Source organism: Petaurus breviceps, unplaced genomic scaffold, assembly GCF_028583685.1.
Source record: "Petaurus breviceps papuanus isolate PSGF00001 unplaced genomic scaffold, PetGlider_PUasm1.0 126, whole genome shotgun sequence".
In the NCBI taxonomy this organism is placed as follows: domain Eukaryota; kingdom Metazoa; phylum Chordata; class Mammalia; order Diprotodontia; family Petauridae; genus Petaurus; species Petaurus breviceps.
Genome location: NW_027185655.1, coordinates 65324582 through 65612939, shown reverse-complemented (window position 1 = coordinate 65612939; position 288358 = coordinate 65324582). Strand labels below are relative to the sequence as shown.

General features: G+C 37.9%; 5 protein-coding genes, 1 long non-coding RNA gene and 1 pseudogene across 9 annotated transcripts in view; 5 read left to right on the top strand and 2 right to left on the bottom strand.

Annotated features, from left to right (window-relative positions):
• The window catches only part of WDR17 (WD repeat domain 17), a 111967-nt gene extending 40920 nt beyond the window's left edge, over positions 1–71047 (top strand). Inside the window, exons 8-29 of the mRNA XM_069096691.1 lie at positions 3271–3439; positions 7291–7382; positions 12249–12331; positions 14966–15052; positions 19668–19832; positions 22660–22862; positions 24105–24254; positions 24337–24467; positions 25549–25674; positions 27293–27448; positions 29360–29424; positions 37343–37475; positions 38156–38247; positions 44829–44928; positions 45432–45571; positions 50707–50818; positions 57365–57506; positions 59325–59427; positions 60576–60677; positions 66920–67018; positions 67312–67495; positions 70034–71047. Coding sequence (XP_068952792.1) covers positions 3271–3439; positions 7291–7382; positions 12249–12331; positions 14966–15052; positions 19668–19832; positions 22660–22862; positions 24105–24254; positions 24337–24467; positions 25549–25674; positions 27293–27448; positions 29360–29424; positions 37343–37475; positions 38156–38247; positions 44829–44928; positions 45432–45571; positions 50707–50818; positions 57365–57506; positions 59325–59427; positions 60576–60677; positions 66920–67018; positions 67312–67495; positions 70034–70153 — 2754 coding nt within the window. The 3' untranslated portion in view covers positions 70154–71047. The remainder of the gene's footprint in view (positions 1–3270; positions 3440–7290; positions 7383–12248; positions 12332–14965; positions 15053–19667; positions 19833–22659; positions 22863–24104; positions 24255–24336; positions 24468–25548; positions 25675–27292; positions 27449–29359; positions 29425–37342; positions 37476–38155; positions 38248–44828; positions 44929–45431; positions 45572–50706; positions 50819–57364; positions 57507–59324; positions 59428–60575; positions 60678–66919; positions 67019–67311; positions 67496–70033) is intronic.
• LOC138170411 (small ribosomal subunit protein uS2-like) lies at positions 10943–11759 on the top strand. Its single transcript, XM_069099717.1, has 2 exons — positions 10943–11488; positions 11627–11759. Exons 1-2 carry the CDS (start codon positions 10943–10945, stop codon positions 11729–11731), a joined length of 651 nt encoding a protein of 216 aa, XP_068955818.1. The 3' UTR covers positions 11732–11759.
• Positions 71048–84987: 13940 nt separating the features above from the next.
• On the bottom strand, positions 84988–104082 carry SPATA4 (spermatogenesis associated 4). The gene is given in 7 exon segments (XM_069096678.1): positions 84988–85150; positions 85152–85255; positions 91264–91377; positions 98657–98877; positions 98987–99105; positions 100899–101028; positions 103889–104082. Coding segments are annotated over 7 exon segments (948 nt in total). The 3' UTR covers positions 84988–85084.
• LOC138167707 (uncharacterized) lies at positions 103965–148184 on the top strand. Of its 3 annotated transcripts, none has more exons than XR_011169945.1 (4): positions 103965–104103; positions 109679–109736; positions 114376–114402; positions 148042–148184. It is a non-coding gene; the product is annotated as an uncharacterized lncRNA (long non-coding RNA). The 3 variants fall into 3 exon arrangements; XR_011169950.1 differs by lacking the exon at positions 148042–148184 and adding an exon at positions 126529–127153; XR_011169952.1 differs by lacking the exons at positions 114376–114402; positions 148042–148184 and adding an exon at positions 126529–127153.
• Positions 129309–207043, bottom strand: ASB5 (ankyrin repeat and SOCS box containing 5). 2 transcript variants are annotated; one of them, XM_069096658.1, is made up of 7 exons: positions 206673–207043; positions 152827–152906; positions 147553–147660; positions 145326–145476; positions 145032–145166; positions 135614–135805; positions 129309–130744 (listed from the first exon to the last, which is right to left on the bottom strand). In XM_069096658.1, the coding sequence occupies exons 1-7, from the start codon at positions 206866–206868 to the stop codon at positions 130617–130619; spliced, it is 990 nt and encodes a 329-aa protein (XP_068952759.1). In that variant the 5' UTR covers positions 206869–207043; the 3' UTR covers positions 129309–130616. The 2 variants fall into 2 exon arrangements, with proteins under 2 accessions (XP_068952759.1, XP_068952768.1); XM_069096667.1 differs by lacking the exon at positions 206673–207043 and adding an exon at positions 170081–170421.
• Positions 207044–208955: 1912 nt separating this feature from the next.
• LOC138170984 (uncharacterized) lies at positions 208956–220139 on the top strand (annotated as a pseudogene).
• A 37592-nt stretch (positions 220140–257731) lies between these two features.
• Positions 257732–267948, top strand: SPCS3 (signal peptidase complex subunit 3). The gene is made up of 5 exons (XM_069096642.1): positions 257732–258013; positions 259577–259652; positions 262808–262882; positions 266389–266504; positions 267521–267948. The coding sequence occupies exons 1-5, from the start codon at positions 257871–257873 to the stop codon at positions 267651–267653; spliced, it is 543 nt and encodes a 180-aa protein (XP_068952743.1). The 5' UTR covers positions 257732–257870; the 3' UTR covers positions 267654–267948.
• The last annotated feature ends 20410 nt before the right edge of the window (positions 267949–288358 follow it).

Below are 288358 nucleotides of genomic sequence, written 5' to 3'. Positions count from 1 at the left end.
TTGGCAGAAAAGTAATGAAATTATAGTTTATGTTGAAGAATTGTAAATAAATTCATATTCAAATGTAACTAAATCTATCATTAGATGGATTTGGGGAGTGTAGGGCTTCCCAGTAGGGAAACTCCATCTACCAAAGTAGATTAGCAACTCTTCTGTAACATAAAGTCTTAGATACATGGGGTACTTAGTCAGTCGCACGAGGCACTGAGGCACAGGGTCAGCTACCCAGTATTATATCAGAGGTAAGACTTAAGCCTAGGTTTGCCTGGATTCCTAATCCTAACTCCCTGTGGCCTACTTCATATGATTTCTTTTTGTTGGCTGGATAAAATATTAAATTTTTGTCATACACCTGTTCCTATCCCAGGAAAAGATACCTTCTTGGTATTAGTTTACAACTCAGTCCTCCTCTAACTAGAGTTCTCAAGATGGCCAAGTTCACTTGCCTATTCTTTTTTTCTTTTTTAACAGTTTTCTTTCTTCCTTTCTTTCTTCCTTCGTTCTTTCCTTTCATCCTTCCTTCCTTCTTTTTCTTTTGCAGGGGGGAAGGCAAGGCAATTGGGGTTAAGTGACTTGCCCAAGGTTACACAGCTAGTAGTTGTCAAGTGTCTGAGGCCGAATTTGAACTCAGGTCCTCCTGACTCCAGGGCCAGTGCTCTATTCACTTCACCACCTAGCTACCACCTATTCTTTAAGGAAATTCTATGACTTTACGCCTTCCCTTTCACATTACCCCCCCCTTTTCTTTCATATTTCTGAGATATACTTTTCATCTTCCAGGTAAATATTTGCATTTCCACTACATAGCAGCTCCTGTCTCCCATCCAATAGTCAGGCAAACCATAAACTGAAACTCAGACCAGGGTATCTTGTGTTCAAAATGCAGTGTCCTATAAACTGCCTTTCCTGATTCCTTCAGGTGCTAGTGCCCCTTTTCCCCAAGTTAGTTTGTATTCTTTTTTAAAAATATTTATTTTCTACTTATCTGTATGTGTTCATGTGGTTTCCTCAGTCACTACGTGCCTTGAGGAGTGCTTTATTTTGTCCATCTAGCTCCAGGTCTAGCACAGTACCAGGAATGTACTGTTTGTTGATTGATTGATTGAAACCATAAATATTTATAATTTTAAAAATTCATATGAAAAATACAATTGCTTTGATGAAATAGAATATTGAAGATAGATGTAAAATAAAGAAATACCACAGAATTATAAACCATTAGAACTACAAGGGACCTCAGAAATAATCCAGGTTAGACTAGACTCCATTTTATAGATGAGGAAACTAAGGTCTAGACAAGTTTTGGTGATTCAACAGAGGTCAAAAAGCTCAGGAACAGAATTCAGTACAGCGTTCTTGCTACAATTCTATGCTTTCAGAGAAAGAAAAAAAACTCATGGGATTTTGAAATCTGCTTTATGGGATCTACTCCAATATTCAAATGGATTTTAGTTTTGCTGACTTTCATTATTTTAAATTTAAATCTTAGTTTACCTTAAGGGTTTGAATTCTACCAAGTTATACTGGTACAAATCATTAGTAGTGGTTTTCTCGATAGACTTCTTGGAGCAAATCTTTATTTGCCCTTTTCTCACTCTCTCTTGCTGTCCTACCACCTTTTCCCATTTGAGGTCCTTCTCATTAAAAACAGCAATATAGCCATTTTCATAGAATGTAACTACAGAGACATGTTCTTCTGTAGAAGGCAAATATTTGTTAGTAGGCTTGCAAATGAATACAAACCAGGAATATGAGAAATCTTAGCTCAACAGAAGGGCAGAGCACTGGATAGGTCTATTCCTATCTTCCCCCTTCCCTCTATAGAGAATTTCCCAGTAATAGAGACTCACATCACCTTCACACCTTTAAGAAAAGCCCTATAAGTTTGAAGTGAGAAAATGTCCATCCAGAAAAGGTAGTCTCAGTGCCTCTTCCTAGTTATCATCTAGATACCAGCCTGGAAAGAGTCATGTTATCTTCCTTGAATCCTTCTTACATGAAACATCTTGTTAAGTCAAGGTACACCCCTAAACACTTGTGTGGTGTATCTCTCTTGAAGGATGGCATCAGGGACAAAGCACAAAGTAACACAAAAATCAGATCATATTTAAGTATTTCCTAGAAGAAACATTGGAACTTTTATTGATAAGAACCTCATATTCTTCTTCCATCAAATAATTGAAGCACTATTACTACTACTACATATAAATAAGTCAAACAATGATCCTCTATTTGTGCAATGTCCATATACACTTTCATAGTATTACTTGTTTTATTAAAATTAAGAATACATAAGAATCCAGTAAAAATGAGTTGTTATAATACAGGTACTCTTTAGCAGATTGCAATCTTGAAATGTATCCTTTTGGTAGGAATAGTAAAATAAAATTTAAAAAGAGTAAAGAAAAAGCTAGCGTTTATTTAGTGCTTTAAGTTTTAAGGCTCTAAATCATTTCATCTAATCTGATCTTCACCACTACTCTGTGAGGGAGGTGCTGTTGTTATTCCCATTTTACAGATAAAGAAAGCTGAGAGAGGTCAAGAGACTTGCCCAGGATCACACAGCTAGTAAGTGCCTTAAGCAGGATTCTAACCCAGGGCTTCCTGATTCCAGGAAAAAACATTCTATCTATTGCACCACTTACCTTCTTAGGAATAAGAGGAAATAACTGAATGCAGTTCTGGATGTTTCTATTTGACCTAAAACATAAAAAGGGAATTACAGTAGCAAAAATAACATGAAAAATATATGTGTTTTTATCTCTAGTAGTAAGATGGTAGATAAATAATCATATCTTTATTAATAAACCATCTCAAGCTCTTTTAGCATCCATATTTTGTATAGAAAATACATTTCTCCTTTAAGGCATTTTATTTCATTTATGTTTTTGCTTTTTGGTATATTGAAAGGTTGATTTTTATAGGAACTCAATAATAAATAAATACCCATTGAAAAATGGTATTATTGCAAATACTTGTAGTTGGAAATTTATCCATTTTTTATGGTTTTGAGGATCTTCTGTTCAATGAAATGTAGAACTGTGTAGTATGTAGATTATGTATTAGTTCAGTGGCAAGCCAATAATTCTTCCAATATAATGTCTTATATATATACTTATTTTATCATAATCTTTCTAAAAGATTCCAGTAAGGATGTTAGCTTGCTCAAATACTCAAAGTTGTCTTGTAGATTATGTAAAACGATAATATTTTTTATGAAGGTGCTTGCATATTACATATTATATATTATATTTTTTGTTTGCCTTGTAGGGGCATGTGGAAACTATCTTTGACTGCAAATTTAAACCTGATAATCCTAATCTTTTAGCAACAGCTTCATTTGATGGAACTATAAAAGTCTGGGATGTAAATACACTGACAGCGGTCTACACTTCTCCTGGGAATGAAGGGATTATTTATTCAGTTTCTTGGGCTCCTGGTGAGGATTATTTTATTTCAATTTTAATAAATACATATAGATTTTGCTATTTGAATTATTTTCTTTCTGTTAAAACCATTTGGACTTATTGGGAGCTATTCTCAAAAACATTCTGTTAGCCCAATACTCATTTAGTTATTTTAATAGCATGCAAGCAGATCCGGAGTCTCTGACAAATAGCACGTCCACAAAGAAGAGTCACCAATGATCAGGAGGAGCTTGTATATGGCTCTCACAAGTGATTTTATGTGGTTCCTCAGTTTTACAAATGTGTTCTCAAAAAGGCATGTGAAAATCAGTTATGTATATAAACGAATTCAAAATATAGTATGGAGTCTTTTAGAGAATACTATTATCAATGTTTCAGTAAAGTGCTTTTTTGTTTAAAAAATGTAATTAAAAAATCTGTATTTTCATGTATTAAGTTTTGTTACAAATTTATGTTATGTAGAGAGACAATGTGTATTAATGGAGAGAGCACTGGACTTGGAGTCAGGAAGATCTGAGTTCAAATCCTACCTCACACACTTGCTATCTGTGTGACTGAGCAAGTTACTTAACATGTCTGTGCCTCAGTTTCCTTATCTTTAAATTGAGGCTTCATCTCCTTGAAGTCCTGTTTAGCTCTAAATCTATGTTCCTTTGATCTTTTATTCTATACTTAAGAAAAGGAGAATTGTTAGAGTATCTAAATAATTATATTTGTTATGTTTCTCTGGATTCACTTTCTTTGGTAGAAGACAGTGAGACTCACAAAGTAATCATTAAATATTTATTAAATGTCAGCTCTGTACCAGGCTCTGTGCTCAACCCGGAGATGCAAAGAATGACAAACAGACTGTGCTTTCCAGGTTGGACATGGATCAGGAGTCAGATGCCCATATAATTTCTCTTTCCTATTTTAAAGTGGGAATGTCATTGAGGGAAAGAGGGGAAAAGGAAGATTGATACTTTATGATTTCAGAGCACTCTGCTGACAATAACCCTGTGAAGTAGCTAGTGGAAGAATTTTTTCCCTCTTTTTCCAGATGAGGAAATTCAGACTCACAGAGAAGTGAAGTACCCCTAACAAGGATGCTAACTTCTTTTGACCTCTAAAATTCCTTTGTTTCATACGGAACAATTCAAAGAAACCTTTCCTCATTTTTGATCCCCTTAGTTCAGGGACAGAATTCCCCTTCTATACCCAAACAGGTTGAATCACCTACCAAACAAAAATGGGAACATCACAGTCATAGTACAAAATGAATTTCTATTGATTCTTAAATTCAAAGTAGATACTCCTTAGATTCTTAGAAAGCTCATGCTTGTGACCACTCTGTGACTCCAGATTAAACTTAGAGTACTAAAAGAATTAGCATAGCCTATATCAGGATGCTACACAAATTCTTGAGGTGTTCCATATTTTTGGCATGAATTTATGTTTAAAATGCTGAAATAAAGCATTGGAATGAAAAGTTTTCCTTTAAAAGATCAAAAGCATTTCTGTATAACCAAGAAATAAAAATTTTAATAGATAAACACTAGGAGCTTTTCCAATAAGACCAGGGATAAAGCAAATAATAGTAGTAGTGTTTGTGCTTTTATTTGATAACATGCTAGAAATACTGGTTATAGCAATAATATAAGAAAAAATAAGAGAATAAGCAAGAACTGCACAGAAGCAACAAAAACAACAAAAATCAATAGAATAGCTTCAGTAAAATAGAATGCAAAATAAAACCACCCAAATCATCAACATTTCTGTATATAAACAAGAGAAACTTGGAGGAAGAGAAATTCAATTTTAAATAACAATTATATATATATATATATATATATATATAAACACAAACTTTTTCCTACAGAAAATAAGGAAGACTTAAACTATTTGCAAAGGGGTTCAAGGTTCATAGCTAGGCTACATCTATTTAGTAAAATAAAAATACTACCCAAAGTATTCTAGAGATTTAATATTAAACAAGTCAAATTGCTAAGGGGATACTTTATAGAATTTTTTAAAGTAACAAAATTGATGTGGAATAAAAATGTAGAGGGATAGAGGAGTAGAATATGTTAGATAACTAAATCTTAGGAGAAAATACAACTGCTTAAGTTTCAATTAGGTAAAAATCACAAAGCCCTGGGGGAAACTCTCATTTTGAAAAAGACTGGGAAAACTAGAATTCAGTTTGGCAGAAAGAAATCAGCCCCTGACACATATACATAATAATAAGTTCCAATGGATAAGTGATATAAATATTTTAAATCATACCATAAAAATGAAAGAATGAAGGAAAGATATCTTTCACAGAGACAGGTCAAAAAATCATTACCAGAATGAGACAGAAAAAATATTTAAAAGACAAAAAGAGGCCATATCAATTATAAAAAAATTAAAAAAAAATTTTTGTGCATATAAAATCAGTGCAACAAAAACTAGAAGAGAAGACAGACTGGGAAAACATGGTTTCATAAACATAGATAATATCTAATTAGGCACTGTGCTAAGTCTTTGGGATATAAAAAAAAAACAAAAAGGCATAGGCCCTGCCCACAAGGACCATACAGTCTAATGTTGGACCCAACATGTAAACAACTAGGTACATACAAGATATGGATAGATGAGGTCATCTGAAGAGTGATGTCATTAGGTACTGGAGGGACCAGAAAAGGTTGGCAAAAAGTAGGCTTTGAGTTGAATCTTGAAGGAAGCCAGGGAAACTAAGAGGGAGAGGTAAGAAGAAGAGTAATCTAGAGGGAAATAGAATCAATCTATAAAATAAAAAACAAATGAATTAACAAACATTTATTAAGTGCTTACTATGTGTCGGGCACCACAGGGAAGACAAAGACAGAAGTAAAATGATCCTCACCCTCAAAGGGTATTCAATATTTTCCCAATAGACAAATGGTTAAAGGAGATAATGTTTTCAAAAGAAGAAATTAAAACTATCAACAAACATTTGAAAAACTGTTTAAAATCCCTAAGTCTGGTGATTGCAAATTAAAATAGCTCTGAATTATCACCTCATACCACCATCAAATTAGCAAAAGAGAGGAAAATGCAACGTTGAGGGAGCTGTCAAAAGAGAGAAAACTAATACTCTGCTGGTGGAGCTATGAATTAATTCAACCATTCTGAAAAACAATTTGACATTTGTAAGAAAAGTTACTAAATTGTTCATACCCTTTGACTCAGAGATCCCTTTACTGGATATATCCCAAGCAGGTTAATGATAACAAAAAAAGACCCAAATATTAAAAGTGACATTATTTCTGGTGAAAATAGGAGATCCAAAAATCTGCCCAATTATTGGAGAATGACTGAACAAATTGTGATATTTGCACATAATATAATATTACTGCACCATAAGGAATAAATAATTCAAAGAAATACAGGAAGTTTTAAATTAAATGATGCAGAGAGCAGGAAGCTGAAGCAACAACATACATAATGATACAACATTCTAAATAATCTAAATAAATACAACAATCTAAATAATAATACTAAAAGGAGATTTGATTCAGGTCAGTTACAATGAACAGTGTTGGTACCATATATGCAAAATTAAAGGACATATTGACCCTTTATGTTAACAATCAGCAAACTATAAAAGTAGAAAGTGATTACACCATCACAATTCTACTTCCAGGCAGTTTTAGTTAACTCGGTTGGGGAAATATACTTTGTTAAAACAAAATATGCTTTTATTTTGTTTTAACACAAAATGCTTCAAGAGAAAGGAGAAAGCCAAGGTCTTAGTTATGCTTCAGTGACTAAAGAAAATGTCTGCTGTCTTGCTAATGTTAGAAGCAGAAACAAGTACCATGTTTATAAGGCTCTGAAATATGTGATTTTATTTTCTAAGGTGATTTAAATTGTATTGCTGGAGCAACTTCCCAGAATGGTGGTTTTATTTGGGATGTTGAAAGAGGCAAAATGATTACCCGATTCAATGAGGTAAGATTTATTTGTTGTTAGTTAAATGTTTTTAGATTGGTGATGATTATAAAAAAAATTAAAAGAAAATATACCTTTACTCATCTTCCATATTCTGTATATTTGGGTAGATAATGACCAGAGAAGATATATTTCCTCTAAACTATTCAAGCATTATAGAAAATTAGATAGTATTAATTTATAAAAATAAATTCTGAAAATTTCAGCTTTCCCTTAAGATTTAGATTATTCTTAGTCTCCTAAAACCTTGTGTGGTATTTAGCACCCCTTCACAAAATTAGCCATATAGAACAAGGTATAGAGGAAGGAATCTTTACCTGGGAATCAGGAGATAGTTCTGAATCTAGCATTAACTCACTAGGTGACCATAAACAAGTCATTCAATGTTCTTACCCCCTTAATTTCCTTATTTGCAAAATGGGACCTTTGCATGCAATTAGTTGTGTGATCTTAGGCAAGTCATTTATTCTGTTTGGATCTCACTTTCCTTTTTTAAAAAAATATAATAAAGAAGTTGGAATAGATGATTTCTTCTAATGACCCTTCTAAGTCTGATAGCCTATGATTCTGTGATTGGGTAATCAGTAATGTGTGAGATGAAAGAGTTCAGAATCTGAGATCAGAAAAATTCTTTATTCTTTCTCTTGAGAAAGGGCCCTCTGCCTTTGTTGCTCAAATGGCATCTGCCAGGGAGAGAGCAACAGGCAGAAGCAAGCCCATGGTTATATAAACTTCTAACACAGAAACCCAATCCCGCAACTGGCCTTCACTCTCATTGGTGGGGAGGCTGGCCCACAACCTAAGCACAGGAATCTATCTTGGAGACAAAGGACACAGAAACATGTGGGTGCCCAATGCAAGTCCAGGAAGGCAGTTTTGTCCTTATTTGGCATATCTTGTGCTGAGGTGGCACTGTCTCCATTGCTCTAAATTCCAGACTCCTGTAAGGTCAGGTATCTTCTAAACTTGGGCCTAGTGGACGCCGAGGCCACTCTAGATTTGATTTTTCAGAATGGGAAAACTTCACTGCAAATTATCCCTCATAGTAATGTGTCTTACAGTTCTAAGACTTGATTATTCTATGACAGAGAACAGGGAAGGGAAAACGTATTTATTAAGCACCAGACACTTTAATTAATTATGTGCCAGTATTGTACCCAAAACATGAGCAAGACCCAAGTAACAATTTAGGAGTGAACCATTTATTGGCCCCATGTCAGCTGCTGGGGCCCCACTCCAAATCCAACAGCCCCCAGGCTTTGGCAAAGCCTCAGCTTTTAAAGGCAAGCCATGAGGTTAGGTATTACATAAGCAGGAATTTGCAGAGGCTAAAATCAGTGATTGGTCAGTACACATTTTGAAACTCCCCCACCCACCATGTTCCCTAGGTGGAGCTAAACCTGGCAGTTTGCTTACTTCGGTGAAGGAGAGCTGGTTGGGGGATGGGAGGAGGAACAAGGGAACCAGAATGAGTTCATGCACAACACCAGGCATTGTGTTAAATACTTTACAAATATTAACTCATTTGATCTTCACAGCAAGCATATAAGGAAGATACTAAATCATGAATATTTTCTTTTTACTATTGGTAAAGTCACAGATTCTGTTAACTTTTACTTATAGTTAAATGACCACCCCACTGTCCATTTCAACATATATTTTAATATTATGCATGCAAAACAGCCTTTTAAAAACAGCCTATAGCATAACTGAAGAGGAAGTTTAAACACATTGTTTTGCTAACCTGATAAGCAGCTTTTTGCCTTGGGTAAAGGCAAAGGTAAAGAGGGGCGGCCAGGTAACACAGCAAGTAAGAGCACTGGCCCCAGTGTCGGGATGACCTGGGGACTGAATCCAGGCTCAGACACTTAGCACCCACTCAGAAACGCCTGGCTGTGTAACCTTGAGCTTACTTAACCCCAATTGCTTTAAAAAATATATATTATAAAGAGATATGTATATATTCCATGAAAAAATGGGCAGAGGAATGAAAATGATAAAAGAAGCTCATATTGTCCTACTTTTGTAAGATGACTTACTATTTGTGGTTTATTCAGTAATTTGCATTGGGGGAGGGAGAGCCTTACGCCAGTTTTGCATAGCACAAAGCAGACAATTAGGAAGAGCTAGTGAATTGGAACTATATTTATAGATCATTTAGATAACTCAAGCTGAAATGTCCACTATCATTGAACTGTGCAAATTGATAGTATATTATCATTGAAGTGCCTTCATTCTAAAGTTTTTAAATAAAACCAAATGTAGAAATGATGGTTAAGTACTATTTTTGAAATAAATAACTGCTAGATCCCAAATCTCAAATAATGAGGAGGCTGGGGCTGAGGCTGCCAGATCTCCTGAGCTCAGGACTTTTGAGCTGCACTGGGTATCTGCACTGTTTTGCATCAGTATGATAAGATGGGGGCCAATGAGACTGCCTTAAGGAAAGGCAAACAAGCCCAGGTTGGAAATAGAGCCCAAAAGCTCTCATGCTTTTTAGAGAAGGATCAGGTTTGTAAGTAAACCATGAACTTCTAACTTCCATGAAATCAGAAAACCCAGTCATAAAAAAGGAAGGAGGGAGGAAGAGAGGGAGAGAGGGAGGTAGGGAGGGAGGAAGGAAGGAAGAAAGGAAGGAAAGGAGGAAGGAAGGAAAGAAGGAAGGAAGGAAGGAAGGAAGGAAGGAAGGAAGGAAGGAAGGAAGGAAGGGAGGGAGGAAGGAAGAAAGGAATAGTTATAGTAGATTGTGCTTAATAAATGCTTGCTGAATTGGACTGTTTTTTAAATAAAAATCTCTCTCCAACTTTTCCACATCTGCTTTAATACTCATTAGGGATAGGGACTGGAACTTTGACTTCCTCAGTGTTGGAAAACTCCAGATGAGGAAATTCCCACTGTCACTGCAGGTCATCACTTTCTCTGTAGTTTATATTCTTAGAGTCTCTTGTAGCTAGTCTGTGTCAGAAGCAGATCTTGAACCCTAGCCTCCCTAGCTTCAAGGCCAGCTCTTTACCTACTCTGGCACTGCTGCCTGTGACGCTCTTCACCATTTCCTTCTGCAGGTTTGGCATGTGGTTTATATTATTTTCTGAATTGAACTATGTGATTCCATTGGTGTTTAGAACTCCTTGCAAGGAAACTCCCTCTGTCAAAGAATATCAGCTTTTTATTTTGCAACTGATACCTTAGAGAGTTGTCTGGAAGACTAAGAGGCAAAGTATCTTGCCTACAGTCACACATCTTATATAGAAGAGGTGAGACTTAAGCACAGGTCTTGACTCTGAGGCTGATTCTCCATACCATGCTGCTTCTCCAAACAAACCAACTAATCTAAACAAAATAGTTATATTGTTCACTGTACCTTAGAAGGGTATCTTCAGCTTTTTCCGCGCTGCCCCAAACAGGGTTCCATATGGCGTTGTTCTCGGTTTCCGTCGTAACTTTAAAGGGAAACTTTCACGATGTCCGGAGCCCTAGATGTCCTGCAGATGTAGGAGGAGGATGTCCTCAAGTTCCTGGCTGCAGGAACCCATTTGGGCGGCACCAATCTGGACTTCCAGATGGAACAGTATATCTACAAAAGAAAGAGTGATGGCATCTACATCATTAATTTGAAGAGAACTTGGGAAAAACTTCTGCTGGCGGCTCGTGCCATTGTTGCTATTGAAAACCCAGCCGATGTTAGTGTCATCTCATCCAGGAACACTAGCCAGCGAGCTGTTCTGAAATTTGCTGCTGCCACTGGCGCCACACCTATTGCGGGACGTTTCACACCGGGCACCTTCACTAACCAGATCCACGCAGCTTTCAGGGAGCCTCGCCTTTTGGTGGTCACTGATCCTCGGGCAGATCACCAGCCTCTGACTGAAGCATCGTATGTTAACCTCCCAACCATTGCCCTGTGCAACACAGACTCCCCAATTCACTTTGTGGACATTGCCATTCCATGTAACAACAAGGGAGCTCACTCGGTGGGTCTGATGTGGTGGATGCTGGCCCATGAAGTCCTGTGGATGCATGGTACCATGTCCCGGGAACATCCCTGGGAGGTTATGCCTGATCTTTACCTCTACAGGGATCCAGAGGAGATTGAAAAGGAAGAGCAGGCTGCAGCTGAGAAGGCAGTGACAAAGGAGGAGTTTCAGGGTGAATGGACCGCACCCGCCCCAGAATTCACTGCTACTTAGCCAGAGGTGGCTGATTGGTCTGAGGGGGTACAGGTGCGATCTGTGCCCATTCAACAGTTCCCCACTGAAGATTGGAGTGCTCAGCCAGCTACTGAGGACTGGTCTGCGGCTCCTACTGCTCAGGCCACTGAGTGGGTAGGAACTACCACAGAGTGGTCTTAAAACCCAGATGCTCTAATAGTGTTGGAAAAATGCTGACTGAAAAATAAACATTGGTTTCCTAACATTCAAAAAAAAAAAGAGAAGGGTATCTTGAGTTTTCTATTATTGCTAAGAATGCCTTAAATCTATAGTTCAGCCACATTTGAATACTAACTAGCTGCTTCTCAATTCCAACTTTCTGACTCTTTGTATTTGTCCAGACTGCCCCCTCATTCCTCTTACAAGCATCCTTGCCATCTCTACCTGTTGAAATCTGTCTTTTCCTTCAAGGACCAATTCAGGGATTACCTCTTCTATGATGCCTCTCCCAGTCCCTTCAGCTGAAAGTGACTTCTTCCTCTTCAAATATTTTTTTTTCAGTACTTTTCAATTCTAGAAATAGTTAGAAGGAATGGAATAAGTGATTAAAATGTAGAGTTCTTAGTAGGAAAAAAAAGTACCCCCAGAAGAGTAAATAAATAAGAGAAAAAAAGGGGTGAATTATTTTTTATTGATAGGTATTTTGCATTTTTTGAAGCATGGAAAGAATGGAATATTCTGCATTGCCTGGAGTCATAAAGATTCCAAAAGAATAGCAACATGCAGTGCTGATGGATTCTGGTGAGTACTGTGTTTACAAATGCCTCTTTTTGTGATGTAGAGATTTGATAATAATAATTGTATAATGTTAGAATATGTAGTAAGAACAACAGACTGAGTGTATTCTAGTCACTTAATCTCCTTGGGCTTTGGTTTCTTCATATATAAAATGAGGGGTTTGAATTAAATCATATCAAAGATAAAATATTTTATAAAAGAGGAACCATCACTAAAAATATATCAGTATCTAGCAATATATGAATGCATATGTGTACATACTCATATCCATATATATGCATATGTGTGTATATTTGGTGATGAGGTAAAACTATGAATTTCTTTTTAAAAATGCAAAATGAATCGATATGTAAATACTGGTAGATACTAGATTGGTAATTGATATTAATGGATCTCTACTGAAAAACAAAAATAAAAACCAAATGTAGAATTTGTTTCAAATGAATTTTAGGATTCTTTAAAATGTTTTCATGACTCTTCTGAGAGATATATTATCTTCATTTCACACAAGAAGAAATAATAACACTAGAATTATTAGAGTACTTGACAGTTTATAAAACTGTCCTCTTTTCCTTAGTCATCACGACTCTGTGGCTGTGTTTTGCATAAGGTCAACAATCCTTTCTATAAAGGAGCAGACTAATTCAAGTAAGCATGGATTCTGCTGCTTTTAATGGTAGTACCTGATTGTTTTGCCACTATCACTGTTTGGGCCAGTACATTCTTTATGAACCCCGTCTCCATCAAAAGAAGCTTCCAGCTAAAATTGCTTTAGGTCCTTGTTTGCAAGAAAACCCTACCTTTTGGCATCCTCAGCATCAGCACTAGTAACTTTAAGTGAGATGCTTTAAAACAGTCCAACTTCTGTATATATTTGTAGTCTTAGTTACATTTCTCCAACCAAATCTGAAACTTGTTGATGTACTTACCTCACAGGGTTGTTATGAACAAATATGAGATAATATTTGTAAGATGTTTTATAATCCTTAAAATACCCTAAATGCTACCTACTACTATTCTCCTTCTAATTTTAGTAGGAGGATGAGGAGGAGAAAGAGAAGGCATAAAGTGTAACATAGCCATTGAACATTGGTTATAGAACAGTATCCAGAGACCAGAAGTTCACAGACTTTAAAAAAAAAAAAAATTTGAGATTTGTTCTCCCTAGCTCACAGGGGCTCTTCATTACCGTGTGTACCACAATCAGTTTGTCCTTCCCTAGGCAAATGGGTAGCCCTGTCCTGGCAAGGGGTGGTGGAGAGGTGGGGGGACGGGGGAGGGTGGGGGAGACTGGACTTAGCTAAAAATTCCTCAACCCAAGAACAATCTATAAATTGCTCCTCCTCCTTGGCTCTTTAGCAAGTAATTTATTTAGTAAGTATATGTGTAGTTTACAAAACAGCCTCTACAAGGCTTGACAGCCCAGAGCAGGGGTGGGGAACCTTTGGCCTCAAGACCACATGTGACCCTTTAGGTCCTCAAGTACAGCCCTTTGATTGAATCCAAACTTCACCAAACAAAAATTTGGCCCAGAGGCCAAAGAGACTCCAAAAGACCAATCCAGAAGTCTGCATTTATGGTGATCTGGTCTACAAAACACTTCATTGCCAAATCTAAATCCTCTGAGTTTATAGGATTTATACTAGTTGCACTGAAGTTAAAATTTTTTAAGGGTTAATTTTTCCTAAGAGTCTGAACTGAACAAAGAAAAGTACAAAAAGTAATGTAGATCAAGCAAACAACAAACCAAGAGAAATGGTCCCTGAGACTTGCCTTCTTTTTCTATGGAGTAGAATAACTTTCTTGTGTCTGTGTGTGTGTCGGGGGGAGAAGGGGGAAGAAGCAGGAAAGAAGGTCTGTTTTGTTGTTTATAAAGCTTGAGAGGTCTTTGGTCAATCAGGGTTGGGGGGCCAAAAATTTATAGTTATGCCAACAGGTATGTTTTAATTGTAGCTAATTGTTTTGCTTTATTAAAACATTAAGCTATTTTGTAGATATAGTTGTTACTCTTGGCAAAACTTACTCTGCTAAGTTTTAAAACAGCAAATGTCATACTTATATAAATGCTTATATTTAATACATATATAAAAGCCTATGAAAAGCAGTCATAGCATAATGGATACAGAATTGGCCTCAGTGTCAGAAAGATCTGGGTTGAAGTCTTGCTTCCAAAATATACTGATTAGATGACTCTGGGTCCAGGTAACCCTTTAGAGAAGGTATGAGTGTAGATCCACATTGGTAGATATAGTTTTTCACTGGAAGTTCCTTATTCCAGTGAATTCATATGCCTGGCCCTAAATAAATAAATGCCAATATAATACTATATTTTCAAACTTATTTAATTCAAATGATATCCATCCCCAAGGAGAAATGTTACAGATAAGAAGTGAATTTGCTAAAGTGAAATGTATTAACTTTAACTTGTCACAATGATTGTTATACAATATAAATAAGCACATATTATTATTATTGTTTATTATTTTAAAGCACCATTAAATGTTCTTGGTGCTTTGAAGACAAAATAACTGCCCCAAGGAGCTTACACTTTAATTATGTAAATCTGACTTTGACCCCTGGATTGATATATTCCAAATGTTGCTTTTTTTCCTATTACAATATTGTAATTAATTTCAGTATCATTCGAACAATTGATGGTAAAGTTCTCCACAAATACAAACATCCTGCTGCAGTTTTTGGTTGTGATTGGAGCCAAAACAACAAGTAAGTGCAAACCTCTTTTTTGAAACGAATAGTGACTTTTGAGATATTTTATGTGTCCCAGTCATCAAACTCAATGGCTGTAACAGTTAAAAAAAAAACTCAAAAGGCAATAGTCATCATTCTTTACATCAGATATTGCCCTTAGAAGCAAGTGAGTGAGATTCTTGAAAAGAGGCAGTATATAATGACTTGCAGTGTTCTATAAGAGAGTTCCCTGAAAAGTAGACTCCTCTTCATGACCCTCCCCAAACCCTTCCTCTAGACCACCCCTAGATTCCTCCCACAACCTTCCGTATATAAAACCCTGTCTTGTCTTCATGTTTGTGAGAGCACCATAGAAGAGTGAGGGCACTAGCTATGTGACCCTGGGCAAGTAATTTAAATCTGTCTGCCTCAGTTTCCTCATCTGTAAAATGGGGATAATAATTGTACCCACTTCCCAGGGTTGCAAATATAAAATGAGTTAATCTGTAAATGCCAACTCCCTCTCTCTCTCTCACACACACATACTCAAATATACACATGTGTATATGAATGTGTATATTTTAAATTTCCATTTGTTAAAAACCATGACAAGTCCCTCAAGACCTAGTCCAAATTCCCCATTCTTCATAAAGCCTTTTCTTACCCTATTCATCAAACATGAACCTTTCTTCCACTTCACATAATACTTTACTCTCATCAGCATGCTGTAGTAAGTGGCATTTTGTTGTAATGAGAGGCAGAATTTTAAAGTGGAAAATAATGCTACTCTGTAGAGTCATGAGTGATCTTAGTTTGAATCCTGCCTCCCAAACTTATAGTTGTGTAACTATGGAAACATCACTGAACTCTCCAAGCCTTACTATTCTCTACCATCTGAAAAGTTTTCCTAAAAAGGTATAACGCCAATGCGATATTCACAGTGCCCATGGAAGCTATGAATATGCTGGTGTAGTTGTTATTCACAAAATGTCTCTCCACATGGAAGACATGATCAAAGCATTTATTCAAATGCCAGAAAACCGAATCCGCAAACCAGAAAGCCACATTCATCATAGTAAACACAATGCAGCAACACCAACATTCCCAAGTCTTCTGTCAGGGCTTCAAAACAAAACAGGCTCCCTTAGGTAAAAATGCCCTCTCACTCACACTAGCTGCTCAGCCTCCACACTGCTTGTTCCCAGCAGTTCTGGGTCTCTCCCGGTTTGGCCTTCTCCTTATGGTCATAAGCTCCTCCCTGTTCTGCCTCTTTCTGTTGCATCAGCAAGTTTCTCCCACTGTGGGTTTCACACAAGTGGGTTTCTTAACAAAGACTTGATATAATCATGGGCAAGGCTCAACTGAAACAAGGCACTAAGTACTTGTTTGCTTGCCATTACAAGAAGACCTCCAAATACCCATTACCATTACAAAAGGTAGCGAGTCAAATGAGGTAATATACAAAATATTCTTTGCAAACGTTAAAGAACCATATAAAGTGTGAACTTTATTAACATGTTTGATTTTAGAATATAATTATTTGTGTATATCATATCACTCTACCACAGTGTGAGTTCCATGTGAAAGAAGGATCTATTTTATTTAATCTTTGTATGTCCTTCAGTATCCACACTCTAGCTATAAATGTTTGTTTGGATAGGGTTGAGTTAAATTAAATTTAAAAGACAAAACAACGAAACTGCCCAAAGGGTTGCTATTTCACAAAGTAAGATAGCAGCTACCTGTATGAGGCTTAATAAAGTAAAATTTTAAGAACAAAGAAGGAGCAGTGAGTCTGTTCTAATCAAACTAGGCCAAGAAAGAAACTGCCAGAAATTGATATCTCAGAGTAACTGAGTCCATATCTATCATAAGACTACTGATGTGAAAAAAGAATTAGGCTCATCTTTTAAGGCTTTTGTAAATTGTGAATTTAGGGAAGGAACTAGAATTACAAGTGACTTGTTGACTTAGTTCTAAGTTGCTGTATGATAATACCCATTTAGTTTGTAAGTTCTTGATAAATTGTCATATATTGGATACATAGTTTTGTTTGATTCTACTTACCATTCTCTGTCATTTTGTTCTCCTTAAATCTTCAAATTATCCTCTCCAAATAACGCAGGAAAACCATAGCAAGAAATCAGTTATTTATAGAGTACCACCTATGTGCTAGGTAGTATGCCAAGTGCTTTTTACAAATATTATCTCATTTGAGCCTCACAAGATATCTAAGAGCTAGATTTTATTATCATCATTTTATAGTCTAGAAATCTGAGGGAAACAGTTTAAGTGACTTACCCAGGGTCACAAAGGTAACAAGTATCCAAGATTGGATTTGAACTCAGGTCTTTTGGACTCCAGGACCACTGCTCAATCCACTGTGCTACCAGCTGCTTCTCTGTAGCATATCCTACAAAGTGGTCCCTAATAAAATAGAACTATTAAATCATGCATTTAATTCTAAAAGCCTTTCTCAATGACAAATGATACATAGAATCAATTGTACAATGCCATTAATATTCATTATATATCTGCATTCAACAACCAACATTTATTAAGAATATAAAAAAAAACAACCATTCAGTCCTCATGACCCTTGGACCTAGTAGGGGATAGAAGACATTTACGGAAATGAATATAATACCAAATAAACATAATGTACAAGAGAAATGCCCATAAGTTACTTTGAGAATACAGTAAACAAGAGACAGTTCCTGACTGTGGAAATGGGGAAGACATAATGGATCAGAATCTCTTTAACTATGTCTAGAAGGATTACTCAGACTCCAAAACACTTGAGTTTAGGGTGAGGAAGGGAAAGGAGAGAGCATGTCTACTTTAGAGAAGGTGTGTTCAAAGACAAAGAGGCACAGAAAAGCTATTTGCGCTCATGGAATGGTGAATGATCTAGTTTTCTTGGAGCATAGACTTTGTAAAGGAGAATGCTATGAAGTAAAGATATAAGGGGTTAGATCAAATGCAGCGGGGATTACAGGCTAATGAACTGTAATGGGAATGTAAATTTTAAAGATCTTCCCTGCCCCTAGGCTAAAGTGCACCTGGAGCCTGGGGTGGGAGGCTTGTTTTTCAGTAGATACTTCTTGATTGGCCAGTGAGTCAATAAGGTTGTTACTCTGAGCCAGGAAAAGGCTATATAAGCCCTGATGTGTAGCTTTGTTTTGGGGCTCACTTTGAGAAGTGTTCTGTGATTTGATCTGGATTCTGGGAAGCCGTTGTCCTGAGCCCCCTGGCTTTGAAAAACCCAGATGTTGATTTGGTATGGATGTAATGGTTGGACAGTTTGGAAAGCTGTCTCCTTGATCTGTTTCTGTCTTGATAATTCTGCCTGTATACTTTGAAGTTCAGGGTGCTGACCTTTTTCCCCTGAACGAGGTAAACGGTAAACGATATATGTTTGACTAATTAAAGTAAGCTTGTTAACCCATTTTGAGTTGCTTTCCTTTAACAAAGCAGATCTAAGAACCTGTGGTGGCAGCAAACCCTGAGGACGCTTGGGGTGCTTGCTGCTACATGAACCTAGACTTTATTTTATAAATAGTGGGAGCCATTGAAAAAATGTGAAGAATGAAATGGCATGATCATAAGATCTTAAAAACTAATTGTTATTGGGGTGAGTGAATGAAGTCTTAAAGATAGTGTTACAAACATTATTAAGAAATTATAAAAGGTTTGACTCGAAGGTTTGATTATCTCTAAATAGTCATTGTAGCACTTTTTTTTGGTCTTTATTAATTTGTTTGTTTACTTTTAGTTTACAAGATTAAGTTCCACAATTCCTTAAGTTTCAAATTTTCTCCCCTTCCCCTCCCCCCAATGGCAGCATACAATCAAGTTTAAGATCTGCAAATACTTTCACATTAGACATTAGTCAGGTTATAAAGGATTGCATGGGTAATGTAGCAGTTTTACAGACATTCTCTGCCTTTCTATGATTTCTTATATTCTTTTTTTTGTCATGTGCATATAAATATAGAAAACAAATATCCAGACATGCAAATTTACATATATACATTCAATTAGTCAATATATTCTAGGAACCATGCTAGTGCAAGCACATTTCTTTGCACAAAGAAGGTACTGGTTTGCTAAGTGAACACAAAAGGAATGTATTTGTTTATGTTAAAAACTGACCAATTTGTAAATAGACAAAGGTCAGATTCAAGTCAATAAATGTATTGATGAATTGGAGTTATAAAACACATAAATATTATGATCTATAGGCAGAAGAAGCCTGCCCACTTTGCATGTAGGATGTCCTACCTGCAAATGACCAGAAGGATTAAGTTTAGAAATAAAATGGAGCTGTCATACTTTGAAAGCGGATTTGTAGTGAGACAAATGCAAATATTTCTTGCTTGCATAAAAGAGAATTACAACTGAACAGTCCTAGAGAAAGTATGTCTGGAAGCCCTGGTCTCTAAAGGAACAGGTAAAGTTTTGCATATGGGCTATCATGTAAAGTTATATAGAAATATGATGTGTTTTCATTTGTTAAGTTGGGTTTTAGTCTAAGTTTTTCAGAGGAACCAAAATAAAACCCCCTCCATATTTAGGAATTAGAGCTGCTCTCTATTTTTGAATTTGTGAGAAACTCTCAATTCTGATGGTCATGTTGATAATATTGCAGAGATATGATAGCTACTGGCTGTGAAGACAAAAATGTCCGTGTTTATTACTTAGCCACCAGCTCTGATCAACCACTGAAGGTGTTTACTGGACATACTGCAAAGGTATTTCATGTAAAATGGTCTCCCCTAAGAGAAGGAATACTTTGCAGTGGTTCTGATGATGGGTATGTATTCTTGGATTCTAAATGCTTGCTTCTTGTTCTAAGTATTCTTGCCTAAATTTTAGTGCCTAGGATCTAAATTTGAGGAAGTACTAAAATCAGATACATTGATTTCACCACAATATAGGTTTAGAAAAGCCAAGTCCCTAATTAGTTAAGAAATCCCTTAATAATATCTAATTGTATTCAACCACAGTACGGTATGTAATGGGCAGCATGGCATTGTGGGGGAAAAAATACTGCATTTGAAATCATGCAATTTGTGTTCAAATTGCCTGACCACTTACCAGTTGTATCAACAAGTCCTTTTATCCTTCTATGTCTTAGTTTCTTCATATTTATAATGAAAGGACTATGAGAAAGAGAAGCTAGGAGTGAGCCCCAAATCACATACCCCATGCCAAGACTCCACTGCTATGGTCAAGCAAAAGGCTAAGTTCTAAGGTTGATAAAATCCAAAGTTAAAGGTGAATTGTAGAGGAGCCTGGCGTGGTCTTTTCTAACCCTCTTCCAATGCCATAACTGAAAACAAAAAAGACCCTGATAAAGAAAGGGTAGGGGGGGCGGCTAGGTGGAGCAGTGAGTAGGAGTGCCTGCCCTAGAGCCAGGAGGACCTGAGTTCAGATCCAGCCTCAGCCACTTAACACAAACACATAAAAACTAGCCGTGTGACCTTGGGCAAGTTACTTAACCCCAATTGCCCTGCAAAAAAAAAAAAAAAAAAAGGTACCCAAAAGAAGAAAAAAAAAGGTTAATGCCAGCAAAGAAGCAAACAGTCCTAAAGAAAATGGAGTTCAAAAACCAAACCAGACCCAGAAAACTAAAGGTGCTGATGATATCAGATATATTGTGTGAATTATTAATAACTATGTGCTTCTAGTGTCTGCATAGTTTGAAATAATGTTTTTTTAATTGCACATTTAAAAAATTAAGCTATGCATATTAGTACACTGAATGACCTGTTGGAAGAAAGAGACATATGTCACTGAAAGGCTTAGATTGCAGCATAAAGAATTTATTAGATTTAAGGGAAAATATCTTACTAATGAAGGTAGCCTAATATTAAAAGAGATTAGTGGGAGAAAATAAAATGTTCTCTGAACATCCTTAAAAATAAGATAGATACTGGACTGTCTATGATGGCTTTGGTTTTTTACAGATGGATACAGGTGATTTCCTAATGGCTAAAGCTGTCAAAAAATCCCTACCTTACAATTTACTAGGGTTCTGTTACAAACATCCTGTCCTATACTTGACTTGTTGTTTAGCAGTTCAGTCATGTCCAACTCTTTGTGAACCTGTATAGGGTTTTGTTGGAAAAGATACTGGAGTGGTTTGCCACTTCCTTCTCCAGTGGATTAAGGCAAACAGAGGTTAAGTGACTTGCCCAAGGTCACACAGCTAGTAAGTGCCTGAGGTTAAATTTGAATTCAAGTCTTCCTGACTCCAGGCCCAACGCTGTATTCACTAAGCCATCTAGCTACCTCTATACTTTGACTAGTTTGATTAAAAAAAAATTAGGACCTACTCTATCCAGCTATAAAATTCTTCAAAGCAATCTAGTTAATTTACTTAAAGCAGAACAAATTTTTAATAATCAAGTATATTCCTGTTTAGAGGTTTAGAAATATGTCTGGCATGTTGCCCGCTTTAATAATAGTTATAATTATTATGAAATTTTATAGGGCAGTAATTTCTTACATCACCCCTGATGGGAGATTTGTGTGGGTAAGAGTAGGTTATTCGGTGGGGTTTCTAGCTTCCTAGGTTTAACTATCACACATCGTGGCCCTCAAATACATTCAGTGGGCCATGTAGGGCCAACCCCATACCTTAAGGACAAAGACATCTGTTCCTATTGTTCCTTCAAAAACACTGAGTAACTGTATGACATATTCAAATCTAGAAGAGACCTGAGAAGTCTTCTAGTTCTTCACCCCTTGCCCATCCCCATCTATTTACAGTAAAGGTAAATATTTGGGAGTAATAACTAAATGAGTGGATGTATTTTTAATTATTTATTATGTGCTAAGCAGTGAGGATAGAAACAAATGCTTGATACATAGGCATATTTTGATAAATTCTACAAATGTAGATTTATAGTATATTTAAAATTAATATATTTTTAATCAGAGGGTTAATTTTCATAGTGATAGTTAAAATTTTATTTAAATTAATATGCATTCTACACTGACCAATGTAACTGTGTTATTGGTGCACACACAGAAAGATTTAGAAATAAATAGGGAATATAATATTTTTGTCCATAAACATAATAATTTACTGTTTCCCAAATATAAACCCCCCACATTTTTGCAGGTATTAATTCCTATTATAGAAATTGTCAGGAATTTTATTTTATTTGTATTTTATTATTGTTATTTTTAAACTATTCAAATAGCATTTTAGAAGAAATCCAGCAAACTTGCTACATTTCCTCTTTGGCTATAGTTAACATGAACATTTACTTAAAAAAATGCTTCATCATATAAATACTATGCCACCAAACTTTTGGTATGTTTATAGCAATTATAAAACAAAACTATAAAAACTACATTGCCTAAATACTTTGCTGTAAGAAGCAAATTACCCATAATTTTAGGGCCACTTAATATTTCAGTTATCTCGAAATAGGCTATTAACTCAAAAGTCACATATGTCTAATTGTATTATTCTAGCCTAGTTAAATTTCATTTGATGTACTGTAGAATAGGAAGTTATTTTAATGCATTCTAGAAACATAAAAAATGAATACTAAATGATAATATATTTTTAGGACAATTTAATCTTTTAGCTAAATGATAACTTATATTACATATCCTATTTTCAGTACTGTTCGAATATGGGATTATACACAAGATGCTTGTATAAATACACTTACTGGACATACTGCACCTGTGCGGGGATTAATGTGGAACACTGAAATCCCTTATCTACTAATATCAGGCAGCTGGGATAGTACTATCCGAGTGTGGGACACTCGAGAAGGAATCTGCTTGGACACAGTGCATGACCATGGTGCAGATGTATATGGTAACTACTGGTCTTTACCTTTAAATTTCCCTTTTTTATTAACAGCTTCTGCATTTTATGAATATCAGTTTATTTGTTTAATTAAATAATTAATAATATTTGACTAAAATATTGAACTATCTCATATTAGGAACGGGAAACCAGATCACTAACCACACCCAAACTGATGGCCCTAAATTCTTGCTGGCAGAATTCAGTTGGTATATTGGGGTTGCAAAAATAGCTGCTTTGGGATGCCTAACCCATGATGCTTTGGTCCCTAGGCATTTGATTGAAGTAATGGGGAGAAGAAGGGTAAGCATCCTTCAATTTCTCCAAATTTAGAAATGGTTCCTCTTCAATTACATGTTCATCTCACAACTAGTAACTTGCTTTCAACCATTGTCTAATACAATCATGTGTATTTTGTTGACATTTAATAAATCATGTTAACTATCTGATTGACACATTTTTATCTATAGTGTTAAGATTCACTTCCCTTGAAAATAGCTTTATGGTTTTCAAAATCATGTCCTACATTTCCTTGTTTACATAAAATCCTTTAGTTTCAGTAATATTGCAGTGCTTTTTTCCCCCCAGAAGTATTTGATTTTTAAAAGCAGAGAATGTTAATATTCTTTCAATGAATTCATTTGTACTTGGGCCTTATAGAACAATAATCCTTGAAGAATTATTGGTACTGCTGTATGTGTTTGTGGCTCTGAGGTAATCAAGAGCTTAGCTAGAGAAAAGTGGGAGGAGGGAATCATTATTCTGATTGCTGCCACCAATGAAGGCCTTGAGCAACTATCTTCCTAGTTGAATTAATTCTCTTTACTGACTTCCCAGACAACCAGAAAATGTACATTGCTATCACAGTGCTAACATGGATATAAACCTGAACCTTAACTTTTCACTCTGCAAATCTCCCTAATCTGCAATACCCACCCCCACAATCAAGAATGCTTTTGCAAAAACCGGACAAAAAACAGCTATTATGCCAAGAGAAAAGTACTGACTTTAGTCCACAAATACAAGCACCCCTATATTCTTGCTTATGAGAATATAGACATTAGACAATTCTGTGTAATATGTAGTAAAAATGTAATTAGGACATAGTTCTGAGGTCAGTCCTTAGTTCCTCATAGTATCTTTATATCAAGTTTAATTTTGTAGATCTTTTGTTAGCTTTATACATAAAATGTAAATTACCTTGAAATATTTTTTGCTTTCATTTAAATAACTTTAACTCTTTCCATTTAGGGTTAACATGCCATCCAAGTCGCCCCTTTACTATGGCATCTTGCTCTCGGGATTCCACAGTGAGACTCTGGTCATTAATATCTTTAATCACTCCTCTACAAATAAACATCCTAGCAGACAGATCTTGGGAAGAAATCATTGGGAACACTGGTACTGAGCATATGCAAATTTAAATTATCTTAGTTTATATTTTACGAGGAACTGTTTTTCTCACTCACAATCTCTACTCCAGATCGTGCTATGGAATCAGGTGCACCTCCTCTCTTGTGTGGTAAAGTATCAAGAGAGATTAAACAAGAAGTAGAAAAACTGACAAGTAACCTGCGAGGGAGAAAACTAAGATGGTTTTCAGAATGTTTATCAGTGAGTATTGTACAACTTCAGTATGGACTTTTAGCTACAGTTAGCCACAATGGGATTTTTTCCCTTTATATATATATATATATTTTTTTTTTAAAGAGTTAAGTAACTTGCTCAAGGTTACACGGCCAGTTATTTCTAGGTGGGTGCTAATTGTCTGAGCCTAGATTCGATCCCAGGTTATCCTGACTCTGGGGCTGGTGCTCTTACTCGCTATGCTACCTAGCTGCCCCTATATTTTATTTTTTTAATAGTAATATGGAATAATGGATTGGGCTCTGGACTGAAAATCAGGAGACCTTATTTTGAATTTGTAGATATTTCTTATGAAAAACATCATCCAAAATTTATGAATATGGAGATCTCCTAGGATAAGAACAGGAATTTCTCTTCCCCAGGAGAAGAGGGCGGTCTTCCCCATGACTGATCATGAGGAAGAGGCACCTTACAAAAAGCAGAACAAGAATTTATACCCTAACCTCTTCCCCTCACCCTGACTATCCCTTCTCCCATTGGCTGAGAGGTGGGTTCAAGTCTGGTGCTCAAAAATCTTCCCCAATGGTGAACAACAGAGAAGCCTGCCACTCTCTCTCAGTGGCTGAGAGACAGGCTTACAAAGAACAAGGATGCTGATTGACAGCAAGGGAAAGTGGGAAGGGTTCCAAAGGCAATGGAGGAAGAGTGAGCTTGGGATGTCCCTGACTCCCACTGCCCAGGAGGAGGGGCCCACAGAGGTGGGAAATCAGAAAGCCTCCTGAAAGGGTTTGACAGTAGAAGTGAAGGCGTGGGGGAGGAGAGAGGTGAAGTAGACAGTCAGAACTGACACCAATTTATAAGATTATAAATTTATAAGTTTTCACTCTCCAGACATAGACAAATCATATTAAGTTCTTTGAGCATCAGTTTCTTTATGAGTCACAGAAATCATGGTACTTGCATTATGTACTTCATAGGAGTCCTCTGGGCAAAATGCTTTGTAAACTTTATAGGATCCTATAAGTGAGAATTATGATTATGATGGTAGCATTTTTAAAAGCCCTTAAATTCACTATTGTATCTCAGATGTTTCCATTTTAATCTTTAGCCTCCAGGAGGCAGCAAAAATTTATGGGACCTAGTTGCAGTAATACAAGGACAAGATGACAGCTTACTTCCCCAGGACTACTCCAAAGGAATTATGCATATGAAACATCTGGTTAGATTTAAAACTGTAAGTAAAACAAATAAACTAGCATGCCACTCTTTATGACATTAGCTGCAGTTGGGGGAAACTCTTCACAGGTGGTCAGAAAAAGAAAAAAAGGTCCAAAGTTTGTTCATATTGTCTTGAGCCATTCTCCAAACTCAGGATCATGCTATACGCACCACAGTGCTTCTAATTAATAGTCACTCATTTTTGTTCAGTACTTCATATTTTTGTATCTTACATCAGTGATGTGGGCCAGTGAGCAATTCTCTGGGGCTGGAAGAAGTCCTAATTCATCTAGCTTGTACCCAGTAGCAATTCCCTCTATAATGTTCCCAACAATTGGTCACTTAGCTTTCTCTTAAAGACTTTCAGTGATGGGAAACTCACTGCTTTTCTAAGTAGCACATTGTTATTTTTGGACAACTATGTTAGGAAATCTTCCCTATTATATCTCTTGTTTGGGATATTATGCTTCCCCTAATGCAGTCTATGATTGCTTTAGCTATTTTGACTATCATGTCACATTGCTCATTATCTGGAAAAAAAAATGTGAAAGCAAGAAACTAAGTAAGTAAAGCACAGACTAATCCATCCTTGCAAATAAAATTTCATGGAATACTATGTTTCTAAAGCCTTTGAATGATATAAGAAGCCTCCCAGAATGCCTTTAGTCCCTAAACTTCATTAAACAATTACAAAGTTGCTGCACTGACCCCATGATGTTGTGATAAAATCTTTATCGGAGGGGGCGGCTAGGTGGCGCAGTGAATAGAGCACCCTGGAGTCAGGAGGACCTGGGTTCGGATCCAGCCTCAGACACATAACACATAACACACACACACATACACAAAAACCTAGCCATGTGACCTTGGGCAAGTCACTTAACCCCAATTGCACTCCAAAATGCAAAAAAAAAAAATCTATATTGGAGGTTTGGGTCCTTTGGGGTATATTGGAATTCTAAGTAGAAACTTACTTATTGCAGATGTGGTAAGAACTTGACCACACATCTCTGGATACATCTAGTCCCAAAGGCCAAAAGACAGGGATACAGTGTACATTTACAGTGGATAATTGTCATTGGTTGAAAAAGCTATTTAGAGCATGAAGTCAATAAGCAAGATTTATTAGATGACTTAAAACTGCTTAGTATCTCAGAGAGAAAAAAGGGTCTATTAACACAGAATCCTTAAACTGGAGATTCATCTAGAATAAATACATTCACAACAAAGACAAGGTAAGAGAATGTTGACTCACTACAAATCACTTTGGGATGAATAATTCAAAATATATTGGCTATTTAGAGTGGGTCAATCATTTTTGCCTTTGAAGGACAAAATATTTTTCATCTTTTGATCCCAGATATATAATTTAGTCACTAGCACCCCCTACTGGCTTTTGTAACTACAATTATATTCTATACTTGGGTATAATTAAAAATGTAATCTCTCTGCCCCCAGAAAGTCTTAATTCTACTTTCTATTTACTGTTGAGATGGTGTCAGTAAGTTTTAGCTCATGGATATTTTTAAATAGATTTCATGATTCCAATATTAAAACTTAATTTTTTTGTCCATGTTGTATTTGTATTATTTTCTATTTGCAATCCCAGAATTCATTGAATAATTTCCCTTTTCCAGTCCAAAGCACAAGAACTGACAACAATCAAGATGTCCAAGTTCGGAGGTGGTATTGGTGCACCCAGTAAAGAGGAACGACTGAAGGAAGCTGCTCAGATACACTTGACACTAGGGCACATCCAAAGATACTGTGAGCTCATGGTTGAACTTGGGGAGGTAAGATGCCTCAACACAAATAATAATCAGAGTGGAAAATTTCATAAATTATGCTTACTAAATCTATATGATAATTTTTGGATTAAAGATTATGTGAAATCTCTCTCTCACACACACATACATAGAGTAATACCAGTTTGGAAATAGAATTTCAAGTCTTCTTAAATACTCTTACTGGATGTCTTTGATCCCCAAAAAATGACCATTTCATTTCTAATACTGGAATACTATTATTAATATTGATTATTGAAAGTATGGAGTATCACTAACAGTTAACCTTCACAACCAAATGAGGCATTTCCACAGAAAAGCATCAGTTAATTGGGCCTAGGAAATTAACATTTTATAGCCCTGATGTCATTGAGCAAGTTTAAAAACCTTTTGTGATGATGATGACATTTTTCATAGTTTATCATTGTAATGTGTGTTTTTTATTGAAGGCTCCAAAGTATTCTATATACATTTATATCACACACATATATACATATGAATATGTATATCAAATTTTTTTATTCATTTTATTGCTGTCTTATCTCAAAGCTGAACAATGATTTTTTTGTTTATTTTAAATCAATACAGTGAAAATCTTTGAAGAACACTCAAGTTAGAAAACCATACAGTTTAGGAGTAATTGTAAGAAATTATTCCAATAAAGAATCAACTTTGGTGTTGAAAGTATCTCAGCAATTAAGTCCTATGCACTTAGGTCATTACTAGGACCACTTCTCAATGCAAAATTAATTCAAAGTCAAGGAGGAAATGGAAAAATCATGCTTGATGGGAAAATAGAATTTTCACCAGATGGAATTTATCTAATTTAGAGTCAAAATTATTTTAAATGGTTCTCTTGTCCAGTCATCTACCTAAGGATCCAATTTTCCTTCTTAACAATTGGGTTAAGTGTACTATGAGATCCAAGGGCTTCAAGATTCTAGGTATTTTTGTCCTTAGTCCTTTGAAAATAAGGTAATGATGATTGTGTATAGTCCCATGTTTAGCATTCTTTTCTTTGCTGTGAATTTCAGAGATAAAGGGAAATCCTTCTTACTTAATAGCTAGCAAACATATCTTAGGGAAAACTTTGTAATGCAAAAGGAAAATATAGACTAGTGCATAATTTTCTTCATCTTTCTTCGACATTAACCTTAACATTGGGGAGATTACTGTCTTTCAAAAATAATTTCTGTAGATAATATAATTTTCACCACATTTTACTTTATGAAATCATTTATTTTAGTTAACAACCAACTTTAATTACAAAGCTGAATGCTAGAAACAAAACCTTGTATTATTTAATAAAAACAAGTCCTGATAGAATAAGTAAGTAAACATTGTAGGAGTGATTTACTGTTTGCTCTACGGGGAAAAATATTATGGCACAATGCCAAAGGAGATGGAGGAATGTATGAATAAATAAGTGGCATTTCAACCCAAATATGTAAGTTAAAGTTAAAACCAATTTAAAAGTTTTTTTCTTCTAAAAGATACAGTCTGACTTTGTAGCTCTTTAAGGCTTGCAGGGCGCTTTACAAACATGATCTTATTCTCACAACTCTTGGGAGGTAGGTGCTAGTATTATCTTCATTTTAAAGGTGAAGAAAAGGAGGCAGACAGAAATTAGGTGACTTGCCCACATCACACAGCTAGTAAGAAGTCTGAGGCTGGATTGGTACTCAGGTCTTCCTTATATCTATAGTATTATTTGTTTGCTTCAATGTCAATAGGTTAACCTCTTTTTTAAAGAAAGAAAATAATACTTTTCTATAGATAACATGAAACAGGAATAAAAATTATGTTTGTTGAAATCTCTAATGCTTTGGAAATCTCTATTGCTTTGGAAAGTGGAAAAAATAATTTAAGGGTGAAATGTGACTGCAACCAACATAGCTATGGTGTATTTTTCTGTTCTAGTGGGACAAAGCACTATCAGTTGCACCAGGGGTCTCAATGAAATATTGGAAGAAGTTAATGCAGAGGTAAGACAAAATATGGAGAAACCATGATGTTAATGTAACAGTTGACCATAGAACAAAGGACTGGTAAGCTTGTGATTTCTACTTTTCTGGGTAGTTAGACGATGGCCATGACTGACTGATCACTTTTCTCCTGTCTTCAAGAGAATTATATCTATTACAATAACATAGAATATTTGACATCTAGAGGTATCATTCTTTGGTGGGGTTCAGGATAAAAACTACTTTTCTTATTTGTCCTGGACGAACATCCCAAACTTATAGGGCAACTTTTTTTTAAGATGTTAATCTTACCAAAAGTAAGAGAAACAGTTAATGTTAGTCATGTTATCTTCCCCTCTCCACCACATGTTTATTATATGAAAGACAATCACAGATAGTAAGAAAACACATTTATCAAAGGAAACAAGTAAGATAGTAATTGGGGAGGCCATGTAAATTAGTTTATGTGATGGAATGTATAATAAGAGTTAGGGCACTTAGGCAACCCAGAAACAAGATGAAATTTTAGCCCAACCAGGGAGAAAACTGTCTCATCTAACAAGTCCACTCTTAGCAATCTCAATGGATGTAGGCACTGGGAAACAAGGCATCTGTTAGAGTTCCAGCTTTCTCTCACATGCCTGTGGCTCCAGCAATTTTCTTCCTTGGCTTTTCTATTCCCGAAGTTTCTCAACCAATCAGCAGTCATGCTACACATGCATAGAATCAAAAGACCATGCCTCAGGGGACCACTAAGTCTGCCTAGAGATAGGGCTACATTCATATACTAAGAAAGAAGTAAATTGAATAACTAAAATGGTATTTTTAAAAATTTTCTGCCAGTTTGGATCACTATGATTATTTCTCATTCTACCACTTTCTATTTTGTATAACAAATGACTTACCCTCAACAGGCTTTAGGTTCTTCATTTGTAAAAGGAAGGAATCACAGGATCACAGATTGAGAGCTAGATGGAATCTTAAAGACCAGTTAGTCCAATTCCTTCATTTTATATATGAAGAAACTCAGATTCATAGAGATTAAGTGACTTTTCCAGGGTCATACAGCTATTGTCAGTAATGGAATTTGAACCCAGTTCCCTTGTCTCCAAATCTAGCCCTTAATTCACTGCCATATCTTCTAGGAAGCCTCCTATGACCCTCCCAATTGCAATATATTTTTTTCTACGTTAGGTGCCTATATGATATGGTGAATGTGTTAGCTACTTGTGTTTATATCTTATTCTCCACTCTAATGAGCTTGCATTTCTAAGCTAAACTTTATACTTTTCCCCAAGCCCAACGTAATACATTATACGGGGACTTAATAAATGGAGATTTGGCTGGACTCCTGAGGGAAGGGGCTTCCAGGCCCAGCATTCTCCTTTTTCCTGTTGTCTGGCTCTTGGCCTTTTCACCAAACCTTAACAGATTAGGTTCTCCAGTAGTCGTGAAAAAGAAAAAGAGGAGGTAAAACTTACTTTGGTTGCAGTGTTAAAAAGTCTGTCAAGGTTATGGTTTAATGGTGTGTTTTTTGTGTAATCTAGGAACTTAAATTGGCCATCTTCTCTTTCCCCATTATTGTGAATAAATAAATTTTCCTCACACTTGTTAAAGGGTTCAATCAAAAGCTAGATTTCTCCATAGATAGGTACAGTTTAAAAAAATGTTTTTTTCAATGAACCTGCATTTATCCCCTCCTCCCATTCCCCCACCTCCTCTTCTGGGAATGGCTGGCCCAATTCACAGCTCTGCCAACAGTGCATTAATGACTCTCCAACTTTGTTTCAACTTTGCCTATCTGATTTGTGTAAGGTAGAACCTCAAAATTGCTTTTATTTGTATTTCTCCACTAGTGATGTGGAGCATTTTTGTAATATCATGATAGATGGGTTGGATTTCTTCCCTTAAGAACTGTCTGTTTGACCATTTACCAGTTGGGGAACGTCTCTTTTGGTCATAAATCTGAGTCAATACCTTACATGATTTGGAAATAAGATCTTTATCAGAGAAAAATGCTGCATAACTTTTTTTCCTTATGAATTATTTCCCTTTAAATCCTATCTACATTGTTTTGGTTGGTGCAAAGCTTTTTAAAAATTTTATGTAACCAAATTATGAGTTTAATCTTCTGTGATCCTTTTTTTTATGTTTTTAAGCAATCGGGGATAAGTAACTTGCTCAAGGTTCCACGGCCAGTTATTTCTGGGTGTGGTGCTGAGTGTCTGAGCCCGGGATTCGATCTCCAGGTCATCCACAACACTGGAGCCGGTGCTGTTACTCGCTGAGCCACCTGGCCACCCTTAAGCAATTGGGGTTAAGTAACTTGCTCAAGGTTACACGGCCAGGTGTTTCTGGGTGGGTGCTAAGTGTCTGAGCCCGGGATTCAATCTCCAGGTCTTCTCAACACTGGAGCCAGTGCTCTTACTTGCTGTGCTACCTGGCCGCCCCTTCTGTGATCCTTTCTATTCCTTGTTTGGTCATGAATTTTTCCCCATCCATAGATCCAAAAGGTACTTTCTTCCTTGTTCTTCTAAGTAGTTTATTATGTGACGTTTTATAGCTAGATCAAGAACTCAGAAAAGCCAAGGTAGCAATCATACTCTCAGATAAGGCAATACCAAAAACAGACTAGATTAAGAGAGATAAAAAAGAAAACTACATTTTGCTCAAAAGTTACCAGAGGTGATGAATTAATATCCAGTGAATGGTATAGCATATAAATATTTAAAAGAAAAATGAAATGAGTTATAGAGTGGAATAGGCAGTAAAAACTATAATAGTGAGGGACCTCAATGTGCCTTTTTTTAGCTAGACAAATTTTTACTTAAAACAAGTAAGAAATTGAGGGTCTGAACAGAATTTTAGAAAATTTAGATATGATAGCTCTCTGGCAATTATTGGAGAGGAACAGAAAGGAGTATAAATATTTTTTTTATCTGCACATGACATCTTTATAAAAATTGACCATGTATGAGAACATAAAAACTCTACAAATACATAAAAGCAGAAATATTAAATAAATCTTACAGGCCACAATGCAATAAAATTTTATTCAACATAGGACCATTGAAGAAAGGATTAAAAATTAACTGGAGAATAAATAACTAAAGAATTGGTGAGTCAGAGAACAAATCATAGAGATGATGCATAATTTCATTAAAGTAGCTGCAGAAATGAGACCACATATCAAAATTTGGGGGATATAGCCAAAATATAACATGTACCAGTTTCATCATCTAAAGAAAGAACAGATTAACAAATTGCTCATGCAACTAAAAAACTAGAAAATCACCATATTTTAAAAATCAATTTAAAAAAATCCTGAAAACCAAAGAAAAGATGAATAATATCTGAAGTTTAAAAATGGAATTAATAAAAGTAGGAACTTTTAAAAAAAATGATAAAATAGATAAACCATTGGCTAAGTTGATTTTTTAAAAGTAGAGTTTTAAGGAGATATCAAGGCATATATGAGTTGAACTTTTTCATTAGCAAATGTGGTTATATAATTATATATAATTAACATTCTCAAAACTAGAGAGGATCTACGGCTGATTCTGCTCAAGCCATTCCCAGGGCTCAGTTTCTTTCCTGGAGCCAGTCCAGGAAGTTGAATCTCTTCTTCAGGTTTCAGTTCTATGAAATACCATGTCCAAATAATCCAAGTAATCAAATACTGAGCCTATTAATATAGTTTAACTAACTGGATTATAAAGTTTGGTGGACATATGGCTGCTAATTAAAAGTTGGTACAAAGAACTCTTTTGCAGTTAGTAGGACCTCATTGATCAACCACTTATCCCTGTGGAATTGAGAAAGTGAGAGGAAAAAAAGGGACCACACTTAGTAACAATGAAATTTCCCATTTCATGAAGTTAAGTCCTGAGAATTACCCCAGGAATCATCACTCCCTCTTGGTTTCATTTTGAAAATACCTATTCTATAAACCTAAAACAATTATCCTGGTATTCCTTCCTTCTGTCTCTTTTTTCATTCCTAGAGTGTAATAGAATATATTGATGCAATAAAGGATTTCCATTTAACCAAAAGATACTTCCTTCCCCTTTAAAATGACCTTACAATGTCCTAACAAGATTTTTAAGGATAGTAATATATCTACTTAGTGAGACCCGTTAACTGTCTCACCCTCATGTAGTGAACTGCAGTTAAGCCTGTAGGGCACAAGTAAGAAATAAATTTTTCCACCATAGGTCACTGATTTGCAGAAAAATTTCAAGCCTCCTCCAAATAAAAAACAAATTAAACAAATAAAGACTAGACACAAAATCTTTCGTTGCCAGTTGTCATGGCAATGAAAACATTACCATTTACTCCACTATTACCATACTTGACAGTAACTGTGATGAAGGCTGTGAGGAACAAAGGCTCTTATTTATAGTTGAATGCTGCTGCCACAGGCTTGTGTTCTTAGCAACTTAAAGACCTTAGCCTGAAAAGACCAGGGTCCCCCACTGCATCCTGGGCTGTCTCCAGTTTTCCTGATGTATATCTAACCCAGATGGTTCCAGAGATAAAAGAGGGGCTGGTGACTTTGCACAGACCTCCCTCACTTAAATCCAATTCACTTGTATGTCATGGCATCAACACAACCGGAGAACTCACTTGTCTCCAGTGAACTGCAGGACAGCTTAGTGGAGGACAATTTCACTGAAGCACAGCTTTTTCTTTCATCAACAAGAAGCATTTAAAGTATTTATTATTCCTCTTTTGGGCCTTAGGCATAAATACAGGAAAATGAGCTATCATTTTGAGTTTTGCATTCCATCTGCCAAATGGTATATATCCTAGGCTTCAACAATATTACTATGCTATTGACCAACTAACAGGTACTTATTAAGGACTCATTGTGTGCTGCTATAAAGACTGAGGACACAAAGTGATTCTGCCATCAATGAGCATAAAGGAGAAGGCGACCCAGATACAGAAGACTAGGTGGATGAGTGAACAGAGAGCTAGGCCCAGAGTCAGGAAGATTCATCTTCCTGAGTTCAAATCTGAACCATGTGACCCTGGGCAAGTCACTTAAACCTATTTGTCTCAGTTTCCTCATATATAAAATGAGCTTAAGAAGGAAAGGACAAACTACTCCATTATCTCTGCCGAGAAAACCCCAAATAGGGTCACAACAGGCAAACATGACTGAAACAACTGAACAATAACAATAAGGAAGAAGACTCTACTGGTCAAGAGGATTAGGGCATCTTCAAAACCGTCCAAATGAGGGGCGGCCAGGTGGTGTAGTGAGTAAGAACACCGGCCCCTGAGTTGGGATGACTTGGGATCGAATCTGGGCTCTGATACTTAGCACCACACCCAGAAATAACTGGCCGTGTAACCTTGAGCAAGTTACTTAACCCCGATTGCTTAAAAAAAAAAAAAAACTGTCCAAATGTTTTGCATCACCAAAAGAAATAATTTTGGATAATCACAAAACCAAGTCATCATTCATTTGTACAGCAGACATATAGGGACTTTATCCTTTATGTGAAGCACCATGCTGATTCATACTGGATGTAGGATGCTGGAGAATCATTTCATTTGACCTCACACTTCCTCAGGGAACTTTCTGACTTTCTGTCTAAGTTGTTGCAGAGCGTGTACTAGTCTATATTGTTAGAAGGAGTTTCCATTCCGAGAATTACCTACAGAACAAATGAAATCACAGATGTAGTCCCCTTCTTCTGTCCCCACCCCCAAATCTGTCTTAGAATTCTGCAGTACTTCAGAATAATTATAAAATAAAAATTATTATCATAAAGTAATACAGGTAGAGATGGTATAAGGGATAGAGCCAATTCTATGCTGAGCCTGTAACCAATTCTGACTCTATCTCTCTGTCATCAATATTCTATCACTATCATTTCTCTATCATCTATCTGTCATCTCTCTCTCTATTCCTCTATCATCTGTCTCTCTGACAAACTGTTTATCTGCCATTTGCTTCTTCATCATAAAAGGAGAATTTCAGAGGTCTGTCACATCTCTCAGAGTTACAACTACCCTTGCAACTTTTCTCTCCCTTTTGTCATTTCTTTCTACCACTCATATCTTTTTCTGCATTGCCTCACTACTTGCTGCCTTTTTCCTTTTCTCCTCTTTTCTTAAACTATTTGTTGTAGTGGCAACCTCACTGGCATACCCAGGATGACTGCTACCACAGGTTCCTAGATCTGCTTTACTAGGAAAGGTAGCTGTTTAAAGGGTCGATAATCTCTTTTAATTACATTCACTAGTTCAGGGGAAAAGTCAGGACCCTGAACTTCAGAGAAAATACAAGCAGAAAAATAAAAACCAACAGACAGGGCTCTAACTGCCAAAATCAAAGCAATATTGCTATACACTTTACTTACATCCCTGTATCGAGAGCCTTTACATCTGAGCAGTTGGGAGCTCTGAACATATGGCTATTCAGAATCTTGATCAGGGGATCACAAGATCATTCTAATAAGCAAGTCTCTAAAGCAAAATACCAACTCAGGTATTTTTAGAGGCAGAGGGCATCCCAAACCTCATGACTCAGTGCCTAATTAGAAATTAGCAAAAGGTGTGAAAGCCTTCTTACAAGCAAGTTTCCCCTAAGCAAGCTTCCCTTAACTCCACATGAGGCCTATTAATGGGTTGGAAAGATCTTAAATTCAATTAACATTACACTTGCCCCTCACCATTCCTTTGAAATCAGTTCTCATTTTCTCCACTTTCTGGGTTTCAAGGTTTGGTTTCTTTAAGTTTTTAGTTCACCAACCAATCCCAATACTCCCTTGAACTTCAGGTTTTCTAAGTCATCAAACTGAACAAACTTAGTGCTTTTGTAATGCTTCACTAAATTTGTTTAAGATATTTTTTTTCCCTTTTGTCTTTTCTGCACTATTAGCTTTCCCTGATTTCTTATTGCTAAACACTTGCCAGTTACTTGGAGAACTTACTAATAGTGAAAACAAGACAATCAAAAAATAAATGACATAAAAATACAAACAACAGAAAAAGGAACAAATGACTAACTGAAACACTAAAGAAATTTGCAGCTATGGAATATCATAAGTCATTTTTAATTACTCAAAGTACTTTGATTACTGAGATCATGTTTCTTACTTTGATGATGTAGGACTTCATGATGGGGATAAAAGGGAAGGAAGTTCCAGAATGAAGTTTTCCTTTAAATTACTATTTTCCTTACAGATTTCTTGCAGACCAATGAATTATCCAGTTTCATAGTCAAAATAGAATATTTTAGAACTGTGCCTTCCCCTTCAAGATTCTCTTTTATCTATTCTGATTGTGTTTTGTATGTACCTAGCTATTTACATGTTTTTTCCCCCATTAGAACGTATAATCCCTGTCTTTTGCTTTCCTCTGTATCCCCAGTGCCTAACCCAGTGTCTGGAACACAATAAGTACTTAGTAAATGCTTGTTGGCTGGCTGGCTGACTATCTAACAGAAAAGATGAGGGCGTTAGATTTCCAGAAACTTCAAGACAAGAGTCAGTGCTTAAAGATAGCAAAAAAGTGGCCATTGCATCTCTCAATTCAGTTATGAAGTTTTCATTTCATGGCCTTGAGAAAGATAGGAAATCCTTCTCCCTGATGTTTCACTGCCAGTGGAGTAATAGGTTAAACAAAGCTCAGAAACCACCTGTAGACTTTCAGGAATATTTTATTTCATCCAGTGACTCTTTCCTCTGAAGAGGGAGTGTTTTCTAATATAAGAAAAATCTCAATTCTGACAGTCACCTGAATGAGCATGGGCACATGTCTTCTCTAAACCTCAGTTTTTTCCTTCGTAAAATAGGGATGATAATACCAACAAGATTTGTATCACATGAGATATGTATGTAAAATATTTTGGAAACCTTAAAGATTTTTATGAATCTTTTGTTAAAGTTTTGTAATTGGAATGTTTGTTTGATTGTTTTGTTAGGAGAGCAGAACAATTAATCCTGGAAGTAAATGATGATGTCATCCCATATTGTATAGCTACTGGGGATGTGGAAAAGCTTGTTAATTTTTTTACTTCAAGAGGCCAACTTAGAGAAGCCCTCCTTGTTGCACAGGTATGACAAAGGACTAACATAACTCTCACACACCAAGACAGAGTCAGTGATTATTCGAGGAAGTAGGAAGCTGGATTAAAAAAAACAAACCAATTGTGTATGTATATGACACACACATATACATGTATGTTATATATGTGTACGTGTATACAAACATACATATCATACACACATATAGTGTTTTTAAAACAAAATTTTTTTAATCATTTGCTTAAAACTGCTTCTGCTGGTAATATGTAGGCTTAGTATGATTTTGTTACCATTAACTTTTCAAAGACAACTTCTCTCATCATTTATGAGAAGCATCATGGCTTGTGGAGAGAGAGACAGCCATAGAATCAGGATGACCCAGGTTCAAGTCCAGCCTCTTAAACCTACAAGTTATAGGATTCTGATTGAGACTTAGACTGTCAGAACCCCCGAAGTACTTCTAACACTATATAGAGATATTACTGATGAATTGTAGATCTGTGCAGAGGATGGTATTTCCTATCCCAATGACATCACAGATCTGAACCCAAAAAAACCACATTCCTCCTAACAGAATTCCACTTATAGGATACATTTCAAATAAGTAGTTATATGCTCAAGTATATGTTTTACATTATTTAATTCTAAAGTGAAGTCTTCTGAAATTGTCAAATTGAAAATGGTTTTACCAATGTTAATTTAATTTCTAGGCTGCTTGTGAGGGAAATATACAGACTCCACAAGTGTCTATACATAATGGATCTTCATATTCTGATGGAAACAACATGGATGATTACAATGAGTGAGTGATATATATATATATATATATGTTTATGTGTGTGTATATATATGTATATTTGTTGTTATTGTTGTTGCCATTTATTGTTTTTTGGCTCTGATCTTCACTCTCTTGATCCCACAAGAAAGGAGATGACTTATACAGCTCATTATAATTTTCTCCTTCATGTAGGCCTTTTGCAAAAAATATAAGGGAGAATTGCTGGCAAGAGTGAAGCAGTCTGTATGCTTCTCTATGCTGCTGCTAGGAAAGCTAAAGATATTGAGGAAAATGAGAAGTAGGGAACTTGGAGAATATACAAAGAACTTGAGATTAATTAGGAGGTAATTGTATTTTTAAAAATTGCGATGCTGCTGTTTCACTGTAAAAATGGAAGACATCTTAGTTATAAAATAGGAATGCAAATAGGGTTTTTCAACTTACTAATGTCCTCTGTCCCATTCTAGTCCCTTTACTCTCCATTACCCTTATCACTGCCACCTCCACTGATACTAATCAGGGGAAGATCTAGAGTGCAAAGGCATCTCCAGTCTAACTCCTTCATTAACTCCTCAGTAGAGGGAAACTGAGATGCCTGAGTGATTGTCACTTGCCAAAGAAATAATTTAGATGTAGGGTTGTGCCAGATCTATCTTCTTAGCAATGTATATTGAAATTTTCAGTGGAAGCATTTATATCTTGGAAATCTATAATACTATGACAAGGTAGGATTTATTTATTGTTTTGTCTAGGCTTAAGAAGGTGATGGAAAAATGTTAAAAATACAGATTTAACTTAAATATGTGTTTTTTGAGAGCCATTGAATAGCCCACTACTGAGACATGAACATTCATCTCTTCCTCTGTTTACATGGTCTCTCTTCTCTAAGCACTATGGATCTTGAATTGGAGAGGAACTTAGAAGCCATCTAATCCAATTTCATTTTATAGATGAGGAAACCATGTACTAGAAAATGCCTTGCCCAAGGTCACCCAGGGAATACTTTCTGCCTTTCCTCTCTAACCAGTTCAGTGCTTTATGGCTATAATTACATGAATTTACTAACAGAATCCTGATTTCAAATATTCTGACCCAATCACAAAATCAATATGTGTTAGGGCTTCATAAAATTTAAATAAACATCATATTTGAGAACATGGTACAATTCCCTAAACAAACTGCTCCTATGGAGCCTTGCCATTTTCAAGGAAACATGATTGCTTATAACTTTCTTAGATGCTGGCCTGGTGGTTCCCAAATGTTTTATAGTTGCAAAACAAAACGTTTTTAAACAAAATTTCAGCAAAGCCTTTGTTGTACAGTCTTTTAAGAATAAATGTAAATGCCTGTTATGAATATATATTATAAATATGAATCAAATGGCATATACTTGATTAAAAAAGACAAGACTCTTGGTATGAGCACTTCTTTGGCTCACTTAAACAAAATGACAAACTCCAAGAGAGGGAGCTCCCTCTCATCTCTTTCATGCTGCCTGCTGACTCAAGATGTACTGCATCTAACATGAAAAGGAACATTTATCTCCAGGACTTGTGCAGGATGATTCTTGGACAAAATCCTTCCCCAGAACCAAGGATGGGGAACGTTAGGGGAGCTTGTAGCTGATTCAGAAAGGGTTCTGAGGCTCAGAACCCATGGCTCCGGGCTTACAGAACTGGGTTCAATCTTTGGCATGGCCCCCCAAATCTTATATTGTTTTGTTTGTTTTTTCCAACTCTTAATGGCCTCTAAGAAATCTCAAAACATGTCTCAGAAAATAACTCATGCCCAAATCTCTATATTATGTGGGGAAATGGTCCCACATAAACACTCAGGGTAACAATTTATAACTAATACCAGACAGTCTTTATTCTGTCCCACAGAAAATGGAAAAACAAAATTAAGCATTCAGGGAGGCTCATAAGTAGTCAATAGGGTGCCTCTTCCCTTTTTATCGTCGCATCTGCCTTCCCCTGAGGGGGTGGAGATGGGCTCTATAGAATCATTGCTTGGCCCAGTAATTTGGACTCAACTTGGAAGGGAAATGAATTTGGGGTTGTTATGTAGGGAACTCTCTCATACTGTACTACCACATAGACACATTCAGTTGTTGAATTTTCTAGCATTACCCTTCAGGCTTGGAATTCCCCTGAAGAGAAATGAGCTGGAAATTGCTTGCAAGGCAACTAGGAGACTAGCACTGCCCAGGAAATGGCTTCTTTCTTCTTAGAAGGTTAGGTTTTAAGATCACACTGATCAAGAATTTGGCATTGCCCAAGAAATCCACCCCTCCTTACCTCTATCTGTCTAGGATGTTAGGAGTCAGGAACATGGGGTTCAGGAACTCTCATATTGGAGCCAAATGTATACAAACACATGCCACAACCATGTGCCTCTACCCCAAGGCAGTCTTTTGCTGCTCCTTGGCAGAATGCTTTGTGCTGAGGTTAGTTCTTAGCTCTCTGTTCTAAAAGAAGGCTCTTTTAAAAAATAGCCTAATACAAAGGGGTAGCTCAAACCCAGGATAATGGAGACAATCAATTATCCTTAACATCTTCTCCTGTAGGATGTCATTTGGCAAGGTCCACCCTCTCCAGAGATCAGTCTGATCAAAGTCCCTAAAACAAAACCTTCCCTAAACTCACCAAGTTAACTGAGGAAGTTCTTGTGCTTCACCCCCTAATTCAGTATGGAGTTGATCCCAGACACCAATTAACCAAAGGGTAAGCAACTTTTCATCCCAGCTAGGTCCTTTGTATTTTTTTAATGAGTTTGTCAGATATAAGAGTAACATGGATTTAAATAGTTATCACTACATTTAAGTTCATAGCATAGATAGTTCTATAGTAGGTGTAGGTCATGGTAGGCATCAAGGGAACTTGATTTTCTCAGTATTGGCTTTTCCTCCACTGGTGCATATCAAAGGTCCCAACCCCTTGGCCTTTTTTTGTGGGGGAGACTGGGTCTGTCTCCCCCAGGCTGGAAGTGAAACAACCATTCACATTTGTCCCAATACTGATTGGCACAGAAATTTTTTTCCCCCTTCCTTCAGCAGCCTGGTTGAGGGAGTGGAGGGGTATCACTATACTGGTGCTAGATTTAATGTGGACACCTGATCAATACTGGCTTTAACTGTAACTTGGAACTCTCTGCCTCCCCAGCACCCAAACTCCCAGGCCTATCTATTGCTCCTAGTGTATTAAAGTAGGATGGTAGAGCAGAGGTATCAAAGAGAAAGAATGCTGGTGGGCCATACATCGACTTAGAAAACCACCAATTAATATTATCTATGTTGAATTATATGTTTTTGTTAGATATTTCCTATTTATATTGTCAACTGGTTAGAGAGTCATGCTGGTAGCATGGTGTAGACAGTACTGTCGGTATGGAATCAAAGGATCTGGGTTTGAATCCTAACTCTCCCATTTTACTGCCAGTGGGACCTTGAAAAAATTACCTAAACTCTGGAGGCCTAAATTCCTTTATCTGTAAAATGAGGCATCTCACTAGATGGTCTATAATGCCCCTTTTTTCCCACTTATGATCTTGTGACCCAATCCTGTTCTCACTAGGATTTATGGCAAAAGGACATTGGCAGAAACTGAAAATACTGATGAGTCTAAGAAGACTCCTTCCAAATCCATTCCTTAGTTATCTTAAAGGACTCCTTAAGAACTGTTATATTTTATAAATCAAAAAATCAAGAAGCTTCAGTGGTTCCCTGTTGCCTTTAAGATAAAATACAAAATTCTTTCTTTGGCATTAAAACCCCTTCATGATCTGGCTTCAACCTGTCCTTCTGGACTACTTGCCATTCATGGAACTCAGCGATGTTTTAGTAAATATTTAATAACTGGTTCTCTGGGGGAAGAGTATGCACACACTTTTAAGTTTAATCTGAATTATTAACATCTTCTTTATCACTTTCTTAAGTGTAGTCAATCAACAAAACAATAAAAGAAGCCTTGATGAATAGTTTGCTAATTTCCCTAGTGCTGTATAAGTTAGCTCAACACACCCCCTGCCTGTATACAGTGTTCCATCTCCCTTCCCCTGTCTTTACAGAGCCATTCTCCAGGCTCAGAAGGCTTTCCTTGCTCACCCAAATCTCTTAGAATCCCCAGCCTCCTTCCAAGCACAGCTCAGATCCTGCCTCCTACAGGAGCCTTTCCCTCATCTCCCTACTTGGTAAAGTTTTCTCCCACCCAGAATCATTTTGCATATGCTTTCCTCTCTATTTACATCCGTATGTGTGTGTGTGTGTGTGTGTGTGTTGTTTTCTCCTGAGACTACATAAAGTCCTTGAAGTCTGAAATTGTTGTTTTTGCCTTTATGTTCCTAGCACTTTATATTCCAATATATCTGGCATGGTGTTGTTCAGTCTTTTTCATTCTTGTCTGACTCTTTGGGGCTGCATTTGAGGTTTTCTTGGCAAAGATACTAGAGTGGTTTGCCATTTCCTTCTCTAGCTCATTTTACAGATGAAGAAATGGGGGCAAACAGGGTGAAGTGATTTGCCCAGGGCCACATGGCTAGTGAGTGTCTTAGGCCAGATTTGAACTCAGGAAGATGAGCTTTTCTGACTCCAGACCTAGCCTATCCATTGTGCCACGTAGCTGCCCATGCCTGGCACCACAGCAGAGACTAAATGCTTGTTAAGTGCAATTAAATTGACACTAGGGCCATTCCAGAAATTCTAGGACCATTATCAGTTAGGGATGGAAAAGGCTTAAAAAAAAGTGTAGCATATGGGAAGAAATAAGGCTCAGCGCCAGCGATCATGTTTTATGGCTTCTATTTGTATCCCAAGCACTTCACTTAGTAAGGGTTTACTATATGCTTGTTGACTTGCTGACTTATTTAGTCATTGTCTATTCTTCAGTGTTTAGCATAGGGGTCTACACACAGAAAACATGTAATACCTATTGATGAATGAAGAGCAAGATTTAAGCTTAGATGGTTTGCAAAGCAATTTATATCCCTGCCAATCATGGGGTATTGTAGATGCCATGCAGCAGGAAGCCCTGCGTCTCTGGCTTTCCACCAACCCAAGACTTTTCCTCAGCATAGGCTCCCCGACTGGGGGGAAGGAGGGCTTTTTTGCACCTTGGGCAAACATCACAAACCTGAGCAATAAGTTTAGTTGGGAAGGGGTGGAGACAGTGACTCCAAGACAAGCATGTGCTTAGCATGTGGGCCATCTCTATAAAAAGACCAATAAGCAGCTCACTAAAGTACCTTAACATCTAGTTATGAGCCATAATTGGTTGTTTCTTCACAGCTATATGTATATATGTGTGTGTATTCATATTGCATGTATATGTGTGTATGTATGTATTTAAAGCCTGATTACTGGACCCTGAGTGACAATTTTTAGAGACAACATATAGATGTTTTGGGGAGGGGCCTGAAAGAAAGCTTGAAGAAGACTTTCCCAAACCCTCTGAACATGTTAGAGTTAGGATCTAGTACAACTTCTTGATTTTTACAAAGGAGGAAACTGAGGCCCCAGAAAAGGGAAGTCAATTATTCAAGGTTACAGAAAGTTCACAAACCCTTATTGAAAATGAAGTTTAATTGAAATAATCATATGATGGACAGATTTCATAGACTGAGATTGTTAGAACTAGAAGTGACCTTGTCCAGCTCCTTCATTTTAAAGAGAAGAAAACAATGACCTAGAGTTTGTTTCCAGGAAGCAAGTAGAACCCAGCTCTCCCGAGTCCCAGGCCAGCACTCTTTCTGCCAAGTTGCTGAATCTGACTTTCTTGACTAAAGACAAGTGTTGAAGCAGAGAGGGGGCCCCTTAGTCCTTTCAGGAACAGCTTGGCTTCTAGCTCTCTACAACCTCCATCCCTCTTTTTCCTTCAGAAAGATTAGGGAGCTTAGAAGGTAAAGATTTAAAGATAAGGAAAGTCTCAGGGAGGGATAGGAAAGTCAGAGGCAGAAAATCATGGCTCCATATCTACCCTGTCTATGGAAATAGTTCTTAGATCCTTGAAATTCTCTACCCTGCCCTTCACAAGGAGGCCCTGGTCAATAAAATGAAAGAATCTCCAAAACAATTAAGATGCTCCCTCAGCAGAAGATTACTTTAGCTATCCCTCTGGTTCCCAGCTCTGCCTCTGCCCTACCACCAGCCTCCCTCCCTCCTTCTTTCAGAATTCCTTAGAGGAAGGAATAAAAACACCTATTAGTGGCCCTTAATATTTCTGCCCCTTAGGACAAATTCCCTGACCCATGCCCCATTCTGTTTACTGCTCTACCTTCAGAACCCAATTTAGTAATCTGACTACCTATATTACATACATTTTGGTACAGAGGGAAGATCACTCAACTTTGGAGTCAGGAAGCTAAATTTGAATCTGTCCTCTGACACTCACTCATGTGGATGGACCTCAAGCAAGTCCCTTTACCTGCTTAAGCTTCAGTTACTTTATCTATGTTATGGGGAAAGTGTTCTGTCCACCTTAAAGTTCTATGTAAATATTGCCTATTTTTAGCTATCCAAAGGTTAATTTTAATAACCTGTGATAATGGGAGATGATTTATTTCTGTGCCTATGTTAAAGTATTTTTAGAGGTAAATCTTTCTTTTCTCCACAGACTCTTACAGAGGGTCAGTAAAGAGCTGGCAGAATGGTATTTCCAAGATGGCCGAGCAGTGCTGGCAGCATGTTGCTATCTTGCTGTAGATAATATTGAGGTACACCATTTGCGCATTTCTATAAATGAATTAAAAGTCAATAGCTTTTTTTATACCATAAAGTATAATAGTACTCAGGAAAAAATGTTGTTTTAAATCCCTTTTATATGAAAGGGAACTATTTAGTACATTATACTTAAGTTCACTTTTGATAAGTACTCACTGCTTGATTCATTGTTGGGAATATGGAGTTTATAAAATAAATCTTTTATTTCTATTAAAACTTTTCTTAATATTTAAGCTGTTGATATCAGGTTACTTTTTGAGCTATTTGAGCTGTTGGTATCAAACATTTTTATAAACTATTCCTAAAAAGTTAACAATAAGGTTATTTTGAGAAGGACTAAAGAATGTAGCTAATCTTGCTTAGTTTGTAGGGATCATATGATCCCATGGTTTATAAAATTGACATTCTTGTAATTTGTACATTGGGGGTGTGGGGAAGAATGATTAACCTGGTGAGCATCTATGGTACTGAAGATAATATTTTCTTACTGAGCCAGCTTGCCATGGCACACCTGATTCGTGGAAATGAACTTGAGTTGGCTGTCAGTATGGGCACCGTCTTAGGAGAGAAGGCAGCACCAGCAACGCATTATGCCTTAGAATTACTAGCAAGAAAGTGTATGACAATTGCAACATGGTAAGGATTTCTAAACCTCACGGATTTTCATTAGATCATGTCAAGTATTTCTTTTAAAAAAAACAACAGCAATTGTTAGGTACTTTGGATGATAAAGTATACCGGAATGATTTGTGCTTTCTTCAAAAAAAAGAAAAAGATTATGGGAAAGAAGTGACCAGAAATAAGAATGAAGTAATAATGAGATGTTCAGGATGGGGTATGATATTAAAGTAATGAGAACTTCTTTGTTTATATAACAAAATCGCTGCTTCATTCTCCAGTAGCAGTGATTCCAAACCGTTATTTGGTGTATTAAATATTAGGTGCCATCGAAGGAATGATTTTTCTCCCCTGTCACATGCTGGGAACTGAGGGCAATGGGGATTCTTTAGTTTGGCTCCTCAAATCCCAGAAGAAACTCCAGGAGACCCAGGGTTACATTTTGACCCTTCAAATACAGGTCAGTAAAATGCTGTGAAAAGCATCTGCCCTTGACCTGAGTCATTTTTCAGCCTAGGAAGAGGGAAAAGGAGATCATTTTGAGACTCTGTCCCTCCTCAGTTATTTGCCCCCTGGAGCTTGTAAATATATTTATGTGACCAGAACCCTTCCCCAGACATATAGCTGATGAAAAAAGCAATACAAATATTGCACCCTTTTAGGCATACCCTAGATCAAGTAGTTACCTATCTTGAATCAGATCTCCTAGAGTCATTCTACTTCAAGCTGACACCTTTCAGAGAACCAGTAGGATGGGGGGTTGTCCCATAACCAGTCTTTATTAATACCCATCTGAGAACACAGTCATTTAATGATAGTTGAACCTGAAGACTACCCAGTCATTTTAGTATGATTGCATATTATAAGTCAGTGGCCATAGCTTACCCCAAGCACAGAAACAAACCAATTTATAGTATAGTTACCTGTAAGTGATTCTTCCTTTAGGTGGCAGTTACCCCAAATTAAAAGTAAACATAACTCCTGAAAAAAAGAAAAAATAAGGTTAGTTTCAAAAATTAGTATGAAATATATTTAAAAATCAAAGATTTGTGAAGCTAAGCCAAATGTAATAAAAATTATTCACCTGGCTGTATGCTTCCTTTTCATAGCTACAGTTTTAACCTATAGTTATCCTGCAAATTCTGCCTCTACATTTCTCATATTTGTATCCTTCCCTTTTCATATGGGTACTACCCAACTTGAGGCCCTCATCTCTTCTTCTTTGGCTACTTACTGTTACAGTAGCCTACTTGCCTCTTGTGTTTCCCCTTTCCAATATATACAACATGTAGCTATGAAAGCACAGGGCTGCTTGTGCTGTTCTCCTAATCAGGAAACTCCAGTATTACCTCTATGATCTAAAACAAATTTATTTGGTTTTTAGAGCCATTTAGAACTGTTCCAACCTACCTTTTGGTTGTTGTTGTTGAGTCAGTCAGGGTTAAGCGACATGGCCAGGGTCACACAGCTAGTAAAAGTGCCTGAGGCCAAATTTGAATCAGGTCCTTCTAACTCTAAGTCTGGAGCTCTATCCAAGGCACCACATTGCTGTTCCTTACCTTTGTAGCTTTATTATATATTACTCCACTCCTAACCTCTGCCTCTTAGAATTCCTTCTTTCCTTCAAAGCTTATGTCAAACTCTACTTTTTACGTGAATCTTTTATTGACCCACCCAAGTCCTTCTCCATAATTCCTTCTCCATAAAATTATCTTGTTAATATTTTGTGCAATATGTAAACTTTGTTTCGCCTGATACAATGAACACTCCTTGAGGGCAACTGTTTCATTTTTGTCTTTGTATTCTTAGTTACGGTAGGTACTTAATAAATGCTCATGGATTAATTTGAGTCTCAAAAATCTCTCCTGATTTTCCAGTTGTATTTTATGTCACACTAACATATACATATATTCTGAGGGAAGTTGAAAATAGAAACATTTATTTAGAGTCAGAGTAATTTCCAGTGAGCCTTTGTAGCTAATGAAAGCCTAAATGATGAAAATACACTTTTACATTACTTTTCACATAACAGAGAATATAAGTTTAATCACTGTTAATAAACCAAGAGTATTTGGGTTTTTTCCATTTATGGTTTAAAATGAAAATTTTGATTCTTCTGGGTATTCATTGTCATTTCAACATCTCCTTTTTAGCTTTCCATTTCTTGGATACAGGTATTTTATAGTTTTATAAGGCTGGGATTTAAATAATAAATTGAAAAGCACATAGTTTAACATTATTCAAAAAATGTTCTTGAATTATTTTTTTCTTAATATACCAAACCAATTACATTATTGATAATAACACAAAGTATAACTGGAAAGTAGTACAGAAAGATTCCAATGTTATACATGAAAATAAATCTTACTATTTTATAGCCACACTTCACATCTAACAAATTACCTCTATTTACCTATAATAGAAAAAAAATATATACAGTGTGTTGTGAGAATAAAAACTAAGAGTTTTAATTTTTTGTGTAGTCTTTAACATGTTGGTAATAACTCATCACTGACATCTCTAATTATCTCACAGTAAATCAGATTAAAAGTTAAAGTACAGCTATGTCTTATAAATCCCACCATAAGAAATAAGTAAAAGTAAATTTCATTGTACCAGTGGAAGCTTGGGGAAGAAGAGGAAATGCTGAGGAAGAGGAGGAGGAAGAGTGCTAAATGAATTTTTAAAAAGTGAAATCCAGGGGTGGCCAGGTAGCACAGCGAGTAAGAGCACCAGTCCCAGAGTCAGGATGACCTGGGATCAAATCCGGGCTCAGACACTTAGCACCCACCCAGAAACACCTGGTCATGTAACCTTGAGCAAGTTACTTAACCCCAATTGCTTAGGGGCAGCCAGGTGGCTCAGTGAGTAAGAGCACCGGCCCCAGAGTCGGGATGACCTGGGATCAAATCTGAGCTCTGATACTTAGCACCACACCCAGAAATAACTGACCATGTAACCTTGAGCAAGTTACTTAATCCTGATTGCTTAAAAAAACAAAAGTGAAATCCATCAATTGCATCCCTTTATTTTTTTGTTGGCTTGTTGATTACCTGAAGGTTTACTAAGAATTGTCAAGACTGAAAACAGTAAAATTTAAATAGTCTACAGGCCTAAGATATTTAAGATAAACTCCAAGAAGATTTTTTCCCCTTTAACTCTAGAAAGTACAGACGACAAAAAGGGTAAGAACAGGTTTCAAATAAAATTCTTAACAATACTCTTACATGAGTTTAGCCAAACTTATTTCCCAAAGTTCTTAGTTTCAGTGGGGAATTCACAAATAAGTGGAATTTCTCTTTTATTAGATTCATATCTTGTGCATAAACTACTGTTTCCTTAAATTATTATTTATGATTATATTAGCAATAGAGATGAATCCCAACAAGCTGTGTGGGGAAAACTAAGCCTTGGCAGGTCATACCCCACTGGTAAGGCTTCAAATACGGGCTGGACAACAGGCAGTTTGCCTGGCATCTGAGGAACAGCATCCCCTACCAGTAATAGGCTCATCACTAGACCAGCTACAAGGTAGCGACTTTGTCAATAAGGGTAGTTCTGAGTGTATTAGAGGAGCCAAGGTTCTGACAGATCCTACTGAGCTTCAGCTGAAAGGCTTTAAGTAAGGAAGGGTCAGAACCATCCAAGGACCAGCTTAGTTCCTGACTATAAATGTAGAATGGCTCATCGCCAAAAGTTTGACCCCAAGGGGAATATTTGTTTTTCCACATTAACTCAAGATCTCTAAGGTTTGCATAGAGTTATAATCTGCATCTATAGAGAGAGTACCCATACTGGTAATCAAAAATCTAATCGTGTATTTGAAATTTCAAAGTAAGTAATGATAACATTTTATTATTTTATTAGAATGGGGATTCTTAGCCTGGAGTCTGTGGATAGATTTGAGGGGTTCTGTGAATTTTTTTTTTAATTGATAACTACATTTCAATTTAATTGGTTTCCTTAGCAATCCTACAAATATTTTATTTAATTCATTTAAAAACATTATTTTTGAGAAGGGTTAGTTCATAGGCTTTACCCGTTGCCAAAGGAGTATGACACAAAAAAAGTTTAAGAATCCCTGGTTTCAAATACGTAAGATTTTGTTGTTATAGATACAAAGTTTTACTAACATATATTATTTATAATTTAGCATTATTTTGTTATTAATAATAATTTTACACACTGTAACATTGAACAGTCTTCAAACCACTTCCCTCATAGGACATTTACTAGGACTAAATGAAATGTTATTCAAATAGGTTTGGGTTCCCTTTTCTTTTCTTCATTTTCTATTAACTTTGCTTATAAAATAATAATAAACCAAAGGCAAGAAGCAGGAAGAGGAGGAAAATCAAAGAACCCCCAAAACAAAAATAATAATGATGAATTTTGTATTGCTTTGTATAACCAAAAGTTGATCATGCATATTTCTCAAACTGCTATATACTTTCTGTAGTAGATAGCCAAAACTTCCACATTGTGATGTAAAAGGAGCTTGCATTTAAAAAGTCTGTTTAAAACTGTAAAGCTTTCAGTCTAGTTTTATATTTTAATCCACTAATAAATTTATGCATTTAATTTTGTGGGCCCCTAAATGAATTTTTAAAAAATGAAATCCATCAGTTGCATTCCTTTATTTTTTTTGTTGGCTTGTTGATTCCCTGAAGGTTTACTAAGAAGTACCAAAAGATGGAAAACAGCAAAATTTAAATACTCATGCATTTTAATTAGTTTAGCATGCTAGCTGTTCTCACTTTTCCAATTTTGTATGCAAAATAAAAGTGCCCATGATTTGACTCTAAGGAAGGTTGATTAATCAATTGAATGCAAGAAGAGGGCCTGGGACTACTTGATTTGGTTAGACTTCAACTCCCTAAATAAAGTTTATACTAAGTACACATAATCATATCCATAGTAACTCAAATGTTATATTGCATTTGAAAATCATAAAATGTATATGAGTAGCAAGATTAATTTCCCCTCATACCACTTTAATGTTGGTGATTTACATTCTAAGATTCAATATAAAATTATTATTTTAAATAGTAAATAGACAATGCAAGGGAAAATAGTAAAAGTGTTATGATTTTGAAAATTTTATAAACATTAGATTTTCCTAAAAACTTTTCCCCTTTTTGTCATTTGAATAGGGATTTGGCAACAGATCTTCTCTTGAGGATTCCTAATAATAAGCTGCACTTAGTAAAACTTTGTGCTTTCTACCCAGGATGTATTGAAGAGATAAATGATCTACATGAGAAGGTATATTATGTTGTTGTTGAGTTGTTTCAATAGTGTCTCACTCTCTGTGACCCCATTTAGGCCTTTCTTGGCAAAGATACTGGAAGTGTGATTTGCCAGTTCCTTCTCCAGCTCATTTTACATATTAGGAATTAAGTCAAACAGGGTTAAGTGATCTGCACAGGTTCACACAGCTAGTAAGTGTCTAAGGCCATATTTGAAACTCAGGTACTCCTCACTCCTGGCTTGGAACTCTATCTACTGCTCCACCTAGCTGCCCATGAGAAGGTACACTAATGAGAATAAAAAAATTTTTTTATAAATTTAATTTTTTGTTTTTTTGGAGGGAGGAAGGCAGGGCAATTGGGGTTAAGTGACTTGCCTAAGGTTACAGGGCTAGTAAGTGTTAAGTGACCAAGGTCAAATTTGAACTCAGGTCCTCCTGACTCCAGGGCTGGTATTCTATTCACTGTGCTACCTAGTGTCTACAAGAATATATATTCTTGATAAACAGAGAGGCTGTTGTGTTTTAATTTCCTTTTGAAGTTAAGAAACTGTAACATATAAGGAAATAAATCAATTATCCTAACCTGATTAGAATATTTTTCTCCTAATTATATTGACAGTTAGAAGTAGAACAAAGAGGTTATGTGACATAGTGGGTAGACAGCAGATTTCAGGACAGGAAGAGGTTTTAAGTTCTGCCAATGGCTCTCTCGGGCTAAGTCCCTTAACCTCTCAGTGTCCCCAGGCTGATCTACACCAATTAATTACAGAATAGTTGCCATTTTTGTTGGTAAAAGGAATCTCCTCACTCTACACCAGTGAAATTATACATCCATATAGATACATCTAAAGCCCTTTAAATGAATAAGCCTTGATGCAGACTTCGCAGCTGTGCTCACACTTATTCTATTTAGGAAGATTTGATATACAGCTGCCTCCCTGCTGGTCCTAGGGCTCTTCTCAACTTCCCAGAAGAAGTCTAATAAGAGCCCTTTTTTACATTACCTCAATACTTTCAGTGGATGCATATTCTTCTCCATGTAGGTGCTCACTCCAGCTTTGCAGACTGGAATCCACCCAAAATTTTCCTATGGAGTTCTTATTCATGTCCTCCCTGAAATCCTCAAACATGCCAAGCTTTTCTCTAGGTCTTTGAACATTACCTGTATACCATCCTTATAGGTGAGATGTCCCAAAGGCTGTCATTACCCCTCACTCTCAACACATAACTGAAGCCCTTTCTTGTAGTGCATCTCTTGTAGGTTACTTCATGGGTGTAGGTTGTCACAGATAATATACTGGCAAAATAGTTATGCCTACCAGGTGTGTTTTCACTACCCTTTGGGCAAACTGATCTTTAAGAATTCATGGTGTTTCATGTTTTACCACAATGTATTAGGGTTTTTAAAATGGGTTTTTGTTTCAGGGAGAAACTTGGGGTCATTGAGAGCACTATGAAATTTCCCAAATATAATCTAACTTTACCTATTCAATTCTGGATCCAGATCATTGACCATCTGCATTGTCTGTCTGGTTCATACATATTGAGGGCTCAGCTATATGAGCTACTCATCCATCTACATGTCATATGGTATGAACCAGTGGTATCAAATTCAAATATGAATGGATCCCTATGGACATATTGGCTTAGACAACTATAATTAGCATTATCTATGTTATGATGTATTTGATTCAGGCCATACTTGGAGCAATGAATTTACTGCATCTGGTCCAGACAATGGACATTTTTCCTCCTTGTTTTTCTAGGTGGATCACTTCTGTGCCATCATAAACTGTTGGAATAGGACTTTTGTGAATGCTTCTATAGAACAACCTTTAAAATATTTGAGGTCATCCATGTAGCAGAAGGAATACTGCATTTGGAAGCAGAGAAATGTGTTCAATTTGTAGCTCTGTTACTCATCTATGACCTTGGGAAAATCACTTAACTTATCTGGGTCTTGTTTTCCTCAGTTGTGAAATGAAAGGGTTAGACTCCATGACATTTAAGATTCATCTTTCAATCAATGTTCCTTTGCTTCTTCCAGCTCTATTCCTATAAGCCTATCAGTCTACTCCAAGTTTTCTCTTTCTTGGAGCCACATTCCCCATTTCTTCAATCTCTAAAACAACTTCAAGTCCTTTTTCCATCTTGATCACCTCTCAGATACCTCTTATCATCTTGGTTCCTTTTTGGCTTCCCACTGTCTTTCCTAACATGTTCATCCAGACCTAAATACAGTGCTCCAGTTGTGATCTAACTACTGCATAGTACCGTGGAATAAGCTGTACCTTTCTGGATACCAGACTTATGCTAATGCTGCCAAAGATCGTGTTAGGCTTTTTAGCTGAGGCATATTGAGTTTACAATCCGTTATAAAATAATCATCTTGTTCACATGAACCATATGGTCTGGGCAAATCTCCCCCATCTTGTGATTGTACTGGTGCATGAAACTTCTGGTAAGGAACCCCTACCTACCTATATAAGTCTGGAATTATTCTTCAACTTTTAGACCGAGTTGCTTCTTATACTAATGTGATTGCTTTTTAAAAACAGTAAAGGATACTCAGACATATTCACACTTCATTCTGTGGGATGTCTTTAGAGGTCTTATCAAGTGTACATTGATAGCTGGAATAGTAGCGCAAAAATAGCCAACTGAAATTTTATAGAGATTACTATGAAGTTCTATATTTGGGTTCAGAAAATCAAATCTACAACAAGGGTAGATGACAGTTGATATGAAACAAATACAGGGGAGTTAATGTGAAATGGCAATCATATATAGAAGTATAATCCTTTGTCTTGGTAAGACAAAGTGGAGTGTTGTGCCAGTGCTAACTATTCATACCAGACAGGACATTGATAAGTTGTAGTATGACTAGAGAAGAGTGACTAGGATAGTGAGAGAATTGATATTCATGTTATAAAAGAAAGAACTGAAGGAACTGGGGATATTTAACTTGGAGAAGATAAACCTATCTGTAATATTATCACTATACCAAAATATTTAAGGGATTGAAGAAGGTTTCAAATTATTATTATTGCTTAGCCTCAATACATAATTAAGACCAATGATCAGAAGTCACAGAGATATATTTTGACTAAATATAAGGAAACAAATTCTAACAAATTAGAGCAAGAGTGGAGATAGTGACCTCAGAAAGTGTCAAGATCCTATTTATTGACTGTTCAAGTAGCAATGTATGATTATTTTAGGGGAGTGTTATAGAAAGGGTGACTCAGGGATAGTTTGGATTGTTTGATCACTGAGTACCCTTCTGATTTGAGATTCCATGCTTCCAGTTCCCTCTTCCAGCTTTGTGTTAATCCTGAATTTGATAAACATATTACTTAGAGACAGAAGAATCCAACTTAATCCCAGTTATAGAGAAAAATGTTGAACAGAAAAGGACTAAGAGCTGGTTTGCATAACTGACATGGAATCACAGAATTTCATAGTCTGAAGGCTCATTGAGATCATCTTGTCTAATCTATTCTGAATAATAATGTCCTTTACAGTATCTCTAACAGAGGAAAATTCAGATTCTGCTTGATTGCATCCAGTGATGAGGAACCCATTACCTCTGAAAGAAGCTGAAGCACTTTTACGCAGTTCTTTTTATTAGGCAGTTTGCCCTTGCATTAAGTCACAATTTACCTCTCTGCAACAAACTCCCACTTACTCCTGTTTCTTTCCTCTGGGCCCAAGCAAAACAAATCTAACTCCTCTCTCATGTACCTCTGAAAACAGTTATTTCATTCCTCCAAGTCTCCTTTTCTTCAGGATAGACACTTCCAATTCCTTCTATGAATCCTCATATGACATAGCCTCCACTTGCCTTGCCAGCCTGACCTAGACTCACTCCAGTTGATGAATATTCATTCCAAAATGTCACATTCAGAACTAATTTCAGTTCTCCAGATGTGTTCTGAACCAGGAAGACTATAACAGGATGATCTCTATCTTCCCCTCATCCTTGACACTATTTTTCCAGTTTTCAGGCCTAAATCTGCAGGATCTGCTTAAATTCTTGTAAACTTCTGTAATATAATGCCAAGGAAAGGCAACTTCCCAAGGTTCAGAATACCAGCATAGGTGCTCTCCATTTTATTCAGTGACAAACCAAGAACAGAGAAGATCAAAACATGACATCATTCCAAATACAGCATTTACTAAGTGTGATTAAATAATCTCCAAGTACTACCCCACCCCAGGACCTTCCAATCATTCAATCATTTACAAAGTCCCTGTTCTAAATACTTCTCCACCCCTAGGCTATACCTTCATTTGGTCCACCACAAAACCCCTCTTCTCAAATGGAGATTAGTCTCCAAACATAAGTAAAGTACCTTCATTTGTCAATCACAGAGCACAATAAGGTCAAAAGTTCCCCACCCCTGGATCACAATTGAATCTACCCCAGAGTTACATCAAGTTTAAACACAGCACTTAATACCCAAATGGAGGTCTTTTCTTCATCTTGACATGAGGCAAGTTCTCAGCAATCTTAGTTCCTGGGGAGACAAGGCTTAGCAAGGCCATAAGATACATTGCCAGTCCCTTCATGAATTTATCCTCTGTCTGTAGAACAGTCCTAGAACCCCTGAACACATTAGCAAAGCCCTCTCCCAGGATTTCTGTAAACATACAACAAGAAAATCCTTCTTCAGGGCTTCTGAACCAACAGAAAGGCTCCCAGACCCCTGCAACAACAGCACTGTCCTTCACCAGTGGACAGTATTCATTCTGTCTGCAGGACAGTCTCCAGACCCCTGCAACAACAGCACTGTCCCTCACCAGTGGACAGTATTCACTCTCTGTCTGCAGGACAGTCTCAGGCCTTCTTAGCGAACAGCCAGGTTCCAGGACTTCTTCAACAAAAGGACTGTCTTTCACCAGTGGACAAATCTGGCAAAACGACATCAAAACAGACAGACAAAGTACCAGCAAAACAGCCATGTCTCCTCAGTCCTTGGCAGCTCAGGGGGCGGGTCTCAAAAGTCCAGGGCAATTCAAAGCGGCCACCAGCAATTCTCTTAGTCTCTCTCTCTCCACGAGGTGCTGCTTCCAAAAAGATCTTCCGCCTCTCTCTAGTGTCTCTCCAAATCTACATCACCAGCTCCTCCCAGTTCAGGACTTTCTTTTCACATCAACAAGCCCATCCCACAGGTGAGATTAACAAACTCTGGGTTTTAACACAATCAATTTGAAAACCAAGCCAATACAGGGGAATCTTTAATTGCCATTACTATCACACCTTCTTGTTATTGCTACAGTATATTAAAACACCCAGATCTTTTTATAGAAGCCATATCTTCTCAAAACAGTACTAGTGAGCTTTTTACCCTAAGTTTAGAATTTTATATTTTTCTCAATTTTATTAATTCCATTTTATTAGATTCTGGTCATCAGCTTGTTGATCCCAATTCTATCATCCAATTATGCTTCCCATTTTCAAATGTAATCATTTTTACCTTTGTTCAAGTGATTAATAAAAATATTGAACTGTATAGGGCTAAGGACAAATCTGTGGGTTATCATACTAGAGATCACTCACTCCCCAAGTTGGCATTATTGACAGTTCCAGATCTGCCTGACTTGACTAACACATCTAGACTCTATTTCTCTAATCTTTTGATTCATTTCAACAAGCATTTATATAGGCATTCATAAGGCAGATATGAGATAGAGGACTAAAGCCCAGGAAAGAATTGAAGACTGAATTTGTAGATGTGGGAATTACATGTAAAGACATGGTTGCTAATGAAGTTGGGAAAAAGTAAAGAAGGGAACAGGGCAGATGCTTGTTGATTAATTGATTCACAAAATGGGTGAAGATATAGATAACATTTCTAGAAAAAGGCTGAGAAAGATTGATCAGAGAGGAAGAACACCAAAACAGAACAGTGTCTGGTAAATTCAGAAAGAATAGTATATATTCTTTATATATATAGTATATATAGGATAGTCAACAGTCAAACATTGTGAAGAGGTGAAGAAGTATGAGAAATGAGAAAAGTTCATTTGGTTTAAAGATTTAGTGATAAAGAAGTGACCTTAAAGAGACCATTTTCAGTTTAACAGTTGCAGTGAAAGCCAGATCTCAGAGGTTGAGAAATGAACTAGAGGAAAGGAATTTGAACAGATGACCTCCTGTTTTGAGGCCTAAAGTTGCATGATGTTTAAATTCTTGTGACCTTCTTGATATTGCAAAACACCCAAATGTTTTTATAGGAGCCATATCTTTTTCTAGGGCTATCACTCTGAGGAAGAAAAGATGTCAGATGATAGCTTGAGGGAATGGCAATGTGATAGGGACAGCAGGATGATAGGACCAAGTGAAGGCAACTGTCAAAGAAAATAGCATGAAACCTTACTTTTCTTTCACCAAAGGTAACTCTAGGGATTAACAATAACAAATCCATGTAAATCTCTCTACAATTGTAATTTCAGATAGAAAAATATTTAAGAAATAAACAGCATTTATTCAGTTTCTCCTGTTATCTTTATGAACATGTTTAGAATTATTATTCTTTTTAACAATTGTTTTCTAGTGTAATCTGCCTACAATGGAAGAATGTACAGGATTAGCAGAGAATGCCCTTGCAGATGGAAATGTGTTTGAAACTATCAAGTATTACTTGTTAAGTAAAGAACCTGAAAAAGCCCTTCCTATTGGTATTCGCTTTGTCAAACGTGAGTTTTAACATAACATATTCGATCTACCTATTTATTTGACCTGTTTGCTTATTTTTGCAGTCAGTCTTAAAATTAAACAATGGCTCATGTATTGAAGGACTAAAAGAAATCAATGGTTCTAAAATTTAAAGAGGAAATACAACAGAAGACTGGCTTAATTTATTTTTTTCCCAAATGCTTTATTAACTTCTAGTTTACATCATTCATTTCTGCCAGATTTTGAGTTACAAATTTTTTCTCCATTTTTCCCCTACCCACCACCCCAAAATAGTGGTCCCACAGGACATCCCCTCCTCCAATCTTCTCTCTCCCATATCTTCTCCCATACCCCCTTCGACTTTTCCAGTAGGGCATGGTGGATCTCTGTGCCCCAGTGCCTCTACATCTTATTTCCCAATTACATGTAAAATAGTATTAATAATTGTATTTATATATTTTTAAACAATTGAATTTAAAACTTTTAATTCCAGATTCATTCCCTTTCTCCCTTGTCACCCACCCTTACTGGAAAGATAAGCAATTCAGTATAGGTTGTACATGTGTAGCTATGCAAGTATATATATATATATATATATATATATATATATATATATATATTGTAAAAGAATTATAATATATATTATAAAGACTTGTATATATTGTAAAATATTTTCCTTCCTCCTATCCCACCTCCCACTTGTTCTGTTCTCTACTTTGATCCTGTCCCTTTTCAAAAGCAGGTGCTTCCAACTTCCCTTCCCCCAGCCTGCCCTCCCTTCCATCATCCCCCCTCTCATGCCCTTCCCCCCTACTCTCTTATAGGGTGAGATACTCTATTTAGTGAGTATGTCATTCCCTCCCTGAGCCAAATTCAATGAGAATAAGGTTTTGCCTTCCTGTTCTTCCCCTCCATTGTACCCATTTTCCCTTGCCTCTTCTATATGAGATAGTTTACCCCATTCTGTCTCTCCCCATCTCCTCTCCTCTAGTTATATTCCTCTCTCACCTCTTAATTTCACCTTAATTTCACTATATATATTCCCTTCAACTATTTTCATACTAAGAAAAGTTTCGTCAGTTACAATTATCATTTTGCCATGTAGGAATGTAAATAGATCAACTTTGATACGTTCCTCATAATTTCTTTTCCCTGTTTACCTTCTCAAGCTTCTCTTGCTTCTTATATCTGAATGTCAAATGTTCTATTCAACTCTGGTTTTTTCATCAAGAATGCTTGAAAGTCCTCTACTCCACTGAATGACCATATTTTTCCCTGAAACATGATACTCAGTTTTGCTGGGAAGGTGATTCTTGGTTTTAATTCCAGCTCCTTTGCCCTCTGGACTATCATATTCCAAGCCCTTTGATCCCTCAGTGTAGAAGCTGCCAGATCCTGTGTTATCCTGATTGTGTTTCCACAATATTCAAACTGTTTCTTCTTGGCTGCTTGTAGTATTCTCTCCTTGATCTGGGAATTTTGGAACCTGGCTATAATATTCCTAGGAGTTTTCTTTTTGGAATCTTTTTTAGGAGGTGATGGTGGATTCTTTCAACTCCTATTTTGAGACTGGCTCAATTTAATGAGCTGTGTTTTCTTTCTCTTTAGTTTGGTCTGCTTGGAACTTGGTGTCTCAGAGGGTACTCTGAGTGAAAATTGCCACAAGAAGATTTTCATGATCTCTTACTTTAGTGACCTGGGAAACAGTAGATGAAATTGTTTTATAGAGAGAAAGGCAATGTTTTTATATGAAGTTTATGCAAATTTTGAGGATCAAATATTAACAGGTACTTTTAATTGCAAGGTTGCTTATATTTTCTTTTTTTAAAAAAATACAGAACAAATGGCTCATTCAGACTGGAATTTGGATACAGTCTACCCAGTTCTTGATCTTCTGAGTTATGTCCGCACTGAAAGACTCATCCTGCATAAATGTAGTGAGTGAGTACATCTTTCTTCCAGAAGCTGAAATTGAATTTCCAGCATTATTTAAAGATAATTCTTGTTATCTTTTGTCTTAATCCACTGTCAGTTTGATATTTAGTTTCTTGGAACAAATGAATGAACATTTGGATCATTAAACTTGTCCTGTGGGGATGGAGATGGATGGGTTAGAAGGGTAAGAGTAGTAGAGAACTCATTAAAATTACAATGGAATCAATTTGGAGCAAAATAATATAGTTTACAGCTGAAGTGTCTAACTCAAGGCCCACAGGCTACAAGTGACTGCACCAGAGTAAAGTATAATTGGGAAATGTTGATCAAATGAAATAAAAATACAATACAACAAAGATAATGCTAATTTATGGTTTTCTAGGTTAATATGCAACAGCAGGAATGAATTTCTATTTCAGTTTGATACCACTGGTGTAGAGGACCCCACATAATAACAGGGAAGGAGAAACCTACACATGGCTCAAGCAGAGTTGGCCCCAAACCTTTAGCCAGCATTGGGAATTGGTGCCATGGACTTCCAGGCCTCAGTGAGCAGCTCCTTGAAGGCAGAGACTGTTTTCTACATTTCTTCTTAACCCAGTACTTAGCACAGTGCCTGGAACCTAGAAGTGTTGGATGAATGCTTGTTGACTTAATGTGACTGTGTAGACAGCCATTGAAGATAATTCTATTTTATCTTCCTTGTAGAAAGGGTCACTGTGGCTTTAGAAAGCCTAAATTGAACCAGGAAATATGGGCAGGGAAACCTCCCTTCAGATCTACCCAGCACCATAAGAGCAGTGGAGTTCAATGCCATTTCTGTGGATGCCCACAAAGTACCAAAGAATCCCTAACTTGTCCCTGTTGTGAGTAGGAAAGTGGGAGGTAAGAAGAAGGGGGTAGGAAGGATTTGCATTTAAGATGTTAACTGTTTTAAATTTGAAAACATTTATGGAATAATTGTCATTCTGCTACTTAATCTGTATATGTATGGGTAGATAATTTTATAAGCTGCAAATCTTCAGCAATTCAAATTGTATCTTTCACTGAAATTTTAATAATTATACATAGTAATTATTTCTTTGGATGTATGTAGATGCTATTGTATGAAATAAACATTAGAATAATATTCTATTCTATGTGTTCTCTTTTAGAGTCCGAAATGAGCTGCTGATATTATGTGGTTACATTGGCGCTTTGTTAGCAATCAGAAGACAATATCGGAGCATTGTGCCAGCTCTTTATGAGTACACAAGGTACTTGCTGTCACGAAAGAGCAATTTGTTTTTGAAAATAGGGACTTGGAATCATTCTTTTCTCCCTGTTTCTTTAAAATCAATATATAAAATAAAACTTACTTAGTGGGGAGAGCAGGAGAAGTTTTCTCCCTACCCCAGGCCTACCATGCTAAATGCTGTGTCCTTGAAAACTATAATTAAGTATGGTAGACCAATAAGTGTCCAGGAATACCAGTGTTTCTGTTAGTTCTATAGGCTGGGGACGACATACAGAAAGAACTGCTTCCTGGTACAGACCAAAGGGAGGCAGGCTGTAGCATGTGCAGAGCCACAACCTGGTGAAAAATCAAACTGTCTTGACAGGTAGGCTAAACAAAGTTGAGGGTAACGAACAGGTCTCAAACCCATTGGTTAGGGGGGTATCCACCCAAAGCCTGAGAAGACATCTGCCAGTGGAATGGGCAGATGAGAACAGTTTGTTTCAATGGCCATTAAGACAACTAAAGCAGACACTGTAGAGGGCCCAGAGCTTGGTCAGACATTGAAGACTCTGGAGTCATCTACTGCATACCAGGTTGTCACCAGTTATCTTGACTTTTGTCCTCTCACTGGACTTTGATGACTCTGGAAGAGAGAGTGAGGCTGATGACTTTGTGCAGCTCTGTCTCACTTAAATCCAATCCATCCACAAGCCAAGATATCATCCTATGATGTCATTGGTGCTCTTTGAAAACGAAGGACAAACAACAGCAATATATAATCATGAGGTAGAAGGGATGGGGTTGGCCCCCTCCTTCTCCCCAAATCTTATTCGTGTAAAAATCATTCTCTTTGAGAATACATTAGGAAGTGACTCTTGGCCATGTGGGGACACCTTAGCTTGAACAAAGAGAATGAAACATGATCAGTGAGCAATGTTAACATTCAAAGGACAGACAAAAATTAAAAGATAGACTGGGAAATTACATCTATTAAAATGAATTCAAAGGTTAGCTGTACTTGTTAAAGGCAAAATTGTACTAAAATTTCTTGTCTGTGTTACTCAGAGTTAAAACTAGTAATTTAGAAAGCAATTTAGTATGTTATGCAACTGATTTGTTACAGTGATATAAACACACATGAGCTTGAGGTTTTTATTTTTTCTTCTCTGCCAAGCTATTGCTACATATCCGGAACATTCCCAGACTAAGAGGATTAATCACCCATATTTACCTTTTTCAAACTTCATCTGAAAGCCTTAAGTTCCTTTTTCCTTTTATTCCCAAAAAAGTTTACCTGTTGAGTTTCTGATGACTGGTTCCATGGAAAACATGCTGCAAATAGTTCTTTTTTAGAAATTATATTTGAATAAAATTTTATTCATAGGCTTATAGAAATAAAATTGAAAGACATCTTAGAGTTCATCTTGTCCACACTCCCTCTTTTTAATAAAGGCACTTAGGGCTCAGGGAGGATAAGGTGGCTTGCTCAAAGTCATACAGGTAGGAAGTGAGAGAGCAGGAAGATAACCTTTGGTTCTGGAAGATTATGCCAGTGGAGAACAAAATGTGGCAAGTTCTATGAAGATGGAAAGGATCCCAGTGGGGGCCCAGTGACAGACTGTGTTTGTCTTCCCAGGACCAGTCTAGCTGACTTTCGAGAGGAGCATCACCAGAAGGATGGCTACAAGGTGATACATTTTTGACCACAGCAGCAAAATTGCTTACAGAGCCAGAGAGGTTGCAATCTGCATCAGTAGAGGGACTCTTTACACTGATGAAATCACAGATCCTTGATGCACTAAATCAAGAAACTTGTGAGCTCTTATAAGCAATCAATCAATCCCTGGCCAAGGCCCCTATTTCTACTGTCTTACTCACTTCCAAAGTAGGCCATGTTGTTTTTGCTTGTGTAACTTTTTACATTCATACTTTCACAAAAGTGGGGATCAAGGCTGATTCATAACAGCATTTCCATTGCTTCCTATCAATTGACATTATTTTTTATTACTCTTTTAACCTTTAGATTTCTACACTTTTTGAAACAATACTGTCATAATTATTATCACTGAATTCTCTCACATAATATTTGCAATTTTATACTCATTTTAGTTCCCTCCCTATATTTGTGTAAATTAAGGATGTATCCACATGGTGAGAATTTTCTGGAAAGCAATAGAAAAAGTATCATCAGTCTGCCAAAGTACTGGAGATATCATAGAAAAAAGAAATACATTGTCCAAATGGCAGGGGTACTCATTGGAGGTGGCAGACAAAAGAGAAGGTGGGAGAAGCAGTGGAAGGTAGAGCAGTGTGGTCACCAAAAAAGCTGATGTGACTTTAGGCTAGCTATGGATAGAAGCTACAGAGATGTAGATCTGCATCCAGTGTAAGGAAAGATGCCTTAACAATTAGATTTAGATTAGCAAATTAGATTTGCCCTGGGAAATGACTAGACTGTCTCAAAGGCTTTTAAGTGAAGCTTGGAGAACTTTTTGTCATGAATGTTGTAGAGGGAATTCTTTTTTTTATTTATTTTTAGTTTTAACATTCATTTCCACAAGATTTTGAGTTACAGATTTTCTCCCCGTCTCTCCACTACCCTCCCACCCCAAGATAGCGAGCCTACTAAATACACCTTCCCCAATCTGTTCTGTCTTATATCCTCCCCCATTCCTCCCCACTTTCTTGTAGGGCAAGATGGATTTCTATACCCCAGTGCTTGTCTATCTTATTTCCCAGTTACATGTAAAAAACAATTTTTTTAACATTTGTTTTTAAAACCTTGATTTCCAAATTCTTTCCTTTCTTCCCTTCTCATCCACCCCTACTGGGAAGACAAGCAATTCAATATAGGTTGTACTTGTGTAGTTACACAAAACGTTTCCATAGTAGTTATATTGTGAAATACTATTTCCCTCCATCCTATCCTGCCCCCCACTTATTCTATTTTCTACTTTGACACTGTCCCTTTTCAAAAGTGTTTGCTTCTAACTACCCTCTCCCCCAATCTGCCCTCCCTTCTATCATCCCCTCTCTTATCCCCTTCCCCCCTGCTTCCCTGTAGGGTAAGATTTTGAATGTGTATGTTATTTTCCCTCCTTAAGCCAAATTCAATGAGAGTAAAGTTGATCCATTCCCTTTCACTTTCCTGCTCTTCCCCTCCATTGTAATAGTTTTCTCTTGCCTCTTTTATATGAGATAATTTACCCTATTCTATCTCTCCCTTTCTCCTTTTCCCAATATATTCCTCTTGTACCTCTTAATTTTTTCGATATCATCCCTTCATATTCAACTCATCCTGTGCTCTCTATGTATACATGTATATACATATATACACACATACACCCTCCTATACCTACATACATATGTATGTATACATATATACACACACATATTCCCTTCAGCTATCTGTAGAGTGAATTCTTCTGCAGTTATAGGTTGGACTAGATGGCCTTTGGAATTCCTTCCAACTATGAACCTACATGTTTATAATATTTAATCTAGGCCTTCTCCTCTTACCCTGCATTTCACTTAAATGTATTTGTTTTACTTTTTACTCTTCATCCTTTTATTTATATTAATATTTCATTAAATGTTTGTTGTTATAGTATATGTTTTATTTTTTCTCACATAAAATAATATTTTTGTTTTCTTTTTTTTTTTGCCTTTTTCTTGGAGGGGCAATTGGGTTTAAGTGACTTGCCCAAGGTCACATGCCTAGTAAGTGTTAAGTGTTTGAGGTGATATTTGAACTCAGGTCCTCCTGACTCCAGGGCCAGTGCTCTATTCACTGCGCCACCTAGCCACCCAATTTTTCTGTTTTCTTAGATCTCAGTCTTTTCCCTGTGATACCTCATTTTGATTATCAATTTTATTTATATCTAACATTTGCCAGATTTCACATAAATGGAGTAGATTAAGCAATATGACTGAAAAAGATCAACCTATTTTCAGATTTTTAGAACTAGAAAAGAACCCAGACACCATCCAGTTCAGCTCTCTAAATTTTCAGTAAAATAAGGCCCAGAGAAATGATTTTCCCAAGGTCAAGCATTAGTTGCATTTTTATTTTCAGATTTATCTCATCGAACTTTTAAGCTGCAAAAGTATTAGGTTACAAGCAGCTATGCTTCAAAGGAAATTGTTAACATAAGCAGAAAAGACTACAATAAACCGTACTTAATATAAAGTTTCTTCTACTTAGAAAAGGACTTTCCTAAAATGGGAGCTGCACTTGCCATTTCCATGAAAAATAAGTAACAGTAATAGTTAACAACCATGAAGACTCTGAAAAATAACATTTGACATAAAGTCAAAAGATCTGGATCATGATCCTATCTCTTCTATTACCTTCTTTGTAACCACAGACAAATCACTTAACCTCTCAGGGCTTCATTTTCTCTATCACTGAAATTATGGGGTTGGACTTGATAGCTAAGGTTCCTTCTTGCTCTGAAATGTAATTTTTCATCTATGTGATTCTAATATTTTCATACTTTTACCGATGCCTTTGTTTTTTTACATCCCAGTCATTTCCCAATATACCTCCCTGGCCTCCCCCTTCTTTCCCCTCTAGAAAAGGGCAAGCACAACCTTTCCTTGTAACAAAGCAAAGCCAGCAGTATGACTTCCTCTGGAAGCCTATGGAATATTCTATGCCTGTAGTTCCCTCCCTGAGAGAAGGGAAATATTTTTCATCTTTTAGTCTCCAGAACTAAAATTAGTCATTACTATTGATCTGAATCCAGCTGCCTTTCATTGTTTTTGTACATGTTTCAGTGTGCATCGTGTTTTTCTAGTTCTTACTATTCTCATCCGTGAGTCTAAACTGATACTTAAGTTTCATTTTTCAATTGACCATATATTCTTATTTTACACATTTTAGAACTTGTTATATGAGCAATAAAAACAGGAGAAAACGTAGTCTCTCTTCTGCTTGCTTTTTTATCCCATTTGGAAACACATGACACCATCTTTATTTACCTTCTTTTTATCTGCTATTTAAGGTTAAATAAGGTTAAACATCATCTAACTATTTTTTATTAGCAGTGATTGGTGTGTTTATTTAGCACTTGCTCTATTTTTGTTCTGAATCTACTATAAAGAAAAGACTTTAGATCTGAATAATGTTATTTTAAATTTCATTTGCTATTTTGATACATTAATCTTTTACTTTCAAATATTAATTCTGGGAGACAGTATGCATAATATGTAGTATGCTGATAAATGCTTAACAAGAGACTCTCCAAAAACATGGTGTACACATGACATACTTTTAATTTTAATCTGCCTCATTAACACTTTTTCCCCATCCTTCCTTAAGTCTAAACAATCAACAAAATAACAAATCAAGGTTTGATTTGTAGCATTTGCCAATTTTTGAGTTGTTAGCACCTCATGAAATGTTGGTCCAGGTTAGGAACTCAACAATCAGGGTAGAGGACCACAGGATAGAGGCATTTCCAGGGCCAATGTTCTCAGTAAAGTAAAAATAAACTCTTTTGGGTAGGGAGATGTAGAAGGTTTGAGAAAGGAAGTGCAGGTGTGGAATAGCTTCTGTGAAGAGTGTGATAATCAGCAAGAAATAAAATGTCTCCCTTGCTGCAAGTTGGGATATTTGAGGTTGGATTACCTAATTTATAATGTATCCAGATAGCTGAGCTGTGAGGGTGAGATTTCAGTTGCATCCATCAGTGTGTAAGCAGAAGTAGAGAGACAGATGGTGGGAGTAATCCAGGGTAGTCTTGGCAAGAGATGGGCACTTAGAGGATGAGGGGCAAGAGCTTCAAGAGAAGAGGACCCTGTGGAGCTAAAATGGCTAACTCTTGGGTTGAGATTAGAGATGAAGGAAAATAAAGTCTGAACAAGGGCAATGACCTCAGAAATTATTGAGGAGATGGAGGAATTCAAAGTTTCAGTGACTGTGAAGAATAGGGTTAGGAGGGGTGAGGCATAAGGAGAGATGGAAGAATAAGAGGTCATGGTCAGGGAGGAGATATCAGAGTTTCTAATTAGGGAAGTCGAACACTTGTGATTAAGGGTGAGATCTAGTATGTGACCATTCAAATGGCTGGTGTGGAGTGAGTTAACATGCTATTGAGACCTATCACCTTTATAACCATGGACAAAATACTCAACCTCTGGGACCCTCAATTTCCTTTTATAAAATGACAATCCTAATAATTCCTAGGGGATGAGTCTGAAAATCACATAAGTATGTAAAGCATTTTGCAAATCTTCAAGAGATATGGAAACATCAGTTATTTTCCTCTATTTCAGCCAGCTTTTAAAAAGGAGGGATGTGTCAGTGCCTTTGAAAATTGAACAACTTTCTGAAGAACTGGATGCCTGGAGAGCTTGCCTACATTTAGCCAACAAGTGAGTGTGATGTAGAAAATGAAATGCAGAATGGAAAATTGGATTTTATTTTATAAAATCCTGAGTCATTATTTGTTGGCAGAATGAATGAATCTTGATTTGCATAAAATATTCTGAATTATGTTAACCAAAACTAACCTTTCATTGTCTTTTTATAGGCCTTAGTTTTTCTATTAGTCAGTATAAAATAGATAATTTCTCTCATTTATGTGTGTTAGAATAGCTTATTTCTCAGGTCATTAACATTTTATGATTCCATAGTCCTTAAAAACTAACACATATTGAATACACAGATCAACAGAAGAACCTCCCTATACTCCTCCTTCTGACTGTCAAAGAATGATTTATGAAAGTCTGCTAAAGAAAATGAAGGAAGAAACATTCAGAGGAATCACTGGACCAGACTCTGTCACTGGATCAAATCTTCCAAGTCACTCAGATGTTCATACCTCTTGTCTGACAGGATTAAAGATCCAGGTACATCCTTTTATTATGCAAGTATGGTGTTAAAATAAGTTTACCTAATTAAAAAAATAATTTCTTAAGTATATGATTATGTCAAAATTAATCTATATGAGTAAAATGTTATGGGACCCAGCAGAGATCTGTTTTTTAGCAGTCTTCAGTGGCTGGTTTAAATGTCTTTTTTCTCCCTAACATGCAATACCAGTGATTCAATGTATTGTAGAAACATTCTAAGTAATATGTGCAGTTAGTAGTATGTACATGTAAGTATTTTAAAAAATGTTCTCAAAGAATTTATCATTATAATATAGGAGAGCAAACCAAATGATAAGACTAGGTGGTGCATACAAAAATTATATGTGGAAAATGCAATTGAATTGATAGTCTTCCCTTACAAGCCCACAAATAGCAATATACCAAAAATATTTGACACTTTTGATATATATGTTCTTGTCAGAAAAATAAATTCCCCTTAGAATATCAATCACTAATATTTTCATTAATCTAAAATAGAAGGAATCATTATGGCAGGGTTGGTGAGTACCCAAGGAAATGATACCAGTGTCTAAAAGAGTATTCATCACTGGTTAAGATCAGAACACTGAAATAAACCTCCCATATCTCAAGTACCTCTGGTGGAATTCAGAGCATATGTAAGTCATAACAGTAGAGCTATTTTACTTAAAATTTGTCTTCATTACACTTTTACCTGACCATGCCCAGTCCCTAGGCACCTATCCTGTGGTATTCAATTTCTTGTCCCACAAGTGTTAAGGAATTTGCATTGAAGACCAAAAACTTTCAAGACCCAAGAAATGAATCCCTAAAGATAACCTGTATGGCCAGTGGAGAAAGTATTTTAGATAGGAAGAAGGGTCTTCACACCTCTTGAATTGAACCACATAGGTCACAATCAACTGCACTTTATTAATAAATGGGGTCTGACTACAGGGAAAACTGGATTTGCTAGCGTACTAATTAAGTTATCTAAAGGCATTGATATTTGTCAACACTACTAGTATAGGATTTGGTGGTAAATAAATGTGTTGCCATCTGCCTAGTCAAAACTGCTGAAAATTCAAAGTGATTATAGATTCACAGTCAAGGTTAGAACTAGATAAATTTGTGAAATTGAGCCTCTCCAATACTACTTAACTCTGCTTCTATAACCCTTTCTCCCCCAGTCCATTAGCTTAGGATTTCAATTCTTCCTTCCCATTTTAGCCTAATGACATAGCTTCTATCCTCTATTGAACCTACTCTCAGAAAAAGATCTAATAAACTGATGTGCTCTGAAATATAAATAGCTGATAAGGCTTAATGTATTGTCTCTCCCATGACAATTTGCATTTTAACATAAAATTAAAACCAAGTCAAAAGAATTAATCTATAATTATGAAAATTCAGGCATTAGTAAGGGAATAGGAGAGATATTTTGGTAGGCAGTAGAGCCTTCAGAGCACCTGTGAAATAAGACTACAAAGAAGGCTCTGCTTGTCAGTAATTACACTCATTCTTTATGTGGCAGGGAATATTTGATCGCAGTGGACATATAACATTTTGAAATGTGATATGAGAGGAAACTGCATAGACTGGGCTCTAAAATGACATGTCTTGCCCAGAGGATAATTTCTAAAGTCTTAAAGGAACATCTTATACTTCTGTATCTGAACTTAATGTAAATTGATAGCACTTGGTTTCTCTCCAATATCTGAAATATTGAAATTATATAAAATGAATTCAGTTGCCCCCTTTGGTGCCAGACATGGAATCAGCAAGACTCAACTTAATGTCATATGAGTTAAAATCTGGCCACAGACACTTACTAGCCGTGTGACCCTAGACAAGTCACTTAACCCTTTAAGTGTTTGCCTCTTTTTTTAACTGTTTGCCTCAGTTCCTCATCTGTAAAAGAGCTGGAGAAGAGATGGCAAACCACTGCAGTATCTTCATCAACAAAACTCTAAATGGGATCATGAAGAGTTGAACAGGACTGAAACAACTGAACAAAATGAATCTAATCTAATCTATCTATCCTGTTTTAATCAGAGTAACATATATATATATATATATCTATTCTATCACTCTCTTCATATGAGGACTATGAGTGTAATATGGATAATCCTAGCATGGGTGTCAAACATTAGTGTGCTTTCATTTTTCCCAGTGAACAGGTGAAATTTTGAATTTGAATACATGTCTGTCATCCATATACACAGAACATCACTAGGCATATGTGTTTTCTTTTTAAACTAGGTAACTATACTACATCTTCAAAATAAAGTTGATTATTTTCTCAGTGATATCATGAATATTTATGTAAGGGATTTGGATTGTAAAAATGAAAATTTACATTTTATCTATTATAGACTAAGACAAAATTTAAGATATATATTTGTAGTTACTACTAATAATCCGTCTTTCTCCATGTATTTTCATTTCCTTTGATATTTATATGAACTTTGAGAATGATTATTTTCTAGAAGTTTAAAACAAATTTCTTATTTATAAACTTCCTTTCTTATTTCTCCCATTACTTTTGCATTATAGGGTCCTGTCTTTTTCCTTGAAGATGGAAAATCAGCAATTTCACTGAATGATGCCTTGATGTGGGCAAAAGTGAATCCATTCTCTCCCTTAGGGACAGGAATACGACTTAATCCATTCTGAAAGAATTATTTTTCTCCATACTAAATTGCAGTTGATTTATTCTGACTGACAAATATATTGGAATTTTTACACATAAGGGAAGGAAGATGAAAAATTGTGAAAATGAAACATTTACGTGATTTTAAAGGAAAATCATCACCTCATTTAATGACAGTTATGTTTGAAAGAAAAGTTAATATTCTTTTTATCAGGCAACTAAAAGACTATATTATCTGCAAAGCACGAAAATTCTTTGCACATTAAGAAAAATACCAAAATGCTAAGTAGTTGAAACACTGACATTTATAATGTTTCAAATACAAAAAAGGCAAGATAAGCATTATGACCTGACATCCTACAGATTTTAAACTAAATGACTACCTATAGTTTTGGATTTGTAAAATGTGTAATTATCCCTTTTTATCTTTATCTCATGTTTAATAAAATATTTCTCTTAGAAATTTGATAAGTGTAAATAAATGTGTCCATAGTTCAATCAACTCCTTTTTTCAAGGTCACATGAAAAGTTCATCTCCCTAATCACATACATTCAAATTATGTTTCCATATTGACAAAATAAACTAAGCAAAATTATAAAATTCAGTCAGGTATCTGGGAATTTATAGAATCAATGACTCAGCTCCTCACTTTTCATCTAGATGTTTGTAATTAGATAGACATGGCCTAATTGTTTAATTTTATTTTGATTAACATTTAAAATGTATATAATGAACCTGTTCTTAGTTGATCTTAACTAAAAATTTTGAGATAGTACAGAGTGTGTTCATGAAAGCAATTTGGAAGACCTTATAAGGAAACCACACATTTATTAAAAACAATTAGAACACACTATGTAATTTTAACTCTTCCTCCTTTTAAACTATTTGCTTGAAAAAAACAAGGCAGAACTCTACAGAGACTGATGTTTGAGTACAAGGGCAATATTTTAATTAGATTTTTTTTCCTGGAATTTCGCTATAGATAATTTTTTTCTTTAATTAAGGCAGCTAGGATAGATACTCGGGCTTTGATACTCAGGCAATTACTTGGGAATAATAACAGAGTGTACTTAACATGTGTACTTATAGGTTGGGAACATAGACTCTGGCCAAAATATTTTTACTACTGCTTCCAGAGTCCCTTTATATCTTTTTTGAGCAGTCTGGTAATATAGAGAACAAACACCTATTCTTTATCTATTCTTATTGCCACTTAATTTCTATACTAACACCTTAGTATAGAAGACAATATAAACTTAATTCCTCTATAAAATCAATTCATTAATTTTTTATTAGTCAATTTTGAATATTAAAAACCCAAATAATTAAAAGGGCACTTTAAATATTAGCATTATTATGTAACAGACAATATGAACAAGATGATGTTGGCTTTAATAGGTTTCTACATTAATAATCCTACTGTACCATGAATAAAAGTATGAAAATATATGGCTGTAAAAGGTGCTGTGTTAACTTTGGCATTTGCAGTTATAGTCATTGTTTGAATGTAACTTTGTTGTGATTTACAAAATTAATGGAATACATAATGTCTCCATCTTGAATTAAAAATAAATACTTTCCAAATGTAAATGAAGTCTTGCAGGATAGTAGTGACTACTTATTTTTTCTTCATAACAAAAGGTTTTCCCTTTCTTGACCCTAAGATACTATAGTATTCTAAATTCAGCATAAAGGCAAAAATACTTTGAAAACCAATTTAGCACTTTTGTTTAGAAAGCCATCATGACAAATCCTATCTTCCTAGAGTCTTTAAATTAAAAAAAATACTTTTTTTGGATCAAACACAATTCTCTGAAATGAATATATTTAAGATGTAGAAATAATTGATATTTAGTCAAATAGTCCTCCCCTAAACTGGAGATCAAACAGAAGGTGTCCCAAAAGTCAAAGTCTAAGTCTAAGACTTTGGATACATCCTGTATAATAGCTACATTAAAAAAAAAAAACCTGAAGACTTCTGAATGCTGGGCCCACCTCAGTTGTTTGCTAAGTATCCCTTCCTAGATATCTCCTAAAGAATCTTATATCCACAATGCACCTCAGGGTGGATTATATATTATATAATAAAATATAGTAAGACTATATCCAAGTAAGGTACTTTAAGTGTGCTTGAGTGGAAATCAGATACTAAGAATGCCACCCCTTAACCTCTCATCATTATCATCCCTATTGTAAGAGAAGATAAACCTGAGGCTCATTGAATCATAGACTTAAGAACCAGGAGAGACCTTATAGGTTATCCAGTCCACACACAAAATAATTGTTAGAGCCAAGAATCAAACCTAAGTTCCCTGAATATGAGTCTAGTTCTCTTTGCACTACATTCCCTCTTAAAGTGTGTGTGTGTGTTTTGTGTGTGTGAGAAAGAGAGAGAGATCTTATTGTTTTGTTCAATCATGATACATTATATTACAATGCAGCTTAAAAATCATATTTGATTCATTTGGTACCAGTGGCAGGATGTTACATTTTAAAGAGATATAGCCTTTAGGGGAAACCAAGATGGCAGAGTAAAAATAGGGACTCAGTTAAGTTCTCCCAAGTTCCCTTCCAAACAACTTTAAAATAATGCCTCAAATAAAGTTGTGTAGGGGCAAAACCAACAAAAGGTAGGGATGAAATAATTTTCCAGTCCAGGATGATCTAGTAGTTTGGCAGGAAAGGTCTGTCTCAGTGAGGTGGTGATAGAACTTGGAGCCCAGAGCAGAACACATGCCAGGACACCAGCATCAGGTTGTTGAGACAGTTCATCACCAACAGTGGTAGCATCAGGTTTGGGAGCTCTAAACCCACAGATGGTAAAGGGGTAAGACAACTGGTGAGGAGATATAAATGACCTTTCCATGGCACTGGGTACAGGGCACTATCACAATGACCATACTCAGGTTTAGGTCACAGTCCCAGAGCTAAAAGGAGCCCTTGCTGCAGCAGGGGTACAGGGACCCTGGTCACAGTTCCAAAACAGAGAAGAGTGCTTCTGGATGCTCACAGACCAGAGTGTAGGTCAGGAAAACAATGATTACACCTCTCCTTAGATCATATGACCTTGGAAGAATAAAAAACCTACAGAGCCCTAGAGCTAGTTCTGAAAACAACAGCAAGAAAGTCCTGAAACTTGGGACAGTGACCCCTGTTCCCAAGAGTAGAAGCAAACTTTAACACAAAGTTATAAGTCAAGAAATAGGCTTAAAAAATGAGCAAAAGAAAAAAAAGATGAATTTGACCACAGAAAATTACTATAGAGAGGGAAAATCAAGACACAAATCCAGAAGAAGACAAGTCAAAACAGCTGTTTGCAAAGCTTCAAAGAAAACTATAAATTGGCCACAGACCCCTCCAAAAAAATTCTTGAAAGAGATAAAAAGGTCTTTAAAAATAAAATGAGAGGTAGAGGAAAAGAGTGGAAAAAGAAATGGGAGTGATGAAGAATATCATGAAAAGAAAGACAACATTTGTGGTAATGGAGGCACAAAAAATGCTGAAGAAAATAACACCTTAAAAGACAAAATTGGTATGGCACGCAGACCAAGGCCTGGACGAGGCCTGATCAGCATGGCAGCAAGTGGACCCACCAACCACAAGGGCCATTGCCAGGCCTATCACCACAAAGCTGGGACTGGATGGAGCAGGGTAAGAATCAAATGCAGGGCCCTTGACAGGGGCAGCTCCTGGGACTACCAATCCACAGCCTAGAAATTTAAAAAGCCCCTATCTGGACCTCCAGGGACCAGGATGGCAGAGTGAACCCTGGCTGCTCCAACCACGGCCCCCCCCCCTCCCTGAAAACACAGTAATTATTGCCCCAGGGCAAAACCTTAAACAGTAAAGGCCTGGAACCCTAGAGAAAGGGTGTGGCTAGGGCCCTGCCTCAAAATGGGTAGAAAGCAGACTGCAAAGACAAAGACTCTGGAGTCCTACTATCATGAGAGGGATGAACCAAATTCAGAGGGAGACAGTGTTGACCCCATACCCACAGCCGAAGCCTCAACACGGAACTGGTGTCAAGCACAGAAGGCATTCTTGAATGAACTCAAAAGGAACTTGAAAACCAAAAGAGAGAGATAGAAGACAAAATGAATAATTCTTTTAAAATCAAAATTGCAAAATTAGAAAAACATTACAATGAAGAAAACAGCTCCTTAAAAAGAAAAATGTGTGGTATGGAAAAGGAGCTCCAAAAACTAACCAAGGAAAATAATTCACTAAAAACTAGAATCAACCAAATTGAAGCAAATAACTCTATGAGCAACCAAGAATTAGTCAAAGAAAATATTACAAATGAAAAATTAGAAAAAGAAGTAAAATATCTCAATGGAAAAACAAATGACCTGGAAAACAGATCTAGGAGAAATAATCTGAGAATTATAGGTCTACTGGAAAATCATAAAGAAAAAATGAGCCTGGACAACATCTTCCACGAGCTCATCAAGGAAAACTGTCCTGAGATACTAGAACCAAAGGGTAAAAGAGAAATCAAGAGAACCCACTGGACACCTCTTGAAAGAGATCCCAAATTGAAAAGTCCTCGAAATGTTGTGGCCAAACTCCAGAAGTATCAGGTAAAGGAGAAAATATTTCAAGCAGCCAGAAAAAAACAATTCAAATATCAGGAACCACAGTGAGGATCTCACAGAATTTGGCAGCCTCTTCACTGAAAGATCAGAGGAAGTGGAATACAAATTTTCGCAAGGCAAAAGAGCTTGGGTTACAACCAAGGATCACCTACCCAGAGAAACTGAACATATTCTTCAAGGCAAGGAGATGGTCATTCAATGATATAACAGATTTCCAGACCTTCCTAATGAAAAAGCCAGAGCTCAATGGAAAATTCAACCTCCAATTACGAGACGTAAGAGAGACATAGACAGGTAAACAAGGAAAACACACACACACACACACTGTTATTAGCAAACTGTTTATAGACAAGTAGAGGGTATGAGTATAAATTACACAAAATGATGATTTAAAAAAAACCTTATTACGGGCTACAAAGAGACTGCAATGGAAGAAGAGGAAAGAATGAAGTGGAAAAGGGCAAATTATGCCACACAAAGAGGCATAAAAACAATATAGCAGAGGGAAGGAAGGGAGGGAGATGAGTATTATATGAGCTTTCCCCTTGTTGGTTCTGGCACAAGGAGGGAATAACACAACCAATTAAGCATAGGACTCTATTGAGAAGAGAAATAAAACATACCATAATAGAGGGAAAGAAGGGAGGGAGAGGAGCTTTGCATGAGATTTGTTCCTGTCACTCTTGGTGCGAAGAAGAAATAACATACTACATTAAGTGTAAAACTATCCTACTGGCAGTAGGAGGGGGGAAGGGCTAAGAAAGGAGGGGTGGTTAGAAGGAAGGGAAGAAGTAAGGAGGAAGGGGAGGAAAAGGGAAGGGCCTGATAAGAAGGGAATATCGCCATGGGAGGGGAAGAAAGTTTGAAGCTCAGGGAACTGGGGAACTGAATCTTGTAAACTCAAAGTAAATGAACAAATTAATAAAGACAAAAAAAGAAACATAGGTTATATATATATATGTGTGTGTGTGTGTGTGTGTGTGTGTATATATGTGTGTGTGTGTATACATACATATATATATATATATCATTAAAATCTCAGATAGCAATTGCATTGTAACTTAGAACCACAATCTCTTTTTTGTTAATAACTGCATGAATCAGAAACAAATTAGTATGTGTCAAAAAAAAACAAACAAAATTGGACAAATTGAAAAGGAAATACACAAACTTTCTGAAGAAAACAATTCCTTAAAAATTAGAATTGGACAAGTGGAAACTAATGAATTTATGGGACATCAAGAAACAAAAAAAGTCAAAAGAAAGAAAAAATAGAAGAAAATGTGAAATATCTCTTTGGAAAAGCAAATGCTCTGGAAATAGAGGGAAGAAAGAGAAGAATTATTGGACTACCTAAAAAAGATTTTAAGAAGAGACTAGGCATATATTTCCAGAAATTATCAAGGAAAGCTACTATGATATCCTAGAACCAGAGGACAAAATAGAAATTGAAAGAATCTACCAATTACTTTCTCAAAGAGATCCCAAAATGAAAACTCCCAGGAATATTGTAGTTATATTCCAGAGCTCCCAGGTCAAAGAGATAATATTGCAAGTAGCCAGAAAGAAATAATCCAAATATCATGGAGCCACAGTCAGGATAAAATAAGATTTAGCAACTTCTACATCAAAGAATAGGAAAGCTTGGAATGTGCTATACTAAGGGGCAAAGGAGCAAGGATTACAACTAAGAATCACCTACTCAGCCAAACTTAAAATAATCCAGGGGGCGAAGAGGGGGGAGTGGGAAACTGACATTTGATAAAATAGAAAACATCAGGCATTCCTGATGAAAAGACCAGAGCTGAAGAGAATATCTGACTTTCAAATGCAAGACTTGAGAGAAGCATAAAAAGGTAAATATGAAGGAGAAATCATAAGAAATTCAATAAGATTAAAATGTTTGCACTCCTATATGAGAAGATGATGCTTATATATAACTCCAAAGAGCTTCCTCATCATTAGGATAATTGCAAGGAGCAGGCACAGACAGAGGGCAGAGCCGTGAATCAACTGTGACGGGATGACTTTTTTTAATTAAGAGAAGAAAAAGAATGATGCACTAGGAACAGGAAGGGAGAGCGAGAATGGGGTAAATTATCTCACATAAAAGAGGTGCAAAAGGAAGAGCTTTTACAGTAGAACGGAAGATCCGGGAGGGAGGGTAACACCTGAATCTTACTTTTATTGGAATTGGCTCAAAGAGTCAAAAACAAATGCACTCAGTTGGATATAGAAATCTATCTCACCCAACAAGGAAGTAGAAGGGGAGAAGGGTAAGAGAAGAAGGGGAGGATAACAGGGGTGGCAGAGTGAGATAGGTGGGAATAAGAAACAGAACAAACTTCTGAGGAGGGATAGGGTAGAAGGGAAGAGAGAGAAGGATAAACAGTAGAAAATAGGACGGAGGGAAATAAACAGTAATCATAACTGTGATTGTGAATGGGATAAACTCACCCATAAAATAGAAGTGGATAGCAGAGTGGAATAGAAACCAGAATCCTACAATATATTGTTCACAAGAAACAAACTTGAAACAGAGAGACATACACAGAGTAAAAATAAGGGACTGGAGAAGAATCTACTTTGTTTCACCTGAAGCAAAAAAAAAAAAAGCAGGAATAGCAATCATGATCTCAGATAAAGCAAAAACAGACTAATTAAAAGAGATAAGCAAGGAAACTACAATTTGCTAAAAGGTACAATAGTCAATGAAGTAATATCAATACTAAACATATATGCACCAAATGGTATAGCATCCAAATTCTTAAATGTAAAGTTATATGAATTACAGGAGGAAATCATAAAACTATACTAGTGGGGGACCTCAATTTTGTCCCCTCAGAACTTGACAAATCTAACTATAAGATAAACAAGAAAGAATATAAGGAGATTAATAGAATATCAGAAAAGGAAGATATGATCGAGCTCAGGAGAAAACTGAATGCTAGCTTCTGAGGCAGAAAAGAATGCCTGTGGTCAGACCAGAGAACAGACAGTGGGAAGAATAAATACTTCTCCTTTGATCATATCACATAGAAGAACTGAAAATTCCCAGATACTTAGAAGTAGCTCTGACAGTAATGATGCAAATCCCCAGAAATTTAGGACAGAGCATTCTCTACTCCAGAAGCAGAGTTCTACTTTGGCAAAGAGCTCAAAAGTCAAGTAATTCACTAGGAAAGTGACCAAACAGAGAAAAGAGACTATACAATTTTTTTTGGTGACAAGATCAAAACATAGAACCAGAAGCAGACAACAAAGTCAAAACTCCTGCATCAAAAAACTCTAAGAAAAATATAAATTGGTCGCAGGCCACAGAGGAGCTCAAAAAGGATTGTGAAAATCAAGTAAGAAAAGTAGAGGAAAAACTGGGAAAAGAAATGAGAGTGATGCAAGAAAATCATGAAAAACAAGTGAACAGCTTGCTAAAGGAGACCCCAAAATACTGAAGAAAATAATACCTTAATAAATAGACTAACTCAAATGGAAAAAGAGGCCCAAAAAGTCAATGAGGAGAAGAATACCTTAAAAAGCAGAACTGATGGGACGGCTAGATGGTGCAGTGAATAGAGCACAGGCCCTGGAGTCAGGAGGACTTGAGTTCAAATCCAGCCACAGACACTTAACACAAAAACTAGCCATGTGACCTTGGGCAAGTTACTTAACCCCTATTGCCCTCCAAGAAAGGAAAAAAAAAAAAAGCAGAACTGGCCAAATTGAAAAGGAGATCCAAAAGCTCACTGAAGAAAATAATTGCTTCAAAATTAGAATGGAGCAAATGGAACTTAATGACTTTATGAGAAATCAAAATATTATAAAACAAATCCAAAAGGATGAAAAAATAGAAAAAATGTGAAGTATCTCATTGGATAAACAACTGACTTGGAAAATAGATCTAGGAGAGATAATTAAAAAATTATTGGACTACTAGAAAGCCATGATCAAAAAAAGAGCCTAGACATCAACTTTCAAGGAATTACAAAGTAAAACTGAGCTGACATTCTAGAACCAGAAGGTAAAATAGAAATTCAAAGAATCCATCAATAGCTTCTTCAAAAAGATCCCCAAAAGAAAACTCCTAGGAATATTATAGCCAAATTCCAGAGTTCCCAGGTCAAGGAGAAAATACTGCAAGCCATCAGGAAGAAAAAATTTGAGTATTGTGGAAACACAATCAGGATTACACAAGATCTAGCAGCTTCTACATTAAGGAATCAAAGGGCTTGGAATATGATATTCTGGAGGTCAAAGGAGCTAGGATTAAAACCAAGAATCACCTAGCCAGAAAAACTGAGTATGATACTTTAGGGGAAAATATGGACATTACCATGAAATAGAGGACTTTCAAGCATTCTTGATGAAAAGACCAGAGCTGAACAGAAAATCTGACTTTCAAATATGAGACTCAAGAGAAGAATGATTAGATAAATAGGAAAAAGAAATCATAAGGAGCTATTAAAGTTGAACTGTTTACATTCCTACAGGGGAAGAAAATATTTGTAACTCATCAGACTTTTCTCAGTATTAGCATATTTGGAATAGGTGTGTATACATATATGTATGTGTATATGTACATATATACATGGGTATGTGCATATGTATATGTATATGTTTGACTGTGTATGCGTATATGCATATATATGTGTGTGTATGTGTGTGTTGTGTGTGTGTGTGAACTTATGGACAGGGGGCACAAGGTGAGTTGAATATGAAGGGATGATGTCTAAAACTAAAATTAAGGGGTGAGGGAGGAATATATTGGGAGAAGGAGAAAAGGACAGATAGAATAGGATAAATTATCTCATATGAAAGAGGCAAGAGAAAACTGTTACAATGGAGGGGAAGAACAGGAAGGTGAAAGGGAATGAGTCAACCTAACCCTCGTTGGATTTGACTTAAGGAGGGAATAACATACACACTCAATTGGATATCTTACCCTACAGGAAAATAGGGGGAAGGAGATAAGAGGAGAGGACGATAGAAGGGAAGGCAGATTGGGGGAGTGGATAGTCAAAAGCAAGCACTTTCTAAAAGGGACAGGGTCAGGGAGGCCAGGTGGCATAGTGAGTAAGAGCACTGGCCCCAGAGTCAGTAGACCTGGGATCAAATCCGGACTCAGATACTTAGCACTACACCCCAATTGCTTAAAAAAAAGAAAGAAAGGAAAGGGACAGTTTCCAAGGAGAAAATAGAATAAACAGAGGGCAGAATAGGATGGAGGGAAATATAGTTAGTCACAATATGACTACTATTGAAATGTTTTACATAACTACACATATATAACATATTGAATTGCTTGTCTTCTCAATGGGGGGAAGAGGGAAGAAGGGAGAGAATCTGGAACTCAAAGTTTTAAAAACAAATGTTTAAAAAAGTTGTTTTTACATGCAACTGGGAAATAAGATATACAGGCAATGGGGTATAAAAATTAATTTTGCCCTACAAGAAAATAAGGGGTTAGGGTGTGGGGAGGATAGGGCAGATAGAAGAGAGGGCAGACTGGGAAAAAGGATAATCAGTGTGTTTGCCATTTGGGGGTGGGAGTAGAGGAGAGATGGGGAGAAAATTTGGCATTCAAAATCTCATGGAAATCAATGATGAAAACCAAAAATAAATAATTAAAAGAATACTCCAAATCAGAAATTAATAAGAGAAATGCAAATCCAAACAAACCTGAGGTTCTCTCTCATACCCTGTAAATTTCAAAAGTTGACAAAATAGTTAATACTTAATATTAGAGGAACTGATGGGGGCTGATTTAGGCACAGTTAACACATTGTTGCAGGAGCTGTGAAATGATGCAACCATTTGGGAAAGCAATTTAGAATTATGCAAATAGAATGTCTAAAATGTCCATACCCTTTTAAAAAAAAAGAAAGGGAACAAGCCATCAATGCATTCCCTAAGAAAAATTCCTCAGAACCATATGGATTTACAAGTGAATTCTACTAAACATTTAAAGAACAATTAATTCCAGTGCGATATAAATTGTTTGCAAAAATAGGAAAAGAAGAATTACCAATTCCTTTTATGACAAAAATATGCTGATACTTAAACCAGGAACAGGAAAAGCAGAGAAAGAAAACTATAGACAAATTTCCCTAATTAATATTTGTGAAAAGGATTTTAAATAAAATGCTAACAAAGAGATTACAGCAACATAAAACAAAAATCATACACTATGACCAAGTAAGATTTATATTAGCAATGCAGGACTGATTCAATATTGGAAAATTATCAGCATAGTTGACCATATCAGTAACAAAAACAACAAAAATCATGTAATTATCTCAATAGATGCAGAAAAAGCTTTTGACAAAATAAAATATTCAATTCTATTAAAAACACTGGAAAGCATAGGAATAAATGAAGCTTTCCTTAAAATGTTAAGTTAGCATTATCTGTAACAGGGATAAGCTATAAGCCTTCCAAATATCAGGGGTGAAGCAAAGATGCCAATTATCACCACCATTATTCAATATTGTACTAATAATCCTAGCTATAGCAATAAAAAAAGAAAAAGAAATTGAAGGAATTAGAGTAGGCAATGAGGAAACAAAATTATCACTCTTTGCATATAATATGATGGTATGTATACTAAGAGAATCCTAGAGAATCATCTAAAAAACTACTTGAAATAATTAACTATTTTAGCAAAGTTGCAGGATATCAGAGACACCTACATAAAATCATCAGCATTTCTGTATGTTTCTAACAAAACTCATCAGGAAATTCCATATAAAATAATTATAGACAATTTAAAATACTTGGGAGTCTTCCTGCCAAGACAATCCCAGGAACTATATGAATACAGTTACAAAACACTTTTCACACAAATAAATTCAGATCTAAACAGTTGGAGAAATACTAATTCCTCATAGGTAGGCTGAGCCAATATAAGAAAATGACAATTTTATCTAAATTAATTTACTTTTCAGTGCTATACCAAACTACTAAAAATTATTTTATAGAGCTAGAAAAAATAATAAAATTCTTCTGGAATAACTAAATGTCAAGCATAGCAAGGGAATCAATGAAAAAAAAATGTGAAGGAAGGTAGTCTGCTAGAACCAGCTCTCAAACTGTATTACAAAATGATAACCCATAAAACAATCTTGTACTGGCTAAGAAATAGAATGGTGGACCAGTGGAACAGATTAGGTACACAGCCATAAATGACCGTAGTAATCTAATGTTTGATAAATACTAAGATTCAGACTTTGGGGTCAAGAACTCACTATTTCACAAAAATTGCTGGGAACACTGGAAAAGCAGTTTGTGAGAAACTAGGCATAGACCAACATCTCACAACATTTATTCAGATAAGGTCAAAATAGGTGTGTGATTTAGACCCAAAAAAGGTGATATATAAGCAAATTAGGGGAAAAAGGAATATCTTATTTGTTAGGTTTAAGGAAAAGGGAAGAATTTATGACAAAAGAGAAAATAGGATTATGGGAAGTAAAATGGATCATTTTGATTACATTAAATTAAAAATGTTTTGCACAAACAAATCCATATGTAGCCAACATTAGAAGGAAATTAGAAAACTGGGGGGGGGGAAATTTACAGCAAGTTTCTCTGATAAAGGTCTCATTTCTCAAACATATAGGAAACTGAGTCATTTAATTTAATTTTAAATTTATAAAAATATGAGCCATTCCCCAATTGATAAATGATCAGTAATTTGAACAGGCAGTTCATATTAAGAAATTAAAACTATTGGGGTGGCTAGGTGGTGCAGTGAGTAGAGTGCTGGTCCTGGAGTCAGGAAGACCTGAGTTCAGATCCGGCCTCAGACAACACACACACACACACACACACACACACACACACACACACACACACACACACACACACACACCTAGCCATGTGACCTTGGGCAAGTTACTTAACCTCAATTGCCCTCCAAAAAGTTAAAAAAAAAAGGAAGAAATTAAAAGTATGGGAAAATTCACATAAAAAATCCTCTAAATTATTGATTAGAGAAAAACAATTTAAAACAACCCTAAGATACTACTTTATACCTATCAGATTGCTTAATATGACAGAAATGAAAAATGACAGATGTTGGCAGGGATGTGGGAAGGACAGTAATATACTGTTAGTGGAGGTGTGAAGTGATCCAACCATTCTGGAGAACCATTTGGAACTATGCCCAAAGGTCTATAAAATTGTACGTACCCTTTGACCCAATAATATTACTACTAGGTCTATATCCCAAAGAGATTTTTTTTAAGGGGAGGGGAAGACCTATATGCACAAAAATATTAATAGCAGCTCTTTTCGTGGTGGCAAAAAATTAGAAATTGAGGGGATGTCCATCAATTGAGGAATAGTTAACCAAGTTGTGCTATACAATTGGGATGGAATACTATTGTGCTATAAGAAATGATGAGTAAGGGGAGTCCAGGTGGCTCAGCGAGTAAGAGCACCGGCTCCAGTGTCGGGATGACCTGGGGATCAAATCCAGGCTCAGATACTTAGCACCACACCCAGAAATAACTAGCTGTGTAACCTTGAGCAAGTTATTTAACCCCAATTGCTTAAAAAAAAAAGAAAGAAAGAAATGATGAGCAGGAGCTTTTCAGAAAAACCTGGGAAGACTTATATGAATTAATGCAAAGAGAAGTGAGCAGAATGAGAACATTGTACACATTAACAACAGTATTGTATGATGATCAATTTTAAATGACTTGGCTATTCCCAGAAATACAATTAGCAAAAAAAAAAAAAATCCAAAGGATTTATGATGAAGTATGCTCTACCTCCGGAGAAAGAACTGGAGTCTGAATGTAGGTCAAAGGAAACTTTTTAACTTTTTTGGGAGGATGGGGGGAAGGGACGGTGCAAGATTTTGGTCTGTGTTTTCAGTAACATGGCTAATATGGAAATGTTTTGCACGACTGCACATTGTTTGCCTTCTCAGGGAGGAGTTGGGGAGGGAGGAAAGAAAAGTGTTTGCAACTCAATGTTTTTTTAAAATTGATTTAAAAATTGTTTTTATGTGTAATTAAGAAAAAAAAGATAATTTAAAAAAAAGAAAGAAAATTTTGTCCAGGACTCAGTTGGATCATGGAATCATGGAAGAGTTCTAGGACACTTGCTTACTCATCTGAAGGTAAAGGGATGAATACCAGTTAACCTCAGATGCTGAATCCCTTAAGTAGAACTACATATGATCTAAAAAGCTCTGTAGGGACTGGAATTCCTTCCAAGATAGGGACTTTGTTTTTTTCTTTTTTGCTTTTGAGTTGAGGAAGGGCATTATGAATATTGAGACAGGCAGTTGAGTACTAAGCAAAGCAATAAGCTGTTAAACTTTGTGACATGTAACTTGTTGAATCTGTGTAACTTTGTATTTTGGGGTACTATTGTGATTTTCACCTATAAGGATGGAATTGTGAAAAAATTCACTATTGCTTAGAGTAAGAGATCAAAGAAAAAGGAAAAAGACCTATATGTACAAAAATATATCAGTTCTGGAAATTGAGGGGATGTTCATCAACCAGGAAATGACTGAACAAGTTGTGGCATATATGTGGCATATAGTACTACTGCATGATAAGAAATGATGAGGGGGCAAGCCCTATGAACTGACGCAAAGTAGGTGAGAAAAACTAGATCATTGTTCACAGTAACAACTGTTGTAATGATGATCAACTGTGAAAGACTTGGCTCTTCTCATTAAAACAATGATCCAAGATCATTTTAAAAACTTCATGATGAAAAAATGCTATCCAACTCCAGAGGAAAAACTGATGAACTGAAGGTAAATTGAAGTATAACTTTTTCACTTTTTCTTGCTTTTAAAAAATGTGACTAATATGGAAATATGTTTTGCATGATTTCACATGTATAATTTCTACCATATTGCTTTCCTCAGTGGACATGGGAAGGGCTGGAGAGAGAGAATTTGGAACTCAAAATTTGAAAAGAAAAGATTGCTCAAAATACATGAAATAATTTTTAAAAATAAAAATGTAATAAAAAGATGAAATAAACAAACACTTCCTAACAGTTTGAGTAATCCAAGTCCACAAGAATAAGTTGTCCTGTGAGGCAATAAGTTTCCCATCAATGGATGGCCACTTCTAGGTGATTACTGAAGAAAGAATTCCAGGTTCAGGCAGGCCAGATAATTTGAGTCTCCTTCTTCCTCAGACTATCGTATTCTAATGACAACATTATTCACTCTCAATTATTCATGGCAGTGGAGGTTAGGGATAGAGGAAACTCAAAACCCGGGCAATCTAAATACATTTCATTCTAGTCAATAAAAAAAAGAAATATGACCTTTAACCTGCAAACACCATTTATTTTTGCCCATTGCTTCAACACATCTATCTGGCTGATCAGGTTCTCTTTGGTGTGGTATCTGTTTCGCCAGACCTGTTGATTATAATTGATTCTAATTCAAGGTCTCTTTTCCAGATTTTTGGTATGTTCAACACTGACTCCAAATGACTCTTTCTCTGCTTGTTTCACTTGAATTTCTCTAACCTGAGTTTCATTGCTGTCACTCTCTGGGAAATTTGAAAAAACAAACAAACAAAAAAAAGTCAAATATAAACTTTTACTAATACTTAATGAATTTCTAAATATAAAAGAATAATGATTCTTTTCTATTTACTTTTCTATTGTACTTCAAGGCTGGCAAAGTGATCACCTCACAATAATCCTGTGGGGTTAGATAGTATATTATCATCCCCTTTTCATTTGAAGAAAGGCTCAAGATGTAGATGTGACTTTGGCCATAGTCTTAAAGCTAGTAAACGTTGTAGCCAGGATTCCCCAGATCTCCTGACAGCAAGTGCATTTTTTTTTCATTTCATTTAACCCCAAACTAGTTGCAGATTCTATTTGTCAAAACATTTTACAACTACCCAATTCTGGTGAATTATATGCACACAAATAATACTGCCAGAAAAAAACTAAAAACATTGCTTTAAAAAATGCAAAAAGTGTTTTGGGCACAGAAATGAAGACTTTAGAGTCAGAAGTAGTATTTCCATCATTTCTGTTGATCAAAGTCAAGGGATTCAGAAGAGGGAAGCATAATTTTTGGAAGTAAATAATTGATTTTAAAGAGTGTCGGAGAGGTGGCGCTAGGATGCTGGAGTGACAAGAAATAATTCAGTGAGTGGTTTTTCCACAAATTCTTCCTAACACATCTGGAAAAAGTAGCAGACTGAATCCTGATGGTAAAATCCAGGAAAAAAGTCACAGTGAGTCTGTTGTTCAGTCCAGCTCAACACAGGGAGACAGAGAGGTCTATGTATAGTGGGGACATGCTGTGAGAGCAAGACTGGCACCCAAGGAGAGGCCATGCACCAGGACAAAAGGAGGTACCAGACCCATACCAATATCTAGGGCACTGCAACAGGGACAGGCACCACCTGGCAGCCTGGTAACCCACTACCCAGTACCAGGTTGTATAATTAAGGAGTGAGAAGAGGTTCAGTGCACTGCAGTAGCACTCTCAGGTAGGGAGGCCCTGGACAGTGTACTGAGAAAGTGGGAAGTCCAGAAGCCATCAGCAACAGCAGTAATGTTGTGGCTCAGATCTCAGGTGCAAAGCAGGGTCTCACTTCCAATGTCTATCCCAGTGTGCAGAGGAATAACCAGGGCAGAAATCCCAAAACAAAAGGGAGCTTACACTGTTGCTTTTATGAGCCAACAGAACTTTCTAGCTGGCTGAAAGGAGTGGAGTCCAGCAGCATTCTAACCCAAGTGAAGAATTTGCCAAGTTCAGACCAGGGAGGACAGCAAAAAGATTCTGTCCTGGATCAGACCATTTGAGGAAAACTGAAAGTTTCTAAGTTCCCAGACTGCTTCTGAGATCCTGGAATAGCACAACACTCAAGAAAGGACCAGTCCAGATCTTTCCTCCCCAAGTGCTGTGGGACCCAGCTCTAACATCAAGTCCAAAGTCATGAAGCAAGCTGAAAGAATGTACAAAGAAAGAAACCCATTATAATGAAAGTTGGGGATGCTCAAAACACAAACAAAGAAGAGAATGACTCCAAAACATCTACAAGCATTGGCTCAGAGAAAAACAGAGCATGGGCTCAAATTCAATTAGAATTCCTGGGAGAGATGAAGCAAGAGTTTTTTTTTTAAGTGATAAAAAAATTTAATGTAATGAGAATGAGGAGAAATGGAAAAGAAATAAGAGCTATGAAAGAAAAAAAAAAGGGAATTAACAGCTTTGTATAAGAAGTACAAAACTTTGCCCAAGCAACAAACTGAAATTTCAAAGGATTCCATAAAGTGAATGACTCTTTGAGGCAACAAGAAATATTAAAATAAAGTCAAAAGGCTGAAAGAAAATAAAAGAAAAGATAAAGTATCTCACAGTAAAAATGAATGACTTGGAAAACAGATTAAGAAGAAAATTTAAGAATTGCTGTACCATTTGAATATCATTGCCAACAACAAAAAAGAACCTAGACATTAAGGGCAGCTACCTAGCTACCTGACACAGTGGATAGAGTTCTGAGGCTTAGAATCAGGAAGACTTGAGTTCAAATCCAAACTCAGACACTTACTAGCTGTGTGACCCTGGGCAAGTCACTTCATCCTGATTGCCTCCTTTTCCCCATCTAGAAAATGAGCTGGACAAGGAAATGGCAAACCATTCCTGTATCTTTGCCAAGAAAACCCCACATGGGGTCCCAAAAAGTCAAACATGACTGAAACAATTGAACAACAAGACATCACAATTCAAGAAATCTTAAAACTGCCTATGTCTCTTAGAACCTGAGGGCAAATTACAAGTAGAAAAAATCCATTGGTCACTTTCTAAATGACCATCTCCTAAATTGGTCACCACCAATCCACTGGTTATTCCCAAGATGAAAACTCCCAGGAACATCATTGCTAAAATCCAGAGCTTTGGGGTTAAAGGAAAAAACCAAACAAACAAGCAGCCAGAAAGAAAGAATTCAAGTACCAAAGGAGCCACAATAAGGATCATGTATGTATGATTTAGATGAGAAAAACCTAGAATATTGGGTAATTGGTAGAATATTTCCAGAAAGAATGTGGATATGGGTTTATAGACAAGAATAATTTACCCAGGGGCAGCTAGGTGGTGCAGTGAATAGAGCACTAGCCCTGGAATCAGGAGGACCTGAGTTCAAATCCAGCCTCAGACACTTACTAGCTGCGTAACCTTGGTAAAGTCACTTAACCCCAATTGCCCTCCAAAAAAAAAGCAAAAAACAAAAAAAGAGAATAATTTACCCAGAAAAATTGAATATTATGTTATAGGGCAAAAATGGATCTGCTGCCTGCCTTTTAATAGGAGTGATGAAGTCAAAGCACATATGGAGGCAACCTAGACATCGCAAAGGATATTCCTCCCGGTTGTGCCATTAAACTTCTGCTGTTTAACATTTTAACCAATAACTTGGATAAAGACTATGCTTTATCAGATTTGCAGATGATATAAAGCTTGTAGGGGTAGCTTTCAGAAAACATCATGATAAGCTAAAAAAAAAATGGGCTGAATCAAATAAGGTGAAATTTAATAGGGATAAATGTAAAGTCTTACCCTTAGGTTAAAAAAAAAGTCAACTTTACAAGTGCCAGAAGAGGAATAAACAGCTACTGAAAAAAAGTTCTGAAGATTTTCGTGTAACACAAACTCCATATAAGTCAACAGTTTGAGATGGCAGTCAGAACAGTAACACAGTCTTAGATCACTAACAGAGGCATAGTATCCACGAATAAGAAGATGAGAATGTCACTGTACTCTGCCTTGGTCAGATCACATCTAGAGTACTATGTTTGGTTCTGATGGTGCCTCATTTTAAAAAGGATGTTGATAACCTAGAGAGTATCCAGAGGAGAACAACAAGGAAGATGAAGGACCATTCCATGCCATCTGCAGATCTATTGAAGGAAGTAGGGATATTCCACCTCTAGTACAGATAATTTGAGGGCAAGGGTAGGATGATAGCTGTTTTCAAGTATTTGAATGGCTGTGTTATAGAAGGTTATTAGGCTTGGTTTTGAAGGGCAGAAATAGGAACCATAAATTAAGGTTGGGAAGAAGCAAATCTAACTTTAGTGTAAGAAAAAAATTCTTAACAACTGGAGAAATCTAAAAATGGAAAGTATTGTCTTGAGAAAGTGGATTCTCTCTCACTGAAGATCATCATGGACAGACTGGCTGAGGTATGTGATAGAGGGGATTCTTTTTCACACCTACATCAATCTGAATATTTACATCCCTTCCACCTCTGAGACTCTGGAATTCTAAGTGCATAGGTTAATTATATTGATTAATCATAGCCTGCCCAAAACCCTTTGCCTTTAAGAGAATGTTCATAGTATACATTAGTTATATCTTAAAGGCAGAAAAGCTGGATGTCATTCACCTGATAAGTCCTAGACTGTAGCTGAAAATCATTCATCGTCTATTTTGATGCACCTGCTTGCTATTTAGAAAAGGCTCAGCTATTTTTAGGTACTTCTCCAAAAAGCAACAGTGCCAAAAGTGTGTATATCACAAGACTTGGCAAATGTGGATGGTTTGGTTTAGGGAATCTGTATAACAAGGCTCTATAAATGTACCTTGTAGGCTCCAAAGAAGCTGCCCAGACCCTAAAGGTCATTCTTCAGCTGCATTTTATGGTGCTTATGGCAAATCAGAAATCTTTATTATCATGCTCTAATATTTTCCTAGTTTCTCAGAATTAGGCAAGCAATCAAAAAGAAAAAAGATTAAGGGGCTGCTAGGTGGTGCAGTGAGTAAAGTGCTGGCCCTGGAGTCAGGAGGACCCCAGTTCAGTTCCGGCCTCAGATACTTAACACCCACACAAAAAAACTAGCCATGTAACCTTGGGCAAGTTAACCCCAATTGCCCTCCAAAAGGAAAAAAAAAAGATTAAGTAGAACACAATGAAAAACTTGAAAGTGAAATCAAAATTAAAGGCTCTACAATATATACTAGACTCCTTGTTAAATTTTTATAGGTTTACTACCTTAGTTCCAGGGTCTGTAAGCCTGGTGCTTTGTTTTCTTTTTTTCCTATGTGCCAAGCAGAACTAAATAATCACAGGTGCCAAAGGAGGGCAGAAATTCCTGAAACATTATGATATCAGGGCCCCCAAGTTACCTTTAAACTCAAATGAATTAGGGAGTCCACTCCATTCAGTTGTATCAAATAGAAGAAATTTAGTATTGTCAACCAAAACCAAACAAATTTTACAATATCTTTAGTGTCCTACAACATGTGTAATGACTTCTCTCCATCATTACCAAAGCCACCCCACCACTACCACTGCTTTCACCTGCTCCTGTCAATTAGATTAAAGATGATATATCTGTGAAGAAGGATTGAAAACACAATAACATTTCTGCTCTGAACAACTTTGACCTTACTTTCCCACTCCATCCCCACCTAATGCATATTCCTAGTCTACCACTTTGGGCTTTGGGGTAGGAGAAAACTAGAGAAGGGGGAGAGAAAAATCAAGCAGGTGGTATGGATGAAGTACATGGAGAAGGAAATAAAAGGAACTGCCAGGAAGAGTTAATACTCAGAAAGAGACAAGCAGGGTTGAACTGTCTGTTACAAAGAAAGGCTCTTACTCCACAGTTTCAAACATTGGTTTGAAGGAATCATAACCATGAGTGTCTCCAGAAACACATGTTCCCTGGGAAGCTCTTTCCTACTCCCACTTCCTCTGCTTCCTCCAAAGGAAAAGAAATAAAAGGGTTATAGCTTCTACCCCTCCCTTTTCCTCCTTCAGATCCAGGCATCTACCAAAGGAAAGAGGAAGGGGGCGGGGAGAAACCCCAGTTCCCACACTTCTCACAACCTCTCCTGCTACTCCCCCTAAAACTCAGTTCTTATCTCTGCTCCTCCCTTCAGCACCACTGGAGCCCTGCCTCAGTCCTTCATCCAGGTCACCCCATTTACTCATTAGCTCTAGTTCCTGGTCACAGGAGCCACTACCAGTGGCTTGGAATTTGGATAATTCCCACTTCTACTGGTAAGCTAGAGGGAGTTTCATTGGGACCCAGGAGACTGTGTGGTTAGAAGATAAGTTCAGAAAATAAGTCAATTAGTAAGTAATAGGGTGAAGGGACATTTACCTGGGTCAGAATGGTCAAACATGCTGCCTGAGCAGCAGTGCAGACCAAAATTCTTGAGAGCAGTCAGAAACAAATTAAAATGCAATTGGGAAATATTTGACAAAATAAAAATACAGCATAGATAATGTTACTATGTGGTTTTCTAAGTCAATATGTGGCCTACTGGGATGCTTATGTACCTACTATTTGACACCATTGACCTAGATTTTACCCTACAATATGAGATATTTTATTAGATAACATCCCAATCCTACCTTTTAAATGTTATATGATAGCTTAATAATTAAATTTGATATACATTTTTGAGAAAACTATAGACCTGTATAATATTATGGTAACATTTTAATAAATGAATTGAATGAACCAAAAAAAAAGGTAAAATAAAAAGGTGATATTTTATCAGAAAAGTAAAATAAAAGTTTACCTAATACAGGAACAACACATTTTTCCTTTAACAAGACACATTTTGCAAGATCACTATTTCTTTCAGCACTATGAAGAGCAAGTTCTCCCAATGTTGGTTTGACATCATACCACTCTATACAAATCACAAAAACAGACTTTTTTAAGTATGTCAAAATAAGCATCCATGACCTACAACAAATGAGTTATTTAGACTTGTCATTATCTTATCATTAAATACGTAAAGGATTTCTACTCACTTCATCCCACCTCCACCAAATTTCATAGAATGTACCTTCACTCATCTGTTTTTAAGAGTTCTGGGCCTAATTATGCTAGCAATGGAGAATAGCATAGTATCTCGCACAACTTTACTTCATATAAATAAATGTCATATTAAAACAAGTTAGCAAATAAAAAGGAAAACAAAATTTATATCTTCCACTACAGAATACATTTGAAACGTTTAAGGACATGTTTTCTATATTCCCATTAGATTCTACAGAAATCTTGATAGCATAAGAATAGTCAACCAATCAATCAACAAGCATTTATTAAGTGCCTACTATATGTTATTAGCCACCATGCCAGGCTCTGGGGATTCAAAGATGAAACTGAAACAGTCCCTGTCCTTAAGAAGTTTGCTTTCTAATGGAGACATTTTTAATAAACATTTTCATGACAATACAACCAAAATACCAAGACAACACAAAGTTCCTATTACTAGTCTCCTTCCATTTCTTGTATGCCTAAAGAGTCTTCCTTTTCTTCACCCTCTTTGAAGCATATTTACTGAAAGGGGCTGTGGAAGTCTGCCTATGGTAACTTTCACTCATCAAATATAATCTTCCACATCCAAATGCAGGTCTTCCCAACAAAATTTCTGATTTCCCCAAACTATAATTATAACAATAACTGCCTTGGCAAGTGGCCGGATATTTTTAGTAGAATACACCAAGGAATAAGAATGTAAGGTTAGAGACAACAGAACAACCCCCAGGAATGAATTGTGGTTTTTAGGTTCTACCTGTAACAGTTTCATGGCTAAAAGGAAGGTGAGTGTAGCAGGTTAAAAAAAGAAAAGGCTAAGGGGACATATAACAGTTTATATAGAGTAGGTATTCATTTATTCATTCATGCATCCTTTCCACAAACCAGCCTACACTGTACAACCTTACCTCATACTACTACATTCATATATTTTAGGTTCCCATCAAACTACAAGAGTCTCCCCTTCTCATTTCTCCCTCTCCACACCATTGCTCATAACAACTATCATGGAATATAACTTCCTCTCCCATTTGTTGATGTTCTTTCCTTTCTTCCTGGTCAATTCAATATACCAATCTATGCATTCCCCCCCACACACACAAATACACATACCAGATAAAAATTATTTCTCTCCTTCCTTAAATTTCTCATAGTTCTTTACTTAGAACTTTCCTTAGCATTTCTCTCATTCTCCCTCATATCTCAAAGTAATTATTTGTATAGTTGTCTTTCTCCCATTAGATTATACATTTCTCAAGGGTAGAGCAAGGTTGTCTAGTTATCCCTTCCACATTTCAGGGGTTAGGGGCTGTAATGGAATTTAAAGATCCCTTTATATTGGCTTGGTTTTCAGTTTAAGTGTTAAAACCCAGAGTTTGTGAATCTCACTTGTGGGATAGACTTGTTGATGTGAAAAGAGGGGGAAGAACTGGGAGGAGCTGGTGCTGTGAATAGAGAAGCCCAAGCTGAGAGAGGCCAGAGGAACTTTGGGGAGCAGCATCGTGGAGGCAGAAAGAAAGAGAGAGAGAGAAAACTGCCAGCCGAAGCCACCTAGATTGCTGAGGGCCAGTTGGAGCTGCCCACAACTTTTGACAACTGCCACCTGGAGCTACCAAGAACAGAGGAGGCATGACTGTAGTGCTGGTATTTTTTCTGTCTGTTTTGATGTTACTTTGCTAGATTCACCTGCTGGTAAAGGACAGTGATGTTGTTGCAGAGGTCCTGGAAGCTTGCTATTGGTTCAGAAGCCCTGCCCTGAAGGAGGATTTTCTTATTGTATGTCTACAGAAACCTGGAGGGAGGGTCTTGCTGATATTTTCAGGAGTCCTGAGACTGTTCTGCAGGCAGAGTGAGTTGATGAAGACTCTGACAATGTACATTGTGGCTTTGTTAAGCTTTGTCTTCCCAGGAACAGGGATTGCTGAGAACTTGCCTCAGGTCAAGATGAAGAAAAGACCTCTCCTTGGGTATTGAATGCTGTGATGATATCTTAGCCTTGTTGAGGCTTAGGGGTAGATGGCCTTTGTGCTCTCCACTTATCCTTTAAGAAGGTGCTTGGTGGTAACTGATGATAATTGTAATTCAGTTGTGTTCCAGGGATGGAGTACTTTGATTTTTGTGCTTTGTGACTGACCAAATGAATGTACTTTATGATTGGAAACTAATCTCCAGTTGAATAGAGAGAAGACTTTGTGATTGACTAAATGAATATACTTCCCAGGGATGGAGTACTTAGATCTTAGTACTTTGTGACTGAATTGAGGACTTACTAAATTATTGAGTTACATATGGTGAATGCTATATTTTGATTTTCTGTGAATATCTTGCCTTAATCTGTCACTGAATAAATGGAGTGTGCTATGCTCATAATCCGAACCTGGAAGTTGCTTTTGGTTGGTGTTACAGGGGCATGGCACCCTGTGATCTAGAAAAACCACATAAAATTTTTTGGTCCTTCCTTCATGCCAGAGAAGAAGTCTGATTTTTTCTTTTTTATGGGGTATTTATAATGTACTTTATTATAAAATCTGAATTGATATTTTATAATACTAAACATATATTTTATGCATTTCTGAATTTCTAAACTTTGTCCATGTCATCTGTTGGCCTTCACATGGCATCTGCAGCTTCCACCAAATTGCCCCAAAATTCCCATTTAATTTCTTATGTTACCCATGATATATCAAAATCATGATGGGGGAAATCACGATGTGAAAGGGATAAATGTAGTTCTCTTTCACGGTACCTAACATATTACTTTCTACACAAGAGACACTTAAGTGTTTGTTGAACTGAAAAAAAAAGTGTCTACTATGTACGTCACTCTTATAGGCACTAGGGGAGATACAAAATAAATAAGAAACAGTCTCTGCCCTCAAGGAGTTTTTCTTGCCCCCAAATTAAGAATTAGAACCAATGGGTGTAATTTCATAAGGGCACAGGATTTTAGAACTGGAAAAGATCTTTCATCTTACAGATAAGGAAACTGAGGCTGTAAGAAAGTTATTTGCTCAAGATTATACTAGTTAGTAAGTGGGAAACCTAGGATTCAAATAGTTATCTACTCAACTGAGAAAGAACTTTTTCATAGTTAAGAGTTGTTCAATAATGTAAAAGAGTGCCTACAGAGAGACCACACTGCCTGTCATTGGAGATCTTTTAAGTAGATGCTGGACAGCAGTTTGTTAAGAAATTTTGTAGGAAGGTTTCTTTCATTAAATGAGAAGCTGAACTAGGTGACTTCTAAAGTCCTTTCCAACTCTCAGATTCTATGGCTTGAGTTTTAGTTCAATGAAGGGTTGAGTACACCAAGACACCACTAGAGGGTGGCAGGAAGCTATTGCCTTGTTACGGTTTTAACTGACTTTCAACTTTATAAAACTTTTGACTATAACTGGCTCATTATGACATAGTTCTAATAAACTAGCACAGAACAACACCAAGTATTGACAAGGGATGTGGTATATGAGGTATAAAGAGAATGCCACTTTAGCTTGATCACAGAGTGCAGGAGAGGGAGCATGTCTAATGAGAATGGTTAAGAATAGATTAAGGCCAGGCTGTGTAGGAAGGTCAACAGAAGAGGTTATAATTCATCCTAGAAGGAACATGGAAATCATATGGTCATATATGTGCTTCAGGAAAATTACTTTGGCAACAAGGAATAGAATGGACTAAAGTAGTGAGAGGTCAAATTAAAAAAGAAGCTGGGGTCATGAATAAATGTTTTAGAAAATAACTGCTATAAAAAAATTACTGCAAATCTAAAGAATTGAATTGCCTCTCCCCCAAAGAGGAGAAAGTGACTCTGTAACAACAACAAGCACAAACTGAAAGGAAAAACTGGGTATTCAACAAGGACTAGATGAATATATAGAAGAAGTTAAGGAAGAGCTAAAAAATGAAGTAAATGCTTATAAAGAAAGAACTGGGGGCAGAGCCAAGATGGAGGAGTAAAAGCAGGAACTTGCTGAGCTCCCACCCCAACCACTTCCAATACCTGTAAAATATGACTCTAAACAAATTTTAGAGCTACAGAACCCACAAAGTGACAGAGAGAAATGAATCTCCCACAAAAGGCAGCCTGGCAGGCTGACAGGAAGGGTTTAGTGTACCGGGCTGGAGGCTGAGCAGTCCCGTGTGAGCTTTATGGGCCCAGACTTGGGGCAGGCCCAACCAGCGGCACAGACCAGTCAGAGCAGACTTCAGGAGAGTGAATCACCAGCAGATGTGGTGGTTTCCAGACTTCTCAAGCCATAAATGCCAAAGAGAAAGTAAAAGGTCAGTAGGGAACTCAGTTGAAACTGGGAAAGGGAAGAGCATGATCTGGCCCCTCCCTGGGGCAACAGGTGGTGGAGGCCTGGTGACTGCAGCTGCTGCTGCATGGTTGCCTCCAGAGCTCCTTGCCTGCAGATCTTAAGGGGACCAAGCTACCATTCAGAGGGTAACTGCTCTTGTTTTGACCTGCTTGGATCTGTGTTGCAGTTTTGGGTGGTGGTCCTGGGGTATGTGGCCAGTGTGCCAGAGCTTGTGGAGGCTACAGAGAGGGCACCCTCCTTAGACCTCTGACAATATTTGTGAAAACCACAGCAATTTGGAACACAGCCCTCTCCATTCTCTACTCCACAGAGCTCTACCTTAGCAAAGAGCTCAAAAGTCAAGTAACTGGCTGGCAAGATGAGGAAGCAGAGGAAGCACAATCAGACCACAAAATCCTCTTATGGGGACAAAAAGTATCAAAACATGGAACCAGAAGAAGACAATGAAGTCAAAACTTCCATATCAAAAGCTTCCAAGAAAAATATGAATTAGTTATAGGCCATGGAGGAGCTCAGGAAGGATTTTGAAAATCAAGTAAGAGAAGTGGAGGAAAAATTGGAAAGAGAAATGAGAATGATGCAAGAAAATCATGAAAAAATTAATCAACAGCCTGCTAAAGAAGATCCAAAAAAAATGCTGAAGAAAATAACACCTTAAAAAATAGACTAACTCAAATGGCAAAAAAGGCCCAAAAAGCCAATGAGGAGAAGAATTCCTTAAAAAGTCTAATTGGCCAGATGGCAAAAGAATTTCAAAAATTCACTGAAGAGAATAATTCCTTCAAAATTAGATTGGAGCAAAGGGAAGCTAGTGACTTTATGGGAAATCAAGATACTATTAAATAGATACAAACAAATAAAAAATAGAAGGCAATGTGATATATCTCATTGGAAAAACCACTGACCTGGAAAATAGATCCAGGAGAGATAATTTAAAAATTATTGGACTGCCTGAAAGCCATGATCAAAAAAGAAGCCTAGAAATCATCCTTCACTCAAGGAAAATTGCCCTGATATTCTAGAACCAGAGGGCAAAATAGAAATGGAAATAATTCACCAACTGCCTCTTGAAAAAGATCCCAAAAAGAAAACTCTTAGGAATATCATAGCCAAATTCCAGAGTTCCCAGGTCAAGGAGAAAATATTACAAGCTGTCAGGAAGAAACAATTTGAGTACTGTGGAAACACAATCAGGATAACACAAGATCTAGCAGCTTCTACCTTAAGGGATCAAAGGGCTTGGGATATATTCTAGAGCTCAAAGGAGCTAGGATTAAAATCCAGAATCACCTACCCAGCAAAACTGAGTATAATGCTTCAGGGAAAAATATTATCATTCAATGAAACAGAGGAATTTCAAGTATTCTTGATGAAACAACCAGAGCTGAACAGAAAATTTGACTTTCAAATACAATAAGCAAGAGAAGGTAAACAGGAAAAAGAAATCATAAGGAACTAATTAAAGTTGAACTATTTACATTCCTACATGGAAAAGTGATAATTATAACTTATGAGACTTTACAGTATGAAGATAGTTGAAGGGAATATATATAGGTATGTATAGGAAGGTATATGTGTATATAAATACATATGTAAATGTGTATATATGTATACATAGACAGAGAGCACAGGAATAGTTGAATAGGAAGGGATGATTATCTAAAAACTAAAATCAAGAGGTGAGAGGAATATAATGGGAGAAAGAGAAAGGGAGAGATAGAATAGGGTAAATTATTTCACATAAGAGATAAGAGAAAACTGTTAAAATGGAGGGAAAGAGCAGGGAGATGAAAGGGAATGGGTTAACCTTACTTTCATTGAATTTGGTTTAAGGAGCCAATAACATACATTTAATTGCGTACCTTACCCTACAGGAAAGTAGGGGAACGGGATAAGAGAGGAGATGATAGAAGGAAGAGCAGATTGGGGGAGAGGGTAGTTAGAAGCAATCACTTTTGAAAAGGGACAGGGTCAAAGTAGAAAATAGAATAAGTGGGGGGTGGGACAGGATAGAAGGAAATATCATTTAATCTTTCACAATATAACTACTACAGAAATGTTTAGTGCAACTACACATGTACAACCTATATGGAATTGCTTGTCTTCCCAGTGGGGGTGGGTGAAGAAGAAAGAAGGGAAAGAATCTGGAAAGTTTTAAAAACAAAGGTTAATTAAAAAATTGCTTTTTACATGCAATTGGGAAATAAGATATACAGGCACTGGGGTATAGAAATATATCTTGCCCTACTACAAAGTTAGGGGGGATATGGGGGAGGATATAAGAGGGAGCAGATTGGGGGAAGGGGTATTCAGTAGGTTTGCTATCTTGGGGCAGGGGGTAGGGAAAGATGGGGAGAAAATTTGTAACTCAAAATCTTGTGGAAATGAATGTTGAAAACTAAAAATAAATAAATAAAAATTAATTAAGGGGTACAAAAAAGATTTACCTGGATCTATAACACTTAAAACCATACTATATAGTTAGAGGAATAATGTATAATAAATTTGGGCATAAAAGACCTGTCACACATATTTGATAATTGTGTTTCAGGGAAAAAAATATATGCATATTTAAGCACAAAATAATGATATAATTAGTTAACTTTACTAAAATTTTGCTATTGAATAAAATGGCAGACAGCCAAAGAAGCAAAAAAGAGAAAACAGCACTTCCTAGAGATATAGGGATTACCAAAGAAAAACTTCATTTCCTTCTCCTTAATACAAGTCCAGCCCTCATTTCTTCTTTTAAAAGACCAGCTAGGAGAATGGTTCCCTTTTTTTGGATATAGGAGAAAGAAAAAATATTTTCGATAGAAAACTTACTTGGATGGAGTTTTCTACTGAGTCTTCTGTGTAGCATTTGTAAAAGACACAGAAAGTCAATTTTAAGTTTCTGGTTGAGCATATTGGGATTGCTCAGTAATTCAGATAACCTAATGTTACTCTTGATAAACTTCGAAGCTGTTGTTTTGGGCACCAGTGGCAAATTGATCTGGTAGTTACAATCTGTGAAGTTCACATAGTTGTCTTGGATATTTTTAATCCTGGAAACAAACAAATAAAAAACCTGCTGTTGACATAAAAACTTGGAAGTAAAAAAACACATAAATGTTAGGTTTGTTTTAAAACTGAAATGTCCAAATAATAACTCACTCTCGTTTTGTCAATAATGTGTAGACATCTTGTATCAATATTTCTGGTACTCCAGGTTTACAATGAAGTGTCCCGTGAATTAATTCTTTGGCTATTTTCAAATGTTTTTTTGAAAAAAACTTTAATAATAAAAAAAAAAACTTTAGCTGAGTCAATTTGATATTTTAACAGTTAAGAGTTCTATATTACATTCTTATTTTTCTATTAATGTACTTAGATTTCTCCTACATTTATATTTTTCAGTTAATCTACTTCCTTACATCAAAAAGCAAACAAATTAATTCAAGGGAATATATATATATATATATATGTATAATAATAATAATAGCTAACATTTATATAGTGCTTACTATGTACCAGGCACTGTGCTAAGTGCTTCACAATTATTATCTCATTTAGTCCTCAAAACAACATTGATAGGTAGGTGCTATCATGTTCCCCATTTTACAGATGAGGAAACTGAGGCAAAGAGAAGTTAAGTGACTTGCCATGAGTTACAGAATCTGAGTTTGGATTTTGACCTCAGATCTTCACTATTTCAGGCACAGCACTCTACTGCACCACCTAGCTGTCCCTATACATCACAGTAATACATGGTTAGGGTATAATACATATCCAAGTTAGTACACTGTCGTATTATATATAAATAAATATGTAATAAATATAGTATTAATTCTATATCAGAGATTCTTAGGGTGTGCGAACTTTAGAAAAAAAATTTGGTAATTGCATTTCAATGTAATTGGCTTCCTTTGCAACTTTATGCATTTTATTTTATGCATTTAACAACATTTTTTCTGAGAAAGGGACCATAGGCTTCACCAGACTGCCAAAGATATTGATGATATGAAAATGGTTAAGAACTCTGGCTCAAGAGTCTTTCGTCTATAGCATACATACATTGGGGATTGTACAAAAACTATTATTTCTTGTTAGCATTATTAACTTCCATATGTACTGCCCTTACTGATATTACTGATAATACAAGCATCCCCAGACATTCTCACTACAAATGTAGATTGCAGGCCAGCAGGATTTTGAAAGGAGTTTTCAGATTTTCTGGATTGTACAGTAATTCAAATGCCAGGAATTGCTTTTTCAACCCAAAATTCAACTGCTTTTCTCTACACAAGGGAAGATGGATTAGATAGCATATTCAGAGAAAGAAACAACAGCTTTATAGGGTGTAATGATGTGTTGCACTAGCCTGAGGGGCAATGCTGTCCAGTATGTACACAGAAGTAGAGAAGAAAGCTGTCCAGCTTTTACTGAATTTCATCTTTCTGGTTTATTTTTGTCTGAAGTGTTGTGGATAGTGTATTATATCAAGTAAATCAAAATTTAAATTAAAATGGGTGAGGAAGCTAAATATAATTTTAAAAAATTTTATTACATTATTCTTACTATTTACCTCTCCATTAGCTCAGGTAACTGAGTTGATTCCATCCATGTTCTAAACCAGAACACAAAGTCCCCTAAATCTTATCTTTAATAAGCTGAAAATATCTTAAAATCACAAAGAATTGCTGTAGAAAGGAGAGTCCTTAGTTAGCTTACTTATTTAGAGCCCTCTCTTTATGAGACCCAGCATTTAATATTCATTCTCCAAATTAGTTTGGTTCTGTTCAAGGTTTCATAGTTTTATAATACTATTTTGCAAATGCTTTTTGCTGATTCCAAAAGGGAACTAGTTACATGGATGGCTCAGGGCAATCCATCATCACAGGTAGAAAAAAAAAATCAAAACATATGCTCTCCTGGAAATTTTTCAAAAATATTATTTTCCAATATGGAGGCTGCGCATCGGGGAAATTCAGTGTCAAATAGAGAAAGCACAATATAAGACATTTAAAAAAAACATAGAATTGAGGATATGTGCTATTTTCTCAAAATTATATAATTAATAACTTACCTTTTCCAGCTGTGCCCAATTAGCCAATTTAGATTTTATGGAATTTCCATTCTCAAAAGTTATCAGTTTAAGATCCAGTGGATAATAGATACTGAATATTTCTGCAAGCAGGAAGCCGTTTGAAAAGTCCCTAACCAGTAACAAGGAGATTAAACAGAATGCTGTTATTTTAATCTGCAATTGTATTATTATATTAACATCAATTTAGACTATAAACACAGTACTTTACACACAGAAGGCACAAATGCTGGCTGATTGAAACTGAATTGGATTGCATAATTCAAATATTCAGCATGGATCAGAAATAACATTGGAGATTTACAAACCCTGAAGTGAGAAATTCTTTAAAATGCTTTGGTTTTTAGGTAGTTTGGTATACTTAAAATGAACAATGAACTGGAGTTCTAGATTCAAAACCCAACTCTACCTCTTTGTCACTTTGTGACCTCGAGGAAATCATTTAACAATTCTGACCCTCAATTTCCTCAACTATAAAAATAGGAGTCGGACAAAATGATCTGTAAGTTTTTCTCCATTTCTATGAATCTATGAAATATTTTTTGGAACTAAATCCTACAAACTTAGGATCCAGGAAAGACTGTACAATTATGCGGTATTATTTCTATATTATTTTGCTGTGTCATTATCTCTAAATGCATGTTGGTTAAAATTTGTTAACTGGAAATAAAAATGATTTTCAATATTCTTGAACAGCTTAATATCTTCAGATGATATTGAGTGCTGGGAAAGAATTTGGAGATGTGACAGCAGAGCTAGGCTAGAAAAGTATAGTTAGTTCTTAATTATAACTTAAAAATTATCTCCATTTTCATTTATGCCAGGATAATCCTGCTTCCATATTTGTTGATAGCACTTAGAATACTAGAGGTATGCCAGTATCTTAAATTGCCAGAATCTAAAGTGATTATAGGTTTGATGATTCATACATATACAATGGAATAGAATACAAATGTATATAGTAGGCCCTCAACATAATATTGGGGCAGCTAGGAGGTGAAGTGGATAGAGTGCTGGGGTTGGAGTCAGGAAGACCTGAGTTCAAATCAAACTCAAACACTTAATAGTTATATAACTCTAGAGTCACTTAACCCTGTTTGCTTCAGTTTCCTCATCTCTTAAAACGAGCTGGAGAAGGAAATGGCAAACCACTCCAGCTTTTTGCCAAGAAAACCACAAATGGGGTCTCAGAGTAGAAATTGACTGAAACAACTGAAAAACAGTAGCAATATAATGTTCAACTGATATCAGTTCAACAAACACTTTTAAAGAATTAACTATTTATTGTTTATTAATATTTAAGAATAATTTATTAATATTTACATGATTTATTAAGAATTAAGCCTTGGAATGATGCAAAGTTTTTATATTTAGATATGGTCCCAGGCCTCTGGGAGATTTCTGTTTTCTAGGGGAGGGAACTCCAATACTACTTATATATTTCTTGACAAGTCTAAGAGAATGTGATTTGTAGTTAGAGAGTGTAGATCATTATCTATGATATCAAGGGATCCTTTGCTGAGTAGGAGGCAACTGAGTAAGGCTTTAAAGAATGTGTAGAAATTCAACTCTAGAAAGAGGCATTCAAAGCTTAAGAAACAATCAAGGTCTAAAGATACAAAGTATTTAGATACAAAGCTCTTGGTACTTGTATCTTAAAGAGATAAGCCTCAAATAAGGCTTACTGTAACACAGCATTACTTTGACAAGTGAACTTGACATCCAAACATATTGCACTTTTGTTTTCAGGGTGCAGGGGGGAAAAGGAAAAAAGGTAAAACACTGTATCTCTTCCTAGCTTCAAGGTAGAGTTGTACCAGATCAAAAGAAGTCAAAGAAGAGCCTATATATGTGTGTGTGTGTGTATGTATATGCATATGTATATGTGTATATATATATTGGTCACAAAGAGCCTTGAGTTTTGTTGCTGGAAAAGGGATAGGTTCAAAAAGACAGTGGAATGTGTGGGATGTATTTTGTTCCTGACTCCCATTTCTTCTTTATGTTTTGTTCACTAGTGGAAAAGGGGAAAGGAAGCTGGAGACCCTTAAGCCTCTTTTAGGAAGGGTTTCCAGTGGGTTAAAAAAGTATGACTAACCTTGAGAGTGGGAAGAGGGCTTGGGGTGAAGCTGGCAACAAGAAGAAACCTGAAGAAACTCCAGGAATAAGTAATTGCAATATTTATGTAGCTGCTCTAACGTTAATGAAGCATTTTGCAAATGCAGTATAATGTCAGAAGATGTTCATAACCACCTTGTCAGGTAAGCTATTGTTGTCCCCATTTTACAGATGGCAGCTCTAGCAATGAGATGTAACAAGTATCTTGAGGCATAATTAGAACTCGGATCTTACCCCCAAAGACTAGCGGGCCAACAACTTTACTATGCTAAGCCTATTAAGTAGAGAACATAAGAGCAACGAAATTTGAGAAGGATGCCTTCGGTTCAAAACCCAGCTCTACCATTTACTTAACCTGTTGGTTCGCCGAAATGGTCGTTTTACAGTTGTATCCTCAGTTTCCCCAAAACGTAAGCAAGCTCCTTAACAGGAGCTCTTTCATTTTTGACTTTGTATCTCCGAAGCCTAGACGGTGAGAGGAGCTTAATAAATGCTCACTGATAGTCTAATCTGTTAAAGTAAGGGGTCCTTCCACCTCCTGATATCTTTCCGTTATAGAGAGGGTAGCTAGGGATCTAGGGCGGACAACAGGTGGGGAGAAGCCACTGAGGTCACTGCTGCTACCAGAGTCCAGTTTAACGCGGGGGCGGGGTAACTGGGAGGAGGCAGAAAGAGGTGGGGAGAGCGCAGGCGCGTGGGGCGGGGCATTCAGGAGGCTGCAGAAAAGGGGAGGAGCGCAGGCATGTCTGACCCTGGCAGTGCAGACCGTGCATCTGGAGGTGGCGCGGCAGACTAAGGAGGGCGGTACGGCGCAGGCGCGGCGCATCCTGGGGTGGCTTCCTGGATACACACACCTGTTGATGTTCTTGGGGTAAAAAGTGAGATCCATACTTTGAAGCCAGCGCAACACGGCCCGGGGCAAGTGGGACTTCTTCGGGGGACACCAGTATGGCTGAATTGGCTTTCGCCGCTTTGGGGACGTAGGTGTAGAGACAGTTGGCGGCTGTGTCCATGGCAGCCTGCTCGTCACCTGGCCAGCCGTGGCCATGGCTCACGATCCCCCTTCTTGGTAACGGCTTCTGCTACTGTGCGGGAGGGTGGAGCGGGGCCGAGGGCATCGGCGCGTGCCCTCGCCCCCTAGCGGCTTAGGCGCAGGCGGCTTCTCTTTTGGGCGCAGACTGACCTGAAGGGGGCGTAATTCTTAGAAATGAATACCTTGAAATGTCCTAGAGTCTTTGGAACCCAGCGCCACCTGGGAGCAGAAGGACCTCGCGGCTTTCTTGGAAGAACTTGGGGGTGGGGCAAGATAGAGGAGTGGAAAGAGCCTTGATTCTCGGGTTGGAGAAAGAGGTTGACATCCTTTGGTTATGTACTACCTTAGAGCAGTCACTGGACCTCTTGAGGTTACTCAATCCTCCATTACTCATCTGTAAACTAAATGGTTTGGACTGGTCGGCCTCGGAGGCCCCTACCAAATACATATTTAGAACCCTAAAATCATCCCTTAGACTTTGAGTGGGATGGATGGGGATTCACCAGTTCCCTCACCAGACTCACAGAACTCTAGATTTGAAGCGTCAGAAACCAAATAATCGTCTGACCTGTGCTTTGCTTGGCATACCTTCTCCATTAGCCCCGAATGGGGGGTTCAGGAGGACCAGCATCTCTGATGTGAGCCCTTTTCAGGTATATACATTTGGGGTCCACCTGATTCACCCAGCTCTCACCTGCGGCTACAAGAAGCTGTAGCATGTTCATGGGCCACACCCCTGTAAGGTGGGAAGGCAGTGAACCCAGGAGGCGGAGGTGAGAAGAAGGGAGAGAACTCCATGCTTGGGGGGACAATAGTGAAAATGCCAAGGTGTGGCAGATAGTGTGTCTTGTGCAAAGGCTCAAAAATTACAGTGAGAGGACTGGGAGAGAAGTAGGGTGTGAAAAAACAAATTGGAGGGAGAGGTCAGGTTTATGAAGGGCATTAAAGGCCAAATAGAGGGTTTTATATTTGGTCCTGGAGGAATAGGGATTCAGTGGAGTTTATTGAATGGGATAGGGAAGAATCTCGTGGGATGGAGAGTTGTGGGAGGGGGTGGAGAAGTGGTGACATAGTCAGGTCTGTGTTCTAGGGAGATCAATTTGACAACTAACTAGAGGATAGATTGCAGTGGGGGAAAGACCTGAGGCAGGAAGACTAACCAAAAGGCTATTGTGGTAGTCCAAGCATGGAATGATTACAGCTTAAACCAGTTGGTAACAGTATTGTGGGAAAGAAAGGGACATATGCTAGACATGTTACAAAGGTAGAAAGACCTGACAACTGATATGGGGGGTGGGGGGAAGAGAATGACCGAGCTAAAGATGACATGTAGATTATAAACCTAGGTGACTAGATGTATAGTAATAGGGAATTTGGGAGGAGGCAAGGATTATTTCAAGGCAGGGATAATGAGTTCAGTTTTAAACATAATGAGTTTAAGATATACATACACACTTATGTATATGTGTGTGTGTGTATACACACATACATCCCTTTGGGGGAGTTCCACAGTTAACTAGTGTTTTGTGAGATAATTAGTAACTTTGGAGAGAGCAGTTTTGGTTGAATGAGGAAATCAGAAACCAAAGTGCAAAGAGTTAAGAGAGTGAAAGGAAAGGAAGTAGAAGCACTTAGCCTTCTCAAGCCTTTTTTTTTTTCTGAAGCCAGAAAAGGAAAAAGAGATCAATTGGATGATTGCAGGAATGAATTGATTAAGTGAGGAAAAATCAAATGACATTTTTTTTAAAAGACGACATTAATATGTTTGTAGATAATTGAGAAACAGCCAGTAGACAGAGATCTCTGTGACAGAAAATTAGTAAGAGTGTAGGGATGGTGGGGTAAATCTGCTGGAGAAGACAAGATGGAATAGAATCACTTGTCTATGTAGAGAGCTTTGCCTTGGCAAGGAGAAAGGCCACCTCTTCATGTGTGGGGGTCAAAGAGAAGATAGTGGCAGAAGATGTCTGATAGGAGATGAGGAACAGGAAATAAGTGGGAGCCCTCAGCTATTGGCCTCAGTTTTTTCAGTGAAATATGAGGTAAAAGTTCCCAGGGTCAAGGGGATAGGAATTTTCAGGAGGGAGAAAAAGGTTTAGAAAAGTTGCAATGGTAAATGGGAGAGTGAGTCAGGAAGATGTGAAAGGACTGCCTTCCCCAGTGAGGGACAGGTTGAAATTTTGTAACAGAAATTTGTTGTAGTACCAGTCAGCATAATTACATGGACTTTGTCCAGGCTGTATCCCTATGTTATCACATAAGCTTTTTGACTAAACTAGAATCAGGGACTTTAGTTTTTATCTTTCTATCCTTCTATTGTGACAGTACCCTTATACACACAGATAGTATGTGAAATTGTCCAGCTGAAGTCCTAATTTGAACCAAACTTTGCTAGGGAAGTGTTGCTTGTAGACAGATTTATAAATTAGGGAAATAAATAGAGGAAAGCTTTTATCAGGTAAAACACAAATGGATTACTATTTTCAGTATCTATCTATTATGAATTTTTATTTAAAGCCAATACTTTAATGATTTAAAAAGATATACTTAAGATTATGTTTTCTAGGACTTGGATTATATGACCTCCACTAAAAACAATTTGACATGAAATTTAAGGACATTGAACACAATTTAATCTATTCCATCCTTAAGACTTGCTGTCTGCCATCAGTAACTATCCCTCACATGATAAAAAATCATTATGAGATGTGGGACATGCTTTGAAATTGCTACATTATTGTTTGCTGGGAGTTAGGATAATAACCCAGTTTCTGCTGGACATATAGCCTTTTCTGTCTACCTAGTGCAATAACATCTGCATGTTATACTTCGATATTCCTAATCTACCTTAGGATAAAGTCCTGCATGCACTTTCTGGGTTGGCTCACTTATACTAGCCTGACTTCACATTGGTAGATCTCTCAGGATATAGTTTCCCTGTTGTGGGAAACATATTCCCTTTGTTCACAAATATAGCTCTCAAGCTGCAACCAGTGTTCTTCCATTTATGTAAACCCACCCACTCAAAAATGATAACATTAGACCTTAAACATAGTAATTTATTTAACAAAAAATTGGATGTGATAATAATATCATCACAAATACAAAAAGCAAATGCGATAATAATATATCTCAGTCCACAGATAGATCTAGGTCATTTTATGTCAGAAATGTACTCAGTATCTATGGGAAAGGGTAAATATACAGTTATAGAAACCTTCCAAGGAAGCACATGAGTGAGGATAACTTATATGTTCAGGTTAATCCATAATTCTGGAACTATAAAGTTTGATGACTCCTTTCTGTCTCAGGCACCGTCCCGTAAATATTCCTTGATAAGCATAGCTTTTGTGTTGAGCACATGGCTTCTTTTGCTAAGCCGAATTGATCTATACTGTGCTTGACTGAGATGTCAGTGGGTGCAGCTTAGCTAAAAATGTTGATATACTAGGTGATATTCTTCCAAGCTATTCCTCTGCTTAGCTGGACTTACTTTTCTCAGCAACTGTAGCGTCCATTACTTCCAGTTTCAGGTTTAGCTGATGACTTCAGTTGAATTAGTATTATATTATTATTATATTATATTATATATATATATACTCTTTTAAAAAATAATACATTTTTTAAATTAACAAATTTCATTCCTTACCCACCCCCATGCCCCACTGGGGAAAAAAAAAACAAACAAACAAAAACAGACTAAAACCCTTTTTTTAAATTTTACTTTTTGGAGGGCAATTGGGGTTAAGTGACTTGCCCAGAGTCACACGGCTAGTTTTTGTGTTAAGTGTCTGAGGCCACATTTGAACTCAGCTCCTCCTGACTCCAGGGCCATTGCTCTACTCACTGCACCACCTAGCCACCCCAAGACTAAAACCCTTTTGAAAAATATGAATAATTAAACAAAACAGTGTTGAATTACTCCAAAAACCCTATTTCATTATGTACCCTGCATCTATTATTTCTGTCAGAATGTGGATGAAATTCATCATCCGTCCTCTGGAATCATTACATCTGGTTTATTACAATACATTTACAGAGTCCTTGAGGTTTTTCAAAGTTGTTCACCTTTTCAGTGTTGTTATAGTATAAATTGTTCTCCTGGTTCTGCTCATTTCCTTCTGCATCAGTTCAAACAAGTTTGTCCAGGTTTCTCTGAAACCATCCCCTCCATTGTTTCTTTCAACATAGATATTGTTATATTCATATACCATAAGTAAGCCATTTACGAATTGATGAGCAATCCCTAAGTTTCCAGTTTTTTGTTGCTATAAATATTTTATATATATAGAACCTTTTTCTCCCTGATCACTTTGGGATATAGGCCTAGGAGTGGTATTGCTGTGTCAAATGGTATGCATATTGTAATACCTTCAGGGAACATGGTTCCAAATAGTTTTCAGAATGGCTGTACCAATTCACAGTTTCACTAACAATGTATATGTATGCTCTTTTCAGGAAAAGAGGACAACTTTAATTTTGAGGGGTGGATAGGTGGAGTTCAACTTAAATTGTTTAATGGAATAAATGAGATATTCTGCCCTGAATTTCAGCTTTTTAAAGGTTTTTCTTGGTTTATTTGCTCCATTAACTACTAGCCTCTCCAACATTGCTCCTTTGCAGTTTTCATTTTCTCCATCTCCCAGCAATAACAGGTCACAATTCAAAAGAAGTCTCTCCTTTCCTCTTAATCTTTGTCTCAGCAACAAGTCTGAATAGACAGCTTCATATATCTCTTTATCCCTTCTTCCTCTTAGCAGTGGGAGGCAGTAAAAGGTTTTCCAGATTTTCAGCAGCAAGAACAAAAAGAAAGTTAGAGTCATTTTTACAATTATAAAATCTGTCCTTTAATGTGTATCTTATCTTCCTGGGTTTAGAGTCTGGAATCTCTCTCTGAATAACCCCATGTTAGCTTAAGGTTTGTACCAGTTGTATCTTCTGTAACTAGGTAAATTTTATCTGTCTCATAATCATAGAACAGTTCTAGCATCATTCATATTTCCTCAGTTGTGCACTGAAAAGTCCTTCACTTTTTCATAGGCAAGTAACTGTAACATACTTTTTCCATTCACTCCAGCATTCTACTTCTTTTCATTTTAAAATGAGCAACTGCTGTTTCAGAACTCTGAATCAGACTTAGCTGAGACAAGTAAACTGCCAAGGTAAACTTGACTCAGAAATTCCTTTTCTCGGAAGCAGACTACAATCCCAAATATATGAACTAACTCCTTTAGAGGATTACTCTCCTATGTTAAAATATAAGCTCCTTGAGGGCAGAAGTAGTTTTATTTTTACCTTTAAGTCTCCAAAGCCTAGAACAAATGAAGGAATGAATAAATGAAGCTTTCATTAAGCACTATGTGAAAGGCACTGGGTTAAGCACCGGGAATATACAAATAGAAAAGTAAATCTCTTATTTTCAAGGAACTTGCATTCTTAAAGTTTCAAATCAAATGGAAAGGTCCTGGGGTCCTTAGGATGCTATGGCAATGTAGATGGCCATGCCTCTTATTTGATGTCATTTCTGCTGATAAAGTCATATCAGTTTCTGGTGCTGAACCATTTGACAGTGCCAAGGACTTTGATAATGAGAACTTTTTTTTTTTTCTAGATCTTCAATAGAACTGTAGTACCAGCAAGAGAAGTTGGCAGGCTTCATCTCCACCAAGGTTAGAAGCATTATTCTTCCCAAAATCTTGGGTTCAGAATGCTGGGTTGTCTGAGGGGAAATGATAGTTAAGATGGTGGTAGTGGTTTCCCTTTCCTGGAACATGCTACTTCCTTTCTGTCCCTCGTAATTCAGTTAGATTGCTTGCCTTCCTTGGGAATTGCTTGGCAATTAGTGTTGCTGGCTGACCCTTTATCCATAGGAGCTTCTATACTTGGATGATGGCTATGAGGACCAAGCTGTTAGTGGACCATAGTCTGGAGAAGTGGGGTATACTGGCTTAGAAATCCACAAATTAATATTATCTATGTTGTATTTTTATTTATTTTGTTAAACAATTACGATTATGTTTTAATCTGGTTCAGGCCCCACTTGGGAGCTTGGGAGCTAAGGGCAGAGGCCTATAGTCCTGGAGTTTAATACCTCTGTGGAGGTCACTGACACTGCCAGTGCTCCTGTGACTGACAGTCAGCATTTGCTAGTAGTGATGAGGAATGTGAACCCTTTCTCCACAGTGATTTCTCTTCTCAGTGATGGCTGAAGGGACTGGGCTAGAAACAGGTTAGGTGAAATGGAAGACACAGCAATTCCCAAAGCTCTTGGGTTCAGGTTTCTGGGCTATTCTCTATCAAGGACTGAGGAGAGATGGCAGTCCATATGATGGTAGTAGTTTGGCTTGCTTGGCACATGTACATCCCCCAGGGTGCCTTGCTGCTTCAATAATTGGCACATTATAATAATTTAATCAGTGCTTATTGATTGATTGATAGTTTTGTTCTGAGTTTTTCTTTCAAGAATAATTCCTTAGTACTTAAATATTATTTGGTTTATTTGACTTCTTCATTTCTTATATGCAGTATAAATATCTAATTAAAAATAAAAAAGTAATCTTCAGTTTTAGCTTTTTGGTTTAACATTTCACTTTGCATTTTAAATGAATTTCCAGCAAAACTAGATAAGGTTTTCCTATGATGTGGATAAATTGAACAAGTACTAAAAAATTAACTTTAGAGAAATAAAGCACTATTAGTTTTAATGGAGTTTGGGGTAGTGTTTCTAAGTAATCCTGAATATAATATTTAAGCAAAGAAGAAAAAGGTAAATAAAAAGGGAACGATTTGTGTGATTTTCTTCACAGGATGATCTGTGTGTCATTAATATTTTCCATTATTTTCTTTCTATTCATCCTTGTTGTCAGTACTTGATTTAAGTAGGCTAAGGAAAGAACTTATTTTATTTGGATTAATAATTGTGACACTATATGAAAAAGCCAATTCTATTTATTTATGTTACTATTTGTGTCCTCTTTGTAGAAAGAAAAATAAATACTCTTGAACCATTTTGAATTAGCTTTCTCAGGAATATGCAGATATTATTTTAGGTTTATACTTAAAATATGGATAAAGCAAAAAACAATCTTGAAAGTATAATATAATCATAATTTAAAATATACTGGAGTTGAACTATTTCTAAAATTGTACTTTTTCTAGAAAGATGATTTGGTTTTATTTTGAAGCCTCTGAAAATATGGAACTCAGTGGTAATTTGAAGACTTCTGAGGGTTATCTGAATGGGCCCTGTGCCATTAGCAATGAACAGTATATGAATGCATCTCTTTGTCTTAATGAATATTGACATGGGGTAATAATTGCAGGTTTTTTTCATTTTAAGAACTATTGTATTTAAAACAACTCTGAAAAGTCCAGTTTTGAAAACTGGATTTTGTGCTTTCTCTGTGGTATTTTAGAGTGATAATTTAAAAATTAGTCCTATGAGCAGCTTTTCTGCAGTTTCAACAGCAGAAAAAGTAAGAGTTGCATTTGCCACCTACCCCACTATCTCCTCATAACTGTCTGGCCACAGGAGAAATGGAGGCCAGGGTACAGACTCATTGAACAATTAGCAACTATCTCTGGTTGCTGGCTGTAGTAGAGCCAGCCATGAAGGTAGAGGTGGAAGCAATCACTTGAAATTTTTTTCACTACATTTATTAAGGACTTACTATGTGCCAGATGTGCTGAGTGCTGAGGATACAAGCAAGCAAGACAGCTCCTGCCCTTGAGGAACTTTTACTTAAGGAGAGAGCACATAAAAGGGAGCTGGAAAGGAGAGGGAGGAGTCAAGTGGTTCCTGACAAGATAAGGTCTGGAATTTCTACTGTCAGAACCCAGAGTCCTGTGTCCCAGGAGCAAAGCCCAAGGTTGGGGATGGGGAAAGGAGATGGAAACGATGGCTGAAATGGAGATGGCATCTTGTGGAGATGGCCAAGAAATCTATCTTCCCAAATGTATACCCACTAAACAGTTAAACTGGGTTACCTGAGATTATGTCTCAAGTTATAGGACACATATTTCAAGGGCCTGTAACTTTGGGTATATGAATATTCTCTTCATCAAGCTGATCATAGTACTTTTCTGCCTTAGTAGACAACCTTTCAGAGTTGCAATGACATAAACATTAATCATTGTGACTAACTTTCACTGTGTACTAGTTAGGCTAATCCTTGGACAAGAGAAGTCAGTGTCATCAGAACTGTGCTTAAAGCTTTCTCATTCTGGCATGTTTCATCTGAAATTAGACCCACTGGCATAGGCTTCAGGAACATGAAGGATCAGAGTAGGACTTTAGGAGTGAGTTTATAAACAAATTTAGCTACCTAAATTAACATACTATAATGCTTCACTGGACCCATGATTAACCTCTAACCCATACCCCCATGTTGGTACTTCCTTCAACAGTATTTATGTATGTGGAGGTCTATTCATATTCATATTTTCACATCCTGTATGATTCTTGTCTATATCTTTATAAATTCTCTAAAGGAGATCAGCTCAACTATTTAAATATAAATAACTTTAAAAAATGAGTAGGCCAAGTATGGTACCATCTCCCACTCACTCTCTAGGCTAGCTCAATCACCCAGTGTGTACTTAGTCACTTGTGCAGTTCCCAGAAGTAATACCATGATGCTACAAGTCTCTCTCTTTCTCTGTTTCTGTTGCCTCACTCCCCTCACCTAGGGGCAACTTTAGCGTGGGGAGATGGGCATACTGTTATTCCTATTTTAACCTCCTTAGTCTCCAATTTACACAAAATCAGTCACCATGACTCCATTAATTCTCAAACATAAAATATTACTTAGTAAGGCAAAAGAAAGAATAATCACAACATTTTCTCATTAGAATACCGAAGTTGAAGTACTAACTTTTATTCAATAGAAAGCAAAAGTAAGAATAATCAGAATATCATAGTCTACTCATAAATCTGAGTTATACTCTCCTACCAATAGATGTAGTGTTGGTACACACTTACAAAAACCTAGCAAGGAGGCCATGAGTGGGGAAACCCATGTGCCTGGGCAATTTACAACTCTGGACTGCAGGTGTTACTGCCCTTTGTCCCTTCAGAAATCATCTGTACCTCATAAAGCTGCTTCTCTGCTACCTGCTCTATTTCTGGTCCTTACCATTCTATTATTGGGTAAAACCACCCCTTTTCCTGAGCCAGTGAAGCAGTGACAGCTCTTTTAGCTCACAGGGATCTGAGAAAGTGTCAGACTAGTGTAATGACAAGTAGTTCTCTTAAGCCAAAGAACTGTCAAGTTCCTCTGATCTGTAAATAGAAGGGGATTTGGCTTTGTCTAATCAGTTCCCTGCCTCTTCTCCCAGCAAAGAACCAATCTCAGTAAAATAGATGCAGTCTCTATTTACCATGGTTTCTCCCTCTCAAACCAGAGAGGGCAGAAGAGGGTAACATAGGCATCCCCAAGAGGGTTCCCCTCTCTCAACCTGTGGATGATTCCAGAAAGCAATAAGCTTAAACAGTTCTGCACATAACAGTGGGATTCAGCTCTCAATGCACTTCCAGCAGCTGCTCCACCCAGTGTACAAAGAAATGCCTTTCTTCTGATCAGCGAGTTCCCAGCAAAGCAACTGAAGAATCCTCTCTAATATCAGCCAAGTCTTCAGTGCCTTCTGTCCCTGGCTTCTTGTGACTTCTGCTATGCTCAACTTACCCTCTTGCTTCTTCTGCCTAACTTCCTATATAGCATCTTCTCCTGTTGACGTTGTAATCATCTATAATGCCTTAAGTCAAAGCTTCTTAGTGAACAGTGACTCTTCTGTACCTTATGAGGTAAAACTCAAAACCATCTTTCTATAAGACATAAAACCAATAGTCCTTTGATAATTTTTACATACTCCCTACACACTTATTTGATTTACTTTTTTGTCAATTATAATTAAAACTCTAAAAATATCTACATGTAAATGTACTGATAGACCACAATGCCCTATTGCCACCATTAATCATCATCATTGTCATCAACATATAATGCTTTAAGGTTTGAAAAATGCTTTACAAATATTATCTCATTTTATCCTCACAGCAACATTAGGAACATTCCCTCATTAATTGTTTTGCCTCTTAGTTCATCTGAAGAACAGTTCTCTAAATAGTCCTCTAAACAGTCTCTGTCCCTCCTTAAAACTATCTGAGACAACATTATTTATAAATCGCTTTTTATCAGTTTTCCTGCTTTGCTGGGAAGCTGCTGATTGGAAGAAAGAAATTGCTTTGCATTTTGGTGGGAACAGGTACTGGAATAACATTACACAAATGTTCTTTTTCTGTCCCTTTAGGTCATCAAACGGTCCACCAATAAAAGGGTCAGTACCTTACAAATATATTCTGATACCAGAAGCAACTTATTAAAATAACAAAAAGAATGCAATTCTTTTTATTTAAATATTTTACGTTAACATAAGCATTTGTCCTGTTACAATCATTTTCTAGAAAGTGAAAAACTACAAAGCTTCATGTTTCTTTTAATTCAGCAAACAGGAAGCAGCTACTGTGTGAGAAGTACTGAACTATATATGGGTGAGAGAGGAGTAAGATATATAGGCCAAAAGGAGCTTAAAACGAAATTAGGGGGATACCACATACATTTGCATGATATGAAGCAAGATCAGATATGATCAGAGCAAAAGAGAGATTCAAATAGTGCTCTAAGAAAGTTTGAAAAGAAAGAGAACATATGTTGGGGAGCAGAGAATCAAGGAAAGCTTCACTGCGTAGGAAGTTGAGCTGGACCTTGGAAGATGAGAAGGATTTTAAAAGGCAGAAATGTGGATAGATAGACTCCAGAGGATTAAAACTTAAAGACAAATTAACATAAAGAAAAAATTTTCCTGGGATAGATTGACTCTCAACCTACACCCATTTCAAATAAATGTTTATATTTTGGTGTAAACTCAAATTGCTTAGAAGAATGATGATTCTTTACAGTGTTACTGAAGCTGAAGAAGAACAGATTTGTTCTTCATAGGTTAATGATCACTGTTGTAGGTGCTGCTCTAAGGCCAGCACCCTCTTATGTCAGAGGAAATGTTGGAGTGAAATGAGGCGCTAGCAAGTCAGTAAACATTTTACAAAGGAGATTGACTTTGTCTTAACACAGCAAGAATATATAACAAGGATACAGTGGCATTTAAGATTCTCTGGATGCAGCCACCCTTTACTTTCACATGGAAATGTGTCTGTCTGGTCATTAAGTATCAGAGTGTAATGACTCATGGTCTCAAGTGCCTACCAAGTCTGAGAGGCCCTGACTACATGAAACTGAGAATTTTTGTACCCCAAGACCAAGAAGCTGTGTCACAGAAGCTAGAGCCAGTCAAGTTGGGGCAGGGAGGAGCTACGTCAAGCAAGCTGCATCAGGAAAATAATGGTCCCATTATATACAATCCCTTGGTCCTAGTGTTCTTTTACAGGACCTTCTATTTTTAATGACTAAACAGTCCTCCTCTCATGGGATGGAAAGAGAGGAAAGGGAAAAAATGTGGAGGAGAGCAAAACCCCCAAATCCTGAACATTTCCTTACCCCTTCAGAAAGTCTCATGGTCTAGTCCACATCTTTGCAAGTCCATTAATGCAGAATTGTGATGATGAACCAGAGTAGCACCAAGAACATCAAGACCACAGTGCAGATGATGATGCCAGCAGTGTCATCCTATATTTCTTCTCCTGATGTGAGGTGTTTGGTGATGAGCAGGAGAAGCTCCAGGAATATCAGGGTTTCTGTGTGCACTTCTGACACAGTCAATGAATCTTAATCCTGCATCAGAGTCATCTATAGTAAAGTGGCTACAAGGCCTTAAACCTCTAGCATGTAACCTATCATGGGATCTAAGTGGATACTGAAGCTCATTACCTGCCCCACCTGTTAATCTTCCCCCTCCTGAGAGCTACATTAGGACATGGCTTTGGAGGTACTGGACACCTGACATAGTCAGATACATAATGATGCAACTTGTTCATCAATAGGGGAGAAATTCTTAGACTGAGAAGGGAGGGTACCATTTTGCCAGTTGAGGGCCACTCAGGTTAGGAATAACTGCCTTGTCATTACTGAGAGGCATAATGTGGTCTTTTGCCAAGCACAGGGGAAGGGAGGGTAGGGAATAAGCGTGAGTACAGTACCTGCTATGTGCCAAGCACCATGCTAAGTTTTTCACCTCATTTGATGCCCACAGCCCTAAAAGGCAGGCGCTGTTACCCCTGTTTTTTAAAATTTTTTTTTATTAATTTGTTTCCTTTTAGTGTACAGGATTCAATTCCACAATTCCTTGAGTTTCACATTTTGTCCCCCTCCCTCCCCTTTCCCCCCCCATGGTGGCTTATAGTCAAGTATAGGATCTGTAACTACTTTCACATTATACATTAGTCAGGTTATAAGGACGGATTGTACTAGCTGGAATGAAAAATGGTAAAGAGGACATAAAACCAAATAAGAGAAGGAAAAAGATAAGGTATTTTGCTTCCACCTGTGTTATCCATATTTTACAGTTGAATAAACTGAGGCAAACAGGTTTAAGTGATTTGCCCTTGGTCATGCAGCTTGTATTTGAGGCCAGATTTGAACACAGGTGTTCTTGACTACAGACCCAGCTCCCTATTCACTGAGCCACCTAACTCAGGTGATATGAAGTGATATCACCACCCAAATGTTCAAATTACCACTAGACCCACTCCCCAACCTCTGCTATTGTTGTAACAATTTATTTAGCATATATCTTTGATGGGTGCTGACATGTCTGACATGCAGTTTGAGGCATTAGCAAAATTCCTTCATTGGTCCTGATCTCTAAAGGGGAAAATACTTGTCTAGTCCTGTGCTCTTCAGACCCCAGTCTTTTTGGTTAGATCCATGACCACTGCCCAGAAAATACTATAGATGAATATCTGCAATGAGTGATTTAGAGTCCTATTCCCCCAAGGCTCTTTCACATGCCTGTCATGCAGCCTAGAGATCAGCCAAATACCAGCACCCATAATCCCTAGGGAATCTCCTGTTACCATATTTAGTGGCTACTGAAATCAGTTACATATGCCTTTTGTAGTGGATGGAACCATCAGTTATCCAGGCAAAATGGTGTTTCTCAGTTTCTTCAGAAACTCTCCTAGTTTCTCAGGAGCCAGATCCTTAATAGTGAAAGCTCATTGGTCCAGTGGAGGCAAGGTTCCTGGATCTGGATTGAAGGCCTTAGTCTCTGGTATAGTCTCTAACTGTTTGTGAAGATCACTAACACCAGAGGGACCTAAGCACGCATGACTTCTAATGTACTATATCTACTTAGCAACAGAAGCCTTTTATGCTCTACCCTCTTGCTAGGAGGGCCAACTTTATGCAGTTAAGAGGCAACTCTGGGAAAAATGTGAATGCCTGACCCTGTGTTATCTATCAAGTAGCAACTATGGCCTAGTAAAGGCAAACAACTGCCTTTCAAATGCAGTACGATAAATGGCTTTTGTGGGGAGATTTGGGGCTCCAGACAACCCAACCGTGGCTTATTCTGTCCATTCCTTGGTATTTGCTAAAAGCTCCACTGTGCCTGGGCTTTATGAATAGAGACCACCAGAAACATGGACTTTACAGAATCATAAGGGCCATAAGGGAGAGACTGGGAGACATCACCCTTTTTACATCTTTCAGGGCTGTTTTCTCTTCCAGGCCCCACTCTAAAGACAGGTTTGTGAGTGACTTGGTAAAAGCGCAACATCAAGATATTTTGGTGGGGAATGTGGGTTTTCCAAAAGCTAAAGAGTCCAGTGAATCTCTGAGCTTCCTTCTTAGATGTGAGGAATGAAAATTTTGAGAAACATAGTTTCTGGGCAATTAATAGTCAATTTTTTAGTTATGGCTAGTAAATAATAAATTGAGGTCAGTGGTTTCTCTCCAAATCAAAGACAAACTTTAGAGGCTACTTGAATGGTTAAATACCTTTGGGAAAGAGGTTGTCCCTGATAGTGGAAGTTAACTTATTGGTTAACAATTAATAAATTAATGATTACTATGAGAGGTGGACTTATTCTAATGGAGGGGCTTGTCTTAGATCAGCTCACTCTCTTGGACAAAGAGACTCATCGCCCAGATCATATCCCATAGGGGAGGGGAAGGAAGTAATCCAGACCAAGGGATCTACTTCCAACCAGACCACTTATGTACTTGAACTCTGCCAGAACTGTCTAGATTAGATTCTCTTTACCCTTTAATCATAAATCAGAGCTCCTAATTGGGTGGGTTCCCACCCAAGATTTGAGGAGAATGTTAACCCAATCTCAACATCAGCCCTGTCCTTCAGAGGCTGCCTTGTCTTTAAAGGAGTGTAATGCGAATGTAAATTTTAAAGATCTTCCCTGCCCCTAGGCTAAAGTGCACCAGAAGCCTGGGGGAGGGAGGCTTGTTTTTCAGTAGATACTTTTTGATCGGCCAGTGGGTCAATAAGGTTGTTACGTTCTCTGAGCCAGGAGAAGGCTATATAAGCCCTGATGTGTAGCTTTGTTTTGGGACTCACTTTGAGAAGTGTTCTGTGATTTGATCTGAATTCTGGGAAGCCGTTGTTGAGAGTCCCCCGGCTTTGAAAAACCCAGAATGTGGAAACCCAGATGTTGACTGGGTATGGATGTAATGGTTGGACAGTTTGGAAATCTGTCTACTTGATGTTTCTGTCTTGATAATTATGCCTGTATACTTTGAGGTTCAGGGTGCTGACCTTTTCTCCTGAACAAGGTAAACGATATATGTCTGACTGATTAAAGTAAGCTTGTTAACCCATTTTGAGTTGCTTTCCTTTAACAAAGCAGATCCAAGAACCTGTGGTAGCTGCAAACCCTGAGGACGCTTGGGGTGCTTGCTGCTAACAAGGAGGAAATAGGAAAGGGGAAAAACCTGAATCTACCCATATTAATAATTGGTTATTGATAATAATTTATCTCATAGATACTGGGGAAGCAAGTAAGTGTCAGTAGCTTATTTTGGACTGTGCCTGGAATTTTCTGAGTTTTCCTGCCCACTGTATTTCCTAAAAGTTGACTTAAATGGGATAGATGTTAGATTTTCTTAGGATAAATTCCCACCACATGTTCTACATATGGGCCACCATCTGATCCAGGTCCTCTGCCAAGGTGGCCTCATCTGGCCTGGTCAACATTATTTCATGAATGTAGTAGTGTACACTAGTGTCCTCAGGAAGGGAGGCCTCTTTTATTTCTCTGCCTACTATAATGTGACTGTGAAAGAAAATTCAGGTAGATCTTGGGAGGGATGGTGAAGGTATTTGGATTCCTTACCAGGTGAAAACAAATTGTTCTGACTAGCCTTCACCAACAGGGATAGAGGAAAAGCATTGGCAAGGTTGGTAGCCCCATACAACTCACCCTGGGCCTGGGATGCCTGTTCTATAACAGTGAGATCAGTAACAGCTATAGAGATAGGCATGATGACTATGTTCTGTTCTTTGTTAGCTGCCAGGTACCATCTTCCTTGGTTAGAGGTAATGCAGAGTTATTGTAGGGGGATCTGGCATAATGAAATATTTTAGCTTCTTTCATTTCTATCACTAGAGAAGAAATGTCTTTCACTCCCCTGGGGACCTGATATGGTAATGGTGCTAACTATGGGGGATGATTCAGGTAACTCTAAGGGTTTCCATTTATCCAACTTATAGTAACATGTCAAGAAGTTGATGAAATGGCTCACACAAATACTAATCCCATAGTATCCCTTCCCTCCATGGACTGCCCTCTGTAGCTTCACCTTAATGATCCTGGGGCAGAGGCATTGAGAGACATCTCAAGTTTTCGTGGGGCTGAAGGATACTCCTCAAAACCAGAAGATTCCATTGCCCACCCTGGAGTCTGGGGGACTCTGTTACTTCTTTCTACCATTTCCACAGTATAGGTTTGCATTGACAGCAGTACTTGCCCAAGTCACAACTCCCCTGACCTGCTCAAATTTCACCAATTGGTCAGTTCAAACCGGTATGATTGTATGGTGAGGGAAGCCTATAGTTAAAGCCTGAAGCATTTCTGATAGGGCTCCACCTATAAGCGGTTATCTGATTGCCCCAGAGACAAACTGGGCATTGGGAGGGTCAAATTAATCTATTAAACCTATTTCCTTTGGGAATTTCCCCTCTCCCTGGCAGATATCCCTTAGCTACTTTCTGGGTTTCAACACCACAGTTATTGAGCTTCCCCCACACACACACACTCCTCTCCCCCCTTCTTCCTCAGAAGAATTCTTTAGCTTTGGGCTCACACCTCATCACTACCCTTGGCCTTTTGGTTGTAGGGTGGTGCAAAAAACTACTCCCAAAGGGGCGGCCAGGTAGCACAGCGAGTAAGAGCACCGGCTCCAGTGTTGAGAAGACCTGGAGATCGAAACCCGGGCTCAGACACTTAGCACCCATCCAGAAACACCTGGCCGTGTAACCTTGAGCAAGTTACTTAACCCCTATTGCTTAAAAAAAAAAAAAAAAAACTACTCCCAAAGCCTCATTTTATAGAGGGCTCAGAATTTACAGCAAACTTTTCATTTCCCACCATATACGCTGGTTTCAACTACACCATTACCATGTTATACTACCCTTTGGCACACACCCCCTTGTTTTCCACCATTATATTGTAAGCTTCTTGAGGGCAAAGACTGACTTTCTCTTATTTGTATCCTTTGCACTGTCCCTGGCACATAGTAGGCACTTAATAAATGTTTATTTTATTGCATCTCTGAGCTGGTTGCAAGGGTAGTTCATCTTTACAAGGCCAGGTGATAATGACAACATTTCAACCACCTAAAAAGAGACAAAGAACATACCCCTTCTGGAGGCCTCAACAAATTTAGTTGACTCCATAAGAGGAGATCCTTAGAGAATTCCCCCAGACCATTGTAATAGTAATGTAATTTGATCCCTTTGTATTGGCAAAGTTAAGAGGTACTTAGCACCTAGTTTGAAATTAATGAGATCAAACTTCTGTTAAGAAACAAAAGGTATAAACCCCTGTTGCTGACATAACAGGAAATTGCTAATGTAACAGGAAAGGGCAGAACAGGGAGGAGCTAATAGGTATATAAAGAGAAGCCCTCGCTGGAATTTCAGATCTCCTTGGAACCAGGTTCTGGAGGCTGAGGAAGAGAGGCCCAGGCTGGAGAGAATGATTTTTATTTTGAGAACCTGGATGAAGTGATTTTGATTCTGGGAACCAGCTGAAACTTCTGCTGAAGACTTCCAAGGTCCAGCCAGAGCTATTGAGGAGCTGTCAGTGGAAGCATGACTGTGGTGTTGGTACTTTGTTTGTGGCTTTGTTAAGCCTTGACTTCCCAGGATCAGAGACTGTGAAGCATTTAAGGCAGACTAGGCACTGTGAGCTTCAGTGTGAAACAAGAACTGCATGGAGAGCTGGACAAGGAACTGGGAGCTCTCTGCCTTTGAACCCAGGTGACAGTTTGGTGAATCCAGGTAAGAGCTGGGACCATGGAAGGGGAACCAGCGAGGCTGAGAGCCTACCTCAGGTCAAGATGAAAGGATCTCTCCGTGAATACTGAGTGACTGATAAAATTGTAACTTACTTGTGATTGAGGGGTGGATGGCCTGTGTATTTTCCACTACCCCTTAAGAGGGTACTGAGTAGTGACTGATGATGATATTGTAACTTAATTTCAGCCCATGGGTGGAGAACCTTGACTATTTTACTTTGTGTTCCTTAAGGGTGATTGAGTTACTAAGTGATTAAGTGATTGAATTAAGGAGGCTTGCCTCCTTAAGTGATTGAATGATTGAGTTATTAAGTTATTGAATGATTGAATTAAGGACTATGTGATTGAGTGACTAAATGAATGTACTTTGTTCAAAACTATGTGACCACTTTGGTGGAAACTATGTGGGTATTTTAGTGATAGATTGTAACATTGTGAATGCTATATTTTTATTTCTGTGAATGTTTTGCCTTAATTTGTTACTGAATAAATAGACTGTTCACTATACTATGTAATCAGAACCTTGAACTGTTCACAGCAGTAGCCCTCTGGGAAGCTGCTTGTGCTTGGCTTTACAGCCATTAAAGTCTAAAGCAGAAAGTCTTAGCATTCACTCGGTTAGACCTGGTTTTAGCAAAGGGAGGGTCAGGCTGCTAGGTGGCAAGGTAATGGGGCTAGAGTCAAAAAGACCTGAATTCAAGTCTAGCCTCTGACACTGTGACCCTGGGCAAATCACTTAACCCGATTTCCTTCAGTTTCCTCATCTGTAAAATGAGCTGGAGAAAGAAATAGAAAAACACTCTAGTATCTTTGCAAGAAAAACCCCAAATGGGATCATGAAAAGTCAGACATGACTGAAATAACTAAATAACAAGACAACTATTAGACCACACCCTTAAGAGTCATTGCTCTAAGGACTCATCAGGTTTGTTTTTGAATTTCTCTAGTATCCACCTCAGCTTTTTGGTGGAGTCTACCCACAGCTTGTCCCCTCAGGACAGAAAGGTAAGGCCCTCTTGACAGCAGTAAAAGGATAGCTATGAAACTAATAACCCAGGAGTCCCTCAGTCTCTGACCCAAGTCTGTTCTCCTCCAATCTCAGGGCTCCTATCTTAGCAGGAACTGGGACCTTTGGGTCAGAGACTATAAATTGGGACCCCTCCTCATCTACATTAGAAGAGATCCCTTCACTTGTGTAGCTAGCAGCTCCACTAACTTTCCACTAACTCAGCTTTCTTTTTTATTTTTTAGCTTTATTTTATTTTTAATTTATGTAATGAAACAAGCATTTTCAAGTATAGTATGATAAAAAAAAATTTGCACATGAAACTGCAAATCCGTTATGTACAACTTGTTATTCCTTTTAAATATATAATAAAATTAACATGTAAATTTATTTTTTTTCTTCCCTCCTTCCACACACCCCCCGCCCATGGCTACCATTAGACATACACACACATACACACATGTATATGTAATGTCATTCTGTACATCTATTTATCAGTTCTTTCTCTGAATGTAGATAGCACCTTCCTTCATATGCCCTTTGTAATTAATTTGGGTATTTGTAATAGTTAAAATGAGTTAGTCACTCAAAATTGTTCTTGGAAGAATATTGCTATAACAGTGTTCTCTTGAGCGATACTGTGTGCAATGTTCTCTTGGTTCTGCTCATTTTGCTCTTCATTATTGTGTGCAAGTCTATTTATGTTTTTTCTAAGATCTTTGAGCCCATCATTTCTTATGGCACAGTAGTATTCCATCACAATCATATATAACAACTTATTCAACCATTCCCCAAATGATGAGCATCCCTGTGATTTCAAATTCTTTGCCATCACAAAGAGAACTGCTATAAATATTTTAGAACATACAGGTTATTTTCCTTTTTCCATAATCATCTCTGGAAATAGTCCTACTAGTGATACTGCTAGGTCAAAGGGTAAACCAACTTAATAACTCTTTGGGCATAATTCCGGTTGGGTTTCCAAAATGGTTGAATCAGTTCACAACTCCACCAATAACGAATTAGTGTCTCTGAATCATTGCATGTATCATGAAAGCCAAGAGCTGTCTCTAGCTGCTAAATGCACTGACCCAATTTACTTTCAGACTGACTGCATTGGTAGTCTGATTAATGCAGTATAGTCAACAACAACCATGTAATGCTGGCCTTGGCACTTTCTTTACCCTCCCAGACAGCCAATTCCAGTACCCATGGAATAAAACCATCTGCCTGAGTTGTTGCCTGTCCCACAAAGAGGACTCTCCACACCCAGGATGGATCTGGTGAAAGGAAACCAGGCAGTGTTCTTCCTCCTGATTAGACCACCCCCCTTCTCCATATTTACAGGGTTATTCTGCTAATTTAACTCCAGTGTGAACCATGGTGTATCTCATCTCATCCCAACTTGCCAAAACTATGTTCCATGTAGGGATTCAAGGTCAGATAAATAACTTTCTCTAGTAGTTTTAAAATGATTTTGGCAGAGAGATCCATATTTTAACAAGTAATTTATCAAGAAACTAAAAGATTAAAATTTAATAATGTTTGGAAATAATAGTACCATATTCAGTTATCACTAAAAACAATCTCCCTTAAAGTATTGAAACAGAAATTCTTACTCTAAACCATCTTAACAATATAAAGAAAATAAATAATGAGCTCAACACAGTATCAGAAAGTAGGATGCTATTATTTACCAAAGGACTGGCTTCTGCTTCTTGGTTAGGTGGGTATTCTAAGAGCAACTACTAGGGCAGAGAGGAATAGAGAATGTGAAAAGGGAGTGAAATAAGACTGGGGAAGTAGTTTGGAACCAGACTGGAGAAGGTCTGAAATGCCAGGCAACTGAGTTTATTTTACCCTATAAATAATAAGCCCACTGATGATTTCTCACCAGGTGAGTGACATGGGCAGAGCTATGCATTAGATAAATTAAAGTTGGCACTTATATAAAAAATGAATTGAAGAAGAGAGAGACTGGAGATTCGAAGAACCATTAGGCAGGAAGCTATTAGGTGAGGATGAGGGCCAGAATAATGAATGCTGACAGTGTGTGAGAAGAGAAGGTATTTTCTGACTAAAGAATAATATTCAAAATAAGGCACAAAATACAGACATGCTGAAACTTAAAATGTCATTCTAGAAACTGCATTTCTTTGACACCAGATCCATAGGAGAAAAGGGGCAGCTAGGTGGCACAGTAGATAGATTACTGGGCCTGGAGTCAGGAAGACTCCTCTTCCTTAGTTAAAATCTGGCCTCAGACACTTAATAGTTCTGTGACCCTGGGCAAGTTATTTAACCTTGTTTGGCTTAGTTTCCTCATCTGTAAAATTAGCTGGAGAAGGAAATGGCAAACCCCTCCATTATATTTGTCAAGAAACCCCAGATTGAGGTAGCTAGGTGGCACAGTGAATAGAGCACCGGCCATGGAGACAGGAGGACCTGAGTTCAAATGTGGCCTCAGACACTTAACACTTACTAGCTGTATGACCTTGGGAAAATCATTTAACCTTAACTGCCCTGTTCCCGCCCCCTTCCCAAAAAGACAAAAAAAAAAAGAAACCCCAGATAGAGTCATGAAGAGTCACACATGTGTAGAATGACTTTCAGTGAAGTTTCCCCATTCTGAATATCATACATACGTTCTTATTACTTCCTTGTATTTTGTAACTAAGTTCAGTATTGTTTCCCCATATATATGTAAGTCACTGTGTATTTCAAGGTAATGTAAGAGCTATTGAGTATTAATACAATTGATTGTATTAACTATTGAGACCAAATTAGAGGTGTTTTTAGTTTGGGGAAAAGAATGGTAGTTGAGTGGTAGCAAAGGGTTAAGTTTCTATAGAACTGCAAGAATTGCTGAAACAAGACTACTGATAAAAAGTACCAGACGGTAGCCTTGGGAAGAAGTTTGAGTTCCCAGAGAACTCCTAGATAATACTAAAAATGAAATAATGTAGATAAAAGGAGCTGGTGGATTTGACCAATCAAAAAGCAGACAGCTGCCTTGGGATGCTCAGGCCCAGATAAGGACACATCTAGGTTGGACTGATGGGGGTTCAGTATTCTGAGGATGTTACTGTGCTTGCGTAGTGGATCTCATGTATTATGTATGTTATCTAACAAAATTAGTGCCTCATTAGTAATAATTAGGTTAATGTTTGGGAGGGGTGGGTAACCCTTGCTTATTTAACCCAGCTTCTGCTCCTGTAAGGCAGCCTCCTCTCTCTGGGCATAGTTCTAGCAACTGGACCTCCTGCTTCTCGCGAGATTCTAATAAACTTTTCTGCTTCACTTTGAGAGGTCTCCGAGTGATCAAATTTTGGGTTAGGGGCTCCGTACCCCACACACACATGACCAAAAAATGACTGAACAACACAACAAGCACAGGAGAAATAAGAAACGTGTTATGTATTACCTCATCTTTTAAATTCCATCTTTGGGTTTTTTTGCTGCTTATTTGGAAATAAATGTGGATAGGATTCTCATTAAAAAGTGAAAGATGTGCTGTGTATTGCCTCATCTTTTAAATTCCATCTTTGATTTTACTGCTTATTTGAAAATAAATGTGGATAGGATTCTCATTAAAAAATGAATTCAATGATCACATCTAGTTTTATATGAGACTACTTCCATATTAACATAGATTTAGGTCTGGAAGGAACCATATAACTCAGAGAATTCAACTCCCTTACTTTATAAATAAGGAAAATGAGGCCTTGAAGATGCCTGGATTTGGAGTCAGAGGTTTTAACTCCCAGCTCTTCTGCCACCTGTGGTGGTGGTTTTTGTCCTTCCTTCTCTAAGAGGACCATGACATCAGAGAGATGATGACATGACTTGAAATTGAGACTAGTCCCAGTTGGGTAACTCATCTCATTCTCTCATCTCTCCTCTCCTCTCCTCTCCAACAAATAGCTTTATCTTCAAAGATTCAAAACTTATCACATTCATATAATTCAGCAGGTAACTAGGTGGTACAGTGGATAGAGCACTGGGCTTGGAATCAGGAAGAAGACTCATCTTCATGAGTTCAAATCCAACATCAGCAAAAGGAGGCATTGGACTAGATGGCCTTTGAGGTCGCCTTCAGTTCTCTGACCCTATGACTTGTCTGGATCATACAACCATACCCACAACATGAACTCAGGTTCACTGAAACCAGATTCAGTGTTTTTGTCCTGGAGCTCTGCTGCCTTAGAACTAACAGATTCACAGTGCCTTGAAAACAGCAAATTTTCAATAAATATTTGTTGATTGAATGAAATGAATTTGTTGAAGGAAAAAGTTTTTGTAATAGGGATATTTCCATGTCACTATAAATTTAGCATTTAATATACAACAATGATGCTTCAATTTTTCTATACATGATTATTTATAGTTGGAAAATCTGCATAATGCTAAATATCCTTAATAAAGTTTGAAATATTTTAAAAAATATTTTGTATTATGGTTTTGGACCTATCCATAGGTTACATACATGGTAATTCGAGCCTTTCAGGAATATAAGTAAGAACACAAAAGCCCTGGAAAAAGAAGTTAAAAGAAAAAAGCCCTCTGAGCTACCAAAATCTATCACAAAATCTACACTAAAGTTTATTACAAACTTTACTTTTAGAAGTCCCTTCAAGCCCTGACTCAGTCTCTTTCCTTTAATTGACACATAATTCTAACTATTTACCAAGCCCAAAACAGATTAGAAGGCTCAGTGGCAGCTACAAGAATTAATCATTGACACACTGGTAGTAAGACAGACAAACTATAAAAAGTAGACAAGAATGCAAAGAATAAGTAGCTTGTAGCCATTTCATACTGGGGCAAACAGCCCCCCATACCAAAATATCCCCCCCCATACCACAAGGACTTGGGAGGCCACCATTATGTATTATTTGATATCCATAATAATGACCCTGAATCATCAAAAAGAGTTAATTTGTATTTTGCATAATTAATGACATTATGAACATCAATAAGTCATTTAGTTGCTCTGAATCTAAGTTTCTTCATCTGTAAATTATACAAGTATTATTTCAAATGTTTTGTTTTTTTTCTGCAGGGGGGAAGGTAGGGCAATTGGGGTTAAGAGACTTGCCCAAGGTCACAAGGCTAGTTTTTATGTTAAGTGTCTGAGGCCAGATTTGAACTCAGGTCCTCCTGACTCCAGGGCTGCTGCTCTATTCACTGCTCCACCTAGACACCCCTCGAATGTTAATATAACAAATAATATTTATGTTACCTACCACTTAGGGTTACCGGGAAAGTGTTTTGTAAGCGGCTGTTATTGAGTCATTTTCAGTCACATCTAATTCTTTTGTGACCCCATTTGGGCCTTTCTTGGCAAAGGTAATGGAGTGGTTTGCCATTTCCTATTCCAGCTCATTTTTACAGAGGAGGAAAGTGAGGCAAACAAGGTAAAGTGACTTGCCCTAGGTCACTTTACCAAGGACAGAGCTAGTGTCTCAGACCATATTTGAACTCATGAGTATGAGCCTTCCTGATTTCAAACGTAGTGCTCTATCCACTACATCGCCTAGTTGCTTTGTAAACTATAGAGTTACACAGATTAACCAATCAATTAACAAGTATCAATTAGGCACCTCCTATGTGCCAGGTACTGTGGTAGGCATCAGGCATACAAAGACAAAAATAAAACAATCACTACCTTCAAGGTGCTTAATGGAAGGATATAGTTATAATTATTACTGTAAATTGAACCAACTTAATAAAAATAATGGTAAAAGGATCAAATATAGAGCTGGAAGAGACACCAGAGGCCACTAAATCTGATTCCCCCTTATTTTGCAGATGAAGAAATTAAGGCTGAGATCTTGAGAAATTTATTTGCCCAGGGTCACCCATCCAATTAGGCAGGACTTGAATTCATCTTCTACACACAGATCCTGAGTGTCTATACTATTGTCACTGATGATGTGTAGATTTGTGACAGTCTATGCCCAAGATTTGGGGAAAATATTCTATTGCTACTTTTCTCACATGCATTTGCTTTGGATCAACCACAGCACTAGCTACCTAGTGAGAACAAATACAATGTCAGGGACTAGTGAACAATGATTTCTGGTGGGTACAGATTAACTGAGCTTTGAACCTAGGGTAAATTTCTGGAGGACACTCCCTTTCCCCCCTCCCCACCACCACCACCACGGGAAAGGAGGTGTCTCTGGTGCTACAAAGGGTGATACCACACATATAACTTAAGTTCTTACCATTTAAAAGCTTGACAACAGAAAGTCTTTAAGAATACCATTTATAAGGTAAAGAGTTCTTGGTTTGTGGGTGGTAGTAGCTACACAACAGGTCTAGTTAGAGACAGTGTGAAATGCTGAGTGTCTTTGTGACTTACTTAGCTTTCCCAAACTAAATTGCTAATCATTTGGCAGTTCACAAAATAACTGATAGTATTTCTTAGGTGTCTGCTAGCTGAAAAAAAAAATGAAATATCTATCCACTTGGAGCTGACCAGTGTCCTTATCACTGGATCAACTTTTTTTTTAAGCAATTGCGGGTAAGTAACTTGTTCAAGATTACACAGCCAGTTATTTTGTGTGGGTGTTAAGTATCTGAGGCCAGAACCGATCCTGGGTCTCCTGACTCCAGGCCAGTGCTCTTACTCACTGTACCACCTGGCCGCCCCTGGATCAACTCTTGAACCAACAAAACAAAACAAAACAAAACCCCAAATCTTTATGATTCATTAAAACACACACCAAGTCAATAATACAAAATTTTGAAAAAAAAATCAGATTTTATTAAGAATATTTTACATTTCACTCAAATATACTTACAACTCAAGGGATGAATACAATCATATTTACCCTTGCAGGCACCACTGGTATAGAAGTAACCCCCATATTTATAACACTCCCCTCTCTCCCACCCCCATCCCATTCATTCATTATTGTCTACAGATATTGCAAACTCTACCTTTTATTGTAAACAACAACAAAACACCATTAATAAGGTGTGGATACAGTGTTGCAGATTTTGATGTTGCTTTAGTTTATATTAGTATTCTGAAGGTATTTTTTAAAACTGTAATTTTTCACCAATTTTTTATAAAAGGTGTAACTTACATTTTATTCAGAGCTAGACTGGCCTATCCCCTGGAGACTGAGGAGTGTACATTACAGATTCTTAATCAATTTCACAAAGTGTCAGTCCTACCTGTTCCTGAAATCTGCTCCTGGGTTCTTAAGCTGATTTATGTAAACAGTGAAGAGAAATTTCGAATACAGTAATCTGTCCCTTAGAAGGAGGACATGTGATAGGTGAGTGACAGGCCTGGAGATTCTAGCAGGTAGTTCTATTAGCCAGGATTGTATTTTAGGCCCTGTCCACCCTGGATAAACAATACCTATTGTTTTATTTCTTTAACAAGCCCCATTTAGTCTCTTAGTGACTTTCTAAGTGTTTAGTATCTTTTGTAGGTTCTTTAGGGTCAGAGCTATCTTTGCTTTTCAACATGTTTCTTAGAATGAAAAAATTAAATACAGGGAATTTCCTTTAATAAGGTACAGCTCTGATACAAGATCTCTCCTTGCTATTCTTTCCAAAGTATGACTCACAGCCTACAGTTATACAAAAACAAACCAAGTTCAATAAACAGTTTGAATAGATACAACTAAACCAGTAACTTGACACCTGAAGAAATATAGATCACAATTTATAGTATGATGTAGTCTGAATAGTTTTAATAAGAGTTTGCATTTCTGTTTATGTTCAAAGATTAGATTACATGAAAAATAGAGGATTTTTTTTTTTTTACATTAACAAAGGTATTCTCTGGACTAGCTAATGAAATCTAGACCATATGGTGCCTCAGTACATAAAATACAAAGAACAGTTAACATCAACCAAAATAATTCAACATCCAATTAATAGATATTAAGCTACAACTATCTACACATCTTCCCTGAGGGCTGTCACACCCTATTTTACTTCATCACCTGGGTATCTGGATGGGAAACATACAGCATTCTAGAGAACAAACATCAATATTAGCTTTTTGAGTCATCAAGGGTGAGTTTATTGCTTCATTGGTATTGTAGGAAGTCTTTTAGGAGCGTTGGAAGCTGGAGCTGGGGAACGAGATGTAGCCTGGCTCTTCCTATGCAGTTCCGGATACACAGCCGGCAAAGTTGGCACAGAGAACTCGGGGTGGCTATAAATAAAGCATAAGAGGGTTTTGTCAATCAGGGCCCATGGAAATTTTCTGTGCTTCAACATTTTATCAAACCCTTCAACAAAATATTATACAACAGATGATATGCTCCATGGTACATTTTGTTGACAAGAGTTTAGATCCCTGGATCAAAATTGACTCACAAGATGAAATAAAAGTAGTGGTTTTACACTCCTAATTTTCTGGCTTCCAAAGTACAAGATAGGGAGTTAATTTTGCTCTTAGAAGCGAGGCTAACATATGAGCCAAAAAAAGAAAAAAGATTGTGAATGAACCCAAGGGATAATTTTACCAGAAATTGTACTTTTCCAAACTGTGGTGAAACATGTGATTTGAAATGAAATTTACTGTAACATCTATATGTAGGCCTGAGAAGGGAAACGTGTTGTTACATTAAAAAACCGCATGAGTAACCACCATTTTGTGAAGCTGAGTTTCAGATGCTTGTAAGTCATCTGATTTTGAAGGAGTCACAAAATGGCTCTGACTCCCAAAGGTCTCCCTACTGAAGGAATGTCACAAACCTACCCCTTTTCCTCTCCCCTCAGTGTCCCCTGATCCTCTCCACCAATAAGAAACCAGGTGTCTCAATCCCTATAATCCTGTTTTACAGACCCTCCAAATTGTATATTAACTGTGTAGAAACCAATGGTCATTGATATTGTCTACTGAGAGTCTTGGTCGTGGTTTGTTTCTGCAACTTCATGTGTTGTTAAATAAATTATTATCTGGATGTAACTATTTGGTTTCTTTATTCCACCATAACAATATAAACATGTATAAATTTTTATGCATGGGTAAACATGTTTCCTCCTTGTGTTTAGATTGAGTTGATGAGACTTCAGGCTTTGGGAATGAAGGTGGGACCTATCTCCTCACCCCCTCACATTTTTTTTTCCACTTTAGTCTTAGTATACTCAGCACCTAGCACAAGGATGAGCACATTTGGGGTGTGTTGGGAGAGAGAGAAGACCTGGAGCTGTGATTTTGCTGGTATAGGGAACTCCCTAAATGTAAACTATTTCAGGTAATACAAATTAGCCAAATTTATATGCAACTCAAATCATTCATAATTTACATTCTTAAAGAATTATGTGGAAAACTGAGAGTACTTGAGGCAGGTCTTGACCCCAGATCTTAACTCCAAGGTCAGCTCTACAGCTATTACTTTTTTCCTCTCATTTTGTACATGGTAGGCACTTAATAAATGTTTGTTGATTTAACTCAGTACAAGTTTCCAGAAAGTACTAAGCAAAGACTAAAACAGAACCACATGTTATCCTTTTCCAAAGATAACAAACAGAATTAGGGTCAGCTGGGTGGTACAGGCAATAGAGCACCAGGTCTGGAGTCAATATAGATCTGAGTTCAAATCCCATACTTGCTACTTGTGTGACCCTAGGCAAGTCACTTAACTTGTTTGCCTCAGTTTCCTCATCTATAAAATGAGGATTATTGAACCTACCTCCCAGGGTTGTTGTGAAGGTCAAATGAAATAATAATTGTACAATATTTAACACAATGCTTGGCACACAATAAATACTATTATTGTTATTATTATTAAATGGAAAGAATATGTCAAAATAATGCAAAGAAAAACAAAAAATCGCACTAGGAGTACAGCATTTGCATTGATTATAAGTATTTTTTAAAAGATACATAAGAGAAAGTATAAATTATAGAGATTAGAAAAGAATTTAGCACGTGCTTAATGTATTACATTTATTAGCTACTAGCTGTCTCCTTTTTATAGATAAAGAAAGTAGATCCCAGAGGCAAAGAAATTTACCCAAAGTCACACAAATAGTTAACATCACTGATATGTTTATAATAACAGCAAAGAATATCAAAGTTTTTGTTGAGTTAAGTAAGGAATGAGAACATCAACAAGGAATTATAGACAGAGTCTGAAACAAACTGTTTATCTATTTTCTCAGAAAAACAACTTACACATTTCCTAGAAATTGTGTTCTTTAGAAAATATGTACAGACTTCTAAAGTTCTTCAATTTATGACAGAAAAAAATACTTATATTTCCAGAAGGACATTTTTTATTCACTACTACACTTAATATTTAAAATAAAACCTAAACCATATTTTACCCTCTTCCTCAAAATTACTTCCTTTCTTTCTCTAACTTATACAACCCATTAAGTCAATTTACATTTTAATGGCATTTGTATATGTGTGTGTGTGTGTGCATTTATTTGACTTTTTTCTTTTTTTTTAAGTACATGACATTGTTGAAAGAGATCTCCACTGTGGGGTAAGGGAGGGGGTAGGCAGAATGCCTACAATGGAACCTTGGTTCTATTTCTCTGTGACCTTGGGTTTTGGTCTCCTTTGTTCTCAATTTTCTTATCTGCAAAATGAGAGGGATGGGCAATGGAATCTCCAAGGTTGCTTCCAATTCTAAAATTCTTAGGATCTGTGTGTTACTTTTGTGAATCATGTAATTCCACAAGTGAAGGATTAAGAAGAGAGGAGTGACCTCAAAATGAACTCCATGTTGGATTAAAGAGGAGTTAAAAGGATCACAGAACACCAAGATCTGAGAATTAGAAGGGACCCAAACACATTCTGAACCAACCCCTACCTCATTAAAAATCCCCTCAGTAATGACTTTAGCAAGTGGTCATCTACTCTTTGTTTGGAGACCTTGAATGAGCACAAACCCATAACCTGTTCTTCTATGGGATTACTCCAATTATTAGGAAGTTGGACATGTAGCCCACAACTGCCTCAATTAAGCTTCTGCCCTTTGGGAGCAAGAAAAACAAGTTAATCCCTCATTTACATGACAGCCTTTCAGATACTTGGAGGATAGTTTTCATGTCTTCCTTTAGTATCTACTACAAGCCAAACAACCAATTTTATCCATCATTAGCATGATCACAAGACTTTTCATTATCTCAATTTGCCCTATTCCAAATATTCTCCATATTATCAGGGTTCTCTCTCCTAAAATAGAGAGGTAAATACAATATGCCAAATATAGTTAGGATCACTTAGAGAACAAATGAGGTCCCTTAACTAACTGTCTATATTCAGGCAAAACAGTAACAACAAACAATAATGAAAGGGTATATGTACAATGGCAATATACCCATATTTATTAGGCCAGTCCCAATTTCAAGAAAAGCATATTAACTTTTACAAAAGTTTTGCAAAAGAAATCTTTTTGTTGAATCATGTGTTCCAATTTTTATTTAGAAAATATGATCACTGAATATAGAAGATGACAACAATGCAATCTACGTTCCACAAGAGACAAAACCTGAGGAAATCAGTTAGAAAGATTCAGGTTAAAAATAAGACAGATTTCCTAAACAATAATTGCAAAAATGCCTGTAAAGAAAGGCTGTGGAATATATTTCCTTGAAAAACCTTAGAAAAGGACAGACTTTTCTGGTTCTATCACAGGCTCTGGTTCAAAAACCTGTGAAGGTTTTTGGTGAAGTTTTTCTGTGTCTAGATTGACCAAATTAGATGACCCCTCACAATCTATGGAATCAAAGTATCTTTGAGTGGGTAAGGACCGTGGAGGCCATTTAAGTTAACCTTCTATATGATGATTCGATGACAACTGAAAGGTGCTGAAAAAAATGGTCCAAGGGTCACGAGTCTCCGATCCAATACGTAGCCAAGGCCTGTCAATATCACCTTCACAATCTCTCTTGAAAACTCCCCATTTCTTCTGACACTGTGACCATACTGGTGCAGGCCCTCATCCCTTCATTCCAGGACTATTTCAATATCCTGCTGGTGATTCTCCCTACATCAAGTCTCTCTCCGATCCAATTCATCTTCCATTCAGTCACTAAAATGATTTTATGAGAATACAGACTTCATCATGTCACTGTCTTATTCAGTGAATTCCAGTGGCTCTCTACTGCCTCCAAGATCAAATGTGAAATATGCTGTTTGGCATTCAAAGCCCCTTCATAAGCTAGCCCTCTACCTTGACAATCTTTTTATACCTGGGATAATTGCAGAAGTCTTTTAAGTGGACTCCCCCCTCCAATGTACCCTCCATACAGATGTCAAAGTGATTTCACCTTCCCTATTCAATAGACGTTAGTGGCTTTAGTATACCTAGGATCAAATAGAAATTCCTCAGTTTAGCTGTCCTTTGTGCCTGTAATGCTCTTCTCCCAACCTCTGCCTCCTAGAATTCCTTGCTACATATACATCAATCCACTGACATGGTCTTTCCCATGAATAAGATACTTCATCTCTTAGCTCTGGGCAGTTTCTCAGGTTGTCCCTCATGTCTCCTTCCTCATCTCTACCTCCTGGCTTCCCTGGCTCCCTTTAAGTCCCAAATAAAATCCCATCTTCTACAGGGTGCATTTCCCAATCCCTTTTAATTCCAGTACTTTCCCTTTCCCTGTTAATTATTTCTTACTTATCTTGTATACGGCTTGTTTGCATGTATTTGTTTGCATCTAATTTCTTCCATTAGACTGTAAACTCCCTGAGAACAGGAATTGTCTTTTGTTTCTTTTTGTATTCCCAATATGTAACACAGTGGCTGATACATAGTAATTACTCAATTAATTGTTTATTAATTGACTGATTGATTGATGTTTGTAGTAAAGGAACTTTTCATGTTTTGGGTGTAAGTAATAAAATTCATTCTCAGTATAATCTCTGTTCAACTTCTCCACTGGAACAGTACCTCTGGATTGTGTTTTTCTATGAATTTGAAAACTACAGAATACATCACATCAAATCAACTTTCCTACTTGTTGAAATTCACACACACACACACACACACACAGATAAACCATGGACTTGAAAATTCCAAACATTTTCAAGAGTGTACGTATAAAAGCTCTCCCTTACCTTCCTGCTGCAGCAACATCCTCTCTACCAAGCTGCTGGGAGTAGCTACATCCACAGGCCGCTGGAGCTCTGTATTTTTAGCATTGATGTCAGCCCCAAATTCAAGGAGAGCACCCACAATCTCTAAGCTGGACTGCTGAGCAGCAGCATGTAATGGAGTGTCCCAATACTTGCCTTTTTGAACATCAGCACCTACGTTTGCAAAGGGAAGGATGGAAAAAAGACTATTAAAATCCTGAAAGTCCTTAACTTTTATATCTCTAACTTATAACTAGTCCTAGGTCTATTTAAGCAAATTATTTAAGCAAACAATTCTCTATGGAAATTATGAATGGTGCACATAATTTTTACCAGATGAGGATTAAATGACCTTGGTAGTCTTCTACAAAATGCCCCTCTTATTTCTTCTCCCACCAAGAATTAATCAGTCAAAAAATATTTATCAAATGCTTATGTGCCAGGCATTGTACTAAGCCCTGGAGACATAATAAAAAAAACAAAAATAGTCTCTATTCTCAAGGATTTTACTGTAGAGTCTGCAGGAATATATATGTGTATACATATAAATGTATGTATATATGTGTATACATATAAATGTATGTATGTATGTGTATACCCACACAAACCTCTCTTTGATTTCTCCACTGGAACAGCACTGTATTATTATATTTTTCTACTAATTTGAAACCTAAAATGTACTGCATCAAATCAACTTCCTACTTAAAGAAATTCACAAACATGAATAAAACATACATGTAAACATGTGTTTATATACATGTGTGCATATTCATGTGTGTATATGAACATACACATTATATACTGACTAGATTATAGTGGCCTTGGGATGAAAGAAAACTAGTATCTGGAGACTTGGAAAGGTTTCCCTAAGGAGGTGTACAGTAACTGAATCTTGAAAGAAACAAGGGATTCAAAGAGGCAGAGGTTGGGAGGAAGAGCACTGTAGGCACAAGGGACAGCTAAGCGGAGGAATTTTTATTTGATCCTAGGGATAACAGAACCACTGGAGTCTACTGAATAGGGAGGGTGAAGTCACTTTGACACCTGTATGGAGGGTGGATTGAAGTGGAGAATCCACTTAGAAGACTTCTGCAATTATCCCAGACAATAGGTGATGAAAACTTGGAACTAGGGTGGTGGCTATGTGAATGGAGAGGAGGGGATATATGTGAAGAAAGCATCACAAGACTTGGTAACAGACTGGATATGAGGTGAGTGAGAGTGAGAAGCCGAAGATGACATCAGGGTGGAAAACATGGATGAATGGGAGGATGGTGGTGCTCTCAATAGGAATGAGGGAGTTCTGAAGTGGGGTGGGTTTTGTAAAGAAAGATAATGAATTTTATTTTAGCTATCTTGGGTTTGATATGCCTGGGACATCCAGTTTGAAATGTCCAACAGGTAGGTGTAAGGAAAGGTTCAGAAGAATAGGGCTGGATGAATAGATCTGGAAATCTCTCACATAAAGATGATGACTGAATTCATGAGAGTTGATGAGATCACCTGTGACATAGTATAATAGTACAGAGGCTATTCTGGAATCCATTGATAGATCTGACATCTGTGAACTTGGATGGGGCAAAAAAAAATACCTTTTTTTAAGTTTAGGTTTTCAGAAACCCCTAACTAAAATTTCACATTTCCTCTAATTATCGATGTAGGCAACTAAACCTGAGAGTCCATAGATTTCACTAGGCTCTCAAAAGGACTCACAACCTCCCCATCAAAAATAAAAAGGTATGGAGGGAAAAGATAATAAAGTCCAGTACAAATCCTAGACCTTAATTTAGAAATGTCAAGGTCATCCACTGTTTCTGGGGCCATTGCCCGTCATCTTGACTTTTGTCTTGCCACTGGACTTTGATGGGACTAGAAGAAGCTCCAGTCTCACTTAAATCCAATTTATGCACAAGTGAAAACACCACCCTTGTGATGTCATTGGTTCTTTTTGAGAATGAAGGACCAACAACCACAATACATAGTTAATGGATGTTACATGGATGAAGAGCTAGCAAAGGTATTGAGAAGAAACATTTAGACATGTCAGAAGAGAACCAAGAGTCACAATAAACCCAGAAAGGAAAGGCCATGCAGTTAAAGGTGGTTAATAGTACCAAGTACAGTATAGAAGGCAAGCAGAATGAGAAAAAAGGAAAGCCCTTAGATGTGGCAATTAAGAAAGCACTGATAGACTTCAGAAGGAGCGTCTTCTGTTGAATGATGGAATTGGAAGCCATACTGCAGAAGTGGAGGCATCATGTATAGACAACTTTTTGGAGGAATTTGGCCAAGAGAGGGAGTAGATACAGGGATAGTAGCTTTCTGGGAGAGTAGGTTTTAGTGAAGATTTTTAAGAATGGAGGATGGTGACTCCAACCCTGGGTCTTGATTCATTATACCAGATTGCATTTCATTTAAAATAAATGGGGGGGAATGGTGGAGCCAAGATGGCAGAGTAAAAGCACAAACTTGGCTTCAGCTCCCACTCCAATCACTTCCAATACCTGTAAAAAAGATGACTCTAAACAAATTTTAAAGCTATAGAACCTACAAAGAGACAGAGAGAAACAAATCTCCCTTGGAAGGCAGCCTGGCAGGCCGACATGAAAGGTCTATTGCAGTGTGCTGGGAGCCAATCACAGTCCCCCATGAGCAATGGTTCTGGCCCCAAGGCAGACAGACATGCCAGAGCAGACTTCAGGAGGTGAATCACCAGCAGCTGTGGTGGTTTCCACACTTCTCAACCCATAAACACCAAAGAGAAAACAAAAGATCAGTGGGGAACTCTGTTGGAAGGGTGAAGGAAGAGTGAGGTTGAGCCCCTGCCCCCAGGGTGAAAAGTGGTGACAGCATGGTGGCTGCAGCTGCTGTTGCCTACCTGCTTCCAGAGCTCCTGGCCTGCAGATCTTAGGGGGACCAAGCGACCATTCATAAGGTAATCACTTGTGCTTTGACCTGATTGGACATGGATCATGGTCTTGGGTGGTGGTCCTGGGGTGTGTGGCCAGTGTGCCAGAGCTTGTGGGGGCTGTAAAGAGGGCACCCAACTAATAGATCCAGCAGCTGTGAAAACTCCAGTAATTTGGGACACAGCTCTCTCCATTCTGTAAGCAGAGTTCTACTGTGGCAAAGAGCTCAAAAGTCAAGTAATTGGCAAGATGAGCAAGTAGAGAAAGCACAATCAGACCATACAATCCTTTTTCCGGGAAAGGATCAAAGCATGGAACTGGAGGAGGACAATGAAGTCAGAACTCCTGCATCAAAAGTTTCCAAGAAAAATATGAACTGATCATAGGCCATGGAGGAGCTTAAGAAGGATTTTGAAAATCAAGTAAGAGAAGTGGAGGAAAAACTGGGAAGAGAAATGAGAGTGATAAAAGAAAATCATGAAAAATGAGTCAACAGCCTGCTAAAGGAGACCCAAAAATACAATGAAGAAAATAACACCTTAAAAAATAGGCCAACTCAAATGGCAAAAGAGGCCCAAAAAGCCAATGAGGAGAAGAATGCCTTAAAAAGCTGAATTTGCCAGATGGAAAAAGAATTTCAAAAACTCACTAAAGAGAATAATTCCTTCAAAATTAGATTGGAGCAATTGGAAGCTAATGAATTTATGAGAAACCAAGATACTATAAAACAGATCCAAACAAATGAAAAAATAGAAGGCAATGTGAAATATCTCATTGGAAAAACCACTGACCTGAAAAATAGATCCAGGAAAGATAATTTTAAAATTATTGGACTACCTGAAAGCCATGATCAAAAATAGAGCCTAGACACCATCTTTCAAGAAATTTTCAAGCAAAATTGCCCTGATATTCTAGAACAAGAGGGTAAAACACTGATTGCCTCTTGAAAAATATCCCAAAAAGAAAACTCCTAGGAATATTATAGCCAAATTCCACAGTTCCCAGGTCAAGGAGAAAATACTGCAAACAGTCAGGAAGAAACAATTTGAGTATTGTGGAAACACAATCAGATAACACACGACCTAGCAGCTTCTACACTAAGGGATCCAAGAGCTTGGAATATGATATTCTGGAGGTCAAAGGAACTAGAACTAAAAAAAAGAATCACCTACCCAGAAAAACTGAGTATAATGCTACAGGGAAAAATATGGGCATTCAATGAAATACAGGATTTTTAAGCATTCTTGGTGAAAAAAACAGAGCTGAACAGAAAATTTGACTTTTGACTTTCAAATTCGAGAAGCAAGAGAAGCATGAGAAGGTAAACAGGAAAAAAAAACATAAGGAGCTTATTAAAGTTGAACTATTTACATTCCTACATGGAAAAACCATAACTGTAACTCATAAGGCTTTTCTCAGTATGAGGATAGTTGAATGGAATATATATGTATATGTATGTATAGGAGGGTGTATGTGTATTTACATATGTATGTGAGTATGGGCATATGTATGTTCATATATACATAATACAGAGAGCACAGGATGAGTTAAATATGAAGAGATGATATCTAAAAAATAAAACTAAGAGATAAGAGAGGAATTTATTGGGAGAAAAGAAAAGGAGAGATAGATTAGGGTAAATTATCTCATATAAAAGAGGGAAGAGAAAATTGTTACAATGGAGGGGAAGAGCAGGAAGGTGAAAGGGAATGGTACAACCTGATTCACATTGAATTTGGCTTAAGGAGGGAATAACACACATTCATTTGGGTAGCTTACCCTACAGGAAAGCAGGGGGGAAGGGGATAAGAGGGGAGATGACAGAAGGGAGGGCAGATTGGGGGAGAGGGTAGTTAGAAGCAAACACTTTTGAAAAGGGTCAGGGTCAAAGTAGAAAATAGACTAAGTGTGGGGTGGGATAGGATGGAAGGAAATATAGTTAGTCTTTCACAATATAACTCCTATGGAAATGTTTTATGTAACTACACATGCACAACCTATGTTGAATTGCTTCTCTTCCCAGTGGGGGTGAGTGAGGAGGGAAGAAGGGAAAGACTCTGGAACTAAAAGTTTCAAAAACAAATGTTAAAAAAAAATTGTTGGTTTTTTCTTTTTTACATGCAACTGGGAAATAAGATAAACAGGCACTGGGGTATAGAAATCTATCTTGCCCCACTAGAAATTTAGGGGCAGGATGGGGGAGGATATAAGAGAGAACAAATTGGGGGAAGGAGTATTTAGTAGGCTTGCTATTTGGGGTGAGGGGTAGGGGAAGGATAGGGAGAAAAATTTGTAACTCAAAACCTTGTGGAAATGAATGTTGAAAACTAAAATTAAATAAATAAAATATTTTAAACTAGAAAAAAATGTATGTATGTACACATATATTGTAGACACACAGCCTCTTAGAAAAATTGTAAAGAAGTAAAATTTGAAAAAACAGCATTCTATTACTGCATTACTGTCTTGCTTAAGCTGCTAAAGGATAGATTTTTTTAAATACTTTAATATACTTAGCATTATATGTGGAAAAACAAACTCTATGCATATATATACACATACATATATACATACACATGTGTATATTTGTATATGTATTGTGTGTATAGATAGAGAGACAGATGGATACATAGATAGAGAGGAAGGGAGGGAGAGAGAAAGAGACAAAGAGAGAGAGCGAGAGAGAGATGGAAGAGACTTGGGCATAGAAATGTACTAAATTGGGGGGCCCCAGAGTGCAAAGCAGTCTTAAAGATTTTTACGTCTCCCTAGCGCAATGCTCTGAATGAAGTAGCAGTTTGCTTGCTGACCTGCCTTGAATCAACTTCCCCTCTTCATTTACAGTACAGATGATTATTTTCTTGGAAAACTCACAAAGAATGAGAATTTTAGACAAAAATGTCTTTCCTATTCCTGTATTACTGTCTTGCTTAAGCTGCTAAAGCATAAATTTTTTAAAATGCTTTAATATACTCAGCATCATATGTGGAAAAACAATGTTTTTTCAAAAAAAAACCACTGAAAATAAAGTATATAGAAAAGCCAAATGACAAAAACCTTTAAGAGGCAGATTGAACTTTTGAATTCTCTTACTACTAACAACTACATGGTTGAAGGGTCACAACATCTCACCAACAACAGGGAGTAACCAATCAGTGAGAGCAGAGTTCCATCAAAGTGTTTCATGGATAATGATACCCTGCAAATACTTAGGAGGGTGCAATCCAAAATGAGATTTCCCTCAAATATGGGGCCATAGGTTGAATCACACATCCTATCCTAGTTGGAAACCAGAGTTCTTTATTGTACATATCGTCTTTGTGTCTTTGGGCAACTAACTTCACTTCTCTGGCTTTTTTTTTCCTTTGATCTGCAAAATGCAGATGCTAGCAGTTCCTGCCCCATTCTGCCTCATACAGTTGTCCTAAATATCTAATTAGGTAGCATACATGAAATTACTTTGAAATTTAAAATGCCACAGGCAAGTAGGACAGCTTTGAAAGTTATATGTTAAACTTATTGTAGACTTAAAAGGAAAGGCAAACTGTATGTAATAGAAATTTGCAGTTTTACCTCTTGTTCTGTTCTATGTTGCATAAAGAAATCTTATTTTTGGTTCATCTTATTTGGTGTCTATTAAGTTCAGAATAGACAAAAAAAGGAAAAAAAAAACACAAGAGAAAATAATTGGGGAAGGAGAAAGGATGATGATTTTTGTTTCACTTCCTGGGAATCCTTCTGATAGTTATAAGCCTTGGGTAAATCTACTGCACCATTTGTAAAAGGGTCCCAACACTCACTTGGCCAACAGGAGTGTGTAAAGACTTAATCAATATTTCAAAAGTAGAGAAGGGAAATTTTTTTAATGCAAGACAAATACACATATTCATTATTACTTTATAATTTCATTAACAACAGTCTATTATAATAAGAGTGGGGATTATTTTTTCATATTGAACTCATCACAAAGGAATTCACTTTTCATTAGGTTAAAGTATAACCAAATTATTGTTCCCTACATAATATTTCAGCTTATGAAATGGCTCCCCAAAATAACCTTGGGTATTTTTAAAAAGAAGTTTCTGAATATCTAAATAAAATTATTCTGTATATACACTTAACTTTTCAAATTTTACTTATTTACAATTTCTCTAAGAAGCTGTGTTTCTACAACATGCATGTATATACACATATACATGCATGCATACATTTATTTATTTTTGAACGAAATGCAGTCTGGCATAGTGAATCAAGGCCCAAGGTTGGAGTCAGCAAGATCTGAATTCAAATCCTACTACTGAACCATTAGATACATGACCAAAGGCAAATCATTTAACACTGCCCCCTTCCTACCCTCCCCAAACTTCCTAAGACGATATAAGAGCTGATTTGTAGATGTACATTGATGGAGAGAGTATATCCACCTTCATATTGAGCAAATTCCTATTGCCTTTCAGAAGTAATTTGAGGAGTTTAAATATATCTAATTCCTTGTTATTATATACTTGAAATAATAAAAATTAAATTTATATGCATACTAACATTTTAAATATACATATTGAAAGGAGATATGAGATACATGGCAGCCAGTAAAATCTGTCTTTTGCTGTGAACAGCAAAACTATCCTCTCCTTGCTCCATGTTATCTATATACATATTATTAGTACATCCACATAACAAACGTAGCTAGGCTTCATGTGTTTGGGACTACTATAGTAGTGGACTATTAAAAAAGTCCTAATTGCCATTTTGGGGATAAGTCACAATATGGATTCCAAGATTTAAAAAATTTCCTCTATCTTAAAGGTATAAATGTAATAATAATGATTAATAATAAAAATAAAAAGAACAGTAGGCAGCTAGTGGACAGAGTCCTGGGCAGGAGTCAAGAAAACCTAAATTCAAATGCCAAATCTGACCTTAGACACTAGCTGTTTGTCTCTTGGTAAGGCACTTAAGACTGTTTGCCTCAGTTTCCTCATCTGTAATTAAACTGGAGAAAGAAATGGTAAATCACTCCAGTATCTTTACCAAGAAAACCCCAAATGGCATCACAAAGAGTTGGACAGGACTCAAAATGACCAAACAACAACAAATAATAACAATAAAATAGCAATTACCAGGCACTGTGCTAAATGCTTTACAGATTTTATCTTATTTGATCCTCACAACAATTCTGGAAGGAAGGAGCTATTATTATCCCCATTTTATAGCTGAAGAACTCTGATAGAGGTTGTGACTTGCTCAAGGTCCCACAACAAGTAGGTGTCTGAGACTGGATTTGAACTCAGGCATTTCTGACTCCAGACCCAGTGTTCTAGCCACTGTACAAAAGGTGCTCTAAGGAGATTAACAGGGTTGGGATGGTGAGGAAAAGTTTTAAAGAGATTGAGATTCTAGTGCTAGATCTTAAAGGAAAGGAAAATTCCAAATAAGAGAAAAAGTAGGTGCAAAACAGCCAAGTTGGGACCCAGGCAAGGTCTATTTAGGAGAGTGTGAACCCATTAGGTTGGCTGGAGTAGAGGATTTACAGAAGGGAACAGTGGGAGATAAAGTTATTTAAGCAATGTGTAATCCCCAACCGGCTTATATTTGGCTTTGGTGGAATGTAATCTGAGACAAAGACAGCTCTGGCTGGGTTATACTCAAATTTAAGTGACTTTATGTTGCTTCAATGACCAGGGGATAGAGGGCTATGTCCAAAATCAGTACTTAACTGCTGATTCCATTTTGCATAGATCAAGAGAAGGATTATGTTTGCTTGTTCAAGCTTTGATAAGAGACTCAATAAGAATGATAATCTGGCAGGTCAGTTGAACACTGACATACGTAGTAAGAATGCTTTTACTAAAAAGCGTCTTTTAAAATAAAGTGTTAGGTGGTGCACACTGACCTCAGACACTTACTACTTGTGGGACCCTAAGCAAGTCACTTAACCCCTGCCTGCATAAAACTGAAGAAGGAAAAGGTAAAATCCTCCAGTACATCTGCCAAGAAAACACCATGGACAATTGGTCTACAGGGCTGAACAATCAAACAACAAAAAGAAATGCTAGAAAGAGAAGATGGACAATTCTCAACACAAGTGTTATTATTGTTACATATTTTGAATCCTGTCTTATGTTCTGCTATGCACATGATATGCTTTTATTTCTTTCTAACTTTGTATTTAAGTTCCAATATTTATGTTTATCATATGCTTTTGTTTCTTTTCTCTATTCTCTATTTGTGTTCTGGTGTTTGAGTCTAAAATAAAATTTTGGAAAATAAAAAGAAATACTCAAAAGCAATGGACATGGCTAAATTGCTGGCTGTCAAAATGCAAGGTACATAACAGAAAACACCTTAATGATATATAGATACACACATATATAATTTTATACACATTCATATACATGTATGTATGATACATGTATCATGCATATGTATGTATATGAGTGTGTACATGTATATTGTAGATATATATCTTTATACACACACGAACAATTTACCTGCATAAAGAAGTTTTTGGATGCAATGGTATTGCTGTGCCATACAAGCCACATACAGAGGGGTTCCCAGGTGAGGAATGTCTTGGTCAACATCTATTCCCCAGGATATGAGAGCTTCTAGACATTCACAGTGGCCTGTGAATATAAAATATGGAAGAGTTCACTCTTCTTCTGAAGAATGTACTTTCATTGCCCACCTATCTTTTCCTGGAGCCAAAAAGTACACTGCATTCTTTGAACTGGTCTTGCTTTCTTCCCCCTGTACTACATACATCTGGGATAGGAATGGTGTACCTCTGCTGGCTGCCTCGTGCACTGGTGAGGGAAGACATGATTCTAGCTGAGCTTTGGCACCATACTCCAACAGGAGCTCAACACAACTGGCACTTCCTCGGGAGCATGCATTGAATAATGGAGTCACACCATCGATTGTAGTTGCATTCACCTGCAACAAATCAGAGAAAGCTGAAAATAGGACTGATAAAATAAAATATGATAAAAACTTAATTGTAAAAAAAAAAGTTCCGATAGTCTTTTTAGAAGAATGAAGAAGCTTGATAACTAGAAGGGGTCAATTTTCCAATGATAAAATGCTTAACTGGAATAGAGGCCATTTAAAATTCTTGTTTTCTTTTCTGTTTCTCATCATGCAGTACCAAGAAAAAGGGGTTGGAGATAGCAGCAATGATTTCAGTAGAGCCTGATACTGAATACTCCTTTCACCCCCAATATATTTTCTTTGTGTGAGTTTAAATATCAAAAAATGTATCTCAGAGACAGAAATGTAAAGTCCAATTTTAAGGTTAACTTTTGCAATAACCCAGGATTAACTGATAGAAAAATGGGAATGCAGACATTTCTGAGTCAAAGAGAGGAAGGACCTGGCTAAAGACTGTAAAAATAGATGACTGCTTGAAATGTGGATCAAACAGTGGGATGACTGATAGAGAACTGATGTGTTCAGAGTGCAGCAGATTGAAGCATATTTTTTTCCTATTTCTTTTTTTCTGAATATGGCTAATGTGGAAATTTGTTTTGCATGACTATACATATTTGTAATGGGCTTTCTTTTTCTTATCTTCTGAAGAGGTGTGGAAGGTGGAAGGGGGAGAGAGAGGATTTGACCTTAAAAAAAAAGAATGAAAAGTTTTTGTGCTTTAAGAACATAAAATGCAAATAAATATGCTCAAAATATAATTGGGAAATGTTTAACAAAATAAAGATACAGCATAACAAAAGAAGTGGGATAATCAGTGCTAGATTAGATAAGCCAAACTGGGGAAGGAGGAACTCCTCTATGCAGAAGGAAGTCTGGGAATCCAACTCAGTCCAATCTATACTGATTGAGGCCCAACTATGTGCAAGATATTGTGTTGAGTGCAACAGGGATAGAAAAAAAATGAGTGAGACTTGGCTCCTGCCTTCAAGGAGGTTACATTCTAGTGAAGCATTTAAGAAGTACACATAGATCTAAAATGCAAGGCAGAATATGGTCAATCTTGCTGAGAAGAGATTTTTTTCTTTTGACTGGTCCTGTGATTTCCCTGGAGCACAGTATATTCCTTGAGGAAATTCCTTCTACCAAGGCAGATCAGAACCAGCTCCATCAATCAATCAATAAACCTTTATTAAATGCCTATTATTTTCTAGGCAATATGCTAAATACTGGGGATTCAAAGAGAGCAAAAGACAGTCCTTGCCCTCCAAAAGCTTAAACTCTCCAATTTCTTATCTTAGAGAGTTGTCTGTGGGCACTGAGAGATAAGCTATTTATCCAGGATCATAAAGAGAGGTCCAGTTATAAAAGGGAAATGTTACTGGGGAGAGAGGAGGCTGGAGAAGGAAGAAGTCATACCAGCCTGGGAGCTTCAGTGAATATTGCATGGAGGGAATAATAACAGCAACAATAATAATAGCAGTAAACATGCCTACTATGAGCCAGGCACTGTGTTAAGCTACAATTACCATGTCATTTCATTTGATCCTCACAACAGTCCTGGTAGGTAAGTGCTGTTATTATCCCCATAGGCATGAGAAACTGACTCAAAGTGAGGTTACCTAGCAAATAAGTGCCTGAGACTGAATTTGAACTCAGTTATTCTTAACTCTAGGCCCAGCTCTCTATCCACTGCACCACTGGCATTGGACGTGGAACTGAATGATAAATAGGCTTTTGGAAGGTAGAGAAGTGAGATTAAGGTATTCTAGGGAGAAAGAATAGTATAAGGAAAAGAAAAACAGCAGGTAAAAAGCACAGAGAACAGCTAGCAGTCTAGTTGGAACAGAAGAGATGGCATGCATAGAGGGGTTGCTAGTGAAAGCAGGTAAGGGGTGAGAATTTGAAGAGCCTTGAATGCCAAGATAAGGAATTTCCAGTCAGCTCATGAGGCAAATTGAAATCACTTATTTTAAGCAGAAAAGTTCCATGATCAGAGCTGAACGTTAAGAGGAATCTAGTAGCAGCCATAGAAAATGACTTAAGAATGGAGGGGATTCTGATATCTTCAAAAAAGACACTTACATTGGCTCCAGCTTCGAGAAGAGTCCTCGCACAGGCAACGTGATCTCCGAGGCAGGCTTCATGCAGCGGAGTGACATGGTCGATTGTGACCGAATTAACATTATATCCCTAAATGTGACAGAAATAACTTTCAAAGATGAGATGGAAAAAAATTAGGCAAAGTCACTTATTAAACGTGGCAGGTGGGAGGAACAATGCGACAGAAAACCTGACCCTTCTAGGGTTTCAGTGTGGCAGTGATTATTTTACCTGGGAGGGAAAGAATGCTTGATGAAACATTTAAGGTAAAATGAGACAGTGCACATAGTAGGTGTTATAAAATGTGTGTGTCCCCACCCCCACCAGACTGAGCTGTCTATTGTGATAGCACTTTTCAAACCAAGGCTTGACATGGCATTAAATCCAAGTATGATGCTGAGACTTAGAGAGAAAAAATACCATTTATGATATGCTCTTTATGTTCCCTGTTTTTTAAACTATCTCCAACAGCATGGGATACTGCTCTGAAACATCTTCTAGGGGTCTGCTGAAAAGAAGAAATGTTTAATTCTCTAGAAAAGGCCTGAGAAAGAGAACCCTGCCATGCCCATCAGCTGTAAATGTATATTATATTGTCTTTAAATGCAATACAAGATAATCTTAATAAAATTGGATGTTTTAAAAAATTCTTATGTTTGGTGATCTTTGGGATTCTATAACTTTTTTCTTTTCTTTTTCCCCCTAGGGGGTGCAGAGGGTGTGCTTCTCCTTGGTTGTTTCTCGGTTTGGTGGGAGCTTTAAGATATAATAATGGTGCTCCAGGCAAACCAGGGTGGGAGAAAACCTCCTATGTGTAATTCATCCCTTTTTCAATTACAATAAAGGCAAAATAACTCAAGCATTCTTTAGCCCTAGCAATCGGCAAACTCTATAACTGTAGACTTGGTGACTGGCTTTGATGAAATCCCTGCTCTACTGCCCAAAGCAACTATCAAAACCTATTCTAGGTTAACTTTATGAAGTATTATGTGACTGATTTATAATGATAGGATCTAAACTTGAAAGTGGAATGGATTCATAGGATTTTCAAGTTAGAGGAGGAAGGGACTGTAATGTTAGTGGAACAGAAAGATCTTTCCTGTCCATTAATAGGCCTTTGTGCCCACATGGGTCCCCTTTTCCCTTGGAACAGGAGCCGTGTTCCCAGATCTAAAGGTACACAGGTATTTCAATCACAGATGTCTTGCTGCTTTCACAGCTGTAACATATCCTGAGTCACACTGGGGGAGGAACTTGCCTAAGGAGGAGTTTGCTTAGGGGGAGACTTGCTTGCAGAAAGGCTTTCACACCTTTTGGTACTAAGCTAATTAGGCACTGAGTCTTGAGGGTTGTGATGGCTTCTGACTCTGAGCCTATTAGTTGAAAACTATATATACTGGCAGGTTGGTATTTTACTCTGGGGTATCACTCATGAGAAGGACCTTTTGATTCCCTGGACGGGACTCTCTGAGTAGCCATTTGTTAAGAGCTCTCCCCACTACTCAGATGTTGGTGTTCTTCCAGTCTGGTGGTATATGTAGGTGGTTGTATTACTTTGTTCAGACAGTTGGAGCCCTGTCTGTACTTATCTATATGTTAATTAAAGTAAGATCATTAACCCCTTTAAATCTGTCTTTGCTTTAGAAGAGCATATCAAAGAACCTGTGCTAGCAGGCCATCCTGGGTACTAGGGTGCTTGCTAACACAGGGACTTTTAACCTGATCTGCAGCAAAAACCTACTATTTTACAGATGAGGAAACTAAAGCCCAGAGATAAAACAGACTTTCTCAAAGCCACATAGCTAGTTAGTAGTCAAGGTAGAACAGAACCCAGTTCTATTGACTCACTCTTGACAACCCTCTTTCTACTACTGTAGGGCAGTTAGGTGACAAAGTAGATAGAGAGCTAGGCCTGGAGTCAGGAAGGCTCCTCTTCCTGCATTTAGATCTGACCTTAGACGCTTACTAGCTGTGTGACCTTGGGCAAGTCACTTAACCCTGTTTGCCTCAGTTTCCTCATCTATAAAATGAGATGGAGAAAGAAATGGCAAGCCATTCCAGTATCTTTGTCAAGAAAACCCCAGTCTGAAATAACTGAACCACACTACTCTACTACAGTTATTTTCTCAGAATTTCACCAAAGATCCCAGGCAAGGCCTACTGATAAAGGGGATTTAACTCTTCAAAACTAGTTTAAAAAAAACAACAACTCTGCATACAGGTAGGAAAAAGGACAGAGAACAGGAAAAAAAAATCCTTCATCAGGTAAACACACAGCTACCATAAGAAAAATATCCTAATATTGTCAGACTCCAAATGGCCTTCTGGCTATCTCATGACTCATCCCATCTTCTAACCCAACACTGCTGTCTTCCAGCCTATCTCCAGTAGCAGGAGAAACTATACTAGGATCAGTCATTCTCAGAATGGAAGAGGAGAGATTCCAAATGGTGGTAGAACCAGAGCTGGACCTGTCCCCTTCATCCTATAAGTCAAAAAAGTGAATCCTAAAGGCTAAGTGACTTGCTCAGAGTCACATAGGTAATAAGGAGGAGAGCTAAGATTTGAGCCTCAGTCCTCTGACCCTATCTGCAGTTATGGGGTGGGTTTTTTTCTCCACTGCATTACACTGTCTCTTTCTCATTGGTATATGGCAGACTGGATTTAGGATTCCTCACTCTGCCATCAAACATTTCAGAGTTTACTGATAGGCAAGCATGGTAAGTGGTTCCAAAATTGAGAAATACTTATAATTGCCAGTTTCAATAGATACCTAACACACGCTAAGGGATACCTTAGTGAACAGTGAACATCTATATAGCATCTTAAAGTTTGCAGAGCACTTGACATCTAATATCCCACTTGATTCATATTACTGGTTCCATAACCCATTGGTAAGCATTATGCCTCTCATGGCACAATAACCTTAATATATTCCTAAGGACAATACTGTTAAAAGTCTGTTTAGGCCTCTGATCAGATTTCTATTAGATTTGTACCCTCCCTTCACCACCATCCTTCCAGTCACAAAAATTACAACCCTAGTATCATCCTCAACTTTTCAGTCTCCCTCATCCCCACTCCCCACCCCCCATATCCAATCTATTGTCAAGGTTTGTCAGTTTACCTCCAAAACCTCTACTGCATAAGCCTTCTTCTCTGACACTATCTCCACCCTGGGAAGGTGTGGTACCACCTCATACCTGGAGTACTGCAACCAGTAATCTGGTCTCTCTCTCACAGGTCTCTCTCCACTCCAGTCCATCCTCCATTCAAATGCCAAAATACTTTTTCTAAATGCAGGTCTGACCGAGTCACCGCACCTTTTCAATAAATTCCAGTGGCTCCCTATCAACCTCCAGGATCAAATATAAAATACTCTGGCATTCAAAACCCCTCATCACCTATCTCTCTCTCTTCCCCCCTCCCCTTCCCAGTTTCTTACACTTTACTTCCCCTCCCCTCACACCCTACTTCCTCCTGGCACTGTTTTGATCCTGTGACACTGGCCTCTTTGCAATTCTTCTAACAAGACCATCTCCTGACCACTCGTGTTTTCTTTGATTGTTTCCCATTCATGGAATGCTATCCCTTCTCATATCTGCCTCCTGATTTTCCTGGCTTCCTTCCAGTCCCAGCTAAAATATCCCCTTCTACAGGAAACCTGTTCTGTTCCCCCTTAATTCTGGTATCTTCCCTTTGCTGATTATTCCCAATTTGTTCAGTTTATAGCTTGCATATCCATCCATGTTTGCATGCTCTTTATGATTAATCTGTAAGCTCCCTGAGATCAGGGACTATATTTTACCTTTATTTTTTTTTAAATCCCCAGAGCTCTGCACAGTGCCAAACCCACAGCAGGCACATAAATATTTACTGACTGATGGAAGCACAATACATGTGTGCTGATACGTACGCTATGGCCGAAGCAGATGCAGATGCCTAGACTAAAAGTTCCTAGAAAACATGGGCTGAAGAAGTTAGACAACTACTTATCAAGGAGAGGGTGTGGAGGTCTCAGAACACTACAAGTTCAATAAATGTCAAGTCTACAAAGTGGCATAACAGTGGGACCATAAGCTTTGACCATTATAAGCATAGTGGCCAAAATGAAAAAAAAAAAAGAAAAGAAAAAATAATACTATTATATTTTGGTTTGCTACTAGGTGACTCAGGGATAATGCTAGCCTTGGCAATTAAGATCTGAGTTTGAATCCTGCCCTCTGACACATACTTAGCTATGTGACCCTGGGCAAATCATTTACCCACTCTCAGCCTCAGAGGATCAAATGACAATATATAAAGTGCTTTGCCCATCTTAAAGTGTTCTCTAAATGCTAACTATTGTTATCTTTGCTGCTGGTTGTTGGTCAGAATGAATCTGAAGAACTCTGTTAAGAGTTCTAGGTGTCATATTTTAATAAATACATTCATTGATGAACTGAAACATTCCCAGCAGAGACTGGGTTAGGACGGCAAAAGGACTCAAGATAGGGGCGGCCAGGTAGCACCTTAGCAAGTAAGAGCACCGGCTCCAGTGTTGGGATGAGCTGGGGATCAAATCTGGGCTCAGATACTCAGCACCACACCCAGAAATAACTGGCCGTGGAACCTTGAGCAAGTTACTTAACCCTGATTGCTTTAAAAAAAAAAAAAAGACTCACTATCATGTTTAAGCAGGACAGACTGAAAGAATGAAGAATGTTTAGTCTAAAGAAGAAAAGAATTGGAAGAGAGAGAAGAACATGATTTGTTTTTGAATATATACCAGGGTTGCCATATGGGGTCATGGATTAGACTTGCTTTTCCTGGCCCCAGAGAGCACAATTAAAACCAGTGGATGGAAATTACAGAGGCAGATTTTAGCTCAACAGAATAAAAAACTTCCTGATAATCAGAGCTGTCTAAAATTTGTTTGAAGAACAGCCATCATTTCAGGAGTTTCTCATTTAAGCAGAAATGGGATGAACCCTTATGAAGGGTTTCCTGTTCAGATAGGGTTTAGACTAGATCATTTATTAGGCATCTATACTGCCAGGCACTGTGCTAAGTGTAAGCATACAAGAAGAGGCAAAAGTCAGACCCTACCCTCAAGGAGCTTACAATCTAATGGAAGAGCTTATCTGAAGCCCCTTCAGACCATCAGAGGCCATGATACTTAATGTTCTGAACTGCCTAGCACATTGAGAACACTGAATAAGGTACTTCCACATATGGAAATAGGGATCTGTTTTAAGGATTCATGTCATCTCTTACCTGGGATAGTAAAGTCTTCAAAGCAAGAAGACGGCCTTGACTTGCTGCTTCATGAAGTGGTGAGCGATCTGCCCAAGAACCTACCAAAAAACACCAGCAAACAAAAATCAATGAGTAAAATTAATCCCTGTTACTCCATTGTTCCCAATGAAGGATAGATTTAGGGGGCAACAAAGTGCCCAAAACATCTTTGTTAGTTATATATAACTTTACATATAACTATAAATATATATGTTATAATTTCCTGCATAAGTTCCCAAAAAAAGAAGGATATGCCAGGACCAGACCTGTTCTGCTAGGCCAAGATTCCCCAGAGTGAGATCATTTTGCTGAAGAATTTCTTGGTTGTTCAGAATTAGTGATTTATGTGGGTGAAGAGTACTTCCCTACAACATTTGGTACTGGTTAAAAAATAGAAAAGCAGGTCAATAGAACAGACTAGATGAAAAAGAATCATAAAAAATGAAATTCAATAACCCATTGTTCAATAAACCTTAAAATATAGATTACCCAGAGGAAAAATTACCCAGGGAAAAACAACTGCTGGGAAAAATGGAAATCATTTTGGCAGTAATTAGCGCTTAGAGCAACATCTTACAACATATCTTACAATAAATTCAAAATGGATATATGACTATATCGCCAATTCACTACCGATAGCAGCTGCTATGCATATGCAGATGTATTTTCAGGATTGATTTGCAAAATATAACAAACTCTCTTCCTCAAAGATGAAACCAAGATATTTATTCAGATACCAGAAAATCAACTCCACCATGGTAACAAAGAAGTTTATACACATCATCAATCAGGGGAGCGCCAACATCCGCAAACCTTCCCTATGATAGGTCTCCCCACATACAAGCTTCCCTAGACAAAATTCCTCCCTCTCTCACTTACTCTAGCTGCTCTTTCTCAGCTCTGTCTCACTCTCTCTTCCTGCTCTACCCTTCCTGCTCCAACTGATTGACAAAATCCTTCCACCATGGGCTCCATGCAAGTTGTGGGCTGAACCAGAGCTCAAAGCAGGTTATATGAGCCTATTAAGGGGACAGGGAAGATCTTCAAATTCCCTTAACATTACAATGGCCAGAACATTAAAGATCATACCAAAAAAAAGGAGAAGTAGATAATATATTTTTCACAGTTGTGGGTAAGGGGCAAATTTTTAACCAAACAAGAGATTGAGGCATTTGCAAAATATAAAACAATTTGAATTGCAAGAAATTGAAAAGCTTCTTTTGCAAGAATAAAATTAATGCAACTAGAACAAGAAGGGAAGTCAAATGGGGGGGGGGGAAATCTTTGTATTAAATGTCTCTGAAAGGATCTGGTAGCCAAATATATAAACAACTAATAGAAATATGCTAAGACCAAAAACCATTAACCAAGAGATAAGTGGGCAAAGGAAAAGAATATTTCTTAAAACACAATTGCAAATTATTAACAATCCAATGAAAAAATACTCCAAAGCATTAATGATAAAAGAAATATAAGTTAAAACAATCCCTCAAATTTCACTTTATACACAAATTGGCAGGTGACAAAAGCTGGTAATAATTAAATGTTGGAAGGGCCATAGAAAGACAGGTATACTACTACTCTGTTCATTGATCCAACCACTCTGGGTAGCAAATAATAATCATGCAAAAGAAAGGACATACTCTTGGACCCAAAGACTCCATTCTTAGACATGTTACCCCAAAGAAATCAATGACAAAAAGGCCCCCCAAAACACTAAAATACTTAGAAATGTACTTTTGTGGTAGCAAAGAAATGGAAACAAATTAGATGCCCATAGTGCACAGACAAGAGTTACACAAGATTAAGAAGACATATGACATTATTTACAGCAATGGAAAGGGCCCATATCAATGAGATGATTCATACATTGAAATAAAAAAAACTCAAAGCATCTGTATCTAATAACATCACCATTTTATAGTGTGATGTTGCTTTGCTCTCCTTTTGGCTCCATAAAATCATGTTTCTTTATGGAATTTCTGACTGGTTTAAACCCCAGAGAATCATTGACTTGTGAGCCACCACAGACCAAAAAAAAAAAGATTCGGAAAAGACAATTCATAAGGGAATCATAAATTTAAATCTGGAAGGGACCTCAGAGTCTATGGAGTCCAATCCCTTCATTTTATAGTTAAAGAGCTGATATGTGGAGAAGTCTTGTGACTCTGGTAGGGAGACAAAGCTACAGTAGCAGCCTGTCCCTGAGAAAACTGCCCTGTGAGCAGTTTTATAACTAACCTCTCTTTTCCCCCTAAAAAGTTTGACACAGGCCTCTGTACCCAAGCATTAATATGTGGTACATGGCATCCATAAAGCAGGATTGCAAGAGGAAAGGAAATGATCTCCATTCTCTAGTTGGAAAGTTTAGAACAGGGCTTCTTAACCTGGGGTCCAACAGACCCACGGATACAATTCAGACAGCCCATGAACTTGTGCTGGAAAAAAAATAACATCTTTATTTTCACTAATTTAGCATTTCCTTCAATTATTTTAAAACATCCTGATAAGGAGTCCACAGGCCCCTTTTTACAGACTGTAAAAAAAGGGTTCATGACAGAAAAGGGGTCAACAACCCCTGCTTTCAAAGGTTTCCTCCTAACAGACTTCTCTTAAGTAAGCTGTCCTACCTATTGTGGCAAACTCAGGCTCAGGGGTCCATAACATAGATTAAAAAAAAATATCATGACATTTTAGCATTAACAGACCACATCCTAGATTGGGAAAATGCACAACTAAGGAAACAAGGGGATCTAAAGCATTGCCAGAGCGGGACTTCTCCATAAAAAACATGACATTTTAATTTCTACTCACTTCATGGCTTGACTCTTAACCAACTGTTCCCACCACTTCCTTCTTATTAGCTTTTGCTTTATCACAGTAACAACTGCTTAAGTAGCAGCAGCAGCTGTAGGATAAAGCTTGGGTAAAACTAAGCTGATACCTATTTGGGGGAAGATTATTATTTTTATCCTTAAAAGGTCATTGCACACAGAGTAGTAATAGGAAGGATGCCAACAGCTGGTTCCCTTCCTAACTAGGGCCCCAGAAAAAAGTGGCTGACCTTCTTGCTACTACTGCTTGAGGAACAGCACACATTGGCAATGCTTGCCCACTTGAATTATCTCCAAGAGTGTTATTACAGTTTATGGCATTAGTTTTGGGGAGGAGGGGAATGCATGCTTCACAGTCCTTTTGCTGAAGAAAACTGGGACCTTCTGGGCACCAACAGGCCCTATGACATTTGTGGTGTGGACTGTAGCAACGATGTATTTGAAACAATATCTCTTGGGTTTCTCTTTGCTTTCGAAATACCGGATCAGAAACACCAGGCTGAGTGATTTTCTTGAGGTACCCCCCGCTTTTTCTTTAGAAAGTCAGTCTTGTATAATTAATAAAGTGATAAACTTGGGAGTCAGGAAAACCTGGGTTCAAATTCCATGTGAGATACTTTATGGCTGTGTGACCCTGAACAAGTCACTTAACTTCTATGGGCCTCAGTTTCCACGTCTGTAAAATGAAGGACGTTGACTGTGATGATCTCTAAGGCTCTCTGCAATTCTAAATGTATGATCATATAGAAATTAGTTATTTCTATTTAGTTTAAAGAAATTAAGACAACTTTCAAAAATCCCCCCATTCCAGTCTGAATCACCTCTATCAAAATTCCTTAGACTTCTGTGGAACTGAGTTACTACTGAAGGGCAATTTTCATAATCATTTCAAAGTCTGATGAGGTCACCAGCCAATTAGGACAACGTGTATTCATGAATTCCTGTCTTTCTGCACAGTCTCACAGACTCAAACATGGCTTCTCTTACCTTCTGTATTCTCCAGAGTTTTTCTTAAAAAAAAAAAAGTTTTATTTTCCCACATGTCTAAAATTTTGCAACTGTGTGACACTGTACAAAATAATTTGGCTACAATCACTTCAGGGCTTGAAATAAATTAATAAAGCCAGAAATGTTGCTTGGATAAGGGATGACTCAAGAAAATTTCAAAGCAATATAGAAGAAATTAAGCTTATTTTTGTAACAAAAAGTTCACATGAAATAAGTATTTTTATACTCATATAATTTGATATTTAAGGACAACTAGGTGGTTCAGTGGATATAATTCTGGGACTGGAGTTACAAAGACTCATCTTTGTGAGTTCAAATCCAGATTCAAGACACTTATTAACTGTGTGACCCTGGGCAAGTCACTTAACTGTTTGCCTCAGTTTCTTCATCTGTAAAATGAGCTGGGGAAGGAAGGGCAAACCACTTCAGTTTCTTTACTAAGAAAACTCCAAATGGGGTCACAAAGAGTCAGACGCAACTGAAACAACTGAACAACAACAGCAAATTTTATATTTTAAACATGAAAATATCATCAGCCAAGTATATAAGTGCCTAACAAATGCCTGTTGATTGACTGATTGATAGGGAAAGGGCAGGTAAACTAGTAGAAGGGAGACAAGAGAGATAGGAGGTGGCATGTGCTGGATGGGTCAAACCAGAACTTTCTATTGGACTGTGTTGGTGACAGCCCAGGTCCCCATAGCCATCATTGAAGTAACAACCCTGCTGGCACTCTGACTTAGCAACTGAAGCCCTCATCCCCTCTCTCTACTTCTAAGTAAGTCACATCTATGGAAAACCTGGAAAAGAAAGTTGTTGCCATCAAAATCCCCAGTACTGTCAAACAGTTCAACATTGGTCAGTTTTACCAATGGAAATGACACTAAGGAAGATGCATTTGCCACGTGCCTTCCTGCTTCCTGCTAAGGACCATTGGATCGTTCTGTCTGACTTGAAGCTGAAACCTTCCATATGCCATGGCCCTCCATTACAATGTGAGCTCCTTCAGAGCAGGGACTGTCTGTCTGACTTTCTTTGTATTCCCAACACAGTGCAGAGCTTCACACATTATACATACTGGCCAGATGCTTTTTCATACCTTCGTTCCCAGGAAATGTCTACTCACGTCATACAGAACAGTGGGATTCCATGGAACATAGTTTGGGAAATGCTAGTGTAAAGGAAGGACTCTGAGGTCTTAGAGGTATGTGTCTGTTTCCTAGGTGATAGGGGCTTATCTCAATTCAAAAGCAGGGGATTTATTTTATCTTTTCTTCTTTGTACTCCCTACCTTAGCTGTCCTGACAAAAAAGCTCTATATAAAATAAAGGTGAGCTGTGTGTTACTGTTCTTTGGAATACTATGCAGTATTGATGAACAGTCAGTTTGTCTACTCAGTTATTTCCTATATGTGGACCAAAATAAAAACCAAGGGGTAGGCAGTTCAGTAATTTACTGAATTCCTGTGGGTTTCTCTTGGCAACATTTCTTATTTCACTTCCCCTTAAGTAAAACTTTATTTTTCAAACAGTAATTTTCAGTAAGGACAGCAATCATCTATTTTGTGCCAGGACGGGGATTGAGATTTATAGAGAAAATCAGAAACATGGAGAGTGTTGGCCCCTAAGACTTCCAGGGATGTGCTGCCTCTGGCTTACGAAGGTTTACTTTAGTTGCCAAGTCAGAATCACACAGCTGATTGTTAAATTTTCAGTGTGATCATTTATACCTCAGAAATCAGCAAATGCAACAAATTTGGGTGTGATCTATCATTTTGTTAATTTGTCTAGACTTAAGGAAAGTGATGGAGAAAATGTCAATAATGCGAATGAACCTTAAAACTGTGCTGTTTGTACCAGCATACCACTCCTGTGTTTGTGTGTGTGTGTGTGTGTGTATGTGTATGTGTGTGTGTAACTCTTAGGTGTGAAGTCATAGATCTTTTCATGAATTCAAATAATAAATGATCTTCCTTATAGGGCTGTGGCAAGGATAACGTAGATAAAAAAATATTTTTGGTACTTTACTCCTGAGGCACATTCTAAGTGTGTGTCACTTATTTAACTCACAGTAATTTAAGGTAATGGACTGGGAGTCAGGAAGATCTGAGTTCAAATCCCACCTCAGACACTTAATAGCTGTGTGACCCTGGGCAAGTCACTTAATCTGTTTACCTCAGTTTCCTCATCTTTAAAATGAGCTAGAGAAAGGAAATGGCAAAGTACTCTAGTATCTCTGCCAAGAAAATCCCAAATAGGGTGACAAAGAGTCCAACATTACTGATACCACTAAACAACAACATTTAAGTGGCAGATTAAGTTCTTTTTTTTTTTAAGCAATCAAGGTTAAGTAACTTGCTCAAGGTTACACGGCCAGTTATTTTTGTGTGGGTGCTGAGTATCTGAGGCCGGAACCGATCCCAGGTCTCCTGACATTGGGGCTGACACTCTTACTCACTGCGCCACCTGGCCACCCCTAAGCAATTGGGGTCAAGTAACTTGCTTAAGGTTACACAGCCAGTTATTTTGTGTGGGTGTTAAGTATCTGAGCCCAGAACCAATCCCAGGTTTCCCTACTCTGGGGCCAGGCTCTTACTCACTGAGCCACCTGGCCACCCTGGCAGATTAAGTTCTTAATCAGTCGATAAGCATTTATTAAGCACCAACTATATGCCAGGCATTGCACCAAATGCTGATCAGCATTAGTGGAGAGGATTTCTACACACCCAGGAAGTCACACACAAAAAATAAACAAATCCCTTTAAGTAACTGCTTTTATCATCATTATTATTTTAGATACATTTCTGACAAATGAGAGAGAGCAAAAAAAGCTCTTCATTAACCATTAATTAGCTAAGGAATGGAACTCATGAGAAATCACCTTGTTGTAGTATTCTGGTTAACCAAGGGTTACTCTTACTAGCTTTTGTGGGTACAATGCTTTCTTTTTAGTGCAAAATCTCCCTATTGGGTAGTAAGTGTTTTGTATATCAGTAAATATTTCATGACTGATGGGATTATTTTAGACCCACATGCTAAAAAGGAAAAAATATTAAAAATAATTTTTAAAAATAACCATTGTGATATAAATTCTATTTTTGAGAGCTACTGTGGTTAATTTTCACTCTCCAAAGGAAGATGGTCTATGAAAAATAAAGGAATTTGGTAAGTAATATGAAAATGATTCATAAGCACCTGCCTCTTGTGTATACAAATTGATTGCAATGAGAAAATTTCAAATGACATATTAATTATCTTTTTTTGAGAGTGTTTCTTTTATTTAAGAAAAAATTAAAGCACAGAAACTGGCACATCAGTTTTCATCAAAAAATAAAGCCTGTTTATAGTGAAAATTATATTAAATTACAGAATAATATGTTGATGCTAAGTCCCTGGAAATTTGTTTGCATGACAGTTGAGCACTGAAAAAAAAAAAAAGCTAACTTGCCTAACTTGCCTAGGGCCACACAACTAATGTGTGTGTAAGGGCTTCACAAAGGCAGAGTTTACTGGTCAGTACTCTGTTCATTACTCCATGCTGCTTCTAGTAAATCACTGCAAAACCACCAAGTCCAATCACCAAATATTCATTAAATGCTTGCTATGTAAAAGACATTGTGCTTAATAAGTAATAACTTAAATAATTAATTCTAAAGTATTCCTCCTAATGAAAATGCATATTGTAATTATAGCATTTGTTAGGGCTCGTGTTTTCCTTCCGTTGTCAAGACTGAAGCAATTTAATTATCTGTAAACTAGGGCTAAAGGATAAATAGTGCATAGCATCATTCTATACCATTTGTGTAACTGTATCTTCTGTTGATGCTACCCAGTGTTGCAGCTAATCAGCTATAGTCCTGAAAAAAAAAATGATAAAGGAGAAGTACCAGGAGAAATGTTGATTTTCCCAAATATTCCTCCAGGGACTATTGTGAAGATCTGAAAATGACAGTAGGTCTAGCCATGATATTTGTAGGGAAGAGGTCCCTGACATTCATCTCAGCCAGCCCTCATCTCTTGTTTCTCTTGTCAGTCAAAAAGACTGGGTTTGATTTCTCCACAATATCAGTGTGGTCTGCAGGCACAAGATAAGAAATTGAAAGGGGGAAGAGGGGAACTTACAGAACAATTATTAAAGGGGGCACAAGCAAATATTTGAATTCATTCTTCACACTATTACCAAATTTTTTCACAAGATGCCTGCCTCACAACTTGATTTGAATTCTCCCTCTCCAAAACTCAGGGTTGCTCTATGGGTACATAATCCTGCGTTTGGAATTAGATCTGTGAGCGGCTTTCCATTGTCAGGGGTGGTTAGAGAACTGGATATAGCAATAATGAGAACAACAACAAAAGCATGTTGAACTGAATGGGTAGAAGAGAGTATTTCCATAAACCTGAAGTGACATAAGGCTTCGAGAGAATGGGCACGCTTGCCAGAGAGAATTACGAGCCCCAAGGAACCGAGTCAAACCAGTACCAGGTGGCATAGCCCATAATTCTGTGGTTCTGTGGGATACTCTCAGTACTCCAGAGGCAGTTAGGTGGGGCAGTGGATAGACAAAACGGTGAAGGGCCTTAAGTCAGGAAGACTTGGGTTCAATCTGGCCTCACAGACTAGCTGCATGACCCTGAATGACACTTAACCTCTACATGCCTTGCCTCAGTTTCTTCAACAGTAAAATAGGGATAATAATAGCAGGATTATGTGAGGATAAAATGAGATAATATATGCTTTTTCTCCTCTTTTCCCAACTACTTCCCTATATTCTCAGAGATAGATGACACATTCCCAGGGACATAGCTAGGTTGGTGGAAGTGAGGAGAGGGATCTTAAAATATAAATAACAAAACAGCATTTATTGACCACCCAAAGTATTTTCTGCACTCAGATAAATAAATTAATTGCATAAAGTCAGCAAGTGATTTTTGAATCTTTTAAAGGCTTATTGGCATCAGCTACTCAATGTTATTTAACACCAAAGAGTACAAAGCCATATAAATCTAATAGATGAATAAATTATAGTGTATCTATTATATGTATTTGTATACACACATGCATACTAAATTACTGAAGAAAAAAATCCTTGACATTTTCTCTTTGTTTCCAGCTCTCCTTGCTACACTCTAAATATTCCTGCCTTCATACGTACTTCCCTGTTATCCATCAGAAAAAAAAAGTCTGTCATTAACATGTGAGAATCAAATGATGTTCCATCCCATTCCAAGTTCTATTTTGTACCTTGGCCCTCCCTTCTCCCCTCCAAGAACACCCAAACATAGCATCTAGTGGGTTCTGTTCAACCTTGTACAGCACCAAGTCTGTAATTACTTTCAATTCTAATAGGCTTCATGCTATAAGGGTGCTCTGATTTGTCCAAGACATACCTCAGATGCACTATGAACCTGTAAAATAATCAAACGGTTTCAAAATTCCATTTTACCTTCACCAGGTGAAGATTACTGGATTCTGCTTCCTAAATGTAATATCAAAGATTCCAAAGGAACAGTCTCCCCCACACCTCCTCCTCCCCCAACTTAACTTGATAACAGGAAACTTTAAATTTTATCCATTTAGGATAAATGACTCAAAATGGAGTAATTTTAACAAATAACGGCTGTTTTCAAAATGCTAATCGAGCCCCTACTGTTCTGGTCTCTCTTGAAACTACATAGGAGGTAATTCTGACTATATTTAGAAACAACACTGGTTCCAGGCCATCTGGTATATAATTTACGGGGAACAGCACTCTGCACTGTTCTGTAAACATTACCTTTCTAGAATAAAAACATCCACATGAATAGAAATCATTTTTACCAGGGTTCAGGCCATACCTAAATCTCCATCTCCCCATGGCACTTCAAGCCAGCCACTAGTTAGGTAAATCCGACTCATATCACTTTATGAAAATAAAAACCCCTTGTCGTTTGCTAGTCAGGTTCCGTCATTCTGTTAAGGAGACAGGCGCTCAATTTAATATAACCTTTCACCTCATAAACTGTTGGTTGGAAAGAAAAAAAAAACAACCCTCTGAATGAATACACTACATTTGAAAACATATTGGCTATCCTTTTTTCTTTTTTTTAAATTATGCCTGATGATTAATAGTTTTACAGAGTAACTCTATATTCATATATATATATATATGTGTGTGTGTGTATACATGTATATTATATATGTAATTGAATTCTCTCTTTATAAACTGTTAGAATTTATTCATAACTTGGTTCTTCCCACAGAAGCAAGATAGAGAAAAATATGGGGTTTACCCCAGGCAGGGCAATCATTTCTTATGCAGAACAGAATCTGTCACATCCACTTAGCTCTTGTTTTCTCACAGGAAAAGGGATAACACTTGTCTCACTAAGGGCTTTAGAGGGATTTGTGTATCCAGGGTAAATGATCACTTTTCAGGTATGTAAGTAGCAGCTAGATGGTGGAGTAGATAGTGCTGTAATTGGAGTCATGAAGACCTGAATTCAAATCCTCTCTCAGATACTTAACTAGTTATATGATCATGGGCAAGTCAATTAGCCTCAATTTTTTTCAGTTGTAAAAATGGGGATAATAATATCTGTGAGGATCAAATAAGATTTTATTTATACATATACATGTATGTATGGGTGTGCATACATATATGTATATACACAATGTGTTTTAAGTATCAAATCATACATAAAAAATACATATGTATATAGAAAGTATTGTAAATACCAAACCTTCAAGTATTACACAAAAGTTAGCTATTATTATATGTTGTGGTAAGGATTTTTTCTGTGTATATGAGTTGAACTTGATGGGCACAGAGGTCTTTCTAACTTTAGAATTCTGGGATTTTGGGATATGGTTGAAACAATGCCTAGCCAAACCAATATTTCAATCATCATCATGTTCCCACAGAGCTGTGACGTTTCTCAGTCTGGATTAGTTGATTTAATTGGTTTGAACACAGTGCTAATGAGCTTGCCTTTGGGTGACAGGCTGTCCCCCTTCTTGGTCCAGGTGACTGACTGGCTTCTTTCCATGGATAAGCTATGTCCTTGACACTGAGACCATCTTGTAAATGCAGGTCAGGTGAGCATTTGGGAGGATCATTTGAATCTATCATAATCAACTAGAAAAGCAAGTCTAAAAGCTTACGTTTTACAGATCACATGCTATGCCTGGTAAGACAGCAGTATATGTATGTATGCATATATGTATGTATATGCACACATGTGAACATACATATACAGTATAGCACCTTACTACATGTCATATATCTGTTTCCTAGGGTCAGAGGACTTGGGTTCAGCCTCTGATGTCTATTCTCTATGTGACCTTGGGCAAGTCACTTAATTGCCCTCATCTGTAAAATGAGGGATGGGACAAGGCAGCCTCTGAAGTTTTTTCCTGCTATGATCCTCTACCAAAGCCTGACTTCAGTTATCATTGTGGCCAGGAGGAGACCACATAACAGCAGAGCTTGAGCTCTGGCAAGTACTACTCCTTTGAATAGTCTTTGATGATTGATGGGCCCAGGAATGGGCAGTATGTCTATTGCCTAAGGGCCAGCCTAGATTATTTCTCAGAGGCTCATCATTATGAAATTCATTACTTGGCTTATGAATTTTTTTTGACACAACTCATCATCCTGACCAACTGCCACCAACCAGCAGATGAAGGCCAAGAGCCCTAGGAATGGCAGCAGCCTCCAGACCACTGGTCATGCTTTCAGCCCAGCTATCCCAGTCATCATTGAGGGGAGCAGATGCAGAGGATGGGCCAGCCACCTCCACCAACTGCCACATGTCAACCCAGCTAAAGCAGTAGGGCACCCTGATGGAGAGACTGGAGCCAGCAAGTACCAGGCAAGTCAAACCCATTCCATTACTTTGACCCTGATGAAGACCCCCAGGACCCTGATCCCAAGAGTCTTGGGAACAGCACTGCTTCCAGCTCAATGCTCTCAGCTATCACTCTAGAGAAGTAAGCCTGAGGAGGGGAAGCCTGGCAACTGCTCCTCCCTGGTCTACAGCCACAACTACTAAAGACCCCAGTAAAGAAAGTTCCTAACACCAAAGACCTGGCACTGGCAAATGGTTCAGCATCAGGAACTTGAGATCATTTTATCAGGGGAAATGACAATGATGACGGGGCATCAATCTTTGCTTTGTCATTGCACCCTAATCAATTAAAGATGTCTGTACTACCATTCATATACAAAGACGCTGCCGACACCCTACCATTAGAAAGTTTTGTGCATGGTGTTATTTTCAAAAAGACCAGAGGCAGAATATCAATTCGTGGAACTCTTCCAGGAAGCTGAGTCACGGAGTGGGTAAACTATTTGGTCAAGGTCACACCACTGGAAAACCTCGGAAGGAGGATTTGAGCCTGAGTCTTACTGACTCCAGATTGAAAACTCTTTCCGCCATGCTACATACTGCTGTTTAAAAAAGTCATCCTGGTCGGGACAAATTCATCACCTCTATTGGGAATGAATACCTGCAGTCCATCAACTGGCCTATTACCAAAATAGGCTGGTGCATGATTACTTATCACTTATACAGCAGGATTACAGGAGCATTTTTGGTGGTTGTTTTTTCAATTCATTACAAACCTCAAACTTACCCAGTTTCAAAACCTAGATTCCATTTTTCCCTAAGGCAGACCTAGGAGTTTAATTATGTGGGCAACTGTCCCTGAAATTCCAGATTGCAGACTGTCCCAAGTCCTAAAAACCCTACAGAAAAATAATATTTGATATCTGTTCTCTCATTCCACCTTCCCAAAATTCAGTTTGCTTCATATGTTCAACCGGAATCTGCCTTGGAGGAAAAGGGAATGGTGAGAACTGAGCCAGCATCCTTAAAGAACTGGGTGATTGAGCCAGGCTAAGATAGACCTCTCCCCACTACTGTTGCTGCTGATATAAGCATATACCTGCTTCCTCCGGATTATTTTCACAGTGATATTGCTTCAAATGTGAATCCATGGATTTTGGGGTGTTGGAAATGCCATTGGGATTTGTATAGATTTGAAAGGAGATCCAACTGTAATCAATGCCTTGTTTTTCTGACCCTCTATTTGCCACTCTAAGCCTTACTTATCTAACTAGTTAAAGGCATTGCCCTTGAAGAGAACAAATGGCATGTAATAGTTTGCTCTGTTTCATTTAAAAGAAAAGAATCAGATAAAGTAAGAAACTGTGACTTTCCACAGGGATATTCAAGACAAAGGGAGCAGTACCTGCAAAGACCCTCACCAGAAAACAGCATGAAATCTGAGAGAAATAGGCAAACTGTAAATCCTCCATTATGGAGAGCTGAAATACACAGCTAAGTCCAACGTTAATTTTAACGAAAATATCACTCACTCCCCCCCCCCGCCCCAGTCTTTGATTCTCTAAGAAAAATTGGCTTCTATCTGCTTTACAGAGATACATTTCCTCTTACTTTTGTTTTACATAATCTTTGGTAGAGATTAATTTGGGCAAGAGAAATTGTTATATCTACAGCCAATGGTTTTCAAAGTGTGATCTCTGGACTCTCTAGAGGGTCTCAAACATCCTTTCAGGGGGGGGGGCCCTTGAATTTCAAAACTATTTTCCAAATAATAAGACATTATATGGTGACTAAAATATTCATCCTTTTTCCAATTATGTATCAGGCCAAATTTTCTTCATAAACTGCAACCAAAAAAAATAGCACAACAGATTGAAAACAGCAGATAGGAGAATCCAGCTATATTCTATTAAGCCAGACATTAAAGAGATTTGCAAAAAAAATGTTTTAAAATGCTATTTTTCTCACTGTTTTTTAAGTTATATGAAATGGATTTGTTATTTTTAAATGAATTAATTTTTAAAATATCAGTTTTAATTTCTAATAAGGTAAAGACATATAACTTACATAAACAAAAATTTTTAGGGTCCTCAATCATTTTAAGGGTGTAAAAGGATCCTCTGACCAAAATTTGGGGATCCCTTGCTATAGATTGATGCTCAAATCTTTATCTCTAGCCCTGATCTCTCTCCCAAGCTGGAAATACTTCCAGCTGCCAGTTGGCTATGTTTACCTGTATGTTCAACTGTCCTCCCAAATTCAAAACATCCAAATCAAATTCATCATCATTACCTTTCTCATCAAATTTCTCTTCCTCCTGTCTTCCCTAGTACTTATCAATGGTACTACCATTCATTACCCTAGGCACCACCCAGGGTCAAAAATGAGAAATCAAAAATAGCAAAATGTTATGATATACCGAAGTTCTGATTTTCAAGGTGTTGTCATTCATTGTTAGACTTTTACAGTCATTATCCTCACTAAAAGCCCTAGGACAGGGATTCTTAATCTTTTTTTGTGTCATAGATACCTTTGTCAGCTTTACAAAGTCTGTAGACTCCTCATTAGAATAATATTTTTAAATCTATGGAAATGCTAAGTTTCCATTAGAGGTTAGTGAAAATAAAGACCTATCTTTTTTTCCCCCATTCAAGTTCACAGACTATCAGGTTAAGTAATAATCCTTAATTCTGAAGGGCAGAGGAAATTCAAATATTATTATACCATTTTGCAGAAGAGAAAAAATCATTTTACAGAAATTTAGTAATTTGCTCAAGATCACAGAGCTAGTGAGTGTCAGAAATAGGGCTAGAGGTCAGGTTCTCTCATCCCTTGGGGCTCTGGTCTTTCCATTACACCATACTTTTCTTTTGCAATTGTCACCATCCAAGTCCAGACCTTTTTTATTCTCATGCCTAGTATACTTCAATCTCTTTCTGATCTCCCTGTGTCTAGCCCTACTCCCTGCTTCCTTGCAATCCATGCCACAATGGTAATGGTAAAATACCAAGAGGTTCATTCGTTTTTGACTTCGTTTTGACTGTTACTTTCCTACTCTGTGTTTCATGGTTCTCCATTGCCAAAAATATAAAGCTCAAGTCCTCTCAACATAAAATTCAAAATCCGCTACAATTTGGATTTTGCTCACTGTCTATATGAAACTTATTGCCAAATTAAACAAGAGTTTTTGTGCTTCCCGCACCCTTGTTCATGCTGGTTCCTCTACCTGGAATACCTCCTTTACTTGTTAAAATTCAAACATTCTTCAAGAACTTACTCAAATGATCCCTCCTCCTTGAAGCCCTTCCTGAATTCCTCAGAAAGAGATCTCATAGGCAACTAAGTGGAGAAGTGCATAGTGCACTATCAGGAAGATGGGGGAAAACCTGAGTTCAAATCCAACATCAAACACTTCCTAGCTCAATGACCCTGAGCAAATCATTTAATCTTATCTTCTGTTTCCTCAACTATAAAATGGGGATATAATAACACTGTACTTCACCAGGTTATTATGAAGATCAAATGAGATAATATTTGTAACCACAATAAATGCTTATTCCTTTTCCCTTCCCCCAATATCTCTTTTTTGGGGGGAAAACACAATTAATATATATCTTTGTCCTCTACTAGATTATAAACCCCTTAAAAGGATTCCTATATTTAAAAAAAATATCTCCCATCTTCTAGTAAACAGTGCTTTGAATTGATCATTAACTATCTATAGAATGAGTGTAGAAAAAAAAATGGATCACCTCCTAAAAAATAATGGATAGATGACTGTATTTTGCAGAGTTTTAATAGTTTTCTACAACATGATGTCATGTATATATTGACAATTTCAAAATAATGCTGGCATTTTTGATCGGTCTTTTCCAACAAATGGATATCTGGTCTTAGAGACATTATTTTATTATTACTTTAGTTATATGATTATTAACAATAATGAAAAACCCTTTCTAAATACAAAATGTAATAGTTCTCCAAAAATTTTGTAGCAACTATTTTTAGTATGCCTCTTGTTCAAGAAAGGCTGAACAAATATTATGTATATATGTATTTGTATATAAACACATGTATATGCGTATGAATATGTACAAACACGCGCATATAATCTTTCTTTTACACTGCCTTTATTTGTAATCTAACAGGATCCCCTCCCCCCAGAATCTGTGTCATTTCTTTCTTCACTCACTTTATTATTTTATTTTCCCCCATGGAAAATTACATGTTATTTCTGTGATTTGCTTGTATCTATCAATTACTGAGCTGAATGCTTGTATTTTTTCCTCTTGCTTTCTTTTAACTTTAAATGGCTTCCCTTACGTTAGTTTACCTGATTTCTTTCTGTAATCATCAAAGTAGGAGGTAAGGAAATGGAAAAGGAAAAGAACCAAAAAAACATAACTACCATTATCAGAAACTCATTACCAGAAGGCTGCTTATTGAGTGATGCATTGAGGGAGAACCCACATCAATGAAATCAGGGCATCTTTAAGAACCTGAATGAAGTGAGCTAGTCTTTGCCAACCAATGTTATAAGCACATACTTTGTGCCTGGACAAAACATGTTATTCAGAAAGGAGGGCCTAGGCTCACCTCAAGCCCTGCCCCTCATATATACTAGCAGTGTGATCCTGGGCAAGTCAAATGACTTGCCCAAACCTCTGTAGCATCTCTTTAGCAAGTAACATTCTAAGACTAGAATTTGAAAGAAATCAGTGCTGTGTATGAGGGCAGGGGATTTATATGCCCAGAATTCCCTAGGCAAATCATGTGTCCAGAACCCCCAAAGGTAAATAATACTCCATGTTGATTAAAAACAACAAAGACATTGCTGTTCTGTAATCCCTTACAATAATCTTAAATATAAACTGTTACATGGGGTTTCAAAACTTTGTGTAATTATTGTTTAATTTGTTTGAATAGTTTACCATTTCCCATTTAGGCCTTTTTCAAATATTCCACTGTTTTCTCCTGAAATAGATAACACTCCATAATGGTCTTTGTTTTTTGAAAATAGCAGTCTCACTGAAATCTTATTTCCCTAATTTGTTCAGTAGTCTTTATTCATCACTTACATTTTTTTTTTCCTGTTTAGAACTTCTCATCTGTGTGGGAAAACAATTGCAGAAATAATTATGACTTCTTTTCCTCCCTGGGTGCAAATTACATTGACCCCCTTTGGGCTGTTTACATTGTTTTGCTTGCAAATCCACTGGGCCTTGCTGAAGGAAGGAAGAATACTTTGCTCTCCTTGCCCCTGGTTCAGGGTCACCCAGAAACAGAAAGATGAACAGCCGGAATGCATAGAATTTGCCACAGCAATCAATAATATGCACCCCCACAAAGAGGAGGGTCAGTCAGCTGGATGCATCTTCCAGGTTGAGTGCAAAACAAGAAAAACAAAATAAAACCAAACCATCCTAGCCTTCCTGCCCCGAGCCTACGTTTATGTTTCCGAGCCTGCATTCCCGAAAGCATCCCCAGCTCAGGGTGAGCATTTCTGCAAAATTGAGGGGACGTGGTCGGGGCCCCAGGAGATGGTGAAAGAGCTGCGCTACTAACCTTGACTGGTCAGAAGACCCCAGCTAGCCTTTCGCTTGGAAGGGCACTGCTCCCCGCTCTCTAGCCTTCTCTTGGGGAGCATCTGCGGAGCGCCGCTCCCGCACCCAGGGGTCTGGATGCCTGCGGACATTCTGGGGCTCCCGGTCCTTCCAGCTGCGCTCGGGGCGCAAGGAGCCCCGGCCGCGGGATATCGAGGGAACGTGTTCCCCCTCCCCTTCCTTCCCCTCCCGGTATGTTGGTTGCACAAAAGAGCCTGTGTGCTTACACCACGCAAAGGCCACGGTACAGAACGAGGTCCAGGACCACTTCGGGGCGGGCTAGTGGGTGCGGGACGGGGGATGGGCAGCAAGCATTGCACCAGCTTCGGCTATTTTTAAAAGCAGGGACTCAGCTGAGTCTCGGCGGGAGAAGGGTTGAACCACTGACACGAGATGGATTTTCTTGGGGGGGGGAGGGGAGAGTTGAGGGAAGGAGGAAGGGAAAGAAGAGGCAGAAAGAGGGCAGAAAGCTGGCCCCCAAGGCAGGAAGAACCGGGGTCAAGTGTGATGCGCATTAGCCAAGGACAGTTCTGGGCAAGCCATTCCCCCTTCTCAATGTCCAAGGTGCTATGCGAACCTCTTAGGTCACATACCCTTCTCAGTGCCATCAAGGTGATGTGACCTGGACAAGAGACTGTGTCATCCAGGTGCTGTGTGACCCTGGGTATAAGCCCTTTACTCTCAGTGACCCAGGTGCTGTGACCTGGGAACTACCTCTGCCAGGTAGGTTGTATGTGTGACCCTGGGCAAGTCATAACTTCTTAGTGTCTCCAGGTGTAACCCTCAGAAGAGTCACAGAACTGTACAGCTAGAGGTTTCCTCTGCTCCAATGAAATCGAAGTTCTGGATAAAAAAATCTTGGGGGTGGAAGGCAAGAGAAAGTATTGAATGGCTTGGGGCCCAAAAATCTCAGCCCGGGAGAGAAAGAAACTATTTTCACTGCTCTTCCTCATGCTCACCAAGTAAGCCACTATATAGGTGAGGTCAGCTGGCCAGCTTTAGTTGTCAACCAGTAAGAACCTTATTTTAGAATTGGTTCCAGTCCAAATTCACAGCCTTCTTACTGATGTTATAGTGGGTCACGGTGGTCCAGTTCCTATGCCAGAGATAAAAATTGCAGAATGAATATGTGTTTCAATTATGTGCCACGTATGTGGAGTGGTTATTTTGGGAGGTCATTTCAACACCTTGAAGAAGACTGCAGTCAATTTGGGTGCAACTGGGCCACACACTTTTAAAAAGCCAGGAAAAAAATCTTAATAGGGACAGAGGAAATCTCTGAGACACATGTGACTGCTACTACTTGCTGGTATGTAAAACTTGAACTAGATACGTGGTCTCTGAGTCAAGAACTGTGACTGATCCTGGACATTACACCCTGGATTAACTGGGCTGGTGATCTTATTACAATAGTGACTTATTTGGGATGTGTTTTGATGGAAAAAGGATATAGGAGAGGGGGAGGGCTTGGCAGAACTCTGATGTATTCTGCTATCTATTATTATTAGTAATATTCTGAGGGCTTTATCCACCCTCTGGTGGTATATGCTGGAGAAATAAAAGAACCTTTGGGGAGTAAAATTCTTTCTCCTTTACCATTAATTTTTTGGAGGCAGGGATGGATCAGGACCCATGATTCCTTAAATATGAGGAAATCATAGTGTGGAAACTCCTTTCACTGATACATAGTGGTAACCAATAAACAGTTTTAAGAGTTTCCAGGGAAGACTGAATGGCTAAGTGATTTGTCTAGGGCAGGGGTGGGGAACCTGTGGCCGAGGTCCTTGGGTGCAGCCTTTTGACCGAGTCCAAATTTTACAGAACAAATCCTTTTATTAAGACCCTAGACTCTAGGGTCATAAAACTAGAAAGTGAAGGGCAAGACTTGAATTCCCTCTTTACTTCAAGACTAACACTAAGTCCATTTCCTATAGGATAATAGACTTAAAGCTGAAAAGCAATTTTACAATCATCAGGTTTTCAAACCCCTGCACCTTAACAGATGAGAAAACTGAGACTGAGGGAAGTTAAGCAATTTAACCTGAATCATACAACTACTATGTGTCTGCCTGATTGCAAATCAACACTCCATTATGACACTTAGAACATACTTTGCACTCCTTCATTTTTCTGAAATTACACAGCAGCTATTCTCTGTCAATTCCATTAGAATCATTGATTCAATACGACAATTCCAGTGTTGAGGTTTATTTCACTAGTTCATCAAAAGAATTATCCAGTGAACACAAAAGATGTGAGGTCCTCAACTTGAATTGCCAAAGAAAGGTCCCTGGATCAAAGTTGTCAAACTCTGATAAAAACAGGAGCCACTAAACCATAAATAAGGATCCCTGCAGGCACATATTGACATGGGAAACTAGATGTTAACTTTATTTATGATTTATTGTATTTTTATTTATTACATTAAATATTTTCCAATTACATTTCAATCTGGTTCAAGTTGCACTGGGCAGTGTTGTGGGCCACATTCTTGATGCCTTTGTCCTGAACAACGCATGCTACCATTATCTCATGATTAAAGATGCTGCCCCCGATATTGCTGTGGAAGGGTCTAATTTACTGTTTCTCTCTGGACAGGGCCAACTTTATCTAAAGCAGTCCAAGTGGTTGCCTCAGATCTTGTTAATCCCAGTTAGGGGATTAACTCCACACAGAGTGATATGGAATAAAAAGGGCAATGATGGAAGAAGCAGTTGTCTTGGGCATGTAACTCTAGCTGGAGTGCATAGTCTATTGGGAGGTGTAATTTTTGCCAGGCTGCCACTGCTTGGGTCTCTTCCCCTCTCCTTTTCTGGGCCCCTCCCTTCTTCCCGGTCTGACCCTTCAAAGTTGTTGGCACCCCAGGGATGTACCAGTCTATTCAGACTCTTTTTTTTAGTCTAGAAGAAAACTACATTTCCCAGCAGGTCATGCAACCCATTGTGGCTACAAGGAGAAAACCACAGCTTGGGATAAAAAGCACCTAGATTTGATCTTTCCAATTGATTATAACTTCCACAATCAGGGCTTCTAGCTCAAATCCATAGATGGGAGCAGAAGAATGATATATTAAATGTTATTCAGTCTTTAAATTTTTTATAATGAAAACAACTTGGAATTTTGTGACACGATGAATTTTCATTGAAAAATCCAGACATCTTCTCTACTACTAATGTTGGGGCCAATACTTTTTCCCTGAATAATTCCTGCCAATAATTTTGGCACTTAGAGCCTTGAAAAAATTCTAGTGAGGCTTTTGGCTAAAAACTAAACAAATATCCTTTGGAAAGAGACATATTCCTTTAGGGGCACCTCTCCAGTCCCTAAAATGTAGGGCCTGCTTTGACAGTATGTCTAGTATAATCATATGTGAATAGGTACACACATACATAACCATATATGCTAAGAAACAGAATATATATCAGAATTCTTTCAGAGACTAAATAAAACTACAAACAAGAAGCAATAGATTTAATTTAATTTATCAAACCTTTCAGAAAGCCAGTCACAAAATTCTGTATTGAAAATTATTTTAAAAAGTTAACCCTCCAACAGGGAAGAGATCAAAGGATAGAAATGAACAGTTCTCAAAAGAATTGCAAACTATAAGCAACCATATGAAAGATTTCTCAAAATCATTAATAATAAGAGAAATGCAAATCAAAACAACTCTGTGGTTTCACCACACACCCAACAAATCAGCAAATATAAAACCAGATGGGAATAGTCAATTGTTGGAGGGGACTGGCATGCCAATGCATTGTTGGTAGAATAGCGAATTGGTCCAATCATTCTGGAAAGCATTTTATGATTGTAAAAATAGTGACTAAAATGTCCATATTCTTTGACCCAGAGATCCAACTGTTAGGCATATTCCATAAAAGAGGTTAAACAAAAACGATTATTTGTATTAGCAAAGAACTGGAAACAAAGTGTATGCCATTGTTTCGGGCAAAACAAATCGTGATAAATGAATGCAATGGAACACTATCTTGTTGTGAGAAACAATATAGTGAACACAGAAAAACATGGGAAGTCATGCAAAGTGAAGTATGTGCACCAGGAAAACAAATATACCTAATGACTGCAATATAAACTGAAAGAACAACGAAAAAAATGAAACCGCATTGTGTGATTTGTAATGATCAAGCTTGACCATGGAGAAGAAAGGAGAAAACCACTTTCTTCCCTTCTTTACAGAGATGAAGTATGCTATGGGTGTGTGTTACTTTGCATCTACTGTCAGATTTAATAGGTGTGTTATGGAACTGCTTCGTTGTTGGGGATTATTTTTCTCTTTCTCTTCTTTTTTTATTCTATTTTTTTTTTTAACAAAGGTAGCCCTTTCAGGAAGGCAGGACTACATTTAGAAATTCGGAGATGTAAAAACAAAAGATATCAATAAAGCAATTATGTGCTCCGCCATTTTTCAGTCTTGTCTGACTCTTCATGCCCCTATCTGGGGTTTTCTTTCTGAAGTGATTTGCCATTTCCTTCTCCACTTCATTTTACAAATGAGGCAAATGGGGTTAAGTGACCTACCCAGGGTCATCTCAGAAAGAGGAGTCTTGCTTACTCCAGGCCTGGCACTCAATCCATGGCATCACCAGATAGAAAAAAAGAAATTGACCACACAAAGTCACTGTGAGATTTGGGGAAATAGGAAACTGGTTAATAGAGAATAAGAAGTAGAGACATTTATGGGGCGGCTAGGTGGCACAGTAAATAAAGGACTGGCCCTGGAGTCAGGAGGACCTGAGTTCAAATTTGACCTCAGACACTTAACCCCAATTGCCCTCCAAAAAGCAAAAAAAAAAAAAAAAGTAGAGATATTTATATGTGGCCAGTGGAAAAGTGTAACTGATAATAGGCCTGAAAGACTGGTATTTAAGGCCAGTCTTGGTTATTATTCTCTCTTTTTTTTTTTTTTAAAGCAATTGGGGTTAAGTAACTTGCTCAAGGTTACACGGCCAGGTGTTTCTGGGTGGGTGCTAAGTGTCTGAGCCTGGGGTTCGATCTCCAGGTCTTCTCAACACTGGAGCCGGTGCTCTTACTCGCTGTGCTACCTGGCCACCCCTTGGTTATTATTCTTTATAAATGTGCTAGAAGACTGTTTGAGTGGTGAGATATCTAAGTGTGCAGGTGCCACTAAGCTTTCTCCAGTAATGACTTGTCAGGCTGATAGGGATAAATTGCAGGACAACCACCCAAGCTTCTTTCTACAAGTGGGTAGAAAAGTGGCAGATAAAATGTAGTGGAGATAAATGCAAGACAATGCATTCGTGAAAAAATGGTCCAAATTATAGCGATAAACTGAGGTATTATGACTCGGGAAAATTATAATTTGGGAATCTGGGTAAATTGAAAACATCAGATAATGTACTTCTCTGGCTAAAAATAATAGGGACTGGAGCAGTGATTTCATTTCTTGCTCTGGCTCAATCAACAGAAGCCTCTGGTGAGTAGTTTCCTCTATCTATGCAAGTCAGCACCTTCCTGGAAATTTGTAGACTAGGAAAATGCCTAGCCCAGAGGGTTAAGTTACCTGTCTAGGATCACACAGTGAGTCTATATTACAACCTAGGTATTCCTGATTCCAAGCCACCTCTATCCAATACTCCAGACTGCCTCTTTATGGCCAAAAAAGCTAACAAAATTCTGGGCATCATCAGCAAAATTCATGGGATCATAAGATCATAGACGTAGAAATGGAAGGAATTGATGGAATCCTAATAAAGCTGCCCCCAGTCCCAATATTCTAACTTCATTAGAGGCTCCACTGTACCTGCCCCTACCCCACCAATGTCCTAACTTCTTCATGTATGCATCACTGCTCACTAGAACAGCAGGTGTGTCCCTGAATTCATAGTTGTCACAGAACAGCAGGCGTCCATGATCCTGTGATGGGATCCCAGGCACTGTGGCTCTATCTAGTCATTGCCTGCAGACCCATTCCCACAGAAACAGGTAATCACAATCATACCATCCATCTAGCCCAAGACAGGACCACAATACCTATCTATCTTGACCAGACAGGATCATAATAGCCAGCCAACTGGAGGGCAGCATGACCAGAAACCACCAAACCATAGATGAGACCCCTCCTCCATTACCTAATCCCTTAACAAACCCCTCCTGCCTTTTTAATATTCATGATTTCTATTATGTAATTGCATCTTTACCCTATAAAAATCCATTTTGCTTTCTCTGAAGTTGCTGGTTCCTCTTGGAACTTAGCTCATTTCATGAGAGGCGTCAATCTCAATAAATGCCTATACTTGGATTAGAGGTGGTCTGACTGAATTCTTTGAGAGTTCCACCACAACACATCATGAAACTTCAACAGTTTTGGGGTGGTCAGAGCCCCCACCTGCAACAGAACTTCAAAGATATTTAGTCCAATCCCGTCATTTTATAGATGAAAAAAACTAAGGCCCAGGGGTGGTTAAGTGACTTCTTTACAGTCACATTCATCATAGGTAAGACTTGTCATATTGGTTAATAAAATCTATCCAATTATCTGTCCATAAATTATATTAAAAGCTCCAAGGTTTGGGGGCAGTCACATTATAGTAAATGCTTAGCTTTATTTTTTACAATAATTTTAAATGACCTTCAGGACAACAAAGCTTTGTTTCTTCAGAAATCACATCGTTTTGCAGGAGTTGCTTGGGAAGACTGTTCATGATAAAATTAAAGATTATAGATTTAGATGGAAGAAACCTTAGTAAAGACCATTTCACCCAAACCTTTGGTTTTTATCAATGTGGAAACTGAGGCTGAAGGAGGTAGACAGGCTTGCTCACAGTCACACAGATCTCAAATAGTCATCACACGTTATAAAAAGAAATACTTCTTTAGTAGTTGAATCCATATATAGTTAACATGGTTTATTTGCAGGTAAAACAGAATTAAAGAAAGGCATGATTTAAATTTCAAAATTGTGAGAGATTTCCATTTTACCTGATGATTCCAAACTTTAATTCTGGTATGTGAGTAGAAGTAGCATGTGAGAGAAGCCATTATTCACTTGGGTTGCTGGGCTGTTTTCTTCTGGGGCTTAGAAAATAGCCATGTACATGTAAGTTAAAGGACCTCTTTGAGGTGGTCTATCCTTCCATCTTTCTTGCTCTGACTCAATTAGACACAGCTACCTGAATCGGCTGACTTGATAATGGTGGTAGTAGAGGGTGGGTGAGGCCTAGGGTCAGATTTGACCCTGCACATACAAGTGACTTGAATGGGGAAAGCAGAGGGTAATTATTATCCAACAATTAACTCTTGCCTCAAAGTCATTTACCTCTTATATAAAGGTTGCCTAGAAACCTACAGTGACATTTCATGGTCCATGACATAGCTCTTATTTGTCCTTGATTTTGTATTTAATGAAAGGTCACCAATATCTGGTAAGTGACAAGTACAGACAATGTGATGATAATTATTTTAATTATATACTTATATGACAGTCATATTGAAAGGGTAATAGGACCATGAATACAGAGGCTGGAAGAGACCCCAAAGGTCATCCACTCTAACCACCTCATTTTACAAATAAGGAAAGTGAGGCTCAGAGAGTTAGATAACTTGTCTAGGGTCATACAGGCAAAAAGTAGGAGACCCCAGGTTCTCTGACTTTAGTGTCAAACTTCATTCCACTAATATTGTTCTGTAAAAGGTTAACTTATTAGTATGCATTCGGGAGCTATAAGTAAGAACCAATGTTATAAAACTGATTCATAAAATCTTTATTAACACAAGTATATTAAAGTATATTAAAAACTTTATTAACACAAGTAATAGATATGAAAAAAGAAATCTAAAAAGAAATTTATTCAAGTTTAAGACAATGGTTATTATGCAAATTGTACCCAATTTATTCTTATTTTGAGTTCTGTTACCCCCAAAAAAAGGGCTATTGCAGATGAGAAATCTGTGTCCCACCCATGGTGAGCAAAATAGATGGCCATGCCAGCTGTCAAGAAAAAAAAAAATCTGATTTGCCTTTGAATGCCAGATGGTTTCTTCTATACATAAAAAGGTATTAAAGTCTAAAAACTTAAAAATGTATAACGACACAAGGACTTTGTGAAGACAGAATATGTTGCTGTAAGATAGAAGTGTTGGAAACCTTGTTTTTAGATTTCTCAAACAGTGCTGAACAAAAAATTTGATAATGTAAGTGGTAGGAGTAATCCTATGTTAGGATTAGAAAAAAGTCTTAATTTTGAAATGTTCCTTCTTAAAGATATCTTGATTAATGAACCTTAGCACTTAATTCATCATATTTAAAGCTAGAAGAGACCATAGAGGTCATTAAGTCATCCACCCCTAATTTTGCAGTTTGGGAACTGAGAACCATAGTGGCTTTGATCTACTTAAAGTTTACAAAGGTAGTAAGTAGACAAACTGGAGTTCTTCTGACTTTAAATCCATTTCTGAGGATTCCCATAAGTTTATAAGGTAATATTTCTTAGCTGTGAAATTTCATCACGAACATGCTGCTCAAGTAGCCCCTGAAAATTTTGAGACAAAGACCCCATTTCCATGAGACCAATCCTGAAGTTGCTGTTTGCAAAATTTAATAGATAGGTCCTGACCATGTGGCCATTTTTGTTAAGCTCCTTCAATTCCGCTCCTTCTCCTCAAAACTTAGTATCATCAGTTAATCAACTAGAATTTATTAAACACTTACTGTGCGATAGACCCTGGGAATACAAATACAAAAATGAGACAGTTCTCTTCAAGGAGCTTATATTCTACTAGATTCTCTCCTCTTACTCTCTCTGAGGAAGTCTCATAACTCCCACCTTCTCTAGAACCATGTCCCAGCCAGCCTTCCTCTGCCCCCCTAACCCCTTCCCTTCAATGTCTCTTTCCAATGACTCTTTCCTACCTGAATACAAACATTCAGGTCTTCCCCTGGTCCTTGTATTACATCCCGTTACCATACCATCCTCTTCCTGCTCCTCAGACTTCTTGAGTTGCCTATACCTGATGCCTCCACTTTCTTATCCCTCACCCTCTCTTCTCAACATCTTGCAGCATAGATTCCACCACTACCAGGGCACTGAAATTTCTCTCTCAAATGTCACTAGTGACTTCATAACTGCCCAATCCAATGGCCTTTATTTTGCCCTCATTTATTTTGTCCCCTCTACATCTTTTGATACTCTTGATCATTTGCTTTCTTGGTTATTTTCTCTTCCTTAGGCTTCCTAGACATCATGCTAACTCGAAGTGCTCCTTTCTGTCTTCTTCAATAGCTCCTTATTCTCTTCCTGAATGTTTATGGTGCCTAGTATCCAAAACTCAGTCCTTGGCCCTCCTGTTCTCTCCCTATACTCTTTCCTCCAGCAATTTCATTCATTCCCAATGGTTCAGCTATTACCTCTACACAAATGAATGCCAAGCCATTATTTTTGTAACCCTGACCAATCCTTTCTATGGACTGTCCCCCATTCCTGGAATGTGCTCCTCCATATCTATCCCTTAGAATCCCATTTCCTTCAAGACCCAGCTCAAAAGCCACCTTCTATAAGAGGCTTTTCCTTATTCTGTGACTTTTCCCCCCACCCCGCCCCCTGCAAGTGACCTTGTATTCATTTTATATATACATTTATGTTGTTTTCCTTTGAAACTTAAATTCCTTAAGGAAATCAGATAAATTCATAGAATCAAAATGAACTTCCCAAACCTTTTCTCTTTCCCTGACTCTCTTGATGGTACTGCCATGCTTCCAGTCATCCAGACTGGAATCCTTGATTCTTTCCTTTCCCTCACCTGCCACATTCCATCAGATGTTAAGTCTTATTTCTACAATGATTTTCACATCTACCTGCCTCCTTCTCTCTACTGTCATCACCACCACCCTACTTAATTCCATTTTCTCACCAGAAATAATGTAATAGCCTCTTCACCTGTTTTCTCTGGTTTCCATCTTTCCAGCCCTTCCTTACACAGTTCCATTACACAGTAATGAGATCTCACGCACTATGTCCCTTCCCTTCTCAGATACCTTTAGTTGTTTCTCAGGATCAAATACATGTGCTTAGCCTGGCATTTAAAGTCTTCTATAATCTAACTCTAATCTGCTTCTCTAACCTTATTTCACTGAGTCCTTTTCATGGACTCTGTGCTCCAGCTAAATGGGACTCATTGCTTTTCTTACATTTTGTTGTTCTCTTTATGAAGGCTGGCCCCTTACCTCCCCTGACTTCTGTCATCAACAATCCTTTCTTATGGTTTTCCCCTTCCTAGGCCACTTCTCATACTGCTTCCCTGGGTCAGCAGCACCTCCCCCAGATGGAAGAGAGCCCTTGCTACTCCGTACTAGATTAGCCCCAATTCGCTAGTACTTCTAGTTAAATCCAGATGTTAGTACAGACATTTTCACATATGTAGAAGATTTGTTTACATGTGATCCTTCAGGTAACAGGGAGCTAGTGGTGTTTACTGAATGGAGGGTGAAAGGGTAGGGAGGGTCAACATGATCAGACTCAGCCTCCTCCTACTGAAGAAGTTCTGTCTGCTGAGTCCCCTGAGAATGGGGTTTGTCCTCTTTGTTTTAACTCTTCTTTGTCTTTGAATTAGAAACCATTCTATGTGGGTAATGTTTGGTGTCAGATGCTTCTGCCAGGGTTACATCTTCATTTTATAGAAGGAGCCTGCATGACTAAATAGTTACCCTTGAGTTTTTTTTTTCCTTTAACCAGAAATGAGTTTTTTCCCCTTGTGCTATAGTATGTGCTCAAAAAATAATTTAATAAATCTCCCTTTTTTTCTTCCATTCAACCAATCAATTGACAAATATTCAGTTACCTACTATTTAATACCAGGCACTATACTAGGGTCTGGGGATACAATAGCAAAAATTAAGCAATTCTTGCCCTCAAGGAGCTTATATTGTGTGTGTGTGTGTGTGTGTGTGTGTGCATGGGTGTGTGTGTATGCCCTCCCCATGTGTTGGGGGGGTGGGTTAGGGAGGAATGACCCAAGATGTAATGTTATGTGACAGAAAGTGTACTTTAGGAATCTAGAGATGCTTTTTCATCTATGCCACAAATTAGTTAAATGACCTTGGTCAAATTTACTTTTTATGTGACTCTATTCTTTCTTTATCTGTAAAATAAAATGACAGAGTCACTTTAGTTCAGGGGTTATTAACCTGGGTCCATGAACTTGCTTTTTAAAAAATGTGTTGATAGCTGTATTTTTTTTTTTTTGCTTTTTTGGAGGGCAGTTGGGGTTGTGACTTGCCCAAGGCCACATGGCTAGTTTTTATGTCAAGTGTCTTCGTCTGCATTTGAACTCAGGTCCTCCTAACTCCAGGGCTGGTGCTCTACTCACTAAGCCACCTAGCCTCCCCAATAGCTGTAATTCAATGAGATTGGTTTCCTTTGCAATTCTAGGTATTTTATTCATTTAAAAACATTATTCTGCAAAGGAATTCACAAGCTTCATTCAGACTGCCAAAGGCATCCATGACATTAACAACCAGTCCTGAATTAGATGATCTCTCTCTCTCTCTCTCTCTCTGTCTCTCTCTCTGTCTCTGTCTCTCTCTCTCTTTCTCTCTCTCTCTGTCTCTCTGTCTCTGTCTCTGTCTCTGTCTGTCTCTGTCTCTGTCTCTGTCTCTCTCTCTCTGTCTCTCTCTCTCTGTCTCTCTCTCTCTCTATATATATATATATATATATTTAAAAACATTTATCTCTCCCTCTCCCCATTTGAAAAAAGGAGAAAAAAACCCTTACAGCAAGTACATGCAAAAAAAAGTCTAGCAAAAATAAATTCCTACATTGACCATGTCCAAAAATGTCCTTCTGGATTTTAAGTCAATCACCTTCAGCTCTCTAACAGGAAGTGTCCTGATTCATATTCATAGTCCTTCAGATACTGGGTTTATGATTTCATCAGTCAGAGTTCTAAGGTCTTTCAAAATATGTTTTCTCTATAAAGTTGTCATTGTGTATATTGTCCTCTTAGTTCTGTTCATTCTTAATCAGATCATAGAGTGTGTGATGTGCTCTCTCACCAATATAATACAGAATCTAGGGGAAAGTGGGTTCAAGGTTAGAGAATGAATATGGTAAAAGGGTTACTTATAGCTCCCGGTTGAAGGAAATCTTTTTTCTGAATTTCTCCCTAAGTGTGGCTGAGCTTTTTATTGGGTCCTCGCAGTTTTTTCTAAAAGCTGTCTTTCCTAAGAGTGTCTTCTTGGTCGTTGGTGCTGATGCACATACTTCCAACATCATCGCTGTTGCTGGGATTACACTAGGACACTGATAAAATGTCCCTTGGGGGGACTCTGAATATCCCAAGATCAAGGCAGGAAGGAGGAGAGTAATGCTCTTCTATTCTCTTCCCCAAGCTGTTCTCTCCTGGGGTTGGCTGGCACTGTTCTCTCCTCTGCATTGGCCAGAAAACAGATTCTCTGTGTTCGCTACTAGCTTGCTATTTTATAGAAGATCTATGGGGGCGTGGCCAAGTTCACTTGTTGCTTCACTTCATCCTTCTTTCTATAAAATTAATCAAGGATTTTTTTCACACTAGTTAAAATACTTTTAACACATGAATCAATTGATTCAAAAAAGACCTTCTAGGCCTTCTTCCTATCTACTTTATACTTCTGGTTGATTGATTCAATAGAAAAGTTGGGTCCTTTGTAATAATTATGGTAGAGGTATGGAATATCTCTTTTATAATTGGATCAGAGAATTTAGAGCTGGAAGGGAGCTTAAAAGTCATCTTACATGTTAAAAGTGTAGAAATTCAGCTGTTTTCCCACTCCTTGTGATGCCATTTGGGATTTTCTTGGCAAACATATTGGAGTGGTGTGCCGTTTCCTTCTCCAGCTTATTTTTTAGATGAGGAAACTGAGGCAAGCAGGGTTAAGTAATTTGCCCACAACTAGTAAATATCTGAGGCTGGATTTGAACTCAGGAAGAGGAGTCTTCGTGATTCCAGGCTTGGTGCTGTATCCACTGAACCACATAGCTGCCCCAAAAGTATGGAAAATGAGGCCCGAAGTGGCTAAGTGACCACATACTATAGTAAGTAGAAGAATTAGAATATTGAAAATGAAGCTAGATGACCTGGACTTTTAAAAACACAATTTTACAGTTGTTTCAATCAGATTATAGCTAGTTTTGATGCTATAATTGCTATAATCATCATGAAAATAACATTATGTAAAGAAAGGAAATATAACTAAGGTCACTTTGTATTATTCACATATAAATAAGTATTAGTAAGTAACAAGGCCATAGGTAGAGAAGAAAATAAGAAATACAGAGATAATCTAAGTAAGTAACATTTGGCTAGTATCTATGGTGCCTCTTTCACTCTCTTCCAATCCCCTTTTCTCCCTTGCTGTTGTCACACACATACCCATCTATCTCTACTAAGTACTCAGTGTGACAATTAAAAGAAGGTCACGGATTCATACCTAGGATAAAGGCCTTGTGTGTTCTTTCCAAAGACAACAGCTGCTAGGAAAAAATTCAGCTCATCCTATGAACAAGGACTTAATGTAGTAATAATCTTCCATGGAGGACTGCCCCTCCCTAGGGCCCTAGACACAAATAGTTTTATCACCACTGTCTATGGGCTTGGATAGTAAGCAGCAGATGATGAGATTGTTTTGAATGTTGACATTTTTCTTGGAAGATTGGGCAAAATGATTACTGAAGCTTGGTCCTGCTATAATGAAAACATTGACAGGAACTCATTGTGAGAGCTAAAATCATAGGAAGTTAGAGGTTGCTTGTATGTCACTGCAGCTAGGACTTTGTCCATGAGAACATTAATAGACTTCATTAGCAAACCCATTGGTTTTCCTACAGATGACTTGGCACAGACAGACTGACAGTTTCTAGGGAGTGTTTCACCAAACAGAAGGTCTGAACCACACTGCTACTGCTCTCTGGGTCATTTCCCCCATTACCCCTTTAGAGTTCATATTTTCCCCTTTATAGAATCATGGATTCTCAGAGTTTAAAGGGATTGCCAAGTCTTCTAATCCATACTCCAGAAGAAATAACCTTTACAATATCTTAATGTCTGCTGATAGAAAACTTTCTACTTCTTGATACAGTCTATTTCATGCTTAGGCAATTTCAGTTATAAAAATAGCAACACACATTTATATGTGTAAAGGTAGGGGGCTCCATTGATTATCTCACCCCACTTTAAAGCGAGATAAAATGATCAATGGAGTAAGCTTTGTTCCTTAAGAATACTTCTTGGCTGAATTAATCATAGCTGAGTTGTGAATAGAGCCTGTTCACCTCCTTGAATGAATAAAAGCCATTGGTAAAAAAAAAAAAATCATGCCCTGAGAAATTTGTAAATAAAGGTGAATCTATCTCAGAATCAGGTAGACATTCCAAGGGTCTAGAAGTGGAGAGGAAGGAGCAGGGCCATTCAATGTGACAATTAAAAGAAGCTGACAGATTCATACCTAGGATAAAGGCTTTGTGTGTTCTTTCCAAAGAATTGAGCCAAGAACCAGTAGCACAAGGCAACCAGCAAAAGGGCAGAAAGAAGACAGAACCAAAATGTGGCAGAGATATTAAAAGGCCATCATCTCTACAAGCATCTCAGAGCAGAAGACCTGGGCTAATGCCAATGGTGTGCCTACCTATTTAAGGACTGAGGAAAGTCCTAATAAAAGGTCTTTTTCCCCTTCAACTTCCCCTCCTGGTTCCTGTTGTTCAACAGACACTATAATACAAATCTACAGTTTTATGTTTTATTACTCAAACATTCCTGGGAACCTGAATTTTGCCTCAATTGAGAAGAGGTCAAAGCTTAATTAGTGTTGGATACATATGCAAAAATTTAGGTAGAGAGCTGAACCTTTGCCTGAATGTTAAGGATTTTACTAAGAAGGAGCTAAAGAGCATTGTATTGAGCTCATAAATTTTGGTCCAAAATAAACTTCCTGAAGCCAAAATGCCCCTCAGCTTAAAATGGGCTAATTATTCTCACTGGTTGTTACATGTAGAACACAAAGTATTTTCCTGAAAACATCTTTGTGAGATGAATAGTTCAAGTAATTGTATTCATAACTTTGTAGATGAGAAAACTGAGGAAAGAGAAGTTATATGAATTGTTAAAATAGATAGTAAATGGTCTGGCCAACTCCCATCTGTATATGAAGCCATGATTTAAGCTCAAGTCTCCTGATTACAAGTCCACTGTTTTTTTCACCATATCACACTGATTGTTAGTATTTTTTTTCTTTTATAAAACCCCAATCTTCTTCTTTTCAAAACCTTTATAATTTCTATTTCATCCTCGTGGATGGAACAAGTTAAATCCCTCTTCTCCACTTAAAAAACTTGAAGACTAGTATCATAAGCCCCCTGTTTTCTCTTGTACAGAATAAATATACTCTTTGTACAGCCTTATCTCTAGTCTTCTTATCATTCTTGGTCACTGCCTTCTATATGTTCTTTAGCTCATCAATGTCCTTCCTATAATGTGATTCCCAGAAATAAACATGTATGAGCTATGACAAGAATAGAGTACAGTGAATCTATCACTTCCCTTGTTCTGAATTTTGTACCTCTCTTGGTGAAGTCTTACTCATTCTTTCAATATCTTCTCTTGCCATCATACAATTCCTTGATAATATCTCTTACTCCTTTTCCTTGGGTATTCCTCGTTGTATATTGCAGCCTACTTACATCACCACGTACCTCTCCGTTGTCTGCTATGTGTTACTCACTCGAATTTTTTGGAAGCAGTTGTGTTCCATGTCTCCCTCCCCATATAGCACCACTAGTTAAAATGTTAAAGTTAAAAACACTGGTCTTTGCTTTCATGGGAAGCTTGTAGTTAGTAAAAGAGTATTTCTATATCCTGAAAGCAGTCCAGCCCACTTTGCCCCTCTTAGTCAACTCTGATCCCTCACCTCATTGTCTATCTGTATTGGCTGACCTAGATGAATATTCCATTGGAAAACTCTCTGGGATGTCCATCCAAATGCATATTGAATGTACCCACTGCAGTTATACTTTGATTCAGCTCATATCCTTCCATCTTATCCACAAGAATATTATACTAAACTTATAAGATGCCTTATATATGATAGTTTCTATTTTATCAGTCTCATAACCCAGACATAAAAGTAAATGAAACTAATCAGGAATGATTTATTCTTAATGAATTCATGCTGACTCTTAGTGATTTAATTGCTAATACTCTACCCTCTTAATGATGTGTTTTAAGATTTTGTCAGAAAGTAAAGTCAAGCTTACTCTCCGATTGAAGAAATCATTTTTTTTCTCCCTTTTTGAAAATCGGGACAAAATTTGCCCATCTCTAATCTTGTAGTACCTCTCCCATTCTCTGGAAGAAGGGCAAATTTTATTCTATTTTTCTTGTGTTTCAGTTCCTCCTTGGCCATTTTGGATCTATATTGTATTTTCCTTGGTAGAATGATAAATGAATGAGTGAATGGGGGATAAGGAATAGGGATTAGACTGGTAATTTCACTGACATAAAACGCTTTGATAAGGTTAGCCCCTTCTCTGCAATTATGGTCTTACAGAGTTGCCCAGAACACTGAGAGGATTAAATGACTTTCCTAAGGATACAAAAGCAATTATGTGTCAAAGGTAAAACTTGCACCTGGATCTTCTTGGATCCAGGGCCAGATTATACATCCACTAAACTATGTAAATTATGATTATAATGAACATTTATTACAGATTTAAATTTATAATTAATAATAAGTTAATAATTAATGGTAAATCATAGAAATGATGAGGAGTAGGAAAAAAAGAGTGATTGTCAAGTCCTTTCTGGAAACATGATAGTGCTGGTTTGATTAGTTACTTAGTCCTAGGAAAAAAATCCCTGAGTTGAGTGGATTAACTTCCTGTTCCTCAAGACTGCCTCTCTACTACAGGATGTCCAATGCAGATGGCACTTCTCTATTTTAGGAACAGTAGAAGTGGTACGGCAGCTAGGAAAATGCCTGGAGTGGATAGAGGAAATAGAAGCACAAGACAAATATTTTATTCAACTTCTTGGATTTGCTTTTTTGATTCACAGTTCCATTTGTTGATTTCAAGTAAAAATTTTCCTAACTGGTAAGAAGGCTTAATCAATGAACAAGTATTTACTGAGCACATTCTGAGAGCCAAACTCTGTTCTAAGCAACATGAGGCTTACAGAAAATGTTATGATGTCAACCCTGTCCTTAAGTAACTTACGAGCTAGTTGTAATGTAAGGCTGAAACTTGTTTTAAAAAAGAGTAAAAACTCATTAATTGACTGTTGGTGGACTCATTTGGTCCAGATGTTCTGGAAAGTAATTTGGAACTGTACCCCAAAAGCCAGTAAAAGCCTGCATACTCTTTGATCCATCAAAAGCATGGCCATTAGATTTATTCCCCAAAGAAGTCAAAGACAAAAGGAAAGGGCCCGTGTATATGAGAATATTTATAGCAACATTTTTGTTGTTGCAAAGAACTGGAAACTAAAGGGATAGATTGAGAAATGACTGAACAAATGATGGTATATGAATATAATGGAATATTACTGAGCCATAAGAAATGATGAAAGCAGTGAATTCAGAGAAGTTTCGTATGAACTAACACAGGTGGAAGTGATGTAGCTGATGGAAATGAAGAGTTGGCTGAGCTTCTGGATCCTCCTTAAAGGAAGGTTCTGGGAGTTTTTCACTCTACCCTCTGGCTCTCTAATCCAAGGGATAGAGGTAAGTGATGTGGTGTGAGGACCAAAACCGAAGCAGTCCCTGAGATGATGAGTCCCCTAGGAATGAGTTTTTCCTGGGGGGTGAAGAGGGATTGATGATGGCAGAGTTAAAACTAAGCAGCACAAGTGATGGGAAATGGTGACAGAAATGATTCTCAGTTGATGATCTTGAATGTTCATTGGTGAGGGTTGTAGCCATTGGCAGTAGACAGTGACCCCTAACCCTCCAGGAGTGCCCCTAAAATCCTGAGGAAAACGTGTAGTCAAGCTCTTGGGACCTGTCCCGCCAGTGGGAGTGGGAGTTAGGCTGAGGACCCCCTGAACCCACAGGAACCATGCTGTGAGAAGTTTCTGAGTACAGGAGCAATGGGAAGCTACTGGATTTTACTGAGCAGAGGGGTGACACAGCCACATCTGAGCATTACGAAACTCAGTTTGGCAGCAGTGTAGAAGACAGATTAGAAAAGGGAGAGAGCTGAGCTACTGAGACCAATTATGAGGCTGTCACAATAATCTAGGTGAGAAGTGATGAGGTCCTGAACCAAGGTGATTATCAGTGTAGATAGAGAAAAAGATGCAAGAAATATTGTGGAGGGAGAAATGGCAAAATTTGACAGTAGATTAGAGATTATATGTGGGAGGAGTTAATGATAACATCAACGATTTAGGAAACTAGTAATATCATGATTCCTTCTAGAGCAATGGAGAAGTTTGAAAGAGAGGCAGGTTTTTGAGGGAAAAGATAGTCAAGTTTTGGAGGGGCAGCTAGGTGGTGCAGTGAATGATGCAATGCTGGGCCTGGACTCAGGAAGACTCATCATCCTGATTTCAAATGAGGTCTCAGAAACTTACTAACTGTGTGACCCTGGGCAAATCACTTAACCCTGTTTGCCTCAGTTTCTTTATCTATAAAATGAGCTAGTGAAGGAAATGCCAAATCACTCTAGTATCTCTGTCAAGAAAACCCCAAATGGAGTGACTTAAATTAATGCAAATACTTCTCTAGATGACCTTCTTGACTTTAATCCATCTTCATTGCAACTCATCCTGCCAGATATATCATCCTTAAAATCTACTTTCAAGGGGTGGCACAGTGGCACAGTGAGTAGAGCACTGGCCCTGGAATCAGGAGGACCTGAGTTCAAATTTGGACTCAGACACTTAGCATGTACTAGCCATGTGACTTTGGGCAAGTCACTTAACCCCAATTGCCTTGCTTTTCCCCTTCCAAAAAAAAAAAAAGAAAACCCCAAATGGGGTCACGAAGAGTTGGACACGACTGAATAATGAAGTTTTGGACATGTAGAGTTTGAGATACGATTAGCACAATAAGTCTTATATGTTTAATAGTTAATTGATATTGCAAGATTGAAGATCAAGACTGAGACTTTTATATAGATCTAGAATTCATTACCTTAGAGATAGAGGACAATTAAACTCATGGGAGTTGATGAGGTCACAATGAAAGAGGGTGTTATTGAGAGAAAAGTAAGGGGCCTAGGAAAAAGCCTTGAGTAATACCCATAGTCAGGATGTATAATAGGCTCAATGCGGTCACCCAAGGAGATTAAGAAAAGCCAGGAGAGAGTAGTATCATGTATGCAGAGGAGAGAGTATCCAGAAAGAAATGGTTGTCAACAATATCACACAAAGCAGACACACCAAGAAGAACATGGACTGAAAAAGACCCTCAGATCTGTCCATTAAGTTTATTGGTAACTTTGGAGAGAACAATTTTAGATAAATGAGTAGGTCAGAAGTCAGACTAAAAAGGGTTAAAAGGTGAGTCAAAGGAGAGGAAGTGGAGGTAGTGAATATAGACAGCTTTTTGTAGGACTCTGGCCTCAGGTTAGTCTTCAGTAAAATGGGGATACTAACACAACACCACTCCTAAACTAATCCCATAGTTTTTTTTTTAAGAGAAAATTGCTTTATAAAATTTTATAAAATATTGTTTAAATGTAAGTTATATGTGGGGAATACAAAGACAGGGTATTTCAGATAAGAACATTATTAATTATTATTTCACATATATTATAAATGAATATATTTTTCTTCTTAATAGAAGTAGGGGATGAGAATGAAGACATGTTCATGAAATAGTGGAAAGGTCAGTCTCTATTAAGCCAAGGGCACATGGAACATGTTGGAGGTAGTAGAATATAAGTTTGAATGTCAAAGTCAACATATCAAGTTGACATATTTATTGAATACCATCTGAGTGGTAGGCACTGTGCTAAGTGGTAGGGGTGAAAAGTCAAACCAAGTTAAATAATGGAGACACACAAAGGATTTCAGATTTAATGTAATAGAAAGCATGGTGGCACTGAAGAATTTTTTTAATAGGGGAGTACCACATGTTGAAAATAGATCTTTTTTTTGCTTTTTGGAGGGGGGAAGGCAGAGCAGTTGGGAGTAATTGACTTGCCCAAGGTCACACGGCTAGTTAAGTATTAAGTGTCTAATGTCAGATTTTAACTCAGGTCCTCCTGACTCCAAGGCCAGTGCTCTACTCACTGTGCCACTGTGCCACTCCTTGAAAGTAGATTTGAAGGATGATATATCTGGCAGGATGAGTTGCAATGAAGATGGATTAAAGTCAAGGAGGTCATCTAGAGAAGTATTTGCTTTAATTTAAGCCTTAAGTGAAGTTGCAAGAAATCAGTTTGGGTATTGGTATAAGCCGATAGCATTACTGTCAGGTATTGATTCTGAGATTTGCACCTCATAGGCTCCGAACTTTTCTGAGCAATATTAAAAGATATTTTTCTTGAGTACATCAACATATTGAAAAATAGCCCCTGAAGTTGGTTATGAGTCTATGATTTCTATTGGCTATAAAACTTCTGAAGTTGTATATATAATTATGATTTTTCAATACCCTAAAGTTTATGAACTGTCTATTAATTTTGAACTGTCTAAAGATTATATGGAATATGATATAGCATTCACTTAAAGCAAGAAGCCATGAGATGAATTTATTGCAGGAGCCATCGAAGGTTTTTGAGTGGGTGAATAACATGATGAAAGTTGAATTTAATGAAGACGACTTTGTCGGGATAAATTGTATTAAGGAGAGATTAAAAGGGGCGGCTAGGTGGTGCTGTGAATAGTGTACTGGCCTTGGAGTCAGGAGGACCCGAATTCAAATATGAACTCAGAAACTTAACACATACTAGCTGTGTGACGTTGGGCAAATTACTTAACCCCAATTGCTCTGCCCTCCCCCCTCAAAAAATGCTAAAAAAAAAAGGGGGGGGGGATTAAAGTCAAAGTAGCCAACTAGGGAGTCATTTGCATTTATCTAAGCAGTAGGTAAAATCCCAACTAATGTAAATATTGGTATAATCATGTATTACCTATTTCAAGAGTTGATTCTGAGATTTGCATCTCACTAGTACTGAACTTTTCTGAGCATCTTTAGAAGATGTTTTTCTTTTCTATTTTGAAAAGAAAATTAGAGATAACTTTTAAGGTGGCTGATATTCTATTAAATAGAAAATTGTGGTGTTTCTATGTCATATTTGCTACAAAGGCATTAAAATGGTGTGTGCAAGATGACTTTTAAAAAAATAATTAGCTTACAACTTAACCAATGGTTTTTAGCTGGTTGAAGATGGTTTATGATATTAAAAATAACTAGTTTACATAAAGCAATAAGTCCTAAGATGGGCATCCCCACTCTAAATCCTATAATCATATGATAAGACAGAGAAGCACTACTCACTTGTGATTTACAAAAGGAAACTATCATTTCAAGTCCAGAGATTGGCAACTGGGATAGCCTAATTATGTTCCCTGTCAAGATTGGTTGAAGAAATTGGGGCTGTTTAGCTTGGAAAAGAATTGGGGGTCAGGGCAATGTGTGTGTGTGTGTGTGTGTGTGTGTGTGTGTGTGTGTGTGTATAAATGAATATACAAGCATGCCTTAAAGATATTGCAGGTTTGGTTTCAGACTTCAATAAAGTAAATATCATAATAAATCAAGTCACATGAATTTTTTGGTTTCTCAATGCATATAAAAGTTATATTTATACTGTGCTATAATCTTTTAAGTATGCAATAGTATCATGTCTAAAAAATGGATATACCTTAATTTAAAAAAACTTTGTTGCTAAAAATAACTATCATCTGAGCCTTCATTGAGTTACAATCTCCTCCAGTTCATTTTACAGATGAGAAAACTGAGGCAAACAAGTTAAGTGACTTGCCTAGGGTCACACAACTAGTAGGTGTCTGAGACTGGCTTTGAGCTCAGAAAGATAAGTATTCTTGACTTCAGGCCTGGCATTCTACCCACTGCACCACCTAGCTGTCCCCCATGAACATTATCTATTATTTAATTCTCAGATTCCGTGGCACTGTGCTAGGCATGGTGAGTTGGGGGTAGAGCCTATGAAGAACACTCAAACCCTATGTTCAAGATCATTTTGAATCTGAGACTAAATTGTTTAATTCAAATCTTTACTTCAGAAAGGAGTACAAATTGTAGGCCTAACTAAGCACAAAGGTCTATAGCACCAACGGAATCCATTTTAAATTGGGATCCCTTCCTAATTGGTTAATATCTAAGCATTTGATTTTGCCTGGAGAGGACACAGGGAAGATTCATTGCAGAGAATGTATTTACTAGTTCTAGTTCCAGATAGGAGAGAAATAAAATCCCCAAGGACAAGAAAGTAACACCCAAGGTAAGAAAGGTAAGAAAATAGGCTATGTTTGTTTCATGGCATCAAGGAGACAAAATTCCAGTTTGTAGAAAATGTGGGGTCAGCCAAGCCTAGGTCTCTTTATAAGTGCCAAGTCATATCTATATGAAATATCATAGCATCAGTTAGAGGCCAGCTAGTACAACCTCCTCATTTTACAAATGCCAGGATACTGGGACCCAGAAAGGGAAGAGGACTTGCCTAAGGTCAAATGGTTGGTAAGTAGAAGATGTTCAAGCTTTTGGTATATTACCTTCAGAAAGGACTGTTAATTCTGCATAATCATATTATGTATGACTTTGGGAGATGGGGCATTCACATTGGAATAAATTATGTGTCCGTATTGGGAAAGATAGTACATGGAGAGGGAAATGAGATAAATGGAGAGTTGTAAGAAGAGGCAGAGAATAGAAAATTCAAGAATGAGAACAGAAGATGTGACAAAGGAAGAAGCTAGATAACAGTATAGGAAAAGGAAGAAATGGGGGTAATGGAGAGCTTCATTTTCTACCCCACCTCCTCACTATTTTACATGTCCTCTTGAAATCTGGCATGGGAAGAGAGGTCATAGAACTGGAAGGGACCTCTGAGATTATTGCGTCTAAAATCCTCATTTTGTAGATGAAGAAAACTAAGTTGCAAAGAGATGACATGACTGTTCCAGGATCACACAGCTAATAAGAGTTTGAGTTTGGAACCCTGCTTATCCTTTCAAGTCTCCTACTATATCCACTCTACTCTGCTGAGAGTCCCCCAGGTTCTTTGTGATTGGGGATAGAGGTAGATTTTCTCCAAAGTACATAGTATTTTGTCCTCTGAAGTCTGAATATAGGTACAAACATGGAGCCTAAAAGTTGGAGTGAGGATTCAGGCCCTGCCCCTCTGTGCTCTTAACATTAATAGAAACATCACGAAACCTTCGGTTAGCCTGAATCAATAAAAGGAATGTAGAGAGGCTCTAACTTTGGAGAAAAGGCTCTCTCTGTAGAAGTCCGGTGATTCCAAGGAGCTCTTAATGTTTCTGAGGCTGTTGGCAAGCATATAGTGAGCAAAGTTGCTTTAGGAACAAGCCAGGAGTCTGTGCTATCTTGATTTCCATTATCAGAGATAAACAGATAAAATAACCAAGCCTAAGTTAGCACTAATTGGATGGCCTTTTCTCAGTGTTCATCCTTATTGACCTCTCTCTGAGACTATTGACTGATGGTGATCTCCTATTTATTCTCTTCTTACTGGGATTTCATAACACTATGCTTCTCCTAACTCCTCCAATCATTTCTTCTCTAAGAGAAGATTTGATGACACCATCAAATCTAATTCTCTCATTTTACAGGTGAGGAAACTGAGGCACAGATCATCATGCACACCCTACTCCTTAAATGTGAGTATTCAGAATTTTGTCCTGGTCTTTTCTCTTTTCTCTACAATCAGTCTTCATGAGTTTCTAGATGTTCTCTTATCATCTCCATGTTGATGACTCCCCAGAGATTCATATCCAGCTCATCTTTTTCCTAATCTCTATTCCTGTATCACCAACTTCCAACTAGATATATGCTATCTGAATGTCAGTTCCTTAGGTACCTTCAACTCAACATGTCCAAAACAGAATACATTATCTTTTCCCAAATACTCATCCCTCTTCCTAACTTCCCATTTTCTTTTGAGGGAGTGACTATACAGTTTTCCAGGTTCACAGCCAAGGATTCATCTTTGATACTTTATACTTCCTCACTCCTCAAATCCAAACAACTGCCAGATTTTGTCAATCTTACTTCCATATACCCTGTCAAACATCCTCCTCTACCCTTATTTATCCTAAAGTTCAGGCTTTCCCTGTCTTACATCTGGATTGCAAAAGTCTGCTAATGCATCTCCCTTCTTGAAGGCTCTCCCATTTTTCTAATCTATCTTCCTCACCATTGTCAAATTGGTATTCCCAGAGTCCAGAGAAGTATATCAGGTCTCTACAAGACACTTCAGTGAATGGTTCCTTGTTGCTTCGGGGTATAATATAAACTTCTTTGTTTGGCATTTTAAAACTTTCCTATCTGGCTCCAACCCATCTTTCTAAACTAATTTCACATTATTCCCTCTCACATATTACTTTATATTCCAGTCACATTAGCCTACCTGAGATTCCCTACCTCCCATACAGATCTCTCACTTTCTTATCTTTACCCAGCTCTTGCCTCTTATTCCTAGAATGGCCTTCCCACCTTTCACACCTTAGAATCCTTACCTTCATTAAAAGCTCACTTTAAGTTCGATCTCCTACATGAAGCATTTCTTGACCTGTTCCCCATCTGTTGAGCACCCCACCTCCCCAAAGTTACTGTGTATTTGCTTGTAGACAATTTGTATTTATTATCTTACTAATCTGTGTGTATGTTGTTTCCGCTAAGTGGAAGGGGGAGTGCTCCTTGAAGGGAAAAGCTTTCTTTTTCTGGTAGTATTCAATGTGATATGGGACACATAGTAGGCACTTAATGTGAATAGACTTACTGTTGATGAAACAAACTGATAGCTCATAGAAGTGGATTGGGGAGAGATCTTAGAAACTATCAAATCTAACTCCTCATTTTACAAATGAGGAAACTGAGGCACGGAGAAGTTAAATGATTTTCCTAGTTTATACAGCTTGTGAGTGTCTAAGGAACAATTTACACTGAAATCTGACTCTTAATTCCAGAATGTCACATGGTTGGTTGATCAAGAACTGCATATATAGGTAACAGAGCTACAGCTAGCTTTTTTTGTGTTTTGGGTTTTTTTGGTCTGTGTCTGGGAAATTATACCCAGGGCAAGTGTCAGGAAGTCTTCTCTCAATGAGGGTAGAGTGAAATACAGAACAGTATAGGGAAACAGGCCCCTAGCATAGCTGGGTGAGGCAATTTCTGGGGAAAATGCCATGTGGGGATGGAAATATGTTGAGTCCACCATCTGGTAGCTTCCTATGCTAACAAGATACTAAACTGTATTGTTTCCATAAAGATAAAGGACCCAGAGTACACTCTGGCCCCCCATCTAAATTCTAGTCCCTGTGAATAAAGGTCCTGTCTCCTCTCATCCAAGTTACAGTTCTGTATAAGTGTGCCTCACTTTAAGCAAATACCATATGTGTAAATTCAGATTCGCAATTAGATTAATTAGGGGCTAATTTCACACTCTTTATCGTAATGCTTTACTTATTGTACACACTTCCTGTGGGTTTACACTTGTAAGTCTGGAAGCCCTCCATTCTCAATGCTTCTGACTCCAGAACTTTGCAGGGTCATTTGTCTCTGGTACGCTGAAAGGCTACTAGACCATTCACCTCCCCTGGTGCTGACTTTGATGGGGGAGAGGGGTGTCCTTTCCTATTGCCCCTGGTTCTCTGGTTGCCTTTTTCTGCAGTTCTTGGGTAGAAAAAGCCACTTGGTCAATTTCTCATTGGATTTCTGTATCATTTCAGTCTGCTATGATTTTTAGGCTTTTGCCAGAGTAGACTTTTGGGGAGCTGGACCTCCTTCTTCCATTCATGCAGCCATTTTGGCCAGAAGTCCCAACATATGCTCTTTGTTGCAGCCTATTCATTCCTACCTTCTTGTTTTAGCTCATGTTGTTCCACCTGCCTGGATGTTTTCCCTTCTCTCTATTTATCTCAATATTAGCATTCCTTAAGGGCCATCTCAAACTCCACTTTCCCTATGAAACCTGTCCTGACAACTCCAGTGACTGTCTTCCCTTCCTGACTGTTACCAATCCCCCACCCTTTTTTTTTTTTACCATCTTATATTAACATGTAATTATATTTAATTGAGCGCTTCATTGTGTACACTCTCAACAATTGTTCCTAATTGTTTCATGTCTAATTCTTGAATGTATGTAAAAATGTCTTCCCCCAAAGTTCCATGCTATCAGCAAACATGCCAGTTCCTTTTATATCCTCCAAAAGGCCCAGTCCATTGCTAGCTAGGTACATAGCACTCTCCTTTGTTGTATTATCATCGGTGTCCTATCCACTTATGTGTGGACATACCCCAGGGTTTTATACTAGGCCCTTTCCTCATCTCTCTCTACATTCTCACTTCATGACCACATTACTCCCACCCCACATTGTTTCAACAATAATTCCAATGAAGAGGACTCCCAGACCTGTATATCCATCTCTAATCCTTCTCTGTAACTCCAAACCCACATGTCCCACTGCCTTGTTAAGTCCAGTACCACATCTCCAATTACTTATCACAAAGGTATCTCAAACTCTTCATGTCCAAAGTAGAACTCTCCTCTCTTTTCCTAATTTCCCAATTCTAAAGGTAGCAACATTCTTTTAATAACATAGGTTTGTAACTCCACAGTCTTTTTGGACTCTTCGCTCTCCTTAACCCTTCATTTTCAATCAGTCATCCCCCCACGCTGTCTTTCCCATTTGTCTCCTTTCTAACTAGACCTTAAAGGTTCAAGGTCTCATCCACCCCAGGACCATTGTAATGTGTCCTCATTAGACTCTCTGCCTCCAGTCTCTCCTTCTGATCGTTCAAGAAGCTTCTTTACTCATCTTTAAGAACCCTTCATAGTTTGACTCCTCTCAACTGTTCCAAGCTTGTAGAAAACTCACCTTAACATACTTTTTGGTTCAGTCAAACTGATTCTGCATCTCCCTGTATATAACAGTCTATTTCCTGTCTCCGTGTCTTTCTTTGCTCGGCTTCTTTGCCTGGAATGGGATCCCTCCATGATTCTGCCTTGTACAATCCCTAGCTTCCTTATTTATATAATTTAGCTCAAATGCTATCTTCTACAGGAAGCCTAACCTGAAAGTGGTTGCTATCTATTTTGTATAGACTTTGAATTTATTTCTATATCTGTATTTCATATTTATTTTTTTCACATTGTTTGCTTTAATGAAAGGTCAGTTCTTTGAGGATCATGTTTTTCTTTTTGTTTTTGTATTCCTAGAGTCTTGGAGAATTTCCTGGGGCTCTAAGAGATTAAATGAACTCCCAGGATCACTCACCATATGTATCAGAGTTGACATTTGAACTCAGGTCTTCTTTACTAAGAAGACAATTCTCTATCTACTATTGCCTCTTTTCACCTCTCTTAAGATGGTGTTACAGAGTAGGCTCTGATCTGCATTGGTGGAAGAAATTCCTCATTAGATATGTCCTACACCAGTGAAATTGCAGGTGTGATTGAAAAAACAAGTGAACAACAACAAAAAAAAAACCCAATTTCTGGTACCTACCCACAATGCCTGGTACATAATAGGCATTTAGCAAATTAATTGAATGAATATTTGCTGAATGACACTAAATTCCTTTCTCTCTCTTACTTTCTTCTTCCCTCTTTCTCATTCTCTCTTTCTCCTTCTACCTCTTTTCTTTCCCCCTCTCATTTTCTCTTTCCCTCCTTTCTTCTTTCTTTCCTTCTCCCTTTTTTCATTTTATCTCTCTCCCTTCCTCCTCTGTCTCTCTCTGTCTTTTTGTCTGTCTCTTTCTCACCTTTTTGTCTATCTTTGTTTCTCTCTCTGTGTTGTCTCTGTCTCTTTCTGCCTCCTCTCTCTGTCTCTTCTCTCTCATTCTCTTTCTCTTCCCATATATAATAGACACACACACACATACACACACACATACGGTGAATTTAATGAGGTTGAAGGAACCTGATCAATGTCAGCAAAGAAAAGGGAAAGGGTTAAGAAAAATCGCCACCTCTAACAAATCGCTATCAGCCAAAAGAGACAGTAAAATTGGAAGAGGAAGACAATGTCCAGTTCCCATGTTTGTTGCTGGGTTGTTTTTTGTTGTTGTTGTTGTTTCTTGCTTTTTTTTTCATGATTGGAAAGTAGTTGATGCACAAGAAAACTGTGAACATTTCCTGTGAAAATAGAGCCTGAAGATACACTAGACAATTCTGTTGAAACAATTTTTAATACTAAATAGACATCATATTTCATAAAGATTCATAAATATGGAGACATATTCTTTTCCTGGTACTAAAATTCTTTAGCAGTAAAACTGACCTAGTATTGTGGAAAGAGTGCTGATTCTGGAATCAAGGTACTTAGATCCAAATCCCATTTCTAATGCTTATTATCTATGTGACCCTGGATAAGTCTCTTAAGGACCCCAGGTCTCAGTTTTGTCATCTATAAAATGGGGGAGTCAGACTAGGTTACATTCAAGTCCACTTCCCATTCTAGCTCTATGATAGTATGAAATAAATGCCCAGATAGGAATTGGAAGGAGGACTTTAAGAGAGGAGGAAAAATAAAGAGGAAAAGAGAAAAAAAAAAGAAGAGAAAAAAAGGGACAGAAATAGGCAATAAATGAGGGTATGAGGAAACAGATCCAGGTACCTAGATTTGAGAGTAAATATGTATGTAAGGGGTGCATCTTCCACTCTGCAGTAAGGATAGCAGTACTGATTCCCTCTCCCTCTCCTCCCACCCCCAATCACTAGCTACCACAAGTTACTTTGACATTCTTAGACCAAAACAACAGTTGTCAAGACATTTCTCAACTTAATCCTTCCTTCCCAGATTCCTTCCCTAATTTAAAATGCTATGGTTGTCTCAGTCAACAAAGCACTTTTGGAGCTGCTGGGGGGGAAATGTAAAATTTTAAATAAATTAAATCTTTTTCCCCATTTGGTCACACCATTAATTAGAGTATCAAGTCTATACAGATTCACATTTCTATTGATGTATGGACATGCTTATCTAACTACCTTCTAAGTCCAGTAGAGATGTTAAAAAAAAAAAGTCTAGCACTTCCTTGGCATTTTTCTATCTTTAGATAAAGAAAAGGGGCAAAGAGGAGGAGTCTCTATACACACTTGCTTTCTGAAGTAACTTTTCATTATAGCAGCACTGACAAGTCTTCCCAGCAGAGCTAAGCTCACACACAAATCAACACCTACCAGCTCTTCAGAAACAGCACGAACCAAATTGCTGCTTAGAAATAGAGAGACACTGAACGACATTGCTGCTGCTGTTGGCATCTGCTGCTATAAATTCAGATCCGTGGAGCTGTTTTTAAAACTTGGCTGGGTTTTCATGATAGGAAAAAAAATACTAAATATGTTTTCCCTTCATATGATATCTTCCTTCTCCTTCCTTCCTACCCTCTCCCCCCCCCTTTTTTTTGCCTAGCCTACCCCCTGATCACTATTCTCTGGTGTGAACACCTACCTTTGCTTGTGGATTATCTTTTTTTTTTTTAAGTTGAGCTATTTTTACTGCATCACACTCTAGTCAGAAAACAGACCTGACAAAAACTGTGACAAAATTAATAGCAAGATTCTAAAAAAGCCAAGTGGCACAGTTGATAAAAGTATCAGGAATCAAGAAGACTACTCTTCCTGGGTTCAAATCTGGCCTCAGACACTTCCTAACTGTGTGACCCTGGGCAAGTCACTTAACAATGTTTGCCTCAGTTTCCTCATATAGAAAATGAGCTGGAGAAGGAAATGGCAAACCACTCCAGTGTCTTAGCCAAGAAAACTCCAAATGGGGTCACGAAAAGTTTGACACAACTTAGCAATAACAACAACAAAAACTAAGCAACTTTGAAAGACTTAAAAACTCTGATCAATGTAATAATAATCAGCCAGGATTCCAGGGAGCCATGGTAACATAATGAACCATAATACGCATTTCAGAATAGAGAGGTGATAGACTAAATACGCAGAATAAAAGGCACATTTTTAGATGTGATCAATGTGAGAATTTCTTTTGCTTGATTATGCATATTTGTTACAAGACTTTTTTCCCTTTTTCTTTTCCATTACTAAGAGAGGGAGAAAGGAGAAAAAATACTTGATAATTGAATATATATATAAAACAACTTTAACAGACAGGAGCACAGGTCTTTTTCAGGTTAGAGAATCTATCTACAACATCACTTATGGATAATTTCTTATAATTTGCTGGGGAGAGATACTGAGAGATAAAATTAAGGCACAGTCCCTCTCTCAGGGAGTTTGAAGCCTAGAGGAAGGAGAGATCCTGCTAAACTGGAAGTGTCAGGAGGAAATGAAACTTGATCTAGGTCTTGAAGAACAAGTTATTCTGGTGCTTAACACAATGCCTCTACTAAGGCATATAGTAGGTGCTTAATAAATACTACATTGATTGGATTAGATGAGTAGAGACAGAGTGAAAGACTTTCCCGATAGGGAGAAAAGAGCCAGGAATATGTATGTTGTATCTGGAATTGGAAAGATAGAGACAGTGAGCAGAACTACTTTGCTGCAGTGGTGAGTTTATATCCATAGAGTGAAATGAAAGTTTGTAAAAAGAGAGGCTTTATTGTGGAACAGAAATGTGTAAAAGGCTTTGTCATGGGCCAGATTGTGGTAAACTTTGAATGCCAAGATTTGGAGTATAGATTCTATTCAGAGAGACTACGGGTTTCTGAGTAGCATGCGGCATGTACAAAGTTTTATTTTAGTAAGACTATTTGTCAATGCATGTAGGAGGGATTGGAAAAGGGAGTGACTGGAGGTAGAAAGACCAATGAGGAGATTAATTCCAAAGTGAGGTAATAAAAAATAGGAATGTCAATAGGAAACAGTGGTAAGCAATAGGAATGAATATTTAGTAATAATAAGGGAGGTAACATGAAGGAAGAATTGATGAGCAAGACTTGATTGTGGGTGGTGAGGAAGAGAGAGAAGAGTCAAGGATAGCTATAAGGTTTTGGATTTGGATGACTGAAAATGATTATGCCATTGGTACAAATAGGAAAACATGGAGGGGAAACTGGTTTGGGAGAGAAAGCTGATGAGCAGAGCCAGAAGTAGCGTGTTTTATACCTCAGACAAGCTTTACAAAATGCAACTGGGCAAGAGATGCAAGAAGTTCCTTCAAATCAACTTTTAAAAGATAAATCTGTAAGGCTGTGTATGTGCAAGAATAGAGCCCCCCCCCCCATGGACATAGCAAAGTGACTGCTTTGGGGACAGGGCCCCCTGGAGCTCAGCTGATAGGAGGAAGGGAGTGACATCTATTTAACAACTTCTCTGCCTCCTCCTCCTTTTTCTCTTTCTCTTCCTTCTCCATTGTTGCTTATGCTTTTGGGATCAGTGCTATTAATAAATTTTTTTTAATTTTGGGATCCTGAGGCGAAGACTCAATTACCTTGCCCTAGTAATGCCCTTGCTGAGGAGTTCAGCTTTATTTATATTGAGTTTTAGGAGATAAAAGACATTAAAACAACAACAACAAAAAGACATTCAAGTAGACTTGTTCAGCCTAACAACACTGAAGAGATTCAGCTCTGGAGAGAGAGGTTGATATCGGAGAGATACATTTGAAAATCCTCAATCAATTAATAAACCACTCGACAATCATTTATTAAGCACTTACTACATGTTTGGCACTTATGTAAGGCAGTAGTATAGGGGGATGGCTAGAAAACTGGCCTCAACAACAGGAAGACCTGGCTTATAGTCTCTCCTCTGACACTTTAAATAGGCAAGTCACTTAATCTCTCAGGGCCAAAGGGAACTCTCTGAGACCATAAATTGCTGAGCAGGTACTGATTTGCATTGCTATAGGGAGTTTTCTCAATAAATGTTGATTATACCAGGGAAAACTCTGGTCCAGTAAAAAGGAAAAAGTGTTAGGTCGTGGGGACACAAATGCAAAAGTGTGGTAAAAGTGTCACTGCCCTCTAGATGCTTACATTCCAGAGACCAGGAAAATAGATAGCATCTAATTCTTTTTGCTTTCTGTATTCAGGCAATATGCTGATTTTTTAAAAAGGGAATTTCAGTTTGAATTACCTTCAGAACTTTAGATATAAATAAAGTAGGTGGCCCAAAGTACTTTCTCTTCTATTTGCCCCCATGGATGTCTGAAGTTCTTTTAATGAGGGAAAGTGTTATTAGGCAATCAAAAATAAGTTAATAAGCATTAGTTGAGCACCTACTATGTGCCAAATTTGTGTGAAGGACTGAGGATACAAAGAATAGCAAAAACAGTCTTTGCCCTCAAGAATTTACAGTCTATTAAAAATAAGGCCAAAGATACAATGGTTCCAGGTGAGGATGATAAATTCACATTAAAGTTTTAAAGCCCAATGATGACAATTTCTTGAGATCAGATTTTGATCAGGATGAGGAGAGAAGAGAACAAGAGGATAGAGAGGGTGCCTGATGAGGAGGAAGAAAGGAACCAGAAGAGAAAGGCTAAAAGCAACAAAGACAAATAATTACATCACAATTATGCCCAGCTGTGGCCTTGTCCACTAACTTTGTACAGAGTGTTCATGCTTCTTTAAGAGCCAGGGTTATCACTAGAGCAACACTACTCACAATAGAGGACAGAAATTTCTTGTCAAGGTGTCATTAGGACGATAAAAGAGAATACAGTTTTTCATATCTTTGTCTAGTGATTGTGCAAATGTCTCAAGATGGGGCACAACCCAAATATTCCTCTGAAGGATAGGAAGGTGTGTCACGTTCTACTTTGGTCCCTCCACCAGTTAGGAATAAAGTTGAAAGCTGCCTAGAATTCCTGGATAGCTATCTAATTTTCCAACTGCCAGTCTCAAAAGCTAATGACAACCTTAACAATGTTAAGAATAGACTTTTGATTTGTAGAGGCTATGGGTCCAGGAAATATTCTAGGAGAGAACAAATCAAGGTCTACTCATTATATAGGAAAGGAGGGGGGAAGCAAGAGGCTTTTTTTTTATGATGATAGAGAAATGAGGACTTTTTTTTTCCTCCAAAATGAAATTCAGTGAAATAACAAATGGATTCTGAGGGCATCATTTTGGAAACTGTATAATCTTTTCCTCATGTTCTTTGCATCACATCTTGGTTTATATATTGAATGGAAAGAGCCTAGGAAATCATCAGAGGATAAAGGTTGTCATTTGCTTAGTACCTGTCCCAGGATTCCCTCTGTCCCCCCAGAGGGTAAATCTGTTAGGAGATGGTATCTAACAAAATTAATGGTTTCATTTCTTTCATTATAAAGTGCTACTATGCTCATGAAGAGGACATCCAGAATGTCATCAGCAGCATCTACTGTGGTTATGAAAGAAATGAATACATGTAGTGTGACATCTCAGATTTCAGGGAATTTGGAGTGTCCATTTCAGAAATGGTGGAGGAATGGTTTGGCTACTTTGAAAGTCAGAATGAGAAACCTAATTCGAAATGGAATGAAGGTGATAATCTTCCCCTAGGAAGATGGGGAAACAGCTGGATTATACAAAAACAATTAAGGCTGATTAAGCTGATTAAAAAGCTGACAACAAGGTATTGAAGATTGAAGATAGTCTTTTTTTTTTTTTAAGGGACGAGAAAGAGAATAGACAGGACAGAAACGACTCCTTGTTTGTAATAGAACAAAAGAAGATTGTGGGATTCAGGATTGGGTCACCTTATTATGAATCAATATGAAATTAAAACTTTATTTTATGGTTTCCCTTGGGTAAAAAGTATAACTTAGTAAATAGACAAATGGAAGTATAGCAGGAGTTACTTTGAACTGGGAGGGATCATTTAGTCCAAACCCCTTCATTTTACAGATTAGGAAACTGAGACCCAGGGAGGTTAAATGACTTGCCCAACACCAAGGTCACACAATTATGAATATCAGAGGTGGGATTTGAACTTAGGCCTAATTCTAGAGACATTGTACCAGGTGACTTGAAACATATCAGTTAGGAAGGAAACAAATATATGCCATGTAGTGTGCTTTACAAATCTACTCATCTGATCCTCACAACAACCCTGGGAGGTCGGTGCTATTATTATTCCCATTTTACAGATGTGGAAACTGATGCAGAGACTAAGTGACTTATGCAGGATTACATAGTAGCTAAGTGTCTTAGTCCACATTCAAATTTAAATCTTACTGATTCCATGCCTAATGCACTATGTACTGTACCACTTAACTGCCACCAAATAGGAGGGTTTTAAAAAGATTATAATCCTAAGAGATTAAATTAGCACTTTTCCACCTTATGCTCTACAGGGTGTGAATAGTGAGGGTGGGGGGTGGGGTGGGGACAGTTTATATATCAGTTAGTGTATCTACCTGTAATTTAATTTCATAGAATCAAAGAACCTTAGAGGTCATTTAAGCCATCCCCCAGCTTGACAGAGAGATGAGAAACTGTTCTATTTTTAAGGACCTCCAGAGGTCTCTCTTGCAACCTGTTTCGATGGGCAGAAATTATTCTTTGTTTCTCATCAGCCTTTCTCACTGAAATTTAAGATACAAGGTGTGACACTCAAACCAATACCCTAGTTTTCAAACTACACACATAAAATTAGTCTCATTAAAGTCAGACTACATAGCTAGATGAAAAATCCCGTCAGTTGTCAGCTTACATCCAAATATCTAGACTTTAAAAAACGAGAAACCGACTGGTTTCCTGGTGTCTGGTGCCATATAGATAAAGTATCCAAATAGGTGACTGATTTTTTTCTCTCTTGTCTTTTAGATAGTTAGGTGATGTGTCGCACAATGGACTTTGATGAATTCTCTTTCCTCTAGTTCTCTCTTTCAGGGAAATGGCACTCACTAGCCTTTTAGAAGGGTATCCCACGTTAATAGAAAGGTTTGCCTTAGCAACAGACAACCTCTTGATTTTTTTTACAGCATCTTTTTACAACACCAAAACCTGGGGCAGCTAGGTGTCACAGTGCATAGAGTACTGGGCCTGGAATCAGGAAGACCCAAGTTCAAATTTAGCCTCAGACACTAGCTGTGTGACCCTGGGTAAGTCATTTAACCCTGTTTACCTTAGTTTCCTCATCTATAAAAAGAGCTGGAGAAGGAAATGGCAAACCACTCCATTATCTATCTCTGCCAAGAAAACTCAAAAAAAGGGTCACAAAGAATTGGACAGGACTGAAACGACTGAACAACAACAAACCAAAACCTATTTCCTTAGCAACAAATTCATCATCTCCTTTTCAGTGACAAATGCACTATTATTGTCATTGTAGCTTCACACCCCAAACTTTATTTAGGAATCTCCCTCTTGCATTTGACTTTCCACTCAAATGTTCCTTGCTATAACCTACATTTGAAAATAGACTTTGCTACCCAATGACAAGAGTTAGTACAATAGATGCTAAGAATAACATCCTCTCGACTTGAGTCATTGTGAACACACACACACACACATGCACACACCACTGTGCTAGATTCTATGTGAATGCCAGCTTTAAATCTAAACTTCTGCTGATTTATAAGTGTTCAGGGTTTTCAAATAATTATGCTTCTCAAACCAGAGATTAGTCTAACAGACTGTGACATCAGTATAAAGAATGCCACATAAACCCTTTAACTGTACAGACTAATTGGACTGATGGCATATACATACATGATTTTATGACACCCATTAAGCTTGAAGTCTGTTAACACTGATTTCATATGTGGTCAAAGAGTTCAACTTTCCTTTCAGGAATACAAGGGCCCTTTTCCACCCAGACATAAAGTCTAATTATTTACATTATCGCATAACTTGTCATGTATTTTATACAAATTAAAGCAATAGCAAATCACCATTAAAAAAAAAAAAGAAGCACCTCCATGAATTCTGGAAGCTGGAACTACTTTCACTTTATTCGGTAGTTTTATGCTTCAGCATATTCTTACAGGAAAATGTTCCAACACATAATCGGCCTTTGTAGCTACACTCTCAGGTTTTCTTCAAGTTCAGTTACTTTGTACAAGCCTCAGTGTCAGTTGAGTTAACTTGAGTTAGAATATGATTAAAGGAGAAACTCACTAACTAGCTAAAATGTTTTTGAATATTTCTGTCATCATTAGACTCTTAGGCAAAAGGGGATGATTAGAGTCTCTTTGTGTTAAATGGAAAATTATACAATTTGTTGTTGTATCACCTCCACTAAATCTATCTTGGCATGAATTCACTGCCTTTCCTAGCAGGAACACTTATTAGAGTGGTTTACGTAACAAACTAAATCTTTCCTTCATGAAACAATCCAGCAGTGAACTCACAAACATTTTCGTTCATAATCAGAAGTTTGGCCTTGAAGCTGGCCCACAAAGGAAATATGTGAAAAGCAAAGGAACCCCAGGAGTGAAGCTGGAGTCAAAGTCGGTGTGCTATGAATCAGAGAGCATTATCAGAGCCTTACCTTGCCCTTGGGTCACGCCATAGAATTCGGCTGCTATCCTGGCTGCCTCCTTGCGGTTTCCTTTCACAATGTAGAAGTGACTGAGGATGGCAAGGCTGATTTTCACAAAGAGTTTGAAGCAGAAAAGTGAAAGGATCGTGAAGTAGACATTGGACAGCTGCTGAGCAAAAGGACGGCTTTCCTCTTCCACAGACATGGCTGCTGGAGATTGTGTGTTACAACTGAGATCCAAGTCTCAAATGTGCCTGGCTCTGGGCACACACAGCTCCTGAGCAGCTGATCCTGAGGAAAGAAGATATCAGGTGGTCATGATGCCTACAGCTCAAAATATTTATACTGTCCGTAAAAGTTCACTGGGCCCTCCTATTGGCCTAATAGGAGTCTGCAGATGTCGACTTATCGCATGCCTTCTTTCTAGAACTCTTGGCTTTTCAGTCTCAATTTTTAAAAGATCAATTTCAACCCTCCATAAATTTGTATCTTGTTTAATTTTTGTTATGCCATGTACAAAACATAGTGGTAATATCACTGGTCTGGGAGTCAGGACACCTAGATTCTAGTCACACACTAGTTGGATGAATTTGGATGTCACTTCCCTTCTTAGGCCTCACTTTCCTAAGCTACAAAATGAAGGGAATAAATTAGATGCCCTCTAAGGCCCTGACCTGTTTTAACTCTGTTTAAAAATCTATGAATAATTTGGAGAACATTTTGTATATGGTCTTTGCCTATTAATAATAGCAATGTTACCACAATAAAACTAAATGACATACTTCTTTTTTTCTTTTCTGAGAGTATTACTTGAGGTTAGAGCTTTTCCTGAGACTAGGTGCATAGAAACATAGGTTTAAATCTAAGAAGGGTCTTTTAAAATACTCTCGGTCAAGGGTTCTATGGATAGGTTTCAAGGAGTTCCTGAACTTAAATGGGAAAAAGAAATTACATCTTTTTTTCACTAAATGAAATAAAGCCTTTCCTTCAATTATGAAATAAAAAAAACCACAAATATTATCTGAGGTATCTATAGGTTTCACCAGACTGCCAAAGGAGTATATGATACCAAAAATGATTGAGAATTCCTATTCTAAACTAACACATTTACTTAAAAGAGGAGGGAAGTGAGGATTATCAAGAAGTGACTTACCCAAGGTGACCAAGATAGGCAATGGCAGAGTTAGGACTAAAACATGGGTCTTTGACTATTGCTCTTTCTATTTAAGTCGAGCCTCCATGAGGACCAAATGAAATACCTTTGGACTAGATCATCAGCCACCAATAGTCAATATGACTAGGGTGACCACAATGACAGTCTGACTCTTGGTATTTGACTGTTGTCAGAGATAACAGGTTTGACCTACAAATATCCAAATTTGGATTCCCCCAAAATATCTGTAGACACTGTTCCAGAAGAACTAAGAATTTAGTAGGGGAATGCTTATTAATAAAATGAAAAATATTTTGTTTGTATTTTCCAAAAAGAAACATTCGACCAAAAAAAAGAGACACATTTTAAGCCTATAGTGTGTGCCACTATTCTTATGGATATGTTTTATAAATGAAATGAAAGTGGCTTCCTAATGGGTACTATTTATAGCTAAAAAGAGTAATAGAGTAAAATATTGAGTGAAATGATGTTAAATGGCAGCTCCTGTTATTAAAGCTAAAAAATAATATGAATATGTGCCAAAATCCAGACTGACATATTACTCATGTGGAATTCCTGGCATAATGTGATGGGGTTTGGGCCATGCTTCTCTTCCTCTTAGATTCTTTAAAGCAATAGATTCCCAGAGCAGCAGCCAGGAACAGAGAGGATCTGAGACTTAATGTTATAGCTTTGAAATTTGTATCCAGGGGCAAAAAGCATCTTTATAGCATGATAGAATAGGATTAAGTTAATCTAAGGATGACTTTGCTTCCAGCCTTACTTTTGTATTACAGAAAAGGGTTAGAAATTTCATGACTAAGTCATGAAGTTAGCAAATAAAATGCTTCCTTTTTTCCCAAGGCCCAAACTTATTTTCAGGGAGCAAGTTCAGGTAATAAGGTCAATGTCACAAAAATAATAATAATGATGTACAAACATTTGTATGTTTTTTTTACTGTTTACAAAGAATGGTCCTCACGATAACCCAGCCTGTGTGGTAGGTAGATAGTGTAAGTGCTATTATCTTTATTGTGTAAGATGAGGAGACAGAGTGGTGCAAAATGATTTACCCATAGACAAGGTGAATGGAATTATTACTGTCTTTGATATCACTATGAGAGAGAAAATTAGAACTGATGGATCATTACTCTGAAAAGGATGACATTGTTTATGTTCTTATGATGATGGAGGTAGAGGATGAAAGCTAAAACCTTTCTTGATCTGGGATTCTTAACCTGGGTTCTGTGACCTTGTTTTAAAAAAATTGTATTTCAATATAACTGATTTCCTCTGAGATCCTATATATTTTATTTTGTGTACTTAAACACAATTATTCAGGGGAGGGGTCCAAACTGCCAAAGGTGTCACCTCTTTTACTTATAGCTAGAGTGGTCATACGTAGGGGATGTGATGATTATCTCCAATTAGCTTCTTGATGGGCACAATGATATTCGATTCCAAATTTCCAGAAAGCTCAGAGTACTCTGAGTCATTATGCTAACCAGTTCACCGATGTACTTGTAGAAATAATCCTTTCCTTAGTCATATTCCTTAGTGCCTATCTAAAGTTTCAACCCTTCCGCTTTACCAGTAAATGCTATTAAAAATAATCATTTTCCACGTTAGCTAGTCAGGAGTTCAGATTCTTCTGTGCTAGAAACATTTGTTTTTCCAAGGCTGTTGACATTTTTATGGTAAGTTAAAAACTCAGTTGATTTATTGGTCAAGAAATTTTCTTTTTCAGGGATTCAACTTCATGATATAGGAAATTCCCCTTGAGTGTTTTTCTTGATTCCCATCTCTATTCCCTTTCTCAGTATACCCTCCCTCCCTGTGTGCTTCACATCATCTCCAGTTTAATGAATCATCAAATAAAAACTAAAACTTCTTGGAGTGATTCATAGTAATAGCTCATATTTAGTTGGCTTTTCAGTTTGCAGAGTATGTAACATTCAACAAATCCTATGAGTATAAATATGTTAATTATTATTGATAAGGAAACTAAGACTCAGAGAGGGTCAGTGATTTGTAGGCAGTTATTAGCTTAGTAGGGATCAAAGCCAGCTAGGTCTTCTCACTCTGGATTCAGTGTACATTCCATGTTATCTATTTATATAGAGAGAGACAGGGAAAGTGAAACAACTGAACATCAAGCCAGGGGAGACTTGAGTTCGATTCTACCTTTAATATTTATCTGTGTGATAAAGTAAGGTAAAGCTGTTTAACTTCTCTGAACTTCACTTAGCTGCTTCATCTATAAAATGAGTAGAGAGGTGTAAGAGACCTCAAAAGCCAGCTAGTCCAACCTCTTGATTTTACAGATGAGGAAACTAAGGCATAACAAAGACAATTGACTTGTTCAAGGTCACAAAGTTAATAAATGTCAGAGAAAAGATATATAATGTCTGTAGTATCAATGAGATCAATTTACTCTGTAGGTTGTTTTCCCACCTGGGATAAACCTCTTGCCTTGAGTCATGAATCCTTTGTCAGGATCACAATTTCAGAAGGGACTCCAGACACAATTATTTCATTGAAAGTTGGACTCACTCTTCAAATGGTTTCTCCACCTCTTTGTGGGGGCCTTGTACTCCACTTTCCAGTTACCCTTTCTGTGCTGCCTTCCCCCATTAAAATCCCTCATGGCAGGAATTGTCTTGCTTGCTTGTATTTGTAACCCCAGTGCTTAGGGCTTATTAAAAGTTCACTTGCTCTGACTCTCTCTCTCTCTCTCTCTCTCTCTCTCTCTCTCTCTCTCTCTCTCTCTCTCTCTCTCTCTCTCTCTCATCTATCTCTATCATCTATCTATACATCTATCTGTATCATCTATCATCTCTCTATCATATATATATCTTTCTATTCATCTTTCAACAATAGTCTATCTCCATCACCTATCTCTTATCATCTATCTGTATTGCTTATCTTTCTCTTCTTTCATCTTTCATCTATCTTTCCTTTTTTCTTTTTCTTCCTTCCTCCCTCTTTCTTTCTCTCTCTTCCCCCCTTCCTTCCTTTCCCTTCTTTCTTTCTTCCTTCCTTCCTTTCTCTCTCCCTTCCTCCCTCCCTCCCTCTCCCTCTCCCTCCCCCCCTCCCTCCCTCCCCCCCCCCCCCCCCCTCCCCCCCTCCCCCTCTCCCTCCCCCTCTCTCTCTCTCTCTCTCTCTCTCTCTCTCTAACCATACTTCATGGTGTGATTGTGAGTGTAGAATGAGATACTATATGTTAGTGTTTTGTTAACCTTGAAGCAGTTATCTAATTGCCAGGTGGTGTTGTCACCACAAACTCCCTCTCCTAGAGGATATTGGGAGTTGTTGACTAAGCAAATAAAAATCCTGTTAACAATCCTTTTCACTTAATCAAATACAAAGTATTTGTTTATTGAGTACTTGAAATGTACATAGCATAATGGTGCTCTGGGGAAGACAAAATACATATGACTTGGTCTCTGTTCTTTAGAAACTTACTGTCTGGTTGAGAGACAAGGTTTATAAGTAAGCACTAATTAGAAAATGGTATAAGCCAGTATTGATTATCTGGTAATGTTCACGTGTTGCCTTTTGAGTTGTTGAAAAGGAGTGCTTAGTATGACCAGTGATCTTGATCTTGACAAAACTATTATTAGTCTCTGACCTGCTTCATTTTTTATGTCAAGGTCAAACTTTCCAGTCATCCCAATTATCTTTTGATTTCCTCCTTTAGCATTCCAATCCCGTATGATGAATGTGACATCTTTTTTGGGTGTTTTTTCTAAAAGATGTTGTAGATCTTCACAGAACAGATCAACTTTGGCCTCTGGCATCAGTGATTGGAACAGAGACTTTTATTACGGTGATGTTGAACAATTTGCCTTGGATTCAAACAGATTTTCTGTAATTTTTAAGATTTACATGATGATTTTTGAGATTACATGAACATCACCAGATGCTAATATTGAAGTCAGACTGACAATATACTTTGTAGCCAGAGGATGAGAAATGCTATACATTTAATTAAAACAAGACCTGGAGATGACTATGGCTCAGATTATGAGATTCTTATGGCAAAATTCAGACAAACTGAAGTAGGGAAAACCATCAAACCACATGACCTAAATAACATCTTTATAAGTAGAAGTGATGAGTAGATTTAAGAGATTAGATCTGGTAGATAGAATGCCTGAAGAACTATGGACAAGAGGTTTGAAATATTGTATAGGAGGAAGCAACAAAAAAACATTCCAAAGAACAAGAAAGTAAAATGACTATCTGATGAGAAAAGAAGGAAAGGGAAAGGGAAAGACACCCAACTTAATGCAAAATTCCAGAGACTAATAAGGAAAGTTAAGAAGGCTTTCTTAAATGAGTAATGCAAAGAAATAGAAAAAAAAAAGTTAGAAAAACAAGAGATCTCTGCAAGAAAATTAGAGATATCAGGGCAGCTAGGTGGCCCTGGAGTTAGGAGGACATGAGTTCAAATCTGACCTCAGACACTTAACATTTACAAGCTGTGTGACCTTGGACAGGTCACTTAACCCCAATTGCCCTGCCTTTCCCCCTTCAAAAAAGCAATTAAAAAAAAAGAAAATTAAAGATATCACGGGAAGATTTCATGCAAAAATGGGCATAATAAAAGACAAAAATGGTAGATATTTAACAGAAGTAGAAGAAATTAAGGAGATGTGGCAAGAATATACAGAAGAATTATATAAGAAAGATCCTAATGTCACTGATAACCATGATGGTGTGGTTACTGAACTAGAGCCAGACATCCTGGAGAATGAGGTCAAGTGGGTCTTATGAAGCAGTGCTAACAATTGCTAGAGGAGGTGACAGAATTTCTGCTGAGCTATTTAAAATCCTAAAAGTTGATGCTGTTAAAGTGCTGCACTCAACATGCCAGCAAATTTGGAGGATGCAACAGTGGCCACTGGATTGGAAAATATCAGTTTACACATCTCAATCCTAAAGAAGGACAATGCCAAAGAATGTTCAAATATCAAAAAGCTGCACTCGTTTCCCATACCAGCAAGGTTATGCTTAAGATTCTGCAAGGAAAACTTCAGCAATATGTGAACCAAGAATTACCAGAAAGAAGAATGGAAAAAAAAATGAAGGGGGCAGTTAGGTGGCACAGTGAATAGAGCACCTGCCCTGGAGTCAGGAGGATCTGAGTTCAAATCCAGTCTCAGATACTTGATACTTAAATAGTTGTGTGACCTTGGGCAAGTCACTTAACCCTAATTGCCTTGCCTTCCCCCCTCCAAAAAAAACAACCCAAAACCAAAACAAAACAAAACAAAAAACAATGGGTTGGTTTTTTGAAGATGCACAGGAACTAGAGAACAAATGGCAAACATTCATTGGAGTGTGGATAAAGGGAGTTCCAGAAAAACATCTACTTCTGCTTCTTTGACTACACTAGAGCCTTTGTGTGGATCACAACAAAATTCAGAAAGTCCTCAAAGAGATGGGAGTACCAGATCATCTTACTTGTCTCCTAAGGAACCTATAGAAGCAACAGTTAGAACCAAACAGAACATCCAATTGCTTCAAGATTGGAAAAGGACTACTTCAAGTATGTATATTCTCACCTTACCTGTTTAACTTACATGCAGAGTACATCATGCAAAATGCCAGACTGGATGAATCAAAAGCCAGAATTAAGGTTGATGGCAGAATTATTAATATCCTCAGACATGCAAATGATACGACTCTGATGACAGAAAATGCAGAATTAAGAAGCCTCTTGATAAAAGTGAAAGAAGAGAGTATAAAAGCTGGCTTGAAGGTTAACACCAAAAAACTAAGATCTTCGCAACTAATCCCATCATTTCCTCACAAATAGAAGAAGACTAATGCAAAAATGTGTTTAATAGGAATGTATGTGTAGAGCCTATATCAGATTGCATATCGTCTTGGGAAGGGAGGGGGAGAAAATTTAAAACTTGTAGAAGTGAATGTTGAAAACGAAAAATAAACTAATAAAAAATAAATAAAGGAAGAAGAAATGGAAGCAGTGTCACATTTCATATTCTTGGACTCAAAGATCATTGTAGACAGTGATTATAGCCATGAAATTAAGAGATGCTTGCTCCTTGAAAGGAAAGGTATGGCAAATCTGGATAGCATACTAAAAAGCAGAGACATTACCTTGCCAATAATGGCTCATATAGTCAAAACTATGGTTTTTTCAATAGTAATATATGGCTATGAGAGTTGGATTATAAAGAAAATTGAGTGCCACAGAATCAACATTTTCAAATTGTGGTACAGGAGAAGACTTTTTAGAGTCCCTTGGAAAGCAAAATCAAATAAGTCAATACTTAAAGAAATGAATTCATACTATTCACTGGAAGGTTAAATACTAAAGCTAAAGCTTACTCTGGTCACATAATAAGATGATAGAGTACATTGGACAAGACCCTGATATTGGGAAAGTTTGAAGGCAAAAGGAAAAGGGGAAGACAGAGGATTAGATAATGTTACTGAAGGAATGAGCATGAGTTTGGACAGACTTCAGGAGATAGTGAAGGATAGAATGGCCTGGCATGCTATGGTCTATCAGGTCACAAAATATTAGACACGACTGAATGGCAACAACAGGAACAACAATAAGAAGTCAATACATAACCAAAAGATACATGAAGTGCCACAGACCCTGAATGCTGAAGAAGTCAGAAAACCAGGAGGCCATAGGAGCATAAATCTAGAGTAGGAAGGGATTTTAGAGGTATCAGGGACAGGGTCCCAATTTGAGCCATTTCTGATGAGAGTAAGGTTCACTCACTCCTTCTCAACTCCACCTCTTCCTCTCCATAGTAAAAGCCTTTTCTTGACACTTTTATGTGAGATAATCTACCCCATTCTACCTCTCCCTTTCCCTTTATCCCAGTACATTCATCTCTCATCCCTTAATTTTATTTTTTTAGATATCATCTTTTCATATTCATCTCATACCTGTGCCCTCTCTCTATATATACTCCTATCTGTTCTAATAATGAGAAAGGTCTTAAGAGTTATAATCATCATCTTACCGCGTAAACAGTTGAACCTTATTAAGTCCCTTAAGATTTCCTTTCCTGTTTATCTTTTTGTGCTTCTCTTGAGTCTTGTGTTTTAAAGTCAAATTTTCAATACAACTCAGGTCTTTTCATCAAGAATGATTGAAAGTCTTTTATTTCATTGAATATCCATTTTCCCCTCAAGAATTATACTCAGTTTTGCTGGGAAGGTGATTCTTGGTTGTAATCCTAGCTTCTTTATCCTCTGGAATATCATATTCCAACCCTATGATCCTTTAATGTAGAAGCTGCTAAGCCTTATGTTATATTAACTGTGGTTCCACAATACTTAAATTATTTCTTTCTGATTGCTTGCTCCTTGACCTGGGAGCTCTGGAATTTGGGTATAATATTAATGGGAGTTTTTATTTTGGATATTTTTCAGGAGGTGATCAATGGATTCTTTCAATTTCAATTTTGCCTTCTGTTTCCAGAATATGAGGGCAGTTTTCCCTGATAATTTCTTGAAAGATGATGTCTAGGTTCTTTTGTTATTATGGTTTTCAGGTAGTCCAATAATTTTTAAATTATCTCTCCTGGATCTATTTTCCAGGTCAGTTGTTTTTCCAATGAGATATTTCACATTGTCTTTTATTTTTTCACTCTTTTGGTTTTATTTTATTGTTTCTTGAATTCTCATAAAGTCATTAGGATCCATTTGCTCCATTCTGATTTTTAAGGAATTATTTTCTTCAATGTCCTTTTCTCTCTCTCTCTTTTTTTTTTAATGGAATATATGTATTTATTTATTTTTAATTGAATTTTGTTTTTATTTTTAGTTTATATTATTCATTTCCACAAGATTTTGAGTTACAAATTTTCTCCCTGTCTTTCCCCTACCCACCACCCCAAAACAGTAATCCCACTTTATACCCCCTCCCTCAATTTGCCCTCTCCTATATTCTCCACCATCCCCCTCCGACTTTCCAGCAGGGCAAGATGGATCTCTATACCCCAGTGCCTGTATATCTTATTACCCAATTTCATGTAAAAAAATAATAATAATATATTTTTTAAACATTTGATTTTAAAACTCTGAATTCCAGATTCTTTCCCTCCCTCCCTTGTCACCCACCCTTACTGGGAAGATAAACAATTCAGTAAAGGTTGCACATGTGTAGCTATACAAAACATTTCCATAGTGGATATATTGTGAAAGACTGACTATATTTCCCTCCATCCTATATTGACCCCCACTTGTTCTATCCTCTACTTTGACCCTGTCCCTTTTCAAAAGTGTGTGCTTCCAACTTCCCTCCCCCCCCAACCTGCCCTCCCTTCCATCATCCCCCCTCTCATTCCCTTACCCCTTACTCTCCTGTAGGGCAAGCCCTATTTAGCATGTATGTCATTCCCTCCCTAAGCCAAATTCAATGAGATTGATGTTGACTCATTCCCTTTTGACTTCCTTTTCTTCCCCTCCATTGTAACAGTTTTCCCTTGCCTCTTTTATATGATAATTTACCCCATTCTGTCTCTCCCCATCTCCTCTCATTGTATTCCTCTCTCACCTCTCAATTTCACCTTTTAAGTATCATCCCTTCCTATTCAATTGGTCCTGTACTCTCTGTATATGTATACCTGTACACACACACACACACACACACACACACACACATATATATATACTCACATATGTATTCATGCTCCCATATACCCTCCTATATAGACACATATATGTATGTATACATACATACATATGTATACACACATTTATATTCCCTTCAACTATTTTCATACTGAGAAAAGTTTCATAAGTTACAATTATCATTTTTTCATGTAGGAATGTGAATAGTTCAACTTTGATAGGTTTCTTATGATTTCTTTTCCCTGTTTACCTTCTCATGGTTCTCTTGCTTCTTGTATCTGAATGTCAAATTTTCTATTCAACTGTTTTTTTTTTTCATGAAGAATGCTTGAAAGTTCTCTATTTCATCGAATTACTATATTTTCCCCTGAAACATGATACTCAGTTTTGCTGGGTAGGCGATTCTTGGTTTTAATCCCAACTCCTTTGACCTCCAGAATATCACAATCCAAGCCCTTTGATCCCTCATTGTGTGAAAGTGCCAGATCCTGTGTTACCTTGATTATGTTTCCACAATATTCAAATTGTTTCTTCTTGGCTGCTTGTAATATTTTCTCCTTGATCTGGGAATTCTGGAACCTGGCTATAATATTCCTGGGAGTTTTCTTTTTGGGATCTTTTTCAAGAGGTGATCGGTGGATTCTTTCAAATTCTGTTTTGCCCTCTGACTCTAAAACATCAGAGCAATTTTCCTTGAGAATTTCTTGAAGGATTTCTAGGTTCATATTTTGGTCATGGCTTTCAGGTAGTGCAATAATTTTAAAATTATCTTTCCTGGATCCATTTCCAGGTCAGTGGGTTTTCCAATAAGATAATTCACATTGCCTTCTATTTTTTCATTCGTCTGTATCTGTTTAATAGTATCTTGATTTCTCATAAAGTCACTAGCTTCCATTTGCTCCAATCCAATTCTGAAGGAATGATTCTTTTCAGTGAGCTTTTGAGATTCTTTTTCCATCTGGCAAATTTGGCTTTTTAAGGAATTCTTCTCCTCATTGGCTTTTTGAGTCTCTTTTGCCATTTGAGTTAGTTTGTTTTTTTAAGGTATTTTTTCTTCAGTCAAGTTGTTGACCCTTTTTTCATAATTTTCTTGAATCATTCTAATTTCTCTTCCCAATTTTTCCTCCACTTCTGTTATTTGATTTTCCAAATCCTTTTTAAGCTCCTCTATTGCCTGTAACCAATTCATATTTTTCTTGGAAGTTTTTGGTGCAGGAGTTCTGACTTTGTTGTCTTCCTCCTGTTCCATGCTTTGAGCCTTTTTGTCCCCAAAAAAGGAATCCAAAGTAGGATTGCTGTATTTGCTTTGCTTCCTTCACTTGTTCATGTTGCCACTCAATTATTTGACTTTTGAGCTTTTTGCCACAATAGAACTTTGCTTCCAGAGAGGAGAGCTTTGTTCCAAATTGCTAGGTTTTCACAGATGATGAAGCTATTTGTTGGGTGCCCTCTCTGAAGCCTCCACCCACTCTGGCTCCCTGGTTATGCATCCCAGGACCTCCACCCTAGACAGTAATCCAGACCCAAGCAGGTTAAAGCAAGAGCAATTACCCCTCAGACTGGTCGCTTGGTCCCCCTACAATCTACAAGCCAGGATCTCTGAAGCAGACATGTGGCATTGGCTGCTGCTCCTCAGCTTCTTCTGCTTCCAGGGGTAGAGTCCAGACCCTCTGTTCTCACAGAGTCCACACTGAACTCTCACTTTGTCTTTGTCGTTTATGGGTTGATAATTCTGGAAGCCTCCATAGCTGCTGGTGATACACTCTCAAAAATTCCCTCCAGCCAGGGCTGTTTGTGGCTGCCCTGAGGCTAAAACTATAGACTCATTCATGGCTGGGCTCTGCCCCCAGTGAGCTGTGATGGACCCTTCCTGTCTGCCTGCCAGGCTGTCTTCAGCAGGAGGTTTGTTTCTCTCTGTCACTTTGTGGGTTCTATAGCCCTAAAGTTTGTTTAGAGTAATTTTTTATAGGTATTTGAGGTGGTTATGGAGGGTGCATATATAATTTTCCTGCTTCTACGCCGCCATCTTGTCTCCACCCCCCATGCTCCAGCTTCTTGGAACCACAGGTGAGAATTGTTCAGTGACCTTTTCCATCTGACCAATTCTAATCTTTTTTTCTTCAATGAATTTTTGTTTCCTCTTTTTCCCATTTAGACATTTCTGCTTTATAAGGCATTCTCCTCATTGGCTATTTGGACCTCTTTTACCATTTGACCTAATCTGTTTTTTAAGCTGTTATTCTTTTTAGTATGTTTTGTGTGTGTGTGTGTGTCTCCTTTACCAAGCTGTTGACTTATTTTAAATTATTTTCTTGTATCACTCTTATTCCTCTTCCCAACTTTTCCTCTACCTCTCTTACTTGATTTTGGGAATAATTTTTGAGTTCTTCCATGGCCTGAGACCAATTCACATTTTTCTTGGAAGCTTTGAATGTAGGAACTTTTACTTTGTTATCTTCCTCTGAGAGTGAGCTTTGATCTTCCTTGTCACCATAGTTACTTTCTATGGTTAGAATTTTTTTTCTGTTGTTTGCTCATTTTCCCAGCCTATTACCTGATTTTTAACTCTTTGTTAAGGTACAGCTCTGCTTCCATGGTGGAAGGAACACCCTACTGAGCTTCAGAGACTTTGTGTAGCTCTTTTCAAAGATACCTTAAGGGACCTGTAAATTTTCAGTTCTTCCAAGGTGATATGATCTAAGGCAGAAGTTTCCAAACTTATTTGGTTTACCACCCTCCTTTTAAAAAAAAAATACTCAGTGCCTCCCCCCAAAAGTTTACTTTCTTTAACCCTTTAACAGTTTTAATGAAATTTTCTTCATTTCAAAAAATGTAATTTTTTTTAAAAAAATGACACATCTTAAATTTAATAATTTATTGTAAATTTGTGATTTTTTCCCTACATTGAAATTTTGATGACACTATTGCATCATGTAACCATATAGTATCATATTATAAACAAGTCATTAAACACACATATTCCTGCCTATACAGACTGGACTTCCCACCAATGCATGACACACTAGCCTGCTAACACTTACTTGTCAAGACCTGTTGGCAGACTTGAACTTTGATCTGTTATAATTTGTATTTTGTGTGTTTATTTGGAAAATAATGTAATCACTATGACTTTAACTCTTACATAATAGAAGAAACATGTATGAATGGTTTTTCAAATTGTTTCTTTATCTTTTTTTCTTTCCTTATTCTTCCACCACCCCCTTATTTTTATTCAACACCTCTTAATTGCACCCAAGGCTACTACCATCCCCCCTGGATTGTTCTATCACCCCCAGGGGGCGGTATTGCCCACTTTGGGAACCTATGACTAAGGAAAAGCGTTTACTACTCTCCTGGCTTGTACTTTGGTCTATGAGAGACCATAAGCACTCATTTCTGCCCTGAAACTGTGAGGAGGATACACGCTGTCATGAGGCCACTTGCTCTGGTGTGCTAGTGCTCCTTCCTGCCCTGGGACTGCCACCCAAGATGGCAACCAGATCTGAGTATGGGCAAAGCAACAGAGTCCTGCCTTGGTGCTAGCAAAGAGACCTATGTAGTCTCCTTCTGACCAGTTGTTCATCTCCCTTACAGTCTGTGGGCTGAGAGCTATGGAAACTGCCACTGCTGCTGCTAATTCAGTGGCTTCCAAGGCCTGCTCCTGGTTTGTTGTAGCCAAATCTGTGCTGGTGTAGCCTGTTCTGGACTGTCCTCCACTTTCACCCAGGTGTGGTAGACCTTTCCTGCTGACCTTCTAAGTTGTCTTTGGCATCTGTGGGTTGAGAAGTCTGGAAACTACCACTGCTGCCACTGATTTCAGTTACCCTGAGGCCTGCTCCTGGTCAGCAGCTGGGATTGTTGATGCATGGGAGTGGTCTGCACTCATTCTGGTACAACAGACCACTCCCATTGAGCTTTCAAGTTGTCTTGGGCTGGAAAATTCTTTCACTTTGTCTTTTTGTTGGTTCTAACACTTTTGAATTTGTTTAGAGTCATTATTTAAAGGCATTTGGAGAGGTTTGGGGGAGAGCTCAGGTGAGTCCCTGGCCTTTACTCTGCCATCTTTGCTCCAGGTCGAGTATGACCCTTTACTGAAAGGGGAAAACAGAATTCCCTGATGTTTAAGCACCTAGTAATTATAGAAGTTTTGCCTAAAGAATCCTGCCTAGAGATGATTCTTCCCATCTCTATAGTTATTTCTTTTTCCAGTACCTTTGAATATAGAAGTCTATTCCCTTCTTTAACAGTCCCCTGGGCCTTTTTATTGTCTTTTGCATTCTTCAACTTCATTCTAAGCTTCTGTCCTCAGTTACTTATCTTGCTTATATCTTCTCGGTAGTCTTTTAAAAAAATCTGTTGACGAGTCCCCTGTGCATCCACATAGGTCTCTTTGAATAGTTGCTGTTTTTCTTCCTCACTGAAGTAATTTTTCTGTGTTGCTTTGAATTAGGTAAAGTCATGGATAAAGACTGTCGTCTGTTTTATTTAAACTTTCCATCTCCCACACCAGCAAAAAACTTTGCACAAAGCAGATATTTAACAATTTTTTTTAATCTTATTGAAATGTAGCACGTAAGAAATGCTAGTTTCTAGAGATTTGTTTGGCAGTGTTGGATATCTCCGTTTTTACAATATGCAGAGAATATACAAAGTATTTTCAGTAGAGATTTGAATTTTCTTATGAAAAGGCAAAGTATCTGTTCATTGTCTGACAAAAGATCTAAAGACTTCATCTAACTTTCTTATTCCTGATGTGACTCCACACAACAAAAATAGATTGGTACATTTTCAAGCAGTTAGTATTAGGATGCTCAGTACAATGCTGTGTACCCTCTGGGTGTTTAGCAAATGTTTGTTATGGATGATTGGCTAGCCACACATCTGATGCACACTAAGAAGCTTCATTTGCACATAAATCTCTGAGGTTCCATAGAGGTTGATAATAATTCTTGAGGAAAAAAACCACAGACTTTTCTAGTCTGAGCTCTGTTGTAAAATCTCTCTACCTGTGCAAGAAATCTGCCTGGTTGGTGTTTGGATTCTGTACTAGATAGAGTTCCAGTCGTTTGCAGCAAAGATCTGTTACCATCATAATAAGAAGTGAGCCCACTTGTGTCTGAATAGTTAGTTCATTATTTGTTGAGAAATAATTTTTTCTGCCATAACACCTGAAGTCACTTCTGATCTATCCCATTCAGCCTTAAGTTTGGGGGTTCCTATTAAGTTTTCAAGTATGCTTTTAAAGACTGCCACACCCATGAAAACTCAAGTTTCCAGGGACTGGTTATTGACTGTCAGGATTTTCTGTTTAAAATAAAACAGCATCCATAAACTCTTCTGATGGTAGGAAGAAGTAAAACATAATATTCTTAGAAGTATTATCTTTAAATGCACAAGGTAGAGAGAGTGTGGCATAGTGTAGGGGAAAGAGCCCTTAATATATGGAGTGAAGTCCTAAGTAATAACTTTGAAGCCATCATTAAGTGACCATGAGGCAAAAATCATGTACCCTATTAGAGCTCTGGTTTCCTAATCTTTAAATTGGGAGGATAATCTTCTTTGTCTACATCAGAAGATTGCTGGGAGGGTTAAATGTGAAAGCATTTGGCAAACTGTAAAGTGCCATATGGGCAGCTAGTTTGTGCAGTGGATAAAATGGATAGTGGTTTGGAATCAGGAAGACCTGAATTCAAATCCTGCTTCAGACATTTGCTTTGTGACCCTGGACTAGTCACTTAAACCTGTTTGCCTCAGTTTCCTCATCTGTAAAATGAGCTGGAGAAGAAAATAACAAACCACTCTAGTATCTTTGCCAAGAAAATCCCCAATTGGGTCACAAAGAGTTGGACATGACTGAAACAGCTAAACAACAATATTCTCTCATAAATATATATCTTATCTTTAGATTGCAAGCTCTTTGAAGCCAGGAGCTGTCTTTTGTCTCTTTTTGTATTCCTGGTGCTCAACACAGTGCCTGGTACATCGTAGATACTTAATAAATGTTTATTGGTTGATAGTTAACATCATCAGTGAGAACATTGGACAATCATAGGGAAGAGATGGAGAGGAATATGTGGGAAATCTATGTGTCCAAAGCACCATGAGTAGAGGGATACACATGGAGAGAATATATATGGAGGGACACATATGAAGGGATCATGTGTGTCCAGGGCACTTGTATGGAGGGGCAACTCTGCAGGGCTACTAATGGTGACCTCATTATTATGCTGCTCCATCCAGATTTGCTTCCCACTACATTTCTGCTGGATGCATGGTCTCTATTGTACATTGCTCTGTTGGACCATTGCTCCACTGTCTGCTGCTTGGTCAGACACTACCCCATCTAAACATGAGGTCTGTGTTGGGAATTGAGAACACATAGAGCTTCTCTCTATTTCTAGCTTCTGCCTTCAGCTGAATCCTTTGGCTATATAAAAGTCTCCCCTTTCTCATGAGAAGAGTGGGCTTTACAATGCTCTTTAGTTAAAAAACCAGGCTGAAAATAAAAAAAAAAGGATTCATTTTAGAAAACAACCATCCTTATGTTTCTGATATTAGACCAACAACCCTGGGGCAAACGGAGGAGTAGAGAAACTCTTTTCACTTTTTTTTTTCTTTTTCGAGTGGCCTGTCTGTTCTTCTCAGAGTCTTGACCAGAAAGTGAATACATCCCTCCCCCAAAACACACTCATCCGGATGTGTCCTTCTAGATGATTGATACCCTCAGGTTTAATCTTTCCTTTTGAATAAATTTGCTGGTCATTGAATGGCTTTGGATGTCCATGAGCAACTCACTGGAGAATTGTGGTGAACATTCCTTCTACCTCCTATTTTTAACTATAACCTGGTAATTATTTATGTAAGGCTATTCACTCAATGTCTGTCAAACAGTTCTGAGGTTTGAGGTTTCCTGGTTTTTCTAACTCCAAACCACTTACACAATCTCTTTTGTAATAAGGGGGTGGGGAAAAGGTACCTAGACAAAATCTAAGCCCATAAAGTAAGTTCAATCATTTTTATTACCTGTCTAACCACATTCCTGGACATTCTTAAATACATACAGTCAGCTGAAGCCTAAAAAGGTTTTAAACTCATTTTTTCAGGAATACATGGCTTTTCCCATGAAAAATTTCTTGGGGGAACAGAGAAATCTTTCTTTAATGTTAACTGATGTCTTAATATTTTCCTGTTTGATTATGGACATGTTGAAATTTCACTTAATTCAATTTCAACTTAATGCCTTGTAATGGTAAGGGAATTTGAAGATTTTCCTTGTCCCTTAATGGGCCTCAAGTGGAACCCAACAGGATAGGCTTGATTGGGAGGAGGCTTGTTTTTCAGGAAGGCCCACACCATTTGTTACTTTGTAATTAGGCAGTGGGTCAGGAAGGTTGTGATGTCTTCTGACCCTGAAGAAAGGTATATATACTCTGAGGGGAGGTTTTGCTTTGGTGCTCACTTATGGGAAGAGTTGTATGATTTGGCTAGATGAGACTCTGGGTAGCTGTTGAGACCCCCCCCCCCCCGCTTTGAAAACCCAGATGTTGATGCTTCTCTCTCTGGTAACTAACTATGTTATATATGTAATGGAATAAAAAGTGATAAATAATAAATAATAAAGTGATAGAAGCCCTCCCTGTCTGTTGATCTGTTGAATTGTATTATTTTCTCTGTTTGTATTTTTTGTCTGCTTGTAATTTCTGTTTGTATTTTCTGAAGTTCAAGGTGCTGACTTTTTCCCTCAAACTAAGTATATATATGTATGTATGTAAGTATGTATATGTATATATGTTCAATTAAAGATTTTGATCCTTTTAAAGTTGCTTTCCTTTGTTCGAGCAGCCATCCCCGGTATGCTAGGGTGCTTGCTGTTACATGCCTATAACTATAGAAACATATACTAAGAGACCATAAACTTTCAGTAAATTGTCGGAAAGAAATCAATAACTAAATCCAGCTTTGTCTCCATTCAGTAGACACTAACAAACTGGAATCTTCTATCCAAGGACTTCAGTACTGGAGTGCTTCTGCTTTTAGAACTTTAAAGACCTTCACAGAATAATTAGACAAGTGAGTCAATGCTATTGAAGACAACAGATTCTTTTATTTGGCACATTTAAGAAAAATATTATGTGGCTTATCTGGAACCACCCAGAGGAATAGGCAACCCCAAGAATGACAATATTAGATATTTCTAGTTAAGTAGTTTTGGTTTAATTTGTGTAACCTGTGCCAGGACCCCTCACAAAGGCTTTGAGTTTGCATAGACGTCTAAACTTAGGGTCTTGACCCCATAAGACCCAGATTCTTTCCTTGGCTCATTGCCTATACTAGGAATACTCTAGGAAATTCTCTAACTATATTCACAGTATATCTACCTATATCATGTTTAGGTTGACCCAAATGTAAGCATTAGGGTTTCTAATTACTGTATATTCCTTTATTTCATCCTATAGAAAATTCATGAGAGGCCAAAGAATTATAAGGTACTGTCAGGAAACACATAAAGCACAAACATAGCCAATTAGATTCCCCTCCCCCTCAACCCCAAGGTAAATACATTTAGGGGCTGATGAACAAATAATCATATTTCTATTCTACTGTTTGAGAACAACTCATAGCAATATCAGGGAGAGGACAAAGTCCTGGTGACCTGGAGCCTCCTAAGTCTTCCAACCTCAAGGGGCTACATTGGTGATCCTCTTTCTTCCCCAAGAAACACATTGTTGTGGAAATCTCTTTTATAGTTGTCTGGTGCCTGAATTCTCTGGAGTTCTCAATCTTGGGGTTACCCAGAAACCCAGCAAATCTTTGTTCTCTAGCTAAAAGACTAGATACTGGGAACTTATTACCTAGGGATTATTTTAAAATCTCCCTCACTTTTTATGTAGGAGTTTGGCGTTCACAAATTGTCCATCAGAGAGGGCACACACTTCTCCCTTTGCCATGTGCTTTTCCTGCAAGTTGCTTCTGCTCCTTTGGGAGGAAAGGAGAAGAAAGAAATCCCTTCCCCATCCCTGGCTACATACCAACAGAAAATATAAGGGAAAAAATAAGAGAAGAGCACCCACCAACTTGCTTTATATAGTCCATGAAGGGAGGGGTATATTCCTCCAAAAAGAGGATATCTCCCCCTGACCATTGACACTCATATTGGAGGCAGCCCTAGTCTCTAGGAACCTTAGTCAGAGGAATTTCCTGTGTCTATTCACTAAGCCTTCCATGGGGATGTGCTCAGCCTTCAGAGAGCTACATACTATATACTATAATATACTATAGATATCATATATCGTATATTAGTTATATACTATATTATAATATATAGTATAGCATATGTGCTATATACTATGCTATATACTATAATATCATCGGTTTGGTTGAGGGAATTCATCCCCTTTAGCAGGGGTTCCTATTCCCCCTTATAATTGTTAAAGCATAGTAACTAGGGTACAATTGGAACAACAATTAGGGAGACAGGGCATTTGAACTATGGGAGCAGGAAGATAGAAACTATGCTAACAGCCATGATGAGGGCAGGACCCTCTATCCTACTGTGAGGCATTCTCGGGTTTTTGCTTTTTCAATTCAGGTTTAGGCCAAGGAAGGAATCCAAAGTCTGCTCTGGCTACCAGAACTCCTGAACATTGGGATATATATATCACAGTGCATCATCTGCTTTGGATGAGAGCTAAGGGTCTTCTATAAAGTGGCTTAAAGCTCAATTACGGATTGTCAGTGATGTCATTGCTCTCAGAAATGTTATAATTTGGGCAGGAAACTAGCACCACTGGGCATTTCTCTTTAGTCTTAACTAGCTTGGCACTGTCTGTCCAACGGTAAGTGAAACAAGGTGATTGAACATGTAGGCTTTTGTACTGTTTCTAGGAGCATAAAAAGCCAGCAAAAGCCAGTCTTGAAACAATCAGCCTTTAAACATTACAGGATAATCCAATGGTTATCTCTAAAGAGAACATGCCCTTGCATGTTACAACTCAGCCAATCAGAGCATACAGTTTAACCAATCAGAACACAGCATCATAGTAAAAAGGTTACCAAATTATAACAAGTCATTCCAAATGTGGATCAATAGCTACTGTCTTAGGGTTGGAGGTGACTTATCTAGAACAGATATAGAGGAAAATAAGTAAAAATATTAAGAAGAAGAAGCAGAAGCAGCAACAGCAGAAGAATGATAATAGCTAGCATTTATATACTTCTTTGTTTACAAAGCCCTTTACATATGTTTTTTTTTATTTGATTCATACAACTTTCCTCTGGGGTAGGTGACCTCATTATCCCTATTTTACAAATGAGAAGATTGAAGCTGAGATAGATTAAATGACTTGCTGAAGGTTACACACTAAAATACCTGAGGTCAGATTTGAATTCCTGACTTGAGTTCCAGCACTCTAACCACCTTATCACCTGGTAATTCCAAGGATACTAAGTTGGGTAGGTGATATTAAAGAAGACACAAGAACAATTCTGAGAACTGTCAGTACAGGTGGTCATGAGTAGGTCAAATCAGGAAATGGGTAGTCTGTTGAAAGCCAATTGCCAAGGCCTCTGTTACCTACGTTAGCCAGGTTTTGGGGGCCATATAGCCCAAAAACACCATGTAAAAGCAGATCAAACCTGGTCCCTCAGTGGATGTTTAGCTTGGCCCATTCTACTATAGAGGAAGAAATGTTTTAGAAGGTTGGGTAAGGAAGTGAGCCACATGAGACCTTTTTGTGGCAGAACAATGAAGGTCTGAGGATGCAGTATGCATGAATGACTTTCCCTTTATGTCTGTGTTTGTGTTGTATTCCCTTGTGATGTTTGTATACTTGCCAGAAATTTTGTGCATCTGACTATATTATGAGCTTGCCTGAGGTCTTAGCAGAAAAAAAATAGCAAAGGGTTTGGTGGAGAATGTGTCTCTGTCACAGTTACTTAGAGCTGAGTTCTTGATACCGCTTTATCAGCCATTCTATATTCCTGGGTCCCTAAAATGGTAATAATGAGAAGAATGCTTTCATCTATCTCAGTTAGCCTCGTGATAAGAAAAAAATAGATGCCTGCAGCCACACACTACATCTGTAACACCTGTCAACCATCTCATCAACCTATGCTCTTAACTACAGTGAAAGCAGGAAATTTTGAGAATTCATGTGGCTTTAATAATAACCTATCACTGATACTTAAAATGTTAAGGTCAGTTGCCTCATTTTTGTCTATAAATAATAGCACATATAAAATCACAATTTCAAGCTACAGGGGGATTTAAATCATCTGGTCCAAATCCCTCATTTTGCAAAGGAAGAAACTCAGGCTCAAGAGAGATCAAGTGACTTGCCAAGACCATGTAAATGCTAAGTATCAAATTCTGAGATATGAGCTTAGATCTTCTGATTCTAAACCCTGTCCTCTTTCTACTTCATTCTCTGCCCTTACCCTCCACCCCCACCCCCACCCCTTTATTCCCAACCTGGAACTGCTCACCAAAAACTCAAGTGAATATATTTTCTTTGCTGTCATGTCCGATTCTTTGTGACTCCATTTGGGGTTTTCTTGGCAAAGATACTGGAATGGTTTGCCATTTCCTTCTCTAGCTCATTTTACAGATGAAGAACTGAGGCAGACAGAGTTAAGTGATTTGCACAGTTAGTATGTGTCTGAGGCTGGATTTGAATTCAGAAAGAGGAGTTTTCCTGATTCCTAGCCAAGTTCTAGATCCACTGTACCACATAGCTGCCCTGAATGCATTTTATAACTATAACAAAAATAAAAGTCTCTAGAATCTTAAATGAGAGAATATGTAAAGTCATCTGCAAACCTTAGAATGCTATATAAAAAGCAGCTAGGTGGTCCTTCAGATAGAGTGCAGGATGAGAAGTCAGGAGGACTAGAGTTCAAATTCTTCTTCAGACACTTGCTATGTGACTCTAGGCAAATCACTTTAAAAAATTCTGTCTGGCTCTGTTTCCCCATTTGGAGAACAAGGATACTAAAAGCACCTCTCTCCCAAGATTGTGGGGATTAGTTAATATTTGTAAAGCACTCTATAAATGCCAGCTATTATTGTGAAAAGTAAGCTTTTTATTGTTATTATCCTAAAAAGCATACCAATCACAGATGAAGGTAGAGAATCAAATGGTCTGCTAACAGTGATGGAGAAAAAGGTTCAGAGGGCCCTGCCTTCTGATTGTTTTTTCTTTTACTCCTTGAGAAATGAATAATGCTTGCAGTACATTATATACTGATTACTCCTAGACATGGTAGAATAGTTCATAAGATAGGAATCCGTGAATGATCCTGTTTAGAATTCTAAGATTATGGTTTCCTTGACAACCATAGTCACTGTTTCGTGGTTTTGTCTTTCTGCACCTACTTTTAACTATTATTATGGGTTTGAGAATGTACAAATTTATGCCTCTAAAAATATTCAGCTCTACAGATTTCAAAATCTGTTTCTATTCATGTGATAAGATGATAAGAATTGTTATTTATTATTATTATAGTATACTACTTCTTTCACCTAGAGAATTAAACAGTAAATTGATATTCCTCCTTGAGGTTCTCTCCTAACTTCCTAGTGCCCATGACCTGAAGGAAGGATGATAGAGATTGTATAGTCCATTACCTAGGGACTGGCCATGAAGTAACCTCTTTGGGCCTCAGTTTTCTCATCTGTAAATGAAAGGGTTTGATCAGATGGTTTCTAAGTTCACTTCCAGTTCTTGAAATAAGCTAGGACTGCATATATCCCATGGCGTGTAACATATCTCTATAAGAGGGAATAGAAAGGTGCCTTTCAGATAGACCAGATTTTCAGAAATGCATTCATCATACATACTCAGGAAAGGGAGGAAATTTAGGAGGGTACAAGAATTTTTTTCTATGTGCAGGAAATTCTTGCTTCTTTTTTGTTTGCCATATAAACTGATAAGGTCTTGTTAAAAAATGCAAATATATCCAACTAAATCTTTCTGTGTGAATTTTATTATTACATTTTTATATTTATTATTATAACAATTATTCATACTTTGTAGGGTTCATTAGGGCAGGGATATTTTTGAATTTTGGGGGTATTTGATATATTTTATTTGAGAGACAGATACCAAGGAAGATACAAAGATGAATAACATACAGTACCTGCCTTCAGGGAGCTTATAATTTAGTGTATGGAGGGAACAATACATGTATATGTTATATCATATATGTATATCATATATGTGAATATTATATTAGTTTGCTAGCATATGGCACTTTACATATATTATTATCTCATTTTATCCTTACAACAACCCAATGAAATAGGTGCTATTGCCATCCCCAATTACAAATGAGGAAACTGAGACACATTGAATTACTTGCCCCTGATCAAACTGCTTATAAATTTATGAGGAAGGATTTGAACCCATGCCTTCCTGACTCTAAGTCTAGGATTCTGTTCACTAAACCACAGTACCTTTCAGAGTTGTATGACCCTGGGCAAGTCATTTAACCTCTCTCAGCCTCAGTAAAATGGGAATAATGATACTGTCTACCTCACTGTGCTGTTGTCAAGGATCAAGTGAGATAACATGTGCTTTGTAAACCTTAGATAACTATGTAAATGCTAGCTATGACTTCTTCTACTAACAGAATTAAACAAATAATTATGATACAAAGTAAAATGTCAAACAGGTGTAAAGAAAGTAAGAGTTCAAAAGGGAGAACCTGCTTCTGACTGCAATGGCTCAGGAAAGCTCTTGTTTCACTATTAAAATAAATTATTTGTAGTTATAGAATATTAAACCTACAATATAAAGTCATTCCAAAGCCATCTCCCAATCACTGAATGGTGAGGCCATGCAGATCATCCTAGGGGGATATTGGACTCCCTCTACTGTTCAAAAATATATCCCCAGTACTGCAATTTATATCCATGATAGCTCTCATGCATAAAAGCAGAAGAATCAAATAAGCATTCACTTTCTTGATAGCAATAATTTTCCCCCATCTACTCTGTTTAATGCTAACTTCTTAAGTATTTTCTTCCAATGAGAAACATCCTGAAACTTCTGATGTGCATTCCCAGACCTGAAGATGAAACCACTCATGCTTTAGCGGCACAAGGAAGATGACCAGACCCAGCATCTTGGGGTCCCAGACATGGACTGAATCTTACCTTATGATGACTGTAGCTCAGTATGGTAAGGAACAACATTCTGGGTCAGTGGACAGGTGGCCCCTCCTCCCAACTTCATATCTCAGCATTTGAAATGGCAAGAGAAGTGACAGCAAGACCTGACTTTGATTTTCCTTTCCTCTGATCCCAGGCCAGATGTTAGTCTCTGGCCTTGGGACAGGTGCAGATGAGAGAGGGTTTGAATGGAGATAATCGTCCTCAAAGCCAACTTCAAGGACTACAATATACTTTGACTGTGACCTAACAGTGGGTATTATGCACATCTTGGGCTCAAATAAACCTATTGGCCTAAGTTTTTTTTTTTTTACTTCAGGGGTGCTTGCCCCTTGGTTTATGTGCTTTTTAATGCATAACATCTCAATAATGAGTGGATTTTTTTAGTTTTCAGGATTTTTATTTTCTTCTCACAGATCTGATTTTCTTCTTACAGATCTTGGTAATCTTTTCTTCCCCTCCTCCACTTGACAGATGAAATCCACATATAGACTCTGCCTGCCCAGGGAAAATGTATCTTGTTATTCAGCCAAAATGTCATTTTCAAACTCTATTTTAACCATCTACACAGCACATGACAAAGCAAAAATGGATTCATTTGTCTTCTTGCCCAATCTAGCTCATCAATATTCCTATTGGGTGCCTCCTTATGTACTCTACTCCTGATTTACTAACAACAGTTTTCACAATGGATTTAGTAAGTTTAGTGATTCTGAGATATGGAGATTTCTTTTTAAAGGATTGTATGTCACAAATGGCAGAAGGGTACATTCTTTTTTTTTTTTTTGGAGGGGCAGTTAGGGTTAAGTGACTTGCCCAAGGTTACACGGCTAGTAAGTGTGTCAAGTGTCTGAGGCCGGATTTGAACTCAGGTCATCCTGACTCCAGGGCCAGCGCTCTATTCACTGTGCTACCTAGCTGCACCTATTAGGTACATTCGAATGAATTCAGAACATCATCTAGATCTTATGCAATGGGCAGCAATCTCTATAAATCTCTTGTGAAGTAGGAAGTATATTTTTAATAAATCACAATTAATTAACTAACTTGCCTTTGCTTCAGTCTTAGAACAGTACTTCAAGTTGGGCAATGATACTTCCTTTAAACCATTTTCTCTACATATGGGATATGGAGAACAGGGACACAGTAGTATTTTATGCATGAAATAAAGAATAAGTAAAAATTTTGTAGAACAACGTAGAAAACCTTTAGCAACAAGTTGAACAGTATAAGATAATTGTTAACTTTTGGATTCATGGTTGTTATGTTTTAATGTAACTGGCTCAACAATTTTTTTTTAACATGGAAAGGTAAAAAACAACCAACAAAGAAATAAAAAAAGCAAACAAACAAAAAAACAGACAAGAAAAGGGACATGTAGGCCATTTGCTTAATCATCATGTAGGTTGTGTATGATAGATATATCAATAAAATGTTGCCATAGCCATTTCTGTGGTAGACAATCAATCCAAAAAGTTTTCTTTATTCTTTAGAAATTATTCCTCTAAGCTATAAGGTAAATTATGATGATAAAATTTACCAGACATTTTTCTGCTGGAAGCTAGTAAAAGCTTGGTACTTTAATAAATTTTGGATCATAATGATATGGGTAATTCTTCCAATGCCTAAGCATTCTGAGTAAACCTTGTCCATTTCCTATATAAACAGGTTACAACGGGTCCATGAAATGTGCTGGGGGCCTTGTTTTATTCCTTTCAGAATTATGAGTATGTAGATAGAACACACAGGCTAGTAATAGATTATCCACATCCCCCGCCAAGTGATAAACTTTATTTTTTATTCCAGTTGTACTTTTACTTGTTAACATCTTTTATACCACATCTACTGCATTCAGTTAATATAGTTTAATTAATTCTTTTCTTATGATGTGTTTCAGCCTGCTCACTTCTATCATCAATCAAACAAGAAACATGTATGAAGTGTCTGCTATGTGCTAGTCACTAAGCTAGGTGCTAGAGAGACAAAGGAAAAAAACAAATACCAACAAGAAATATATATAAATATATACAAACACACGCACATATATACACACATACATACAGGTATGCACTATCTACATAAGGCTTTTTCTTAGCAATGATAGCCTGTACAAAATGGTGGAGATGGGAGATAAGATGCTATATGTGAAGAACAGTAATAAGACCATACTCTAGACTTTGTGAAGGAGAATAATAGAAAATAGGCTTGAAAGAGTAACTTCAAGCCAGGTTATGAAGAGCTTCAGTGCCAAATAAGGGAGCTTGTATTTGATTCTAGAGATGAAGCTACTCAAGTTTATTAATTGGGCTTCCTGAATCTAATCTCTCTCTTCTCCAATACATCCTTAATCCATCTAATTGTTTCCAACTTTGTTTTCGTTAGTGTCATTTTCACTTTCTTATCCACTGCTGTGGAGTGAGAGTTTAAATGTGAAGATTCTACTGTAATTGATAATTTTAAGTTTATCATAAATATCTCTATAGACTTCTATTTTCTATTTATTGACCTCTGTTCATTTTCCTCTTTGGTCTCCCTTTGCTTAGGTAGAAATCTTGCAGATTTTTTTTCTGGAATTTTTTGGTCTATTGCTACTATTTTATGAACCTTTGCTGATCATAATTTTCCACTGTCCTCTGTAAGACTTTGCAAATAAATTCATGTATTAAACTGATATTGTCTTTGGTTGCCATATCTCCCTGTTTATCGAAGTCATCAAGTGTTTGCTGAATGACAGTTTCTAGGTTCTTTTGGTCTCCTTGTTATTTTTATTGACTTACATTGGTTACACTTCCTTGGGAAATGCTGATATTCTGTATTTTTCTCTGTTCTTTTATCAAATTTCCATTTTGTTAAAATCAACAACTTGCTTAAGTAGCTCAGGTTGTAATTAATTTAAGGTAAATTCTTCTAGTTTTGTACTGATTTTTATCTTTGTTCTAACAAGTCAATAGTATGGTTATGCATATATGACTTAGGAATGACTCCTATATTAGTTAATAGACATTTTGGGGTACATTAAAATTGGCTAAATTGCTTTCTTTATTTATTTGGTATTCATCATGTCAGTACTCCCTAACTCCCTTTTTTTTCAGACAAAGTATCTGATATAATACCCGTTCCTGTTAAAAACACTAGTAAGCATAATAATAAATAGATCTTTCCTTAATTTGAAAAGTAGTATTTATCTAAAACCAAGAGTAAGTGTTATATGTAAACTGGAGGCTTTTCCAATAAAATCAGAGTAAATTGATATCTATAATTACCAGTATAATGTGATATTATGCTATAAATGTGAGGCATAGTAATAAGACAAGATAAAGAAATAGAAGGAATAAAAGCATAGGTAAAGATGAAAAAATTACATATCTTGATGATATGATGCGTTACTTAGAGAACTCTAGAGAGTTAATTAAAATGATTGAAACAATAACCAACAGAGTTTCAGAATATTAAAAAAAGTGAAATAAATCACTAGCACTTCTGTGCATTTCCAAAAAAACTCAGCAGGAAGAGAGATAAAGGGAAATTCCGTTTAAAATAACTACAGGATGTATTAGATAGTTGAGAGTCTACTGCCAATAAATGCACAATTGCTTTGCTTGACCATGCATATTTTTAAAAATAATTTTGTTTTTCTTTGCATTATTGTTGTTCAGTCATTTTTGATTCTTCATAACTCCTTTTAGGGTTTTCTTGGTAAAGATACTAGAGAGACCATTTCCTTCTCCAGCTCATTTTATAGATGAGAAAATGGGAGAGGGGAATTTTAGAGGAATAGAAGGTAGATTTTAATTAATTGAAAAATGAAATTTAATTTTAAAAAAGCAAAGAAAATATCTGTTAGATTTGGGTAGTAGTGTTCTGTTTAATTTACAGAACTTTGCCCTTTGCTTTTTACTTTTGAACTAAAATTTGTAGTTTTCAACATCTTCCCCAATGTTCAGTTTTGTGTTGTCACCTACCATTAAAATACATATAGAAAGTGAGGAATATAGGTTATATAAAAACAAATCAATAGAAATTAAAAAAAATTACCTGTTGATTTAATTTGAAGGGTTGTATTGAGTTTTTCATAAAATCTCTTTATCTAGCAATAGATAGTCTTATGTGCTACATAAATATTTTTTTGGTGATCTTTTTTTGCAAATATTTATCATATTTCAACAGGAGATAACCAAATTCTTCATGAAATGATATGTCATTACTTTTGGTTGTTCAACAAACACAATTCCACCAATTCCTTTATTTGCTACTCTAAGGAAAAACTGTGAACAATTCTTTCAGGAACATCTAAAAATACATTATAAACTTCAATAGATCCATGATCTCATCAATGTGGGCATTTCCTTTTCATGTAATGATGAGAGATTGTCCAGTGAGAGCCCAGGTCTTTAGAGCATATGCAATAGACCTGCCTGGTTCCAATCTACATGTCAGTTTGGTGAGACTGCTTCTAAACATGAAGAATGGAGAGGCCTTCCCACTCCAGAGCGTACAAATATGTCTTATGATTCTATCACCTCCAGTGTATTAATGAAAAAGTCTTTTAATTGATTGCTGAGCTGGAAATGAGTGTATATACAAAAACGTTTGAGCAGAAGCTTTCTCACTCTCTTCCTTGTCACCAGCAAGGCAAGAATTTCTGTGAGCTTCCAGGTGGGGGGAGCCTATCCCCCACTTGGATGGCCTGTGTCTTGGATTTCCTGATTGTAAATGACTGAGTACATGGACATGCAAGGGACCAGTTTTCAAGTTTGTGAGCTTTGAATGGTCAAGGGAATCATGTGAGGTGTTGCAGCTGAAGCGGGCAGCAAAAGCTCCTGCTATCCTTAACAGCTGTACCCAGTGAGGATCCATCCCTTAGGAGCAACCTGCTTGACCCAGACAAGCAAGAAGCCAGCCCAGCTGAACAATTGTCCACTGGTTACACCATACCTAGAAGTAAACTTGGTAGGGATTACTTCCAGCACCTTTCGACAATCCCAAGCTATTCCCCAAAACAAATGCCCATCTTTTTAACACCAGTGATTCAAAGGGACAAATGGACTCCTAGGTCCAGGAAAGTAAGCCTCCCCAGGTTGGGAGGTGAGAAATGTTTGTGTCAATCATTACTCCATTCTCTTCATTAACTGAGTGGGTGTGCAGAGTGAAGAATGGGCCTTCCGTTGTGTGTGTGTGTGTGTGTGTGTGTGTGTGTGTGTGTGCGTGCGTGTGCGCGTGCGCGCGCGCATGCATGCTCATGTTCGTGCATGTTTATTGTTCTTTGGTCTTACCTTCTCAGTAAATTTCTCTTTGTAAAAGCTAATTGATGTTAATTAATTAAATAATATTAGAGAGCATATTGGATAGGACCTGCGAGCAATAGTATTACCCTAGAATCAGGAGGGAAAAAGTAGTAACAGTCCTCTGGGGGCCTGACCTGTTAATCCTAGAGTAAGTTAGGAGAGTGAGCCCAGAGCCTATGTAACTCGTGTGCTTTCTCATACTGTGTGGCTCTTGTTTATGTCCTCCCTTAAGTTCTCCATAGAAGATCTGCCCAAACATGCTAGATACCTTCCTCTAGGCTGTTTAGTATTTTGAAGGTAAAAGTACAGCATTTGGGTGCCCATCTATTATCCTTCGATCTTCTCATGTGCCTGGTCTGTCTTTTTCAATCATATGTTTCTGATTAATATCTCTTACACTTGTTTGAAGATCATCACTGGGGCCATGTTGCAGATCATTTGAATTGCTGTGCATCTTTCCATGTCTTTTGATTCACCTGTAATTTAAATTCTTTAGAGACTTTTATATTTCATCCTTCACAACAATGCAATATCGATGGGAATCATTGGTGTTAAAAAGATGGGTTTTTGTTTTGGGGAATAGCTTGGGATTGTTGAAAGGTGCTGGATGAATTCTAAAATGTAATCTAGCCTGTTCCTTAACTCTGATTCAATTCCAGGTTCAGCTCATTGTCTCTATGAAGTGCCTAGCCAAATTATATGCATTCTCAGGAGATGGTGAGACCCTCTAGGTATTCTTGGATAATAGAGTAACAGTCAGAAGGGACGATAGAGACCATTTAGTCCAATGCCCTTATTTTACAGATAAGGAATTGGAGAATCACCTTTTTCACAAAGGCGAAGCGACTTGTCCAATGTCCTATGGGTAGTGATTAGCAAAGCCAAGATTCGAACCCTACTGAGTGGGTGTGCAGAGGGGAGAAGGGTCATCTGACTTCACATGGGGGGGGGGGCCTTCTTCCACTGTACCAGGTTGCCTCTTGCACCGGCATTAGAATGATTACATTGAGTCCCAGAATACTAAAGGCCACTCAATAGTGATTATCCTGCCAATGAGTACTAGAAAAAAACAAATGGATAAAAAATAGCCATTCCCCAGTCTATAATGTGAAAGTGAGCTGAATTGTCCATTGAGAAAAAATCATGACAGAGAAAAGTGAAATGATTAAGGAGATGTGAGGAAATGCTTAGGATGAAATGGCCTGGGTATAATACCACTGTTCCAATTAAGTTTATGATGGATTTAAGAATATCTCCTCATGGGGCTCCATGTTTATTCTTTAACATACCAGAACTAACATACCAGTCTGCCATCTAGTAGGAAATATATAGAATCAAATATGAATGTAATATTTTAAGAATCAAATATTGTAATCAAGAATTGTTGTAACCAAGAATATTAGGAGAGACATAGCAATGTTTGTGATGAAAAACCTCATCCAAAATTTAATCAAGAACACGGAGATCTCTCAGGATAAGAACAGGAATTTATTCTCTTCCCCAAGTGAAGAGGGTAGTCTTCCCCAAGTGAAGAGGGTAGTCTTCCCCATGACCGACTTTGAGGAAGAGGCACGTTATAAAAGGCAGAACTAGAACTCATACCTATTGGGGTAGCTCCTCCCATTGGTTGAGAGATGGGCTCAAGTCTTGGGGGGGGGGGGGAATCTTCCCCGTGGTAAAAAACAGAGGAGCCCACCACTATGGCTTATAAAGAACAAGGATGTTGATTGACAGCAAGGGAAAATGGGGGGAGGGAAGGGTTGCATAGCAATGGGGAGGAGCTCGGGCTGACCGCAACCCCCACTGGCTGGGAGGAGGGGCCCCCAGAGGCAGGAAATCTGAAAGTCTCCTGAAAGGGCTTGCTGCTGATTAACAGCAGAAGAAGGGGTGGGGGAAGGGAGAGGGAAGTTCTGAGAAGTTTTCACTTCCCCCCAGACAGCAAGAATATTGAATTTTGAGTTAAAGGATGTAGATTCAAATATTTACTAATTTTGTGACTTTGGGCAAGTCACTTAGGCCTGTTTCCTTATCTGCAAAATGAAGGAGGGGGTTGGACTAGATGAACTCTAAAGTCCCTCCCAGTTTGGAATCTATGGTCCTATATCACATTCATATTCAGTCTCCTCAGTCAGTGTATATCAATCCTTCTTTTGTTGTTTGTTTGTTTGTTCAATCATTTCATGTCTGACTCTTCATGAACCCATTTGAGGTTTTTTTTTTTTTTTGGCAAAGATACTGGAGTGGTTTACCATTTCCTTCTCCAGCTCATTTTACAGATGAGGAAAATGAGGCAAACAGGGTTAAGTGGTTTGCCCAGGGTCACACAGCTGGTAAGTGTCTGAGGCTAGATTTGAACTCAGGTATTCCTGACTCTAGGCCTACTGTTCTCTCCACTTTGCCACCCAGCTGTACCTATCAATCCCTCTAGGATTTGCTGTTTTATGGATATGGGAACAACCTGAGGGTTACCTGAGACTCAGAGAGATGGGCTTTCCTAGAGTCACATTGGTAGTAAACGTCAGAGGCAGAATTGAACTTGGTCCTTCTGACTCCAAGTCCAGTACTCTGTTGCTATGCGATGCTAACTTTCAGCTTCAATGTTGCAAAGTTCAGTTTTCTTAGGACTTTAGAAAATGATAGAGGTGGTACCCTCTTTGGTGACTATAAGGAGAGGCAATTTGCTCCGGGGCTATACTCCAGGGCTGTACCTCTTACTCATTACACCACCTAGCTGCCCTTCTATTGTTCATTTAATAAGAAATAATAAGAGTTTGGTCTCAGACTTAGGAGACTGAGTTTTAATTTTGACTCTGATTCTCTCTAGCTATGTGGCCCATAGCCAGTCACTTTAAACTCTTGCAACCTCAGCTTCCTCATCTGAACAATGGACAATAGCTTCACAGCCTAGCTCACAAGGTTGTTACGAAGAAAGTACTTTGTAAACCTTAAAGTGCTATATAAGTATGAAGAATTGTAATTGTTGTTTAATAATCATAACTAAACTAACTGTAGGCATAACCATGACAAAAACTGAATATGACAAATATTTTACAATAAAATAGTTGTATTGTGTATGTCATAAGTCGTGTCAACTCTGCTGTAGTCACTCAGAGTGAAACCTTTTTTTGTGGGCTGACAAGTAATGACAGTAAACAAAGGGTGCTATCATTGTATTGGAAGATTATTGTCACACATGCCAAATCTAGCTTGTTTGGGAGATGTGGTTTTTTTTTTTTCCTAGAACACTTTATGGGAAATTCTCTCCCTCTCCAGATTTATTTTGTGGCTTGTCTTGTAACCAATTTCCTTGTAGACGATTGTAAAAAGTAAATGGAAGCTTTAGATATGCCAGTGTTTGCCAGTATGGATAGACTGACTGCTTGCTACCCAATGGGTCTGTAGGCTCAGGACCTAAATATGTAAATTGACTTGGGGAAAAGGGTGAAAAAAAGAAAGGAAACTTTTAGAACAACTAAATCAGGCAGCAGAATGATTTGATATAGGTTATCAGACTGCTGAGGACAGCTAGAAATGAATATTTTAAACTGACTATATAGCAAACCAATTAGAAAAAAAGAGTGATGGTGTAGAGAAGAAACTCAGGGGAATTTTTCCAGGTGGAAAAATTTAGTCAGGGAGGGCAAAGAAACCTTTTTATGTCATTGGCCTAATCTATGTTTGAGAAGGAGAGAGACAAGAGGCAATTTGTACCAAACAAGCCAAACCACTGCTGCCACCCTGCCCAACCCCTTTCCTTAGACCCCAGTAGAGATTGCTTGACACTCTTGAGTATAGGAGTAGCACCTCATGGACCACTGGCCTTCTGTGAATCCCAGTACCTATAGCCAGCATCTAGGAGATCATCCCTTATGGAGACAAGTTATGCCAATTGTTTCTGTGGCTAGATGGTGCAGTGGATTGAATGCTGGACCTGGAGTCAGGAAGACCTGAGTTCAAATCTGCCCTCATACACTTACTAGCTGTATTACCCTGGGCAAGGCACTTAATCCCTGTTAGCCTCCGTTTCCTTATCTGGGGATAATAATAGAATATACTTCTCAGGGTTGTGGGGAGGATTAAATGAGATAATAATTGTAAAGAGAAAAAGCCAATGTCCGGCACATAGTAAGTACATACAACCCTTCACTATCATTACTACATTTATCTTTCCTTTCTTAGCAAAACTCTTGAAAAATTCCTCTACAATCAGTACTTCGTCTTTTCTGACTCTCTTCAAAACCCTCTGCAATCTGGTTTCTGACCTAATCATTCAAATAAAATTGGCTTCTCCAAAGTTACCAAGGATCTTTTGTTAAAATAGATGTCAATGACTTCAGTTTACATGTTTTCTAGATTTCTTCCTGTATCTGTCCCATCTCAGAGAATTATTCTTTTTTTAACAGTTGTTTTTTTTTCTTTTTTTAGGAAAGAAAAAGAGGAAGAGAAAAAAATCTGCAAAACTGATCTACATATATATATATATGTCTATATATCTATATAGATTTTTTTTTTTTTGCCTTTTGGAGGGCAATTGGGATTAAGTAACTTGCCCAAGGTTGCACTGCTAGTTTTTTTATGTGGGTGTTAAGTGTCTGAGGCCAGAACCGAACCCGAGGCCTCCTGACTCCGGGCGTGCACTTTACTCACTGCGCCACCTAGCCGCCCCAATCAATATATTTTTTAAAATGATGTTACATGAAATGTCCCACGTCTGTGAATCCCTTCCTACAAAGGAATTGGGGGAGGTGTGTTTTCATATCTCTTCTTTGTGACTATTCTTGTTCTTTGTAATTTTGCAGTGTTCAGTTTCGATTGTTTCTGTGATTGATTTTCTTTCCATTTATGTTATTATAGTCGTGATGATTGTTTTATTGGTTCTGCTTACTTCACTTTCCATTGGTGCATGTACATTTTTCTATGCTTATTGGCACTCATCAAATAGATAATTTGTTACAGCACAGTAATATGAATAATCTCTTGATGGTCAAATCTGATGACTTTTTGAACTTCATCTTTCTTGACCTTTGTGCAGCATTTGACTCTGTTAGTCAGCTTTTCCTTAGTTACTCATTCCTTTCTGGATTTTCATAAATCTGTTCTCTCTTAATTCCTCTCCCCCCCCTCCACACCTGTCTGACCACTCTTTCTTAGTTTTCTAACTGGATTTTCATCCATATCACACCCCCTGACTGTGAGTGCCCCCAAGACTCAGTCTTGGGACTTTTCTATGTGTTCTCTCACTTGGTGATCTCCTTAGTGTCTGTGAGTTCAATAATCATTCCTATGGTTATCAGATCTATTTACCCAGACCAGATCTTTCTCTTGAGCTCCAATCCTGCATCACCAATTAACTACCCACTGGAGGTTTCAAACTAGCTGTCCCATAGACGCTTTATTCTCAACATGTACAAAACAGAACAAACTCATTATTTTCCCACCCAAACCTTTTCTGTGCAGTGGATAGAGTGCTAGACCCTGAGTTCAGGAAGACCTGAGTTCAAATCCAACCTCAGATACTTCCTGAATGTATGACCCTGGCCAAGTCACAACTTCCGTCTGCCCAAGTTTCCTCAACTCTAAAAGGAGGACAGGAATAGCATCTACCTCACAGGGTTGTTGTGAGGATCAGCCAAGGTGATATTTGTAAATCACTTAGCACAGTCCCTGGCACATAGGAGGCTGGATCTAAATGCTTATTCCCTCCCTCCCAAACTTTTTTGTTACTGTTACACTATCCTTCTAGTTCCTAGGGTTGCAACCTTGCTGTACATCTGGACTCCCTTCACTCACTCAATATATCCAATTAATTTCGTTCCATTCTTCATGACCTCTCTTAGATAATTAATTCCCCTTCTTTCCACTCACTACCACCCTAGTTCAGGTTCTCATCACTTCTCTTCTGGACTATTGTAATAATTTACTTATTGGACTTTCCTCAAATCTCTCCCCTGCTCCAATCCATCCTCCACACTGCTGCTAAAAGAATTTCCTAAAGCACAGGTGTGATGATCACATGCATGCATACATGTGCACATACACACACACATACACTCACACTCATCAAATTTCAGTGACTTCCTATTACCTCTAAAGTAAAATATAAATTCCTGTTTAGTATTTAAATATCTTTGCCATCTGTCCCTTTCCTATCTTTCTATTCCTTTTACATATTACCCACTATCACATACTCTACTTACTGACAATTCACCTATAAATAGTTGCCTGGGGCCCTGAGAGGTTAAGTCATGTACTTATAATTATACAGCTAGTTTATATCAGAGACAAGATTTGAACCCGACTCCCAGCCTCCAAGGCTGAGCCTCTGTCTACTCATTTAATTATACTGCCTTTCCAAGTAGCACCTTCTATATATTTTTTAAACACCATTAAAAAAAAACCCATTCCACCCCAACCCCTCAAAACAACAAAAAAACACTTTCACAGATGGAGAAAATTTCTGCCCAGGGAATATCATGCATTGATGTACTTGCAAATCTGTATTATTCTCCCTTTCAGAAAAATCAAAGTGTGTGTATGTGTTGTGGTTGTCGTTGCTTAGTGTAAACACTAATAGGGCAATCATCAGATTCTTTAAAATCTAGGTTTTCAGTGTTGTTTTTTTTTTTTTAAATCAATTCAGCTAGAGTCACACGTATTCATCAGAAGCATTTATTTCTCCTTTTCTTCTCTCCTTCTCCCCATACTCCAAACCCCCAAATCCTGTGGACTATCTTCCTTTAGCTTTTGAGCTACTATCTCAGACCATCAAGAAAGTAAATTCTTGTTGTCTACCTGACTTATGTAAAGTTAGTAAGACCTGAGTCTGAATTCTATGTTGGATGCTTACTAGATGTAATCTTGGGTGAGTCTCAGCTTCTATCAGCCTCATTTTTCTCTTCTGGCAAATGAAGAAGTTGGATTTCTAGCTCTAAATATATGATCCTATGATAAAGTTGAAAAAAGGTCATTCTAAAGACCAGGGGCCTAGATTTCTGGAATTTTAGTTGGTGGCCCTCTTTCATTCTAGCTTTCAATCATGGATTTTCTTTGCTCACCTGGTTTGCACATGAGCATATTCAGTCAGATAATAGGCATTTTGGAAATATCTGCTCTAGGCCAGGCACTCTGCTAGGCACTAAATATACAAAAAAAAAAGAATGAAACAATCTCTGCTGTCAAAGAGCCTACATTCTATTTGGAGAATGAACGAATGAATAAAGCATTTATTAATTGCTTACAATGTTTAAAACACTATGCTAAGTGCTGAGGTTACAAATAGAAAAGTCAGACAGTCCCTGCTCTCAGGGAGCTCATATTCTAATTGGGGATATAACACACATGGAAGGTTTCAGCTGAAAGTCAAATGGAAAAGTACTATGGTCCTTAAGGAGCAGCAGATAAGAAGTTGGCTATGTCTCTTCTTTCATGTCATTTCCATGGATAAAATCTTCTCTTTTTCTGATGGTGAACCACTTGACAATGCCAAGGACTTTGGCCACAAGAACTTTCTTTTTCTGGGTCTTCAATGCAGTGGACATAGCACCTGTAGCCAGGCTCCTTCCCCACAGGGGTTGTTTCCAGGATGGGCAGCAGAGCCGAAGCATTGGTCTTCCCAAAAGTCTTGGGGTCAGAGTCCTCAGCTGCCTTAATTGGGCTCTCGTGGAGATGGTGGAGATGGTGGTGAAGGTGGTTTGATTGCCTGGCATATACTGCCTCTGATATCTCCTCCAGGGTGCCTTGCTGCTTCAGGTGGGCTGGCTTACCAGCTCCTCGGATGGAATTTGATTGACAGTTGGTAAAGAAAGCTGACCCCTTCTCCTCAGGAGTTTCTTCCCTGGATGCTGGTTATAAACACTGGGCTGAAAGCAGGTGCTTCCAAGGAGATGACAAGTACTTATAGGAGAATATGTAGAACAAATATACACACAATACATCCAAAATAAACTTATGGTAGTTAGGCAGGAAGGCACTACAGTTAGCTAGGGTGGGGAGGAGATCAAGAGAAGCTTCATGTAGAAGGGAGTATTTGAGATGCTGCTTCTTGAAGGAGGAAAGGGATTATAAGGAGGGAGTGAATTCTAGGTAGGCAGGATGACCAGCATGCAAAGTCACAGACATGGGAGATGGAATGCAATTGTGTGAGGAACAGAAAAAACTCTCACTTTAATAAAGAACATAAGAAAGGGAAGAATGTACAGTGAGGTTAGAAAGGTAGAGTGGGCCTAAGTTATGATGAGCTTTTGAAACCTAATGGAAGAGTTTACTTTTTGTACTAAAGACAATAGGGTGTCTTTGGAGCTCATGGAGTATGGCACTGAGATGGTTAGACCTAAACTTTAGGAAAGTCACTTTTGTAGCCATGTGGAGGATGGTTTGGAGTGAGGAAAGACTGGAAGCAGGGAGGTCAAGTAGGAAGAAACCATAATAGTCTACACAAGAGATGATGAGGGCCTGAGCTAAGTCTTGAATCCTTGTTTCTTCCTTCTTGTCCATTCTGACAAGAGAATATAATTTCACGTAAGTGGTCTGTTCCCACCTATGTAGGTCCTAGACTCTTCTTCCATATTCCCCTGGAAGTGTTCATATGTGTACTCTTTGCCTTGCTGATGCTCATCCTCACTGTCATTTACATTTAATTACCTTTGCTCTAGGTAGCATCCCTTTTCTCTCTGGAGTTCTTGAAAAAGGAAGCATCTATGGAATTGAAAATCATAAATTACTTCTTGCAGAACATTTTTATGTCTAGGAAAAAACAGCTCCATTACCTTTAAAGGACTCATAGAATCCAACTTCTATCCTGGATACCTTTTCATGGGTGTATTGAGATAAGCTGGAGGAACTTTGGGGCCCATAAGTAGGACTCATTGCTTAGTGATTCCTTTGCTGCAGCTTTTCTGTCATACTGGAGGTAGTGGGAAGGACTACTGACAGCAGGTTTGCCACCTTGATTGAAGGAGGTGGTCTCAAACCACAGTGGAAATCTACAGAAGGAAGGGTGGTGTGATAAACAAAGCAGTCTTGCGGGTGATTAGATCTAAGACATGGGTAGAAGAGCATGGTCTGATAATAGGAAATTAACTAATGTTAGTACATTGTAAAAAAAAAATGAGAGGATAAGTTGCATTTGTATAACATTCCTAATAAGTCTGAGAAGAACTTAATAAACATTATGCTGAATTATAAAGATCATGCAGACAAATGGAGTGAAAAGAGAATTCAGTAATTCCATAAGAGTTCACAGAATCAATTGGAAGAGTTAGGGAAAGAAGAAGAGATTAATCATGATCCTGTCCAAGTATTCTATCTATCTGTCTAATAACCTCTCTTTGGCTATTTTCATATGGGCTGCCTGGACTCTCTTAGCAAGAGAAAGTCATGGGGTTTGATTCATGGATCTTGCATATTCATGGATTGAACTCTGGTTCTTTTCATGTCTGGAGTAAAAATAGGCTCATGATAAAACCATGAAAGCAGATTTGTGGTGTAACAATTACAACCTGGCAACATGCCCACACAGAGCTTCCAGGACAATTTTTCTTTTTTTAAAATTTCCTCCATGAGGGATTATCTACATAGGAAACTGAATATCAGGAAGTTGTCTCATCATTCAGAGCTGAGCCCTTGCATGTTCTTCTGAAACTATTGGTTAAAAGTTTGTAGAGCAGACATTTCTAAGAAAAGGTTATGAAGAAGTGAGATACTTTTGCTCTTTCCCTGCCTCTGAATATGAGAAATAATAATAAAGCTTGCGGTTACTTTGCAATTTTTCCTTTTTAGTATATTCAGCAATCACATTATATAGTATCCAGGGCTTTCTACTCTCTTCCATTCTTTGGCAGCTATAAATTTTTTTCCTCTTTACAATCTAATCACTTGTATATACAGCCTTAGAAAATGGTAGCTGGTGCACTAAAGGATACACTTGACTATGATAATAACTTCTTAAATGCTTCCAAAGATCTGTAATTTCGTCACTTTGGGCACTTCTACCAACACTGATCACAACCCTTGTATTCCTTTGTAATGATTTCTTACAGAAGTGGAAACTGAAAATGAATGGTGTTTATATAAATCATTGATAGAATTATAATTCCAACAATAAAATCTTGTATCTCCTCTCTGGAAAAAAAAAGCCCATATCTGGTAAAGTACTAAAACATGAAAATGAGGCAGGAGCAGAGTGGCTTGTGAATTATGCAGATGTCAAAGCCCCCAAAGCTTTCCTTGGATGCTTTGAAAAAGCTCAGATTTCATCAGTGTGTGTATGCCCTTTCTTTATCAATGCAATATCAAAACCCTTTACCTTCTCTCATCTTTTGGGATTCTTGTCCATATTTTCTCATAAATCCTCCATAGGGGATCTACTTATTACATTGAAATGTTTTTCATCATCTTTCTCCAAAATTTGTGATTGCAGTTAATCTGAGTTTTCTTGTTCTTTTAGCTTTTGGGGGAGTACCAACGTCCTGTCCATGTGTTTCCTCTGATTCTATCAGGCCACCTCCTCCTCAGGTCATGCACATTCTTTATCATGCCTTTTCTGTTAATTCTTGCACATTCCTTCTGCTTAGGCAGATCAACAATTTCTTCTGGTTCTCCCTCTTTTCTAGAGCCAACACACAAGTGGACCTTGTGGAAATATCACATTAATATGGGTTGTTTATTTGTTCTGAGTTGCATCTTCCTTTGATGCCTCATTTTGATATGGAGGTGATTCTGGGTTTTCCAAAGCTATGGCAAAGGAGAGTAAACTCTGGCAAGGCAGACTAAGCTAGAAACTAAGAAACTAAGCTTATCATCCAAGGACCAGCCTACTAAGGTTGGGAAGATTCATCATCAGGTGATATGATTACTTTTGCAATGATTGTAACTCTTGAAGACTATCTATGAAGTCCTAGAGGGGCTGTGATTTGTACATGTGGCAGATAGGATGTGCAGTGAATGAAGACTTGGATTTAGGAAGACCTGAGTACCAGTCCTGCCTTAGACACTTTTTAGCTATGTAATCCTGGGCAAGTCACTTAACTGGTCTCAGTTTCATTTTATTCATTATTTTCCCTTTTATTTCCAAAATTTTTCAATATTTCCTTAATTTTCCCAAAACAAGTATAATAATAGCACCTTCCTCACAGAGGTGTTGTGAGGATCAAATGAAAAAAAAATAAATATCTAAAACATTTTGCAAACTTTAAAGTATTATGTAAATTCTAACTATTATAAGCGGAGGGAGGATGCAAAGTAATATAATTGGATATACTATAAGTATTGAAGTACTGGAACTTAAAAAAGAAAGTTGTATTGAAATTCTTTGGTTTTTATGCCTCAATTGGTTCTGATATCTCCCCTCCCCCCAGTGAAATTTCCCTCCTAACATGAAAATGTTAAGCAGACTGTCTGACAAAACAATTGCATCTGACAACACGTGCAGTATTCAACACCCAAGAGAAAGGAAGTGTCTTTCATCATCTGTTCTTGAGAACACAGACAGGTCATTGCAGTTAATTTGGGTTTAGATGCTTTTTAATACAACCATCATTCACATCATTATATCATCCTCCTGATTTCACTGAATCAACTCATGTCTTTCCAGGTTTCTTTTAATTTGTCATCATAATTTCTTACAGAGCAATAATAATGCATTATATCCATATCTACAATTTGTTGGGCCATTCCAAAATCAGTGGGCATCCATTCCCCCCCACCCACCACAAAAGTGATGCTATGAATGTTTTCATTGCTATGAGAATTGAATTCTATTATTGAATGTAGTGCCATACCTTGATTAATGCGAGCAAGACCCAAATAATAATTTTAGAATGGACCCTTTATTAAAAGGCCATGTGACTGATCAGGCCACAAGGCCAGCTGAGCCGGCACCACCCATGTCTCAGGTACAACAACAGCAGTAGCAGCCAGCAACAGCCCTGATCTGGGGCAGAACCTTAGCTTATAAAGTGGGCCTTACATAAGTAGTGATTAGTCAGTACACACCTTGAAACTCCCCCACCTGACCCAGAAGCCTGCCCACTTCTATGCAGGTGAGCTGACTGGGGAAAGGACGGAGACCCAGTGGGGGAGGGTGGAGCTGACCTGGCAGTCTGCTCACTTCTTTGGTGGAGGGGGGCGTTGTGGGGAAAACCAGACACAACATTTCCCACTTCTTTTGTTCATGTGTCAAATGCTTGACACTCTTAGCTGAATCATACAGGACAGTCAGCTTTGTTCCCAGGGGCTGGTAGTGGGACCTATAACAATGAGTAATTTAACAGTTAAAAGGGACTTCCTATTATCAAAGCCATAGTCTCAAGGAAGAGGAGGGGGGCCACATTTTTTTCCATTGGTCCTCTAGTTGAAGCTGTCCCAATAGAGGTCCGTATTCTTGGGAAAGCTGTCTGCATCTGATGTCGTCTTTTTCAGATTTCAAGGCTCAGGGGATGATCCTTAGATGACTAGAGTTCAAATGTACATTACAAGAACTCCCAGAAACACTACTTTACATATAAAGGTCCAGTTTTCTAGCCATGCAAGACTAGGTTCAAACAAATAATTCAGTTTTCTTAGCCACACAGGGCTAGGCTCAGTGAATACAATGAGGTTTTTCTCACAATTTTACAAAATGACATAATTACATTACAAGTCAGGTACATGTCACCAAGATAAACAAGAAAACTTACATACAAACAAGATACATAAGAATCATAATTAACATACAATTCCTTGTATCCCAGTGACCTATTTCATTTAAGCAACACTTTTAAATCCCAGAGGCCTCATGTAGTTACAGAATCTAAAAAAGAGTTTTGCTTCTCCAGTTCAGATCTAGAGATAACTAGATATTTTTGACTTAATATAAATTAGCACAATTACTTAAGATTAGTTCCATATTTTGAAACTACAGAGAATTTTCAGTTTATTTATTGGGGCCTCCAGTTACGTTGGGCATAAAAGGAACAAGACAGAAGATCCCCCAGATTAAAATTGAAAGTGGATTTTATTGCCTCAGGACTGCCGGATCACATACCCAAATCAGACAGTAAATTGGCATCAACAGTATGCTGGTTTTTAAAGAGATTACAATAGTGAGGTTAAGCTGAAACTACTATCAGTGATTGGTCAGCATATATTTGAATTTTCTCCACGTTTTTCCTAGGCTGAGGTATAGGGAACCCAGAATGGGTGGAGATGGGGGGGGGGCGGGCAGGGAAGAATGGAGCAGGGATTTTACCCAAAGCTGAAACCCCCACCCAGATCAATTAGGAGAGGGAAGAGTTTTAAAAGTTATGCTAAAATGCCTGCTTACAGATCAATTAAGGGAAGGGAAGGTGGGGTTGTGCTCAACATGAGTCAGTAGTAGGATTTGCTAGGTCAAGGGCATAAAGACTATAATGACTTTCTTCCTATAAGTTGTTGAAAAAATTTGAATCACCCCCTCCCCTGTGTGCCCCCCCTCCCCCCGTGTGCTTACCTATATGGCCATTACTATGTGATACACTGAGGATTCAGAAGAAGTTTAAGGCATAGAGCCTTCTTTAAGAAGTTAGACTAATGAGGAAAACAAAATCCAAACATAGATAACAACAATGAACAATATAAGGCTATATCACTAAAGCATAAAATTATGTGATACAAGCTCTTATTCTATGAGTTTAGAAGAAAGATAAAACATTGATGATTGTAGTAGCTAGGGAGGAAGGAAAGTTCAAATGAAGAATTAAAAGAATAAAATTTCAATATGAAAAGTACAGGGGAAGGATTTTTTTTTTTTAATGGAAACAACATGGATGAAAACATGGAGGTAGGAATGAGTATGGTGGATTTCTTGCTGGAAGACTTCAGGATAAGTAGAGCAGAGATTGTATACCGGGGAACCTTGAAAAATGAATTTTCAGGAAAAATAAATGGATAGGATATGGGCAGCATATGATAAAACTTGAGTAAACAAGCCAAAGAATTTAGGCTGGAGATGGAAAAAAAGTGACATAAGAAGGAGCACTGAAAGGTTCTAGTTCTAGATATGCCACTAAATAGTAGTTTATCACCTGCTAATAGTAGTCAGGGCAGCTATGTGTCCAAATGAATAGAGCATCAGGCATGGATTCAGGAAGACCTGACTTCACATCTGGTCCCAGACATTTTCTAGCTCTGTGACCCTGAGCAAGTCATTTAACCCTGTTCACCCCTGTTTCCTCATCTGTAAAGTGAATGGGAGAAGGACATGGCAAACACTCCAGTGTCTCTGCCAAGAAAATCCCAAATGGGTCACAAAGAGTTGCCCACAACTGCAAATGATTAAACAACAATAATTAGGGGGTTCCATTAGATGACTTATTAGATATATTCCCATTTGAGGTTGTTTTCCTTATTGAGTATCTATTATAGGACCTTGTACACAGTAGATGCTCAACAAGTATTTGTTGAGGTTGTGTGGATTGTAGAAAGATTGTAGGACTTGAAGTCAGGAAGACCTGAGCTTGAATCCCAGCTCTAACATGTACTAGCTTTGTGACCATGGACCAATCTTGTAACCTCTCTGAGCATCCTGACAGTTTCATAAATGAGACATCTTTTTCTTGACTCCAGGCATTCTCTTGCCCATGCCTGAAATGCTCTCCTTCCTCCACAAAGACTGGCTTACCTCCCAGATTTCCTTTAAATTCCAACTAAAGCCTCACCTCTACAGGAAGCTTTCCTCAACCCCTCTTAATTCCATGGTTTCTCTTTGTTAATTACTTCCTATTTATCTGGCTTAAAGATTGCTTTGTATATTTTTAGCTTGCATGTTGTCTCCATTATATTGTAAATTCCTTGAGGGCAGGGACTTTTGCCTCTTTTTGTATCTGAAAGGCTTTGCACTATTCTTGGTACATGGTAGGGTCTTAATAAGTGTTTATTGAATGATAATACATTTCAGGTATTACATAATTGACTTGTTTGTCTGTTGAACATGAGTTGGAATGGTCAGAGATGCTTTCATGAAGAGGATAAGACTTAAAACATGACCCATGATTTGAACTTTTTAAAAAATTCATTCAGGGCGGCTAGGTGGCAAAGTGAATAGAGCTCTGAGCCCTGGAGTCAGGAGGACCTGAGTTCAAATTCGGCCTCAGTCACTTAACACAAAAAACTAGCCGTGTGACCTTGGGCAAGTCACTTAACCCCAATCGCCCTCCAAAAAGCAAAAAAAAAAAAAAAACTTTTAAAAATTTATTAAAATCTATTTTCTTCCCATTGGGGGGAAAAAAACCCAAACCAAAACAAGAAAAACAACAACCCCAAACTCTTGTAAAAAAAAAATATGCATAGTCAAGCAAAATAAATTCTTGCATTAGCCACGTCCAAAAATGTGTTTATTTTACAAATTGACTCTATAGCTTCTCTATTAGGAGGTGGGTCATCATGAGACCTCTAGAATCTTGTTAGGTTGTTGCATTGGTTCAAATTATGAAGGTATTTAAAAAGTTGTTTGTTTTTGTTGTTATTGTATAAATAGTTTTCCTGGTTCTCATTTCACTCTGTATCATCAGATCTTCCCAGGTTTCTCTAAAAGCATTTTTTTTTCATATTTTTTACGGCACAATAATATTCCATTCACATGCCACAATTTGCCCAATTGTTGATGACTTAAAAAAATTAGCTTCCATTATTTGCCACTGCAAAAAGAACTGCTATAAATATGTTTGCACATATGGGTCCTTTTCTTCTTTCTTTGATCTTTTTGGGAAATGCAACTAGTAATGGAACAGCTGGTTAAAATTTGAACAGGTGGAGAAGATGGCAGAAGGTATTCCAGTCTGAAGAAAAGTAGAGAATGTTTGGGGGCTAATAAATGGCCTAATAAAACAAAGAAGTTCTATGTGGCAATATAGCAATAAGAAGAGAAGACATTGGAAAGGTCATTTGATTTTTAAAAAGAGTTGAATGCCAACTTAAGAAGCCTGGACTAATGTGGAGCTATTGAAATGTTATGAATAGGAGACTGACATGATAAAACCAGTATTTTAGCAAAATTAGTCTGGTAGCTGTGTGCAGGATGGATTGAGGGGGAAGGACACTAGACCCACCAGGGAACATCAGTTAAGTGGTGGATGAATGACAGAGGAAGAGACCAGTGGGTAGGTTGGACAAGTGTTTTTTTTGTTTTGTTTTGTTTTGTTTTAAGAACAAGGAAGACCTCAGCTTCTCCCACCCTCCCTTATTTTTACCTTTCAGAATCCCAAGTTTTCTTCAAGAAAGTCTCCATTCCAGTGTCACCTTCTAAAAGCTCCCTTTACCACCTCCATCTTGCTGCTAGTGCATTCCCTTCCTAAATTACCTTCCATTCATTTTGCAAATGCAGCCCAAATCCCCAAACCCATTGGCATTTCTCCTGACTGGTGGAAATCAATGCCCTGCACCCGAATGAGGGGCACAGTTAGTAAGAGCTCTTGGCCCTTTAAGTCTCTTCTGTCTTTCTGGGTTTCAGGGGCTTCTGCCTTCCAGCTTCAGGAGAGAAGATGGACGATGACAGACTACATTTTACGTTGCTGAAGAGAGAATAGATTCTGGAAAGAAGCTGACATGAGAGGACCTGGCAGCCTCCATCATGTTCAGATTCCCAGCTCACTACACTAGAGACTTCAGGGAGTTTCCCCTTGGGTCAGAACTGGGCCTCTCCTCTTGGTTGAGCTGAGTTACCTTGATCCCAATGGGAGAGCTTCTTCACTCTGTATTGTCTGGTGTGTATTCTCTGGTGTACACCTTCTCTGATTTCTGTTTTGCTATTGACTCGGATAACTAAATTTCTCTGCTACCTGCTATTAATGTTTATTGTGGAATTGGTATTTAGTAGGGAAAGGATTCAAGCTTTGAATATAAAACTGAGGGCCTTCTTTCCCCTTTAAGAAACAGTGATCAGAAGTTTAGCTGGAATCTGAAAACTACATCCCCTAGATTAATAATATATAAGGAAGCAGATAAATACTTAGAGCCTGGTATCCCCTCTCTCTAAGGAGAGCAGAGCAGTCTCTGGCCCCAGACTCCTACTTCCCCTCCTGATAAGAATGAGAAAAGTGGAGGGAGAAGAGGCTAGGGATGGTTATTCTGCCTTCCTTTGAACTACACATGATACCCCATGCTACATGTAAGGGTACAACCCTCACTACATATATATTACACATATATTTATGTATATACATGTTGTCTCCCCCATTTGAATATAAATTCTCATTTTTATTTTATCTTTTTGTCCCCAGCTTTAGGGCAGTGCCTGGAATATAGTAATTACTAAATAAATACTTGTTGATTGAATGATCTTTAAAAGTAAAGGGGCAAAAGAGCTTGATAGAGAAGGAAAGAATGAAGATGAGAGTGAAAAGATAATTAAAGAATCAAGGTTACATAGTGAATAGAGCACTGGCCCTAGAGTCAGGAGGACCTGAGTTCAAATCCGGCCTCAGACACTTAACACAAAAAACTAGCCATGTGACCTTGGGCAAGTTACTTAACCCCAATTGCCCTCCAAAAAAACAAACAAAAAAAAAAGAATCAAGGTCACAGAGGAAGTGGAAAGGTACTAATAGAGAGTGAGCCTTGGAAAGCAAAAGGACTACCTCTACTTCTAAAATAGGATTGAAGATTTAGGAGATAGAGGTAAGGAAAGAGACACTTTAAAGTGAGAATAACAGAAGATTGAGAGAGTTCTTGTTGGATTGCCTCCAATTTTGAAAGAAAGTAGGAGGTCAGATCATTTGCCAAGAGTTAGAGAGGATAGGGTTGGGGACTTGAAGAGGAGGAGGTTTGGAACAGCTGCTGTGGGGAGCACACTGTGGAACCAAGAAGTTAAAAATAATAATAGATGAATAAAAGGATTGCTAAGCAGCAGCAAAAGCTTGGCTGAAGTTAGGCAACACAGAGTTGTGATAGGCCAGATCTTCACTGTTTTGTCACTTTCTCCAACAAAACTGCCCAGAAGAGGAGGTGGAGAAAAAGCTTATGTTAGGAGTTATCCAGGGTTGGAAACTAACAGTTTGATTATATGGGATGGCTCTCTGGGAGGCGTAAGAGGGAGAGAATATAAGAGAAAATTTGGGTGATATATAAAACAAAAAGCATCAATAAAAATTTATTAAAAGAAAAACAGCTCAAAATCTACCAAACTTTTTTCTAAAAGTGTACTGATTGGGAGTCAGTCAAAAGTTAAAGATCAGTCTTTGACAGTTCCTGGCTGTGATTTACCTTGGGCAATTAACTTATACTCTCTGTGATTCAGTTATTTCATTTGTAATAGGTAGATGATGATAATACTTGTATTACCTACCTCACGGAGTTGTGAAGAAACCACTTTGCAAATCTTAAAGCACTGAATAAATGTGAGTTATTATATAAGACATTTCAAGCTTAAGACTTCCATATTAAAATGCAAGAATGACACAGATCATTCTTATTATGACATGCAGCTAAAAAGACCTTCCACTAAAATCTCTCTCTCATCATGCCTTATTGGCATGCATAGAGGAGACACTGGCTTCTTAAAGGCTCTGCCAGTGGAGAACAATTTCTGGCAGATCCTATTAAATTGGCAGGGCTTTTGGAGTGAGGTTTCCCAGCAGTGGACTGTATGTCTGTTGCTTCAGAAGAAGCCCTAACTAATATCAGGGAGCTTAGGTGATGAATTTTTCATCCAGAGCAACCTTGTGAAGATTGTGCACTACGTTTTAGAGGGAATACAATCTGCTTGGGTGAAGCAAGCACCTACGTTAATTGAATTATGTATCCTTGAAATACTATAGAAGAAGCTAGGCATATGTCCCTTGGAGCTAATCTATCATGACATATCTTGGATAGCTAGCTATTGCAGATGGGTGGTGAGTTGGGGCCAGAAAAGGATAAAACAAGGAGAGCTAGCTGGATTGCATTTGGAATATTCCACAGTGCTTTCACCTTCTATGAGTTCAATTATCAATCATCTCTAGACCGGTGATTTCCAAACCTATATACCCAACCTCAATCACTTTCCTGAACTCAAGCCCAGTATTACCACAGCCTGCTGGACATCTTTAATCTGGATGAATGCCCTACAGGCATTTCAAACTCAACCTGTCCAACTGGAACTCAACACTCCTTGAATATATCCCTCCTTCAAACTTCCCCATTTCGATTCATGACACTAACCTCCTTCCAGTCACGCAGGTTTGTCCTGGATTCTCCTTTAGCTCCTGTAACCAATCACTTGACAGATCTTGTCAGTTCTGCCCCCACAATATCTCTTGTATCTGTCCCCTTTTCTCCACTCATCATCTCTTGCTTGAAGTATTACAATAACTTACTACTAAATTTCTTTGCCTAAATCCCTTCCTTCTTGAATCTATTCTTGAATAGATTCTTGAATCTATTCAATTGAATTCTTGAATCCTTGATACAGCAGCCAAAATGATATTCCTAAAATGCCGTCCTGGTTATGTCACTCTTTCCTTCTCTACTTAAAAATCTTCTGTGGCTCCCTATTGCCTCTGGAATAAAAAACAAAATTTTTAGCCTTGTATTTAAAGCCCTTCACTATCTGGGTCCCTTTAACCTTTCCAGTCTTATTTCATGTTACTCCCCAGCATGCACTCTGAGTTCTATACAAATGGCTTGCACTTCTCACCCCTGTGTCTTAGAGTTTCTACCTTCCTTCAAATAAGCTCAGGTCCTTCAGGTTTTTCCCAGCCCCTCCAGTTATAAGAACTTCTTGAAATTGCTTTGTAAAACTACATATTTTTTACATTTATTTACATATATATATACTGTTAACCTTTAAGTATAATGCAGGGAATATTTTCTTTTTTTTATGTCTCTCCATCAGGCATCAGGCCTTGCACCTAATAGGCACCTAAGTGTCTGTTGAATTAATTGAATGATTTTAACCTCTTTGCTGCTACAAAAACATATTCCTTTGACACCAATATTCTACTTGTGATAGTTGTATGGCCACCAAACGTGAAACACCCCTTATCTAGGAACAATCAACATTGCATATCAAATCAAGTGGACAAGGAAAGGCAGTGGAAAGATGCAGGCTGACTGTAATTAGGGTGCATCATATTTCCAATGAATACTTGTTCAAAAGAAGTGCCTTAAAAGCCAACATCAAGGGAATGTATGATTAAGAAAGAAACCTGACCTTGTAGAAAGAATGAGGTCTAACAAATGGACTGCCTATGGGTTGCATTGGTGTCCACACTATATTAAGAGAACCTAGGGAAGGCCCCTGGCACATAGTATATATAGCAGTGAGGTGAGATAGAGTACTGGACCTGGGGTCAGGAAGACCTGAGTTTAAATCTAGCCTCTGATTTAGACAATGTGACCTTGGGCAAGTCACCTTACCTTCCTTATCTGTAAACCAGGGATAGGATCTTCCAGGGTTGTTGTGAGGATAAAATGAGATAATATTTGTCAAGTGCTTTGCAAACTTTAGAGTGCTATAGAAATTCTAGCTATTATTATTTTCTATGGCAGATTTACAAGATAGACATGGATGAGAATGAGATACAGAAAGGCTACAGGTCAAGGATTACCCATATTCATGGAGATTATGCATAAACTCGAGTATGTAATTGTCAAAATGGAAATCACCTGGATAACAGTGGTAATCAGTACTTCTGCTAAGGGCTCTGAAGCGGGGAACACCAAGAGTGAGAATGGAGGAGAATAGGAAGGACACTGGATCAGCAGGTCCAGAAACAGCAAGGGCATAGTGAAAGAGCTCTGAATTTGGAGTTAGTGTTGCTTCGGGCAAGTCTTACCACCTCTCACTTTTCTCAATCTCCAGGATTCTGGACCTCTCTCAAGTGCCTTACAGTTGATATTTTGATATATAAGAATCAGAACTGGGAACTTAGAAGTTAAGGGAACAATCGAACGTAAGCTCCTTGAGGGTAGGAACTAGTTATTATTTTTGTTTTGTTTTCATATTTCCAGTACTGTGGTGCTCCCTGGCACATGGTACATGCCTTACACACTCCACACATACTTGTTTAATTGAATTGAGGCCCTGGGAATTAAATCGGGGCCCTTGCCCAGGGGGCCAGTGTCAGGATTCAAATCGACAAGTCGAACCTCCACTAAAGGCTTGTCCACAGCTTTTTTGTCAAGGTTTCTGAGGAGGTGGGATCAGTGTGTATTCTATAAAGTCCCCTCCATTCCCTCACGCTACTGTAGGAACTGCCCGGCAATTAATGGGATTTAAACTGCAGAAGAAGTGGGTCGCTCACAAGACACCAAGTATGCAGAACAATCCTCAGGCAATGCCTCTTAAACCCAATAGAGAACTGCGCGCGAGGACGCAAGCCCCGCCCCTTTCCCGACCAGTCCCAGTTTAGCCCCTCCTTGGAGCTGGGAAGAGGTGAGAAAAGGCGGGGCCTAAGGAGAAGGGCGGGGCTAGGCGTTGACGCGGGGGCGTGACCACAGCGATAGGCGGGTCCAGGTGACGACAGCGGCAGTGCGCGATCCGTGCTCCTCCCATCCTCCTTCGGGCTCGCGCTTTGCGCCGCTCTGATTGGCTACGGGTCACCCAGACTGCGCTGACAGGGGGAGGAGGACCGGGCTTGAGGACCTTGTCCGTCTTTCCCCCGCGTGGCTTCCGCCGGCTTCGGGGCCCCACCCCGTCCGTCTGTGTGCGCGCGCGAGAAGGGGCGGGACGGAACGGGCGCGGTGGTAAGATCGTGCCCGCCCCTCTCTCGGAGCCGCGCCCCTGCGTGGGGCGGGGGGAGAAGGGAGGGTAGAGGGTGGGGGAAGTGTGGAGGTGGGCCGGGGTTTCGGCGGCGGCGGCGCGCTCGCTCCCGGGAGGAGCGCGCGCGCCCTGGGCGGCGGGGAGAGAAGCAAGCCGGGCCGGAGCCGAGCCGGGTGTGTGTGGGGGTGCGTGTGGTGTGTGGCGTGAGCGGGAGCGTGTGTGAGGGAGGGCGGGCGGCGGGAAGCGAGTGCGAGGGGCCGAGTCGAGCCGAGCCGCCGCGATGAACACGGTTCTGTCGCGGGCGAACTCGCTGTTCGCCTTTTCGCTGAGCGTGATGGCGGCGCTGACCTTCGGCTGCTTCATCACCACCGCCTTCAAAGACAGAAGCGTCCCGGTCCGGCTGCACGTCTCCCGAATCATGCTGTGAGTGCGGGCCGGGGCCGGGGTGCGGGCTGTATGTGTGTGTCGGAGGGCGGGGGGCGCCTCTCCTGCCCTGCCCTGGGCTGCGCTGCGCTACCCCGCTTGCTTCCCCCGCTGCCCCTCGACCGGCCTCCTCTTTCCTCCCCCACGCCTCCCACGCCCTCCCCGGAGCAGCCCTAACCCCCCTCCACGAGCACACCCAGCCCGGGTCAAGTTCTCGGGCTCGCTCTCCTGGCTCCCCTAATTCAGGTCAGCGACTGCAGCCCTTTCTGCTCCTTCACTTCCCTCCACCCCCGCGCGGGCCAATGAGGGAGCCCCACACCAGCCAACTCCGGCTCTTCCGAGGCGCCTGCCCCTTCCCTGCCACTGCTGGCACATCTGCAGTGTGCCCGCTAGAGTGTGGTTCCTGTTTGCACTCCTCCCTGGCTTTATTTCTGATTTCGTGTCTCGGTGATTTCATGCCTCCGTTCCGCCCCGCAACTTTCCCCCCCCCCAGTTTAGGCAAAGCGCTTTGGGATCCCATAAAGCTTGGTATTGTTCTTTATTTTTTCCACTCAGACCTTGGTAGCTTTCCCAACTATCTTTGCGACTCTTAAATATGTTTGAATTGAGTTTGTTCCTGTAATAACCGTGGTTTAAAACTCCCTCTCCCTCCCTTTTAAGTTAAAAATTGACTTGTTAATACCCAGAGGCGCACCTGCCGGGGTTTTTGGAAATCAGCGGTGTATTTGTGAAAGGGGCTGAGCCTTAAACCCCCTAGTTTTATTAAACTTGTGCTGAGATTTTAGGCTGGGGAGCAGATTTTGAAAGGTGCACTACGAAATGGAAAACTGGCAAGTTACTGCTGCAGTTGCCTGTTGTCTTAAAAAAAAAAAGCTTTCTTTTTAAAACAGTCCTCTCCTCTATGGTTATTTGTCCTTTGACAAAGATAGTATTCTTTCCCTTTGATCTCCTTTCTACATACTCAAGACTGATTTCCTGTTGCTCTCTGCATTGACTTCGGACCTTTCCTGTCAGATGTTCAACTCTGAAGGCTCCTCTAAATCACTCTTATTCCGCCACCTCCCCCGTGTCCCCATTGGTTTGGTTTGCTCTGATGCCCTTAGCCATTGGTTAATTTGCTTTTATTTTCTACATCTCCTTCAATGAAGATCTTTCTGTCCATTTATGAAATTGTTTAATCTCCAAGCCTTTCCCAGAATTGTTTTTTAGGAACTCTTAAAGGCATATAAAGATAGCTGCTGACTTACCTTGCTATTTACTTTGCCCAGTTTATTCTATTAACTTTTATTCAGTTGAGCTTAATTAACATCCATCTTTTCATTAGATTTTTAGTGTATTTTTATTTGTCCAGGTAGCCCTAACTTTTAGTTGATATGTCTATTAAGTTGATAATATAGCATAAAATTGGCTAGGAGACATTCTCACAAATGTTTGGAGTAAGCTGCTTTGTGTTGTATGTGTGTGTGTGTATGACAAGGGTATTCAACTCTTAAGGAATTTTAGACATAGAGATTTTGTAACTTACTGTGGTTGAAGGATTATAAAATTTATATTTATTTTCAGAAAAAATGTAGAAGACTTCACCGGACCTAGAGAGCGAAGTGATCTGGGATTCATTACATTTGATGTAACTGCTGATATCCTTTATGAAAATAATTTTTAAAAGTATACATCAATTTCAGTGATTCAAATTTGTTTTAAGCTGCATTACAAAAATATTGTAAATATTCAATAAATATTCTAGAAAGAAACAAAACAAACCCGATAAGAGCTTTAGAGGACTTGGATTATAGTTGGGAATTTGCCTCTAACTTGTATGTTGTTTAAAAAAAATCATTCAGTCTCTGTACCCTAGTTTTTTCATTAGTAAAATAAGATTAATCATAACTTTCTCTATGCAGCAATAGCATTTTTTTTAATAATTCAAGAAAAAAATGTGACTGCCTAGAATTGTTCAGAAGAACCATATAAATCTAATCCATCAAAAATGAGATTTTGAAACCTTAAAACTTTAATTTAGAGAGAACAGAATTGGGGTAAAGAGAAGAATTACTAATATATAAGCTATATGGCAAGTGCATTTTATATCCCTTCGCCCAGAAGCTATCAGTGCTGTTACAGTAGCCGGTTTATCTAGCAGTACCATAAGTAGTTTGCTTATGTAATGTTAGGTTATATGTTTGTAATGTCAGCTCAGTATCTGAATTATTGGTCAGTTAACTATCTCAGTTGACAGTTACTCTCCTTTTATAGAGTATGTGATTTTATAACCACGACAGAATTATTTAAAATTGCAGAAGTCATTTTGTGATTGGATTTAACAGCTTATCTGTGTTCTCCAGTTTTCTGGCTTCTGCCAGCTATGCCTTCCTGACAAATGAAACAGTTTCCTCCAGCCTCCACCACCCCTTCCCCCCAATTTATTGGGCCAGTCTTGATTTAAGTATCTCAGTCACATTTAGGTCTGGTCTCATCTGTTTTATTGTGACAGCTCCCTTCCACCAAATGGGTCTGACAGTTTGGATCAATTGTATATATTTTTTTACATCAGGTATTTTTAAACTGGGGTTTGTAAATAAAAAAAAAATTTGGTAATTGTATTACAGTATTTTTGGTTTCCTTTATAATTCATTTAATTTGTAATTTTCTTTTGTATAAAAGGATCCGTGGGTTTCACCAGACTGCCAAAGGGACTCCATGACACAGGAAAGGTTGAGAACATTTTCTCTAAGTGAAAACTTAAAGGGAAGATCTTCTCTTTTGCCCCAGGGCCAGGATCTTAAAAGTAGGTTAAATTGAGCAATAGGCTACAACTTTTAGTCTATAGGCAGCTACTCACAAAGCAGGGCTCAAATTTAAGAGGGGAAAAAAAGTTCATTTGTTCCACTGAGTATTTTCGGTAACCTGCTTTCAGGTCTCCATGGTCATCTTTAACCCAACACTGCTGAGAAAGGATTTGGACAAGACTGAGAACTTTCTTATTAAAAGTAGATGCACCAGCTAGTTATTTACATATTTTTATCCCTTGGTTCATTCAGATATTTCTAATAGATAGCTGGTGATGTGTGTATTTGTCAGTTTACTAAAACAAAGTCTGCATATTACAATCTGCCTTTTCTGTAAATGGCCTATATCGTTTGCATATAAATATAATAGGTACAAAATTATTGATTTCAAAAGAAACATCAGTCTTTCTCGTGAGATTGGGGGGGGGCTTTAATTACGTGGTCCAAGACCTTTTGTTTTACCATGAATTTAAAAATTGAAAAAACATTGATCTAGTTAACAGAAAACAACATAGTTCATAACATATTTAGTCTGGTTATTTCACTCAGTAAATTAATAAACATTTATTAAGTGCTTACTATGTGCCAGGCACTGTGCTGAGTGCTGGAAATATTTGAAATTTATTTGAAATATTTTGCTCGGTTTAAAATGTCACAGTAGATTTATTATACAGTGATTGGTTTAGAAAAAGCATAGAATCCACAATACACAGTGTAGTAGAATCTTTTCCTTAATTTTTTCTTTTGGATTGGGCTTGCAACTCTATTGGTATAGGCAGTTATACCAGTGATGAGACTGTCTTTACCAACCTAGGTAGGCATCTACTCTCCAGCATAGCTTTAGAGTGTTTATGAACACTGGGTGATTAAATGATTTGCTCCAGGATCACAAAGTCAGTGTGTATTTTAACCCAGATTTAACTGCAGGATTTTAACGCAGATCTCCCTGTTTCAGATTCAGGCTCTTTTTCCCCATATAATGCTGCCTCTTACCTTAAATGTAACTTTGAATTTGATTTCACAGAAAAGTAGATTTTTAATCCTTTGTTAATTTTAGGAATCAGAGCTGGAAGAGATCTAGATCTAGTCCAGGTGGCTCCCTCATTTTATAGATAAGGAAACCAAGGCCAGAGAGGGAAACTGATTTGTTTACAGTCACCTAGCACACTGATGCTACTTGGTTCACTAATTAAAAGTAACTATCATTTATGTATTGCTTTAAGATTTGTAGAGCCTCTCATATTGCCTCATTTGATTCTCCCAATAACTCTGTGAGGTAGGTATCGATATTTCCATAAAACTGGTAAACAGATTGTAATTTATATGATGGCAAAGTTTGCTTTTGCTCAGCCAGATAGCCTCAGTTTAGTATGTGAGTTCAAGCAATTAATTTCAACATATGGATCTTAGTTTTCTCCTTTGTAATATAATAACTTAGATAATCTCTATGGTGCCTAAAAATTCTATGATTCTGTGCTGCCCTCTTTTTGTAGTGGTTGAGTGGAAGAGGGCATTGATTAATTTAAAAATAAAAAAAAAATCTTTTTGGCATTCATCAAGGTTTTTTCCTCTCATTTTACACTAGATTTAGTAGTCTAGCTAAAAAATTTTTTTCAGACAAAAGAAATGAGTTTGCATGCCAAGAGGCAGTATCTTATAATGGAAAGTGTTCCAGATTTGGGTTCTGGTGCATAGGTGCCAGTCCATTTTGCTACCTATTACCTAAGTGACCTGGAGTAAATTATTTAATCTCAGGACCTCAGTTTCTTATCTATAAAAGGAAGGATTGGACTTTGATGATCTCCCCCTACCCCTTTCAGCTTCAAATCTATGATCCTGTGATCTTTTGATAGACTACTAACAGAAGGGAGAAATAAACTAGCATATTGTATGACTGAAGAAAGCCATTTTTATATCAGAAATCTACTCTTACAAATTTACTCTGAATAATTGATAACTGACAAAGTTGTATGCCATTTTATGTCGTTGTTCCTTAATTTTTTCACATCTAGAAAATATATTTGATTGGAATGTAAAACAGTTGTTTCTATATTTATCAGCAGAATATTCAACAAAAAATAATGTAAGTATATATCATATATATTTAGAAGTGTGTATTAGCTTTACAAACTACTTAAAGTTTAACACTGAATCCATTTTTTTTGTAAGAGTTGTGTGACTTGTAGCCCTGTAAAAATTAAAAAGTTATTTTTACTGTATGGCTAACAAGCTTAAAGAGATACAGCTATGAGAACCTGATGTAGTGATGCTAGGCTCTTTTTCCACTTTCCTTTTCTACCAGTCCTTTGGGACTGTGGGTCTAGTAAGTGGTCTCTAGGTTTAAGATTCGTAAAACCTTTTTTTTTTTTTTATAAAGCAGTTGGGGTTAAGTAACTTGTTCAAGGTTACACAGCCAGTTATTTTGTGTGGGTGCCAAGTATCTGAGGCCGGAACCAATCCCGGGTCTCCTGATGCCCGGGCTGGTGCTCTTACTCACTGCACCACCTGGCTGCCCCTTAAAACCCTTTCTTTACACATATTGCTTCACTTGATTCTCACAACTCTGAGGTAGGTACAAGATTGGTTTAGAAGAGATCACTCCGTTTTCAGGTAGATTTGGAGTTGAGCTGGGGGACCATTGACCTATGTTACCTGTGCTTATTTGGAATGTGTTAGAGATTGAGTTCTCAAAAGTAGTAGAAATACCTAGCTGGAAATTTTATTTCAGATATTTGATTATGTAACAGCTTTTTGCAACAGTTAGTGGTTGGTATTTTAAAGGTCTCAAATACTGTGTTCATGATTTTCCATGTTTATGTGATTTGGAGGCGTTGAGAGTATTCTCTTTAAGTCAGATATTTAGAATAAATGATCATTATCAGATTTTTCCATTTGATAAACAAAAATACAGTTTGGGAGTCTAAAAAAATAGTATGTATAAAAATGTAAAAAAATAGTAGGCAAGTACCACCTTTAATTACCTTGACAGAAGGATAGGGGTAACTGAGATAGTATAGATAGTAAATCACAAAATCATAACTCCAGTTGGATTGTGCTTTAGTTTTCTGGGGTTTTTTATTAGTCTTTTATATGTTGCTTTCTATCAATAAGCTTTTGATAATTGCTGATGTACATTTGTAGTTGTGTGAAAATTAGTAGTATTAAAGTTGTCTTACTTGAAGTAGCTATTGATAACATTACTTCCCCTAGAAATGTAACTATTATGCCAAATTAAGTGGCCCACATTTCCTAGTATGTGCCTATGTATATAGGCACAATGGATAGAGTGCTGGTCTGGAAAACTTAAACCTTAGTTCTAACCTTGCCTCAAACACAAGCTGGGTGACCCTCTGCCAGGTCATTTTCTCTTCCATCCTCAGTTCCTCATTTGTAAAATGAGGACAACCTACTCTACAGGGTTCTTGATCAAGTGAAATGTTGGTAAAGCACTTGGATAACCATAAACGTCTTCATAAACATTAGCTATTATTATTAATATGCTTAGAAGTATGTTTAATTTAACAAACATGCCAGGGAATAAGCTCACGCTTTATAAGATTGTCCAGACCAAGGCACATTGTACAATAACATCATTAACTCATTAAAAAAAATAATCGTTATAATCAGCCTTGACAATGAAAGTACAAAACCTTACTGGTAATATTCCTTGGCTGACTGCTCAGTTTTGACATCATTCCAATGAAACTAACACCTACCTATGTTGCTTCACTAAATATTATATTTTCTTGGAACTAATTAGAAAAGCCACCATAAGAGTTCTAAACGATCACAGATTGGTTTATGTAAAGATTAACAAAATTAATGGTTCTTTTTTTGAATTATTTATTAAGTAGAATTAATGTATAAATATATTTCTTTTGTGTCTGGGTTACCATATTATAAAACTTGATTGTGGTGTAATAGTTTTGAGGAAAGGTGATGAAGGTGGTCTCAATTATTATATATCATGAACTATACCTTTACAGTGACTAATGTTGAGCAGCAGTTATCAGATTGGCATATTTTGTGATTGTCTTCACATTTCCATTTGATTGGTTGCTTTAATCTGATCCCTTAGAACATCAACACAACATTCAAAACAAAACAGTTCATAAACTAGATATGAGAGCAAAAGAGTAAACACCAGCATAATAGTTGAACATTTAGCAAGCTTAATAATTCACCTAGATAGTCTTTGTAGTAATTTCTTTGTAGTTGAAATAATATGAACAAATGAATAATTTTAAAGAAATATTCCAGTTTAGTTTTTCCCAGGGTAACTAATGAGTTTCAGTTTGGTTTGGTATCAGGCCAAGACTATTGCTTTGGGAGATGTAAAATTTGCATGACGATAGTTTAGATTTTGTAATAATCCTGGACTTTTCTATTAAGTTCACTGAGACTTAGAGCTAGAAGAGACAAGGCATTAAGTTCGACTGTCATTTTACAATTGGGAAAACTGAGACACAGAGATGGAAGTTTGCCACGGTGTCTCATATATTAAGTGAAAGAGCCAAATTCTAACTCAGATTCCCTTATTGTGTTTCTAGAGAAGTTTAAAGTCATTGTGGGGGCACTCTAGAAAAACATATAGAGATTTAAAAATTTTTTTTTTATGGTTGAGTTGCCACACACTTAGTAACCAGCATGGACAAAACTAATGAATGGATGAGAATATTTATAGAATAAAGGAAATGTCATTGAAACTTTTTAGCATTGTTTCATTTTTTTAACATTGGGGGCTTGTTTTTCCTTTGATAAAAAGAAAATAGTTTGTTGTGTGGTAGGAATTAAGATTACTACTAATAATACTAATAGGAACTAAGATTACTACACAGTCAGTTTTCATGTATATTTTGGAAATTGTGATATTTTCTATGTGCAAACCAGTAAAAAGCTGGCCTTGATAGAGTTTATGAGAGAAGTATAATGTGGCTATATTGTTTTTATTTAAAAAATTTTTGGTATGAAAACAAATTTTTTTTTTTAAAAACGATTTTTTCCAGGTCATCCCTAATAGTCTGTCATCTCCTCCTGTATGAGACTGGGACATCTTAGCAAGCAGGAGTGACTTAAGTTGACAGTCAGCCATAAATCCTCAGGACACTATTTGGGGTCCTCTAACAGTGTTGGGAGGAGGGCAGGGTGTCCTTAATTATCCATAGTCACCCCCAGTGGAACCAGGCACCTGGAGGATGGTCCTAGGAAAGTTAGAGAACATTAGATGGTAACAGATACTTCAGTTGGGGAATTGCTCTGCCTCCCTGGAGCTTCCTAGGTTGTGCTTGGGCTGGCATGTCATTAGAACCACCCAGCTGCTCAGTGCTGCATCACTGACAGATTCTTTTTGAAAAAGCTAGGATTTCCCTGTGAGAGGTCATCTTTATGATCTAGAGGTTCTTCACATTTTTCCTGGTTTTTCATGTTTTAATATTAACATTGTAGAGATTTCCTTAAAGTTGGGCTGATTAACATAAGTCAAACTGCATGTTTACTAATCTGTCTCCTTTGGATCAATGCTACTTTTAATATGCACTGACCAGATGTTATGTTAGAAGAGTTGTCTAATTAATTCTCATTTCAATGTAGGCTCTGAACCAGGTTGTCCTTTGGGACAAGATCATTCTGAGAGGCGATAATCCGAAGCTGCTGCTGAAAGATATGAAATCAAAATATTTTTTCTTTGACGATGGAAATGGTCTCAAGTGAGCAACTCATGCCATTTTAAATGTTTAACCATGTCTTTTGTGAAAGAAGAGAGGGAAACAAACAGTATTACAGTATTGAAAAGGAGGAAAACTGAAGAAATAATGTTCATGTAGTTTTTAACTAACAGATTGTAGGAAGATAGCTTTTTAGGTTTAAGGGTTGAGTGGACATTCTTTATTTGAGTCAGATTTCAGATTCAGACCCTGGCTTAGCTGCTAAACCATTCATGTAACCTTGGGCAAGTCACAGTGCTGTTCTGGGACCTCAGTTGCTCTGTCTTTAAAATGAGGGGGTTGGGCTAGATGGGTTCTCAGGTCCCTTCTAACTCTCCACCTTTGAGCCTATGAGCTTTTTGATCATTCTCTGAGTAGCAGCAGTGGAAACAGGGAGTTTGTTCTCTCCATGTTTTTCCTGGAGGTGTGTGGCTTCTGCTTTTAAGGGTGTAGGAAGTGCAGAAGCTTACTTGCATGTCAGGATTACAGAGTCAACTCATGGCAGTAACATAATCTATGTTTGAAAACTTGGGAAATTGCTAGGAGCTCAAGAGTTTCCTCTGCACAAGCAGTATTACAGGATTGAAAGGGAGCTTCCTTTGCAGTCAGAGCATTAAAGTTGGCAGGGCCCTTACCTCAAGTCAGCCCTCTTATATGACAGTAGGGCACTAGGGGTCAATGAGGTTCAGTAACTTGCCCAAGACTACAACTGGGACAAGATCTTGTGACTCATAGTAGTGTTCTTTCCACCATACAGCTCTGTCACTTTAAACTTTGATTGGACTGCTTGAGTCTGTTTTAAGATACAGGTCATTAGTGATTACCTGCAGATTGCTGCTGAATTAATTTCCCCTATTGATGCTACATTTGAAATAAAGTAGAAAAAGAATTCTGCTTAGTGGCAAAAATGATTTTATTAGTAGTAACTGTACAAATAAAATGATTTAGATCTTAGGGCTTTTAGTCATGAAACTGCAAATGTTTCTGCTGATAACTGATTATCATCTGTCTTTTTACAGGGGAAACAGGAATGTTACTTTAACCCTCTCTTGGAATGTTGTACCAAATGCTGGAATTCTACCTCTTGTGACAGGATCAGGACATGTCTCTATTCCATTCCCAGATACATATGAAATAACAAAGAGTTATTAAATTATTCTGAATTTGAGCAACATATTTTTATACTTAATGAATTTTATCTCATTTGCCCCATCCTTTTCCCTTTTCCTTCTCCCTCTCCTCTTTTGTCCTGAAAGCAAGAGATACTTGCTTTTGGTTGTAACTTTTACAAAAAATTAGGTTTCTTTTGGTTTTTGTTTTTTTACAAGAGCCAACATTGAAAAACATAAGTGAAAGGAAAGGTAAATGGGTGACAAAATTTTTTTTTAAATTGGCCACCTGAATGAAGTATTACCTTTCTTATTAATAAAAGTTGAAAACCCTCAAATAGTCTTGATTTGTAAAATATCTATTTGAAGTATTCTCTGCATTTCCATTATTCTTATGGAATATCAAGTGAAGAGCATGAAGGGTAGTTAAAACTTCCAGGTGCCTGTAGAGTCATAAGAACTCTGTATTATATGCCTTCCATTCATGCAAATAAGCATTTGATGTGATTCAGATGTAGACATCCTCTTGTATCTTTTCTGAGTATGTCTGATAACTGGCAAAATACTGTCATATATTGTTATATATTAGAAGTCTGGTTTACAAAATAGCTGAAAGTGACTAATTGTCACTTAGGAATGCCCATGTTTCTTTTTTTACATACAAGTAACTAGCAATTTTCTCCACTTAAAGGCTAAATACCTCTTTATATGCTGTAAACCAGTCTGTAACAAAACTTTTTAAAGCCTCTTAAGTGAACCAAATGTGTGTCTTTTAAGTGCTTTTTTTTTTTTGAACTTTCCTTCCTGTGATATCTTTATATAACTTCTTATCATTGTCACTGAGAGTTGAAGATTTCAGCATGGTTTGCCCCCCTTTATAAAAAGTCTATCCTGGTGAGCATGCCTAGTGTCATTGAAGGGGGATTATTTAAAAGCTTCCACCAGTCTACACTTTGATACTAATGGTATGAAAATAGTACCAGCTTGCCACAGCTTACAGGCCAGCCTACAGAGCCATATCTGGTCATCATGTTTGTTACTCTGGATGCCTTGTGCTCTGCTATCTGAATATTATGTCATCTGGTGAGGGGCAAGGAGTAGATGTTATCCTGAGAACCCATCCATAGATTTTATTTGTAGGCATCTTAAACATTTTTGTATTGTTGAAATTGAGAGAAGGAACCTCACAGGTATAAACCAATTCCTTTGCATGCTCAATTATAAACAGACTGCAATTGGCCATACTTAGCATACATACTCACCCTCATTTAGTGCAAATCAAATAGATATATAGCAGGTAACAAATTTGCAGTTGGCAGTAAACTTTTTTATAAATTGGCCTTAAAAGTGGCAAATAGAAAACCAGAGATAAACTTATTACCCCCTTAAGAGCACACGTTTAACACCGTGATTGCATAATTGGGAACAATCAAACAGCTAATTCTTTGTTAAGAATTCAGATTATATTTCATCTTTAGTTATAACTTAACCACTTTTTTATAAATGCAGATTCAATAAGTGAGTTATTATAATGAATATTACCTATTTATGAATCCTAGTCTTGGACTTATTGACAGATTTCATCAGGATTGAATTTCCTTTCTTTAAGCATCAAGGAAAGGGAAATAAGGTAAATGTTTCAGATTCGGGGGTTCCTTTTAGCACAAGGGATACTGCTTAAAACTTAGCCCATGGAATGAGGAGGAACACTAGTATTAGGAAGGATAACCTACTTTGATCCAGCTTTCCTTTGTCCAGTACAAAGTAATTTTCTCTTGAACTCCCCAGACCTTGCAAATTTAAATCCCTTTCACTAATATGGACTAATACCAGCTTGGAAATTTGGAGCCTAGACAGACACCGAAACTACTGTAATTGAGCTTGAAGGATAAGGGCATGGCTTGATCTTAGGAAAAAAGCAATGATGTACAACAAACCTACTGTTCAGTCAATACCTTATTTGAGTTACTGGATAGTAGTTAAAGCATAATTGATTATGAGACCTCTATTCACATTAGGTGAGTTTGATGGAGATGAAAGCTAAGATTTGTCTGATGCTATTTAATTGTTTACTTGATGTGTAATTAGAAACAAAGTATAGTAACACCTCATTTAACCTGGGATAGTCTGACCATGGAGCGATTTGGTTAACTGATTGGTAGTCCACATGTGCAGTGAATTTGCTAAGGGTTAATCATTGCTTAGGCCAGATCAACTTTTGTGTCAAAATTATCTTTGAAAGAGATTTCATAAAAAATAGGCAGCATAAACTTGTTATTGACTTATAAGTAGAAATGCACACAAAGTGCATAAATGTTTCAGAAGTGCATGAGAAAAAGCTTTGAAAAATAAAAAGCTTAAATAAAAGTACTGAAACAACTGGGCAATTGGAAGGCACTTAGTAATCTTCGTTAAAAAAAAGGCTATAATAAAAACCTTAAGGCTTCAGACTGCCTCAGTTTTAGTTAACAGTAGGTTAAAAGTGAAATTCATAGTTCCCTTTGGTCAGAATTGCAGTTTCTGTAGTGTCAGTGTTGGTTTAAAATACAAGAATACTTTTAGAAGTTCTTGGGAAATAAGTTAAATAAAATTTCATCAAAATCTAAATAGCATCCTCCAATAATAAACATTTTACTATACTTACTGTGGGTCTATCCATTCCGCAGACAGGCCTGAATTAGGTTCCTTTGGTTTGTGGCCCTTGAGAGTTAGAATTATCACAGTAATTAAAGTGACTCAACCAGAAGATTGCAGTCAGGTATATTTAGATGCAAATCTTGAGTCACAGGTGGAAGCTGTATTGCTTTCTACCTGGAACTTCTGGGTTACTTGTGATGCAGCTTGCTTGAGGGTTCCAGTCCCTGGTGTGGGTGCTAGTTAACCAGGTTATTACTGTGTGTTAGTTTGAAATGAAGTGAAATTCTTAGTGTTGTGAAAAGCCATAAGCTGTGAACTTTGGTAATGTTGGTAGTAACCAGACTTATGCCCATACATTTCCAATGCTTTCCTTGCTTTAGCAGAGACTGTTTACATGATGACATGAAGCAATTTTTGTTGTGACTGCCAATGGCTTAGAAACAACTGTTTAAAAAAAAAGTTGCATATTTTTAATGCAGTTTGGGCAATTGTTTACTTATAGATAAAAGATTTCATGAGGAAAACAAATAATGGAAATACTACAGGCATAATTAATGAGGATTTTCTTAATTGCAATAAGTATTCAGCATTTTTATTAATAAAATAAATTTGGTTTATAAGTAAATGATGCATCTTAAAGAACTTCGGGAGTCTTGCTTTTTGTGTGAAACTGTTGATGTAAAAATAAATGAGACATCAAGTATAGACATAATTTCTTAAGTGAAATAATGTTATTTATGTTAAAGGTAAGATCACTAAAATCACAACTAAATCATATCTAAAATAGGTAGTTAAGGAAATAATCCCTTATGTGCCTGCTATGCCAAGTCCACAGGGCTTGGTTACAGAAACATCTCCTGCAGATTTACAAAGCTCTCCATGTGACTCAACTTCCCAAATCTCAGATACCCTGCATTAAGCCCTCGCTGGGTTGGGGGCTGGACGACTATTGTAGCCACAGTTCCCTTATCCTTTGTGCCTCCAATTCTCTACTGCCTACTAGTGGGGGAGCCTTGTGGGGTAAGGTCATTTAAGTTAATATGTAATACGGATTACTCCTAAAATAACACTTGACATTATAAACCATAGTAGAAGTCTCCATATAGATTCTCTCTGTATATCTGCCTTTAGCTTGTATATGTAGAGCAAACTGGAAAAAGACATCTTTAGCTGGTCAGCTGATGTTTTTAGCCTTTTTAGTTTCCATTTCTGTCACAACTCTACTGACTGTCTAAAGCTGATTTTCGTAATTCTGCCAGGATAGAAGTGATTATTTGCAGAGTGCATATTTCTGGTTTAAAAAAAAAAAAAAGCTACATGTGATTTCATCTTTATAGGGAGCTCCAGGTGAGGAGCTTATTTTATTAATATAGATCTGTACCTTTATAGTTTAAGGTCTTAAAGAACTGCCCAGGGCCCTAAGAGGTTAAGGGATTTCAAATTGTCACACAGCCAATAGGTGTCAGGAGTTGTGACTTGAACTCTGCTACTCTGAGGTCACAGCCATTATGCCATCTTGACTCTATTTAATTTGTGATATTAACTTTATTTAGCTATTCACTTGGCTGATGCATCTTAAGAGGACATATAGTCAGTCCCCTTTTCTTCACCTTAGACATATCTAAAAAACATGTCAAAGCTCCCTTTTTACTCAGGCATTTTATTCCATTCTTCTAATCAACACCCACAACCCTCTGCCTTCTGGGGAAGAACTACTTATCAGGTCCTTCTAAGCAGGCACTACAATGGACTGTGAAATGGCTAATGAGTTCTTCCCAGTTAGGAAAAAAATCATTTTCCTTTGGGATAGACAACCAGCATTACTGCCTACCTCACCTTATCCTCGGGATGAAAGTACTTTGTAAACCTCACATCCCATATAAATGTGAGCCATTATCAGCACATCTAAACAAACTAAATTAGCTACACCTCACTTTTCCTTCTTAAAGGGCCAAGAAATTGTTTCCTCCATAGTGCCTATGGACTATTCAAGCTTTGGAATTATGCATGCCCACATGAAAAAAAATCTTCCCATTTTGTGGTGCAGTTCAGTCCATTAGCTGTATCATTGGACAAGTAACTTCACCTCTCAATCTCAGTTTCCTCCTGTAAAATGGGGCTAATATTTGTACTTCTTGTTTAACAGGATGATTGTAAGGATCAAGTAAGAAAATACATAAAGCACTTTGTAATTAAATATTTGTATCAAGAAAAGTATTGGGAATAAGCTTGAAACAAGGTTCAGATTGTTATATTAATTTAATGTTTTTTTTAATAGTTTTTTTAAAGGAGACTTAAAATGGCATTTCCATTGAGGAATTTCCCCCGAAATAATAAATCATCCTTCTGCTGATTCATGTTTTTCTTTACTATGAAAACTTACATGGGAATGTTCTCTATTTTGGTGAAAAACATCTGAGTTGGTAATAAAAGTTATGTAGCTTTTAAATTACAGAAATTAAAAAAAATACATTAACTGAGTACAAACTGTTTGCAAGGCTTTAAAAATACATAGGGAATAGAGAAATTGCTGGTTATTGAATATAATTTGTATTTAAATTTTGATTTAAGAAAATATAAGACCTTATTTCCTGCTGAGTTCGTTTTATTTTTCAATAACCAGAATGCCACTCCTTCCAAAATAATTGTTTAATTTTTGAGCTGTGCCATAAAGGAGCCCAACAAAATTAAAGGCTTTGTAATCAAAACTGTTAAGGTCTTGAACACTTCTAGCTAAAACTGATTGATGAACTATGATTCATGACAGTTAAATACAGTTGGAAAGGTCAAATGCCTCTTATTACAAGCCTAAAAAATGGTTAAGGTATTAGAAGCAGTCTTGTTGGAAAAGTCAGTTCTAATTTATTTCAAAAACAAATTTTATGTAACTGATTTGGTGGTAATATTTAGTTAATTAGTACAAATAAGATACAGAGATCTATAGGAGATGAATGATAAAAGAAATCGATCTACTTAGAATCTAGCTGATGTAAAAAGTCCAGAAATCAACTCCTATACTTTTAAGTTAGGCTATTATTTAGTATTTTATTATATATGCAATTCTTTTAAAAATTCCTAGCAGTTTATTTGCTGTAAGAACCAGAAAGTATACATAATTCGACTCATTTACAAGTCTCCTATAAGTTTTGAACCTATTTTCTAATTAAGGTCCACACTGGACAATATGTATTGAATGTCCAGTCTGTGCAAAGAACTAGAGACCCTGGGAACACAGCTCTGACCTTAAAGTTTTTTTCTTGGAGATATTTCAAAGTCCAGAACAGAATATAACTTAGAATTGAAGGGAAAGGGAATCCCTACAGAATATTTCTGGAGAATTATTGAATTACTGATTACCCAATTATAAAAATAATTAGACAAATATTAACTAGATGCTTACTAAGTACAAGGAACCATGCATGGTGTATGGAGAAAAAAATGAATCCCTGTTTTCAAGAAGTTTATTGTAGTAGGAAGAAGAAACGTGTAGAAGCAGCATACCACTGAGTAAGCATGATTTAAGTTTTGTAAGGTTTATGAAAGTGGGTGGAGAGGTTCAGAAGGGGCGCAGGAATCATGTAGTTGGGTGGTGAGTCCAACATGGAAGAAGTCTTAACTGAGCTAAGTCTTGAAGAATAGGGAAAATAGCAGTCCATGGAGAGGAGTTAGAAAAAGCAATGAAGACAGCTTGTGTAGAAGCAGGAGAGGGCAGGAAGATTAAAAGAGCAGATGGAAGCTTCTTCACCTGAACCTTCATCATCACCTAATCTTCTTATCTCCTATATTCATATTCTTTTAAAATGTGTGGCACATGTTTTGCTCCAGGAATTTCCAGTGAAATCAGTGTAATAAATCAGGTAATAAAACACAGTCTCCAACCAATTTCTTTCTCTGAACAGACCAGGCAGAAATCATTAATCAAGAGTGAAGTGTTACAGGGGAAAGTTGAGCCATAGGATCTTTCTAAGTTGTCCATACACAAATGATTACAATCTCCCATAGATTCACATTGGGGAATTGAATCTGTGGACCTTTTCTCTGAGCAAATCTCTCGAAACCTTATGCCCCAAGGGGAAGAAGGTTCAGATTACCAGCCCATCTTGCCTACTAAAAGTTGGAAAGCTTTTGCCTGAATCTTTGAGGTTCCATCCTAAGTGTGTTTTTGTTGTTCAGCCATTTCATTTGTGTCTGACTCTTCAGACACCACTCGGGTTTTTCTTGATGGAGTAGTTTCCCATTTCCTTCTCTAGTTCATTTTAGAGATGAGGAACTGAGGCACACAAGTTTAAATGAATTGCTCAGGGTCACACAGCTAGTAAGTGTCTGAGGCTGGATTTGAATTAATGAACCTGAGCCTTCCTGATTCCAAATTCTGCTCCATTCACCACATCACTTAGCTGCCCCACCCAGGTCTGTATGTCGCAAAATTAGTCAATATTCCCTTCTGTTATACTGTACCTGTCCTTGGCTGGAACATAGGAGGGTCACAGGTAACTTCTGACATTCTCAACAAAAAGTCCCTAGCTTTTACCCCTAGCTGAGGAGGGTGATGAGTGTTCACCTCCTTGCCACCACATAGTACAAAGGATTGTGCCACTCAGATGGTCATTACCCCCTGCTGAACCCCATTTCCAGTTAACCTTTTTAAATCTCATCAGGTCTTTAGTTTCAAGTTCCCATCAGCTCTCCCCATCTGCACTAACAAGCAGTGGGCTCTACAAATTGTCTTAAAGCTCCAATAACTCTGAGGAAATCACTAGAAACACAGTAGGGGTGAACTAAAAGCTGGCATCAGGGCAAGTCCCATGTGTCTTGCAAATAAAAAGGGCCACATACAATTTGGTTGGTAATACACTCTTGTAAACCTCAATATGCACAGTGATTATAATCACAGCAGTGACACTGACATTCCTCTCCTCCCCAACTCTGTTACCACTGTAGAGTGACAATGCCAGACTGAAAAATGTTTCTTGCCAATAAGAAACATATGGCATGCATTAACTGGTGAACTTATTTTTCCTCATTCTCCTTTTTTACAAGCAAGAGGGCACACCAAGAAGTCATATCTCATTATCTCCAGCCTCACCCTGAATTTCTTGCCAGCTTCAGAGAGTGTGGTAATAACTTGGATGGAATCAGAACATTTGACCATTGGAGGGGAAAGTGAACCTTCTTTATTAGATGAATCCTTTATTTTTTTACTTAATAACTATTTGTTGAATTGGAGATATTGGGGAATTTGTATTAGTGAGTAGTTATAGAATCCTAGATTTAGAGTTGGAAGGCATCTTTGAGGCCATCCAACCAAACCCCCTGTTTGGTAAAGATTGAGGGGTGTCTTGCTCGAGGTCTTGAGGTACTAAATGGCAGTGGTGGGATAGAACGCAGGGTCCTCTATACTTTTGGCTGAAACAGCCTGTGAAACATCATGAAACTAGGGAGTTAGGTTGAAGCCAGATTAAAGGCATGGAATGTTAGACTATCTTATTCAGCAGGCAGCTGGGAGCCATGAAAAGTTCCTGAACATGAACGTGATATGATCAGTTAAGGATGGATTATAGAGGCTAGACACTAGAGTCAGGGAGACCAGTTAGGCTCTAATAATAGCTGACACTGATATAGCACCTTTTAAAGTTTGCAAAGGATTTGACATGTCTAACCTCTTTGAAGCCTCACATCAACCTCATGAAGGAGGGACTATGTAAATATTGTTATCTCTGCTTTTATGGATGAGGAAAGAGACCCATGGTCACACAGTTAATATGACGGAGGTAGGATTAGAATCTGATAATTATCTGTTGTAGAGTGCTCACCTTAGAGCGAGAAAAATCTGAGTTCAAATTCTACTGTAAGGCTCTTGCTAGCTATGTCATCCTGGGTAAATTACTTAACCTCTCTCCATCTCAATTTCCTCATCTGTAAAGAATAACACCTATGTCACAGTTCCTGTGGGGATCAAATGAGATAGAATATATAGTGTTTTTGCAAACGTTAAAAGTTGTAGATAAATGTTACCTATCATGATTTTCCTGGTTTCCAAGTCTATTACTCTTATCTGCTACACCCCATGGAAGAGACGGTGAGCTCCTGAATGAGGGTATGGGTAGGAGAAGTGTGAAATATGGGGCCCATGCTAGAGATAGGGTGAATGGAGAATCAACCTGATGTGATAACTGATTGACTATGGGAAAAGAGGCAGGAGTGAAGAATGACTTCTACGTGTGGAGTTCCTGTACTTGTGGCAGGAGTAGTGGTTGGAGATCATAATAGCTCACATTTCTAGAGCATTCTTATCCCCCAACTGTATGAGAAAGGTAGTACAAGTGTACTTTGTACAGATTCCTCCAGAATTGTACTTTTCTGATGCCTCCTTGTGTCATGACAAGTTACTAGGTACTCAAATGCTATGTTAGCATGGCACAAACTCCAGCAGGTCCTACTGAGCTGGAAAGACTTGGTGCCCCGTGATGGACTGCATGTCTGTCATCTGAGAACTCAGCTTGGTAAGTGCAAAGGGGCTTATTATGAACTGCACTGTTTGGTGGTGGATTTTTGGTCACAGCAATTCGATGACCATCTACTAAGTCAGAGAGGGATAGTAGTCTTCACTGGTACAGGAAATGGCCGCCCACTGTTGAAATTATGGATTCTTGAAATAGAGCAATATTTTAGAGATGAGAAAACTCTGGTTCAGTGGGGGCTGACTTACTTGTTTATGGTTAGGATTATTTTCAACAGAAATGGAGTAATTAGGAGTAGTGACAGTAATTAGGAAGGAAGATGATGGATCCACAAAGATCGTGAATCCAAAGCTGAAAGTGGCCTTAGACATCATGGAGCTGGAAGGCACATCAGGGATCATCCAGTCCAACACCCCACTTTTTTCTAAGAGGAAACTTGGGTCCAGGGAAATTAGTGCCTTGTCAAAGGTCATACATTGAATATCAGAAGTAGGATTTGAACCTAGGTCCATTGCCTAGACCCAGTGGTCTGTACTTTATTGCCCTCCATTTTTACAGATGAGGAAACTGAGGCCTAGAAAAGTGAAGTAATTTGCCCAATATCACAGAGAGTAAAGGAAGGTGCAGAGACAGAATTTTAACCCAGGTCCTTTGAATCTAGTATTACACTGTAATCTTCACACCCAACTCCAATCAACCCACAAAACTTAAGTTTAGGGAAGAAACCTTGGAAATATTCATACCTTGTGTTTTTCTAAATGTAGGGTAAGACCTAGAAGAATATCCATATGAATTCTTCATTGCAAGAAGGGGGTGGGAAGTGGGGGAAAGAACTGACAGTGATATTAAAGGCACTCTGATAGAACATCTTAAAAAAAAATTCAGACACGTTAACTTTTACAGTGTCTCAAGCAGACTTCAATTCAAGATTTACATTGAGGGGCGGCCAGGTAGCACAGCAGGTAAGAGCACCGGCTCCAGTGTCGGGATGACCTGGGGATCGAATCCGGGCTTGGACACTTAGCACCCACCCAGAAACACCTGGCCGTGTAACCTTGAGCAAGTTACTTAACCCCAATTGCTTAGGGGCTGTGAGGTGGCTCAGCAAGTAAAGAGCACTGGCCCCAGTGTCGGGATGACCTGGGGATGAAATACGGGCTCGGATACTTAGCACCCACCCAGAAATAACTGGCCGTGTAACCTTGAGCAAGTTACTTAACCCCGAATGCTTTAAAAAAAAAAAAAGATTTACATTGAAATTCACTTATTCCTGGGCAGAACGTTCTCAAACCTGGAAATTCAGAAAGAGCCTCCTCTATAGAAGGAAGGAGGATGCCTCTGTAATTCAGGGTTCATTTGATATGTGTAAACACAAAGATGCATGAACTGTTAATTTCTGGAATTTGTATTATGTGCCAAATTAGTGCACAGAGTTAAAATGACATTTTGTACTGATACACTTTTCCAGCTGATTGCCCGTAACCTCAAAACCTCCCTCAGGAAGTGGCGTTTCTTCACTCTACAACCCAGCCATTTTTAGTGTTTGCTTTCAACCTGATGCAGATGTTTATCTTCCTTTGGGAGATGTGCCCTGTAAGGATAGTTAGCCTCATTATATGATTAGCATAGCTTCCTCCTACAATAAAAGCTGGGTTATTTGGCATTCGATCAACATGAAATCTTTATTAACCAGCACTTGCATACTTATCAGTGTGATAACAATGTTTGTCTGGCACATAGAAAGTACTTAAATGCTTGTTGACTGACTGACTGTGTCTAGTAATCAATTGACAAACATCACTGACAATCCAGCAGAACAAGGTATTGAGCAGGGTTCCAAAGAGGTCCTTTCCCTTGAGAAGTTTATAGTATTAAAGGGAAGATCAAAGCAAGATTAAACAACATGCAGTATACTTTTTCCTTATACACCTTTATTTATATTAGTCCTCATCCCAAGAAGAGGGACATGATTGACCTACCCATATACAGGCATATCCATCAGGTTGTAATGTTAAAGGCACATTGATAGAACATTTTGAAAAATAATTCAGACATGTTAACCTTTACAGTGTCTCAAGCAGAATTCAGTTCAATTCATAGCCAGGAGGAAATCATACTTGTACTGACCTCACGTCTGTAGTACCTAAGCTCTTAGAGAAAATGACTTGGGAAAGGTGAGGGCATGAATAAGGCAGACCCAGAAAGCCTAGCCATGAGCTCCCCACAATCATCCTGTAGTCCATGCTTGCTAACTCTATTGTTTTTCAAGGAGAACTAGCTAGACATAGCTAGTCCCAGATCTTGAACAATGAAAGAATGACTGAGGCTAAGCGCATTGAATACTCTCCCATTCTTCCCCCAAACACAAAAGCAAAAGAATCAGAAAGCATTTTCTCCCCTTCGTATCCAAGAAGACAAATAGTAAACACTCTTCTGGGCACCAAAGGGATATCATTTTTACTTTGTATACCTGAAGGTAGTGTAGAAGAAAATTATTGCCTTGGAAAGTTTTCTGAACCCATAAATTCTTTTTCTTTGAATTACTAAAGAGGATCACAGATTTAGAACTGTCAGGTAACTCAAAATCATCTAGTCTGAAATCTGCCCCACAGGACCCCCATCCCCATTTTACAGATAGAGAAACTGAGGTCCAGAGAGGTGAAGCAATTTGCTTGAGGTTATGCAGGTAGTATGTAGCAGGTCCTCTAAATTTAATTCTCCTTTCACTGTACCTTGGGAGGAAATCAGTTATTTTCTTGAGAAGGCTAGGTGATGAAGTAGATAGGACTCTGGGCCTGAAGTGAGGAAGACCTGAGTTCAGATTTGGCCCCAGATGCTTACTAACTATGTGACCCTGGGCATATCACTTAATCTCTATTGCCCCAGTTTCCTTGACTCTAAAATGGGAAAAATAATAGCTCCTTCTTCTCAGTGTTGTTGTGAGTATCAAATGAGATAATATTTGTAAAATGCTCAGCACAGTGACTGGTAAGTGTTTAATAAATGCTTATTCCCACCCTCTTCCTCTTGTATCAGTCACGAATGTCAGCTCAGAAATGGTCCCTAGGAGTCTGGAAAATTGCTGTGCCATTTTGGCCATTGTCTATAGCTGGTAATGGAATGGTGGAGAGTGAAGGAAGGTAGTATTGGGAAAGTCAAGAAATTTAATACAAACAATAATAGTTAACATTTATATAGCACCTATCATGTACAAAGCACTGCGCTAAGCATTTTTCAAATATTAGCTTGGTTGATTCTCACAACAACCCTAAGAGGAAGGTGCTATTATTGGTGCAACAGGCATACAAGAGTTAAAAGTCTTGCCCAGGTTCAGACAGCTAATAAGTGTCTGAGGTCAGATTTGAATTCAGATCTTCCTCACTCCAGGCCTAGCACTCAACCCTCACAGGGAACACGTGGGAAAGCAATTCCTGTAGAGAAGGGACCAGCCATCCCCACCAACAGTCAATCAAATGCCAAAGAAAGGGTGAACAAGCCAGCCTCACTGAAGCTGAAAAACAGGAAGCAGTTTATGCTAGGCAAATCAAACCACCACCACCACCACCACCATCACCATTTTCCCTCAGACCCAGATGTGGATAGCCTAGAAGCCTGAATCCCAGAACCTATGGAAAAGCAATGCATCCGTCCTGGTACTCATAGCTGCCATCCTGGAAATGGCTCCTGTGGAGATAGAATATAGAGATTGTTCCTCCAGGTGCTACAGCCACAGCTATAGAAGGCCCAGGAAAGAGACTTCTCATCACCAAAGTCCTTGGCATTGACAAATGGTTCAGCACCAGAAACGGATAGGATTTTGTCGATGGAAAGAAGAAGCATTACCATCATCTTTGCTCCTGCCTTCTAAGAACCATGGGACTTTTCCATCTGATTTGCTGCTGAAGCATTCTCTATGTGTCACCTGCTCCACCCACAGCCCCCATTAGAATGTGATCACCTTGAATGCAGAGAGTCTTTGCCATTTGTGACCCCAGTGCTTTGCATATAGTAAGCACTTAATAAATGTGTTTTTTTTTTTTTCATTCATCAAGGTAAGGCCATCTGAGTCAGTAACTGGATAAGCAGTTAGAAAATACAGGTCCCAGGGGCAGCTAGGTGGTACAGTGAGTAAAGCGCTGGCCCCAGAGTCAGGAGGACCTGAGTTCGATTTTGGCCTCAGACACTTAACACACACACACACACACACACACACACACACACACACACACAAAATTAGCTGTGTAACCTTGGGCAAGTTACTTAACCCTAATTGCCCTCCAAAAAGCAAAAACAAAAAACAAACAAATGAAAATATAGGTCCCAGAGGTAAAGGCTCAGTAACAGGTCAGTATCCAGACAGGTGGTATTCAGGCTCTGCAGATCAAGTTGAGGCAATAGGTTAGAAAGTATTAGATACCTTTGAAACATCATATCTGCCTCAAGAAAGAGACTTACTATATGCTTCCTACCTAAGTAGGCTGTAGTCTCAAAGTATGGTTAGTCTAGAGCCTATAAGTGGGGTGAAGTGAGTTGTGTTAGAGAAGTGAGAAAGTCTGGAACAGAGATTGTAGAGCCCCAAAATAAGCTGCTTACTGATCTGAGTGAAACTGTGTCCTTACCAATTATTTTCCTATTATACTTGGACATCTAATTTTAAGGACATTGTTAGGCTGTCCACGGAATTATATCCGGATACCTTGCCCAGTAGTGTCAAACTCTGGGGGCTGCCTATGGACTCAGAAAACCATAAATTCTGTGATGGACTTAGCTCTTCTTAGCAATGCAAGGCCCTAAAACAACTCCAAAAGACTCATGATGGAAAATGCCATCCACAATCCAGAGAAAGAAATATGGAGTCTGAAAGCTGAGTGAAGCAGACTATTTGCTCTCTTTTTTGTTTTGTTTTATTTTTTTCTTTCTCATGTTTCTCTCATTTGTTTTAATTCTTCTATACAACATGACTAATGTGAAAATGCTTAAGAGCCTGTATCAGATTGCATGCCATCTTGGGGAGGGCGAGAGAAGGGAGGCGGAGAAAATTTAAATTTTATGGAAGTGAATGTTGAAAACTAAAAATAAATTAATTAAAAAACCCCACAAATTAACATTACTGATATTTTATTTATTTGATCAAACATTTCCTGATTACATTTTAATCTGGTTTGGGGCCACACAAGACTGTTTTGCCAGTGTCAGAAGGCTGCATGTGAATTTGACACCTTGGGTGTAAAGGTATATACTTGACTGAGCTTTAATTCTTCTCTCTTCCTTTCTCCTTCCTGTTAAATGCTTGATAATTAGAAAAAAACTCTTAAAACACTACCTAAATGTAAGTTATTAACCTACCCAGTATTCCATCACCGACAGAGGTACTTAAGGGTTGTGTTGTGGAAAGGCAAACCAATAATAATAGACTGTTCCAGCAACCAAAGAGTTGAAAATTATTGCCCTGAATGATAGGAACCCAGGAACATAGCCATTTATATAAACCTTCTGTGTCTTGGGAAAACTGGCTGTCTGCCCAGCATTAATCCAAGTATAACAGTAATGGCCATTGTGTGGGCTGTGAGTTGCTCAGTTGTTTAAGACTTAGATGGAGAAACTTAGAGTTGTCAGCACCCACCTACAACAGATGTTGTTCCCACTCATTTCTATCAGATACATGCTTCCCTGTCTCACCCTGTTGTAGTTAGTCAAGGAAGAGCTAGGGATATTGGGGGCAGGTGCTACCTTCCTGCTCCACAGATCAGTTGTCCTGCATTCCTGATTTTAGAAACAGGTAGAAGTCCAGGTGTAGGCATTTGAGGGGAGGTTAATAGAAGAAGCAACTTCACTAAGAGCAGAGGCAGCTGTTATAGTCCAGTTAGGGAATTTCTTTTAAGCAAACCAACAAGAACAGAGAAGATAAGTCAGAGGCAAGGGAAAGAGAGGTCTTTCAGGGGCTGGAACCATCAATGACCCAAGGAGAGTGACTGCCAAGTTAGGATAGGAGGCCTGAAGGCCAGAAGAGATTTTTTGGAGGACAAATATGGAAGAGTCTTCCTCATCTAGAGAGCCTAGGAAACAAGAACAGAACTTCCCTAGGCTTCTGTCCAAAGAGTCTAAAATGAGATAGGCAACTAACTGTAAGTCCCTTATAACATACAAATCCAGGAGACCGTGTGTGTGTGTGTGTGTGTGTGTGTGTGTTGCATTTATTAAGCACTTACTGGGTACAAGGCACTGTACTAATGGAAGCATTAGAAAAAGCCAGGAATCTATCAAAGACCTGGATGTTCTTAACGTGAAACTAAGGGTTGGGGAAATAGATTTTTTTAGCAGGGCTCCCTCTTTTGCAGCCTACTCAACCCATCAGCTAAAAACCCAGAGCTTTATCTAGCATCTAGTTCAAACAAGCTTGTACCACCAGATGCTTCAGAGGACAAGATCTGGGAGCCCCAGCTCAGTGAGTAAAAGGAAACAAATAAAGTAGGTATGGCCTAGTTCATTGTGTGTTTTCATCTAGGAAGATAATGACCTGTTTAGGCCTTCACATATATAGTTTCCCCTGTTGTATGCAATGAAATAATAATTGTAGTTCCTAGCACATAGTAAACACTCTAGAAATGTTAGTTATTATTATTATAATTACCATTATTGATTATTATAATTATTATTGTAACATTTCTGTAGGTTTCCCTTGAGAGCTTGTAAAACCCTTACCAGAAAGGGAGTGTGTCATTTTCTGGGAGAGAGTCAATGGGGAAAGAAAAATTGAATCCTCTTCAGCAGGCAAATCTAGGGTGGTGGCAGCAGGGACCAATGGAGGACACAGTGAGACGTCCCTGGGCTTTGAAACTTGAAAAGCAGATTGCGAATTAAAGGGGCCACAATTCTGTTCCACTTAACTCACTGTTTAGTGAGGTTCTATGACATGAGTCTCTTCCTGATATTATAGACCTACATAAAAATATATTCTTCCCAAAATCAGGGGTTAAAAAAATCATTATAGAATGAATGAATGAACGAACTACAATGGATTTTAAAAATTTGTTTTCATATTGTAGGAACATTTTTCCTTACAATGCAAGCAAACCAGATTACCTTCCTACTTGGAAAAAAAAAGCCCACTGCAATGCATCAGGCACAAGACAATTCTCAATATTGTCACAGAATTCCAGATCCCAGTTTCACTGAACCCAGTCCTGGTTGTCTATTATTAATGAATTTCAGGCTTAGTGCCCTTGCAATTTATTTCACTCTGTAGAATTTAAAAAACTTAACAGATCTGCTGTCATAGATAGGTAGAACAATGAGATATTATGCTTTATTAAAAAAAAATATTGTAAAAATGGTTCCTTTCTGTAATGTGGACAGTGGGGGCCCTCTGGTGGAACAGATGAGGAATGCAGGATTATTGTGTGTCTATTCTAGAACATGAAAACAGCATTCTAGTTGTCATTTATATAGTATTTATAGTATTATATAGTATATAGAGAATAAATATTTATATAGTACCTACTACGTGTCAGGCATTGTGCCTGTCTACAAATATTTCATTTGATTCTCATGGTATTTCTTCAAGGTAGATGCTATTATTGCTTTCATTTTACAGCTAAGGAAACAGAGGGAAACTGAGGTTGTGTCTTGCCCACGGTTGTCCCACATCTAGTAATATTGGTCTGAAGAAACTTGGGTCTTCCTGACTCCAGATTCACTGTCCCACCAGCTGCCTTTAGAGGAAGGGGAGAAGAAGAAGAATGAGATCAGCATGTATACCAGCCATCCCATGCAGCCTCAGTCTCGCAGGTGTTTTGAGACACAAAACATTGCAAGAGTTGGGATGTGAGAAGTACAGTGGCTCCATCAGCCTGCTGTGACTCACATATGTAGATTAAACTATATTAATATAAACTGTGGGTGCATATGTATTTTCTTTTTCTCTGGAGAGCCTGGTTGTTAAACATTTACCAGTAGATCCCTGTGTTGCTCCCTAAACATTGCTTAACTCAGCAGAAGTTCAGCAGAAGTCTCAGGGAATGAGGTTACCCCCCAGATCAGAGACCTGTTGATCACAGACCAACAACAACAGAAGCAACAATGGTGTTTATATATTACTTTAAGGTTGCAAAGTGCTTCACATCCATCATCTCATTTAAGTTTCACAACACCCCTGGTAAATACTCCATAAAAACCGATGGATACAACATTTACAGAGATGAGTAGAAATAAGATATTTTGAGAAGGGAGAAGACAGTAAGGAAAGGTTTCTTTACCTTAGATCTATGGATAGAAGGTCTGTGAACTTGGATGGGGGAAAATACTTTTAAATTTCATGTAATTGGTTTCCTTTATAAGGCTATTCACTTTATTTTATGCATTTAGAAACATTCTGAACTGTTCATAGATTTACCAGATTTTACCAAAGGGGTCAATGACACAAATAAATGAAGAACCCCCTTCCCTGGGGGAATTAGGAAAAGCTTTCTGCAGGAGGTAGAACCCACGCTGAGCCTTGGAAGAAGCTAAGAATTCTAAGAGGAGGAAGGAATGAGGAAGCACTTTCTAGAACAGAGATGGGAGAGGCAATATTAGTTTTGGAAAAGATGACGTGGGTCAGCTTGGCTGGAACATAGAATGCACGAAATGGATCAACATGAAAAAACAAAACAAGCAAAACCTCTGGGGAAATAGGCCAGAGCCACACTGTGAAGAGCTGGAAGTCAAGCTAAGTAGTCCGTATTTTATTCTACAGGCAATAAGGAGAATGAAGATTCTTGGGCAAAGTTGTGCTTTGGACAGATTGTTTTGGTGATTTTTGTGGAGGATGGACTGAAGAAGCAAGAGAATAGAATTCAGGAGATGAATTAGAAGGCTATTGCAGTAGAAAAACAACAATTTGAGTGGAAAAAACAATCCTGCTTGTTCTAGCAGTACTGGCTTTCAGGACTCTTAGGATCATTGAGCATCGAGGGAGATGGTGGTGATGGTGAATTATGGAACCTCAGTTTCTTCATTTTCCCCACCAGATGCAGAGGCAGAAGTTAGGATAAGGAGAAAGAACACTGGCTTTGAAGTTGATCCAATCAATTATTCACCATTTATTAAGCATCTACTATGTGCCAGGCATTGTGCGAAGCAGAAAGAAGCAAAAGACAGTCCTTTTCCTGAAAGAGTTTACAATCTAATTTGGGAAGACAACATGCACGTAAATACACACAAAGCAAGTGATATATAGAACAAGTAGGAGAAAAATATCTAAGGGAAGGCACTGGTATTAAGAAGGGTTGGGAAAAGTTTCTGATTGATGTGATTTTATTTGGAACTAAGGAAGTGATGGAAGTCAGTAGGCAGGGGCAGAGGAGGAAGAACATTCCAGGCAACAGGAAAGTTAGAGGATCTAGGTATAAGTGGAGACTTTGATGACCTGCTGTGTGACCTGGAGCAAATCATTCAACCTTTCTGAGCTTCTCTTTTATCACATGTAAAATGAACTGTTTGTGGCCTTTGAAGTCCTTTCTAAGTTCTAGATCTAGGACCCTTATACTGCCTAAGAGTTGCTCTAAACCTGGAGACTGTGATGATGAAAAAGAAAATTTCACTTTTATGTATTTAACTATAGACATTACCGAACTGACACAAAAAAGGATGAGAATATTTATACTAAACATAGAACTAAAAATGGTAAGGAAGGCCACCGTGGTCAATCTGAAAAGGTTTCAGTAGACTGAAAGGTACTAGAGATGATTTCAAATCCTTCTTCAAAGTGCCAGCATTTTATATCTCCAGTGAGGATGGATATTATGATCTCAGTCTGATAGAACAGAGTGAATTATAAGAAATTTCTCCTTAACAGATTTTCTGGGTTTTGTATTATATAACTAACATCTGTTTCCTTGCTTCACTGGATTTATTCATTCATCAAGTATATATTAAGCACAGACTTACAAAGATACAATGTTTAGATAAGACATAGTCCCTAACCTGAAAGTGCTTAAAGCCCTGATCTTTTATTTTCCCCTTACTGTGTAGGCAGCATGGGGCAGTAGATAGAAGGCTGATCTGAGTCTGAAAGAACTGAGTTCAATTCCCATGTCTAACATATATTGACTGTGTGACTCTGGGCAAGTCACTTAACTTCTGAGTGTCCCAGGCAGTAAACTAAGCTACATGTCACCAAGAAATTCCTGATCTTCATTGATAGAGGGAATTTGGATAACTGTGAACTCTCTGTACTTTATAGGTTCTTCCAGAAATAATACACCTAACAAATACCACCAACAAACCACCACCATCACAATCAACAACAGCAATACTCCAAACAAACTCTTTGGCAGTGTCAGCTATTCCTTTCTTAAAGGGTCTGTTTGACAAGGTCTGTTGGAATTCTTTACAGAAAAAATATCTACATGGGAAGCCCTTTGAGTACTGATATTGATTACTCCAGTTAAATTGAACAGAAATGCTGAGTTCTGACCTTTAAAGGGCTCATGCCTAGCAGAATTGAGAGCAGTCACCTTCATCTTTACAGTCCTTACATTTCCTATCATGTAGCTTGCCAGGGATGAGCTGATGGACTTAATAAGCATGTGTTCTTGGTCATCCCATTGATTATTCATCAACACTGCTTATGTTTGCCCAGTCCCTAGTCCGAGCTGTCTGGAGAACCATTGGTGTGTGTGACCAGTTTTTTGGGAAAAGTACTACTCAATTCTGTTCTTGGGGGTAGGAGGCAGAGGAGAGGTTGGAATGTTCCCTGACCAATACACCAGTGACTGACAGTAAAGGGGAGAGTTTTTAGCACAGTTAGTTCCCTGTGGGGGTAACTGACTGAGTAAATACTGCCTATCTTAGGAAGAAGTATCTGTCCTGGAGGCTTTTCTGGCTCAGAAATGGGGTGTCTGTGCAGGTGATTTATTCCCTGACTAGTTCTGAAGTGGTTTACAGATGAAAGGACAGTGAAAGATAAGCCATTTATAGATAACAAGGACCATCTGGAGGAAGCAAAAGGAATAGATTTTTTTTCTTTTCAGGTACAGAATTGAAGACCACTTGGGCAATGAATCTGGCTTTATGATTTCTGGCAGCTATAGAAAAAATGGAAACATGCTGGGAGAAGATAGATATGAAAGCAGCAGGAATAAATTTCAAAGTGATACATGGAAATACCCTTGTTCCAGAGAAATAGAATCCAGGGATAGACTTTCCACTAACAGAAACCAATAAATAATTGGAGGAAGCATTGTACAGTGACAAAAAACACTGCCCCTATATTCAGACGACACAGGTTCAAATCTCCATTCTGATATTTACTCCCTTTGTGACTTTGGACAAGTCACTTAACTTCCCAGAGCCTCTCAGTTTCTTAATTTGCAAAATTAGGGGTTTGTACTTGATGACCTTTGAAGTTCCTTCTCGCTCTGTGTCTCTGTCTGTCTCTCTCACACACACCCTGAGTGTATGGAATAGATTTTAAATACAGGAGGAAATGAAGAAGAAAGCATTGGGGTTTGGAGTAGTCAGTCTGGAAGAGATGGAGCTTGACTTGGAACTTGAAAGAAAGATAGGATTTATATAGATGAAGAAGAAGGGGAGGAGAGGACATTGCAGGCTGAGGGGAGTATGTTGAACAAAAAAGGACGTGGGAATGAACATGGTATGTGTGCAATGG

Coding starts and splice junctions, on each gene's coding strand:
- ASB5 (XM_069096658.1), bottom strand. CDS start 206,868: ATGTCTGTGGAAGAGGAAAGCCGTCCTTTTGCTCAGCAGCTGTCCAAT. Junction 145,167..145,325: donor GCACGAGGCAGCCAGCAGAG/GTACACCATTCC, acceptor TTATATTCACAG/GCCACTGTGAATGTCTAGAA. Junction 130,745..135,613: donor GATGTTGCTGCAGCAGGAAG/GTAAGGGAGAGC, acceptor CTTTATTTATAG/CCACCCCGAGTTCTCTGTGC.
- LOC138170411 (XM_069099717.1), top strand. CDS start 10,943: ATGGAACAGTATATCTACAAAAGAAAGAGTGATGGCATCTACATCATT. Junction 11,489..11,626: donor AGATTGAAAAGGAAGAGCAG/GCTGCAGCTGAG, acceptor CCCATTCAACAG/TTCCCCACTGAAGATTGGAG.
- SPCS3 (XM_069096642.1), top strand. CDS start 257,871: ATGAACACGGTTCTGTCGCGGGCGAACTCGCTGTTCGCCTTTTCGCTG. Junction 262,883..266,388: donor AATATTCAACAAAAAATAAT/GTAAGTATATAT, acceptor ATTTCAATGTAG/GCTCTGAACCAGGTTGTCCT. Junction 266,505..267,520: donor GACGATGGAAATGGTCTCAA/GTGAGCAACTCA, acceptor GTCTTTTTACAG/GGGAAACAGGAATGTTACTT.